The following is a 275091-nucleotide window of genomic DNA, read 5'->3' as shown; positions in this document are numbered from 1 at the left end:
TTGAATTTTGTTTTTTGTCAAACTGCTAAAATTATTTGTAAGTACTTATCTGCACACAGCATGTGACATGTCTTGGGTTTTATCCATCAGAAAAACTCTGCTGGGCATCATAAAACTTTGCACAGCAATTTTCAAGCAAGTATACTTAGAAAATTATTGACTATTAGGAAATATTTTATTTATGCTAATATTTCCTCCTTGTACACATTAGTGACTGCTTTAAAATAATATAATTTTCACATAAAATTGGTTAAGATATCAAATAAAACATGCTTACTTGATGATTCTATGATTTTCGTTTTGGGCGCGACAGGTCCCTGGTTCAATTCCCTGACGAGCCCTCTCTTTCTTTTTATGGTGCATCTCATGGTTTATATATATCTGATTTTCTCAATTGGCTAAGTCAATAGCATCAACTGAGTTTTGTTTTTGCCATACTCCCAATAGAATTTGTACATACTTATGAATCTTGCCTTCATCATTTTCCTATTGCCTTTCTTCTATTTATGCATGATTTACACATAGCTTTTTACAAGTCTTGGGTTTTATCAATCAGACAAGTCCAAACTCTGTCGCCATTTTTATATCTTGTCACTGCACTTTCCAAATAAGCACACATAGAAAACTATCAATAGAATCTTACGGAAACATTTTAGTTGTACTACAAATAAGAGCATACTTATTAAAATTTCAACCGTATTGTGGTATATCAGGAAAACTGCAGGTTCCCTTCTGTCTAGATAGCTTTGAATGTTTTAAAAGAATAGTCTCACTTTGAAACACAAAAAGTTCAAAAATGAAATTGCAAGGTTTTCTTTTGCCTTTCTTCTGTGTCTGGAAGCATGATTTGTACATTGCAAATGACAAGTCTTTAGCTTCGTCCATGAGAGAAGCCCAAACTCTGTAGGCACTCACAAATCTTGTCCCTGCACTTTTCCTATATGCATACCTTAGAAAACTATCTACTGGACCATAAGGAAATATTTTATTTATTCTACAAATTCATTTTTACATAAATGTATATGGTGTTTTAAAAACAAAAAGCTATTTTCTAAAAATCAATTGAAAAATCCAAAGAAAAATCTTCAGGTAGGTGGCTCGTTGGTCTAGGGGTATGATTCTTGCTTAGGGTGCGAGAGGTCCTCGGTTCAAATCCCGGACGAGCCCAGATTTTCAGATTCTTTGAAATGGTTCTATTATCTTATAGTAGTCAATTTCAACTGAATGTTGTTTTTTCAAAACTCTCAAAATAGATTGTATTTACTAATTTGCACAATTGAATTTTGTTTTTTGTCAAACTGCTATAATTATTTGTAAGTACTTATCTGCACACAGCATGTGACATGTCTTGGGTTTTATCCATCAGAAAAACACTGGTGGGCATCATAAAACTTTGCACAGCAATTTTCAAGCAAGTATACTTAGAAAATTATTGACTATTAGGAAATATTTTATTTATGCTAATATTTCCTCCTTGTACACATTAGTGACTGCTTTAAATTAATATAATTTTCACATAAAATTGGTTAAGATATCAAATAAAACATGCTTACTTGATGATTCTATGATTTTCATTTTGGGCGCGACAGGTCCCTGGTTCAATTCCCTGACGAGCCCTCTCTTTCTTTTTACGGTGCATCTCATGGTTTATATATATCTGATTTTCTCAATTGGCTAAGTCAATAGCATCAACTGAGTTTTGTTTTTGCCATACTCCCAATAGAATTTGTACATACTTATGAATCTTGCCTTCATCATTTTCCTATTGCCTTTCTTCTATTTATGCATGATTTACACATAGCTATTTACAAGTCTTGGGTTTTATCGATCAGACAAGTCCAAACTCTGTCGCCATTTTTATATCTTGTCACTGCACTTTCCAAATAAGCACACATAGAAAACTATCAATAGAATCTTACGAAAACATTTTAGTTGTACTACAAATAAGAGCATACTTATTAAAATTTCAACCGTATTGTGGTATATCAGGAAAACTGCAGGTTCCCTTCAGTTTAGATAGCTTTGAATGTTTTAAAAGAATAGTCTCACTTTGAAACACAAAAAGTTCAAAAATTAAATTGCAAGGTTTTCTTTTGCCTTTCTTCTGTGTCTGGAAGCATGATTTGTACATTGCAAATGACAAGTCTTTAGCTTCGTCCATGAGAGAAGCCCAAACTCTGTAGGCACTCACAAATCTTGTCCCTGCACTTTTTCTATATGCATACCTTAGAAAACTATCTACTGGACCATAAGGAAATATTTTATTTATTCTACAAATTAATTTTTACATAAATGTATATGGTGTTTTAAAAACAAAAAGCTATTTTCTAAAAATCAATTGAAAAATCCAAAGAAAAATCTTCAGGTAGGTGGCTCGTTGGTCTAGGGGTATGATTCTTGCTTAGGGTGCGAGAGGTACCGGGTTCAAATCCCGGATGAGCCCAGATTTTCAGATTCTTTGAAATGGTTCTATTATCTTATAGTAGTCAATTTCCTGAGTGAATTTCAACTGAATGTTGTTTTTTCAAAACTCTCAAAATAGATTGTATTTACTAATTTGCACAATTGAATTTTGTTTTTTGTCAAACTGCTAAAATTATTTGTAAGTACTTATCTGCACACAGCATGTGATATGTCTTGGGTTTTATCCATCAGAAAAACTCTGCTGGGCATCATAAAACTTTGCACAGCAATTTTCAAGCAAGTATACTTAGAAAATTATTGACTATTAGGAAATATTTTATTTATGCTAATATTTCCTCCTTGTACACATTAGTGACTGCTTTAAAATAATATAATTTTCACATAAAATTGGTTAAGATATCAAATAAAACATGCTTACTTGATGATTCTATGATTTTCGTTTTGGGCGCGACAGGTCCCTGGTTCAATTCCCTGACGAGCCCTCTCTTTCTTTTTACGGTGCATCTCATGGTTTATATATATCTGATTTTCTCAATTGGCTAAGTCAATAGCATCAACTGAGTTTTGTTTTTGCCATACTCCCAATAGAATTTGTACATACTTATGAATCTTGCCTTCATCATTTTCCTATTGCCTTTCTTCTATTTATGCATGATTTACACATAGCTTTTTACAAGTCTTGGGTTTTATCGATCAGACAAGTCCAAACTCTGTCGCCATTTTTATATCTTGTCACTGCACTTTCCAAATAAGCACACATAGAAAACTATCAATAGAATCTTACGGAAACATTTTAGTTGTACTACAAATAAGAGCATACTTATTAAAATTTCAACCATATTGTGGTATATCAGGAAAACTGCAGGTTCCCTTCTGTCTAGATAGCTTTGAATGTTTTAAAAGAATAGTCTCACTTTGAAACACAAAAAGTTCAAAAATGAAATTGCAAGGTTTTCTTTTGCCTTTCTTCTGTGTCTGGAAGCATGATTTGTACATTGCAAATGACAAGTCTTTAGCTTCGTCCATGAGAGAAGCCCAAACTCTGTAGGCACTCACAAATCTTGTCCCTGCACTTTTCCTATATGCATACCTTAGAAAACTATCTACTGGACCATAAGGAAATATTTTATTTATTCTACAAATTCATTTTTACATAAATGTATATGGTGTTTTAAAAACAAAAAGCTATTTTCTAAAAATCAATTGAAAAATCAAAGAAAAATCTTCAGGTAGGTGGCTCGTTGGTCTAGGGGTATGATTCTTGCTTAGGGTGTGAGAGGTCCTGGGTTCAAATCCTGGAGGAGCCCAGATTTTCAGATTCTTTGAAATGGTTCTATTATCTTATAGTAGTCAATTTCCTGAGTGAATTTCAACTGAATGTTGTTTTTTCAAAACTCTCAAAATAGATTGTATTTACTAATTTGCACAATTGAATTTTGTTTTTTGTCAAACTGCTAAAATTATTTGTAAGTACTTATCTGCACACAGCATGTGACATGTCTTGGGTTTTATCCATCAGAAAAACTCTGCTGGGCATCATAAAACTTTGCACAGCAATTTTCAAGCAAGTATACTTAGAAAATTATTGACTATTAGGAAATATTTTATTTATGCTAATATTTCCTCCTTGTACACATTAGTGACTGCTTTAAAATAATATAATTTTCACATAAAATTGGTTAAGATATCAAATAAAACATGCTTACTTGATGATTCTATGATTTTCGTTTTGGGCGCGACAGGTCCCTGGTTCAATTCCCTGACGAGCCCTCTCTTTCTTTTTATGGTGCATCTCATGGTTTATATATATCTGATTTTCTCAATTGGCTAAGTCAATAGCATCAACTGAGTTTTGTTTTTGCCATACTCCCAATAGAATTTGTACATACTTATGAATCTTGCCTTCATCATTTTCCTATTGCCTTTCTTCTATTTATGCATGATTTACACATAGCTTTTTACAAGTCTTGGGTTTTATCAATCAGACAAGTCCAAACTCTGTCGCCATTTTTATATCTTGTCACTGCACTTTCCAAATAAGCACACATAGAAAACTATCAATAGAATCTTACGGAAACATTTTAGTTGTACTACAAATAAGAGCATACTTATTAAAATTTCAACCGTATTGTGGTATATCAGGAAAACTGCAGGTTCCCTTCTGTCTAGATAGCTTTGAATGTTTTAAAAGAATAGTCTCACTTTGAAACACAAAAAGTTCAAAAATGAAATTGCAAGGTTTTCTTTTGCCTTTCTTCTGTGTCTGGAAGCATGATTTGTACATTGCAAATGACAAGTCTTTAGCTTCGTCCATGAGAGAAGCCCAAACTCTGTAGGCACTCACAAATCTTGTCCCTGCACTTTTCCTATATGCATACCTTAGAAAACTATCTACTGGACCATAAGGAAATATTTTATTTATTCTACAAATTCATTTTTACATAAATGTATATGGTGTTTTAAAAACAAAAAGCTATTTTCTAAAAATCAATTGAAAAATCCAAAGAAAAATCTTCAGGTAGGTGGCTCGTTGGTCTAGGGGTATGATTCTTGCTTAGGGTGCGAGAGGTCCTCGGTTCAAATCCCGGACGAGCCCAGATTTTCAGATTCTTTGAAATGGTTCTATTATCTTATAGTAGTCAATTTCAACTGAATGTTGTTTTTTCAAAACTCTCAAAATAGATTGTATTTACTAATTTGCACAATTGAATTTTGTTTTTTGTCAAACTGCTATAATTATTTGTAAGTACTTATCTGCACACAGCATGTGACATGTCTTGGGTTTTATCCATCAGAAAAACACTGGTGGGCATCATAAAACTTTGCACAGCAATTTTCAAGCAAGTATACTTAGAAAATTATTGACTATTAGGAAATATTTTATTTATGCTAATATTTCCTCCTTGTACACATTAGTGACTGCTTTAAATTAATATAATTTTCACATAAAATTGGTTAAGATATCAAATAAAACATGCTTACTTGATGATTCTATGATTTTCATTTTGGGCGCGACAGGTCCCTGGTTCAATTCCCTGACGAGCCCTCTCTTTCTTTTTACGGTGCATCTCATGGTTTATATATATCTGATTTTCTCAATTGGCTAAGTCAATAGCATCAACTGAGTTTTGTTTTTGCCATACTCCCAATAGAATTTGTACATACTTATGAATCTTGCCTTCATCATTTTCCTATTGCCTTTCTTCTATTTATGCATGATTTACACATAGCTATTTACAAGTCTTGGGTTTTATCGATCAGACAAGTCCAAACTCTGTCGCCATTTTTATATCTTGTCACTGCACTTTCCAAATAAGCACACATAGAAAACTATCAATAGAATCTTACGAAAACATTTTAGTTGTACTACAAATAAGAGCATACTTATTAAAATTTCAACCGTATTGTGGTATATCAGGAAAACTGCAGGTTCCCTTCAGTTTAGATAGCTTTGAATGTTTTAAAAGAATAGTCTCACTTTGAAACACAAAAAGTTCAAAAATTAAATTGCAAGGTTTTCTTTTGCCTTTCTTCTGTGTCTGGAAGCATGATTTGTACATTGCAAATGACAAGTCTTTAGCTTCGTCCATGAGAGAAGCCCAAACTCTGTAGGCACTCACAAATCTTGTCCCTGCACTTTTTCTATATGCATACCTTAGAAAACTATCTACTGGACCATAAGGAAATATTTTATTTATTCTACAAATTAATTTTTACATAAATGTATATGGTGTTTTAAAAACAAAAAGCTATTTTCTAAAAATCAATTGAAAAATCCAAAGAAAAATCTTCAGGTAGGTGGCTCGTTGGTCTAGGGGTATGATTCTTGCTTAGGGTGCGAGAGGTACCGGGTTCAAATCCCGGATGAGCCCAGATTTTCAGATTCTTTGAAATGGTTCTATTATCTTATAGTAGTCAATTTCCTGAGTGAATTTCAACTGAATGTTGTTTTTTCAAAACTCTCAAAATAGATTGTATTTACTAATTTGCACAATTGAATTTTGTTTTTTGTCAAACTGCTAAAATTATTTGTAAGTACTTATCTGCACACAGCATGTGATATGTCTTGGGTTTTATCCATCAGAAAAACTCTGCTGGGCATCATAAAACTTTGCACAGCAATTTTCAAGCAAGTATACTTAGAAAATTATTGACTATTAGGAAATATTTTATTTATGCTAATATTTCCTCCTTGTACACATTAGTGACTGCTTTAAAATAATATAATTTTCACATAAAATTGGTTAAGATATCAAATAAAACATGCTTACTTGATGATTCTATGATTTTCGTTTTGGGCGCGACAGGTCCCTGGTTCAATTCCCTGACGAGCCCTCTCTTTCTTTTTACGGTGCATCTCATGGTTTATATATATCTGATTTTCTCAATTGGCTAAGTCAATAGCATCAACTGAGTTTTGTTTTTGCCATACTCCCAATAGAATTTGTACATACTTATGAATCTTGCCTTCATCATTTTCCTATTGCCTTTCTTCTATTTATGCATGATTTACACATAGCTTTTTACAAGTCTTGGGTTTTATCGATCAGACAAGTCCAAACTCTGTCGCCATTTTTATATCTTGTCACTGCACTTTCCAAATAAGCACACATAGAAAACTATCAATAGAATCTTACGGAAACATTTTAGTTGTACTACAAATAAGAGCATACTTATTAAAATTTCAACCATATTGTGGTATATCAGGAAAACTGCAGGTTCCCTTCTGTCTAGATAGCTTTGAATGTTTTAAAAGAATAGTCTCACTTTGAAACACAAAAAGTTCAAAAATGAAATTGCAAGGTTTTCTTTTGCCTTTCTTCTGTGTCTGGAAGCATGATTTGTACATTGCAAATGACAAGTCTTTAGCTTCGTCCATGAGAGAAGCCCAAACTCTGTAGGCACTCACAAATCTTGTCCCTGCACTTTTCCTATATGCATACCTTAGAAAACTATCTACTGGACCATAAGGAAATATTTTATTTATTCTACAAATTAATTTTTACATAAATGTATATGGTGTTTTAAAAACAAAAAGCTATTTTCTTAAAATCAATTGAAAAATCCAAAGAAAAATTTTCAGGTAGGTGGCCTGTTGGCCTAGGGGTATGATTCTTGCTTAGGGTGCGAGAGCTCCCAGGTTCAAATCCCAGACAAGCCCAAATTTTCAGATTCTTTGAAATGGTTCTATTATCTTATTGTAGTCAATTTCCTGAGTGAATTTCAACTGAATGTTGTTTTTTCAAAACTCTCAAAATAGATTGTATTTACTAATTTCCACAATTGAATTTTGTTTTTTGTCAAACTGTTAAAATTATTTGTAAGTACTTATCTGCACACAGCATGTGACATGTCTTGGGTTTTATCCATCAGAAAAACACTGGTGGGCATCATAAAACTTTGCACAGCAATTTTCAAGCAAGTATACTTAGAAAATTATTGACTATTAGGAAATATTTTATTTATGCTAATATTTCCTCCTTGTACACATTAGTGACTGCTTTAAAATAATATAATTTTCACATAAAATTGGTTAAGATATCAAATAAAACATGCTTACTTGATGATTCTATGATTTTCGTTTTGGGCGCGACAGGTCCCTGGTTCAATTCCCTGACGAGCCCTCTCTTTCTTTTTACGGTGCATCTCATGGTTTATATATATCTGATTTTCTCAATTGGCTAAGTCAATAGCATCAACTGAGTTTTGTTTTTGCCATACTCCCAATAGAATTTGTACATACTTATGAATCTTGCCTTCATCATTTTCCTATTGCCTTTCTTCTATTTATGCATGATTTACACATAGCTTTTTACAAGTCTTGGGTTTTATCGATCAGACAAGTCCAAACTCTGTCGCCATTTTTATATCTTGTCACTGCACTTTCCAAATAAGCACACATAGAAAACTATCAATAGAATCTTACGAAAACATTTTAGTTGTACTACAAATAAGAGCATACTTATTAAAATTTCAACCGTATTGTGGTATATCAGGAAAACTGCAGGTTCCCTTCAGTCTAGATAGCTTTGAATGTTTTAAAAGAATAGTCTCACTTTGAAACACAAAAAGTTCAAAAATTAAATTGCAAGGTTTTCTTTTGCCTTTCTTCTGTGTCTGGAAGCATGATTTGTACATTGCAAATGACAAGTCTTTAGCTTCGTCCATGAGAGAAGCCCAAACTCTGTAGGCACTCACAAATCTTGTCCCTGCACTTTTTCTATATGCATACCTTAGAAAACTATCTACTGGACCATAAGGAAATATTTTATTTATTCTACAAATTAATTTTTACATAAATGTATATGGTGTTTTAAAAACAAAAAGCTATTTTCTAAAAATCAATTGAAAAATCCAAAGAAAAATCTTCAGGTAGGTGGCTCGTTGGTCTAGGGGTATGATTCTTGCTTAGGGTGCGAGAGGTACCGGGTTCAAATCCCGGATGAGCCCAGATTTTCAGATTCTTTGAAATGGTTCTATTATCTTATAGTAGTCAATTTCCTGAGTGAATTTCAACTGAATGTTGTTTTTTCAAAACTCTCAAAATAGATTGTATTTACTAATTTGCACAATTGAATTTTGTTTTTTGTCAAACTGCTAAAATTATTTGTAAGTACTTATCTGCACACAGCATGTGATATGTCTTGGGTTTTATCCATCAGAAAAACTCTGCTGGGCATCATAAAACTTTGCACAGCAATTTTCAAGCAAGTATACTTAGAAAATTATTGACTATTAGGAAATATTTTATTTATGCTAATATTTCCTCCTTGTACACATTAGTGACTGCTTTAAAATAATATAATTTTCACATAAAATTGGTTAAGATATCAAATAAAACATGCTTACTTGATGATTCTATGATTTTCGTTTTGGGCGCGACAGGTCCCTGGTTCAATTCCCTGACGAGCCCTCTCTTTCTTTTTACGGTGCATCTCATGGTTTATATATATCTGATTTTCTCAATTGGCTAAGTCAATAGCATCAACTGAGTTTTGTTTTTGCCATACTCCCAATAGAATTTGTACATACTTATGAATCTTGCCTTCATCATTTTCCTATTGCCTTTCTTCTATTTATGCATGATTTACACATAGCTTTTTACAAGTCTTGGGTTTTATCGATCAGACAAGTCCAAACTCTGTCGCCATTTTTATATCTTGTCACTGCACTTTCCAAATAAGCACACATAGAAAACTATCAATAGAATCTTACGGAAACATTTTAGTTGTACTACAAATAAGAGCATACTTATTAAAATTTCAACCATATTGTGGTATATCAGGAAAACTGCAGGTTCCCTTCTGTCTAGATAGCTTTGAATGTTTTAAAAGAATAGTCTCACTTTGAAACACAAAAAGTTCAAAAATGAAATTGCAAGGTTTTCTTTTGCCTTTCTTCTGTGTCTGGAAGCATGATTTGTACATTGCAAATGACAAGTCTTTAGCTTCGTCCATGAGAGAAGCCCAAACTCTGTAGGCACTCACAAATCTTGTCCCTGCACTTTTCCTATATGCATACCTTAGAAAACTATCTACTGGACCATAAGGAAATATTTTATTTATTCTACAAATTAATTTTTACATAAATGTATATGGTGTTTTAAAAACAAAAAGCTATTTTCTTAAAATCAATTGAAAAATCCAAAGAAAAATTTTCAGGTAGGTGGCCTGTTGGCCTAGGGGTATGATTCTTGCTTAGGGTGCGAGAGCTCCCGGGTTCAAATCCCAGACAAGCCCAAATTTTCAGATTCTTTGAAATGGTTCTATTATCTTATTGTAGTCAATTTCCTGAGTGAATTTCAACTGAATGTTGTTTTTTCAAAACTCTCAAAATAGATTGTATTTACTAATTTCCACAATTGAATTTTGTTTTTTGTCAAACTGTTAAAATTATTTGTAAGTACTTATCTGCACACAGCATGTGACATGTCTTGGGTTTTATCCATCAGAAAAACACTGGTGGGCATCATAAAACTTTGCACAGCAATTTTCAAGCAAGTATACTTAGAAAATTATTGACTATTAGGAAATATTTTATTTATGCTAATATTTCCTCCTTGTACACATTAGTGACTGCTTTAAAATAATATAATTTTCACATAAAATTGGTTAAGATATCAAATAAAACATGCTTACTTGATGATTCTATGATTTTCGTTTTGGGCGCGACAGGTCCCTGGTTCAATTCCCTGACGAGCCCTCTCTTTCTTTTTACGGTGCATCTCATGGTTTATATATATCTGATTTTCTCAATTGGCTAAGTCAATAGCATCAACTGAGTTTTGTTTTTGCCATACTCCCAATAGAATTTGTACATACTTATGAATCTTGCCTTCATCATTTTCCTATTGCCTTTCTTCTATTTATGCATGATTTACACATAGCTTTTTACAAGTCTTGGGTTTTATCGATCAGACAAGTCCAAACTCTGTCGCCATTTTTATATCTTGTCACTGCACTTTCCAAATAAGCACACATAGAAAACTATCAATAGAATCTTACGGAAACATTTTAGTTGTACTACAAATAAGAGCATACTTATTAAAATTTCAACCGTATTGTGGTATATCAGGAAAACTGCAGGTTCCCTTCAGTCTAGATAGCTTTGAATGTTTTAAAAGAATAGTCTCACTTTGAAACACAAAAAGTTCAAAAATTAAATTGCAAGGTTTTCTTTTGCCTTTCTTCTGTGTCTGGAAGCATGATTTGTACATTGCAAATGACAAGTCTTTAGCTTCGTCCATGAGAGAAGCCCAAACTCTGTAGGCACTCACAAATCTTGTCCCTGCACTTTTTCTATATGCATACCTTAGAAAACTATCTACTGGACCATAAGGAAATATTTTATTTATTCTACAAATTAATTTTTACATAAATGTATATGGTGTTTTAAAAACAAAAAGCTATTTTCTAAAAATCAATTGAAAAATCCAAAGAAAAATCTTCAGGTAGGTGGCTCGTTGGTCTAGGGGTATGATTCTCGCTTAGGGTGCGAGAGGTACCGGGTTCAAATCCCGGATGAGCCCAGATTTTCAGATTCTTTGAAATGGTTCTATTATCTTATAGTAGTCAATTTCCTGAGTGAATTTCAACTGAATGTTGTTTTTTCAAAACTCTCAAAATAGATTGTATTTACTAATTTGCACAATTGAATTTTGTTTTTTGTCAAACTGCTAAAATTATTTGTAAGTACTTATCTGCACACAGCATGTGATATGTCTTGGGTTTTATCCATCAGAAAAACTCTGCTGGGCATCATAAAACTTTGCACAGCAATTTTCAAGCAAGTATACTTAGAAAATTATTGACTATTAGGAAATATTTTATTTATGCTAATATTTCCTCCTTGTACACATTAGTGACTGCTTTAAAATAATATAATTTTCACATAAAATTGGTTAAGATATCAAATAAAACATGCTTACTTGATGATTCTATGATTTTCGTTTTGGGCGCGACAGGTCCCTGGTTCAATTCCCTGACGAGCCCTCTCTTTCTTTTTACGGTGCATCTCATGGTTTATATATATCTGATTTTCTCAATTGGCTAAGTCAATAGCATCAACTGAGTTTTGTTTTTGCCATACTCCCAATAGAATTTGTACATACTTATGAATCTTGCCTTCATCATTTTCCTATTGCCTTTCTTCTATTTATGCATGATTTACACATAGCTTTTTACAAGTCTTGGGTTTTATCGATCAGACAAGTCCAAACTCTGTCGCCATTTTTATATCTTGTCACTGCACTTTCCAAATAAGCACACATAGAAAACTATCAATAGAATCTTACGGAAACATTTCAGTTGTACTACAAATAAGAGCATACTTATTAAAATTTCAACCGTATTGTGGTATATCAGGAAAACTGCAGGTTCCCTTCTGTCTAGATAGCTTTGAATGTTTTAAAAGAATAGTCTCACTTTGAAACACAAAAAGTTCAAAAATGAAATTGCAAGGTTTTCTTTTGCCTTTCTTCTGTGTCTGGAAGCATGATTTGTACATTGCAAATGACAAGTCTTTAGCTTCGTCCATGAGAGAAGCCCAAACTCTGTAGGCACTCACAAATCTTGTCCCTGCACTTTTCCTATATGCATACCTTAGAAAACTATCAACTGGACCATAAGGAAATATTTTATTTATTCTACAAATTCATTTTTACATAAATGTATATGGTGTTTTAAAAACAAAAAGCTATTTTCTTAAAATCAATTGAAAAATCCAAAGAAAAATTTTCAGGTAGGTGGCCTGTTGGCCTAGGGGTATGATTCTTGCTTAGGGTGCGAGAGCTCCCGGGTTCAAATCCCAGACAAGCCCAAATTTTCAGATTCTTTGAAATGGTTCTATTATCTTATTGTAGTCAATTTCCTGAGTGAATTTCAACTGAATGTTGTTTTTTCAAAACTCTCAAAATAGATTGTATTTACTAATTTCCACAATTGAATTTTGTTTTTTGTCAAACTGTTAAAATTATTTGTAAGTACTTATCTGCACACAGCATGTGACATGTCTTGGGTTTTATCCATCAGAAAAACACTGGTGGGCATCATAAAACTTTGCACAGCAATTTTCAAGCAAGTATACTTAGAAAATTATTGACTATTAGGAAATATTTTATTTATGCTAATATTTCCTCCTTGTACACATTAGTGACTGCTTTAAAATAATATAATTTTCACATAAAATTGGTTAAGATATCAAATAAAACATGCTTACTTGATGATTCTATGATTTTCATTTTGGGCGCGACAGGTCCCTGGTTCAATTCCCTGACGAGCCCTCTCTTTCTTTTTACGGTGCATCTCATGGTTTATATATATCTGATTTTCTCAATTGGCTAAGTCAATAGCATCAACTGAGTTTTGTTTTTGCCATACTCCCAATAGAATTTGTACATACTTATGAATCTTGCCTTCATCATTTTCCTATTGCCTTTCTTCTATTTATGCATGATTTACACATAGCTTTTTACAAGTCTTGGGTTTTATCGATCAGACAAGTCCAAACTCTGTCGCCATTTTTATATCTTGTCACTGCACTTTCCAAATAAGCACACATAGAAAACTATCAATAGAATCTTACGGAAACATTTCAGTTGTACTACAAATAAGAGCATACTTATTAAAATTTCAACCGTATTGTGGTATATCAGGAAAACTGCAGGTTCCCTTCTGTCTAGATAGCTTTGAATGTTTTAAAAGAATAGTCTCACTTTGAAACACAAAAAGTTCAAAAATGAAATTGCAAGGTTTTCTTTTGCCTTTCTTCTGTGTCTGGAAGCATGATTTGTACATTGCAAATGACAAGTCTTTAGCTTCGTCCATGAGAGAAGCCCAAACTCTGTAGGCACTCACAAATCTTGTCCCTGCACTTTTTCTATATGCATACCTTAGAAAACTATCTACTGGACCATAAGGAAATATTTTATTTATTCTACAAATTAATTTTTACATAAATGTATATGGTGTTTTAAAAACAAAAAGCTATTTTCTAAAAATCAATTGAAAAATCCAAAGAAAAATCTTCAGGTAGGTGGCTCGTTGGTCTAGGGGTATGATTCTCGCTTAGGGTGCGAGAGGTACCGGGTTCAAATCCCGGATGAGCCCAGATTTTCAGATTCTTTGAAATGGTTCTATTATCTTATAGTAGTCAATTTCCTGAGTGAATTTCAACTGAATGTTGTTTTTTCAAAACTCTCAAAATAGATTGTATTTACTAATTTGCACAATTGAATTTTGTTTTTTGTCAAACTGCTAAAATTATTTGTAAGTACTTATCTGCACACAGCATGTGATATGTCTTGGGTTTTATCCATCAGAAAAACTCTGCTGGGCATCATAAAACTTTGCACAGCAATTTTCAAGCAAGTATACTTAGAAAATTATTGACTATTAGGAAATATTTTATTTATGCTAATATTTCCTCCTTGTACACATTAGTGACTGCTTTAAAATAATATAATTTTCACATAAAATTGGTTAAGATATCAAATAAAACATGCTTACTTGATGATTCTATGATTTTCGTTTTGGGCGCGACAGGTCCCTGGTTCAATTCCCTGACGAGCCCTCTCTTTCTTTTTACGGTGCATCTCATGGTTTATATATATCTGATTTTCTCAATTGGCTAAGTCAATAGCATCAACTGAGTTTTGTTTTTGCCATACTCCCAATAGAATTTGTACATACTTATGAATCTTGCCTTCATCATTTTCCTATTGCCTTTCTTCTATTTATGCATGATTTACACATAGCTTTTTACAAGTCTTGGGTTTTATCGATCAGACAAGTCCAAACTCTGTCGCCATTTTTATATCTTGTCACTGCACTTTCCAAATAAGCACACATAGAAAACTATCAATAGAATCTTACGGAAACATTTTAGTTGTACTACAAATAAGAGCATACTTATTAAAATTTCAACCATATTGTGGTATATCAGGAAAACTGCAGGTTCCCTTCTGTCTAGATAGCTTTGAATGTTTTAAAAGAATAGTCTCACTTTGAAACACAAAAAGTTCAAAAATGAAATTGCAAGGTTTTCTTTTGCCTTTCTTCTGTGTCTGGAAGCATGATTTGTACATTGCAAATGACAAGTCTTTAGCTTCGTCCATGAGAGAAGCCCAAACTCTGTAGGCACTCACAAATCTTGTCCCTGCACTTTTCCTATATGCATACCTTAGAAAACTATCTACTGGACCATAAGGAAATATTTTATTTATTCTACAAATTAATTTTTACATAAATGTATATGGTGTTTTAAAAACAAAAAGCTATTTTCTTAAAATCAATTGAAAAATCCAAAGAAAAATTTTCAGGTAGGTGGGCTGTTGGCCTAGGGGTATGATTCTTGCTTGGGGTGCGAGAGCTCCCGGGTTCAAATCCCAGACAAGCCCAAATTTTCAGATTCTTTGAAATGGTTCTATTATCTTATTGTAGTCAATTTCCTGAGTGAATTTCAACTGAATGTTGTTTTTTCAAAACTCTCAAAATAGATTGTATTTACTAATTTCCACAATTGAATTTTGTTTTTTGTCAAACTGTTAAAATTATTTGTAAGTACTTATCTGCACACAGCATGTGACATGTCTTGGGTTTTATCCATCAGAAAAACACTGGTGGGCATCATAAAACTTTGCACAGCAATTTTCAAGCAAGTATACTTAGAAAATTATTGACTATTAGGAAATATTTTATTTATGCTAATATTTCCTCCTTGTACACATTAGTGACTGCTTTAAAATAATATAATTTTCACATAAAATTGGTTAAGATATCAAATAAAACATGCTTACTTGATGATTCTATGATTTTCGTTTTGGGCGCGACAGGTCCCTGGTTCAATTCCCTGACGAGCCCTCTCTTTCTTTTTACGGTGCATCTCATGGTTTATATATATCTGATTTTCTCAATTGGCTAAGTCAATAGCATCAACTGAGTTTTGTTTTTGCCATACTCCCAATAGAATTTGTACATACTTATGAATCTTGCCTTCATCATTTTCCTATTGCCTTTCTTCTATTTATGCATGATTTACACATAGCTTTTTACAAGTCTTGGGTTTTATCGATCAGACAAGTCCAAACTCTGTCGCCATTTTTATATCTTGTCACTGCACTTTCCAAATAAGCACACATAGAAAACTATCGATAGAATCTTACGGAAACATTTTAGTTGTACTACAAATAAGAGCATACTTATTAAAATTTCAACCGTATTGTGGTATATCAGGAAAACTGCAGGTTCCCTTCAGTCTAGATAGCTTTGAATGTTTTAAAAGAATAGTCTCACTTTGAAACACAAAAAGTTCAAAAATGAAATTGCAAGGTTTTCTTTTGCCTTTCTTCTGTGTCTGGAAGCATGATTTGTACATTGCAAATGACAAGTCTTTAGCTTCGTCCATGAGAGAAGCCCAAACTCTGTAGGCACTCACAAATCTTGTCCCTGCACTTTTTCTATATGCATACCTTAGAAAACTATCTACTGGACCATAAGGAAATATTTTATTTATTCTACAAATTAATTTTTACATAAATGTATATGGTGTTTTAAAAACAAAAAGCTATTTTCTAAAAATCAATTGAAAAATCCAAAGAAAAATCTTCAGGTAGGTGGCTCGTTGGTCTAGGGGTATGATTCTCGCTTAGGGTGCGAGAGGTACCGGGTTCAAATCCCGGATGAGCCCAGATTTTCAGATTCTTTGAAATGGTTCTATTATCTTATAGTAGTCAATTTCCTGAGTGAATTTCAACTGAATGTTGTTTTTTCAAAACTCTCAAAATAGATTGTATTTACTAATTTGCACAATTGAATTTTGTTTTTTGTCAAACTGCTAAAATTATTTGTAAGTACTTATCTGCACACAGCATGTGATATGTCTTGGGTTTTATCCATCAGAAAAACTCTGCTGGGCATCATAAAACTTTGCACAGCAATTTTCAAGCAAGTATACTTAGAAAATTATTGACTATTAGGAAATATTTTATTTATGCTAATATTTCCTCCTTGTACACATTAGTGACTGCTTTAAAATAATATAATTTTCACATAAAATTGGTTAAGATATCAAATAAAACATGCTTACTTGATGATTCTATGATTTTCGTTTTGGGCGCGACAGGTCCCTGGTTCAATTCCCTGACGAGCCCTCTCTTTCTTTTTACGGTGCATCTCATGGTTTATATATATCTGATTTTCTCAATTGGCTAAGTCAATAGCATCAACTGAGTTTTGTTTTTGCCATACTCCCAATAGAATTTGTACATACTTATGAATCTTGCCTTCATCATTTTCCTATTGCCTTTCTTCTATTTATGCATGATTTACACATAGCTTTTTACAAGTCTTGGGTTTTATCGATCAGACAAGTCCAAACTCTGTCGCCATTTTTATATCTTGTCACTGCACTTTCCAAATAAGCACACATAGAAAACTATCAATAGAATCTTACGGAAACATTTTAGTTGTACTACAAATAAGAGCATACTTATTAAAATTTCAACCATATTGTGGTATATCAGGAAAACTGCAGGTTCCCTTCTGTCTAGATAGCTTTGAATGTTTTAAAAGAATAGTCTCACTTTGAAACACAAAAAGTTCAAAAATGAAATTGCAAGGTTTTCTTTTGCCTTTCTTCTGTGTCTGGAAGCATGATTTGTACATTGCAAATGACAAGTCTTTAGCTTCATCCATGAGAGAAGCCCAAACTCTGTAGGCACTCACAAATCTTGTCCCTGCACTTTTCCTATATGCATACCTTAGAAAACTATCTACTGGACCATAAGGAAATATTTTATTTATTCTACAAATTAATTTTTACATAAATGTATATGGTGTTTTAAAAACAAAAAGCTATTTTCTTAAAATCAATTGAAAAATCCAAAGAAAAATTTTCAGGTAGGTGGGCTGTTGGCCTAGGGGTATGATTCTTGCTTGGGGTGCGAGAGCTCCCGGGTTCAAATCCCAGACAAGCCCAAATTTTCAGATTCTTTGAAATGGTTCTATTATCTTATTGTAGTCAATTTCCTGAGTGAATTTCAACTGAATGTTGTTTTTTCAAAACTCTCAAAATAGATTGTATTTACTAATTTCCACAATTGAATTTTGTTTTTTGTCAAACTGTTAAAATTATTTGTAAGTACTTATCTGCACACAGCATGTGACATGTCTTGGGTTTTATCCATCAGAAAAACACTGGTGGGCATCATAAAACTTTGCACAGCAATTTTCAAGCAAGTATACTTAGAAAATTATTGACTATTAGGAAATATTTTATTTATGCTAATATTTCCTCCTTGTACACATTAGTGACTGCTTTAAAATAATATAATTTTCACATAAAATTGGTTAAGATATCAAATAAAACATGCTTACTTGATGATTCTATGATTTTCGTTTTGGGCGCGACAGGTCCCTGGTTCAATTCCCTGACGAGCCCTCTCTTTCTTTTTACGGTGCATCTCATGGTTTATATATATCTGATTTTCTCAATTGGCTAAGTCAATAGCATCAACTGAGTTTTGTTTTTGCCATACTCCCAATAGAATTTGTACATACTTATGAATCTTGCCTTCATCATTTTCCTATTGCCTTTCTTCTATTTATGCATGATTTACACATAGCTTTTTACAAGTCTTGGGTTTTATCGATCAGACAAGTCCAAACTCTGTCGCCATTTTTATATCTTGTCACTGCACTTTCCAAATAAGCACACATAGAAAACTATCAATAGAATCTTACGGAAACATTTTAGTTGTACTACAAATAAGAGCATACTTATTAAAATTTCAACCGTATTGTGGTATATCAGGAAAACTGCAGGTTCCCTTCAGTCTAGATAGCTTTGAATGTTTTAAAAGAATAGTCTCACTTTGAAACACAAAAAGTTCAAAAATTAAATTGCAAGGTTTTCTTTTGCCTTTCTTCTGTGTCTGGAAGCATGATTTGTACATTGCAAATGACAAGTCTTTAGCTTCGTCCATGAGAGAAGCCCAAACTCTGTAGGCACTCACAAATCTTGTCCCTGCACTTTTTCTATATGCATACCTTAGAAAACTATCTACTGGACCATAAGGAAATATTTTATTTATTCTACAAATTAATTTTTACATAAATGTATATGGTGTTTTAAAAACAAAAAGCTATTTTCTAAAAATCAATTGAAAAATCCAAAGAAAAATCTTCAGGTAGGTGGCTCGTTGGTCTAGGGGTATGATTCTCGCTTAGGGTGCGAGAGGTACCGGGTTCAAATCCCGGATGAGCCCAGATTTTCAGATTCTTTGAAATGGTTCTATTATCTTATAGTAGTCAATTTCCTGAGTGAATTTCAACTGAATGTTGTTTTTTCAAAACTCTCAAAATAGATTGTATTTACTAATTTGCACAATTGAATTTTGTTTTTTGTCAAACTGCTAAAATTATTTGTAAGTACTTATCTGCACACAGCATGTGATATGTCTTGGGTTTTATCCATCAGAAAAACTCTGCTGGGCATCATAAAACTTTGCACAGCAATTTTCAAGCAAGTATACTTAGAAAATTATTGACTATTAGGAAATATTTTATTTATGCTAATATTTCCTCCTTGTACACATTAGTGACTGCTTTAAAATAATATAATTTTCACATAAAATTGGTTAAGATATCAAATAAAACATGCTTACTTGATGATTCTATGATTTTCGTTTTGGGCGCGACAGGTCCCTGGTTCAATTCCCTGACGAGCCCTCTCTTTCTTTTTACGGTGCATCTCATGGTTTATATATATCTGATTTTCTCAATTGGCTAAGTCAATAGCATCAACTGAGTTTTGTTTTTGCCATACTCCCAATAGAATTTGTACATACTTATGAATCTTGCCTTCATCATTTTCCTATTGCCTTTCTTCTATTTATGCATGATTTACACATAGCTTTTTACAAGTCTTGGGTTTTATCGATCAGACAAGTCCAAACTCTGTCGCCATTTTTATATCTTGTCACTGCACTTTCCAAATAAGCACACATAGAAAACTATCAATAGAATCTTACGGAAACATTTCAGTTGTACTACAAATAAGAGCATACTTATTAAAATTTCAACCGTATTGTGGTATATCAGGAAAACTGCAGGTTCCCTTCTGTCTAGATAGCTTTGAATGTTTTAAAAGAATAGTCTCACTTTGAAACACAAAAAGTTCAAAAATGAAATTGCAAGGTTTTCTTTTGCCTTTCTTCTGTGTCTGGAAGCATGATTTGTACATTGCAAATGACAAGTCTTTAGCTTCGTCCATGAGAGAAGCCCAAACTCTGTAGGCACTCACAAATCTTGTCCCTGCACTTTTCCTATATGCATACCTTAGAAAACTATCAACTGGACCATAAGGAAATATTTTATTTATTCTACAAATTCATTTTTACATAAATGTATATGGTGTTTTAAAAACAAAAAGCTATTTTCTAAAAATCAATTGAAAAATCCAAAGAAAAATCTTCAGGTAGGTGGCTTGTTGGCCTAGGGGTATGATTCTCGCTTAGGGTGCGAGAGGTCCCGGGTTCAAATCCCAGACGAGCCCAGATTTTCAGATTCTTTGAAATGGTTCTATTATCTTATTGTAGTCAATTTCCTGAGTGAATTTCAACTGAATGTTGTTTTTTCAAAACTCTCAAAATAGATTGTATTTACTAATTTGCACAATTGAATTTTGTTTTTTGTCAAACTGCTATAATTATTTGTAAGTACTTATCTGCACACAGCATGTGACATGTCTTGGGTTTTATCCATCAGAAAAACACTGCTGGGCATCATAAAACTTTGCACAGCAATTTTCAAGCAAGTATACTTAGAAAATTATTGACTATTAGGAAATATTTTATTTATGCTAATATTTCCTCCTTGTACACATTAGTGACTGCTTTAAAATAATATAATTTTTACATAAAATTGGTTAAGATATCAAATAAAACATGCTTACTTGATGATTCTATGATTTTCGTTTTGGGCGCGACAGGTCCCTGGTTCAATTCCCTGACGAGCCCTCTCTTTCTTTTTACGGTGCATCTCATGGTTTATATATATCTGATTTTCTCAATTGGCTAAGTCAATAGCATCAACTGAGTTTTGTTTTTGCCATACTCCCAATAGAATTTGTACATACTTATGAATCTTGCCTTCATCATTTTCCTATTGCCTTTCTTCTATTTATGCATGATTTACACATAGCTTTTTACAAGTCTTGGGTTTTATCGATCAGACAAGTCCAAACTCTGTCGCCATTTTTATATCTTGTCACTGCACTTTCCAAATAAGCACACATAGAAAACTATCAATAGAATCTTACGGAAACATTTCAGTTGTACTACAAATAAGAGCATACTTATTAAAATTTCAACCGTATTGTGGTATATCAGGAAAACTGCAGGTTCCCTTCTGTCTAGATAGCTTTGAATGTTTTAAAAGAATAGTCTCACTTTGAAACACAAAAAGTTCAAAAATGAAATTGCAAGGTTTTCTTTTGCCTTTCTTCTGTGTCTGGAAGCATGATTTGTACATTGCAAATGACAAGTCTTTAGCTTCGTCCATGAGAGAAGCCCAAACTCTGTAGGCACTCACAAATCTTGTCCCTGCACTTTTCCTATATGCATACCTTAGAAAACTATCAACTGGACCATAAGGAAATATTTTATTTATTCTACAAATTCATTTTTACATAAATGTATATGGTGTTTTAAAAACAAAAAGCTATTTTCTAAAAATCAATTGAAAAATCCAAAGAAAAATCTTCAGGTAGGTGGTTCGTTGGCCTAGGGGTATGATTCTCGCTTAGGGTGCGAGAGGTCCCGGGTTCAAATCCCGGACGAGCCCAGATTTTCAGATTCTTTGAAATGGTTCTATTATCTTATTGTAGTCAATTTCCTGAGTGAATTTCAACTGAATGTTGTTTTTTCAAAACTCTCAAAATAGATTGTATTTACTAATTTGCACAATTGAATTTTGTTTTTTGTCAAACTGCTATAATTATTTGTAAGTACTTATCTGCACACAGCATGTGACATGTCTTGGGTTTTATCCATCAGAAAAACACTGGTGGGCATCATAAAACTTTGCACAGCAATTTTCAAGCAAGTATACTTAGAAAATTATTGACTATTAGGAAATATTTTATTTATGCTAATATTTCCTCCTTGTACACATTAGTGACTGCTTTAAAATAATATAATTTTTACATAAAATTGGTTAAGATATCAAATAAAACATGCTTACTTGATGATTCTATGATTTTCGTTTTGGGCGCGACAGGTCCCTGGTTCAATTCCCTGACGAGCCCTCTCTTTCTTTTTACGGTGCATCTCATGGTTTATATATATCTGATTTTCTCTATTGGCTAAGTCAATAGCATCAACTGAGTTTTGTTTTTGCCATACTCCCAATAGAATTTGTACATACTTATGAATCTTGCCTTCATCATTTTCCTATTGCCTTTCTTCTATTTATGCATGATTTACAGATAGCTTTTTACAAGTCTTGGGTTTTATCAATCAGACAAGTCCAAACTCTGTCGCCATTTTTATATCTTGTCACTGCACTTTCCAAATAAGCACACATAGAAAACTATCAATAGAATCTTACGGAAACATTTTAGTTGTACTACAAATAAGAGCATACTTATTAAAATTTCAACCGTATTGTGGTATATCAGGAAAACTGCAGGTTCCCTTCTGTCTAGATAGCTTTGAATGTTTTAAAAGAATAGTCTCACTTTGAAACACAAAAAGTTCAAAAATGAAATTGCAAGGTTTTCTTTTGCCTTTCTTCTGTGTCTGGAAGCATGATTTGTACATTGCAAATGACAAGTCTTTAGCTTCGTCCATGAGAGAAGCCCAAACTCTGTAGGCACTCACAAATCTTGTCCCTGCACTTTTCCTATATGCATACCTTAGAAAACTATCAACTGGACCATAAGGAAATATTTTATTTATTCTACAAATTCATTTTTACATAAATGTATATGGTGTTTTAAAAACAAAAAGCTATTTTCTAAAAATCAATTGAAAAATCCAAAGAAAAATCGTCAGGTAGGTGGCTTGTTGGTCTAGGGGTATGATTCTTGCTTAGGGTGCGAGAGGTCGCGGGTTCAAATCCCGGACGAGCCCAGATTTTCAGATTCTTTGAAATGGTTCTAGTCAATTTCCTGAGTGAATTTCAACTGAATGTTGTTTTTTCAAAACTCTCAAAATAGATTGTATTTACTAATTTGCACAATTGAATTTTGTTTTTTGTCAAACTGCTATAATTATTTGTAAGTAATTATCTGCACACAGCATGTGACATGTCTTGGGTTTTATCCATCAGAAAAACACTGGTGTGCATCATAAAACTTTGCACAGCAATTTTCAAGCAAGTATACTTAGAAAATTATTGACTATTAGGAAATATTTTATTTATGCTAATATTTCCTCCTTGTACACATTAGTGACTGCTTTAAAATAATATAATTTTCACATAAAATTGGTTAAGATATCAAATAAAACATGCTTACTTGATGATTCTATGATTTTCGTTTTGGGCGCGACAGGTCCCTGGTTCAATTCCCTGACGAGCCCTCTCTTTCTTTTTACGGTGCATCTCATGGTTTATATATATCTGATTTTCTCAATTGGCTAAGTCAATAGCATCAACTGAGTTTTGTTTTTGCCATACTCCCAATAGAATTTGTACATACTTATGAATCTTGCCTTCATCATTTTCCTATTGCCTTTCTTCTATTTATGCATGATTTACACATAGCTTTTTACAAGTCTTGGGTTTTATCGATCAGACAAGTCCAAACTCTGTCGCCATTTTTATATCTTGTCACTGCACTTTCCAAATAAGCACACATAGAAAACTATCAATAGAATCTTACGAAAACATTTTAGTTGTACTACAAATAAGAGCATACTTATTAAAATTTCAACCGTATTGTGGTATATCAGGAAAACTGCAGGTTCCCTTCAGTCTAGATAGCTTTGAATGTTTTAAAAGAATAGTCTCACTTTGAAACACAAAAAGTTCAAAAATTAAATTGCAAGGTTTTCTTTTGCCTTTCTTCTGTGTCTGGAAGCATGATTTGTACATTGCAAATGACAAGTCTTTAGCTTCGTCCATGAGAGAAGCCCAAACTCTGTAGGCACTCACAAATCTTGTCCCTGCACTTTTTCTATATGCATACCTTAGAAAACTATCTACTGGACCATAAGGAAATATTTTATTTATTCTACAAATTAATTTTTACATAAATGTATATGGTGTTTTAAAAACAAAAAGCTATTTTCTAAAAATCAATTGAAAAATCCAAAGAAAAATCTTCAGGTAGGTGGCTCGTTGGTCTAGGGGTATGATTCTCGCTTAGGGTGCGAGAGGTACCGGGTTCAAATCCCGGATGAGCCCAGATTTTCAGATTCTTTGAAATGGTTCTATTATCTTATAGTAGTCAATTTCCTGAGTGAATTTCAACTGAATGTTGTTTTTTCAAAACTCTCAAAATAGATTGTATTTACTAATTTGCACAATTGAATTTTGTTTTTTGTCAAACTGCTAAAATTATTTGTAAGTACTTATCTGCACACAGCATGTGATATGTCTTGGGTTTTATCCATCAGAAAAACTCTGCTGGGCATCATAAAACTTTGCACAGCAATTTTCAAGCAAGTATACTTAGAAAATTATTGACTATTAGGAAATATTTTATTTATGCTAATATTTCCTCCTTGTACACATTAGTGACTGCTTTAAAATAATATAATTTTCACATAAAATTGGTTAAGATATCAAATAAAACATGCTTACTTGATGATTCTATGATTTTCGTTTTGGGCGCGACAGGTCCCTGGTTCAATTCCCTGACGAGCCCTCTCTTTCTTTTTACGGTGCATCTCATGGTTTATATATATCTGATTTTCTCAATTGGCTAAGTCAATAGCATCAACTGAGTTTTGTTTTTGCCATACTCCCAATAGAATTTGTACATACTTATGAATCTTGCCTTCATCATTTTCCTATTGCCTTTCTTCTATTTATGCATGATTTACACATAGCTTTTTACAAGTCTTGGGTTTTATCGATCAGACAAGTCCAAACTCTGTCGCCATTTTTATATCTTGTCACTGCACTTTCCAAATAAGCACACATAGAAAACTATCAATAGAATCTTACGGAAACATTTTAGTTGTACTACAAATAAGAGCATACTTATTAAAATTTCAACCGTATTGTGGTATATCAGGAAAACTGCAGGTTCCCTTCTGTCTAGATAGCTTTGAATGTTTTAAAAGAATAGTCTCACTTTGAAACACAAAAAGTTCAAAAATGAAATTGCAAGGTTTTCTTTTGCCTTTCTTCTGTGTCTGGAAGCATGATTTGTACATTGCAAATGACAAGTCTTTAGCTTCGTCCATGAGAGAAGCCCAAACTCTGTAGGCACTCACAAATCTTGTCCCTGCACTTTTCCTATATGCATACCTTAGAAAACTATCTACTGGACCATAAGGAAATATTTTATTTATTCTACAAATTAATTTTTACATAAATGTATATGGTGTTTTAAAAACAAAAAGCTATTTTCTTAAAATCAATTGAAAAATCCAAAGAAAAATTTTCAGGTAGGTGGCCTGTTGGCCTAGGGGTATGATTCTTGCTTAGGGTGCGAGAGCTCCCGGGTTCAAATCCCAGACAAGCCCAAATTTTCAGATTCTTTGAAATGGTTCTATTATCTTATTGTAGTCAATTTCCTGAGTGAATTTCAACTGAATGTTGTTTTTTCAAAACTCTCAAAATAGATTGTATTTACTAATTTCCACAATTGAATTTTGTTTTTTGTCAAACTGTTAAAATTATTTGTAAGTACTTATCTGCACACAGCATGTGACATGTCTTGGGTTTTATCCATCAGAAAAACACTGGTGGGCATCATAAAACTTTGCACAGCAATTTTCAAGCAAGTATACTTAGAAAATTATTGACTATTAGGAAATATTTTATTTATGCTAATATTTCCTCCTTGTACACATTAGTGACTGCTTTAAAATAATATAATTTTCACATAAAATTGGTTAAGATATCAAATAAAACATGCTTACTTGATGATTCTATGATTTTCATTTTGGGCGCGACAGGTCCCTGGTTCAATTCCCTGACGAGCCCTCTCTTTCTTTTTACGGTGCGTCTCATGGTTTATATATATCTGATTTTCTCAATTGGCTAAGTCAATAGCATCAACTGAGTTTTGTTTTTGCCATACTCCCAATAGAATTTGTACATACTTATGAATCTTGCCTTCATCATTTTCCTATTGCCTTTCTTCTATTTATGCATGATTTACACATAGCTTTTTACAAGTCTTGGGTTTTATCGATCAGACAAGTCCAAACTCTGTCGCCATTTTTATATCTTGTCACTGCACTTTCCAAATAAGCACACATAGAAAACTATCAATAGAATCTTACGGAAACATTTCAGTTGTACTACAAATAAGAGCATACTTATTAAAATTTCAACCGTATTGTGGTATATCAGGAAAACTGCAGGTTCCCTTCTGTCTAGATAGCTTTGAATGTTTTAAAAGAATAGTCTCACTTTGAAACACAAAAAGTTCAAAAATGAAATTGCAAGGTTTTCTTTTGCCTTTCTTCTGTGTCTGGAAGCATGATTTGTACATTGCAAATGACAAGTCTTTAGCTTCGTCCATGAGAGAAGCCCAAACTCTGTAGGCACTCACAAATCTTGTCCCTGCACTTTTCCTATATGCATACCTTAGAAAACTATCAACTGGACCATAAGGAAATATTTTATTTATTCTACAAATTCATTTTTACATAAATGTATATGGTGTTTTAAAAACAAAAAGCTATTTTCTAAAAATCAATTGAAAAATCCAAAGAAAAATCTTCAGGTAGGTGGCTCGTTGGCCTAGGGGTATGATTCTCGCTTAGGGTGCGAGAGGTCCCGGGTTCAAATCCCAGATGAGCCCAGATTTTCAGATTCTTTGAAATGGTTCTATTATCTTATTGTAGTCAATTTCCTGAGTGAATTTCAACTGAATGTTGTTTTTTCAAAACTCTCAAAATAGATTGTATTTACTAATTTGCACAATTGAATTTTGTTTTTTGTCAAACTGCTATAATTATTTGTAAGTACTTATCTGCACACAGCATGTGACATATCTTGGGTTTTATCCATCAGAAAAACACTGCTGGGCATCATAAAACTTTGCACAGCAATTTTCAAGCAAGTATACTTAGAAAATTATTGACTATTAGGAAATATTTTATTTATGCTAATATTTCCTCCTTGTACACATTAGTGACTGCTTTAAAATAATATAATTTTTACATAAAATTGGTTAAGATATCAAATAAAACATGCTTACTTGATGATTCTATGATTTTCGTTTTGGGCGCGACAGGTCCCTGGTTCAATTCCCTGACGAGCCCTCTCTTTCTTTTTACGGTGCATCTCATGGTTTATATATATCTGATTTTCTCAATTGGCTAAGTCAATAGCATCAACTGAGTTTTGTTTTTGCCATACTCCCAATAGAATTTGTACATACTTATGAATCTTGCCTTCATCATTTTCCTATTGCCTTTCTTCTATTTATGCATGATTTACACATAGCTTTTTACAAGTCTTGGGTTTTATCGATCAGACAAGTCCAAACTCTGTCGCCATTTTTATATCTTGTCACTGCACTTTCCAAATAAGCACACATAGAAAACTATCAATAGAATCTTACGGAAACATTTCAGTTGTACTACAAATAAGAGCATACTTATTAAAATTTCAACCGTATTGTGGTATATCAGGAAAACTGCAGGTTCCCTTCAGTCTAGATAGCTTTGAATGTTTTAAAAGAATAGTCTCACTTTGAAACACAAAAAGTTCAAAAATGAAATTGCAAGGTTTTCTTTTGCCTTTCTTCTGTGTCTGGAAGCATGATTTGTACATTGCAAATGACAAGTCTTTAGCTTCGTCCATGAGAGAAGCCCAAACTCTGTAGGCACTCACAAATCTTGTCCCTGCACTTTTCCTATATGCATACCTTAGAAAACTATCAACTGGACCATAAGGAAATATTTTATTTATTCTACAAATTCATTTTTACATAAATGTATATGGTGTTTTAAAAACAAAAAGCTATTTTCTAAAAATCAATTGAAAAATCCAAAGAAAAATCGTCAGGTAGGTGGCTTATTGGTCTAGGGGTATGATTCTTGCTTAGGGTGCGAGAGGTCGCGGGTTCAAATCCCGGACGAGCCCAGATTTTCAGATTCTTTGAAATGGTTCTAGTCAATTTCCTGAGTGAATTTCAACTGAATGTTGTTTTTTCAAAACTCTCAAAATAGATTGTATTTACTAATTTGCACAATTGAATTTTGTTTTTTGTCAAACTGCTATAATTATTTGTAAGTAATTATCTGCACACAGCATGTGACATGTCTTGGGTTTTATCCATCAGAAAAACACTGGTGTGCATCATAAAACTTTGCACAGCAATTTTCAAGCAAGTATACTTAGAAAATTATTGACTATTAGGAAATATTTTATTTATGCTAATATTTCCTCCTTGTACACATTAGTGACTGCTTTAAAATAATATAATTTTCACATAAAATTGGTTAAGATATCAAATAAAACATGCTTACTTGATGATTCTATGATTTTCGTTTTGGGCGCGACAGGTCCCTGGTTCAATTCCCTGACGAGCCCTCTCTTTCTTTTTACGGTGCATCTCATGGTTTATATATATCTGATTTTCTCAATTGGCTAAGTCAATAGCATCAACTGAGTTTTGTTTTTGCCATACTCCCAATAGAATTTGTACATACTTATGAATCTTGCCTTCATCATTTTCCTATTGCCTTTCTTCTATTTATGCATGATTTACACATAGCTTTTTACAAGTCTTGGGTTTTATCGATCAGACAAGTCCAAACTCTGTCGCCATTTTTATATCTTGTCACTGCACTTTCCAAATAAGCACACATAGAAAACTATCAATAGAATCTTACGAAAACATTTTAGTTGTACTACAAATAAGAGCATACTTATTAAAATTTCAACCGTATTGTGGTATATCAGGAAAACTGCAGGTTCCCTTCAGTCTAGATAGCTTTGAATGTTTTAAAAGAATAGTCTCACTTTGAAACACAAAAAGTTCAAAAATTAAATTGCAAGGTTTTCTTTTGCCTTTCTTCTGTGTCTGGAAGCATGATTTGTACATTGCAAATGACAAGTCTTTAGCTTCGTCCATGAGAGAAGCCCAAACTCTGTAGGCACTCACAAATCTTGTCCCTGCACTTTTTCTATATGCATACCTTAGAAAACTATCTACTGGACCATAAGGAAATATTTTATTTATTCTACAAATTAATTTTTACATAACTGTATATGGTGTTTTAAAAACAAAAAGCTATTTTCTAAAAATCAATTGAAAAATCCAAAGAAAAATCTTCAGGTAGGTGGCTCGTTGGTCTAGGGGTATGATTCTCGCTTAGGGTGCGAGAGGTCCCGGGTTCAAATCCCGGACAAGCCCAGATTTTCAGATTCTTTGAAATGGTTCTATTATCTTATAGTAGTCAATTTCCTGAGTGAATTTCAACTGAATGTTGTATTTTCAAAACTCTCAAAATAGATTGTATTTACTAATTTGCACAATTGAATTTTGTTTTTTGTCAAACTGCTAAAATTATTTGAAAGTACTTATCTGCACACAGCATGTGATATGTCTTGGGTTTTATCCATCAGAAAAACTCTGCTGGGCATCATAAAACTTTGCACAGCAATTTTCAAGCAAGTATACTTAGAAAATTATTGACTATTAGGAAATATTTTATTTATGCTAATATTTCCTCCTTGTACACATTAGTGACTGCTTTAAAATAATATAATTTTCACATAAAATTGGTTAAGATATCAAATAAAACATGCTTACTTGATGATTCTATGATTTTCGTTTTGGGCGCGACAGGTCCCTGGTTCAATTCCCTGACGAGCCCTCTCTTTCTTTTTACGGTGCATCTCATGGTTTATATATATCTGATTTTCTCAATTGGCTAAGTCAATAGCATCAACTGAGTTTTGTTTTTGCCATACTCCCAATAGAATTTGTACATACTTATGAATCTTGCCTTCATCATTTTCCTATTGCCTTTCTTCTATTTATGCATGATTTACACATAGCTTTTTACAAGTCTTGGGTTTTATCGATCAGACAAGTCCAAACTCTGTCGCCATTTTTATATCTTGTCACTGCACTTTCCAAATAAGCACACATAGAAAACTATCAATAGAATCTTACGGAAACATTTTAGTTGTACTACAAATAAGAACATACTTATTAAAATTTCAACCGTATTGTGGTATATCAGGAAAACTGCAGGTTCCCTTCTGTCTAGATAGCTTTGAATGTTTTAAAAGAATAGTCTCACTTTGAAACACAAAAAGTTCAAAAATGAAATTGCAAGGTTTTCTTTTGCCTTTCTTCTGTGTCTGGAAGCATGATTTGTACATTGCAAATGACAAGTCTTTAGCTTCGTCCATGAGAGAAGCCCAAACTCTGTAGGCACTCACAAATCTTGTCCCTGCACTTTTCCTATATGCATACCTTAGAAAACTATCTACTGGACCATAAGGAAATATTTTATTTATTCTACAAATTCATTTTTACATAAATGTATATGGTGTTTTAAAAACAAAAAGCTATTTTCTAAAAATCAATTGAAAAATCCAAAGAAAAATTTTCAGGTAGGTGGCTCGTTGGCCTAGGGGTATGATTCTCGCTTAGGGTGCGAGAGGTCCCGGGTTCAAATCCCGGACGAGCCCAGATTTTCAGATTCTTTGAAATGGTTCTCTTATCTTATAGTAGTCAATTTCCTGAGTGAATTTCAACTGAATGTTTTTTCAAAACTCTCAAAATAGATTGTATTTACTAATTTGCACAATTGAATTTTGTTTTTTGTCAAACTGCTATAATTATTTGTAAGTACTTATCTGCACACAGCATGTGACATGTCTTGGGTTTTATCCATCAGAAAAACACTGCTGGGCATCATAAAACTTTGCACAGCAATTTTCAAGCAAGTATACTTAGAAAATGATTGACTATTAGGAAATATTTTATTTATGCTAATATTTCCTCCTTGTACACATTAGTGACTGCTTTAAAATAATATAATTTTTACATAAAATTGGTTAAGATATCAAATAAAACATGCTTACTTGATGATTCTATGATTTTCGTTTTGGGCGCGACAGGTCCCTGGTTCAATTCCCTGACGAGCCCTCTCTTTCTTTTTACGGTGCATCTCATGGTTTATATATATCTGATTTTCTCAATTGGCTAAGTCAATAGCATCAACTGAGTTTTGTTTTTGCCATACTCCCAATAGAATTTGTACATACTTATGAATCTTGCCTTCATCATTTTCCTATTGCCTTTCTTCTATTTATGCATGATTTACACATAGCTTTTTACAAGTCTTGGGTTTTATCAATCAGACAAGTCCAAACTCTGTCGCCATTTTTATATCTTGTCACTGCACTTTCCAAATAAGCACACATAGAAAACTATCAATAGAATCTTACGGAAACATTTTAGTTGTACTACAAATAAGAGCATACTTATTAAAATTTCAACCGTATTGTGGTATATCAGGAAAACTGCAGGTTCCCTTCTGTCTAGATAGCTTTGAATGTTTTAAAAGAATAGTCTCACTTTGAAACACAAAAAGTTCAAAAATGAAATTGCAAGGTTTTCTTTTGCCTTTCTTCTGTGTCTGGAAGCATGATTTGTACATTGCAAATGACAAGTCTTTAGCTTCGTCCATGAGAGAAGCCCAAACTCTGTAGGCACTCACAAATCTTGTCCCTGCACTTTTCCTATATGCATACCTTAGAAAACTATCTACTGGACCATAAGGAAATATTTTATTTATTCTACAAATTCATTTTTACATAAATGTTTATGGTGTTTTAAAAACAAAAAGCTATTTTCTAAAAATCAATTGAAAAATCCAAAGAAAAATCTTCAGGTAGGTGGCTCGTTGGCCTAGGGGTATGATTCTCGCTTAGGTTTCGAGAGGTCCCGGGTTCAAATCCCGGACGAGCCCAAATTTTCAGATTCTTTGAAATGGTTCTATTATCTTATTGTAGTCAATTTCCTGAGTGAATTTCAACTGAATGTTGTTTTTTCAAAACTCTCAAAATAGATTGTATTTACTAATTTCCACAATTGAATTTTGTTTTTTGTCAAACTGCTATAATTATTTGTAAGTACTTATCTGCACACAGCATGTGACATGTCTTGGGTTTTATCCATCAGAAAAACACTGCTGGGCATCATAAAACTTTGCACAGCAATTTTCAAGCAAGTATACTTAGAAAATTATTGACTATTAGGAAATATTTTATTTATGCTAATATTTCCTCCTTGTACACATTAGTGACTGCTTTAAAATAATATAATTTTTACATAAAATTGGTTAAGATATCAAATAAAACATGCTTACTTGATGATTCTATGATTTTCGTTTTGGGCGCGACAGGTCCCTGGTTCAATTCCCTGACGAGCCCTCTCTTTCTTTTTACGGTGCATCTCATGGTTTATATATATCTGATTTTCTCAATTGGCTAAGTCAATAGCATCAACTGAGTTTTGTTTTTGCCATACTCCCAATAGAATTTGTACATACTTATGAATCTTGCCTTCATCATTTTCCTATTGCCTTTCTTCTATTTATGCATGATTTACACATAGCTTTTTACAAGTCTTGGGTTTTATCGATCAGACAAGTCCAAACTCTGTCGCCATTTTTATATCTTGTCACTGCACTTTCCAAATAAGCACACATAGAAAACTATCAATAGAATCTTACGGAAACATTTTAGTTGTACTACAAATAAGAGCATACTTATTAAAATTTCAACCGTATTGTGGTATATCAGGAAAACTGCAGGTTCCCTTCAGTCTAGATAGCTTTGAATGTTTTAAAAGAATAGTCTCACTTTGAAACACAAAAAGTTCAAAAATGAAATTGCAAGGTTTTCTTTTGCCTTTCTTCTGTGTCTGGAAGCATGATTTGTACATTGCAAATGACAAGTCTTTAGCTTCGTCCATGAGAGAAGCCCAAACTCTGTAGGCACTCACAAATCTTGTCCCTGCACTTTTCCTATATGCATACCTTAGAAAACTATCAACTGGACCATAAGGAAATGTTTTATTTATTCTACAAATTCATTTTTACATAAATGTATATGGTGTTTTAAAAACAAAAAGCTATTTTCTAAAAATCAATTGAAAAATCCAAAGAAAAATCTTCAGGTAGGTGGCTCGTTGGCCTAGGGGTATGATTCTCGCTTAGGGTGCGAGAGGTCCCGGGTTCAAATCCCGGACAAGCCCAGATTTTCAGATTCTTTGAAATGGTTCTATTATCTTATTGTAGTCAATTTCCTGAGTGAATTTCAACTGAATGTTGTTTTTTCAAAACTCTCAAAATAGATTGTATTTACTCATTTGCACAATTGAATTTTGTTTTTTGTCAAACTGCTATAATTATTTGTCAGTACTTATCTGCACACAGCATGTGACATGTCTTGGGTTTTATCCATCAGAAAAACACTGCTGGGCATCATAAAACTTTGCACAGCAATTTTCAAGCAAGTATACTTAGAAAATGATTGACTATTAGGAAATATTTTATTTATGCTAATATTTCCTCCTTGTACACATTAGTGACTGCTTTAAAATAATATAATTTTCACATAAAATTGGTTAAGATATCAAATAAAACATGCTTACTTGATGATTCTATGATTTTCGTTTTGGGCGCGACAGGTCCCTGGTTCAATTCCCTGACGAGCCCTCTCTTTCTTTTTACGGTGCATCTCATGGTTTATATATATCTGATTTTCTCAATTGGCTAAGTCAATAGCATCAACTGAGTTTTGTTTTTGCCATACTCCCAATAGAATTTGTACATACTTATGAATCTTGCCTTCATCATTTTCCTATTGCCTTTCTTCTATTTATGCATGATTTACACATAGCTTTTTACAAGTCTTGGGTTTTATCGATCAGACAAGTCCAAACTCTGTCGCCATTTTTATATCTTGTCACTGCACTTTCCAAATAAGCACACATAGAAAACTATCAATAGAATCTTACGAAAACATTTTAGTTGTACTACAAATAAGAGCATACTTATTAAAATTTCAACCGTATTGTGGTATATCAGGAAAACTGCAGGTTCCCTTCAGTCTAGATAGCTTTGAATGTTTTAAAAGAATAGTCTCACTTTGAAACACAAAAAGTTCAAAAATTAAATTGCAAGGTTTTCTTTTGCCTTTCTTCTGTGTCTGGAAGCATGATTTGTACATTGCAAATGACAAGTCTTTAGCTTCGTCCATGAGAGAAGCCCAAACTCTGTAGGCACTCACAAATCTTGTCCCTGCACTTTTTCTATATGCATACCTTAGAAAACTATCTACTGGACCATAAGGAAATATTTTATTTATTCTACAAATTAATTTTTACATAACTGTATATGGTGTTTTAAAAACAAAAAGCTATTTTCTAAAAATCAATTGAAAAATCCAAAGAAAAATCTTCAGGTAGGTGGCTCGTTGGTCTAGGGGTATGATTCTTGCTTAGGGTGCGAGAGGTCCCGGGTTCAAATCCTGGACGAGCCCAGATTTTCAGATTCTTTGAAATGGTTCTATTATCTTATAGTAGTCAATTTCCTGAGTGAATTTCAACTGAATGTTGTATTTTCAAAACTCTCAAAATAGATTGTATTTACTAATTTGCACAATTGAATTTTGTTTTTTGTCAAACTGCTAAAATTATTTGAAAGTACTTATCTGCACACAGCATGTGATATGTCTTGGGTTTTATCCATCAGAAAAACTCTGCTGGGCATCATAAAACTTTGCACAGCAATTTTCAAGCAAGTATACTTAGAAAATTATTGACTATTAGGAAATATTTTATTTATGCTAATATTTCCTCCTTGTACACATTAGTGACTGCTTTAAAATAATATAATTTTCACATAAAATTGGTTAAGATATCAAATAAAACATGCTTACTTGATGATTCTATGATTTTCGTTTTGGGCGCGACAGGTCCCTGGTTCAATTCCCTGACGAGCCCTCTCTTTCTTTTTACGGTGCATCTCATGGTTTATATATATCTGATTTTCTCAATTGGCTAAGTCAATAGCATCAACTGAGTTTTGTTTTTGCCATACTCCCAATAGAATTTGTACATACTTATGAATCTTGCCTTCATCATTTTCCTATTGCCTTTCTTCTATTTATGCATGATTTACACATAGCTTTTTACAAGTCTTGGGTTTTATCGATCAGACAAGTCCAAACTCTGTCGCCATTTTTATATCTTGTCACTGCACTTTCCAAATAAGCACACATAGAAAACTATCAATAGAATCTTACGGAAACATTTTAGTTGTACTACAAATAAGAGCATACTTATTAAAATTTCAACCGTATTGTGGTATATCAGGAAAACTGCAGGTTCCCTTCTGTCTAGATAGCTTTGAATGTTTTAAAAGAATAGTCTCACTTTGAAACACAAAAAGTTCAAAAATGAAATTGCAAGGTTTTCTTTTGCCTTTCTTCTGTGTCTGGAAGCATGATTTGTACATTGCAAATGACAAGTCTTTAGCTTCGTCCATGAGAGAAGCCCAAACTCTGTAGGCACTCACAAATCTTGTCCCTGCACTTTTCCTATATGCATACCTTAGAAAACTATCTACTGGACCATAAGGAAATATTTTATTTATTCTACAAATTAAATTTTACATAAATGTATATGGTGTTTTAAAAACAAAAAGCTATTTTCTTAAAATCAATTGAAAAATCCAAAGAAAAATTTTCAGGTAGGTGGCCTGTTGGCCTAGGGGTATGATTCTTGCTTAGGGTGCGAGAGCTCCCGGGTTCAAATCCCAGACAAGCCCAAATTTTCAGATTCTTTGAAATGGTTCTATTATCTTATTGTAGTCAATTTCCTGAGTGAATTTCAACTGAATGTTGTTTTTTCAAAACTCTCAAAATAGATTGTATTTACTAATTTCCACAATTGAATTTTGTTTTTTGTCAAACTGCTAAAATTATTTGTAAGTACTTATCTGCACACAGCATGTGACATGTCTTGGGTTTTATCCATCAGATAAACACTGGTGGGCATCATAAAACTTTGCACAGCAATTTTCAAGCAAGTATACTTAGAAAATTATTGACTATTAGGAAATATTTTATTTATGCTAATATTTCCTCCTTGTACACATTAGTGACTGCTTTAAAATAATATAATTTTCACATAAAATTGGTTAAGATATCAAATAAAACATGCTTACTTGATGATTCTATGATTTTCATTTTGGGCACGACAGGTCCCTGGTTCAATTCCCTGACGAGCCCTCTCTTTCTTTTTACGGTGCATCTCATGGTTTATATATATCTGATTTTCTCAATTGGCTAAGTCAATAGCATCAACTGAGTTTTGTTTTTGCCATACTCCCAATAGAATTTGTACATACTTATGAATCTTGCCTTCATCATTTTCCTATTGCCTTTCTTCTATTTATGCATGATTTACACATAGCTTTTTACAAGTCTTGGGTTTTATCGATCAGACAAGTCCAAACTCTGTCGCCATTTTTATATCTTGTCACTGCACTTTCCAAATAAGCACACATAGAAAACTATCAATAGAATCTTACGGAAACATTTTAGTTGTACTACAAATAAGAGCATACTTATTAAAATTTCAACCGTATTGTGGTATATCAGGAAAACTGCAGGTTCCCTTCTGTCTAGATAGCTTTGAATGTTTTAAAAGAATAGTCTCACTTTGAAACACAAAAAGTTCAAAAATGAAATTGCAAGGTTTTCTTTTGCCTTTCTTCTGTGTCTGGAAGCATGATTTGTACATTGCAAATGACAAGTCTTTAGCTTCGTCCATGAGAGAAGCCCAAACTCTGTAGGCACTCACAAATCTTGTCCCTGCACTTTTCCTATATGCATACCTTAGAAAACTATCAACTGGACCATAAGGAAATATTTTATTTATTCTACAAATTCATTTTTACATAAATGTATATGGTGTTTTAAAAACAAAAAGCTATTTTCTAAAAATCAATTGAAAAATCCAAGAAAAATCTTCAGGTAGGTGGCTCGTTGGTCTAGGGGTATGATTCTCGCTTAGGGTACGAGAGGTCCCGGGTTCAAATCCCGGACGAGCCCAGATTTTCAGATTCTTTGAAATGGTTCTATTATCTTATAGTAGTCAATTTCCTGAGTGAATTTCAACTGAATGTTGTTTTTTCAAAACTCTCAAAATAGATTGTATTTACTAATTTGCACAATTGAATTTTGTTTTTTGTCAAACTGCTATAATTATTTGTAAGTACTTATCTGCACACAGCATGTGACATGTCTTGGGTTTTATCCATCAGAAAAACACTGCTGGGCATCATAAAACTTTGCACAGCAATTTTCAAGCAAGTATACTTAGAAAATTATTGACTATTAGGAAATATTTTATTTATGCTAATATTTCCTCCTTGTACACATTAGTGACTGCTTTAAAATAATATAATTTTCACATAAAATTGGTTAAGATATCAAATAAAACATGCTTACTTGATGATTCTATGATTTTCGTTTTGGGCGCGACAGGTCCCTGGTTCAATTCCCTGACGAGCCCTCTCTTTCTTTTTACGGTGCATCTCATGGTTTATATATATCTGATTTTCTCAATTGGCTAAGTCAATAGCATCAACTGAGTTTTGTTTTTGCCATACTCCCAATAGAATTTGTACATACTTATGAATCTTGCCTTCATCATTTTCCTATTGCCTTTCTTCTATTTATGCATGATTTACACATAGCTTTTTACAAGTCTTGGGTTTTATCGATCAGACAAGTCCAAACTCTGTCGCCATTTTTATATCTTGTCACTGCACTTTCCAAATAAGCACACATAGAAAACTATCAATAGAATCTTACGGAAACATTTTAGTTGTACTACAAATAAGAGCATACTTATTAAAATTTCAACCGTATTGTGGTATATCAGGAAAACTGCAGGTTCCCTTCTGTCTAGATAGCTTTGAATGTTTTAAAAGAATAGTCTCACTTTGAAACACAAAAAGTTCAAAAATGAAATTGCAAGGTTTTCTTTTGCCTTTCTTCTGTGTCTGGAAGCATGATTTGTACATTGCAAATGACAAGTCTTTAGCTTCGTCCATGAGAGAAGCCCAAACTCTGTAGGCACTCACAAATCTTGTCCCTGCACTTTTCCTATATGCATACCTTAGAAAACTATCTACTGGACCATAAGGAAATATTTTATTTATTCTACAAATTAAATTTTACATAAATGTATATGGTGTTTTAAAAACAAAAAGCTATTTTCTTAAAATCAATTGAAAAATCCAAAGAAAAATTTTCAGGTAGGTGGCCTGTTGGCCTAGGGGTATGATTCTTGCTTAGGGTGCGAGAGCTCCCAGGTTCAAATCCCAGACAAGCCCAAATTTTCAAATTCTTTGAAATGGTTCTATTATCTTATTGTAGTCAATTTCCTGAGTGAATTTCAACTGAATGTTGTTTTTTCAAAACTCTCAAAATAGATTGTATTTACTAATTTCCACAATTGAATTTTGTTTTTTGTCAAACTGCTAAAATTATTTGTAAGTACTTATCTGCACACAGCATGTGACATGTCTTGGGTTTTATCCATCAGAAAAACACTGGTGGGCATCATAAAACTTTGCACAGCAATTTTCAAGCAAGTATACTTAGAAAATTATTGACTATTAGGAAATATTTTATTTATGCTAATATTTCCTCCTTGTACACATTAGTGACTGCTTTAAAATAATATAATTTTCACATAAAATTGGTTAAGATATCAAATAAAACATGCTTACTTGATGATTCTATGATTTTCATTTGGGGCGCGACAGGTCCCTGGTTCAATTCCCTGACGAGCCCTCTCTTTCTTTTTACGGTGCATCTCATGGTTTATATATATCTGATTTTCTCAATTGGCTAAGTCAATAGCATCAACTGAGTTTTATTTTTGCCATACTCCCAATAGAATTTGTACATACTTATGAATCTTGCCTTCATCATTTTCCTATTGCCTTTCTTCTATTTATGCATGATTTACACATAGCTTTTTACAAGTCTTGGGTTTTATCGATCAGACAAGTCCAAACTCTGTCGCCATTTTTATATCTTGTCACTGCACTTTCCAAATAAGCACACATAGAAAACTATCAATAGAATCTTACGGAAACATTTTAGTTGTACTACAAAAAAGAGCATACTTATTAAAATTTCAACCGTATTGTGGTATATCAGGAAAACTGCAGGTTCCCTTCTGTCTAGATTGCTTTGAATGTTTTAAAAGAATAGTCTCACTTTGAAACACAAAAAGTTCAAAAATGAAATTGCAAGGTTTTCTTTTGCCTTTCTTCTGTGTCTGGAAGCATGATTTGTACATTGCAAATGACAAGTCTTTAGCTTCGTCCATGAGAGAAGCCCAAACTCTGTAGGCACTCACAAATCTTGTCCCTGCACTTTTCCTATATGCATACCTTAGAAAACTATCAACTGGACCATAAGGAAATATTTTATTTATTCTACAAATTCATTTTTACATAAATGTATATGGTGTTTTAAAAACAAAAAGCTATTTTCTAAAAATCAATTGAAAAATCCAAAGAAAAATCTTCAGGTAGGTGGCTCGTTGGTCTAGGGGTATGATTCTCGCTTAGGGTGCGAGAGGTCCCGGGTTCAAATCCCGGATGAGCCCAGATTTTCAGATTCTTTGAAATGGTTCTATTATCTTATAGTAGTCAATTTCCTGAGTGAATTTCAACTGAATGTTGTTTTTTCAAAACTCTCAAAATAGATTGTATTTACTAATTTGCACAATTGAATTTTGTTTTTTGTCAAACTGCTAAAATTATTTGTAAGTACTTATCTGCACACAGCATGTGACATGTCTTGGGTTTTATCCATCAGAAAAACTCTGCTGGGCATCATAAAACTTTGTACAGCAATTTTCAAGCAAGTATACTTAGAAAATGATTGACTATTAGGAAATATTTTATTTATGCTAATATTTCCTCCTTGTACACATTAGTGACTGCTTTAAAATAATATAATTTTCACATAAAATTGGTTAAGATATCAAATAAAACATGCTTACTTGATGATTCTATGATTTTCGTTTTGGGCGCGACAGGTCCCTGGTTCAATTCCCTGACGAGCCCTCTCTTTCTTTTTACGGTGCATCTCATGGTTTATATATATCTGATTTTCTCAATTGGCTAAGTCAATAGCATCAACTGAGTTTTGTTTTTGCCATACTCCCAATAGAATTTGTACATACTTATGAATCTTGCCTTCATCATTTTCCTATTGCCTTTCTTCTATTTATGCATGATTTACACATAGCTTTTTACAAGTCTTGGGTTTTATCGATCAGACAAGTCCAAACTCTGTCGCCATTTTTATATCTTGTCACTGCACTTTCCAAATAAGCACACATAGAAAACTATCAATAGAATCTTACGGAAACATTTTAGTTGTACTACAAATAAGAGCATACTTATTAAAATTTCAACCGTATTGTGGTATATCAGGAAAACTGCAGGTTCCCTTCTGTCTAGATAGCTTTGAATGTTTTAAAAGAATAGTCTCACTTTGAAACACAAAAAGTTCAAAAATGAAATTGCAAGGTTTTCTTTTGCCTTTCTTCTGTGTCTGGAAGCATGATTTGTACATTGCAAATGACAAGTCTTTAGCTTCGTCCATGAGAGAAGCCCAAACTCTGTAGGCACTCACAAATCTTGTCCCTGCACTTTTCCTATATGCATACCTTAGAAAACTATCAACTGGACCATAAGGAAATATTTTATTTATTCTACAAATTCATTTTTACATAAATGTATATGGTGTTTTAAAAACAAAAAGCTATTTTCTAAAAATCAATTGAAAAATCCAAAGAAAAATCTTCAGGTAGGTGGCTCGTTGGTCTAGGGGTATGATTCTCGCTTAGGGTGCGAGAGGTCCCGGGTTCAAATCCCGGACGAGCCCAGATTTTCAGATTCTTTGAAATGGTTCTATTATCTTATAGTAGTCAATTTCCTGAGTGAATTTCAACTGAATGTTGTTTTTTCAAAACTCTCAAAATAGATTGTATTTACTAATTTGCACAATTGAATTTTGTTTTTTGTCAAACTGCTATAATTATTTGTAAGTACTTATCTGCACACAGCATGTGACATGTCTTGGGTTTTATCCATCAGAAAAACACTGGTGGGCATCATAAAACTTTGCACAGCAATTTTCAAGCAAGTATACTTAGAAAATTATTGACTATTAGGAAATATTTTATTTATGCTAATATTTCCTCCTTGTACACATTAGTGACTGCTTTAAAATAATATAATTTTCACATAAAATTGGTTAAGATATCAAATAAAACATGCTTACTTGATGATTCTATGATTTTCGTTTTGGGCGCGACAGGTCCCTGGTTCAATTCCCTGACGAGCCCTCTCTTTCTTTTTACGGTGCATCTCATGGTTTATATATATCTGATTTTCTCAATTGGCTAAGTCAATAGCATCAACTGAGTTTTGTTTTTGCCATACTCCCAATAGAATTTGTACATACTTATGAATCTTGCCTTCAGCATTTTCCTATTGCCTTTCTTCTATTTATGCATGATTTACACATAGCTTTTTACAAGTCTTGGGTTTTATCGATCAGACAAGTCCAAACTCTGTCGCCATTTTTATATCTTGTCACTGCACTTTCCAAATAAGCACACATAGAAAACTATCAATAGAATCTTACGGAAACATTTTAGTTGTACTACAAATAAGAGCATACTTATTAAAATTTCAACCGTATTGTGGTATATCAGGAAAACTGCAGGTTCCCTTCTGTCTAGATAGCTTTGAATGTTTTAAAAGAATAGTCTCACTTTGAAACACAAAAAGTTCAAAAATGAAATTGCAAGGTTTTCTTTTGCCTTTCTTCTGTGTCTGGAAGCATGATTTGTACATTGCAAATGACAAGTCTTTAGCTTCGTCCATGAGAGAAGCCCAAACTCTGTAGGCACTCACAAATCTTGTCCCTGCACTTTTCTTATATGCATACCTTAGAAAACTATCTACTGGACCATAAGGAAATATTTTATTTATTCTACAAATTAAATTTTACATAAATGTATATGGTGTTATAAAAACAAAAAGCTATTTTCTTAAAATCAATTGAAAAATCCAAAGAAAAATTTTCAGGTAGGTGGCCTGTTGGCCTAGGGGTATGATTCTTGCTTAGGGTGCGAGAGTTCCCGGGTTCAAATCCCAGACAAGCCCAAATTTTCAGATTCTTTGAAATGGTTCTATTATCTTATTGTAGTCAATTTCCTGAGTGAATTTCAACTGAATGTTGTTTTTTCAAAACTCTCAAAATAGATTGTATTTACTAATTTCCACAATTGAATTTTGTTTTTTGTCAAACTGCTAAAATTATTTGTAAGTACTTATCTGCACACAGCATGTGACATGTCTTGGGTTTTATCCATCAGAAAAACACTGGTGGGCATCATAAAACTTTGCACAGCAATTTTCAAGCAAGTATACTTAGAAAATTATTGACTATTAGGAAATATTTTATTTATGCTAATATTTCCTCCTTGTACACATTAGTGACTGCTTTAAAATAATATAATTTTCACATAAAATTGGTTAAGATATCAAATAAAACATGCTTACTTGATGATTCTATGATTTTCATTTTGGGCGCGACAGGTCCCTGGTTCAATTCCCTGACGAGCCCTCTCTTTCTTTTTACGGTGCATCTCATGGTTTATATATATCTGATTTTCTCAATTGGCTAAGTCAATAGCATCAACTGAGTTTTGTTTTTGCCATACTCCCAATAGAATTTGTACATACTTATGAATCTTGCCTTCATCATTTTCCTATTGCCTTTCTTCTATTTATGCATGATTTACACATAGCTTTTTACAAGTCTTGGGTTTTATCGATCAGACAAGTCCAAACTCTGTCGCCATTTTTATATCTTGTCACTGCACTTTCCAAATAAGCACACATAGAAAACTATCAATAGAATCTTACGGAAACATTTTAGTTGTACTACAAATAAGAGCATACTTATTAAAATTTCAACCGTATTGTGGTATATCAGGAAAACTGCAGGTTCCCTTCTGTCTAGATAGCTTTGAATGTTTTAAAAGAATAGTCTCACTTTGAAACACAAAAAGTTCAAAAATGAAATTGCAAGGTTTTCTTTTGCCTTTCTTCTGTGTCTGGAAGCATGATTTGTACATTGCAAATGACAAGTCTTTAGCTTCGTCCATGAGAGAAGCCCAAACTCTGTAGGCACTCACAAATCTTGTCCCTGCACTTTTCCTATATGCATACCTTAGAAAACTATCAACTGGACCATAAGGAAATATTTTATTTATTCTACAAATTCATTTTTACATAAATGTATATGGTGTTTTAAAAACAAAAAGCTATTTTCTAAAAATCAATTGAAAAATCCAAAGAAAAATCTTCAGGTAGGTGGCTCGTTGGTCTAGGGGTATGATTCTCGCTTAGGGTGCGAGAGGTCCCGGGTTCAAATCCCGGACGAGCCCAGATTTTCAGATTCTTTGAAATGGTTCTATTATCTTATAGTAGTCAATTTCCTGAGTGAATTTCAACTGAATGTTGTTTTTTCAAAACTCTCAAAATAGATTGTATTTACTAATTTGCACAATTGAATTTTGTTTTTTGTCAAACTGCTATAATTATTTGTAAGTACTTATCTGCACACAGCATGTGACATGTCTTGGGTTTTATCCATCAGAAAAACACTGCTGGGCATCATAAAACTTTGCACAGCAATTTTCAAGCAAGTATACTTAGAAAATTATTGACTATTAGGAAATATTTTATTTATGCTAATATTTCCTCCTTGTACACATTAGTGACTGCTTTAAAATAATATAATTTTCACATAAAATTGGTTAAGATATCAAATAAAACATGCTTACTTGATGATTCTATGATTTTCGTTTTGGGCGCGACAGGTCCCTGGTTCAATTCCCTGACGAGCCCTCTCTTTCTTTTTACGGTGCATCTCATGGTTTATATATATCTGATTTTCTCAATTGGCTAAGTCAATAGCATCAACTGAGTTTTGTTTTTGCCATACTCCCAATAGAATTTGTACATACTTATGAATCTTGCCTTCATCATTTTCCTATTGCCTTTCTTCTATTTATGCATGATTTACACATAGCTTTTTACAAGTCTTGGGTTTTATCGATCAGACAAGTCCAAACTCTGTCGCCATTTTTATATCTTGTCACTGCACTTTCCAAATAAGCACACATAGAAAACTATCAATAGAATCTTACGGAAACATTTTAGTTGTACTACAAATAAGAGCATACTTATTAAAATTTCAACCGTATTGTGGTATATCAGGAAAACTGCAGGTTCCCTTCTGTCTAGATAGCTTTGAATGTTTTAAAAGAATAGTCTCACTTTGAAACACAAAAAGTTCAAAAATGAAATTGCAAGATTTTCTTTTGCCTTTCTTCTGTGTCTGGAAGCATGATTTGTACATTGCAAATGACAAGTCTTTAGCTTCGTCCATGAGAGAAGCCCAAACTCTGTAGGCACTCAAAAATCTTGTCCCTGCACTTTTCCTATATGCATACCTTAGAAAACTATCAACTGGACCATAAGGAAATATTTTATTTATTCTACAAATTCATTTTTACATAAATGTATATGGTGTTTTAAAAACAAAAAGCTATTTTCTAAAAATCAATTGAAAAATCCAAAGAAAAATCTTCAGGTAGGTGGCTCGTTGGTCTAGGGGTATGATTCTCGCTTAGGGTGCGAGAGGTCCCGGGTTCAAATCCCGGATGAGCCCAGATTTTCAGATTCTTTGAAATGGTTCTATTATCTTATAGTAGTCAATTTCCTGAGTGAATTTCAACTGAATGTTGTTTTTTCAAAACTCTCAAAATAGATTGTATTTACTAATTTGCACAATTGAATTTTGTTTTTTGTCAAACTGCTATAATTATTTGTAAGTACTTATCTGCACACAGCATGTGACATGTCTTGGGTTTTATCCATCAGAAAAACACTGCTGGGCATCATAAAACTTTGCACAGCAATTTTCAAGCAAGTATACTTAGAAAATTATTGACTATTAGGAAATATTTTATTTATGCTAATATTTCCTCCTTGTACACATTAGTGACTGCTTTAAAATAATATAATTTTCACATAAAATTGGTTAAGATATCAAATAAAACATGCTTACTTGATGATTCTATGATTTTCGTTTTGGGCGCGACAGGTCCCTGGTTCAATTCCCTGATGAGCCCTCTCTTTCTTTTTACGGTGCATCTCATGGTTTATATATATATGATTTTCTCAATTGGCTAAGTCAATAGCATCAACTGAGTTTTGTTTTTGCCATACTCCCAATAGAATTTGTACATACTTATGAATCTTGCCTTCATCATTTTCCTATTGCCTTTCTTCTATTTATGCATGATTTACACATAGCTTTTTACAAGTCTTGGGTTTTATCGATCAGACAAGTCCAAACTCTGTCGCCATTTTTATATCTTGTCACTGCACTTTCCAAATAAGCACACATAGAAAACTATCAATAGAATCTTACGGAAACATTTTAGTTGTACTACAAATAAGAGCATACTTATTAAAATTTCAACCGTATTGTGGTATATCAGGAAAACTGCAGGTTCCCTTCTGTCTAGATAGCTTTGAATGTTTTAAAAGAATAGTCTCACTTTGAAACACAAAAAGTTCAAAAATGAAATTCCAAGGTTTTCTTTTGCCTTTCTTCTGTGTCTGGAAGCATGATTTGTACATTGCAAATGACAAGTCTTTAGCTTCGTCCATGAGAGAAGCCCAAACTCTGTAGGCACTCACAAATCTTGTCCCTGCACTTTTCCTATATGCATACCTTAGAAAACTATCAACTGGACCATAAGGAAATATTTTATTTATTCTACAAATTCATTTTTACATAAATGTATATGGTGTTTTAAAAACAAAAAGCTATTTTCTAAAAATCAATTGAATAATCCAAAGAAAAATCTTCAGGTAGGTGGCTCGTTGGTCTAGGGGTATGATTCTCGCTTAGGGTGCGAGAGGTCCCGGGTTCAAATCCCGGACGAGCCCAGATTTTCAGATTCTTTGAAATGGTTCTATTATCTTATAGTAGTCAATTTCCTGAGTGAATTTCAACTGAATGTTGTTTTTTCAAAACTCTCAAAATAGATTGTATTTACTAATTTGCACAATTGAATTTTGTTTTTTGTCAAACTGCTATAATTATTTGTAAGTACTTATCTGCACACAGCATGTGACATGTCTTGGGTTTTATCCATCAGAAAAACACTGCTGGGCATCATAAAACTTTGCACAGCAATTTTCAAGCAAGTATACTTAGAAAATTATTGACTATTAGGAAATATTTTATTTATGCTAATATTTCCTCCTTTTACACATTAGTGACTGCTTTAAAATAATATAATTTTCACATAAAATTGGTTAAGATATCAAATAAAACATGCTTACTTGATGATTCTATGATTTTCGTTTTGGGCGCGACAGGTCCCTGGTTCAATTCCCTGACGAGCCCTCTCTTTCTTTTTACGGTGCATCTCATGGTTTATATATATCTGATTTTCTCAATTGGCTAAGTCAATAGCATCAACTGAGTTTTGTTTTTGCCATACTCCCAATAGAATTTGTACATACTTATGAATCTTGCCTTCATCATTTTCCTATTGCCTTTCTTCTATTTATGCATGATTTACACATAGCTTTTTACAAGTCTTGGGTTTTATCGATCAGACAAGTCCAAACTCTGTCGCCATTTTTATATCTTGTCACTGCACTTTCCAAATAAGCACACATAGAAAACTATCAATAGAATCTTACGGAAACATTTTAGTTGTACTACAAATAAGTGCATACTTATTAAAATTTCAACCGTATTGTGGTATATCAGGAAAACTGCAGGTTCCCTTCTGTCTAGATAGCTTTGAATGTTTTAAAAGAATAGTCTCACTTTGAAACACAAAAAGTTCAAAAATGAAATTGCAAGGTTTTCTTTTGCCTTTCTTCTGTGTCTGGAAGCATGATTTGTACATTGCAAATGACAAGTCTTTAGCTTCGTCCATGAGAGAAGCCCAAACTCTGTAGGCACTCACAAATCTTGTCCCTGCACTTTTCCTATATGCATACCTTAGAAAACTATCAACTGGACCATAAGGAAATATTTTATTTATTCTACAAATTCATTTTTACATAAATGTATATGGTGTTTTAAAAACAAAAAGCTATTTTCTAAAAATCAATTGAAAAATCCAAAGAAAAATCTTCAGGTAGGTGGCTCGTTGGTCTAGGGGTATGATTCTCGCTTAGGGTGCGAGAGGTCCCGGGTTCAAATCCCGGACGAGCCCAGATTTTCAGATTCTTTGAAATGGTTCTATTATAGTAGTCAATTTCCTGAGTGAATTTCAACTGAATGTTGTTTTTTCAAAACTCTCAAAATAGATTGTATTTACTAATTTGCACAATTGAATTTTGTTTTTTGTCAAACTGCTATAATTATTTGTAAGTACTTATCTGCACACAGCATGTGACATGTCTTGGGGTTTATCCATCAGAAAAACACTGGTGGGCATCATAAAACTTTGCACAGCAATTTTCAAGCAAGTTTACTTAGAAAATTATTGACTATTAGGAAATATTTTATTTATGCTAATATTTCCTCCTTGTACACATTAGTGACTGCTTTAAAATAATATAATTTTCACATAAAATTGGTTAAGATATCAAATAAAACATGCTTACTTGATGATTCTATGATTTTCGTTTTGGGCGCGACAGGTCCCTGGTTCAATTCCCTGACGAGCCCTCTCTTTCTTTTTACGGTGCATCTCATGGTTTATATATATCTGATTTTCTCAATTGGCTTAGTCAATAGCATCAACTGAGTTTTGTTTTTGCCATACTCCCAATAGAATTTGTACATACTTATGAATCTTGCCTTCATCATTTTCCTATTGCCTTTCTTCTATTTATGCATGATTTACACATAGCTTTTTACAAGTCTTGGGTTTTATCGATCAGACAAGTCCAAACTCTGTCGCCATTTTTATATCTTGTCACTGCACTTTCCAAATAAGCACACATAGAAAACTATCAATAGAATCTTACGGAAACATTTCAGTTGTACTACAAATAAGAGCATACTTATTAAAATTTCAACCGTATTGTGGTATATCAGGAAAACTGCAGGTTCCCTTCTGTCTAGATAGCTTTGAATGTTTTAAAAGAATAGTCTCACTTTGAAACACAAAAATTTCAAAAATGAAATTGCAAGGTTTTCTTTTGCCTTTCTTCTGTGTCTGGAAGCATGATTTGTACATTGCAAATGACAAGTCTTTAGCTTCGTCCATGAGAGAAGCCCAAACTCTGTAGGCACTCACAAATCTTGTCCCTGCACTTTTCCTATATGCATACCTTAGAAAACTATCTACTGGACCATAAGGAAATATTTTATTTATTCTACAAATTCATTTTTACATAAATGTATATGGTGTTTTAAAAACAAAAAGCTATTTTCTTAAAATCAATTGAAAAATCCAAAGAAAAATTTTCAGATAGGTGGCCTGTTGGCCTAGGGGTATGATTCTTGCTTAGGTTGCAAGAGGTCCCGGGTTCAAATCCCAGACAAGCCCAAATTTTCAGATTCTTTGAAATGGTTCTATTATCTTATTGTAGTCATTTTCCTGAGTGAATTTCAACTGAATGTTGTTTTTTCAAAACTCTCAAAATAGATTGCATTTACTAATTTGCACAATTGAATTTTGTTTTTTGTGAAACTGCTATAATTATTTGTAAGTACTTATCTGCACACAGCATGTGACATGTCTTGGGTTTTATCCATCAGAAAAACACTGCTGGGCATCATAAAACTTTGCACAGCAATTTTCAAGCAAGTATACTTAGAAAATTATTGACTATTAGGAAATATTTTATTTATGCTAATATTTCCTCCTTGTACACATTAGTGACTGCTTTAAAATAATATAATTTTCACATAAAATTGGTTAAGATATCAAATAAAACATGCTTACTTGATGATTCTATGATTTTCGTTTTGGGCGCGACAGGTCCCTGGTTCAATTCCCTGACGAGCCCTCTCTTTCTTTTTACGGTGCATCTCATGGTTTATATATATCTGATTTTCTCAATTGGCTAAGTCAATAGCATCAACTGAGTTTTGTTTTTGCCATACTCCCAATAGAATTTGTACATACTTATGAATCTTGCCTTCATCATTTTCCTATTGCCTTTCTTCTATTTATGCATGATTTACACATAGCTTTTTACAAGTCTTGGGTTTTATCGATCAGACAAGTCCAAACTCTGTCGCCATTTTTATATCTTGTCACTGCACTTTCCAAATAAGCACACATAGAAAACTATCAATAGAATCTTACGGAAACATTTTAGTTGTACTACAAATAAGAGCATACTTATTAAAATTTCAACCGTATTGTGGTATATCAGGAAAACTGCAGGTTCCCTTCTGTCTAGATAGCTTTGAATGTTTTAAAAGAATAGTCTCACTTTGAAACACAAAAAGTTCAAAAATGAAATTGCAAGGTTTTCTTTTGCCTTTCTTCTGTGTCTGGAAGCATGATTTGTACATTGCAAATGACAAGTCTTTAGCTTCGTCCATGAGAGAAGCCCAAACTCTGTAGGCACTCAAAAATCTTGTCCCTGCACTTTTCCTATATGCATACCTTAGAAAACTATCAACTGGACCATAAGGAAATATTTTATTTATTCTACAAATTCATTTTTACATAAATGTATATGGTGTTTTAAAAACAAAAAGCTATTTTCTAAAAATCAATTGAAAAATCCAAAGAAAAATCTTCAGGTAGGTGGCTCCTTGGTCTAGGGGTATGATTCTCGCTTAGGGTGCGAGAGGTCCCGGGTTCAAATCCCGGACGAGCCCAGATTTTCAGATTCTTTGAAATGGTTCTATTATCTTATAGTAGTCAATTTCCTGAGTGAATTTCAACTGAATGTTGTTTTTTCAAAACTCTCAAAATAGATTGTATTTACTAATTTGCACAATTGAATTTTGTTTTTTGTCAAACTGCTATAATTATTTGTAAGTACTTATCTGCACACAGCATGTGACATGTCTTGGGTTTTATCCATCAGAAAAACACTGCTGGGCATCATAAAACTTTGCACAGCAATTTTCAAGCAAGTATACTTAGAAAATTATTGACTATTAGGAAATATTTTATTTATGCTAATATTTCCTCCTTGTACACATTAGTGACTGCTTTAAAATAATATAATTTTCACATAAAATTGGTTAAGATATCAAATAAAACATGCTTACTTGATGATTCTATGATTTTCGTTTTGGGCGCGACAGGTCCCTGGTTCAATTCCCTGACGAGCCCTCTCTTTCTTTTTACGGTGCATCTCATGGTTTATATATATATGATTTTCTCAATTGGCTAAGTCAATAGCATCAACTGAGTTTTGTTTTTGCCATACTCCCAATAGAATTTGTACATACTTATGAATCTTGCTTTCATCATTTTCCTATTGCCTTTCTTCTATTTATGCATGATTTACACATAGCTTTTTACAAGTCTTGGGTTTTATCGATCAGACAAGTCCAAACTCTGTCGCCATTTTTATATCTTGTCACTGCACTTTCCAAATAAGCACACATAGAAAACTATCAATAGAATCTTACGGAAACATTTTAGTTGTACTACAAATAAGAGCATACTTATTAAAATTTCAACCGTATTGTGGTATATCAGGAAAACTGCAGGTTCCCTTCTGTCTAGATAGCTTTGAATGTTTTAAAAGAATAGTCTCACTTTGAAACACAAAAAGTTCAAAAATGAAATTGCAAGGTTTTCTTTTGCCTTTCTTCTGTGTCTGGAAGCATGATTTGTACATTGCAAATGACAAGTCTTTAGCTTCGTCCATGAGAGAAGCCCAAACTCTGTAGGCACTCAAAAATCTTGTCCCTGCACTTTTCCTATATGCATACCTTAGAAAACTATCAACTGGACCATAAGGAAATATTTTATTTATTCTACAAATTCATTTTTACATAAATGTATATGGTGTTTTAAAAACAAAAAGCTATTTTCTAAAAATCAATTGAAAAATCCAAAGAAAAATCTTCAGGTAGGTGGCTCCTTGGTCTAGGGGTATGATTCTCGCTTAGGGTGCGAGAGGTCCCGGGTTCAAATCCCGGACGAGCCCAGATTTTCAGATTCTTTGAAATGGTTCTATTATCTTATAGTAGTCAATTTCCTGAGTGAATTTCAACTGAATGTTGTTTTTTCAAAACTCTCAAAATAGATTGTATTTACTAATTTGCACAATTGAATTTTGTTTTTTGTCAAACTGCTATAATTATTTGTAAGTACTTATCTGCACACAGCATGTGACATGTCTTGGGTTTTATCCATCAGAAAAACACTGCTGGGCATCATAAAACTTTGCACAGCAATTTTCAAGCAAGTATACTTAGAAAATTATTGACTATTAGGAAATATTTTATTTATGCTAATATTTCCTCCTTGTACACATTAGTGACTGCTTTAAAATAATATAATTTTCACATAAAATTGGTTAAGATATCAAATAAAACATGCTTACTTGATGATTCTATGATTTTCGTTTTGGGCGCGACAGGTCCCTGGTTCAATTCCCTGACGAGCCCTCTCTTTCTTTTTACGGTGCATCTCATGGTTTATATATATATGATTTTCTCAATTGGCTAAGTCAATAGCATCAACTGAGTTTTGTTTTTGCCATACTCCCAATAGAATTTGTACATACTTATGAATCTTGCCTTCATCATTTTCCTATTGCCTTTCTTCTATTTATGCATGATTTACACATAGCTTTTTACAAGTCTTGGGTTTTATCGATCAGACAAGTCCAAACTCTGTCGCCATTTTTATATCTTGTCACTGCACTTTCCAAATAAGCACACATAGAAAACTATCAATAGAATCTTACGGAAACATTTTAGTTGTACTACAAATAAGAGCATACTTATTAAAATTTCAACCGTATTGTGGTATATCAGGAAAACTGCAGGTTCCCTTCTGTCTAGATAGCTTTGAATGTTTTAAAAGAATAGTCTCACTTTGAAACACAAAAAGTTCAAAAATGAAATTGCAAGGTTTTCTTTTGCCTTTCTTCTGTGTCTGGAAGCATGATTTGTACATTGCAAATGACAAGTCTTTAGCTTCGTCCATGAGAGAAGCCCAAACTCTGTAGGCACTCACAAATCTTGTCCCTGCACTTTTCCTATATGCATACCTTAGAAAACTATCAACTGGACCATAAGGAAATATTTTATTTATTCTACAAATTCATTTTTACATAAATGTATATGGTGTTTTAAAAACAAAAAGCTATTTTCTAAAAATCAATTGAATAATCCAAAGAAAAATCTTCAGGTAGGTGGCTCGTTGGTCTAGGGGTATGATTCTCGCTTAGGGTGCGAGAGGTCCCGGGTTCAAATCCCGGACGAGCCCAGATTTTCAGATTCTTTGAAATGGTTCTATTATCTTATAGTAGTCAATTTCCTGAGTGAATTTCAACTGAATGTTGTTTTTTCAAAACTCTCAAAATAGATTGTATTTACTAATTTGCACAATTGAATTTTGTTTTTTGTCAAACTGCTATAATTATTTGTAAGTACTTATCTGCACACAGCATGTGACATGTCTTGGGGTTTATCCATCAGAAAAACACTGGTGGGCATCATAAAACTTTGCACAGCAATTTTCAAGCAAGTTTAATTAGAAAATGATTGACTATTAGGAAATATTTTATTTATGCTAATATTTCCTCCTTGTACACATTAGTGACTGCTTTAAAATAATATAATTTTCACATAAAATTGGTTAAGATATCAAATAAAACATGCTTACTTGATGATTCTATGATTTTCGTTTTGGGCGCTACAGGTCCCTGGTTCAATTCCCTGACGAGCTCTCTCTTTCTTTTTACTGTGCATCTCATGGTTTATATATATCTGATTTTCTCAATTGGCTAAGTCAATAGCATCAACTGAGTTTTGTTTTTGCCATACTCCCAATAGAATTTGTACATACTTATGAATCTTGCCTTCATCATTTTCCTATTGCCTTTCTTCTATTTATGCATGATTTACACATAGCTTTTTACAAGTCTTGGGTTTTATCGATCAGACAAGTCCAAACTCTGTCGCCATTTTTATATCTTGTCACTGCACTTTCCAAATAAGCACACATAGAAAACTATCAATAGAATCTTACGGAAACATTTTAGTTGTACTACAAATAAGAGCATACTTATTAAAATTTCAACCGTATTGTGGTATATCAGGAAAACTGCAGGTTCCCTTCTGTCTAGATAGCTTTGAATGTTTTAAAAGAATAGTCTCACTTTGAAACACAAAAAGTTCAAAAATGAAATTGCAAGATTTTCTTTTGCCTTTCTTCTGTGTCTGGAAGCATGATTTGTACATTGCAAATGACAAGTCTTTAGCTTCGTCCATGAGAGAAGCCCAAACTCTGTAGGCACTCACAAATCTTGTCCCTGCACTTTTCCTATATGCATACCTTAGAAAACTATCAACTGGACCATAAGGAAATATTTTATTTATTCTACAAATTCATTTTTACATAAATGTATATGGTGTTTTAAAAACAAAAAGCTATTTTCTAAAAATCAATTGAAAAATCCAAAGAAAAATCTTCAGGTAGGTGGCTCGTTGGTCTAGGGGTATGATTCTCGCTTAGGGTGCGAGAGGTCCTGGGTTCAAATCCTGGACGAGCCCAGATTTTCAGATTCTTTGAAATGGTTCTATTATCTTATAGTAGTCAATTTCCTGAGTGAATTTCAACTGAATGTTGTTTTTTCAAAACTCTCAAAATAGATTGTATTTACTAATTTGCACAATTGAATTTTGTTTTTTTGTCAAACTGCTATAATTATTTGTAAGTACTTATCTGCACACAGCATGTGACATGTCTTGGGGTTTATCCATCAGAAAAACACTGGTGGGCATCATAAAACTTTGCACACCAATTTTCAAGCAAGTTTACTTAGAAAATTATTGACTATTAGGAAATATTTTATTTATGCTAATATTTCCTCCTTGTACACATTAGTGACTGCTTTAAAATAATATAATTTTCACATAAAATTGGTTAAGATATCAAATAAAACATGCTTACTTGATGATTCTATGATTTTCGTTTTGGGCGCGACAGGTCCCTGGTTCAATTCCCTGACGAGCCCTCTCTTTCTTTTTACGGTGCATCTCATGGTTTATATATATCTGATTTTCTCAATTGGCTAAGTCAATAGCATCAACTGAGTTTTGTTTTTGCCATACTCCCAATAGAATTTGTACATACTTATGAATCTTGCCTTCATCATTTTCCTATTGCCTTTCTTCTATTTATGCATGATTTACACATAGCTTTTTACAAGTCTTGGGTTTTATCGATCAGACAAGTCCAAACTCTGTCGCCATTTTTATATCTTGTCACTGCACTTTCCAAATAAGCACACATAGAAAACTATCAATAGAATCTTACGGAAACATTTTAGTTGTACTACAAATAAGTGCATACTTATTAAAATTTCAACCGTATTGTGGTATATCAGGAAAACTGCAGGTTCCCTTCTGTCTAGATAGCTTTGAATGTTTTAAAAGAATAGTCTCACTTTGAAACACAAAAAGTTCAAAAATGAAATTGCAAGGTTTTCTTTTGCCTTTCTTCTGTGTCTGGAAGCATGATTTGTACATTGCAAATGACAAGTCTTTAGCTTCGTCCATGAGAGAAGCCCAAACTCTGTAGGCACTCACAAATCTTGTCCCTGCACTTTTCCTATATGCATACCTTAGAAAACTATTAACTGGACCATAAGGAAATATTTTATTTATTCTACAAATTCATTTTTACATAAATGTATATGGTGTTTTAAAAACAAAAAGCTATTTTCTAAAAATCAATTGAAAAATCCAAAGAAAAAACTTCAGGTAGGTGGCTCGTTGGTCTAGGGGTATGATTCTCGCTTAGGGTGCGAGAGGTCCCGGGTTCAAATCCCGGACGAGCCCAGATTTTCAGATTCTTTGAAATGGTTCTATTATCTTATAGTAGTCAATTTCCTGAGTGAATTTCAACTGAATGTTGTTTTTTCAAAACTCTCAAAATAGATTGTATTTACTAATTTGCACAATTGAATTTTGTTTTTTGTCAAACTGCTATAATTATTTGTAAGTACTTATCTGCACACAGCATGTGACATGTCTTGGGGTTTATCCATCAGAAAAACACTGGTGGGCATCATAAAACTTTGCACAGCAATTTTCAAGCAAGTTTACTTAGAAAATTATTGACTATTAGGAAATATTTTATTTATGCTAATATTTCCTCCTTGTACACATTAGTGACTGCTTTAAAATAATATAATTTTCACATAAAATTGGTTAAGATATCAAATAAAACATGCTTACTTGATGATTCTATGATTTTCGTTTTGGGCGCGACAGGTCCCTGGTTCAATTCCCTGACGAGCCCTCTCTTTCTTTTTACTGTGCATCTCATGGTTTATATATATCTGATTTTCTCAATTGGCTAAGTCAATAGCATCAACTGAGTTTTGTTTTTGCCATACTCCCAATAGAATTTGTACATACTTATGAATCTTGCCTTCATCATTTTCCTATTGCCTTTCTTCTATTTATGCATGATTTACACATAGCTTTTTACAAGTCTTGGGTTTTATCGATCAGACAAGTCCAAACTCTGTCGCCATTTTTATATCTTGTCACTGCACTTTCCAAATAAGCACACATAGAAAACTATCAATAGAATCTTACGGAAACATTTTAGTTGTACTACAAATAAGTGCATACTTATTAAAATTTCAACCGTATTGTGGTATATCAGGAAAACTGCAGGTTCCCTTCTGTCTAGATAGCTTTGAATGTTTTAAAAGAATAGTCTCACTTTGAAACACAAAAAGTTCAAAAATGAAATTGCAAGGTTTTCTTTTGCCTTTCTTCTGTGTCTGGAAGCATGATTTGTACATTGCAAATGACAAGTCTTTAGCTTCGTCCATGAGAGAAGCCCAAACTCTGTAGGCACTCACAAATCTTGTCCCTGCACTTTTCCTATATGCATACCTTAGAAAACTATCAACTGGACCATAAGGAAATATTTTATTTATTCTACAAATTCATTTTTACATAAATGTATATGGTGTTTTAAAAACAAAAAGCTATTTTCTAAAAATCAATTGAAAAATCCAAAGAAAAATCTTCAGGTAGGTGGCTCGTTGGTCTAGGGGTATGATTCTCGCTTAGGGTGCGAGAGGTCCCGGGTTCAAATCCCGTACGAGCCCAGATTTTCAGATTCTTTGAAATGGTTCTATTATCTTATAGTAGTCAATTTCCTGAGTGAATTTCAACTGAATGTTGTTTTTTCAAAACTCTCAAAATAGATTGTATTTACTAATTTGCACAATTGAATTTTGTTTTTTGTCAAACTGCTATAATTATTTGTAAGTACTTATCTGCACACAGCATGTGACATGTCTTGGGGTTTATCCATCAGAAAAACACTGGTGGGCATCATAAAACTTTGCACACCAATTTTCAAGCAAGTTTACTTAGAAAATTATTGACTATTAGGAAATATTTTATTTATGCTAATATTTCCTCCTTGTACACATTAGTGACTGCTTTAAAATAATATAATTTTCACATAAAATTGGTTAAGATATCAAATAAAACATGCTTACTTGATGATTCTATGATTTTCGTTTTGGGCGCGACAGGTCCCTGGTTCAATTCCCTGACGAGCCCTCTCTTTCTTTTTACGGTGCATCTCATGGTTTATATATATCTGATTTTCTCAATTGGCTAAGTCAATAGCATCAACTGAGTTTTGTTTTTGCCATACTCCCAATAGAATTTGTACATACTTATGAATCTTGCCTTCATCATTTTCCTATTGCCTTTCTTCTATTTATGCATGATTTACACATAGCTTTTTACAAGTCTTGGGTTTTATCGATCAGACAAGTCCAAACTCTGTCGCCATTTTTATATCTTGTCACTGCACTTTCCAAATAAGCACACATAGAAAACTATCAATAGAATCTTACGGAAACATTTTAGTTGTACTACAAATAAGTGCATACTTATTAAAATTTCAACCGTATTGTGGTATATCAGGAAAACTGCAGGTTCCCTTCTGTCTAGATAGCTTTGAATGTTTTAAAAGAATAGTCTCACTTTGAAACACAAAAAGTTCAAAAATGAAATTGCAAGGTTTTCTTTTGCCTTTCTTCTGTGTCTGGAAGCATGATTTGTACATTGCAAATGACAAGTCTTTAGCTTCGTCCATGAGAGAAGCCCAAACTCTGTAGGCACTCACAAATCTTGTCCCTGCACTTTTCCTATATGCATACCTTAGAAAACTATTAACTGGACCATAAGGAAATATTTTATTTATTCTACAAATTCATTTTTACATAAATGTATATGGTGTTTTAAAAACAAAAAGCTATTTTCTAAAAATCAATTGAAAAATCCAAAGAAAAAACTTCAGGTAGGTGGCTCGTTGGTCTAGGGGTATGATTCTCGCTTAGGGTGCGAGAGGTCCCGGGTTCAAATCCCGGACGAGCCCAGATTTTCAGATTCTTTGAAATGGTTCTATTATCTTATAGTAGTCAATTTCCTGAGTGAATTTCAACTGAATGTTGTTTTTTCAAAACTCTCAAAATAGATTGTATTTACTAATTTGCACAATTGAATTTTGTTTTTTGTCAAACTGCTATAATTATTTGTAAGTACTTATCTGCACACAGCATGTGACATGTCTTGGGGTTTATCCATCAGAAAAACACTGGTGGGCATCATAAAACTTTGCACAGCAATTTTCAAGCAAGTTTACTTAGAAAATTATTGACTATTAGGAAATATTTTATTTATGCTAATATTTCCTCCTTGTACACATTAGTGACTGCTTTAAAATAATATAATTTTCACATAAAATTGGTTAAGATATCAAATAAAACATGCTTACTTGATGATTCTATGATTTTCGTTTTGGGCGTGACAGGTCCCTGGTTCAATGCCCTGACGAGCCCTCTCTTTCTTTTTACTGTGCATCTCATGGTTTATATATATCTGATTTTCTCAATTGGCTAAGTCAATAGCATCAACTGAGTTTTGTTTTTGCCATACTCCCAATAGAATTTGTACATACTTATGAATCTTGCCTTCATCATTTTCCTATTGCCTTTCTTCTATTTATGCATGATTTACACATAGCTTTTTACAAGTCTTGGGTTTTATCGATCAGACAAGTCCAAACTCTGTCGCCATTTTTATATCTTGTCACTGCACTTTCCAAATAAGCACACATAGAAAACTATCAATAGAATCTTACGGAAACATTTTAGTTGTACTACAAATAAGTGCATACTTATTAAAATTTCAACGGTATTGTGGTATATCAGGAAAACTGCAGGTTCCCTTCTGTCTAGATAGCTTTGAATGTTTTAAAAGAATAGTCTCACTTTGAAACACAAAAAGTTCAAAAATGAAATTGCAAGGTTTTCTTTTGCCTTTCTTCTGTGTCTGGAAGCATGATTTGTACATTGCAAATGACAAGTCTTTAGCTTCGTCCATGAGAGAAGCCCAAACTCTGTAGGCACTCACAAATCTTGTCCCTGCACTTTTCCTATATGCATACCTTAGAAAACTATTAACTGGACCATAAGGAAATATTTTATTTATTCTACAAATTCATTTTTACATAAATGTATATGGTGTTTTAAAAACAAAAAGCTATTTTCTAAAAATCAATTGAAAAATCCAAAGAAAAAACTTCAGGTAGGTGGCTCGTTGGTCTAGGGGTATGATTCTCGCTTAGGGTGCGAGAGGTCCCGGGTTCAAATCCCTGACGAGCCCAGATTTTCAGATTCTTTGAAATGGTTCTATTATCTTATAGTAGTCAATTTCCTGAGTGAATTTCAACTGAATGTTTTTTTTTCAAAACTCTCAAAATAGATTGTATTTACTAATTTGCACAATTGAATTTTGTTTTTTGTCAAACTGCTATAATTATTTGTAAGTACTTATCTGCACACAGCATGTGACATGTCTTGGGGTTTATCCATCAGAAAAACACTGGTGGGCATCATAAAACTTTGCACAGCAATTTTCAAGCAAGTTTACTTAGAAAATTATTGACTATTAGGAAATATTTTATTTATGCTAATATTTCCTCCTTGTACACATTAGTGACTGCTTTAAAATAATATAATTTTCACATAAAATTGGTTAAGATATCAAATAAAACATGCTTACTTGATGATTCTATGATTTTCGTTTTGGGCGCGACAGGTCCCTGGTTCAATGCCCTGACGAGCCCTCTCTTTCTTTTTACTGTGCATCTCATGGTTTATATATATCTGATTTTCTCAATTGGCTAAGTCAATAGCATCAACTGAGTTTTGTTTTTGCCATACTCCCAATAGAATTTGTACATACTTATGAATCTTGCCTTCATCATTTTCCTATTGCCTTTCTTCTATTTATGCATGATTTACACATAGCTTTTTACAAGTCTTGGGTTTTATCGATCAGACAAGTCCAAACTCTGTCGCCATTTTTATATCTTGTCACTGCACTTTCCAAATAAGCACACATAGAAAACTATCAATAGAATCTTACGGAAACATTTTAGTTGTACTACAAATAAGAGCATACTTATTAAAATTTCAACCGTATTGTGGTATATCAGGAAAACTGCAGGTTCCCTTCTGTCTAGATAGCTTTGAATGTTTTAAAAGAATAGTCTCACTTTGAAACACAAAAAGTTCAAAAATGAAATTGCAAGATTTTCTTTTGCCTTTCTTCTGTGTCTGGAAGCATGATTTGTACATTGCAAATGACAAGTCTTTAGCTTCGTCCATGAGAGAAGCCCAAACTCTGTAGGCACTCACAAATCTTGTCCCTGCACTTTTCCTATATGCATACCTTAGAAAACTATCAACTGGACCATAAGGAAATATTTTATTTATTCTACAAATTCATTTTTACATAAATGTATATGGTGTTTTAAAAACAAAAAGCTATTTTCTAAAAATCAATTGAAAAATCCAAAGAAAAATCTTCAGGTAGGTGGCTCGTTGGTCTAGGGGTATGATTCTCGCTTAGGGTGCGAGAGGTCCTGGGTTCAAATCCCGGACGAGCCCAGATTTTCAGATTCTTTGAAATGGTTCTATTATCTTATAGTAGTCAATTTCCTGAGTGAATTTCAACTGAATGTTGTTTTTTCAAAACTCTCAAAATAGATTGTATTTACTAATTTGCACAATTGAATTTTGTTTTTTGTCAAACTGCTATAATTATTTGTAAGTACTTATCTGCACACAGCATGTGACATGTCTTGGGGTTTATCCATCAGAAAAACACTGGTGGGCATCATAAAACTTTGCACAGCAATTTTCAAGCAAGTTTACTTAGAAAATTATTGACTATTAGGAAATATTTTATTTATGCTAATATTTCCTCCTTGTACACATTAGTGACTGCTTTAAAATAATATAATTTTCACATAAAATTGGTTAAGATATCAAATAAAACATGCTTACTTGATGATTCTATGATTTTCGTTTTGGGCGCGACAGGTCCCTGGTTCAATTCCCTGACGAGCCCTCTCTTTCTTTTTACGGTGCATCTCATGGTTTATATATATCTGATTTTCTCAATTGGCTAAGTCAATAGCATCAACTGAGTTTTGTTTTTGCCATACTCCCAATAGAATTTGTACATACTTATGAATCTTGCCTTCATCATTTTCCTATTGCCTTTCTTCTATTTATGCATGATTTACACATAGCTTTTTACAAGTCTTGGGTTTTATCGATCAGACAAGTCCAAACTCTGTCGCCATTTTTATATCTTGTCACTGCACTTTCCAAATAAGCACACATAGAAAACTATCAATAGAATCTTACGGAAACATTTTAGTTGTACTACAAATAAGTGCATACTTATTAAAATTTCAACCGTATTGTGGTATATCAGGAAAACTGCAGGTTCCCTTCTGTCTAGATAGCTTTGAATGTTTTAAAAGAATAGTCTCACTTTGAAACACAAAAAGTTCAAAAATGAAATTGCAAGGTTTTCTTTTGCCTTTCTTCTGTGTCTGGAAGCATGATTTGTACATTGCAAATGACAAGTCTTTAGCTTCGTCCATGAGAGAAGCCCAAACTCTGTAGGCACTCACAAATCTTGTCCCTGCACTTTTCCTATATGCATAACTTAGAAAACTATCAACTGGACCATAAGGAAATATTTTATTTATTCTACAAATTCATTTTTACATAAATGTATATGGTGTTTTAAAAACAAAAAGCTATTTTCTAAAAATCAATTGAAAAATCCAAAGAAAAATCTTCAGGTAGGTGGCTTGTTGGTCTAGGGGTATGATTCTCGCTTAGGGTGCGAGAGGTCCCGGGTTCAAATCCCGGACGAGCCCAGATTTTCAGATTCTTTGAAATGGTTCTATTATCTTATAGTAGTCAATTTCCTGAGTGAATTTCAACTGAATGTTTTTTTTTCAAAACTCTCAAAATAGATTGTATTTACTAATTTGCACAATTGAATTTTGTTTTTTGTCAAACTGCTATAATTATTTGTAAGTACTTATCTGCACACAGCATGTGACATGTCTTGGGGTTTATCCATCAGAAAAACACTGGTGGGCATCATAAAACTTTGCACACCAATTTTCAAGCAAGTTTACTTAGAAAATTATTGACTATTAGGAAATATTTTATTTATGCTAATATTTCCTCCTTGTACACATTAGTGACTGCTTTAAAATAATATAATTTTCACATAAAATTGGTTAAGATATCAAATAAAACATGCTTACTTGATGATTCTATGATTTTCGTTTTGGGCGCGACAGGTCCCTGGTTCAATTCCCTGACGAGCCCTCTCTTTCTTTTTACGGTGCATCTCATGGTTTATATATATCTGATTTTCTCAATTGGCTAAGTCAATAGCATCAACTGAGTTTTGTTTTTGCCATACTCCCAATAGAATTTGTACATACTTATGAATCTTGCCTTCATCATTTTCCTATTGCCTTTCTTCTATTTATGCATGATTTACACATAGCTTTTTACAAGTCTTGGGTTTTATCGATCAGACAAGTCCAAACTCTGTCGCCATTTTTATATCTTGTCACTGCACTTTCCAAATAAGCACACATAGAAAACTATCAATAGAATCTTACGGAAACATTTTAGTTGTACTACAAATAAGAGCATACTTATTAAAATTTCAACCGTATTGTGGTATATCAGGAAAACTGCAGGTTCCCTTCTGTCTAGATAGCTTTGAATGTTTTAAAAGAATAGTCTCACTTTGAAACACAAAAAGTTCAAAAATGAAATTGCAAGGTTTTCTTTTGCCTTTCTTCTGTGTCTGGAAGCATGATTTGTACATTGCAAATGACAAGTCTTTAGCTTCGTCCATGAGAGAAGCCCAAACTCTGTAGGCACTCACAAATCTTGTCCCTGCACTTTTCCTATATGCATAACTTAGAAAACTATCAACTGGACCATAAGGAAATATTTTATTTATTCTACAAATTCATTTTTACATAAATGTATATGGTGTTTTAAAAACAAAAAGCTATTTTCTAAAAATCAATTGAAAAATCCAAAGAAAAATCTTCAGGTAGGTGGCTTGTTGGTCTAGGGGTATGATTCTCGCTTAGGGTGCGAGAGGTCCCGGGTTCAAATCCCGGACGAGCCCAGATTTTCAGATTCTTTGAAATGGTTCTATTATCTTATAGTAGTCAATTTCCTGAGTGAATTTCAACTGAATGTTTTTTTTTCAAAACTCTCAAAATAGATTGTATTTACTAATTTGCACAATTGAATTTTGTTTTTTGTCAAACTGCTATAATTATTTGTAAGTACTTATCTGCACACAGCATGTGACATGTCTTGGGGTTTATCCATCAGAAAAACACTGGTGGGCATCATAAAACTTTGCACACCAATTTTCAAGCAAGTTTACTTAGAAAATTATTGACTATTAGGAAATATTTTATTTATGCTAATATTTCCTCCTTGTACACATTAGTGACTGCTTTAAAATAATATAATTTTCACATAAAATTGGTTAAGATATCAAATAAAACATGCTTACTTGATGATTCTATGATTTTCGTTTTGGGCGCGACAGGTCCCTGGTTCAATTCCCTGACGAGCCCTCTCTTTCTTTTTACGGTGCATCTCATGGTTTATATATATCTGATTTTCTCAATTGGCTAAGTCAATAGCATCAACTGAGTTTTGTTTTTGCCATACTCCCAATAGAATTTGTACATACTTATGAATCTTGCCTTCATCATTTTCCTATTGCCTTTCTTCTATTTATGCATGATTTACACATAGCTTTTTACAAGTCTTGGGTTTTATCGATCAGACAAGTCCAAACTCTGTCGCCATTTTTATATCTTGTCACTGCACTTTCCAAATAAGCACACATAGAAAACTATCAATAGAATCTTACGGAAACATTTTAGTTGTACTACAAATAAGTGCATACTTATTAAAATTTCAACCGTATTGTGGTATATCAGGAAAACTGCAGGTTCCCTTCTGTCTAGATAGCTTTGAATGTTTTAAAAGAATAGTCTCACTTTGAAACACAAAAAGTTCAAAAATGAAATTGCAAGGTTTTCTTTTGCCTTTCTTCTGTGTCTGGAAGCATGATTTGTACATTGCAAATGACAAGTCTTTAGCTTCGTCCATGAGAGAAGCCCAAACTCTGTAGGCACTCACAAATCTTGTCCCTGCACTTTTCCTATATGCATACCTTAGAAAACTATTAACTGGACCATAAGGAAATATTTTATTTATTCTACAAATTCATTTTTACATAAATGTATATGGTGTTTTAAAAACAAAAAGCTATTTTCTAAAAATCAATTGAAAAATCCAAAGAAAAAACTTCAGGTAGGTGGCTCGTTGGTCTAGGGGTATGATTCTCGCTTAGGGTGCGAGAGGTCCCGGGTTCAAATCCCGGACGAGCCCAGATTTTCAGATTCTTTGAAATGGTTCTATTATCTTATAGTAGTCAATTTCCTGAGTGAATTTCAACTGAATGTTTTTTTTTCAAAACTCTCAAAATAGATTGTATTTACTAATTTGCACAATTGAATTTTGTTTTTTGTCAAACTGCTATAATTATTTGTAAGTACTTATCTGCACACAGCATGTGACATGTCTTGGGGTTTATCCATCAGAAAAACACTGGTGGGCATCATAAAACTTTGCACACCAATTTTCAAGCAAGTTTACTTAGAAAATTATTGACTATTAGGAAATATTTTATTTATGCTAATATTTCCTCCTTGTACACATTAGTGACTGCTTTAAAATAATATAATTTTCACATAAAATTGGTTAAGATATCAAATAAAACATGCTTACTTGATGATTCTATGATTTTCGTTTTGGGCGCGACAGGTCCCTGGTTCAATTCCCTGACGAGCCCTCTCTTTCTTTTTACGGTGCATCTCATGGTTTATATATATCTGATTTTCTCAATTGGCTAAGTCAATAGCATCAACTGAGTTTTGTTTTTGCCATACTCCCAATAGAATTTGTACATACTTATGAATCTTGCCTTCATCATTTTCCTATTGCCTTTCTTCTATTTATGCATGATTTACACATAGCTTTTTACAAGTCTTGGGTTTTATCGATCAGACAAGTCCAAACTCTGTCGCCATTTTTATATCTTGTCACTGCACTTTCCAAATAAGCACACATAGAAAACTATCAATAGAATCTTACGGAAACATTTTAGTTGTACTACAAATAAGTGCATACTTATTAAAATTTCAACCGTATTGTGGTATATCAGGAAAACTGCAGGTTCCCTTCTGTCTAGATAGCTTTGAATGTTTTAAAAGAATAGTCTCACTTTGAAACACAAAAAGTTCAAAAATGAAATTGCAAGGTTTTCTTTTGCCTTTCTTCTGTGTCTGGAAGCATGATTTGTACATTGCAAATGACAAGTCTTTAGCTTCGTCCATGAGAGAAGCCCAAACTCTGTAGGCACTCACAAATCTTGTCCCTGCACTTTTCCTATATGCATACCTTAGAAAACTATTAACTGGACCATAAGGAAATATTTTATTTATTCTACAAATTCATTTTTACATAAATGTATATGGTGTTTTAAAAACAAAAAGCTATTTTCTAAAAATCAATTGAAAAATCCAAAGAAAAAACTTCAGGTAGGTGGCTCGTTGGTCTAGGGGTATGATTCTCGCTTAGGGTGCGAGAGGTCCCGGGTTCAAATCCCGGACGAGCCCAGATTTTCAGATTCTTTGAAATGGTTCTATTATCTTATAGTAGTCAATTTCCTGAGTGAATTTCAACTGAATGTTGTTTTTTCAAAACTCTCAAAATAGATTGTATTTACTAATTTGCACAATTGAATTTTGTTTTTTGTCAAACTGCTATAATTATTTGTAAGTACTTATCTGCACACAGCATGTGACATGTCTTGGGGTTTATCCATCAGAAAAACACTGGTGGGCATCATAAAACTTTGCACAGCAATTTTCAAGCAAGTTTACTTAGAAAATTATTGACTATTAGGAAATATTTTATTTATGCTAATATTTCCTCCTTGTACACATTAGTGACTGCTTTAAAATAATATAATTTTCACATAAAATTGGTTAAGATATCAAATAAAACATGCTTACTTGATGATTCTATGATTTTCGTTTTGGGCGCGACAGGTCCCTGGTTCAATTCCCTGACGAGCCCTCTCTTTCTTTTTACGGTGCATCTCATGGTTTATATATATCTGATTTTCTCAATTGGCTAAGTCAATAGCATCAACTGAGTTTTGTTTTTGCCATACTCCCAATAGAATTTGTACATACTTATGAATCTTGCCTTCATCATTTTCCTATTGCCTTTCTTCTATTTATGCATGATTTACACATAGCTTTTTACAAGTCTTGGGTTTTATCGATCAGACAAGTCCAAACTCTGTCGCCATTTTTATATCTTGTCACTGCACTTTCCAAATAAGCACACATAGAAAACTATCAATAGAATCTTACGGAAACATTTTAGTTGTACTACAAATAAGTGCATACTTATTAAAATTTCAACCGTATTGTGGTATATCAGGAAAACTGCAGGTTCCCTTCTGTCTAGATAGCTTTGAATGTTTTAAAAGAATAGTCTCACTTTGAAACACAAAAAGTTCAAAAATGAAATTGCAAGGTTTTCTTTTGCCTTTCTTCTGTGTCTGGAAGCATGATTTGTACATTGCAAATGACAAGTCTTTAGCTTCGTCCATGAGAGAAGCCCAAACTCTGTAGGCACTCACAAATCTTGTCCCTGCACTTTTCCTATATGCATACCTTAGAAAACTATTAACTGGACCATAAGGAAATATTTTATTTATTCTACAAATTCATTTTTACATAAATGTATATGGTGTTTTAAAAACAAAAAGCTATTTTCTAAAAATCAATTGAAAAATCCAAAGAAAAAACTTCAGGTAGGTGGCTCGTTGGTCTAGGGGTATGATTCTCGCTTAGGGTGCGAGAGGTCCCGGGTTCAAATCCCGGACGAGCCCAGATTTTCAGATTCTTTGAAATGGTTCTATTATCTTATAGTAGTCAATTTCCTGAGTGAATTTCAACTGAATGTTGTTTTTTCAAAACTCTCAAAATAGATTGTATTTACTAATTTGCACAATTGAATTTTGTTTTTTGTCAAACTGCTATAATTATTTGTAAGTACTTATCTGCACACAGCATGTGACATGTCTTGGGGTTTATCCATCAGAAAAACACTGGTGGGCATCATAAAACTTTGCACAGCAATTTTCAAGCAAGTTTACTTAGAAAATTATTGACTATTAGGAAATATTTTATTTATGCTAATATTTCCTCCTTGTACACATTAGTGACTGCTTTAAAATAATATAATTTTCACATAAAATTGGTTAAGATATCAAATAAAACATGCTTACTTGATGATTCTATGATTTTCGTTTTGGGCGTGACAGGTCCCTGGTTCAATGCCCTGACGAGCCCTCTCTTTCTTTTTACTGTGCATCTCATGGTTTATATATATCTGATTTTCTCAATTGGCTAAGTCAATAGCATCAACTGAGTTTTGTTTTTGCCATACTCCCAATAGAATTTGTACATACTTATGAATCTTGCCTTCATCATTTTCCTATTGCCTTTCTTCTATTTATGCATGATTTACACATAGCTTTTTACAAGTCTTGGGTTTTATCGATCAGACAAGTCCAAACTCTGTCGCCATTTTTATATCTTGTCACTGCACTTTCCAAATAAGCACACATAGAAAACTATCAATAGAATCTTACGGAAACATTTTAGTTGTACTACAAATAAGTGCATACTTATTAAAATTTCAACCGTATTGTGGTATATCAGGAAAACTGCAGGTTCCCTTCTGTCTAGATAGCTTTGAATGTTTTAAAAGAATAGTCTCACTTTGAAACACAAAAAGTTCAAAAATGAAATTGCAAGGTTTTCTTTTGCCTTTCTTCTGTGTCTGGAAGCATGATTTGTACATTGCAAATGACAAGTCTTTAGCTTCGTCCATGAGAGAAGCCCAAACTCTGTAGGCACTCACAAATCTTGTCCCTGCACTTTTCCTATATGCATACCTTAGAAAACTATTAACTGGACCATAAGGAAATATTTTATTTATTCTACAAATTCATTTTTACATAAATGTATATGGTGTTTTAAAAACAAAAAGCTATTTTCTAAAAATCAATTGAAAAATCCAAAGAAAAAACTTCAGGTAGGTGGCTCGTTGGTCTAGGGGTATGATTCTCGCTTAGGGTGCGAGAGGTCCCGGGTTCAAATCCCGGACGAGCCCAGATTTTCAGATTCTTTGAAATGGTTCTATTATCTTATAGTAGTCAATTTCCTGAGTGAATTTCAACTGAATGTTGTTTTTTCAAAACTCTCAAAATAGATTGTATTTACTAATTTGCACAATTGAATTTTGTTTTTTGTCAAACTGCTATAATTATTTGTAAGTACTTATCTGCACACAGCATGTGACATGTCTTGGGGTTTATCCATCAGAAAAACACTGGTGGGCATCATAAAACTTTGCACAGCAATTTTCAAGCAAGTTTACTTAGAAAATTATTGACTATTAGGAAATATTTTATTTATGCTAATATTTCCTCCTTGTACACATTAGTGACTGCTTTAAAATAATATAATTTTCACATAAAATTGGTTAAGATATCAAATAAAACATGCTTACTTGATGATTCTATGATTTTCGTTTTGGGCGCGACAGGTCCCTGGTTCAATTCCCTGACGAGCCCTCTCTTTCTTTTTACGGTGCATCTCATGGTTTATATATATCTGATTTTCTCAATTGGCTAAGTCAATAGCATCAACTGAGTTTTGTTTTTGCCATACTCCCAATAGAATTTGTACATACTTATGAATCTTGCCTTCATCATTTTCCTATTGCCTTTCTTCTATTTATGCATGATTTACACATAGCTTTTTACAAGTCTTGGGTTTTATCGATCAGACAAGTCCAAACTCTGTCGCCATTTTTATATCTTGTCACTGCACTTTCCAAATAAGCACACATAGAAAACTATCAATAGAATCTTACGGAAACATTTTAGTTGTACTACAAATAAGTGCATACTTATTAAAATTTCAACCGTATTGTGGTATATCAGGAAAACTGCAGGTTCCCTTCTGTCTAGATAGCTTTGAATGTTTTAAAAGAATAGTCTCACTTTGAAACACAAAAAGTTCAAAAATGAAATTGCAAGGTTTTCTTTTGCCTTTCTTCTGTGTCTGGAAGCATGATTTGTACATTGCAAATGACAAGTCTTTAGCTTCGTCCATGAGAGAAGCCCAAACTCTGTAGGCACTCACAAATCTTGTCCCTGCACTTTTCCTATATGCATAACTTAGAAAACTATCAACTGGACCATAAGGAAATATTTTATTTATTCTACAAATTCATTTTTACATAAATGTATATGGTGTTTTAAAAACAAAAAGCTATTTTCTAAAAATCAATTGAAAAATCCAAAGAAAAATCTTCAGGTAGGTGGCTTGTTGGTCTAGGGGTATGATTCTCGCTTAGGGTGCGAGAGGTCCCGGGTTCAAATCCCGGACGAGCCCAGATTTTCAGATTCTTTGAAATGGTTCTATTATCTTATAGTAGTCAATTTCCTGAGTGAATTTCAACTGAATGTTTTTTTTTCAAAACTCTCAAAATAGATTGTATTTACTAATTTGCACAATTGAATTTTGTTTTTTGTCAAACTGCTATAATTATTTGTAAGTACTTATCTGCACACAGCATGTGACATGTCTTGGGGTTTATCCATCAGAAAAACACTGGTGGGCATCATAAAACTTTGCACACCAATTTTCAAGCAAGTTTACTTAGAAAATTATTGACTATTAGGAAATATTTTATTTATGCTAATATTTCCTCCTTGTACACATTAGTGACTGCTTTAAAATAATATAATTTTCACATAAAATTGGTTAAGATATCAAATAAAACATGCTTACTTGATGATTCTATGATTTTCGTTTTGGGCGCGACAGGTCCCTGGTTCAATTCCCTGACGAGCCCTCTCTTTCTTTTTACGGTGCATCTCATGGTTTATATATATCTGATTTTCTCAATTGGCTAAGTCAATAGCATCAACTGAGTTTTGTTTTTGCCATACTCCCAATAGAATTTGTACATACTTATGAATCTTGCCTTCATCATTTTCCTATTGCCTTTCTTCTATTTATGCATGATTTACACATAGCTTTTTACAAGTCTTGGGTTTTATCGATCAGACAAGTCCAAACTCTGTCGCCATTTTTATATCTTGTCACTGCACTTTCCAAATAAGCACACATAGAAAACTATCAATAGAATCTTACGGAAACATTTTAGTTGTACTACAAATAAGAGCATACTTATTAAAATTTCAACCGTATTGTGGTATATCAGGAAAACTGCAGGTTCCCTTCTGTCTAGATAGCTTTGAATGTTTTAAAAGAATAGTCTCACTTTGAAACACAAAAAGTTCAAAAATGAAATTGCAAGGTTTTCTTTTGCCTTTCTTCTGTGTCTGGAAGCATGATTTGTACATTGCAAATGACAAGTCTTTAGCTTCGTCCATGAGAGAAGCCCAAACTCTGTAGGCACTCACAAATCTTGTCCCTGCACTTTTCCTATATGCATAACTTAGAAAACTATCAACTGGACCATAAGGAAATATTTTATTTATTCTACAAATTCATTTTTACATAAATGTATATGGTGTTTTAAAAACAAAAAGCTATTTTCTAAAAATCAATTGAAAAATCCAAAGAAAAATCTTCAGGTAGGTGGCTTGTTGGTCTAGGGGTATGATTCTCGCTTAGGGTGCGAGAGGTCCCGGGTTCAAATCCCGGACGAGCCCAGATTTTCAGGTTCTTTGAAATGGTTCTATTATCTTATAGTAGTCAATTTCCTGAGTGAATTTCAACTGAATGTTTTTTTTTCAAAACTCTCAAAATAGATTGTATTTACTAATTTGCACAATTGAATTTTGTTTTTTGTCAAACTGCTATAATTATTTGTAAGTACTTATCTGCACACAGCATGTGACATGTCTTGGGGTTTATCCATCAGAAAAACACTGGTGGGCATCATAAAACTTTGCACACCAATTTTCAAGCAAGTTTACTTAGAAAATTATTGACTATTAGGAAATATTTTATTTATGCTAATATTTCCTCCTTGTACACATTAGTGACTGCTTTAAAATAATATAATTTTCACATAAAATTGGTTAAGATATCAAATAAAACATGCTTACTTGATGATTCTATGATTTTCGTTTTGGGCGCGACAGGTCCCTGGTTCAATTCCCTGACGAGCCCTCTCTTTCTTTTTACGGTGCATCTCATGGTTTATATATATCTGATTTTCTCAATTGGCTAAGTCAATAGCATCAACTGAGTTTTGTTTTTGCCATACTCCCAATAGAATTTGTACATACTTATGAATCTTGCCTTCATCATTTTCCTATTGCCTTTCTTCTATTTATGCATGATTTACACATAGCTTTTTACAAGTCTTGGGTTTTATCGATCAGACAAGTCCAAACTCTGTCGCCATTTTTATATCTTGTCACTGCACTTTCCAAATAAGCACACATAGAAAACTATCAATAGAATCTTACGGAAACATTTTAGTTGTACTACAAATAAGAGCATACTTATTAAAATTTCAACCGTATTGTGGTATATCAGGAAAACTGCAGGTTCCCTTCTGTCTAGATAGCTTTGAATGTTTTAAAAGAATAGTCTCACTTTGAAACACAAAAAGTTCAAAAATGAAATTGCAAGATTTTCTTTTGCCTTTCTTCTGTGTCTGGAAGCATGATTTGTACATTGCAAATGACAAGTCTTTAGCTTCGTCCATGAGAGAAGCCCAAACTCTGTAGGCACTCACAAATCTTGTCCCTGCACTTTTCCTATATGCATACCTTAGAAAACTATCAACTGGACCATAAGGAAATATTTTATTTATTCTACAAATTCATTTTTACATAAATGTATATGGTGTTTTAAAAACAAAAAGCTATTTTCTAAAAATCAATTGAAAAATCCAAAGAAAAATCTTCAGGTAGGTGGCTCGTTGGTCTAGGGGTATGATTCTCGCTTAGGGTGCGAGAGGTCCCGGGTTCAAATCCCGGACGAGCCCAGATTTTCAGATTCTTTGAAATGGTTCTATTATCTTATAGTAGTCAATTTCCTGAGCGAATTTCAACTGAATGTTGTTTTTTCAAAACTCTCAAAATAGATTGTATTTACTAATTTGCACAATTGAATTTTGTTTTTTGTCAAACTGCTATAATTATTTGTAAGTACTTATCTGCACACAGCATGTGACATGTCTTGGGGTTTATCCATCAGAAAAACACTGGTGGGCATCATAAAACTTTGCACACCAATTTTCAAGCAAGTTTACTTAGAAAATTATTGACTATTAGGAAATATTTTATTTATGCTAATATTTCCTCCTTGTACACATTAGTGACTGCTTTAAAATAATATAATTTTCACATAAAATTGGTTAAGATATCAAATAAAACATGCTTACTTGATGATTCTATGATTTTCGTTTTGGGTGCGACAGGTCCCTGGTTCAATTCCCTGACGAGCCCTCTCTTTCTTTTTACGGTGCATCTCATGGTTTATATATATCTGATTTTCTCAATTGGCTAAGTCAATAGCATCAACTGAGTTTTGTTTTTGCCATACTCCCAATAGAATTTGTACATACTTATGAATCTTGCCTTCATCATTTTCCTATTGCCTTTCTTCTATTTATGCATGATTTACACATAGCTTTTTACAAGTCTTGGGTTTTATCGATCAGACAAGTCCAAACTCTGTCGCCATTTTTATATCTTGTCACTGCACTTTCCAAATAAGCACACATAGAAAACTATCAATAGAATCTTACGGAAACATTTTAGTTGTACTACAAATAAGTGCATACTTATTAAAATTTCAACCGTATTGTGGTATATCAGGAAAACTGCAGGTTCCCTTCTGTCTAGATAGCTTTGAATGTTTTAAAAGAATAGTCTCACTTTGAAACACAAAAAGTTCAAAAATGAAATTGCAAGGTTTTCTTTTGCCTTTCTTCTGTGTCTGGAAGCATGATTTGTACATTGCAAATGACAAGTCTTTAGCTTCGTCCATGAGAGAAGCCCAAACTCTGTAGGCACTCACAAATCTTGTCCCTGCACTTTTCCTATATGCATACCTTAGAAAACTATTAACTGGACCATAAGGAAATATTTTATTTATTCTACAAATTCATTTTTACATAAATGTATATGGTGTTTTAAAAACAAAAAGCTATTTTCTAAAAATCAATTGAAAAATCCAAAGAAAAAACTTCAGGTAGGTGGCTCGTTGGTCTAGGGGTATGATTCTCGCTTAGGGTGCGAGAGGTCCCGGGTTCAAATCCCGGACGAGCCCAGATTTTCAGATTCTTTGAAATGGTTCTATTATCTTATAGTAGTCAATTTCCTGAGTGAATTTCAACTGAATGTTGTTTTTTCAAAACTCTCAAAATAGATTGTATTTACTAATTTGCACAATTGAATTTTGTTTTTTGTCAAACTGCTATAATTATTTGTAAGTACTTATCTGCACACAGCATGTGACATGTCTTGGGGTTTATCCATCAGAAAAACACTGGTGGGCATCATAAAACTTTGCACAGCAATTTTCAAGCAAGTTTACTTAGAAAATTATTGACTATTAGGAAATATTTTATTTATGCTAATATTTCCTCCTTGTACACATTAGTGACTGCTTTAAAATAATATAATTTTCACATAAAATTGGTTAAGATATCAAATAAAACATGCTTACTTGATGATTCTATGATTTTCGTTTTGGGCGCGACAGGTCCCTGGTTCAATGCCCTGACGAGCCCTCTCTTTCTTTTTACTGTGCATCTCATGGTTTATATATATCTGATTTTCTCAATTGGCTAAGTCAATAGCATCAACTGAGTTTTGTTTTTGCCATACTCCCAATAGAATTTGTACATACTTATGAATCTTGCCTTCATCATTTTCCTATTGCCTTTCTTCTATTTATGCATGATTTACACATAGCTTTTTACAAGTCTTGGGTTTTATCGATCAGACAAGTCCAAACTCTGTCGCCATTTTTATATCTTGTCACTGCACTTTCCAAATAAGCACACATAGAAAACTATCAATAGAATCTTACGGAAACATTTTAGTTGTACTACAAATAAGAGCATACTTATTAAAATTTCAACCGTATTGTGGTATATCAGGAAAACTGCAGGTTCCCTTCTGTCTAGATAGCTTTGAATGTTTTAAAAGAATAGTCTCACTTTGAAACACAAAAAGTTCAAAAATGAAATTGCAAGATTTTCTTTTGCCTTTCTTCTGTGTCTGGAAGCATGATTTGTACATTGCAAATGACAAGTCTTTAGCTTCGTCCATGAGAGAAGCCCAAACTCTGTAGGCACTCACAAATCTTGTCCCTGCACTTTTCCTATATGCATACCTTAGAAAACTATCAACTGGACCATAAGGAAATATTTTATTTATTCTACAAATTCATTTTTACATAAATGTATATGGTGTTTTAAAAACAAAAAGCTATTTTCTAAAAATCAATTGAAAAATCCAAAGAAAATTCTTCAGGTAGGTGGCTTGTTGGTCTAGGGGTATGATTCTCGCTTAGGGTGCGAGAGGTCCTGGGTTCAAATCCCGGACGAGCCCAGATTTTCAGATTCTTTGAAATGGTTCTATTATCTTATAGTAGTCAATTTCCTGAGTGAATTTCAACTGAATGTTGTTTTTTCAAAACTCTCAAAATAGATTGTATTTACTAATTTGCACAATTGAATTTTGTTTTTTGTCAAACTGCTATAATTATTTGTAAGTACTTATCTGCACACAGCATGTGACATGTCTTGGGGTTTATCCATCAGAAAAACACTGGTGGGCATCATAAAACTTTGCACAGCAATTTTCAAGCAAGTTTACTTAGAAAATTATTGACTATTAGGAAATATTTTATTTATGCTAATATTTCCTCCTTGTACACATTAGTGACTGCTTTAAAATAATATAATTTTCACATAAAATTGGTTAAGATATCAAATAAAACATGCTTACTTGATGATTCTATGATTTTCGTTTTGGGCGCGACAGGTCCCTGGTTCAATTCCCTGACGAGCCCTCTCTTTCTTTTTACGGTGCATCTCATGGTTTATATATATCTGATTTTCTCAATTGGCTAAGTCAATAGCATCAACTGAGTTTTGTTTTTGCCATACTCCCAATAGAATTTGTACATACTTATGAATCTTGCCTTCATCATTTTCCTATTGCCTTTCTTCTATTTATGCATGATTTACACATAGCTTTTTACAAGTCTTGGGTTTTATCGATCAGACAAGTCCAAACTCTGTCGCCATTTTTATATCTTGTCACTGCACTTTCCAAATAAGCACACATAGAAAACTATCAATAGAATCTTACGGAAACATTTTAGTTGTACTACAAATAAGAGCATACTTATTAAAATTTCAACCGTATTGTGGTATATCAGGAAAACTGCAGGTTCCCTTCTGTCTAGATAGCTTTGAATGTTTTAAAAGAATAGTCTCACTTTGAAACACAAAAAGTTCAAAAATGAAATTGCAAGATTTTCTTTTGCCTTTCTTCTGTGTCTGGAAGCATGATTTGTACATTGCAAATGACAAGTCTTTAGCTTCGTCCATGAGAGAAGCCCAAACTCTGTAGGCACTCACAAATCTTGTCCCTGCACTTTTCCTATATGCATACCTTAGAAAACTATCAACTGGACCATAAGGAAATATTTTATTTATTCTACAAATTCATTTTTACATAAATGTATATGGTGTTTTAAAAACTAAAAGCTATTTTCTAAAAATCAATTGAAAAATCCAAAGAAAAATCTTCAGGTAGGTGGCTCGTTGGTCTAGGGGTATGATTCTTGCTTAGGGTGCGAGAGGTCCCGGGTTCAAATCCCGGACGAGCCCAGATTTTCAGATTCTTTGAAATGGTTCTATTATCTTATAGTAGTCAATTTCCTGAGTGAATTTCAACTGAATGTTGTTTTTTCAAAACTCTCAAAATAGATTGTATTTACTAATTTGCACAATTGAATTTTGTTTTTTGTCAAACTGCTATAATTATTTGTAAGTACTTATCTGCACACAGCATGTGACATGTCTTGGGGTTTATCCATCAGAAAAACACTGGTGGGCATCATAAAACTTTGCACACCAATTTTCAAGCAAGTTTACTTAGAAAATTATTGACTATTAGGAAATATTTTATTTATGCTAATATTTCCTCCTTGTACACATTAGTGACTGCTTTAAAATAATATAATTTTCACATAAAATTGGTTAAGATATCAAATAAAACATGCTTACTTGATGATTCTATGATTTTCGTTTTGGGTGCGACAGGTCCCTGGTTCAATTCCCTGACGAGCCCTCTCTTTCTTTTTACGGTGCATCTCATGGTTTATATATATCTGATTTTCTCAATTGGCTAAGTCAATAGCATCAACTGAGTTTTGTTTTTGCCATACTCCCAATAGAATTTGTACATACTTATGAATCTTGCCTTCATCATTTTCCTATTGCCTTTCTTCTATTTATGCATGATTTACACATAGCTTTTTACAAGTCTTGGGTTTTATCGATCAGACAAGTCCAAACTCTGTCGCCATTTTTATATCTTGTCACTGCACTTTCCAAATAAGCACACATAGAAAACTATCAATAGAATCTTACGGAAACATTTTAGTTGTACTACAAATAAGTGCATACTTATTAAAATTTCAACCGTATTGTGGTATATCAGGAAAACTGCAGGTTCCCTTCTGTCTAGATAGCTTTGAATGTTTTAAAAGAAAAGTCTCACTTTGAAACAAAAAAAGTTCAAAAATGAAATTGCAAGGTTTTCTTTTGCCTTTCTTCTGTGTCTGGAAGCATGATTTGTACATTGCAAATGACAAGTCTTTAGCTTCGTCCATGAGAGAAGCCCAAACTCTGTAGGCACTCACAAATCTTGTCCCTGCACTTTTCCTATATGCATACCTTAGAAAACTATTAACTGGACCATAAGGAAATATTTTATTTATTCTACAAATTCATTTTTACATAAATGTATATGGTGTTTTAAAAACAAAAAGCTATTTTCTAAAAATCAATTGAAAAATCCAAAGAAAAAACTTCAGGTAGGTGGCTCGTTGGTCTAGGGGTATGATTCTCGCTTAGGGTGCGAGAGGTCCCGGGTTCAAATCCCGGACGAGCCCAGATTTTCAGATTCTTTGAAATGGTTCTATTATCTTATAGTAGTCAATTTCCTGAGTGAATTTCAACTGAATGTTGTTTTTTCAAAACTCTCAAAATAGATTGTATTTACTAATTTGCACAATTGAATTTTGTTTTTTGTCAAACTGCTATAATTATTTGTAAGTACTTATCTGCACACAGCATGTGACATGTCTTGGGGTTTATCCATCAGAAAAACACTGGTGGGCATCATAAAACTTTGCACACCAATTTTCAAGCAAGTTTACTTAGAAAATTATTGACTATTAGGAAATATTTTATTTATGCTAATATTTCCTCCTTGTACACATTAGTGACTGCTTTAAAATAATATAATTTTCACATAAAATTGGTTAAGATATCAAATAAAACATGCTTACTTGATGATTCTATGATTTTCGTTTTGGGCGCGACAGGTCCCTGGTTCAATTCCCTGACGAGCCCTCTCTTTCTTTTTACGGTGCATCTCATGGTTTATATATATCTGATTTTCTCAATTGGCTTAGTCAATAGCATCAACTGAGTTTTGTTTTTGCCATACTCCCAATAGAATTTGTACATACTTATGAATCTTGCCTTCATCATTTTCCTATTGCCTTTCTTCTATTTATGCATGATTTACACATAGCTTTTTACAAGTCTTGGGTTTTATCGATCAGACAAGTCCAAACTCTGTCGCCATTTTTATATCTTGTCACTGCACTTTCCAAATAAGCACACATAGAAAACTATCAATAGAATCTTACGGAAACATTTTAGTTGTACTACAAATAAGTGCATACTTATTAAAATTTCAACCGTATTGTGGTATATCAGGAAAACTGCAGGTTCCCTTCTGTCTAGATAGCTTTGAATGTTTTAAAAGAATAGTCTCACTTTGAAACACAAAAAGTTCAAAAATGAAATTGCAAGGTTTTCTTTTGCCTTTCTTCTGTGTCTGGAAGCATGATTTGTACATTGCAAATGACAAGTCTTTAGCTTCGTCCATGAGAGAAGCCCAAACTCTGTAGGCACTCACAAATCTTGTCCCTGCACTTTTCCTATATGCATACCTTAGAAAACTATCAACTGGACCATAAGGAAATATTTTATTTATTCTACAAATTCATTTTTACATAAATGTATATGGTGTTTTAAAAACAAAAAGCTATTTTCTAAAAATCAATTGAAAAATCCAAAGAAAAATCTTCAGGTAGGTGGCTTGTTGGTCTAGGGGTATGATTCTCGCTTAGGGTGCGAGAGGTCCCGGGTTCAAATCCCGGACGAGCCCAGATTTTCAGATTCTTTGAAATGGTTCTATTATCTTATAGTAGTCAATTTCCTGAGTGAATTTCAACTGAATGTTGTTTTTTCAAAACTCTCAAAATAGATTGTATTTACTAATTTGCACAATTGAATTTTGTTTTTTGTCAAACTGCTATAATTATTTGTAAGTACTTATCTGCACACAGCATGTGACATGTCTTGGGGTTTATCCATCAGAAAAACACTGGTGGGCATCATAAAACTTTGCACACCAATTTTCAAGCAAGTTTACTTAGAAAATTATTGACTATTAGGAAATATTTTATTTATGCTAATATTTCCTCCTTGTACACATTAGTGACTGCTTTAAAATAATATAATTTTCACATAAAATTGGTTAAGATATCAAATAAAACATGCTTACTTGATGATTCTATGATTTTCGTTTTGGGCGCGACAGGTCCCTGGTTCAATTCCCTGACGAGCCCTCTCTTTCTTTTTACGGTGCATCTCATGGTTTATATATATCTGATTTTCTCAATTGGCTAAGTCAATAGCATCAACTGAGTTTTGTTTTTGCCATACTCCCAATAGAATTTGTACATACTTATGAATCTTGCCTTCATCATTTTCCTATTGCCTTTCTTCTATTTATGCATGATTTACACATAGCTTTTTACAAGTCTTGGGTTTTATCGATCAGACAAGTCCAAACTCTGTCGCCATTTTTATATCTTGTCACTGCACTTTCCAAATAAGCACACATAGAAAACTATCAATAGAATCTTACGGAAACATTTTATTTGTACTACAAATAAGTGCATACTTATTAAAATTTCAACCGTATTGTGGTATATCAGGAAAACTGCAGGTTCCCTTCTGTCTAGATAGCTTTGAATGTTTTAAAAGAATAGTCTCACTTTGAAACACAAAAAGTTCAAAAATGAAATTGCAAGGTTTTCTTTTGCCTTTCTTCTGTGTCTGGAAGCATGATTTGTACATTGCAAATGACAAGTCTTTAGCTTCGTCCATGAGAGAAGCCCAAACTCTGTAGGCACTCACAAATCTTGTCCCTGCACTTTTCCTATATGCATACCTTAGAAAACTATCAACTGGACCATAAGGAAATATTTTATTTATTCTACAAATTCATTTTTACATAAATGTATATGGTGTTTTAAAAACAAAAAGCTATTTTCTAAAAATCAATTGAAAAATCCAAAGAAAAATCTTCAGGTAGGTGGCTCGTTGGTCTAGGGGTATGATTCTCGCTTAGGGTGCGAGAGGTCCCGGGTTCAAATCCCGGACGAGCCCAGATTTTCAGATTCTTTGAAATGGTTCTATTATCTTATAGTAGTCAATTTCCTGAGTGAATTTCAACTGAATGTTGTTTTTTCAAAACTCTCAAAATAGATTGTATTTACTAATTTGCACAATTGAATTTTGTTTTTTGTCAAACTGCTATAATTATTTGTAAGTACTTATCTGCACACAGCATGTGACATGTCTTGGGGTTTATCCATCAGAAAAACACTGGTGGGCATCATAAAACTTTGCACAGCAATTTTCAAGCAAGTTTACTTAGAAAATTATTGACTATTAGGAAATATTTTATTTATGCTAATATTTCCTCCTTGTACACATTAGTGACTGCTTTAAAATAATATAATTTTCACATAAAATTGGTTAAGATATCAAATAAAACATGCTTACTTGATGATTCTATGATTTTCGTTTTGGGCGCGACAGGTCCCTGGTTCAATTCCCTGACGAGCCCTCTCTTTCTTTTTACGGTGCATCTCATGGTTTATATATATCTGATTTTCTCAATTGGCTAAGTCAATAGCATCAACTGAGTTTTGTTTTTGCCATACTCCCAATAGAATTTGTACATACTTATGAATCTTGCCTTCATCATTTTCCTATTGCCTTTCTTCTATTTATGCATGATTTACACATAGCTTTTTACAAGTCTTGGGTTTTATCGATCAGACAAGTCCAAACTCTGTCGCCATTTTTATATCTTGTCACTGCACTTTCCAAATAAGCACACATAGAAAACTATCAATAGAATCTTACGGAAACATTTTAGTTGTACTACAAATAAGTGCATACTTATTAAAATTTCAACCGTATTGTGGTATATCAGGAAAACTGCAGGTTCCCTTCTGTCTAGATAGCTTTGAATGTTTTAAAAGAAAAGTCTCACTTTGAAACAAAAAAAGTTCAAAAATGAAATTGCAAGGTTTTCTTTTGCCTTTCTTCTGTGTCTGGAAGCATGATTTGTACATTGCAAATGACAAGTCTTTAGCTTCGTCCATGAGAGAAGCCCAAACTCTGTAGGCACTCACAAATCTTGTCCCTGCACTTTTCCTATATGCATACCTTAGAAAACTATTAACTGGACCATAAGGAAATATTTTATTTATTCTACAAATTCATTTTTACATAAATGTATATGGTGTTTTAAAAACAAAAAGCTATTTTCTAAAAATCAATTGAAAAATCCAAAGAAAAAACTTCAGGTAGGTGGCTCGTTGGTCTAGGGGTATGATTCTCGCTTAGGGTGCGAGAGGTCCCGGGTTCAAATCCCGGACGAGCCCAGATTTTCAGGTTCTTTGAAATGGTTCTATTATCTTATAGTAGTCAATTTCCTGAGTGAATTTCAACTGAATGTTTTTTTTTCAAAACTCTCAAAATAGATTGTATTTACTAATTTGCACAATTGAATTTTGTTTTTTGTCAAACTGCTATAATTATTTGTAAGTACTTATCTGCACACAGCATGTGACATGTCTTGGGGTTTATCCATCAGAAAAACACTGGTGGGCATCATAAAACTTTGCACACCAATTTTCAAGCAAGTTTACTTAGAAAATTATTGACTATTAGGAAATATTTTATTTATGCTAATATTTCCTCCTTGTACACATTAGTGACTGCTTTAAAATAATATAATTTTCACATAAAATTGGTTAAGATATCAAATAAAACATGCTTACTTGATGATTCTATGATTTTCGTTTTGGGCGCGACAGGTCCCTGGTTCAATTCCCTGACGAGCCCTCTCTTTCTTTTTACGGTGCATCTCATGGTTTATATATATCTGATTTTCTCAATTGGCTAAGTCAATAGCATCAACTGAGTTTTGTTTTTGCCATACTCCCAATAGAATTTGTACATACTTATGAATCTTGCCTTCATCATTTTCCTATTGCCTTTCTTCTATTTATGCATGATTTACACATAGCTTTTTACAAGTCTTGGGTTTTATCGATCAGACAAGTCCAAACTCTGTCGCCATTTTTATATCTTGTCACTGCACTTTCCAAATAAGCACACATAGAAAACTATCAATAGAATCTTACGGAAACATTTTAGTTGTACTACAAATAAGAGCATACTTATTAAAATTTCAACCGTATTGTGGTATATCAGGAAAACTGCAGGTTCCCTTCTGTCTAGATAGCTTTGAATGTTTTAAAAGAATAGTCTCACTTTGAAACACAAAAAGTTCAAAAATGAAATTGCAAGATTTTCTTTTGCCTTTCTTCTGTGTCTGGAAGCATGATTTGTACATTGCAAATGACAAGTCTTTAGCTTCGTCCATGAGAGAAGCCCAAACTCTGTAGGCACTCACAAATCTTGTCCCTGCACTTTTCCTATATGCATACCTTAGAAAACTATCAACTGGACCATAAGGAAATATTTTATTTATTCTACAAATTCATTTTTACATAAATGTATATGGTGTTTTAAAAACAAAAAGCTATTTTCTAAAAATCAATTGAAAAATCCAAAGAAAAATCTTCAGGTAGGTGGCTCGTTGGTCTAGGGGTATGATTCTCGCTTAGGGTGCGAGAGGTCCCGGGTTCAAATCCCGGACGAGCCCAGATTTTCAGATTCTTTGAAATGGTTCTATTATCTTATAGTAGTCAATTTCCTGAGCGAATTTCAACTGAATGTTGTTTTTTCAAAACTCTCAAAATAGATTGTATTTACTAATTTGCACAATTGAATTTTGTTTTTTGTCAAACTGCTATAATTATTTGTAAGTACTTATCTGCACACAGCATGTGACATGTCTTGGGGTTTATCCATCAGAAAAACACTGGTGGGCATCATAAAACTTTGCACACCAATTTTCAAGCAAGTTTACTTAGAAAATTATTGACTATTAGGAAATATTTTATTTATGCTAATATTTCCTCCTTGTACACATTAGTGACTGCTTTAAAATAATATAATTTTCACATAAAATTGGTTAAGATATCAAATAAAACATGCTTACTTGATGATTCTATGATTTTCGTTTTGGGTGCGACAGGTCCCTGGTTCAATTCCCTGACGAGCCCTCTCTTTCTTTTTACGGTGCATCTCATGGTTTATATATATCTGATTTTCTCAATTGGCTAAGTCAATAGCATCAACTGAGTTTTGTTTTTGCCATACTCCCAATAGAATTTGTACATACTTATGAATCTTGCCTTCATCATTTTCCTATTGCCTTTCTTCTATTTATGCATGATTTACACATAGCTTTTTACAAGTCTTGGGTTTTATCGATCAGACAAGTCCAAACTCTGTCGCCATTTTTATATCTTGTCACTGCACTTTCCAAATAAGCACACATAGAAAACTATCAATAGAATCTTACGGAAACATTTTAGTTGTACTACAAATAAGTGCATACTTATTAAAATTTCAACCGTATTGTGGTATATCAGGAAAACTGCAGGTTCCCTTCTGTCTAGATAGCTTTGAATGTTTTAAAAGAATAGTCTCACTTTGAAACACAAAAAGTTCAAAAATGAAATTGCAAGGTTTTCTTTTGCCTTTCTTCTGTGTCTGGAAGCATGATTTGTACATTGCAAATGACAAGTCTTTAGCTTCGTCCATGAGAGAAGCCCAAACTCTGTAGGCACTCACAAATCTTGTCCCTGCACTTTTCCTATATGCATACCTTAGAAAACTATTAACTGGACCATAAGGAAATATTTTATTTATTCTACAAATTCATTTTTACATAAATGTATATGGTGTTTTAAAAACAAAAAGCTATTTTCTAAAAATCAATTGAAAAATCCAAAGAAAAAACTTCAGGTAGGTGGCTCGTTGGTCTAGGGGTATGATTCTCGCTTAGGGTGCGAGAGGTCCCGGGTTCAAATCCCGGACGAGCCCAGATTTTCAGATTCTTTGAAATGGTTCTATTATCTTATAGTAGTCAATTTCCTGAGTGAATTTCAACTGAATGTTGTTTTTTCAAAACTCTCAAAATAGATTGTATTTACTAATTTGCACAATTGAATTTTGTTTTTTGTCAAACTGCTATAATTATTTGTAAGTACTTATCTGCACACAGCATGTGACATGTCTTGGGGTTTATCCATCAGAAAAACACTGGTGGGCATCATAAAACTTTGCACAGCAATTTTCAAGCAAGTTTACTTAGAAAATTATTGACTATTAGGAAATATTTTATTTATGCTAATATTTCCTCCTTGTACACATTAGTGACTGCTTTAAAATAATATAATTTTCACATAAAATTGGTTAAGATATCAAATAAAACATGCTTACTTGATGATTCTATGATTTTCGTTTTGGGCGCGACAGGTCCCTGGTTCAATGCCCTGACGAGCCCTCTCTTTCTTTTTACTGTGCATCTCATGGTTTATATATATCTGATTTTCTCAATTGGCTAAGTCAATAGCATCAACTGAGTTTTGTTTTTGCCATACTCCCAATAGAATTTGTACATACTTATGAATCTTGCCTTCATCATTTTCCTATTGCCTTTCTTCTATTTATGCATGATTTACACATAGCTTTTTACAAGTCTTGGGTTTTATCGATCAGACAAGTCCAAACTCTGTCGCCATTTTTATATCTTGTCACTGCACTTTCCAAATAAGCACACATAGAAAACTATCAATAGAATCTTACGGAAACATTTTAGTTGTACTACAAATAAGAGCATACTTATTAAAATTTCAACCGTATTGTGGTATATCAGGAAAACTGCAGGTTCCCTTCTGTCTAGATAGCTTTGAATGTTTTAAAAGAATAGTCTCACTTTGAAACACAAAAAGTTCAAAAATGAAATTGCAAGATTTTCTTTTGCCTTTCTTCTGTGTCTGGAAGCATGATTTGTACATTGCAAATGACAAGTCTTTAGCTTCGTCCATGAGAGAAGCCCAAACTCTGTAGGCACTCACAAATCTTGTCCCTGCACTTTTCCTATATGCATACCTTAGAAAACTATCAACTGGACCATAAGGAAATATTTTATTTATTCTACAAATTCATTTTTACATAAATGTATATGGTGTTTTAAAAACAAAAAGCTATTTTCTAAAAATCAATTGAAAAATCCAAAGAAAATTCTTCAGGTAGGTGGCTTGTTGGTCTAGGGGTATGATTCTCGCTTAGGGTGCGAGAGGTCCTGGGTTCAAATCCCGGACGAGCCCAGATTTTCAGATTCTTTGAAATGGTTCTATTATCTTATAGTAGTCAATTTCCTGAGTGAATTTCAACTGAATGTTGTTTTTTCAAAACTCTCAAAATAGATTGTATTTACTAATTTGCACAATTGAATTTTGTTTTTTGTCAAACTGCTATAATTATTTGTAAGTACTTATCTGCACACAGCATGTGACATGTCTTGGGGTTTATCCATCAGAAAAACACTGGTGGGCATCATAAAACTTTGCACAGCAATTTTCAAGCAAGTTTACTTAGAAAATTATTGACTATTAGGAAATATTTTATTTATGCTAATATTTCCTCCTTGTACACATTAGTGACTGCTTTAAAATAATATAATTTTCACATAAAATTGGTTAAGATATCAAATAAAACATGCTTACTTGATGATTCTATGATTTTCGTTTTGGGCGCGACAGGTCCCTGGTTCAATTCCCTGACGAGCCCTCTCTTTCTTTTTACGGTGCATCTCATGGTTTATATATATCTGATTTTCTCAATTGGCTAAGTCAATAGCATCAACTGAGTTTTGTTTTTGCCATACTCCCAATAGAATTTGTACATACTTATGAATCTTGCCTTCATCATTTTCCTATTGCCTTTCTTCTATTTATGCATGATTTACACATAGCTTTTTACAAGTCTTGGGTTTTATCGATCAGACAAGTCCAAACTCTGTCGCCATTTTTATATCTTGTCACTGCACTTTCCAAATAAGCACACATAGAAAACTATCAATAGAATCTTACGGAAACATTTTAGTTGTACTACAAATAAGAGCATACTTATTAAAATTTCAACCGTATTGTGGTATATCAGGAAAACTGCAGGTTCCCTTCTGTCTAGATAGCTTTGAATGTTTTAAAAGAATAGTCTCACTTTGAAACACAAAAAGTTCAAAAATGAAATTGCAAGATTTTCTTTTGCCTTTCTTCTGTGTCTGGAAGCATGATTTGTACATTGCAAATGACAAGTCTTTAGCTTCGTCCATGAGAGAAGCCCAAACTCTGTAGGCACTCACAAATCTTGTCCCTGCACTTTTCCTATATGCATACCTTAGAAAACTATCAACTGGACCATAAGGAAATATTTTATTTATTCTACAAATTCATTTTTACATAAATGTATATGGTGTTTTAAAAACTAAAAGCTATTTTCTAAAAATCAATTGAAAAATCCAAAGAAAAATCTTCAGGTAGGTGGCTCGTTGGTCTAGGGGTATGATTCTTGCTTAGGGTGCGAGAGGTCCCGGGTTCAAATCCCGGACGAGCCCAGATTTTCAGATTCTTTGAAATGGTTCTATTATCTTATAGTAGTCAATTTCCTGAGTGAATTTCAACTGAATGTTGTTTTTTCAAAACTCTCAAAATAGATTGTATTTACTAATTTGCACAATTGAATTTTGTTTTTTGTCAAACTGCTATAATTATTTGTAAGTACTTATCTGCACACAGCATGTGACATGTCTTGGGGTTTATCCATCAGAAAAACACTGGTGGGCATCATAAAACTTTGCACACCAATTTTCAAGCAAGTTTACTTAGAAAATTATTGACTATTAGGAAATATTTTATTTATGCTAATATTTCCTCCTTGTACACATTAGTGACTGCTTTAAAATAATATAATTTTCACATAAAATTGGTTAAGATATCAAATAAAACATGCTTACTTGATGATTCTATGATTTTCGTTTTGGGTGCGACAGGTCCCTGGTTCAATTCCCTGACGAGCCCTCTCTTTCTTTTTACGGTGCATCTCATGGTTTATATATATCTGATTTTCTCAATTGGCTAAGTCAATAGCATCAACTGAGTTTTGTTTTTGCCATACTCCCAATAGAATTTGTACATACTTATGAATCTTGCCTTCATCATTTTCCTATTGCCTTTCTTCTATTTATGCATGATTTACACATAGCTTTTTACAAGTCTTGGGTTTTATCGATCAGACAAGTCCAAACTCTGTCGCCATTTTTATATCTTGTCACTGCACTTTCCAAATAAGCACACATAGAAAACTATCAATAGAATCTTACGGAAACATTTTAGTTGTACTACAAATAAGTGCATACTTATTAAAATTTCAACCGTATTGTGGTATATCAGGAAAACTGCAGGTTCCCTTCTGTCTAGATAGCTTTGAATGTTTTAAAAGAAAAGTCTCACTTTGAAACAAAAAAAGTTCAAAAATGAAATTGCAAGGTTTTCTTTTGCCTTTCTTCTGTGTCTGGAAGCATGATTTGTACATTGCAAATGACAAGTCTTTAGCTTCGTCCATGAGAGAAGCCCAAACTCTGTAGGCACTCACAAATCTTGTCCCTGCACTTTTCCTATATGCATACCTTAGAAAACTATTAACTGGACCATAAGGAAATATTTTATTTATTCTACAAATTCATTTTTACATAAATGTATATGGTGTTTTAAAAACAAAAAGCTATTTTCTAAAAATCAATTGAAAAATCCAAAGAAAAAACTTCAGGTAGGTGGCTCGTTGGTCTAGGGGTATGATTCTCGCTTAGGGTGCGAGAGGTCCCGGGTTCAAATCCCGGACGAGCCCAGATTTTCAGATTCTTTGAAATGGTTCTATTATCTTATAGTAGTCAATTTCCTGAGTGAATTTCAACTGAATGTTGTTTTTTCAAAACTCTCAAAATAGATTGTATTTACTAATTTGCACAATTGAATTTTGTTTTTTGTCAAACTGCTATAATTATTTGTAAGTACTTATCTGCACACAGCATGTGACATGTCTTGGGGTTTATCCATCAGAAAAACACTGGTGGGCATCATAAAACTTTGCACACCAATTTTCAAGCAAGTTTACTTAGAAAATTATTGACTATTAGGAAATATTTTATTTATGCTAATATTTCCTCCTTGTACACATTAGTGACTGCTTTAAAATAATATAATTTTCACATAAAATTGGTTAAGATATCAAATAAAACATGCTTACTTGATGATTCTATGATTTTCGTTTTGGGCGCGACAGGTCCCTGGTTCAATTCCCTGACGAGCCCTCTCTTTCTTTTTACGGTGCATCTCATGGTTTATATATATCTGATTTTCTCAATTGGCTTAGTCAATAGCATCAACTGAGTTTTGTTTTTGCCATACTCCCAATAGAATTTGTACATACTTATGAATCTTGCCTTCATCATTTTCCTATTGCCTTTCTTCTATTTATGCATGATTTACACATAGCTTTTTACAAGTCTTGGGTTTTATCGATCAGACAAGTCCAAACTCTGTCGCCATTTTTATATCTTGTCACTGCACTTTCCAAATAAGCACACATAGAAAACTATCAATAGAATCTTACGGAAACATTTTAGTTGTACTACAAATAAGTGCATACTTATTAAAATTTCAACCGTATTGTGGTATATCAGGAAAACTGCAGGTTCCCTTCTGTCTAGATAGCTTTGAATGTTTTAAAAGAATAGTCTCACTTTGAAACACAAAAAGTTCAAAAATGAAATTGCAAGGTTTTCTTTTGCCTTTCTTCTGTGTCTGGAAGCATGATTTGTACATTGCAAATGACAAGTCTTTAGCTTCGTCCATGAGAGAAGCCCAAACTCTGTAGGCACTCACAAATCTTGTCCCTGCACTTTTCCTATATGCATACCTTAGAAAACTATCAACTGGACCATAAGGAAATATTTTATTTATTCTACAAATTCATTTTTACATAAATGTATATGGTGTTTTAAAAACAAAAAGCTATTTTCTAAAAATCAATTGAAAAATCCAAAGAAAAATCTTCAGGTAGGTGGCTTGTTGGTCTAGGGGTATGATTCTCGCTTAGGGTGCGAGAGGTCCCGGGTTCAAATCCCGGACGAGCCCAGATTTTCAGATTCTTTGAAATGGTTCTATTATCTTATAGTAGTCAATTTCCTGAGTGAATTTCAACTGAATGTTGTTTTTTCAAAACTCTCAAAATAGATTGTATTTACTAATTTGCACAATTGAATTTTGTTTTTTGTCAAACTGCTATAATTATTTGTAAGTACTTATCTGCACACAGCATGTGACATGTCTTGGGGTTTATCCATCAGAAAAACACTGGTGGGCATCATAAAACTTTGCACACCAATTTTCAAGCAAGTTTACTTAGAAAATTATTGACTATTAGGAAATATTTTATTTATGCTAATATTTCCTCCTTGTACACATTAGTGACTGCTTTAAAATAATATAATTTTCACATAAAATTGGTTAAGATATCAAATAAAACATGCTTACTTGATGATTCTATGATTTTCGTTTTGGGCGCGACAGGTCCCTGGTTCAATTCCCTGACGAGCCCTCTCTTTCTTTTTACGGTGCATCTCATGGTTTATATATATCTGATTTTCTCAATTGGCTAAGTCAATAGCATCAACTGAGTTTTGTTTTTGCCATACTCCCAATAGAATTTGTACATACTTATGAATCTTGCCTTCATCATTTTCCTATTGCCTTTCTTCTATTTATGCATGATTTACACATAGCTTTTTACAAGTCTTGGGTTTTATCGATCAGACAAGTCCAAACTCTGTCGCCATTTTTATATCTTGTCACTGCACTTTCCAAATAAGCACACATAGAAAACTATCAATAGAATCTTACGGAAACATTTTATTTGTACTACAAATAAGTGCATACTTATTAAAATTTCAACCGTATTGTGGTATATCAGGAAAACTGCAGGTTCCCTTCTGTCTAGATAGCTTTGAATGTTTTAAAAGAATAGTCTCACTTTGAAACACAAAAAGTTCAAAAATGAAATTGCAAGGTTTTCTTTTGCCTTTCTTCTGTGTCTGGAAGCATGATTTGTACATTGCAAATGACAAGTCTTTAGCTTCGTCCATGAGAGAAGCCCAAACTCTGTAGGCACTCACAAATCTTGTCCCTGCACTTTTCCTATATGCATACCTTAGAAAACTATCAACTGGACCATAAGGAAATATTTTATTTATTCTACAAATTCATTTTTACATAAATGTATATGGTGTTTTAAAAACAAAAAGCTATTTTCTAAAAATCAATTGAAAAATCCAAAGAAAAATCTTCAGGTAGGTGGCTCGTTGGTCTAGGGGTATGATTCTCGCTTAGGGTGCGAGAGGTCCCGGGTTCAAATCCCGGACGAGCCCAGATTTTCAGATTCTTTGAAATGGTTCTATTATCTTATAGTAGTCAATTTCCTGAGTGAATTTCAACTGAATGTTGTTTTTTCAAAACTCTCAAAATAGATTGTATTTACTAATTTGCACAATTGAATTTTGTTTTTTGTCAAACTGCTATAATTATTTGTAAGTACTTATCTGCACACAGCATGTGACATGTCTTGGGGTTTATCCATCAGAAAAACACTGGTGGGCATCATAAAACTTTGCACAGCAATTTTCAAGCAAGTTTACTTAGAAAATTATTGACTATTAGGAAATATTTTATTTATGCTAATATTTCCTCCTTGTACACATTAGTGACTGCTTTAAAATAATATAATTTTCACATAAAATTGGTTAAGATATCAAATAAAACATGCTTACTTGATGATTCTATGATTTTCGTTTTGGGCGCGACAGGTCCCTGGTTCAATTCCCTGACGAGCCCTCTCTTTCTTTTTACGGTGCATCTCATGGTTTATATATATCTGATTTTCTCAATTGGCTAAGTCAATAGCATCAACTGAGTTTTGTTTTTGCCATACTCCCAATAGAATTTGTACATACTTATGAATCTTGCCTTCATCATTTTCCTATTGCCTTTCTTCTATTTATGCATGATTTACACATAGCTTTTTACAAGTCTTGGGTTTTATCGATCAGACAAGTCCAAACTCTGTCGCCATTTTTATATCTTGTCACTGCACTTTCCAAATAAGCACACATAGAAAACTATCAATAGAATCTTACGGAAACATTTTAGTTGTACTACAAATAAGAGCATACTTATTAAAATTTCAACCGTATTGTGGTATATCAGGAAAACTGCAGGTTCCCTTCTGTCTAGATAGCTTTGAATGTTTTAAAAGAATAGTCTCACTTTGAAACACAAAAAGTTCAAAAATGAAATTGCAAGATTTTCTTTTGCTTTTCTTCTGTGTCTGGAAGCATGATTTGTACATTGCAAATGACAAGTCTTTAGCTTCGTCCATGAGAGAAGCCCAAACTCTGTAGGCACTCACAAATCTTGTCCCTGCACTTTTCCTATATGCATACCTTAGAAAACTATCAACTGGACCATAAGGAAATATTTTATTTATTCTACAAATTCATTTTTACATAAATGTATATGGTGTTTTAAAAACAAAAAGCTATTTTCTAAAAATCAATTGAAAAATCCAAAGAAAAATCTTCAGGTAGGTTTCTCGTTGGTCTAGGGGTATGATTCTCGCTTAGGGTGCGAGAGGTCCCGGTTTCAAATCCTGGACGAGCCCAGATTTTCAGATTCTTTGAAATGGTTCTATTTTCTTATAGTCGTCAATTTCCTGAGTGAATTTCAACTGAATGTTGTTTTTTCAAAACTCTCAAAATAGATTGTATTTACTAATTTGCACAATTGAATTTTGTTTTTTGTCAAACTGCTATAATTATTTGTAAGTACTTATCTGCACACAGCATGTGACATGTCTTGGGGTTAATCCATCAGAAAAACACTGGTGGGCATCATAAAACTTTGCACAGCAATTTTCAAGCAAGTTTACTTAGAAAATTATTGACTATTAGGAAAGATTTTATTTATGCTAATATTTCCTCCTTGTACACATTAGTGACTGCTTTAAAATAATATAATTTTCACATAAAATTGGTTAAGATATCAAATAAAACATGCTTACTTGATGATTCTATGATTTTCGTTTTGGGCGCGACAGGTCCCTGGTTCAATTCCCTGACGAGCCCTCTCTTTCTTTTTGCGGTGCATCTCATGGTGTATATATATCTGATTTTCTCAATTGGCTAAGTCAATAGCATCAACTGAGTTTTGTTTTTGCCATACTCCCAATAGAATTTGTACATACTTATGAATCTTGCCTTCATCATTTTCCTATTGCCTTTCTTCTATTTATGCATGATTTACACATAGCTTTTTACAAGTCTTGGGTTTTATCGATCAGACAAGTCCAAACTCTGTCGCCATTTTTATATCTTGTCACTGCACTTTCCAAATAAGCACACATAGAAAACTATCAATAGAATCTTACGGAAACATTTTAGTTGTACTACAAATAAGTGCATACTTATTAAAATTTCAACCGTATTGTGGTATATCAGGAAAACTGCAGGTTCCCTTCTGTCTAGATAGCTTTGAATGTTTTAAAAGAATAGTCTCACTTTGAAACACAAAAAGTTCAAAAATGAAATTGCAAGGTTTTCTTTTGCCTTTCTTCTGTGTCTGGAAGCATGATTTGTACATTGCAAATGACAAGTCTTTAGCTTCGTCCATGAGAGAAGCCCAAACTCTGTAGGCACTCACAAATCTTGTCCCTGCACTTTTCCTATATGCCTACCTTAGAAAACTATCAACTGGACCATAAGGAAATATTTTATTTATTCTACAAATTCATTTTTACATAAATGTATATGGTGTTTTAAAAACAAAAAGCTATTTTCTAAAAATCAATTGAAAAATCCAAAGAAAAATCTTCAGGTAGGTGGCTCATTGGTCTAGGGGTATGATTCTCGCTTAGGGTGCGGGAGGTCCCGGGTTCAAATCCCGGACGAGCTCAGATTTTCAGATTCTTTGAAATGGTTCTATTATCTTATAGTAGTCAATTTCCTGAGTGAATTTCAACTGAATGTTGTTTTTTCAAAACTCTCAAAATAGATTGTATTTACTAATTTGCACAATTGAATTTTGTTTTTTGTCAAACTGCTATAATTATTTGTAAGTACTTATCTGCACACAGCATGTGACATGTCTTGGGGTTTATCCATCAGAAAAACACTGGTGGGCATCATAAAACTTTGCACAGCAATTTTCAAGCAAGTTTACTTAGAAAATTATTGACTATTAGGAAATATTTTATTTATGCTAATATTTCCTCCTTGTACACATTAGTGACTGCTTTAAAATAATATAATTTTCACATAAAATTGGTTAAGATATCAAATAAAACATGCTTACTTGATGATTCTATGATTTTCGTTTTGGGCGCGACAGGTCCCTGGTTCAATTCCCTGACGAGCCCTCTCTTTCTTTTTACGGTGCATCTCATGGTTTATATATATATGATTTTCTCAATTGGCTTAGTCAATAGCATCAACTGAGTTTTGTTTTTGCCATACTCCCAATAGAATTTGTACATACTTATGAATCTTGCCTTCATCATTTTCCTATTGCCTTTCTTCTATTTATGCATGATTTACACATAGCTTTTTACAAGTCTTGGGTTTTATCGATCAGACAAGTCCAAACTCTGTCGCCATTTTTATATCTTGTCACTGCACTTTCCAAATAAGCACACATAGAAAACTATCAATAGAATCTTACGGAAACATTTTAGTTGTACTACAAATAAGAGCATACTTATTAAAATTTCAACCGTATTGTGGTATATCAGGAAAACTGCAGGTTCCCTTCAGTCTAGATAGCTTTGAATGTTTTAAAAGAATAGTCTCACTTTGAAACACAAAAAGTTCAAAAATTAAATTGCAAGGTTTTCTTTTGCCTTTCTTCTGTGTCTGGAAGCATGATTTGTACATTGCAAATGAGAAGTCTTTAGCTTCATCCATGAGAGAATCCCAAACTCTGTAGGCACTCACAAATCTTGTCCCTGCACTTTTTCTATATGCATACCTTAGAAAACTATCTACTGGACCATAAGGAAATATTTTATTTATTCTACAAATTCATTTTTACATAAATGTATATGGTGTTTTAAAAACAAAAAGCTATTTTCTAAAAATCAATTGAAAAATCCAAAGAAAAATCTTCAGGTAGGTGGCTCGTTGGTCTAGGGGTATGATTCTCGCTTAGGGTGCTAGAGGTCCCGGGTTCAAATCCCGGACGAGCCCAGATTTTCAGATTCTTTGAAATGGTTCTATTATCTTATAGTAGTCAATTTCCTGAGTGAATTTCAACTGAATGTTGTTTTTTCAAAACTCTCAAAATAGATTGTATTTACTAATTTGCACAATTGAATTTTGTTTTTTGTCAAACTGCTATAATTATTTGTAAGTACTTATCTGCACACAGCATGTGACATGTCTTGGGGTTTATCCATCAGAAAAACACTGGTGGGCATCATAAAACTTTGCACAGCAATTTTCAAGCAAGTTTACTTAGAAAATTATTGACTATTAGGAAATATTTTATTTATGCTAATATTTCCTCCTTGTACACATTAGTGACTGCTTTAAAATTATATAATTTTCACATAAAATTGGTTAAGATATCAAATAAAACATGCTTACTTGATGATTCTATGATTTTCGTTTTGGGCGCGACAGGTCCCTGGTTCAATTCCCTGATGAGCCCTCTCTTTCTTTTTACGGTGCATCTCATGGTTTATATATATCTGATTTTCTCAATTGGCTTAGTCAATAGCATCAACTGAGTTTTGTTTTTGCCATACTCCCAATAGAATTTGTACATACTTATGAATCTTGCCTTCATCATTTTCCTATTGCCTTTCTTCTATTTATGCATGATTTACACATAGCTTTTTACAAGTCTTGGGTTTTATCGATCAGACAAGTACAAACTCTGTCGCCATTTTTATATCTTGTCACTGCACTTTCCAATAAGCACACATAGAAAACTATCAATAGAATCTTAAGGAAACATTTTAGTTGTACTACAAATAAGAGCATACTTATTAAAATTTCAACCGTATTGTGGTATATCAGGAAAACTGCAGGTTCCCTTCAGTCTAGATAGCTTTGAATGTTTTAAAAGAATAGTCTCACTTTGAAACACAAAAAGTTAAAAAATTAAATTGCAAGGTTTTCTTTTGCCTTTCTTCTGTGTCTGGAAGCATGATTTGTACATTGCAAATGACAAGTCTTTAGCTTCGTCCATGAGAGAAGCCCAAACTCTGTAGGCACTCACAAATCTTGTCCCTGAACTTTTTCTATATGCATACCTTAGAAAACTATCTACTGGACCATAAGGAAATATTTTATTTATTCTACAAATTAATTTTTACATAAATGTATATGGTGTTTTAAAAACAAAAAGCTATTTTCTAAAAATCAATTGAAAAATCCAAAGAAAAATCTTCAGGTAGGTGGCTCGTTGGTCTAGGGGTATGATTCTCGCTTAGGATGCGAGACGTCCCGGGTTTAAATCCCGGACGAGCCCAGATTTTCAGATTCTTTGAAATGGTTCTATTATCTTATAGTAGTCAATTTCCTGAGTGAATTTCAACTGAATGTTGTTTTTTCAAAACTCTCAAAATAGATTGTATTTACTAATTTGCACAATTGAATTTTGTTTTTTGTCAAACTGCTATAATTATTTGTAAGTACTTATCTGCACACAGCATGTGACATGTCTTGGGGTTTATCCATCAGAAAAACACTGGTGGGCATCATAAAACTTTGCACAGCAATTTTCAAGCAAGTTTACTTAGAAAATTATTGACTATTAGGAAATATTTTATTTATGCTAAAATTTCCTCCTTGTACACATTAGTGACTGCTTTAAAATAATATAATTTTCACATAAAATTGGTTAAGATATCAAATAAAACATGCTTACTTGATGATTCTATGATTTTCGTTTTGGGCGCGACAGGTCACTGGTTCAATTCCCTGACGAGCCCTCTCTTTCTTTTTACGGTGCATCTCATGGTTTATATATATCTGATTTTCTCAATTGGCTAAGTCAATAGCATCAACTGAGTTTTGTTTTTGCCATACTCCCAATAGAATTTGTACATACTTATGAATCTTGCCTTCATCATTTTCCTATTGCCTTTCTTCTATTTATGCATTATTTACACATAGCTTTTTACAAGTCTTGGGTTTTATCGATCAGACAAGTCCAAACTCTGTCGCCATTTTTATATCTTATCACTGCACTTTCCAAATAAGCACACATAGAAAACTATCAATAGAATCTTACGGAAACATTTTAGTTGTACTACAAATAAGAGCATACTTATTAAAATTTCAACCGTATTGTGGTATATCAGGAAAACTGCAGGTTCCCTTCTGTCTAGATAGCTTTGAATGTTTTAAAAGAATAGTCTCACTTTGAAACACAAAAATTTCAAAAATGAAATTGCAAGGTTTTCTTTTGCCTTTCTTCTGTGTCTGGAAGCATGATTTGTACATTGCAAATGACAAGTCTTTAGCTTCGTCCATGAGAGAAGCCCAAACTCTGTAGGCACTCACAAATCTTGTCCCTGCACTTTTCCTATATGCATACCTTAGAAAACTATCTACTGGACCATAAGGAAATATTTTATTTATTCTACAAATTAATTTTTACATAAATGTATATGGTGTTTTAAAAACAAAAAGCTATTTTCTTAAAATCAATTGAAAAATCCAAAGAAAAATTTTCGGGTAGGTGGCCTGTTGGCCTAGGGGTATGATTCTCGCTTAGGGTGCGAGAGGTCCCGGGTTCAAATCCCAGACAAGCCCAAATTTTCAGATTCTTTGAAATGGTTCTATAATCTTATTGTAGTCAATTTCATGAGTGAATTTCAACTGAATGTTGTTTTTTCAAAACTCTCAAAATAGATTGTATTTACTAATTTGCACAATTGAATTTTGTTTTTTGTCAAACTGCTAAAATTATTTGTAAGTACTTATCTGCACACAGCATGTGACATGTCTTGGGTTTTATCCATCAGAAAAACTCTGCTGGGCATCATAAAACTTTGTACAGCAATTTTCAAGCAAGTATACTTAGAAAATTATTGACTATTAGGAAATATTTTATTTATGCTAATATTTCCTCCTTGTACACATTAGTGACTGCTTTAAAATAATATAATTTTCCCATAAAATTGGTTAAGATATCAAATAAAACATGCTTACTTGATGATTCTATGATTTTCGTTTTGGGCGCGACAGGTCCCTGGTTCAATTCCCTGATGAGCCCTCTCTTTCTTTTTACGGTGCATCTCATGGTTTATATATATCTGATTTTCTCAATTGGCTAAGTCAATAGCATCAACTGAGTTTTGTTTTTGCCATACTCCCAATAGAATTTGTACATACTTATGAAGCTTGCCTTCATCATTTTCCTATTGCCTTTCTTCTATTTATGCATGATTTACACATAGCTTTTTACAAGTCTTGGGTTTTATCGATCAGACAAGTCCAAACTCTGTCGCCATTTTTATATCTTGTCACTGCACTTTCCAAATAAGCACACATAGAAAACTATCAATAGAATCTTACGGAAACATTTTAGTTGTACAACAAATAAGAGCATACTTATTAAAATTTCAACCGTATTGTGGTATATCAGGAAAACTGCAGGTTCCCTTCAGTCTAGATAGCTTTGAATATTTTAAAAGAATAGTCTCACTTTGAAACACAAAAAGTTCAAAAATGAAAATGCAAGGTTTTCTTTTGCATTTCTTCTGTGTCTGGAAGCATGATTTGTACATTGCAAATGACAAGTCTTTAGCTTCGTCCATGAGAGAAGCCCAAACTCTGTAGGCACTCACAAATCTTGTCCCTGCACTTTTCATATATGCATACCTTAGAAAACTATCTACTGGACCATAAGGAAATATTTTATTTATTCTACAAATTCATTTTTACATAAATGTATATGGTGTTTTAAAAACAAAAAGCTATTTTCTAAAAATCAATTGAAAAATCCAAAGAAAGATCTTTAGGTAGGTGGCTCGGTGGTCTAGGGGTATGATTCTCGCTTAGGTTGCGAGAGGTCCCGGGTTAGAATCCCGGACGAGCCCAGATTTTCAGATTCTTTGAAATGGTTCTATTATCTTATAGTAGTCAATTTCCTGAGTGAATTTCAACTGAATGTTGTTTTTTCAAAACTCTCAAAATAGATTGTATTTACTAATTTGCACAATTGAATTTTGTTTTTTGTCAAACTGCTATAATTATTTGTAAGTACTTATCTGCACACAGCATGTGACATGTCTTGGGGTTTATCCATCAGAAAAACACTGGTGGGCATCATAAAACTTTGCACAGCAATTTTCAAGCAAGTTTACTTAGAAAATTATTGACTATTAGGAAATATTTTATTTATGCTAAAATTTCCTCCTTGTACACATTAGTGACTGCTTTAAAATAATATAATTTTCACATAAAATTGGTTAAGATATCAAATAAAACATGCTTACTTGATGATTCTATGATTTTCGTTTTGGGCGCGACAGGTCACTGGTTCAATTCCCTGACGAGCCCTCTCTTTCTTTTTACGGTGCATCTCATGGTTTATATATATCTGATTTTCTCAATTGGCTAAGTCAATAGCATCAACTGAGTTTTGTTTTTGCCATACTCCCAATAGAATTTGTACATACTTATGAATCTTGCCTTCATCATTTTCCTATTGCCTTTCTTCTATTTATGCATTATTTACACATAGCTTTTTACAAGTCTTGGGTTTTATCGATCAGACAAGTCCAAACTCTGTCGCCATTTTTATATCTTATCACTGCACTTTCCAAATAAGCACACATAGAAAACTATCAATAGAATCTTACGGAAACATTTTAGTTGTACTACAAATAAGAGCATACTTATTAAAATTTCAACCGTATTGTGGTATATCAGGAAAACTGCAGGTTCCCTTCTGTCTAGATAGCTTTGAATGTTTTAAAAGAATAGTCTCACTTTGAAACACAAAAATTTCAAAAATGAAATTGCAAGGTTTTCTTTTGCCTTTCTTCTGTGTCTGGAAGCATGATTTGTACATTGCAAATGACAAGTCTTTAGCTTCGTCCATGAGAGAAGCCCAAACTCTGTAGGCACTCACAAATCTTGTCCCTGCACTTTTCCTATATGCATACCTTAGAAAACTATCTACTGGACCATAAGGAAATATTTTATTTATTCTACAAATTAATTTTTACATAAATGTATATGGTGTTTTAAAAACAAAAAGCTATTTTCTTAAAATCAATTGAAAAATCCAAAGAAAAATTTTCGGGTAGGTGGCCTGTTGGCCTAGGGGTATGATTCTCGCTTAGGGTGCGAGAGGTCCCGGGTTCAAATCCCAGACAAGCCCAAATTTTCAGATTCTTTGAAATGGTTCTATAATCTTATTGTAGTCAATTTCATGAGTGAATTTCAACTGAATGTTGTTTTTTCAAAACTCTCAAAATAGATTGTATTTACTAATTTGCACAATTGAATTTTGTTTTTTGTCAAACTGCTAAAATTATTTGTAAGTACTTATCTGCACACAGCATGTGACATGTCTTGGGTTTTATCCATCAGAAAAACTCTGCTGGGCATCATAAAACTTTGTACAGCAATTTTCAAGCAAGTATACTTAGAAAATTATTGACTATTAGGAAATATTTTATTTATGCTAATATTTCCTCCTTGTACACATTAGTGACTGCTTTAAAATAATATAATTTTCCCATAAAATTGGTTAAGATATCAAATAAAACATGGTTACTTGATGATTCTATGATTTTCGTTTTGGGCGCGACAGGTCCCTGGTTCAATTCCCTGATGAGCCCTCTCTTTCTTTTTACGGTGCATCTCATGGTTTATATATATCTGATTTTCTCAATTGGCTAAGTCAATAGCATCAACTGAGTTTTGTTTTTGCCATACTCCCAATAGAATTTGTACATACTTATGAAGCTTGCCTTCATCATTTTCCTATTGCCTTTCTTCTATTTATGCATGATTTACACATAGCTTTTTACAAGTCTTGGGTTTTATCGATCAGACAAGTCCAAACTCTGTCGCCATTTTTATATCTTGTCACTGCACTTTCCAAATAAGCACACATAGAAAACTATCAATAGAATCTTACGGAAACATTTTAGTTGTACAACAAATAAGAGCATACTTATTAAAATTTCAACCGTATTGTGGTATATCAGGAAAACTGCAGGTTCCCTTCAGTCTAGATAGCTTTGAATGTTTTAAAAGAATAGTCTCACTTTGAAACACAAAAAGTTCAAAAATGAAAATGCAAGGTTTTCTTTTGCATTTCTTCTGTGTCTGGAAGCATGATTTGTACATTGCAAATGACAAGTCTTTAGCTTCGTCCATGAGAGAAGCCCAAACTCTGTAGGCACTCACAAATCTTGTCCCTGCACTTTTCATATATGCATACCTTAGAAAACTATCTACTGGACCATAAGGAAATATTTTATTTATTCTACAAATTCATTTTTACATAAATGTATATGGTGTTTTAAAAACAAAAAGCTATTTTCTAAAAATCAATTGAAAAATCCAAAGAAAGATCTTTAGGTAGGTGGCTCGGTGGTCTAGGGGTATGATTCTCGCTTAGGTTGCGAGAGGTCCCGGGTTAGAATCCCGGACGAGCCCAGATTTTCAGATTCTTTGAAATGGTTCTATTATCTTATAGTAGTCAATTTCCTGAGTGAATTTCAACTGAATGTTGTTTTTTCAAAACTCTCAAAATAGATTGTATTTACTAATTTGCACAATTGAATTTTGTTTTTTGTCAAACTGCTATAATTATTTGTAAGTACTTATCTGCACACAGCATGTGACATGTCTTGGGGTTTATCCATCAGAAAAACACTGGTGGGCATCATAAAACTTTGCACAGCAATTTTCAAGCAAGTTTACTTAGAAAATTATTGACTATTAGGAAATATTTTATTTATGCTAAAATTTCCTCCTTGTACACATTAGTGACTGCTTTAAAATAATATAATTTTCACATAAAATTGGTTAAGATATCAAATAAAACATGCTTACTTGATGATTCTATGATTTTCGTTTTGGGCGCGACAGGTCACTGGTTCAATTCCCTGACGAGCCCTCTCTTTCTTTTTACGGTGCATCTCATGGTTTATATATATCTGATTTTCTCAATTGGCTAAGTCAATAGCATCAACTGAGTTTTGTTTTTGCCATACTCCCAATAGAATTTGTACATACTTATGAATCTTGCCTTCATCATTTTCCTATTGCCTTTCTTCTATTTATGCATTATTTACACATAGCTTTTTACAAGTCTTGGGTTTTATCGATCAGACAAGTCCAAACTCTGTCGCCATTTTTATATCTTATCACTGCACTTTCCAAATAAGCACACATAGAAAACTATCAATAGAATCTTACGGAAACATTTTAGTTGTACTACAAATAAGAGCATACTTATTAAAATTTCAACCGTATTGTGGTATATCAGGAAAACTGCAGGTTCCCTTCTGTCTAGATAGCTTTGAATGTTTTAAAAGAATAGTCTCACTTTGAAACACAAAAATTTCAAAAATGAAATTGCAAGGTTTTCTTTTGCCTTTCTTCTGTGTCTGGAAGCATGATTTGTACATTGCAAATGACAAGTCTTTAGCTTCGTCCATGAGAGAAGCCCAAACTCTGTAGGCACTCACAAATCTTGTCCCTGCACTTTTCCTATATGCATACCTTAGAAAACTATCTACTGGACCATAAGGAAATATTTTATTTATTCTACAAATTAATTTTTACATAAATGTATATGGTGTTTTAAAAACCAAAAGCTATTTTCTTAAAATCAATTGAAAAATCCAAAGAAAAATTTTCGGGTAGGTGGCCTGTTGGCCTAGGGGTATGATTCTCGCTTAGGGTGCGAGAGGTCCCGGGTTCAAATCCCAGACAAGCCCAAATTTTCAGATTCTTTGAAATGGTTCTATAATCTTATTGTAGTCAATTTCATGAGTGAATTTCAACTGAATGTTGTTTTTTCAAAACTCTCAAAATAGATTGTATTTACTAATTTGCACAATTGAATTTTGTTTTTTGTCAAACTGCTAAAATTATTTGTAAGTACTTATCTGCACACAGCATGTGACATGTCTTGGGTTTTATCCATCAGAAAAACTCTGCTGGGCATCATAAAACTTTGTACAGCAATTTTCAAGCAAGTATACTTAGAAAATTATTGACTATTAGGAAATATTTTATTTATGCTAATATTTCCTCCTTGTACACATTAGTGACTGCTTTAAAATAATATAATTTTCCCATAAAATTGGTTAAGATATCAAATAAAACATGGTTACTTGATGATTCTATGATTTTCGTTTTGGGCGCGACAGGTCCCTGGTTCAATTCCCTGATGAGCCCTCTCTTTCTTTTTACGGTGCATCTCATGGTTTATATATATCTGATTTTCTCAATTGGCTAAGTCAATAGCATCAACTGAGTTTTGTTTTTGCCATACTCCCAATAGAATTTGTACATACTTATGAAGCTTGCCTTCATCATTTTCCTATTGCCTTTCTTCTATTTATGCATGATTTACACATAGCTTTTTACAAGTCTTGGGTTTTATCGATCAGACAAGTCCAAACTCTGTCGCCATTTTTATATCTTGTCACTGCACTTTCCAAATAAGCACACATAGAAAACTATCAATAGAATCTTACGGAAACATTTTAGTTGTACAACAAATAAGAGCATACTTATTAAAATTTCAACCGTATTGTGGTATATCAGGAAAACTGCAGGTTCCCTTCAGTCTAGATAGCTTTGAATGTTTTAAAAGAATAGTCTCACTTTGAAACACAAAAAGTTCAAAAATGAAAATGCAAGGTTTTCTTTTGCATTTCTTCTGTGTCTGGAAGCATGATTTGTACATTGCAAATGACAAGTCTTTAGCTTCGTCCATGAGAGAAGCCCAAACTCTGTAGGCACTCACAAATCTTGTCCCTGCACTTTTCCTATATGCATACCTTAGAAAACTATCTACTGGACCATAAGGAAATATTTTATTTATTCTACAAATTCATTTTTACATAAATGTATATGGTGTTTTAAAAACAAAAAGCTATTTTCTAAAAATCAATTGAAAAATCCAAAGAAAGATCTTTAGGTAGGTGGCTCGGTGGTCTAGGGGTATGATTCTCGCTTAGGTTGCGAGAGGTCCCGGGTTAGAATCCCGGACGAGCCCAGATTTTCAGATTCTTTGAAATGGTTCTATTATCTTATAGTAGTCAATTTCCTGAGTGAATTTCAACTGAATGTTGTTTTTTCAAAACTCACAAAATAGATTGTATTTACTAATTTGCACAATTGAATTTTGTTTTTTGTCAAACTGCTAAAATTATTTGTAAGTACTTATCTGCACACAGCATGTGACATGTCTTGGGTTTTATCCATCAGAAAAACTCTGCTGGGCATCATAAAACTTTGCACAGCAATTTTCAAGCAAGTATACTTAGAAAATTATTGACTATTAGGAAATATTTTATTTATGCTAATATTTCCTCCTTGTACACATTAGTGACTGCTTTAAAATAATATAATTTTCGCATAAAATTGGTTAAGATATCAAATAAAACATGCTTACTTGATGATTCTATGATTTTCGTTTTGGGCGCGACAGGTCCCTGGTTCAATTCCCTGACGAGCCCTCTCTTTCTTTTTACGGTGCATCTCATGGTTTATATATATCTGATTTTCTCAATTGGCTAAGTCAATAGCATCAACTGAGTTTTGTTTTTGCCATACTCCCAATAGAATTTGTACATACTTATGAATCTTGCCTTCATCATTTTCCTATTGCCTTTCTTCTATTTATGCATTATTTACACATAGCTTTTTACAAGTCTTGGGTTTTATCGATCAGACAAGTCCAAACTCTGTCGCCATTTTTATATCTTATCACTGCACTTTCCAAATAAGCACACATAGAAAACTATCAATAGAATCTTACGGAAACATTTTAGTTGTACTACAAATAAGAGCATACTTATTAAAATTTCAACCGTATTGTGGTATATCAGGAAAACTGCAGGTTCCCTTCTGTCTAGATAGCTTTGAATGTTTTAAAAGAATAGTCTCACTTTGAAACACAAAAAGTTCAAAAATGAAATTGCAAGGTTTTCTTTTGCCTTTCTTCTGTGTCTGGAAGCATGATTTGTACATTGCAAATGACAAGTCTTTAGCTTCGTCCATGAGAGAAGCCCAAACTCTGTAGGCACTCACAAATCTTGTCCCTGCACTTTTCCTATATGCATACCTTAGAAAACTATCTACTGGACCATAAGGAAATATTTTATTTATTCTACAAATTCATTTTTACATAAATGTATATGGTGTTTTAAAAACAAAAAGCTATTTTCTAAAAATCAATTGAAAAATCCAAAGAAAAATTTTCAGGTAGGTGGCCTGTTGGCCTAGGGGTATGATTCTCGCTTAGGGTGCGAGAGGTCCCAGGTTCAAATCCCAGACAAGCCCAAATTTTCAGATTCTTTGAAATGGTTCTATTATCTTATTGTAGTCAATTTCCTGAGTGAATTTCAACTGAATGTTGTTTTTTCAAAACTCTCAAAATAGATTGTATTTACTAATTTGCACAATTGAATTTTGTTTTTTGTCAAACTGCTAAAATTATTTGTATGTACTTATCTGCACACAGCATGTGACATGTCTTGGGTTTTATCCATCAGAAAAACTCTGCTGGGCATCATAAAACTTTGTACAGCAATTTTCAAGCAAGTATACTTAGAAAATTATTGACTATTAGGAAATATTTTATTTATGCTAATATTTCCTCCTTGTACACATTAGTGACTGCTTTAAAATAATATAATTTTCCCATAAAATTGGTTAAGATATCAAATAAAACATGCTTACTTGATGATTCTATGATTTTCATTTTGGGCGCGACAGGTCCCTGGTTCAATTCCCTGACGAGCCCTCTCTTTCTTTTTACGGTGCATCTCATGGTTTATATATATCTGATTTTCTCAATTGGCTAAGTCAATAGCATCAACTGAGTTTTGTTTTTGCCATACTCCCAATAGAATTTGTACATACTTATGAATCTTGCCTTCATCATTTTCCTATTGCCTTTCTTCTATTTATGCATGATTTACACATAGCTTTTTACAAGTCTTGGGTTTTATCGATCAGACAAGTCCAAACTCTGTCGCCATTTTTATATCTTGTCACTGCACTTTCCAAATAAGCACACATAGAAAACTATCAATAGAATCTTACGGAAACATTTTAGTTGTACAACAAATAAGAGCATACTTATTAAAATTTCAACCGTATTGTGGTATATCAGGAAAACTGCAGGTTCCCTTCAGTCTAGATAGCTTTGAATGTTTTAAAAGAATAGTCTCACTTTGAAACACAAAAAGTTCAAAAATGAAATTGCAAGGTTTTCTTTTGCATTTCTTCTGTGTCTGGAAGCATGATTTGTACATTGCAAATGACAAGTCTTTAGCTTCGTCCATGAGAGAAGCCCAAACTCTGTAGGCACTCACAAATCTTGTCCCTGCACTTTTCCTATATGCATACCTTAGAAAACTATCTACTGGACCATAAGGAAATATTTTATTTATTCTACAAATTCATTTTTACATAAATGTATATGGTGTTTTAAAAACAAAAAGCTATTTTCTAAAAATCAATTGAAAAATCCAAAGAAAGATCTTTAGGTAGGTGGCTTGTTGGTCTAGGGGTATGATTCTCGCTTAGGTTGCGAGAGGTCCCGGGTTAGAATCCCGGACGAGCCCAGATTTTCAGAATCTTTGAAATGGTTCTATTATCTTATAGTAGTCAATTTCCTGAGTGAATTTCAACTGAATGTTGTTTTTTCAAAACTCTCAAAATAGATTGTATTTACTAATTTGCACAATTGAATTTTGTTTTTTGTCAAACTGCTAAAATTATTTGTATGTACTTATCTGCACACAGCATGTGACATGTCTTGGGTTTTATCCATCAGAAAAACTCTGCTGGGCATCATAAAACTTTGTACAGCAATTTTCAAGCAAGTATACTTAGAAAATTATTGACTATTAGGAAATATTTTATTTATGCTAATATTTCCTCCTTGTACACATTAGTGACTGCTTTAAAATAATATAATTTTCCCATAAAATTGGTTAAGATATCAAATAAAACATGCTTACTTGATGATTCTATGATTTTCGTTTTGGGCGCGACAGGTCCCTGGTTCAATTCCCTGACGAGCCCTCTCTTTCTTTTTACGGTGCATCTCATGGTTTATATATATCTGATTTTCTCAATTGGCTAAGTCAATAGCATCAACTGAGTTTTGTTTTTGCCATACTCCCAATAGAATTTGTACATACTTATGAAGCTTGCCTTCATCATTTTCCTATTGCCTTTCTTCTATTTATGCATGATTTACACATAGCTTTTTACAAGTCTTGGGTTTTATCGATCAGACAAGTCCAAACTCTGTCGCCATTTTTATATCTTGTCACTGCACTTTCCAAATAAGCACACATAGAAAACTATCAATAGAATCTTACGGAAACATTTTAGATGTACAACAAATAAGAGCATACTTATTAAAATTTCAACCGTATTGTGGTATATCAGGAAAACTGCAGGTTCCCTTCAGTCTAGATAGCTTTGAATGTTTTAAAAGAATAGTCTCACTTTGAAACACAAAAAGTTCAAAAATGAAATTGCAAGGTTTTCTTTTGCATTTCTTCTGTGTCTGGAAGCATGATTTGTACATTGCAAATGACAAGTCTTTAGCTTCGTCCATGAGAGAAGCCCAAACTCTGTAGGCACTCACAAATCTTGTCCCTGCACTTTTCCTATATGCATACCTTAGAAAACTATCTACTGGACCATAAGGAAATATTTTAATTATTCTACAAATTCATTTTTACATAAATGTATATGGTGTTTTAAAAACAAAAAGCTATTTTCTAAAAATCAATTGAAAAATCCAAAGAAAGATCTTTAGGTAGGTGGCTCGTTGGTCTAGGGGTATGATTCTCGCTTAGGTTGCGAGATGTCCCGGGTTAGAATCCCGGACGAAACCAGATTTTCAGATTCTTTGAAATGGTTCTATTATCTTATAGTAGTCAATTTCCTGAGTGAATTTCAACTGAATGTTGTTTTTTCAAAACTCTCAAAATAGATTGTATTTACTAATTTGCACAATTGAATTTTGTTTTTTGTCAAACTGCTAAAATTATTTGTAAGTACTTATCTGCACACAGCATGTGACATGTCTTGGGTTTTATCCATCAGAAAAACTCTGCTGGGCATCATAAAACTTTGCACAGCAATTTTCAAGCAAGTATACTTAGAAAATTATTGACTATTAGGAAATATTTTATTTATGCTAATATTTCCTCCTTGTACACATTAGTGACTGCTTTAAAATAATATAATTTTCGCATAAAATTGGTTAAGATATCAAATAAAACATGCTTACTTGATGATTCTATGATTTTCGTTTTGGGCGCGACAGGTCCCTGGTTCAATTCCCTGACGAGCCCTCTCTTTCTTTTTACGGTGCATCTCATGGTTTATATATATCTGATTTTCTCAATTGGCTAAGTCAATAGCATCAACTGAGTTTTGTTTTTGCCATACTCCCAATAGAATTTGTACATACTTATGAATCTTGCCTTCATCATTTTCCTATTGCCTTTCTTCTATTTATGCATTATTTACACATAGCTTTTTACAAGTCTTGGGTTTTATCGATCAGACAAGTCCAAACTCTGTCGCCATTTTTATATCTTATCACTGCACTTTCCAAATAAGCACACATAGAAAACTATCAATAGAATCTTACGGAAACATTTTAGTTGTACTACAAATAAGAGCATACTTATTAAAATTTCAACCGTATTGTGGTATATCAGGAAAACTGCAGGTTCCCTTCTGTCTAGATAGCTTTGAATGTTTTAAAAGAATAGTCTCACTTTGAAACACAAAAAGTTAAAAAATGAAATTGCAAGGTTTTCTTTTGCCTTTCTTCTGTGTCTGGAAGCATGATTTGTACATTGCATATGACAAGTCTTTAGATTCGTCCATGAGAGAAGCCCAAACTCTGTAGGCACTCACAAATCTTGTCCCTGCACTTTTCCTATATGCATACCTTAGAAAACTATCTACTGGACCATAAGGAAATATTTTATTTATTCTACAAATTCATTTTTACATAAATGTATATGGTGTTTTAAAAACAAAAAGCTATTTTCTTAAAATCAATTGAAAAATCCAAAGAAAAATTTTCGGGTAGGTGGCCTGTTGGCCTAGGGGTATGATTCTCACTTAGGGTGCAAGAGGTCCCGGGTTCAAATCCCAGACAAGCCCAAATTTTCAGATTCTTTGAAATGGTTCTATAATCTTATTGTAGTCAATTTCCTGAGTGAATTTCAACTGAATGTTGTTTTTTCAAAACTCTCAAAATAGATTGTATTTACTAATTTGCAAAATTGAATTTTGTTTTTTGTCAAACTGCTAAAATTATTTGTAAGTACTTATCTGCACACAGCATGTGACATGTCTTGGGTTTTATCCATCAGAAAAACTCTGCTGGGCATCATAAAACTTTGTACAGCAATTTTCAAGCAAGTATACTTAGAAAATTATTGACTATTAGGAAATATTTTATTTATGCTAATATTTCCTCCTTGTACACATTAGTGACTTCTTTAAAATAATATAATTTTCCCATAAAATTGGTTAAGATATCAAATAAAACATGCTTACTTGATGATTCTATGATTTTCGTTTTGGGCGCGACAGGTCCCTGGTTCAATTCCCTGACGAGCCCTCTCTTTCTTTTTACGGTGCATCTCATGGTTTATATATATCTGATTTTCTCAATTGGCTAAGTCAATAGCATCAACTGAGTTTTGTTTTTGCCATACTCCCAATAGAATTTGTACATACTTATGAATCTTGCCTTCATCATTTTCCTATTGCCTTTCTTCTATTTATGCATGATTTACACATAGCTTTTTACAAGTCTTGGGTTTTATCGATCAGACAAGTCCAAACTCTGTCGCCATTTTTATATCTTGTCACTGCACTTTCCAAATAAGCACACATAGAAAACTATCAATAGAATCTTACGGAAACATTTTAGTTGTACAACAAATAAGAGCATACTTATTAAAATTTCAACCGTATTGTGGTATATCAGGAAAACTGCAGGTTCCCTTCAGTCTAGATAGCTTTGAATGTTTTAAAAGAATAGTCTCACTTTGAAACACAAAAAGTTCAAAAATGAAATTGCAAGGTTTTCTTTTGCATTTCTTCTGTGTCTGGAAGCATGATTTGTACATTGCAAATGACAAGTCTTTAGCTTCGTCCATGAGAGAAGCCCAAACTCTGTAGGCACTCACAAATCTTGTCCCTGCACTTTTCCTCTATGCATACCTTAGAAAACTATCTACTGGACCATAAGGAAATATTTTATTTATTCTACAAATTCATTTTTACATAAATGTATATGGTGTTTTAAAAACAAAAAGCTATTTTCTAAAAATCAATTGAAAAATCCAAAGAAAGATCTTTAGGTAGGTGGCTTGTTGGTCTAGGGGTATGATTCTCGCTTAGGTTGCGAGAGGTCCCGGGTTAGAATCCCGGACGAGCCCAGATTTTCAGAATCTTTGAAATGGTTCTATTATCTTATAGTAGTCAATTTCCTGAGTGAATTTCAACTGAATGTTGTTTTTTCAAAACTCTCAAAATAGATTGTATTTACTAATTTGCACAATTGAATTTTGTTTTTTGTCAAACTGCTAAAATTATTTGTAAGTACTTATCTGCACACAGCATGTGACATGTCTTGGGTTTTATCCATCAGAAAAACTCTGCTGGGCATCATAAAACTTTGCACAGCAATTTTCAAGCAAGTATACTTAGAAAATTATTGACTATTAGGAAATATTTTATTTATGCTAATATTTCCTCCTTGTACACATTAGTGACTGCTTTAAAATTATATAATTTTCGCATAAAATTGGTTAAGATATCAAATAAAACATGCTTACTTGATGATTCTATGATTTTCGTTTTGGGCGCGACAGGTCCCTGGTTCAATTCCCTGACGAGCCCTCTCTTTCTTTTTACGGTGCATCTCATGGTTTATATATATCTGATTTTCTCAATTGGCTAAGTCAATAGCATCAACTGAGTTTTGTTTTTGCCATACTCCCAATAGAATTTGTACATACATATGAATCTTGCCTTCATCATTTTCCTATTGCCTTTCTTCTATTTATGCATTATTTACACATAGCTTTTTACAAGTCTTGGGTTTTATCGATCAGACAAGTCCAAACTCTGTCGCCATTTTTATATCTTATCACTGCACTTTCCAAATAAGCACACATAGAAAACTATCAATAGAATCTTACGGAAACATTTTAGTTGTACTACAAATAAGAGCATACTTATTAAAATTTCAACCGTATTGTGGTATATCAGGAAAACTGCAGGTTCCCTTCTGTCTAGATAGCTTTGAATGTTTTAAAAGAATAGTCTCACTTTGAAACACAAAAAGTTAAAAAATGAAATTGCAAGGTTTTCTTTTGCCTTTCTTCTGTGTCTGGAAGCATGATTTGTACATTGCATATGACAAGTCTTTAGATTCGTCCATGAGAGAAGCCCAAACTCTGTAGGCACTCACAAATCTTGTCCCTGCACTTTTCCTATATGCATACCTTAGAAAACTATCTACTGGACCATAAGGAAATATTTTATTTATTCTACAAATTCATTTTTACATAAATGTATATGGTGTTTTAAAAACAAAAAGCTATTTTCTTAAAATCAATTGAAAAATCCAAAGAAAAATTTTCGGGTAGGTGGCCTGTTGGCCTAGGGGTATGATTCTCACTTAGGGTGCAAGAGGTCCCGGGTTCAAATCCCAGACAAGCCCAAATTTTCAGATTCTTTGAAATGGTTCTATAATCTTATTGTAGTCAATTTCCTGAGTGAATTTCAACTGAATGTTGTTTTTTCAAAACTCTCAAAATAGATTGTATTTACTAATTTGCAAAATTGAATTTTGTTTTTTGTCAAACTGCTAAAATTATTTGTAAGTACTTATCTGCACACAGCATGTGACATGTCTTGGGTTTTATCCATCAGAAAAACTCTGCTGGGCATCATAAAACTTTGTACAGCAATTTTCAAGCAAGTATACTTAGAAAATTATTGACTATTAGGAAATATTTTATTTATGCTAATATTTCCTCCTTGTACACATTAGTGACTTCTTTAAAATAATATAATTTTCCCATAAAATTGGTTAAGATATCAAATAAAACATGCTTACTTGATGATTCTATGATTTTCGTTTTGGGCGCGACAGGTCCCTGGTTCAATTCCCTGACGAGCCCTCTCTTTCTTTTTACGGTGCATCTCATGGTTTATATATATCTGATTTTCTCAATTGGCTAAGTCAATAGCATCAACTGAGTTTTGTTTTTGCCATACTCCCAATAGAATTTGTACATACTTATGAATCTTGCCTTCATCATTTTCCTATTGCCTTTCTTCTATTTATGCATGATTTACACATAGCTTTTTACAAGTCTTGGGTTTTATCGATCAGACAAGTCCAAACTCTGTCGCCATTTTTATATCTTGTCACTGCACTTTCCAAATAAGCACACATAGAAAACTATCAATAGAATCTTACGGAAACATTTTAGTTGTACAACAAATAAGAGCATACTTATTAAAATTTCAACCGTATTGTGGTATATCAGGAAAACTGCAGGTTCCCTTCAGTCTAGATAGCTTTGAATGTTTTAAAAGAATAGTCTCACTTTGAAACACAAAAAGTTCAAAAATGAAATTGCAAGGTTTTCTTTTGCATTTCTTCTGTGTCTGGAAGCATGATTTGTACATTGCAAATGACAAGTCTTTAGCTTCGTCCATGAGAGAAGCCCAAACTCTGTAGGCACTCACAAATCTTGTCCCTGCACTTTTCCTCTATGCATACCTTAGAAAACTATCTACTGGACCATAAGGAAATATTTTATTTATTCTACAAATTCATTTTTACATAAATGTATATGGTGTTTTAAAAACAAAAAGCTATTTTCTAAAAATCAATTGAAAAATCCAAAGAAAGATCTTTAGGTAGGTGGCTTGTTGGTCTAGGGGTATGATTCTCGCTTAGGTTGCGAGAGGTCCCGGGTTAGAATCCCGGACGAGCCCAGATTTTCAGAATCTTTGAAATGGTTCTATTATCTTATAGTAGTCAATTTCCTGAGTGAATTTCAACTGAATGTTGTTTTTTCAAAACTCTCAAAATAGATTGTATTTACTAATTTGCACAATTGAATTTTGTTTTTTGTCAAACTGCTAAAATTATTTGTAAGTACTTATCTGCACACAGCATGTGACATGTCTTGGGTTTTATCCATCAGAAAAACTCTGCTGGGCATCATAAAACTTTGCACAGCAATTTTCAAGCAAGTATACTTAGAAAATTATTGACTATTAGGAAATATTTTATTTATGCTAATATTTCCTCCTTGTACACATTAGTGACTGCTTTAAAATAATATAATTTTCGCATAAAATTGGTTAAGATATCAAATAAAACATGCTTACTTGATGATTCTATGATTTTTGTTTTGGGCGCGACAGGTCCCTGGTTCAATTCCCTGACGAGCCCTCTCTTTCTTTTTACGGTGCATCTCATGGTTTATATATATCTGATTTTCTCAATTGGCTAAGTCAATAGCATCAACTGAGTTTTGTTTTTGCCATACTCCCAATAGAATTTGTACATACTTATGAATCTTGCCTTCATCATTTTCCTATTGCCTTTCTTCTATTTATGCATTATTTACACATAGCTTTTTACAAGTCTTGGGTTTTATCGATCAGACAAGTCCAAACTCTGTCGCCATTTTTATATCTTATCACTGCACTTTCCAAATAAGCACACATAGAAAACTATCAATAGAATCTTACGGAAACATTTTAGTTGTACTACAAATAAGAGCATACTTATTAAAATTTCAACCGTATTGTGGTATATCAGGAAAACTGCAGGTTCCCTTCTGTCTAGATAGCTTTGAATGTTTTAAAAGAATAGTCTCACTTTGAAACACAAAAAGTTCAAAAATGAAATTGCAAGGTTTTCTTTTGCCTTTCTTCTGTGTCTGGAAGCATGATTTGTACATTGCAAATGACAAGTCTTTAGCTTCATCCATGAGAGAAGCCCAAACTCTGTAGGCACTCACAAATCTTGTCCCTGCACTTTTCCTATATGCATACCTTAGAAAACTATCTACTGGACCATAAGGAAATATTTTATTTATTCTACAAATTCATTTTTACATAAATGTATATGGTGTTTTAAAAACAAAAAGCTATTTTCTAAAAATCAATTGAAAAATCCAAAGAAAGATCTTTAGGTAGGTGGCTTGTTGGTCTAGGGGTATGATTCTCGCTTAGGTTGCGAGAGGTCCCGGGTTAGAATCCCGGACGAGCCCAGATTTTCAGAATCTTTGAAATGGTTCTATTATCTTATAGTAGTCAATTTCCTGAGTGAATTTCAACTGAATGTTGTTTTTTCAAAACTCTCAAAATAGATTGTATTTACTAATTTGCACAATTGAATTTTGTTTTTTGTCAAACTGCTAAAATTATTTGTAAGTACTTATCTGCACACAGCATGTGACATGTCTTGGGTTTTATCCATCAGAAAAACTCTGCTGGGCATCATAAAACTTTGCACAGCAATTTTCAAGCAAGTATACTTAGAAAATTATTGACTATTAGGAAATATTTTATTTATGCTAATATTTCCTCCTTGTACACATTAGTGACTGCTTTAAAATAATATAATTTTCGCATAAAATTGGTTAAGATATCAAATAAAACATGCTTACTTGATGATTCTATGATTTTCGTTTTGGGCGCGACAGGTCCCTGGTTCAATTCCCTGACGAGCCCTCTCGTTCTTTTTACGGTGCATCTCATGGTTTATATATATCTGATTTTCTCAATTGGCTAAGTCAATAGCATCAACTGAGTTTTGTTTTTGCCATACTCCCAATAGAATTTGTACATACTTATGAATCTTGCCTTCATCATTTTCCTATTGCCTTTCTTCTATTTATGCATTATTTACACATAGCTTTTTACAAGTCTTGGGTTTTATCGATCAGACAAGTCCAAACTCTGTCGCCATTTTTATATCTTATCACTGCACTTTCCAAATAAGCACACATAGAAAACTATCAATAGAATCTTACGGAAACATTTTAGTTGTACTACAAATAAGAGCATACTTATTAAAATTTCAACCGTATTGTGGTATATCAGGAAAACTGCAGGTTCCCTTCTGTCTAGATAGCTTTGAATGTTTTAAAAGAATAGTCTCACTTTGAAACACAAAAAGTTCAAAAATGAAATTGCAAGGTTTTCTTTTGCCTTTCTTCTGTGTCTGGAAGCATGATTTGTACATTGCAAATGACAAGTCTTTAGCTTCGTCCATGAGAGAAGCCCAAACTCTGTAGACACTCACAAATCTTGTCCCTGCACTTTTCCTATATGCATACCTTAGAAAACTATCTACTGGACCATAAGGAAATATTTTATTTATTCTACAAATTAATTTTTACATAAATGTATATGGTGTTTTAAAAACAAAAAGCTATTTTCTTAAAATCAATTGAAAAATCCAAAGAAAGATCTTTAGGTAGGTGGCTTGTTGGTCTAGGGGTATGATTCTCGCTTAGGTTGCGAGAGGTCCCGGGTTAGAATCCCGGACGAGCCCAGATTTTCAGAATCTTTGAAATGGTTCTATTATCTTATAGTAGTCAATTTCCTGAGTGAATTTCAACTGAATGTTGTTTTTTCAAAACTCTCAAAATAGATTGTATTTACTAATTTGCACAATTGAATTTTGTTTTTTGTCAAACTGCTAAAATTATTTGTAAGTACTTATCTGCACACAGCATGTGACATGTCTTGGGTTTTATCCATCAGAAAAACTCTGCTGGGCATCATAAAACTTTGCACAGCAATTTTCAAGCAAGTATACTTAGAAAATTATTGACTATTAGGAAATATTTTATTTATGCTAATATTTCCACCTTGTACACATTAGTGACTGCTTTAAAATAATATAATTTTCACATAAAATTGGTTAAGATATCAAATAAAACATGCTACTTGATGATTCTATGATTTTCATTTTGGGCGCTACAGGTCCCTGGTTCAATTCCCTGACGAGCCCTCTCTTTCATTTTACGGTGCATCTCATGGTTTATATATATCTGATTTTCTCAATTGGCTAAGTCAATAGCATCAACTGAGTTTTGTTTTTGCCATACTCCCAATAGAATTTGTACATACTTATGAATCTTGCCTTCATCATTTTCCTATTGCCTTTCTTCTATTTATGCATTATTTACACATAGCTTTTTACAAGTCTTGGGTTTTATCGATCAGACAAGTCCAAACTCTGTCGCCATTTTTATATCTTGTCACTGCACTTTCCAAATAAGCACACATAGAAAACTATCAATAGAATCTTACGGAAACATTTTAGTTGTACTACAAATAAGAGCATACTTATTAAAATTTCAACCGTATTGTGGTATATCAGGAAAACTGCAGGTTCCCTTCTGTCTAGATAGCTTTGAATGTTTTAAAAGAATAGTCTCACTTTGAAACACAAAAAGTTCAATAATGAAATTGCAAGGTTTTCTTTTGCCTTTCTTCTGTGTCTGGAAGCATGATTTGTACATTGCAAATGACAAGTCTTTAGCTTCGTCCATGAGAGAAGCCCAAACTCTGTAGGCACTCACAAATCTTGTCCCTGCACTTTTCCTATATGCATACCTTAGAAAACTATCTACTGGACCATAAGGAAATATTTTATTTATTCTACAAATTAATTTTTACATAAATGTATATGGTGTTTTAAAAACAAAAAGCTATTTTCTTAAAATCAATTGAAAAATCCAAAGAAAAATTTTCAGGTTGGCCTAGGGGTATGATTCTCGCTTAGGGTGCGAGAGGTCCCGGGTTCAAATCCCGGACAAGCCCAAATTTTCAGATTCTTTGAAATGGTTCTATTATCTTATAGTAGTCAATTTCCTGAGTGAATTTCAACTGAATGTTGTTTTTTCAAAACTCTCAAAATAGATTGTATTTACTAATTTGCACAATTGAATTTTGTTTTTTGTCAAACTGCTAAAATTATTTGTAAGTACTTATCTGCACACAGCATGTGACATGTCTTGGGTTTTATCCATCAGAAAAACTCTGCTGGGCATCATAAAACTTTGCACAGCAATTTTCAAGCAAGTATACTTAGAAAATTATTGACTATTAGGAAATATTTTATTTATGCTAATATTTCCACCTTGTACACATTAGTGACTGCTTTAAAATAATATAATTTTCACATAAAATTGGTTAAGATATCAAATAAAACATGCTACTTGATGATTCTATGATTTTCATTTTGGGCGCTACAGGTCCCTGGTTCAATTCCCTGACGAGCCCTCTCTTTCATTTTACGGTGCATCTCATGGTTTATATATATCTGATTTTCTCAATTGGCTAAGTCAATAGCATCAACTGAGTTTTGTTTTTGCCATACTCCCAATAGAATTTGTACATACTTATGAATCTTGCCTTCATCATTTTCCTATTGCCTTTCTTCTATTTATGCATGATTTACACATAGCTATTTACAAGTCTTGGGTTTTATCGATCAGACAAGTCCAAACTCTGTCGCCATTTTTATATCTTGTCACTGCACTTTCCAAATAAGCACACATAGAAAACTATCAATAGAATCTTACGGAAACATTTTAGTTATACTACAAATAAGAGCATACTTATTAAAATTTCAACCGTATTGTGGTATATCAGGAAAACTGCAGGTTCCCTTCTGTCTAGATAGCTTTGAATGTTTTAAAAGAATAGTCTCACTTTGAAACACAAAAAGTTCAAAAATGAAATTGCAAGGTTTTCTTTTGCCTTTCTTCTGTGTCTGGAAGCATGATTTGTACATTGCAAATGACAAGTCTTTAGCTTCGTCCATGAGAGAAGCCCAAACTCTGTAGGCACTCACAAATCTTGTCCCTGCACTTTTCCTATATGCATACCTTAGAAAACTATCTACTGGACCATAAGGAAATATTTTATTTATTCTACAAATTCATTTTTACATAAATGTATATGGTGTTTTAAAAACAAAAAGCTATTTTCTAAAAATCAATTGAAAAATCCAAAGAAAGATCTTTAGGTAGGTGGCTTGTTGGTCTAGGGGTATGATTCTCGCTTAGGTTGCGAGAGGTCCCGGGTTAGAATCCCGGACGAGCCCAGATTTTCAGAATCTTTGAAATGGTTCTATTATCTTATAGTAGTCAATTTCCTGAGTGAATTTCAACTGAATGTTGTTTTTTCAAAACTCTCAAAATAGATTGTATTTACTAATTTGCACAATTGAATTTTGTTTTTTGTCAAACTGCTAAAATTATTTGTAAGTACTTATCTGCACACAGCATGTGACATGTCTTGGGTTTTATCCATCAGAAAAACTCTGCTGGGCATCATAAAACTTTGCACAGCAATTTTCAAGCAAGTATACTTAGAAAATTATTGACTATTAGGAAATATTTTATTTATGCTAATATTTCCTCCTTGTACACATTAGTGACTGCTTTAAAATAATATAATTTTCGCATAAAATTGGTTAAGATATCAAATAAAACATGCTTACTTGATGATTCTATGATTTTCGTTTTGGGCGCGACAGGTCCCTGGTTCAATTCCCTGACGAGCCCTCTCTTTCTTTTTACGGTGCATCTCATGGTTTATATATATCTGATTTTCTCAATTGGCTAAGTCAATAGCATCAACTGAGTTTTGTTTTTGCCATACTCCCAATAGAATTTGTACATACTTATGAAGCTTGCCTTCATCATTTTCCTATTGCCTTTCTTCTATTTATGCATGATTTACACATAGCTTTTTACAAGTCTTGGGTTTTATCGATCAGACAAGTCCAAACTCTGTCGCCATTTTTATATCTTGTCACTACACTTTCCAAATAAGCACACATAGAAAACTATCAATAGAATCTTACGGAAACATTTTAGTTGTACAACAAATAAGAGCATACTTATTAAAATTTCAACCGTATTGTGGTATATCAGGAAAACTGCAGGTTCCCTTCAGTCTAGATAGCTTTGAATGTTTTAAAAGAATAGTCTCACTTTGAAACACAAAAAGTTCAAAAATGAAATTGCAAGGTTTTCTTTTGCATTTCTTCTGTGTCTGGAAGCATGATTTGTACATTGCAAATGACAAGTCTTTAGCTTCGTCCATGAGAGAAGCCCAAACTCTGTAGGCACTCACAAATCTTGTCCCTGCACTTTTCCTATATGCATACCTTAGAAAACTATCTACTGGACCATAAGGAAATATTTTAATTATTCTACAAATTCATTTTTACATAAATGTATATGGTGTTTTAAAAACAAAAAGCTATTTTCTAAAAATCAATTGAAAAATCCAAAGAAAGATCTTTAGGTAGGTGGCTCGTTGGTCTAGGGGTATGATTCTCGCTTAGGTTGCGAGATGTCCCGGGTTAGAATCCCGGACGAAACCAGATTTTCAGATTCTTTGAAATGGTTCTATTATCTTATAGTAGTCAATTTCCTGAGTGAATTTCAACTGAATGTTGTTTTTTCAAAACTCTCAAAATAGATTGTATTTACTAATTTGCACAATTGAATTTTGTTTTTTGTCAAACTGCTAAAATTATTTGTAAGTACTTATCTGCACACAGCATGTGACATGTCTTGGGTTTTATCCATCAGAAAAACTCTGCTGGGCATCATAAAACTTTGCACAGCAATTTTCAAGCAAGTATACTTAGAAAATTATTGACTATTAGGAAATATTTTATTTATGCTAATATTTCCTCCTTGTACACATTAGTGACTGCTTTAAAATAATATAATTTTCGCATAAAATTGGTTAAGATATCAAATAAAACATGCTTACTTGATGATTCTATGATTTTCGTTTTGGGCGCGACAGGTCCCTGGTTCAATTCCCTGACGAGCCCTCTCTTTCTTTTTACGGTGCATCTCATGGTTTATATATATCTGATTTTCTCAATTGGCTAAGTCAATAGCATCAACTGAGTTTTGTTTTTGCCATACTCCCAATAGAATTTGTACATACTTATGAATCTTGCCTTCATCATTTTCCTATTGCCTTTCTTCTATTTATGCATTATTTACACATAGCTTTTTACAAGTCTTGGGTTTTATCGATCAGACAAGTCCAAACTCTGTCGCCATTTTTATATCTTATCACTGCACTTTCCAAATAAGCACACATAGAAAACTATCAATAGAATCTTACGGAAACATTTTAGTTGTACTACAAATAAGAGCATACTTATTAAAATTTCAACCGTATTGTGGTATATCAGGAAAACTGCAGGTTCCCTTCTGTCTAGATAGCTTTGAATGTTTTAAAAGAATAGTCTCACTTTGAAACACAAAAAGTTAAAAAATGAAATTGCAAGGTTTTCTTTTGCCTTTCTTCTGTGTCTGGAAGCATGATTTGTACATTGCATATGACAAGTCTTTAGATTCGTCCATGAGAGAAGCCCAAACTCTGTAGGCACTCACAAATCTTGTCCCTGCACTTTTCCTATATGCATACCTTAGAAAACTATCTACTGGACCATAAGGAAATATTTTATTTATTCTACAAATTCATTTTTACATAAATGTATATGGTGTTTTAAAAACAAAAAGCTATTTTCTTAAAATCAATTGAAAAATCCAAAGAAAAATTTTCGGGTAGGTGGCCTGTTGGCCTAGGGGTATGATTCTCACTTAGGGTGCAAGAGGTCCCGGGTTCAAATCCCAGACAAGCCCAAATTTTCAGATTCTTTGAAATGGTTCTATAATCTTATTGTAGTCAATTTCCTGAGTGAATTTCAACTGAATGTTGTTTTTTCAAAACTCTCAAAATAGATTGTATTTACTAATTTGCAAAATTGAATTTTGTTTTTTGTCAAACTGCTAAAATTATTTGTAAGTACTTATCTGCACACAGCATGTGACATGTCTTGGGTTTTATCCATCAGAAAAACTCTGCTGGGCATCATAAAACTTTGTACAGCAATTTTCAAGCAAGTATACTTAGAAAATTATTGACTATTAGGAAATATTTTATTTATGCTAATATTTCCTCCTTGTACACATTAGTGACTTCTTTAAAATAATATAATTTTCCCATAAAATTGGTTAAGATATCAAATAAAACATGCTTACTTGATGATTCTATGATTTTCGTTTTGGGCGCGACAGGTCCCTGGTTCAATTCCCTGACGAGCCCTCTCTTTCTTTTTACGGTGCATCTCATGGTTTATATATATCTGATTTTCTCAATTGGCTAAGTCAATAGCATCAACTGAGTTTTGTTTTTGCCATACTCCCAATAGAATTTGTACATACTTATGAATCTTGCCTTCATCATTTTCCTATTGCCTTTCTTCTATTTATGCATGATTTACACATAGCTTTTTACAAGTCTTGGGTTTTATCGATCAGACAAGTCCAAACTCTGTCGCCATTTTTATATCTTGTCACTGCACTTTCCAAATAAGCACACATAGAAAACTATCAATAGAATCTTACGGAAACATTTTAGTTGTACAACAAATAAGAGCATACTTATTAAAATTTCAACCGTATTGTGGTATATCAGGAAAACTGCAGGTTCCCTTCAGTCTAGATAGCTTTGAATGTTTTAAAAGAATAGTCTCACTTTGAAACACAAAAAGTTCAAAAATGAAATTGCAAGGTTTTCTTTTGCATTTCTTCTGTGTCTGGAAGCATGATTTGTACATTGCAAATGACAAGTCTTTAGCTTCGTCCATGAGAGAAGCCCAAACTCTGTAGGCACTCACAAATCTTGTCCCTGCACTTTTCCTCTATGCATACCTTAGAAAACTATCTACTGGACCATAAGGAAATATTTTATTTATTCTACAAATTCATTTTTACATAAATGTATATGGTGTTTTAAAAACAAAAAGCTATTTTCTAAAAATCAATTGAAAAATCCAAAGAAAGATCTTTAGGTAGGTGGCTTGTTGGTCTAGGGGTATGATTCTCGCTTAGGTTGCGAGAGGTCCCGGGTTAGAATCCCGGACGAGCCCAGATTTTCAGAATCTTTGAAATGGTTCTATTATCTTATAGTAGTCAATTTCCTGAGTGAATTTCAACTGAATGTTGTTTTTTCAAAACTCTCAAAATAGATTGTATTTACTAATTTGCACAATTGAATTTTGTTTTTTGTCAAACTGCTAAAATTATTTGTAAGTACTTATCTGCACACAGCATGTGACATGTCTTGGGTTTTATCCATCAGAAAAACTCTGCTGGGCATCATAAAACTTTGCACAGCAATTTTCAAGCAAGTATACTTAGAAAATTATTGACTATTAGGAAATATTTTATTTATGCTAATATTTCCTCCTTGTACACATTAGTGACTGCTTTAAAATTATATAATTTTCGCATAAAATTGGTTAAGATATCAAATAAAACATGCTTACTTGATGATTCTATGATTTTCGTTTTGGGCGCGACAGGTCCCTGGTTCAATTCCCTGACGAGCCCTCTCTTTCTTTTTACGGTGCATCTCATGGTTTATATATATCTGATTTTCTCAATTGGCTAAGTCAATAGCATCAACTGAGTTTTGTTTTTGCCATACTCCCAATAGAATTTGTACATACATATGAATCTTGCCTTCATCATTTTCCTATTGCCTTTCTTCTATTTATGCATTATTTACACATAGCTTTTTACAAGTCTTGGGTTTTATCGATCAGACAAGTCCAAACTCTGTCGCCATTTTTATATCTTATCACTGCACTTTCCAAATAAGCACACATAGAAAACTATCAATAGAATCTTACGGAAACATTTTAGTTGTACTACAAATAAGAGCATACTTATTAAAATTTCAACCGTATTGTGGTATATCAGGAAAACTGCAGGTTCCCTTCTGTCTAGATAGCTTTGAATGTTTTAAAAGAATAGTCTCACTTTGAAACACAAAAAGTAAAAAAATGAAATTGCAAGGTTTTCTTTTGCCTTTCTTCTGTGTCTGGAAGCATGATTTGTACATTGCATATGACAAGTCTTTAGATTCGTCCATGAGAGAAGCCCAAACTCTGTAGGCACTCACAAATCTTGTCCCTGCACTTTTCCTATATGCATACCTTAGAAAACTATCTACTGGACCATAAGGAAATATTTTATTTATTCTACAAATTCATTTTTACATAAATGTATATGGTGTTTTAAAAACAAAAAGCTATTTTCTTAAAATCAATTGAAAAATCCAAAGAAAAATTTTCGGGTAGGTGGCCTGTTGGCCTAGGGGTATGATTCTCACTTAGGGTGCAAGAGGTCCCGGGTTCAAATCCCAGACAAGCCCAAATTTTCAGATTCTTTGAAATGGTTCTATAATCTTATTGTAGTCAATTTCCTGAGTGAATTTCAACTGAATGTTGTTTTTTCAAAACTCTCAAAATAGATTGTATTTACTAATTTGCAAAATTGAATTTTGTTTTTTGTCAAACTGCTAAAATTATTTGTAAGTACTTATCTGCACACAGCATGTGACATGTCTTGGGTTTTATCCATCAGAAAAACTCTGCTGGGCATCATAAAACTTTGTACAGCAATTTTCAAGCAAGTATACTTAGAAAATTATTGACTATTAGGAAATATTTTATTTATGCTAATATTTCCTCCTTGTACACATTAGTGACTTCTTTAAAATAATATAATTTTCCCATAAAATTGGTTAAGATATCAAATAAAACATGCTTACTTGATGATTCTATGATTTTCGTTTTGGGCGCGACAGGTCCCTGGTTCAATTCCCTGACGAGCCCTCTCTTTCTTTTTACGGTGCATCTCATGGTTTATATATATCTGATTTTCTCAATTGGCTAAGTCAATAGCATCAACTGAGTTTTGTTTTTGCCATACTCCCAATAGAATTTGTACATACTTATGAATCTTGCCTTCATCATTTTCCTATTGCCTTTCTTCTATTTATGCATGATTTACACATAGCTTTTTACAAGTCTTGGGTTTTATCGATCAGACAAGTCCAAACTCTGTCGCCATTTTTATATCTTGTCACTGCACTTTCCAAATAAGCACACATAGAAAACTATCAATAGAATCTTACGGAAACATTTTAGTTGTACAACAAATAAGAGCATACTTATTAAAATTTCAACCGTATTGTGGTATATCAGGAAAACTGCAGGTTCCCTTCAGTCTAGATAGCTTTGAATGTTTTAAAAGAATAGTCTCACTTTGAAACACAAAAAGTTCAAAAATGAAATTGCAAGGTTTTCTTTTGCATTTCTTCTGTGTCTGGAAGCATGATTTGTACATTGCAAATGACAAGTCTTTAGCTTCGTCCATGAGAGAAGCCCAAACTCTGTAGGCACTCACAAATCTTGTCCCTGCACTTTTCCTCTATGCATACCTTAGAAAACTATCTACTGGACCATAAGGAAATATTTTATTTATTCTACAAATTCATTTTTACATAAATGTATATGGTGTTTTAAAAACAAAAAGCTATTTTCTAAAAATCAATTGAAAAATCCAAAGAAAGATCTTTAGGTAGGTGGCTTGTTGGTCTAGGGGTATGATTCTCGCTTAGGTTGCGAGAGGTCCCGGGTTAGAATCCCGGACGAGCCCAGATTTTCAGAATCTTTGAAATGGTTCTATTATCTTATAGTAGTCAATTTCCTGAGTGAATTTCAACTGAATGTTGTTTTTTCAAAACTCTCAAAATAGATTGTATTTACTAATTTGCACAATTGAATTTTGTTTTTTGTCAAACTGCTAAAATTATTTGTAAGTACTTATCTGCACACAGCATGTGACATGTCTTGGGTTTTATCCATCAGAAAAACTCTGCTGGGCATCATAAAACTTTGCACAGCAATTTTCAAGCAAGTATACTTAGAAAATTATTGACTATTAGGAAATATTTTATTTATGCTAATATTTCCTCCTTGTACACATTAGTGACTGCTTTAAAATAATATAATTTTCGCATAAAATTGGTTAAGATATCAAATAAAACATGCTTACTTGATGATTCTATGATTTTTGTTTTGGGCGCGACAGGTCCCTGGTTCAATTCCCTGACGAGCCCTCTCTTTCTTTTTACGGTGCATCTCATGGTTTATATATATCTGATTTTCTCAATTGGCTAAGTCAATAGCATCAACTGAGTTTTGTTTTTGCCATACTCCCAATAGAATTTGTACATACTTATGAATCTTGCCTTCATCATTTTCCTATTGCCTTTCTTCTATTTATGCATTATTTACACATAGCTTTTTACAAGTCTTGGGTTTTATCGATCAGACAAGTCCAAACTCTGTCGCCATTTTTATATCTTATCACTGCACTTTCCAAATAAGCACACATAGAAAACTATCAATAGAATCTTACGGAAACATTTTAGTTGTACTACAAATAAGAGCATACTTATTAAAATTTCAACCGTATTGTGGTATATCAGGAAAACTGCAGGTTCCCTTCTGTCTAGATAGCTTTGAATGTTTTAAAAGAATAGTCTCACTTTGAAACACAAAAAGTTCAAAAATGAAATTGCAAGGTTTTCTTTTGCCTTTCTTCTGTGTCTGGAAGCATGATTTGTACATTGCAAATGACAAGTCTTTAGCTTCATCCATGAGAGAAGCCCAAACTCTGTAGGCACTCACAAATCTTGTCCCTGCACTTTTCCTATATGCATACCTTAGAAAACTATCTACTGGACCATAAGGAAATATTTTATTTATTCTACAAATTCATTTTTACATAAATGTATATGGTGTTTTAAAAACAAAAAGCTATTTTCTAAAAATCAATTGAAAAATCCAAAGAAAGATCTTTAGGTAGGTGGCTTGTTGGTCTAGGGGTATGATTCTCGCTTAGGTTGCGAGAGGTCCCGGGTTAGAATCCCGGACGAGCCCAGATTTTCAGAATCTTTGAAATGGTTCTATTATCTTATAGTAGTCAATTTCCTGAGTGAATTTCAACTGAATGTTGTTTTTTCAAAACTCTCAAAATAGATTGTATTTACTAATTTGCACAATTGAATTTTGTTTTTTGTCAAACTGCTAAAATTATTTGTAAGTACTTATCTGCACACAGCATGTGACATGTCTTGGGTTTTATCCATCAGAAAAACTCTGCTGGGCATCATAAAACTTTGCACAGCAATTTTCAAGCAAGTATACTTAGAAAATTATTGACTATTAGGAAATATTTTATTTATGCTAATATTTCCTCCTTGTACACATTAGTGACTGCTTTAAAATAATATAATTTTCGCATAAAATTGGTTAAGATATCAAATAAAACATGCTTACTTGATGATTCTATGATTTTCGTTTTGGGCGCGACAGGTCCCTGGTTCAATTCCCTGACGAGCCCTCTCGTTCTTTTTACGGTGCATCTCATGGTTTATATATATCTGATTTTCTCAATTGGCTAAGTCAATAGCATCAACTGAGTTTTGTTTTTGCCATACTCCCAATAGAATTTGTACATACTTATGAATCTTGCCTTCATCATTTTCCTATTGCCTTTCTTCTATTTATGCATTATTTACACATAGCTTTTTACAAGTCTTGGGTTTTATCGATCAGACAAGTCCAAACTCTGTCGCCATTTTTATATCTTATCACTGCACTTTCCAAATAAGCACACATAGAAAACTATCAATAGAATCTTACGGAAACATTTTAGTTGTACTACAAATAAGAGCATACTTATTAAAATTTCAACCGTATTGTGGTATATCAGGAAAACTGCAGGTTCCCTTCTGTCTAGATAGCTTTGAATGTTTTAAAAGAATAGTCTCACTTTGAAACACAAAAAGTTCAAAAATGAAATTGCAAGGTTTTCTTTTGCCTTTCTTCTGTGTCTGGAAGCATGATTTGTACATTGCAAATGACAAGTCTTTAGCTTCGTCCATGAGAGAAGCCCAAACTCTGTAGACACTCACAAATCTTGTCCCTGCACTTTTCCTATATGCATACCTTAGAAAACTATCTACTGGACCATAAGGAAATGTTTTATTTATTCTACAAATTAATTTTTACATAAATGTATATGGTGTTTTAAAAACAAAAAGCTATTTTCTTAAAATCAATTGAAAAATCCAAAGAAAGATCTTTAGGTAGGTGGCTTGTTGGTCTAGGGGTATGATTCTCGCTTAGGTTGCGAGAGGTCCCGGGTTAGAATCCCGGACGAGCCCAGATTTTCAGAATCTTTGAAATGGTTCTATTATCTTATAGTAGTCAATTTCCTGAGTGAATTTCAACTGAATGTTGTTTTTTCAAAACTCTCAAAATAGATTGTATTTACTAATTTGCACAATTGAATTTTGTTTTTTGTCAAACTGCTAAAATTATTTGTAAGTACTTATCTGCACACAGCATGTGACATGTCTTGGGTTTTATCCATCAGAAAAACTCTGCTGGGCATCATAAAACTTTGCACAGCAATTTTCAAGCAAGTATACTTAGAAAATTATTGACTATTAGGAAATATTTTATTTATGCTAATATTTCCACCTTGTACACATTAGTGACTGCTTTAAAATAATATAATTTTCACATAAAATTGGTTAAGATATCAAATAAAACATGCTACTTGATGATTCTATGATTTTCATTTTGGGCGCTACAGGTCCCTGGTTCAATTCCCTGACGAGCCCTCTCTTTCATTTTACGGTGCATCTCATGGTTTATATATATCTGATTTTCTCAATTGGCTAAGTCAATAGCATCAACTGAGTTTTGTTTTTGCCATACTCCCAATAGAATTTGTACATACTTATGAATCTTGCCTTCATCATTTTCCTATTGCCTTTCTTCTATTTATGCATTATTTACACATAGCTTTTTACAAGTCTTGGGTTTTATCGATCAGACAAGTCCAAACTCTGTCGCCATTTTTATATCTTGTCACTGCACTTTCCAAATAAGCACACATAGAAAACTATCAATAGAATCTTACGGAAACATTTTAGTTGTACTACAAATAAGAGCATACTTATTAAAATTTCAACCGTATTGTGGTATATCAGGAAAACTGCAGGTTCCCTTCTGTCTAGATAGCTTTGAATGTTTTAAAAGAATAGTCTCACTTTGAAACACAAAAAGTTCAATAATGAAATTGCAAGGTTTTCTTTTGCCTTTCTTCTGTGTCTGGAAGCATGATTTGTACATTGCAAATGACAAGTCTTTAGCTTCGTCCATGAGAGAAGCCCAAACTCTGTAGGCACTCACAAATCTTGTCCCTGCACTTTTCCTATATGCATACCTTAGAAAACTATCTACTGGACCATAAGGAAATATTTTATTTATTCTACAAATTAATTTTTACATAAATGTATATGGTGTTTTAAAAACAAAAAGCTATTTTCTTAAAATCAATTGAAAAATCCAAAGAAAAATTTTCAGGTTGGCCTAGGGGTATGATTCTCGCTTAGGGTGCGAGAGGTCCCGGGTTCAAATCCCGGACAAGCCCAAATTTTCAGATTCTTTGAAATGGTTCTATTATCTTATAGTAGTCAATTTCCTGAGTGAATTTCAACTGAATGTTGTTTTTTCAAAACTCTCAAAATAGATTGTATTTACTAATTTGCACAATTGAATTTTGTTTTTTGTCAAACTGCTAAAATTATTTGTAAGTACTTATCTGCACACAGCATGTGACATGTCTTGGGTTTTATCCATCAGAAAAACTCTGCTGGGCATCATAAAACTTTGCACAGCAATTTTCAAGCAAGTATACTTAGAAAATTATTGACTATTAGGAAATATTTTATTTATGCTAATATTTCCACCTTGTACACATTAGTGACTGCTTTAAAATAATATAATTTTCACATAAAATTGGTTAAGATATCAAATAAAACATGCTACTTGATGATTCTATGATTTTCATTTTGGGCGCTACAGGTCCCTGGTTCAATTCCCTGACGAGCCCTCTCTTTCATTTTACGGTGCATCTCATGGTTTATATATATCTGATTTTCTCAATTGGCTAAGTCAATAGCATCAACTGAGTTTTGTTTTTGCCATACTCCCAATAGAATTTGTACATACTTATGAATCTTGCCTTCATCATTTTCCTATTGCCTTTCTTCTATTTATGCATGATTTACACATAGCTATTTACAAGTCTTGGGTTTTATCGATCAGACAAGTCCAAACTCTGTCGCCATTTTTATATCTTGTCACTGCACTTTCCAAATAAGCACACATAGAAAACTATCAATAGAATCTTACGGAAACATTTTAGTTATACTACAAATAAGAGCATACTTATTAAAATTTCAACCGTATTGTGGTATATCAGGAAAACTGCAGGTTCCCTTCTGTCTAGATAGCTTTGAATGTTTTAAAAGAATAGTCTCACTTTGAAACACAAAAAGTTCAAAAATGAAATTGCAAGGTTTTCTTTTGCCTTTCTTCTGTGTCTGGAAGCATGATTTGTACATTGCAAATGACAAGTCTTTAGCTTCGTCCATGAGAGAAGCCCAAACTCTGTAGGCACTCACAAATCTTGTCCCTGCACTTTTCCTATATGCATACCTTAGAAAACTATCTACTGGACCATAAGGAAATATTTTATTTATTCTACAAATTCATTTTTACATAAATGTATATGGTGTTTTAAAAACAAAAAGCTATTTTCTAAAAATCAATTGAAAAATCCAAAGAAAGATCTTTAGGTAGGTGGCTTGTTGGTCTAGGGGTATGATTCTCGCTTAGGTTGCGAGAGGTCCCGGGTTAGAATCCCGGACGAGCCCAGATTTTCAGAATCTTTGAAATGGTTCTATTATCTTATAGTAGTCAATTTCCTGAGTGAATTTCAACTGAATGTTGTTTTTTCAAAACTCTCAAAATAGATTGTATTTACTAATTTGCACAATTGAATTTTGTTTTTTGTCAAACTGCTAAAATTATTTGTAAGTACTTATCTGCACACAGCATGTGACATGTCTTGGGTTTTATCCATCAGAAAAACTCTGCTGGGCATCATAAAACTTTGCACAGCAATTTTCAAGCAAGTATACTTAGAAAATTATTGACTATTAGGAAATATTTTATTTATGCTAATATTTCCTCCTTGTACACATTAGTGACTGCTTTAAAATAATATAATTTTCGCATAAAATTGGTTAAGATATCAAATAAAACATGCTTACTTGATGATTCTATGATTTTCGTTTTGGGCACGACAGGTCCCTGGTTCAATTCCCTGACGAGCCCTCTCGTTCTTTTTACGGTGCATCTCATGGTTTATATATATCTGATTTTCTCAATTGGCTAAGTCAATAGCATCAACTGAGTTTTGTTTTTGCCATACTCCCAATAGAATTTGTACATACTTATGAATCTTGCCTTCATCATTTTCCTATTGCCTTTCTTCTATTTATGCATTATTTACACATAGCTTTTTACAAGTCTTGGGTTTTATCGATCAGACAAGTCCAAACTCTGTCGCCATTTTTATATCTTATCACTGCACTTTCCAAATAAGCACACATAGAAAACTATCAATAGAATCTTACGGAAACATTTTAGTTGTACTACAAATAAGAGCATACTTATTAAAATTTCAACCGTATTGTGGTATATCAGGAAAACTGCAGGTTCCCTTCTGTCTAGATAGCTTTGAATGTTTTAAAAGAATAGTCTCACTTTGAAACACAAAAAGTTCAAAAATGAAATTGCAAGGTTTTCTTTTGCCTTTCTTCTGTGTCTGGAAGCATGATTTGTACATTGCAAATGACAAGTCTTTAGCTTCGTCCATGAGAGAAGCCCAAACTCTGTAGACACTCACAAATCTTGTCCCTGCACTTTTCCTATATGCATACCTTAGAAAACTATCTACTGGACCATAAGGAAATATTTTATTTATTCTACAAATTCATTTTTACATAAATGTATATGGTGTTTTAAAAACAAAAAGCTATTTTCTAAAAATCAATTGAAAAATCCAAAGAAAGATCTTTAGGTAGGTGGCTCATTGGTCTAGGGGTATGATTCTCGCTTAGGTTGCGAGAGGTCCCGGGTTAGAATCCCGGACGAGCCCAGATTTTCAGAATCTTTGAAATGGTTCTATTATCTTATAGTAGTCAATTTCCTGAGTGAATTTCAACTGAATGTTGTTTTTTCAAAACTCTCAAAATAGATTGTATTTACTAATTTGCACAATTGAATTTTGTTTTTTGTCAAACTGCTAAAATTATTTGTAAGTACTTATCTGCACACAGCATGTGACATGTCTTGGGTTTTATCCATCAGAAAAACTCTGCTGGGCATCATAAAACTTTGCACAGCAATTTTCAAGCAAGTATACTTAGAAAATTATTGACTATTAGGAAATATTTTATTTATGCTAATATTTCCTCCTTGTACACATTAGTGACTGCTTTAAAATAATATAATTTTCGCATAAAATTGGTTAAGATATCAAATAAAACATGCTTACTTGATGATTCTATGATTTTCGTTTTGGGCGCGACAGTTCCCTGGTTCAATTCCCTGACGAGCCCTCTCGTTCTTTTTACGGTGCATCTCATGGTTTATATATATCGGATTTTCTCAATTGGCTAAGTCAATAGCATCAACTGAGTTTTGTTTTTGCCATACTCCCAATAGAATTTGTACATACTTATGAATCTTGCCTTCATCATTTTCCTATTGCCTTTCTTCTATTTATGCATTATTTACACATAGCTTTTTACAAGTCTTGGGTTTTATCGATCAGACAAGTCCAAACTCTGTCGCCATTTTTATATCTTATCACTGCACTTTCCAAATAAGCACACATAGAAAACTATCAATAGAATCTTACGGAAACATTTTAGTTGTACTACAAATAAGAGCATACTTATTAAAATTTCAACCGTATTGTGGTATATCAGGAAAACTGCAGGTTCCCTTCTGTCTAGATAGCTTTGAATGTTTTAAAAGAATAGTCTCACTTTGAAACACAAAAAGTTCAAAAATGAAATTGCAAGGTTTTCTTTTGCCTTTCTTCTGTGTCTGGAAGCATGATTTGTACATTGCAAATGACAAGTCTTTAGCTTCGTCCATGAGAGAAGCCCAAACTCTGTAGACACTCACAAATCTTGTCCCTGCACTTTTCCTATATGCATACCTTAGAAAACTATCTACTGGACCATAAGGAAATATTTTATTTATTCTACAAATTAATTTTTACATAAATGTATATGGTGTTTTAAAAACAAAAAGCTATTTTCTTAAAATCAATTGAAAAATCCAAAGAAAAATTTTCAGGTAGGTGGCCTGTTGGCCTAGGGGTATGATTCTCGCTTAGGGTGCGAGAGGTCCCGGGTTCAAATCCCGGAAAAGCCCAAATTTTCAGATTCTTTGAAATGGTTCTATTATCTTATAGTAGTCAATTTCCTGAGTGAATTTCAACTGAATGTTGTTTTTTCAAAACTCTCAAAATAGATTGTATTTACTAATTTGCACAATTGAATTTTGTTTTTTGTCAAACTGCTAAAATTATTTGTAAGGACTTATCTGCACACAGCATGTGACATGTCTTGGGTTTTATCCATCAGAAAAACTCTGCTGGGCATCATAAAACTTTGCACAGCAATTTTCAAGCAAGTATACTTAGAAAATTATTGACTATTAGGAAATATTTTATTTATGCTAATATTTCCACCTTGTACACATTAGTGACTGCTTTAAAATAATATAATTTTCACATAAAATTGGTTAAGATATCAAATAAAACATGCTACTTGATGATTCTATGATTTTCATTTTGGGCGCTACAGGTCCCTGGTTCAATTCCCTGACGAGCCCTCTCTTTCATTTTACGGTGCATCTCATGGTTTATATATATCTGATTTTCTCAATTGGCTAAGTCAATAGCATCAACTGAGTTTTGTTTTTGCCATACTCCCAATAGAATTTGTACATACTTATGAATCTTGCCTTCATCATTTTCCTATTGCCTTTCTTCTATTTATGCATGATTTACACATAGCTATTTACAAGTCTTGGGTTTTATCGATCAGACAAGTCCAAACTCTGTCGCCATTTTTATATCTTGTCACTGCACTTTCCAAATAAGCACACATAGAAAACTATCAATAGAATCTTACGGAAACATTTTAGTTATACTACAAATAAGAGCATACTTATTAAAATTTCAACCGTATTGTGGTATATCAGGAAAACTGCAGGTTCCCTTCTGTCTAGATAGCTTTGAATGTTTTAAAAGAATAGTCTCACTTTGAAACACAAAAAGTTCAAAAATGAAATTGCAAGGTTTTCTTTTGCCTTTCTTCTGTGTCTGGAAGCATGATTTGTACATTGCAAATGACAAGTCTTTAGCTTCGTCCATGAGAGAAGCCCAAACTCTGTAGGCACTCACAAATCTTGTCCCTGCACTTTTCCTATATGCATACCTTAGAAAACTATCTACTGGACCATAAGGAAATATTTTATTTATTCTACAAATTCATTTTTACATAAATGTATATGGTGTTTTAAAAACAAAAAGCTATTTTCTAAAAATCAATTGAAAAATCCAAAGAAAGATCTTTAGGTAGGTGGCTTGTTGGTCTAGGGGTATGATTCTCGCTTAGGTTGCGAGAGGTCCCGGGTTAGAATCCCGGACGAGCCCAGATTTTCAGAATCTTTGAAATGGTTCTATTATCTTATAGTAGTCAATTTCCTGAGTGAATTTTAACTGAATGTTGTTTTTTCAAAACTCTCAAAATAGATTGTATTTACTAATTTGCACAATTGAATTTTGTTTTTTGTCAAACTGCTAAAATTATTTGTAAGTACTTATCTGCACACAGCATGTGACATGTCTTGGGTTTTATCCATCAGAAAAACTCTGCTGGGCATCATAAAACTTTGCACAGCAATTTTCAAGCAAGTATACTTAGAAAATTATTGACTATTAGGAAATATTTTATTTATGCTAATATTTCCTCCTTGTACACATTAGTGACTGCTTTAAAATAATATAATTTTCACATAAAATTGGTTAAGATATCAAATAAAACATGCTTACTTGATGATTCTATGATTTTCGTTTTGGGCGCGACAGGTCCCTGGTTCAATTCCCTGACGAGCCCTCTCGTTCTTTTTACGGTGCATCTCATGGTTTATATATATCTGATTTTCTCAATTGGCTAAGTCAATAGCATCAACTGAGTTTTGTTTTTGCCATACTCCCAATAGAATTTGTACATACTTATGAATCTTGCCTTCATCATTTTCCTATTGCCTTTCTTCTATTTATGCATTATTTACACATAGCTTTTTACAAGTCTTGGGTTTTATCGATCAGACAAGTCCAAACTCTGTCGCCATTTTTATATCTTATCACTGCACTTTCCAAATAAGCACACATAGAAAACTATCAATAGAATCTTACGGAAACATTTTAGTTGTACTACAAATAAGAGCATACTTATTAAAATTTCAACCGTATTGTGGTATATCAGGAAAACTGCAGGTTCCCTTCTGTCTAGATAGCTTTGAATGTTTTAAAAGAATAGTCTCACTTTGAAACACAAAAAGTTCAAAAATGAAATTGCAAGGTTTTCTTTTGCCTTTCTTCTGTGTCTGGAAGCATGATTTGTACATTGCAAATGACAAGTCTTTAGCTTCGTCCATGAGAGAAGCCCAAACTCTGTAGACACTCACAAATCTTGTCCCTGCACTTTTCCTATATGCATACCTTAGAAAACTATCTACTGGACCATAAGGAAATATTTTATTTATTCTACAAATTAATTTTTACATAAATGTATATGGTGTTTTAAAAACAAAAAGCTATTTTCTTAAAATCAATTGAAAAATCCAAAGAAAAATTTTCAGGTAGGTGGCCTGTTGGCCTGGGGGTATGATTCTCGCTTAGGGTGCGAGAGGTCCCGGGTTCAAATCCCGGACAAGCCCAAATTTTCAGATTCTTTGAAATGGTTCTATTATCTTATAGTAGTCAATTTCCTGAGTGAATTTCAACTGAATGTTGTTTTTTCAAAACTCTCAAAATAGATTGTATTTACTAATTTGCACAATTGAATTTTGTTTTTTGTCAAACTGCTAAAATTATTTGTAAGTACTTATCTGCACACAGCATGTGACATGTCTTGGGTTTTATCCATCAGAAAAACTCTGCTGGGCATCATAAAACTTTGCACAGCAATTTTCAAGCAAGTATACTTAGAAAATTATTGACTATTAGGAAATATTTTATTTATGCTAATATTTCCACCTTGTACACATTAGTGACTGCTTTAAAATAATATAATTTTCACATAAAATTGGTTAAGATATCAAATAAAACATGCTACTTGATGATTCTATGATTTTCATTTTGGGCGCTACAGGTCCCTGGTTCAATTCCCTGACGAGCCCTCTCTTTCATTTTACGGTGCATCTCATGGTTTATATATATCTGATTTTCTCAATTGGCTAAGTCAATAGCATCAACTGAGTTTTGTTTTTGCCATACTCCCAATAGAATTTGTACATACTTATGAATCTTGCCTTCATCATTTTCCTATTGCCTTTCTTCTATTTATGCATTATTTACACATAGCTTTTTACAAGTCTTGGGTTTTATCGATCAGACAAGTCCAAACTCTGTCGCCATTTTTATATCTTGTCACTGCACTTTCCAAATAAGCACACATAGAAAACTATCAATAGAATCTTACGGAAACATTTTAGTTGTACTACAAATAAGAGCATACTTATTAAAATTTCAACCGTATTGTGGTATATCAGGAAAACTGCAGGTTCCCTTCTGTCTAGATAGCTTTGAATGTTTTAAAAGAATAGTCTCACTTTGAAACACAAAAAGTTCAATAATGAAATTGCAAGGTTTTCTTTTGCCTTTCTTCTGTGTCTGGAAGCATGATTTGTACATTGCAAATGACAAGTCTTTAGCTTCATCCATGAGAGAAGCCCAAACTCTGTAGGCACTCACAAATCTTGTCCCTGCACTTTTCCTATATGCATACCTTAGAAAACTATCTACTGGACCATAAGGAAATATTTTATTTATTCTACAAATTAATTTTTACATAAATGTATATGGTGTTTTAAAAACAAAAAGCTATTTTCTTAAAATCAATTGAAAAATCCAAAGAAAAATTTTCAGGTTGGCCTAGGGGTATGTTTCTCGCTTAGGGTGCGAGAGGTCCCGGGTTCAAATCCCGGACGAGCCCAAATTTTCAGATTCTTTGAAATGGTTCTATTATCTTATTGTAGTCAATTTCCTGAGTGAATTTCAACTGAATGTTGTTTTTTCAAAACTCTCAAAATAGATTGTATTTACTAATTTGCACAATTGAATTTTGTTTTTTGTCAAACTGCTAAAATTATTTGTAAGTACTTATCTGCACACAGCATGTGACATGTCTTGGGTTTTATCCATCAGAAAAACTCTGCTGGGCATCATAAAACTTTGCACAGCAATTTTCAAGCAAGTATACTTAGAAAATTATTGACTATTAGGAAATATTTTATTTATGCTAATATTTCCACCTTGTACACATTAGTGACTGCTTTAAAATAATATAATTTTCACATAAAATTGGTTAAGATATCAAATAAAACATGCTACTTGATGATTCTATGATTTTCATTTTGGGCGCTACAGGTCCCTGGTTCAATTCCCTGACGAGCCCTCTCTTTCATTTTACGGTGCATCTCATGGTTTATATATATCTGATTTTCTCAATTGGCTAAGTCAATAGCATCAACTGAGTTTTGTTTTTGCCATACTCCCAATAGAATTTGTACATACTTATGAATCTTGCCTTCATCATTTTCCTATTGCCTTTCTTCTATTTATGCATTATTTACACATAGCTTTTTACAAGTCTTGGGTTTTATCGATCAGACAAGTCCAAACTCTGTCGCCATTTTTATATCTTGTCACTGCACTTTCCAAATAAGCACACATAGAAAACTATCAATAGAATCTTACGGAAACATTTTAGTTGTACTACAAATAAGAGCATACTTATTAAAATTTCAACCGTATTGTGGTATATCAGGAAAACTGCAGGTTCCCTTCTGTCTAGATAGCTTTGAATGTTTTAAAAGAATAGTCTCACTTTGAAACACAAAAAGTTCAATAATGAAATTGCAAGGTTTTCTTTTGCCTTTCTTCTGTGTCTGGAAGCATGATTTGTACATTGCAAATGACAAGTCTTTAGCTTCATCCATGAGAGAAGCCCAAACTCTGTAGGCACTCACAAATCTTGTCCCTGCACTTTTCCTATATGCATACCTTAGAAAACTATCTACTGGACCATAAGGAAATATTTTATTTATTCTACAAATTAATTTTTACATAAATGTATATGGTGTTTTAAAAACAAAAAGCTATTTTCTTAAAATCAATTGAAAAATCCAAAGAAAAATTTTCAGGTTGGCCTAGGGGTATGTTTCTCGCTTAGGGTGCGAGAGGTCCCGGGTTCAAATCCCGGACGAGCCCAAATTTTCAGATTCTTTGAAATGGTTCTATTATCTTATTGTAGTCAATTTCCTGAGTGAATTTCAACTGAATGTTGTTTTTTCAAAACTCTCAAAATAGATTGTATTTACTAATTTGCACAATTGAATTTTGTTTTTTGTCAAACTGCTAAAATTATTTGTAAGTACTTATCTGCACACAGCATGTGACATGTCTTGGGTTTTATCCATCAGAAAAACTCTGCTGGGCATCATAAAACTTTGCACAGCAATTTTCAAGCAAGTATACTTAGAAAATTATTGACTATTAGGAAATATTTTATTTATGCTAATATTTCCACCTTGTACACATTAGTGACTGCTTTAAAATAATATAATTTTCACATAAAATTGGTTAAGATATCAAATAAAACATGCTACTTGATGATTCTATGATTTTCATTTTGGGCGCTACAGGTCCCTGGTTCAATTCCCTGACGAGCCCTCTCTTTCATTTTACGGTGCATCTCATGGTTTATATATATCTGATTTTCTCAATTGGCTAAGTCAATAGCATCAACTGAGTTTTGTTTTTGCCATACTCCCAATAGAATTTGTACATACTTATGAATCTTGCCTTCATCATTTTCCTATTGCCTTTCTTCTATTTATGCATGATTTACACATAGCTATTTACAAGTCTTGGGTTTTATCGATCAGACAAGTCCAAACTCTGTCGCCATTTTTATATCTTGTCACTGCACTTTCCAAATAAGCACACATAGAAAACTATCAATAGAATCTTACGGAAACATTTTAGTTATACTACAAATAAGAGCATACTTATTAAAATTTCAACCGTATTGTGGTATATCAGGAAAACTGCAGGTTCCCTTCTGTCTAGATAGCTTTGAATGTTTTAAAAGAATAGTCTCACTTTGAAACACAAAAAGTTCAAAAATGAAATTGCAAGGTTTTCTTTTGCCTTTCTTCTGTGTCTGGAAGCATGATTTGTACATTGCAAATGACAAGTCTTTAGCTTCGTCCATGAGAGAAGCCCAAACTCTGTAGGAACTCACAAATCTTGTCCCTGCTCTTTTCCTATATGCATACCTTAGAAAACTATCTACTGGACCATAAGGAAATATTTTATTTATTCTACAAATTAATTTTTACATAAATGTATATGGTGTTTTAAAAACAAAAAGCTATTTTCTTAAAATCAATTGAAAAATCCAAAGAAAAATCTTCAGGTAGGTGGCTCGTTTGTCTAGGGGTATGATTCTCGCTTAGGGTGCGAGAGGTCCCGGGTTCAAATCCCGGATGAGCCCAGATTTTCAGATTCTTTGAAATGGTTCTATTATCTTATTGTAGTCAATTTCCTGAGTGAATTTCAACTGAATGTTGTTTTTTCAAAACTCTCAAAATAGATTGTATTTACTAATTTGCACAATTGAATTTTGTTTTTTGTCAAACTGCTAAAATTATTTGTAAGTACTTATCTGCACACAGCATGTGACATGTCTTGGGTTTTATCCATCAGAAAAACTCTGCTGGGCATCATAAAACTTTGCACAGCAATTTTCAAGCAAGTATACTTAGAAAATTATTGACTATTAGGAAATATTTTATTTATGCTAATATTTCCACCTTGTACACATTAGTGACTGCTTTAAAATAATATAATTTTCACATAAAATTGGTTAAGATATCAAATAAAACATGCTACTTGATGATTCTATGATTTTCATTTTGGGCGCTACAGGTCCCTGGTTCAATTCCCTGACGAGCCCTCTCTTTCATTTTACGGTGCATCTCATGGTTTATATATATCTGATTTTCTCAATTGGCTAAGTCAATAGCATCAACTGAGTTTTGTTTTTGCCATACTCCCAATAGAATTTGTACATACTTATGAATCTTGCCTTCATCATTTTCCTATTGCCTTTCTTCTATTTATGCATGATTTACACATAGCTATTTACAAGTCTTGGGTTTTATCGATCAGACAAGTCCAAACTCTGTCGCCATTTTTATATCTTGTCACTGCACTTTCCAAATAAGCACACATAGAAAACTATCAATAGAATCTTACGGAAACATTTTAGTTATACTACAAATAAGAGCATACTTATTAAAATTTCAACCGTATTGTGGTATATCAGGAAAACTGCAGGTTCCCTTCTGTCTAGATAGCTTTGAATGTTTTAAAAGAATAGTCTCACTTTGAAACACAAAAAGTTCAAAAATGAAATTGCAAGGTTTTCTTTTGCCTTTCTTCTGTGTCTGGAAGCATGATTTGTACATTGCAAATGACAAGTCTTTAGCTTCGTCCATGAGAGAAGCCCAAACTCTGTAGGAACTCACAAATCTTGTCCCTGCTCTTTTCCTATATGCATACCTTAGAAAACTATCTACTGGACCATAAGGAAATATTTTATTTATTCTACAAATTAATTTTTACATAAATGTATATGGTGTTTTAAAAACAAAAAGCTATTTTCTTAAAATCAATTGAAAAATCCAAAGAAAAATCTTCAGGTAGGTGGCTCGTTTGTCTAGGGGTATGATTCTCGCTTAGGGTGCGAGAGGTCCAGGGTTCAAATCCCGGACGAGTCCAGATTTTCAGATTCTTTGAAATGGTTCTATTATCTTATAGTAGTCAATTTCCTGAGTGAATTTCAACTGAATGTTGTTTTTACAAAACTCTCAAAATAGATTGTATTTACTAATTTGCACAATTGAATTTTGTTTTTTGTCAAACTGCTAAAATTATTTGTAAGTACTTATCTGCACACAGCATGTGACATGTCTTGGGTTTTATCCATCAGAAAAACTCTGCTGGGCATCATAAAACTTTGTACAGCAATTTTCAATCAAGTATACTTAGAAAATTATTGACTATTAGGAAATATTTTATTTATGCTAATATTTCCTCCTTGTACACATTAGTGACTGCTTTAAAATAATATAATTTTCCCATAAAATTGGTTAAGATATCAAATAAAACATGCTTACTTGATGATTCTATGATTTTCGTTTTGGGCGCGACAGGTCCCTGGTTCAATTCCCTGACGAGCCCTCTCTTTCTTTTTACGGTGCATCTCATGGTTTATATATATCTGATTTTCTCAATTGGCTAAGTCAATAGCATCAACTGAGTTTTGTTTTTGCCATACTCCCAATAGAATTTGTACATACTTATGAATCTTGCCTTCATCATTTTCCTATTGCCTTTCTTCTATTTATGCATGATTTACACATAGCTATTTACAAGTCTTGGGTTTTATCGATCAGACAAGTCCAAACTCTGTCGCCATTTTTATATCTTGTCACTGCACTTTCCAAATAAGCACACATAGAAAACTATCAATAGAATCTTACGGAAACATTTTAGTTATACTACAAATAAGAGCATACTTATTAAAATTTCAACCGTATTGTGGTATATCAGGAAAACTGCAGGTTCCCTTCTGTCTAGATAGCTTTGAATGTTTTAAAAGAATAGTCTCACTTTGAAACACAAAAAGTTCAAAAATGAAATTGCAAGGTTTTCTTTTGCCTTTCTTCTGTGTCTGGAAGCATGATTTGTACATTGCAAATGACAAGTCTTTAGCTTCGTCCATGAGAGAAGCCCAAACTCTGTAGGAACTCACAAATCTTGTCCCTGCTCTTTTCCTATATGCATACCTTAGAAAACTATCTACTGGACCATAAGGAAATATTTTATTTATTCTACAAATTAATTTTTACATAAATGTATATGGTGTTTTAAAAACAAAAAGCTATTTTCTTAAAATCAATTGAAAAATCCAAAGAAAAATCTTCAGGTAGGTGGCTCGTTTGTCTAGGGGTATGATTCTCGCTTAGGGTGCGAGAGGTCCAGGGTTCAAATCCCGGACGAGTCCAGATTTTCAGATTCTTTGAAATGGTTCTATTATCTTATAGTAGTCAATTTCCTGAGTGAATTTCAACTGAATGTTGTTTTTACAAAACTCTCAAAATAGATTGTATTTACTAATTTGCACAATTGAATTTTGTTTTTTGTCAAACTGCTAAAATTATTTGTAAGTACTTATCTGCACACAGCATGTGACATGTCTTGGGTTTTATCCATCAGAAAAACTCTGCTGGGCATCATAAAACTTTGTACAGCAATTTTCAATCAAGTATACTTAGAAAATTATTGACTATTAGGAAATATTTTATTTATGCTAATATTTCCTCCTTGTACACATTAGTGACTGCTTTAAAATAATATAATTTTCCCATAAAATTGGTTAAGATATCAAATAAAACATGCTTACTTGATGATTCTATGATTTTCGTTTTGGGCGCGACAGGTCCCTGGTTCAATTCCCTGACGAGCCCTCTCTTTCTTTTTACGGTGCATCTCATGGTTTATATATATCTGATTTTCTCAATTGGCTAAGTCAATAGCATCAACTGAGTTTTGTTTTTGCCATACTCCCAATAGAATTTGTACATACTTATGAATCTTGCCTTCATCATTTTCCTATTGCCTTTCTTCTATTTATGCATGATTTACACATAGCTTTTTACAAGTCTTGGGTTTTATCGATCAGACAAGTCCAATCTCTGTCGCCATTTTTATATCTTGTCACTGCACTTTCCAAATAAGCACACATAGAAAACTATCAATAGAATCTTACGGAAACATTTTAGTTGTACAACAAATAAGAGCATACTTATTAAAATTTCAACCGTATTGTGGTATATCAGGAAAACTGCAGGTTCCCTTCAGTCTAGATAGCTTTGAATGTTTTAAAAGAATAGTCTCACTTTGAAACACAAAAAGTTCAAAAATGAAATTGCAAGGTTTTCTTTTGCATTTCTTCTGTGTCTGGAAGCATGATTTGTACATTGCAAATGACAAGTCTTTAGCTTCGTCCATGAGAGAAGCCCAAACTCTGTAGGCACTCACAAATCTTGTCCCTGCACTTTTCCTATATGCATACCTTAGAAAACTATCTACTGGACCATAAGGAAATATTTTATTTATTCTACAAATTCATTTTTACATAAATGTATATGGTGTTTTAAAAACAAAAAGCTATTTTCTAAAAATCAATTGAAAAATCCAAAGAAAGATCTTTAGGTAGGTGGCTCGTTGGTCTAGGGGTATGATTCTCGCTTAGGTTGCGAGAGGTCCCGGGTTAGAATCCCGGACGAGCCCAGATTTTCAGATTCTTTGAAATGGTTCTATTATCTTATAGTAGTCAATTTCCTGAGTGAATTTCAACTGAATGTTGTTTTTTCAAAACTCTCAAAATAGATTGTATTTTCTAATTTGCACAATTGAATTTTGTTTTTTGTCAAACTGCTAAAATTATTTGTAAGTACTTATCTGCACACAGCATGTGACATGTCTTGGGTTTTATCCATCAGAAAAACTCTGCTGGGCATCATAAAACTTTGCACAGCAATTTTCAAGCAAGTATACTTAGAAAATTATTGACTATTAGGAAATATTTTATTTATGCTAATATTTCCTCCTTGTACACATTAGTGACTGCTTTAAAATAATATAATTTTCGCATAAAATTGGTTAAGACATCAAATAAAACATGCTTACTTGATGATTCTATGATTTTCATTTTGGGCGCGACAGGTCCCTGGTTCAATTCCCTGACGAGCCCTCTCTTTCTTTTTACGGTGCATCTCATGGTTTATATATATCTGATTTTCTCAATTGGCTAAGTCAATAGCATCAACTGAGTTTTGTTTTTGCCATACTCCCAATAGAATTTGTACATACTTATGAATCTTGCCTTCATCATTTTCCTATTGCCTTTCTTCTATTTATGCATGATTTACACATAGCTATTTACAAGTCTTGGGTTTTATCGATCAGACAAGTCCAAACTCTGTCGCCATTTTTATATCTTGTCACTGCACTTTCCAAATAAGCACACATAGAAAACTATCAATAGAATCTTACGGAAACATTTTAGTTGTACTACAAATAAGAGCATACTTATTAAAATTTCAACCGTATTGTGGTATATCAGGAAAACTGCAGGTTCCCTTCTGTCTAGATAGCTTTGAATGTTTTAAAAGAAAAGTCTCACTTTGAAACACAAAAAGTTCAAAAATGAAATTGCAAGGTTTTCTTTTGCCTTTCTTCTGTGTCTGGAAGCATGATTTGTACATTGCAAATGACAAGTCTTTAGCTTCGTCCATGAGAGAAGCCCAAACTCTGTAGGCACTCACAAATCTTGTCCCTGCACTTTTCCTATATGCATACCTTAGAAAACTATCTATTGGACCATAAGGAAATATTTTATTTATTCTACAAATTCATTTTTACATAAATGTATATGGTGTTTTAAAAACAAAAAGCTATTTTCTAAAAATAAATTGAAAAATCCGAAGAAAAATCTTCAGGTAGGTGGCTCGTTTGTCTAGGGGTATGATTCTCATTTAGTGTGCGAGAAGTCCTCGGTTCAAATCCCGGACGAGCCCAGATTCTCAGATTCTTTGAAATGGTTCTATTATCTTATAGTAGTCAATTTCCTGAGTGAATTTCAACTGAATGTTGTTTTTTCAAAACTCTCAAAATAGATTGTATTTACTAATTTGCACAATTGAATTTTGTTTTTTGTCAAACTGCTAAAATTATTTGTAAGTACTTATCTGCACACAGCATGTGACCTGTCTTGGGTTTTATCCATCAGAAAAACTCTGCTGGGCATCATAAAACTTTGCACAGCAATTTTCAAGCAAGTATACTTAGAAAATTATTGACTATTAGGAAATATTTTATTTATGCTAATATTTCCTCCTTGTACACATTAGTGACTGCTTTAAAATAATATAATTTTCACCTAAAATTGGTTAAGATATCAAATAAAACATGCTTACTTGATGATTCTATGATTTTCGTTTTGGGCGCGACAGGTCCCTGGTTCAATTCACTGACGAGCCCTCTCTTTCTTTTTACGGTGCATCTCATGGTTTATATATATCTGATTTTCTCAATTGGCTAAGTCAATAGCATCAACTGAGTTTTGTTTTTGCCATACCCCCAATAGAATTTGTACATACTTATGAATCTTGCATTCATAATTTTATTATTGCCTTTCTTCTCTTTATGCATGATTTACACATAGCTTTTTACAAGTCTTTGGTTTTATCGATCAGACAAGTCCAAACTCTGCAGCCATTTTTATATCTTGTCACTGCACTTTCCAAATAAGCACACATAGAAAACTATCGATAGAATCTTACGAAAACATTTTAGTTGTTCTACAAATAAGAGCATACTTATTAAAATTTCAACCGTATTGTGGTATATCAGGAAAACTGCAGGTTCCCTTCTGTCTAGATAGCTTTGAATGTTTTAAAAGAATAGTTTCACTTTGAAACACAAAAAGTTCAAAAATGAAATTGCAAGGTATTCTTTTGCCTTTCTTCTGTGTCTGGAAGCATGATTTGTACATTGCATATGACAAGTCTATAGCTTCGTCCATGAGAGAAGTCCAAACTCTGTAGGCACTCACAAATCTTGTCCCTGCACTTTTCCTATATGCATACCTTAGAAAACTATCTACTGGACCATAAGGAAATATTTTATTTATTCTACAAATTCATTTTTACATAAATGTATATGGTGCTTTAAAAACAAAAAGCTATTTTCTTAAAATCAATTGAAAAATCCAAAGAAAAACCTTCAGGTAGGTGGCTCGTTGGTCAAGGGGTATGATTCTCGCTTAGGGTGCGAGAGGTCCCGGGTTCAAATCCTAGACGAGCCCAGGTTTTCAGATTCTTTGAAATGGTTCTATTATCTTATTGTAGTCAATTTCCTGAGTGAATTTCAACTGAATGTTGTTTTTTCAAAACTCTCAAAATAGATTGTATTTACTAATTTGCAGTTTTATGATGCCCAGCAGTGTTTTTCTGATGGATAAAACCCAATACATGTCACATGCTGTGTGCAGATAAGTACTTACAAATAATTTTAGCAGTTTGACAAAAAACTAAATTCAATTGTGCAAATTAGTAAATACAATCTATTTTGAGAGTTTTGAAAAAACAACATTCAGTTGAAATTCACTCAGGAAATTGACTACAATAAGATAATAGAACCATTTCAAAGAATCTGAAAATTTGGGCTCGTCCGGGATTTGAACCCGGGACCTCTCGCACCCTAAGCGAGAATCATACCCCTAGACCAACGAGCCACCTACCTGAAGATTTTTCTTTGGATTTTTCAATTGATTTTAAGAAAATTGATTTTTGTTTTTAAAACACCATATACATTTATGTAAAAATGAATTTGTAGAATAAATAAAATATTTCCTTATGGTCCAGTAGATAGTTTTCTAAGGTATGCATATAGGAAAAGTGCAGGGACAAGATTTGTGAGTGCCTACAGAGTTTGGACTTCTCTCATGGACGAAGCTAAAGACTTGTCATATGCAATGTACAAATCATGCTTCCAGACACAGAAGAAAGGCAAAAGAATACCTTGCAATTTCATTTTTGAACTTTTTGTGTTTCAAAGTGAGACTATTCTTTTAAAACATTCAAAGCTATCTAGACAGAAGGGAACTTGCAGTTTTCCTGATATACCACAATACGGTTGAAATTTTAATAAGTATGCTCTTATTTGTAGTACAACTAAAATGTTTTCGTAAGATTCTATTGATAGTTTTCTATGTGTGCTTATTTGGAAAGTGCAGTGACAAGACATAAAAATGGCGACAGAGTTTGGACTTGTCTGATCGATAAAACCCAAGACTTGTAAAAAGCTATGTGTAAATCATGCATAAATAGAAGAAAGGCAAAAGGAAAATGATGAAGGCAAGATTCATAAGTATGTACAAATTCTATTGGGAGTATGGCAAAAACAAAACTAAGTTGATGCTATTGACTTAGCCAATTGAGAAATCAGATATATATAAACCATGAGATGCACCGTAAAAAGAAAGAGAGGGCTCGTCAGGGAATTGAACCAGGGACCTGTCGCGCCCAAAACGAAAATCATAGAATCATCAAATAAGCATGTTTTATTTGATATCTTAACCAATTTTATGTGAAAATTATATTATTTTAAAGCAGTCACTAATGTGTACAAGGAGGAAATATTAGCATAAATAAAATATTTCCTAATAGTCAATAATTTTCTAAGTATACTTGCTTGAAAATTGCTGTGCAAAGTTTTATGATGCCCAGCAGAGTTTTTCTGATGGATAAAACCCAATACATGTCACATGCTGTGTGCAGATAAGTACTTACAAATAATTTTAGCAGTTTGACAAAAAACAAAATTCAATTGAGCAAATTAGTAAATACAATCTATTTTGAGAGTTTTGAAAAAACAACATTCAGTTGAAATTCACTCAGGAAATTGACTACAATAAGATAATAGAACCATTTCAAAGAATCTGAAAATTTGGGCTCGTCCGGGATTTGAACCCGGGACCTCTCGCACCCTAAGCGAGAATCATACCCCTAGACCAACGAGCCACCTACCTGAAGATTTTTCTTTGGATTTTTCAATTGATTTTAAGAAAATAGCTTTTTGTTTTTAAAACACCATATACATTTATGTAAAAATGAATTTGTAGAATAAATAAAATATTTCCTTATGGTCCAGTAGATAGTTTTCTAAGGTATGCATATAGGAAAAGTGCAGGGACAAGATTTGTGAGTGCCTACAGAGTTTGGACTTCTCTCATGGACAAAGCTAAAGACTTGTCATATGCAATGTACAAATCATGCTTCCAGACACAGAAGAAAGGCAAAAGAATACCTTGCAATTTCATTTTTGAACTTTTTGTGTTCAAAGTGAGACTATTCTTTTAAAACATTCAAAGCTATCTAGACAGAAGGGAACCTGCAGTTTTCCTGATATACCACAATACGGTTGAAATTTTAATAAGTATGCTCTTATTTGTAGAACAACTAAAATGATTCCGTAACATTCTATCGATAGTTTTCTATGTGTGCTTATTTGGAAAGTGCAGTGACAAGATATAAAAATGGCTGCAGAGTTTGGACTTGTCTGATCGATAAAACCCAAGACTTGTAAAAAGCTATGTGTAAATCATGCATAAATAGAAGAAAGGCAAAAGGAAAATGATGAAGGCAAGATTCATAAGTATGTACAAATTCTATTGGGAGTATGGCAAAAACAAAACTCAGTTGATGCTATTGACTTAGCCAATTGAGAAATCAGATATATATAAACCATGAGATGCACCGTAAAAAGAAAGAGAGGGCTCGTCAGGGAATTGAACCAGGGACCTGTCGCGCCCAAAACGAAAATCATAGAATCATCAAATAAGCATGTTTTATTTGATATCTTAACCAATTTTATGTGAAAATTATATTATTTTAAAGCAGTCACTAATGTGTACAAGGAGGAAATATTAGCATAAATAAAATATTTCCTAATAGTCAATAATTTTCTAAGTATACTTGCTTGAAAATTGCTGTGCAAAGTTTTATGATGCCCAGCAGAGTTTTTCTGATGGATAAAACCCAAGACATGTCACATGCTGTGTGCAGATAAGTACTTACAAATAATTTTAGCAGTTTGACAAAAAACTAAATTCAATTGTGCAAATTAGTAAATACAATCTATTTTGAGAGTTTTGAAAAAACAACATTCAGTTGAAATTCACTCAGGAAATTGACTACAATAAGATAATAGAACCATTTCAAAGAATCTGAAAATTTGGGCTCGTCCGGGATTTGAACCCGGGACCTCTCGCACCCTAAGCGAGAATCATACCCCTAGACCAACGAGCCACCTACCTGAAGATTTTTCTTTGGATTTTTCAATTGATTTTAAGAAAATAGCTTTTTGTTTTTAAAACACCATATACATTTATGTAAAAATGAATTTGTAGAATAAATAAAATATTTCCTTATGGTCCAGTAGATAGTTTTCTAAGGTATGCATATAGGAAAAGTGCAGGGACAAGATTTGTGAGTGCCTACAGAGTTTGGACTTCTCTCATGGACGAAGCTAAAGACTTGTCATATGCAATGTACAAATCATGCTTCCAGACACAGAAGAAAGGCAAAAGAATACCTTGCAATTTCATTTTGGAACTTTTTGTGTTTCAAAGTGAGACTATTCTTTTAAAACATTCAAAGCTATCTAGACAGAAGGGAACTTGCAGTTTTCCTGATATACCACAATACGGTTGAAATTTTAATAAGTATGCTCTTATTTGTAGTACAACTAAAATGTTTTCGTAAGATTCTATTGATAGTTTTCTATGTGTGCTTATTTGGAAAGTGCAGTGACAAGATATAAAAATGGCGACAGAGTTTGGACTTGTCTGATCGATAAAACCCAAGTCTTGTAAAACGCTATGTGTAAATCATGCATAAATAGAAGAAAGGCAATAGGAAAATTATGAATGCAAGATTCATAAGTATGTACAAATTCTATTGGGAGTATGGCAAAAACAAAACTCAGTTGATGCTATTGACTTAGCCAATTGAGAAAATCAGATATATATAAACCATGAGATGCACCGTAAAAAGAAAGAGAGGGCTCGTCAGGGAATTGAACCAGGTACCTGTCGCGCCCAAAACGAAAATCATAGAATTATCAAGTAAGCATGTTTTATTTGATATCTTAACCAATTTTATGTGAAAATTATATTATTTTAAAGCAGTCACTAATGTGTACAAGGAGGAAATATTAGCATAAATAAAATATTTCCTAATAGTCAATAATTTTCTAAGTATACTTGCTTGAAAATTGCTGTGCAAAGTTTTATGATGCCCAGCAGAGTTTTTCTGATGGACAAAACCCAAGACATGTCACATGCTGTGTGCAGATAAGTACTTACAAATAATTTTAGCAGTTTGACAAAAAACAAAATTCAATTGTGCAAATTAGTAAATACAATCTATTTTGAGAGTTTTGAAAAAACAACATTCGGTTGAAATTCACTCAGGAAATTGACTACAATAAGATAATGGAACCATTTCTAAGAATCTGAAAATTTGGGCTTGTCTGGGATTTGAACCCAGGACCTCTCGCACCCTAAGCGAGAATCATACCCCTTGACCAACGAGCCACCTACCTGAAGATTTTTCTTTGGATTTTTCAATTGATTTTAAGAAAATAGCTTTTTGTTTTTAAAACACCATATACATTTATGTAAAAATGAATTTGTAGAATAAATAAAATATTTCCTTATGGTCCAGTAGATAGTTTTCTAAAGTATGCATATAGGAAAAGTGCAGGGACAAGATTTGTGAGTGCCTACAGAGTTTGGACTTCTCTCATGGACGAAGCTAAAGACTTGTCATATGCAATGTACAAATCATGCTTCCAGACACAGAAGAAAGGCAAAAGAATACCTTGCAATTTCATTTTGGAACTTTTTGTGTTTCAAAGTGAGACTATTCTTTTAAAACATTCAAAGCTATCTAGACAGAAGGGAACTTGCAGTTTTCCTGATATACCACAATACGGTTGAAATTTTAATAAGTATGCTCTTATTTGTAGTACAACTAAAATGTTTTCGTAAGATTCTATTGATAGTTTTCTATGTGTGCTTATTTGGAAAGTGCAGTGACAAGATATAAAAATGGCGACAGAGTTTGGACTTGTCTGATCGATAAAACCCAAGACTTGTAAAACGCTATGTGTAAATCATGCATAAATAGAAGAAAGGCAATAGGAAAATTATGAATGCAAGATTCATAAGTATGTACAAATTCTATTGGGAGTATGGCAAAAACAAAACTCAGTTGATGCTATTGACTTAGCCAATTGAGAAATCAGATATATATAAACCATGAGATGCACCGTAAAAAGAAAGAGAGGGCTCGTCAGGGAATTGAACCAGGGACCTGTCGCGCCCAAAACGAAAATCATAGAATCATCAAATAAGCATGTTTTATTTGATATCTTAACCAATTTTATGTGAAAATTATATTATTTTAAAGCAGTCACTAATGTGTACAAGGAGGAAATATTAGCATAAATAAAATATTTCCTAATAGTCAATAATTTTCTAAGTATACTTGCTTGAAAATTGCTGTGCAAAGTTTTATGATGCCCAGCAGAGTTTTTCTGATGGATAAAACCCAAGACATGTCACATGCTGTGTGCAGATAAGTACTTACAAATAATTTTAGCAGTTTGACAAAAAACTAAATTCAATTGTGCAAATTAGTAAATACAATCTATTTTGAGAGTTTTGAAAAAACAACATTCAGTTGAAATTCACTCAGGAAATTGACTACAATAAGATAATAGAACCATTTCAAAGAATCTGAAAATTTGGGCTCGTCCGGGATTTGAACCCGGGACCTCTCGCACCCTAAGCGAGAATCATACCCCTAGACCAACGAGCCACCTACCTGAAGATTTTTCTTTGGATTTTTCAATTGATTTTAAGAAAATAGCTTTTTGTTTTTAAAACACCATATACATTTATGTAAAAATGAATTTGTAGAATAAATAAAATATTTCCTTATGGTCCAGTAGATAGTTTTCTAAGGTATGCATATAGGAAAAGTGCAGGGACAAGATTTGTGAGTGCCTACAGAGTTTGGACTTCTCTCATGGACGAAGCTAAAGACTTGTCATATGCAATGTACAAATCATGCTTCCAGACACAGAAGAAAGGCAAAAGAATACCTTGCAATTTCATTTTGGAACTTTTTGTGTTTCAAAGTGAGACTATTCTTTTAAAACATTCAAAGCTATCTAGACAGAAGGGAACTTGCAGTTTTCCTGATATACCACAATACGGTTGAAATTTTAATAAGTATGCTCTTATTTGTAGTACAACTAAAATGTTTTCGTAAGATTCTATTGATAGTTTTCTATGTGTGCTTATTTGGAAAGTGCAGTGACAAGATATAAAAATGGCGACAGAGTTTGGACTTGTCTGATCGATAAAACCCAAGTCTTGTAAAACGCTATGTGTAAATCATGCATAAATAGAAGAAAGGCAATAGGAAAATTATGAATGCAAGATTCATAAGTATGTACAAATTCTATTGGGAGTATGGCAAAAACAAAACTCAGTTGATGCTATTGACTTAGCCAATTGAGAAAATCAGATATATATAAACCATGAGATGCACCGTAAAAAGAAAGAGAGGGCTCGTCAGGGAATTGAACCAGGTACCTGTCGCGCCCAAAACGAAAATCATAGAATTATCAAGTAAGCATGTTTTATTTGATATCTTAACCAATTTTATGTGAAAATTATATTATTTTAAAGCAGTCACTAATGTGTACAAGGAGGAAATATTAGCATAAATAAAATATTTCCTAATAGTCAATAATTTTCTAAGTATACTTGCTTGAAAATTGCTGTGCAAAGTTTTATGATGCCCAGCAGAGTTTTTCTGATGGACAAAACCCAAGACATGTCACATGCTGTGTGCAGATAAGTACTTACAAATAATTTTAGCAGTTTGACAAAAAACAAAATTCAATTGTGCAAATTAGTAAATACAATCTATTTTGAGAGTTTTGAAAAAACAACATTCGGTTGAAATTCACTCAGGAAATTGACTACAATAAGATAATGGAACCATTTCTAAGAATCTGAAAATTTGGGCTTGTCTGGGATTTGAACCCAGGACCTCTCGCACCCTAAGCGAGAATCATACCCCTTGACCAACGAGCCACCTACCTGAAGATTTTTCTTTGGATTTTTCAATTGATTTTAAGAAAATAGCTTTTTGTTTTTAAAACACCATATACATTTATGTAAAAATGAATTTGTAGAATAAATAAAATATTTCCTTATGGTCCAGTAGATAGTTTTCTAAAGTATGCATATAGGAAAAGTGCAGGGACAAGATTTGTGAGTGCCTACAGAGTTTGGACTTCTCTCATGGACGAAGCTAAAGACTTGTCATATGCAATGTACAAATCATGCTTCCAGACACAGAAGAAAGGCAAAAGAATACCTTGCAATTTCATTTTGGAACTTTTTGTGTTTCAAAGTGAGACTATTCTTTTAAAACATTCAAAGCTATCTAGACAGAAGGGAACTTGCAGTTTTCCTGATATACCACAATACGGTTGAAATTTTAATAAGTATGCTCTTATTTGTAGTACAACTAAAATGTTTTCGTAAGATTCTATTGATAGTTTTCTATGTGTGCTTATTTGGAAAGTGCAGTGACAAGATATAAAAATGGCGACAGAGTTTGGACTTGTCTGATCGATAAAACCCAAGACTTGTAAAACGCTATGTGTAAATCATGCATAAATAGAAGAAAGGCAATAGGAAAATTATGAATGCAAGATTCATAAGTATGTACAAATTCTATTGGGAGTATGGCAAAAACAAAACTCAGTTGATGCTATTGACTTAGCCAATTGAGAAAATCAGATATATATAAACCATGAGATGCACCGTAAAAAGAAAGAGAGGGCTCGTCAGGGAATTGAACCAGGGACCTGTCGCGCCCAAAACGAAAATCATAGAATCATCAAGTAAGCATGTTTTATTTGATATCTTAACCAATTTTATGTGAAAATTATATTATTTTAAAGCAGTCACTAATGTGTACAAGGAGGAAATATTAGCATAAATAAAATATTTCCTAATAGTCAATAATTTTCTAAGTATACTTGCTTGAAAATTGCTGTGCAAAGTTTTATGATGCCCAGCAGAGTTTTTCTGATGGACAAAACCCAAGACATGTCACATGCTGTGTGCAGATAAGTACTTACAAATAATTTTAGCAGTTTGACAAAAAACAAAATTCAATTGTGCAAATTAGTAAATACAATCTATTTTGAGAGTTTTGAAAAAACAACATTCAGTTGAAATTCACTCAGGAAATTAACTACAATAAGATAATGGAACCATTTCTAAGAATCTGAAAATTTGGGCTTGTCTGGGATTTGAACCCAGGACCTCTCGCACCCTAAGCGAGAATCATACCCCTTGACCAACGAGCCACCTACCTGAAGATTTTTCTTTGGATTTTTCAATTGATTTTAAGAAAATAGCTTTTTGTTTTTAAAACACCATATACATTTATGTAAAAATGAATTTGTAGAATAAATAAAATATTTCCTTATGGTCCAGTAGATAGTTTTCTAAGGTATGCATATAGGAAAAGTGCAGGGACAAGATTTGTGAGTGCCTACAGAGTTTGGACTTCTCTCATGGACGAAGCTAAAGACTTGTCATATGCAATGTACAAATCATGCTTCCAGACACAGAAGAAAGGCAAAAGAATACCTTGCAATTTCATTTTGGAACTTTTTGTGTTTCAAAGTGAGACTATTCTTTTAAAACATTCAAAGCTATCTAGACAGAAGGGAACTTGCAGTTTTCCTGATATACCACAATACGGTTGAAATTTTAATAAGTATGCTCTTATATGTAGTACAACTAAAATGTTTTCGTAAGATTCTATTGATAGTTTTCTATGTGTGCTTATTTGGAAAGTGCAGTGACAAGATATAAAAATTGCGACAGAGTTTGGACTTGTCTGATCGATAAAACCCAAGACTTGTAAAACGCTATGTGTAAATCATGCATAAATAGAAGAAAGGCAATAGGAAAATTATGAATGCAAGATTCATAAGTATGTACAAATTCTATTGGGAGTATGGCAAAAACAAAACTCAGTTGATGCTATTGACTTAGCCAATTGAGAAAATCAGATATATATAAACCATGAGATGCACCGTAAAAAGAAAGAGAGGGCTCGTCAGGGAATTGAACCAGGGACCTGTCGCGCCCAAAACGAAAATCATAGAATCATCAAGTAAGCATGTTTTATTTGATATCTTAACCAATTTTATGTGAAAATTATATTATTTTAAAGCAGTCACTAATGTGTACAAGGAGGAAATATTAGCATAAATAAAATATTTCCTAATAGTCAATAATTTTCTAAGTATACTTGCTTGAAAATTGCTGTGCAAAGTTTTATGATGCCCAGCAGAGTTTTTCTGATGGACAAAACCCAAGACATGTCACATGCTGTGTGCAGATAAGTACTTACAAATAATTTTAGCAGTTTGACAAAAAACAAAATTCAATTGTGCAAATTAGTAAATACAATCTATTTTGAGAGTTTTGAAAAAACAACATTCAGTTGAAATTCACTCAGGAAATTGACTACAATAAGATAATGGAACCATTTCAAAGAATCTGAAAATTTGGGCTTGTCTGGGATTTGAACCCAGGACCTCTCGCACCCTAAGCGAGAATCATACCCCTTGACCAACTAGCCACCTACCTGAAGATTTTTCTTTGGATTTTTCAATTGATTTTAAGAAAATAGCTTTTTGTTTTTAAAACACCATATACATTTATGTAAAAATGAATTTGTAGAATAAATAAAATATTTCCTTATGGTCCAGTAGATAGTTTTCTAAGGTATGCATATAGGAAAAGTGCAGGGACAAGATTTGTGAGTGCCTACAGAGTTTGGACTTCTCTCATGGACGAAGCTAAAGACTTGTCATATGCAATGTACAAATCATGCTTCCAGACACAGAAGAAAGGCAAAAGAATACCTTGCAATTTCATTTTGGAACTTTTTGTGTTTCAAAGTGAGACTATTCTTTTAAAACATTCAAAGCTATCTAGACAGAAGGGAACTTGCAGTTTTCCTGATATACCACAATACGGTTGAAATTTTAATAAGTATGCTCTTATTTGTAGTACAACTAAAATGTTTTCGTAAGATTCTATTGATAGTTTTCTATGTGTGCTTATTTGGAAAGTGCAGTGACAAGATATAAAAATGGCGACAGAGTTTGGACTTGTCTGATCGATAAAACCCAAGACTTGTAAAACGCTATGTGTAAATCATGCATAAATAGAAGAAAGGCAATAGGAAAATTATGAATGCAAGATTCATAAGTATGTACAAATTCTATTGGGAGTATGGCAAAAACAAAACTCAGTTGATGCTATTGACTTAGCCAATTGAGAAAATCAGATATATATAAACCATGAGATGCACCGTAAAAAGAAAGAGAGGGCTCGTCAGGGAATTGAACCAGGGACCTGTCGCGCCCAAAACGAAAATCATAGAATCATCAAGTAAGCATGTTTTATTTGATATCTTAACCAATTTTATGTGAAAATTATATTATTTTAAAGCAGTCACTAATGTGTACAAGGAGGAAATATTAGCATAAATAAAATATTTCCTAATAGTCAATAATTTTCTAAGTATACTTGCTTGAAAATTGCTGTGCAAAGTTTTATGATGCCCAGCAGAGTTTTTCTGATGGACAAAACCCAAGACATGTCACATGCTGTGTGCAGATAAGTACTTACAAATAATTTTAGCAGTTTGACAAAAAACAAAATTCAATTGTGCAAATTAGTAAATACAATCTATTTTGAGAGTTTTGAAAAAACAACATTCAGTTGAAATTCACTCAGGAAATTAACTACAATAAGATAATGGAACCATTTCTAAGAATCTGAAAATTTGGGCTTGTCTGGGATTTGAACCCAGGACCTCTCGCACCCTAAGCGAGAATCATACCCCTTGACCAACGAGCCACCTACCTGAAGATTTTTCTTTGGATTTTTCAATTGATTTTAAGAAAATAGCTTTTTGTTTTTAAAACACCATATACATTTATGTAAAAATGAATTTGTAGAATAAATAAAATATTTCCTTATGGTCCAGTAGATAGTTTTCTAAGGTATGCATATAGGAAAAGTGCAGGGACAAGATTTGTGAGTGCCTACAGAGTTTGGACTTCTCTCATGGACGAAGCTAAAGACTTGTCATATGCAATGTACAAATCATGCTTCCAGACACAGAAGAAAGGCAAAAGAATACCTTGCAATTTCATTTTGGAACTTTTTGTGTTTCAAAGTGAGACTATTCTTTTAAAACATTCAAAGCTATCTAGACAGAAGGGAACTTGCAGTTTTCCTGATATACCACAATACGGTTGAAATTTTAATAAGTATGCTCTTATATGTAGTACAACTAAAATGTTTTCGTAAGATTCTATTGATAGTTTTCTATGTGTGCTTATTTGGAAAGTGCAGTGACAAGATATAAAAATTGCGACAGAGTTTGGACTTGTCTGATCGATAAAACCCAAGACTTGTAAAACGCTATGTGTAAATCATGCATAAATAGAAGAAAGGCAATAGGAAAATTATGAATGCAAGATTCATAAGTATGTACAAATTCTATTGGGAGTATGGCAAAAACAAAACTCAGTTGATGCTATTGACTTAGCCAATTGAGAAAATCAGATATATATAAACCATGAGATGCACCGTAAAAAGAAAGAGAGGGCTCGTCAGGGAATTGAACCAGGGACCTGTCGCGCCCAAAACGAAAATCATAGAATCATCAAGTAAGCATGTTTTATTTGATATCTTAACCAATTTTATGTGAAAATTATATTATTTTAAAGCAGTCACTAATGTGTACAAGGAGGAAATATTAGCATAAATAAAATATTTCCTAATAGTCAATAATTTTCTAAGTATACTTGCTTGAAAATTGCTGTGCAAAGTTTTATGATGCCCAGCAGAGTTTTTCTGATGGACAAAACCCAAGACATGTCACATGCTGTGTGCAGATAAGTACTTACAAATAATTTTAGCAGTTTGACAAAAAACAAAATTCAATTGTGCAAATTAGTAAATACAATCTATTTTGAGAGTTTTGAAAAAACAACATTCAGTTGAAATTCACTCAGGAAATTGACTACAATAAGATAATGGAACCATTTCAAAGAATCTGAAAATTTGGGCTTGTCTGGGATTTGAACCCAGGACCTCTCGCACCCTAAGCGAGAATCATACCCCTTGACCAACTAGCCACCTACCTGAAGATTTTTCTTTGGATTTTTCAATTGATTTTAAGAAAATAGCTTTTTGTTTTTAAAACACCATATACATTTATGTAAAAATGAATTTGTAGAATAAATAAAATATTTCCTTATGGTCCAGTAGATAGTTTTCTAAGGTATGCATATAGGAAAAGTGCAGGGACAAGATTTGTGAGTGCCTACAGAGTTTGGACTTCTCTCATGGACGAAGCTAAAGACTTGTCATATGCAATGTACAAATCATGCTTCCAGACACAGAAGAAAGGCAAAAGAATACCTTGCAATTTCATTTTTGAACTTTTTGTGTTTCAAAGTGAGACTATTCTTTTAAAACATTCAAAGCTATCTAGACAGAAGGGAACTTGCAGTTTTCCTGATATACCACAATACGGTTGAAATTTTAATAAGTATGCTCTTATTTGTAGTACAACTAAAATGTTTTCGTAAGATTCTATTGATAGTTTTCTATGTGTGCTTATTTGGAAAGTGCAGTGACAAGATATAAAAATTGCGACAGAGTTTGGACTTGTCTGATCGATAAAACCCAAGACTTGTAAAACGCTATGTGTAAATCATGCATAAATAGAAGAAAGGCAATAGGAAAATGATGAATGCAAGATTCATAAGTATGTACAAATTCTATTGGGAGTATGGCAAAAACAAAACTCAGTTGATGCTATTGACTTAGCCAATTGAGAAAATCAGATATATATAAACCATGAGATGCACCGTAAAAAGAAAGAGAGGGCTCGTCAGGGAATTGAACCAGGGACCTGTCGCGCCCAAAACGAAAATCATAGAATCATCATGTAAGCATGTTTTATTAGATATCTTAACCAATTTTATGTGAAAATTATATTATTTTAAAGCAGTCACTAATGTGTACAAGGAGGAAATATTAGCATAAATAAAATATTTCCTAATAGTCAATAATTTTCTAAGTATACTTGCTTGAAAATTGCTGTGCAAAGTTTTATGATGCCCAGCAGAGTTTTTCTGATGGACAAAACCCAAGACATGTCACATGCTGTGTGCAGATAAGTACTTACAAATAATTTTAGCAGTTTGACAAAAAACAAAATTCAATTGTGCAAATTAGTAAATACAATCTATTTTGAGAGTTTTGAAAAAACAACATTCAGTTGAAATTCACTCAGGAAATTGACTACAATTAGATAATGGAACCATTTCAAAGAATCTGAAAATTTGGGCTTGTCTGGGACTTGAACCCAGGACCTCTTGCACCCTAAGCGAGAATCATACCCCTTGACCAACGAGCCACCTACCTGAAGATTTTTCTTTGGATTTTTCAATTGATTTTAAGAAAATAGCTTTTTATTTTTAAAACACCATATACATTTATGTAGAAATGAATTTGTAGAATAAATAAAATATTTCCTTATGGTCCAGTAGATAGTTTTCTAAGGTATGCATATAGGAAAAGTGCAGGGACAAGATTTGTGAGTGCCTACAGAGTTTGGACTTCTCTCATGGACGAAGCTAAAGACTTGTCATATGCAATGTACAAATCATGCTTCCAGACACAGAAGAAAGGCAAAAGAATACCTTGCAATTTCATTTTTGAACTTTTTGTGTTTCAAAGTGAGACTATTCTTTTAAAACATTCAAAGCTATCTAGACAGAAGGGAACTTGCAGTTTTCCTGATATACCACAATACGGTTGAAATTTTAATAAGTATGCTCTTATTTGTAGTACAACTAAAATGTTTTCGTAAGATTCTATTGATAGTTTTCTATGTGTGCTTATTTGGAAAGTGCAGTGACAAGATATAAAAATTGCGACAGAGTTTGGACTTGTCTGATCGATAAAACCCAAGACTTGTAAAACGCTATGTGTAAATCATGCATAAATAGAAGAAAGGCAATAGGAAAATTATGAATGCAAGATTCATAAGTATGTACAAATTCTATTGGGAGTATGGCAAAAACAAAACTCAGTTGATGCTATTGACTTAGCCAATTGAGAAAATCAGATATATATAAACCATGAGATGCACCGTAAAAAGAAAGAGAGGGCTCGTCAGGGAATTGAACCAGGGACCTGTCGCGCCCAAAACGAAAATCATAGAATCATCAAGTAAGCATGTTTTATTTGATATCTTAACCAATTTTATGTGAAAATTATATTATTTTAAAGCAGTCACTAATGTGTACAAGGAGGAAATATTAGCATAAATAAAATATTTCCTAATAGTCAATAATTTTCTAAGTATACTTGCTTGAAAATTGCTGTGCAAAGTTTTATGATGCCCAGCAGAGTTTTTCTGATGGACAAAACCCAAGACATGTCACATGCTGTGTGCAGATAAGTACTTACAAATAATTTTAGCAGTTTGACAAAAAACAAAATTCAATTGTGCAAATTAGTAAATACAATCTATTTTGAGAGTTTTGAAAAAACAACATTCAGTTGAAATTCACTCAGGAAATTGACTACAATAAGATAAAGGAACCATTTCAAAGAATCTGAAAATTTGGGCTTGTCTGGGATTTGAACCCAGGACCTCTCGCACCCTAAGCGAGAATCATACCCCTTGACCAACGAGCCACCTACCTGAAGATTTTTCTTTGGATTTTTCAATTGATTTTAAGAAAATAGCTTTTTGTTTTTAAAACACCATATACATTTATCTAAAAATTAATTTGTAGAATAAATAAAATATTTCCTTATGGTCCAGTAGATAGTTTTCTAAGGTATGCATATAGGAAAAGTGCAGGGACAAGATTTGTGAGTGCCTACAGAGTTTGGACTTCTCTCATGGACGAAGCTAAAGACTTGTCATATGCAATGTACAAATCATGCTTCCAGACACAGAAGAAAGGCAAAAGAATACCTTGCAATTTCATTTTTGAACTTTTTGTGTTTCAAAGTGAGACTATTCTTTTAAAACATTCAAAGCTATCTAGACAGAAGGGAACCTGCAGTTTTCCTGATATACCACAATACGGTTGAAATTTTAATAAGTATGCTCTTATTTGTAGAACAACTAAAATGTTTCCGTAAGATTCTATTGATAGTTTTCTATGTGTGCTTATTTGGAAAGTGCAGTGACAAGATATAAAAATGGCTGCAGAGTTTGGACTTGTCTGATCGATAAAACCCAAGACTTGTAAAAAGCTATGTGTAAATCATGCATAAATAGAAGAAAGGCAATAATAAAATGATGAAGGCAAGATTCATAAGTATGTACAAATTCTATTGGGAGTATGGCAAAAACAAAACTCAGTTGATGCTATTGGCTTAGCCAAATGAGAAAATCAGATATATATAAACCATGAGATGCACCGTAAAAAGAAAGAGAGGGCTCGTCAGGGAATTGAACCAGGGACCTGTTGCGCCCAAAACAAAAATCATAGAATCATCAAATAAGCATGTTTTATTTGATATCTTAACCAATTTTATGTGAAAATTATATTATTTTAAAGCAGTCACTAATGTGTACAAGGAGGAAATATTAGCATAAATAAAATATTTCCTAATAGTCAATAATTTTCTAAGTATACTTGCTTTAAATTTGCTGTGCAAAGTTTTATGATGCCCAGCAGAGTTTTTCTGATGGATAAAACCCAAGACATGTCACATGCTGTGTGCAGATAAGTACTTACAAATAATTTTAGCAGTTTGACAAAAAACAAAATTCAATTGTGCAAATTAGTAAATACAATCTATTTTGAGAGTTTTGAAAAAACAACATTCAGTTGAAATTCACTCAGGAAATTGACTACAATAAGATAATAGAACCATTTCAAAGAATCTGAAAATTTGGGCTCGTCCGGGATTTGAACCCGGGACCTCTCGCACCCTAAGCGAGAATCATACCCCTAGACCAACGAGCCACCTACCTGAAGATTTTTCTTTGGATTTTTCAATTGATTTTAAGAAAATAGCTTTTTGTTTTTAAAACACCATATACATTTATGTAAAAATGAATTTGTAGAATAAATAAAATATTTCCTTATGGTCCAGTAGATAGTTTTCTAAGGTATGCATATAGGAAAAGTGCAGGGACAAGATTTGTGAGTGCCTACAGAGTTTGGACTTCTCTCATGGACGAAGCTAAAGACTTGTCATATGCAATGTACAAATCATGCTTCCAGACACAGAAGAAAGGCAAAAGAATACCTTGCAATTTCATTTTTGAACTTTTTGTGTTTCAAAGTGAGACTATTCTTTTAAAACATTCAAAGCTATCTAGACAGAAGGGAACTTGCAGTTTTCCTGATATACCACAATACGGTTGAAATTTTAATAAGTATGCTCTTATTTGTAGTACAACTAAAATGTTTTCGTAAGATTCTATTGATAGTTTTCTATGTGTGCTTATTTGGAAAGTGCAGTGACAAGATATAAAAATGGCGACAGAGTTTGGACTTGTCTGATCGATAAAACCCAAGACTTGTAAAAAGCTATGTGTAAATCATGCATAAATAGAAGAAAGGCAAAAGGAAAATGATGAAGGCAAGATTCATAAGTATGTACAAATTCTATTGGGAGTATGGCAAAAACAAAACTCAGTTGATGCTATTGACTTAGCCAATTGAGAAAATCAGATATATATAAACCATGAGATGCACCGTAAAAAGAAAGAGAGGGCTCGTCAGGGAATTGAACCAGGGACCTGTCGCGCCCAAAACGAAAATCATAGAATCATCAAGTAAGCATGTTTTATTTGATATCTTAACCAATTTTATGTGAAAATTATATTATTTTAAAGCAGTCACTAATGTGTACAAGGAGGAAATATTAGCATAAATAAAATAATTCCTAATAGTCAATAATTTTCTAAGTATACTTGCTTGAAAATTGCTGTGCAAAGTTTTATGATGCCCAGCAGAGTTTTTCTGATGGACAAAACCCAAGACATGTCACATGCTGTGTGCAGATAAGTACTTACAAATAATTTTAGCAGTTTCACAAAAAACAAAATTCAATTGTGCAAATTAGTAAATACAATCTATTTTGAGAGTTTTGAAAAAACAACATTCAGTTGAAATGCACTCAGGAAATTGACTACAATAAGATAATGGAAGCATTTCAAAGAATCTGAAAATTTGGGCTTGTCTGGGATTTGAACCCAGGACCTCTGGCACCCTAAGCGAGAATCATACCCCTTGACCAACGAGCCACCTACCTGAAGATTTTTCTTTGGATTTTTCAATTGATTTTAAGAAAATAGCTTTTTGTTTTTAAAACACCATATACATTTATGTAAAAATTAATTTGTAGAATAAATAAAATATTTCCTTATGGTCCAGTAGATAGTTTTCTAAGGTATGCATATAGGAAAAGTGCAGGGACAAGATTTGTGAGTGCCTACAGAGTTTGGACTTCTCTCATGGACGAAGCTAAAGACTTGTCATATGCAATGTACAAATCATGCTTCCAGACACAGAAGAAAGGCAAAAGAATACCTTGCAATTTCATTTTTGAACTTTTTGTGTTTCAAAGTGAGACTATTCTTTTAAAACATTCAAAGCTATCTAGACAGAAGGGAACCTGCAGTTTTCCTGATATACCACAATACGGTTGAAATTTTAATAAGTATGCTCTTATTTGTAGAACAACAAAAATGTTTCCGTAAAATTCTATTGATAGTTTTCTATGTGTGCTTATTTGGAAAGTGCAGTGACAAGATATAAAAATGGCTGCAGAGTTTGGACTTGTCTGATCGATAAAACCCAAGACTTGTAAAAAGCTATGTGTAAATCATGCATAAATAGAAGAAAGGCAATAATAAAATTATGAATGCAAGATTCATAAGTATGTACAAATTCTATTGGGAGTATGGCAAAAACAAAACTCAGTTGATGCTATTGGCTTAGCCAAATGAGAAAATCAGATATATATAAACCATGAGATGCACCGTAAAAAGAAAGAGAGGGCTCGTCAGGGAATTGAACCAGGGACCTGTTGCGCCCAAAACAAAAATCATAGAATCATCAAATAAGCATGTTTTATTTGATATCTTAACCAATTTTATGTGAAAATTATATTATTTTAAAGCAGTCACTAATGTGTACAAGGAGGAAATATTAGCATAAATAAAATATTTCCTAATAGTCAATAATTTTCTAAGTATACTTGCTTTAAAATTGCTGTGCAAAGTTTTATGATGCCCAGCAGAGTTTTTCTGATGGATAAAACCCAAGACATGTCACATGCTGTGTGCAGATAAGTACTTACAAATAATTTTAGCAGTTTGACAAAAAACAAATTTCAATTGTGCAAATTAGTAAATACAATCTATTTTGAGAGTTTTGAAAAAACAACATTCAGTTGAAATTCACTCAGGAAATTGACTACAATAAGATAATGGAACCATTTCAAAGAATCTGAAAATCTGGGCTTGTCTGGGATTTGAACCCAGGACCTCTCGCACCCTAAGCGAGAATCATACCCCTTGACCAACGAGCCACCTACCTGAAGATTTTTCTTTGGATTTTTCAAATGATTTTAAGAAAATAGCTTTTTGTTTTTAAAACACCATATACATTTATGTAAAAATGAATTTGTAGAATAAATAAAATATTTCCTTATGGTCCTGTAGATAGTTTTCTAAGGTATGCATATAGGAAAAGTGCAGGGACAAGATTTGTGAGTGCCTACAGAGTTTGGACTTCTCTCATGGACGAAGCTAAAGACTTGTCATATGCAATGTACAAATCATGCTTCCAGACAAAGAAGAAAGGCAAAAGAATACCTTGCAATTTCATTTTTGAACTTTTTGTGTTTCAAAGTGAGACTATTCTTTTAAAACATTCAAAGCTATCTAGACAGAAGGGAACCTGCAGTTTTCCTGATATACCACAATACGGTTGAAATTTTAATAAGTATGCTCTTATTTGTAGAACAATTAAAATGTTTCCGTAAGATTCTATTGATAGTTTTCTATGTGTGCTTATTTGGAAAGTGCAGTGACAAGATATAAAAATGGCTGCAGAGTTTGGACTTGTCTGATCGATAAAACCCAAGACTTGTAAAAAGCTATGTGTAAATCATGCATAAATAGAAGAAAGGCAATAATAAAATTATGAAGGCAAGATTCATAAGTATGTACAAATTCTATTGGGAGTATGGCAAAAACAAAACTCAGTTGATGCTATTGATTTAGCCAATTGAGAAATCATATATATATAAACCATGAGATGCACCGTAAAAAGAAAGAGAGGGCTCGTCAGGGAATTGAACCAGGGACCTGTCGCGCCCAAAACGAAAATCATAGAATCATCAAATAAGCATGTTTTATTTGATATCTTAACCAATTTTATGTGAAAATTATATTATTTTAAAGCAGTCACTAATGTGTACAAGGAGGAAATATTAGCATAAATAAAATATTTCCTAATAGTCAATAATTTTCTAAGTATACTTGCTTGAAAATTGCTGTGCAAAGTTTTATGATGCCCAGCAGAGTTTTTCTGATGGATAAAACCCAAGACAAGTCACATGCTGTGTGCAGATAAGTACTTACAAATAATTTTAGCAGTTTGACAAAAAACAAAATTCAATTGTGCAAATTAGTAAATACAATCTATTTTGAGAGTTTTGAAAAAACAACATTCAGTTGAAATTCACTCAGGAAATTGACTACAATAAGATAATGGAACCATTTCAAAGAATCTGAAAATTTGGGCTTGTCTGGGATTTGAACCCAGGACCTCTCGCACCCTAAGCGAGAATCATACCCCTTGACCAATGAGCCACCTACCTAAAGATTTTTCTTTGGATTTTTCAATTGATTTTAAGAAAATAGCTTTTTGTTTTTAAAACACCATATACATTTATTTAAAAATGAATTTGTAGAATAAATAAAATATTTCCTTATGGTCCAGTAGATAGTTTTCTAAGGTATGCATATAGGAAAAGTGCAGGGACAAGATTTGTGAGTGCCTACAGAGTTTGGACTTCTCTCATGGACGAAGCTAAAGACTTGTCATATGCAATGTACAAATCATGCTTCCAGACACAGAAGAAAGGCAAAAGAATACCTTGCAATTTCATTTTTGAACTTTTTGTGTTTCAAAGTGAGACTATTCTTTTAAAACATTCAAAGCTATCTAGACAGAAGGGAACCTGCAGTTTTCCTGATATACCACAATACAGTTGAAATTTTAATAAGTATGCTCTTATTTGTAGTACAACTAAAATGTTTTCGTAAGATTCTATTGATAGTTTTCTATGTGTGCTTATTTGGAAAGTGCAGTGACAAGATATAAAAATGGCGACAGAGTTTGGACTTGTCTGATCGATAAAACCCAAGACTTGTAAAAAGCTATGTGTAAATCATGCATAAATAGAACAAAGGCAAAAGGAAAATGATGAAGGCAAGATTCATAAGTATGTACAAATTCTATTGGGAGTATGGCAAAAACAAAACTCAGTTGATGCTATTGATTTAGCCAATTGAGAAATCATATATATATAAACCATGAGATGCACCGTAAAAAGAAAGAGAGGGCTCGTCAGGGAATTGAACCAGGGACCTGTCGCGCCCAAAACGAAAATCATAGAATCATCAAATAAGCATGTTTTATTTGATATCTTAACCAATTTTATGTGAAAATTATATTATTTTAAAGCAGTCACTAATGTGTACAAGGAGGAAATATTAGCATAAATAAAATATTTCCTAATAGTCAATAATTTTCTAAGTATACTTGCTTTAAAATTGCTGTGCAAAGTTTTATGATGCCCAGCAGAGTTTTTCTGATGGATAAAACCCAAGACATGTCACATGCTGTGTGCAGATAAGTACTTACAAATAATTTTAGCAGTTTGACAAAAAACAAATTTCAATTGTGCAAATTAGTAAATACAATCTATTTTGAGAGTTTTGAAAAAACAACATTCAGTTGAAATTCACTCAGGAAATTGACTACAATAAGATAATGGAACCATTTCAAAGAATCTGAAAATCTGGGCTTGTCTGGGATTTGAACCCAGGACCTCTCGCACCCTAAGCGAGAATCATACCCCTTGACCAACGAGCCACCTACCTGAAGATTTTTCTTTGGATTTTTCAAATGATTTTAAGAAAATAGCTTTTTGTTTTTAAAACACCATATACATTTATGTAAAAATGAATTTGTAGAATAAATAAAATATTTCCTTATGGTCCTGTAGATAGTTTTCTAAGGTATGCATATAGGAAAAGTGCAGGGACAAGATTTGTGAGTGCCTACAGAGTTTGGACTTCTCTCATGGACGAAGCTAAAGACTTGTCATATGCAATGTACAAATCATGCTTCCAGACAAAGAAGAAAGGCAAAAGAATACCTTGCAATTTCATTTTTGAACTTTTTGTGTTTCAAAGTGAGACTATTCTTTTAAAACATTCAAAGCTATCTAGACAGAAGGGAACCTGCAGTTTTCCTGATATACCACAATACGGTTGAAATTTTAATAAGTATGCTCTTATTTGTAGAACAATTAAAATGTTTCCGTAAGATTCTATTGATAGTTTTCTATGTGTGCTTATTTGGAAAGTGCAGTGACAAGATATAAAAATGGCTGCAGAGTTTGGACTTGTCTGATCGATAAAACCCAAGACTTGTAAAAAGCTATGTGTAAATCATGCATAAATAGAAGAAAGGCAATAATAAAATTATGAAGGCAAGATTCATAAGTATGTACAAATTCTATTGGGAGTATGGCAAAAACAAAACTCAGTTGATGCTATTGATTTAGCCAATTGAGAAATCATATATATATAAACCATGAGATGCACCGTAAAAAGAAAGAGAGGGCTCGTCAGGGAATTGAACCAGGGACCTGTCGCGCCCAAAACGAAAATCATAGAATCATCAAATAAGCATGTTTTATTTGATATCTTAACCAATTTTATGTGAAAATTATATTATTTTAAAGCAGTCACTAATGTGTACAAGGAGGAAATATTAGCATAAATAAAATATTTCCTAATAGTCAATAATTTTCTAAGTATACTTGCTTGAAAATTGCTGTGCAAAGTTTTATGATGCCCAGCAGAGTTTTTCTGATGGATAAAACCCAAGACAAGTCACATGCTGTGTGCAGATAAGTACTTACAAATAATTTTAGCAGTTTGACAAAAAACAAAATTCAATTGTGCAAATTAGTAAATACAATCTATTTTGAGAGTTTTGAAAAAACAACATTCAGTTGAAATTCACTCAGGAAATTGACTACAATAAGATAATGGAACCATTTCAAAGAATCTGAAAATTTGGGCTTGTCTGGGATTTGAACCCAGGACCTCTCGCACCCTAAGCGAGAATCATACCCCTTGACCAATGAGCCACCTACCTAAAGATTTTTCTTTGGATTTTTCAATTGATTTTAAGAAAATAGCTTTTTGTTTTTAAAACACCATATACATTTATTTAAAAATGAATTTGTAGAATAAATAAAATATTTCCTTATGGTCCAGTAGATAGTTTTCTAAGGTATGCATATAGGAAAAGTGCAGGGACAAGATTTGTGAGTGCCTACAGAGTTTGGACTTCTCTCATGGACGAAGCTAAAGACTTGTCATATGCAATGTACAAATCATGCTTCCAGACACAGAAGAAAGGCAAAAGAATACCTTGCAATTTCATTTTTGAACTTTTTGTGTTTCAAAGTGAGACTATTCTTTTAAAACATTCAAAGCTATCTAGACAGAAGGGAACCTGCAGTTTTCCTGATATACCACAATACAGTTGAAATTTTAATAAGTATGCTCTTATTTGTAGTACAACTAAAATGTTTTCGTAAGATTCTATTGATAGTTTTCTATGTGTGCTTATTTGGAAAGTGCAGTGACAAGATATAAAAATGGCGACAGAGTTTGGACTTGTCTGATCGATAAAACCCAAGACTTGTAAAAAGCTATGTGTAAATCATGCATAAATAGAACAAAGGCAAAAGGAAAATGATGAAGGCAAGATTCATAAGTATGTACAAATTCTATTGGGAGTATGGCAAAAACAAAACTCAGTTGATGCTATTGATTTAGCCAATTGAGAAATCATATATATATAAACCATGAGATGCACCGTAAAAAGAAAGAGAGGGCTCGTCAGGGAATTGAACCAGGGACCTGTCGCGCCCAAAACGAAAATCATAGAATCATCAAATAAGCATGTTTTATTTGATATCTTAACCAATTTTATGTGAAAATTATATTATTTTAAAGCAGTCACTAATGTGTACAAGGAGGAAATATTAGCATAAATAAAATATTTCCTAATAGTCAATAATTTTCTAAGTATACTTGCTTAAAAATTGCTGTGCAAAGTTTTATGATGCCCAGCAGAGTTTTTCTGATGGATAAAACCCAAGACATGTCACATGCTGTGTGCAGATAAGTACTTACAAATAATTTTAGCAGTTTGACAAAAAACAAAATTCAATTGTGCAAATTAGTAAATACAATCTATTTTGAGAGTTTTGAAAAAACAACATTCAGTTGAAATTCACTCAGGAAATTGACTACAATAAGATAATAGAACCATTTCAAAGAATCTGAAAATTTGGGCTCGTCCGGGATTTGAACCCGGGACCTCTCGCACCCTAAGCGAGAATCATACCCCTAGACCAACGAGCCACCTACCTGAAGATTTTTCTTTGGATTTTTCAATTGATTTTAAGAAAATAGCTTTTTGTTTTTAAAACACCATATACATTTATGTAAAAATGAATTTGTAGAATAAATAAAATATTTCCTTATGGTCCAGTAGATAGTTTTCTAAGGTATGCATATAGGAAAAGTGCAGGGACAAGATTTGTGAGTGCCTACAGAGTTTGGACTTCTCTCATGGACGAAGCTAAAGACTTGTCATATGCAATGTACAAATCATGCTTCCAGACACAGAAGAAAGGCAAAAGAATACCTTGCAATTTCATTTTTGAACTTTTTGTGTTTCAAAGTGAGACTATTCTTTTAAAACATTCAAAGCTATCTAGACAGAAGGGAACTTGCAGTTTTCCTGATATACCACAATACGGTTGAAATTTTAATAAGTATGCTCTTATTTGTAGTACAACTAAAATGTTTTCGTAAGATTCTATTGATAGTTTTCTATGTGTGCTTATTTGGAAAGTGCAGTGACAAGATATAAAAATGGCGACAGAGTTTGGACTTGTCTGATCGATAAAACCCAAGACTTGTAAAAAGCTATGTGTAAATCATGCATAAATAGAAGAAAGGCAAAAGGAAAATGATGAAGGCAAGATTCATAAGAATGTACAAATTCTATTGGGAGTATGGCAAAAACAAAACTCAGTTGATGCTATTGACTTAGCCAATTGAGAAAATCAGATATATATAAACCATGAGATGCACCGTAAAAAGAAAGAGAGGGCTCGTCAGGGAATTGAACCAGGGACCTGTCGCGCCCAAAACGAAAATCATAGAATCATCAAGTAAGCATGTTTTATTTGATATCTTAACCAATTTTATGTGAAAATTATATTATTTTAAAGCAGTCACTAATGTGTACAAGGAGGAAATATTAGCATAAATAAAATATTTCCTAATAGTCAATAATTTTCTAAGTATACTTGCTTGAAAATTGCTGTGCAAAGTTTTATGATGCCCAGCAGAGTTTTTCTGATGGACAAAACCCAAGACATGTCACATGCTGTGTGCAGATAAGTACTTACAAATAATTTTAGCAGTTTGACAAAAAACAAAATTCAATTGTGCAAATTAGTAAATACAATCTATTTTGAGAGTTTTGAAAAAACAACATTCAGTTGAAATTCACTCAGGAAATTGACTACAATAAGATAATGGAACCATTTCAAAGAATCTGAAAATTTGGGCTTGTCTGGGATTTGAAACCAGGACCTCTCGCACCCTAAGCGAGAATCATACCCCTTGACCAACGAGCCACCTACCTGAAGATTTTTCTTTGGATTTTTCAATTGATTTTAAGAAAATAGCTTTTTGTTTTTAAAACACCATATACATTTATCTAAAAATTAATTTGTAGAATAAATAAAATATTTCCTTATGGTCCAGTAGATAGTTTTCTAAGGTATGCATATAGGAAAAGTGCAGGGACAAGATTTGTGAGTGCCTACAGAGTTTGGACTTCTCTCATGGACGAAGCTAAAGACTTGTCATATGCAATGTACAAATCATGCTTCCAGACACAGAAGAAAGGCAAAAGAATACCTTGCAATTTCATTTTTGAACTTTTTGTGTTTCAAAGTGAGACTATTCTTTTAAAACATTCAAAGCTATCTAGACAGAAGGGAACCTGCAGTTTTCCTGATATACCACAATACGGTTGAAATTTTAATAAGTATGCTCTTATTTGTAGAACAACTAAAATGTTTCCGTAAGATTCTATTGATAGTTTTCTATGTGTGCTTATTTGGAAAGTGCAGTGACAAGATATAAAAATGGCTGCAGAGTTTGGACTTGTCTGATCGATAAAACCCAAGACTTGTAAAAAGCTATGTGTAAATCATGCATAAATAGAAGAAAGGCAATAATAAAATTATGAATGCAAGATTCATAAGTATGTACAAATTCTATTGGGAGTATGGCAAAAACAAAACTCAGTTGATGCTATTGGCTTAGCCAAATGAGAAAATCAGATATATATAAACCATGAGATGCACCGTAAAAAGAAAGAGAGGGCTCGTCAGGGAATTGAACCAGGGACCTGTTGCGCCCAAAACAAAAATCAAAGAATCATCAAATAAGCATGTTTTATTTGATATCTTAACCAATTTTATGTGAAAATTATATTATTTTAAAGCAGTCACTAATGTGTACAAGGAGGAAATATTAGCATAAATAAAATATTTCCTAATAGTCAATAATTTTCTAAGTATACTTGCTTTAAATTTGCTGTGCAAAGTTTTATGATGCCCAGCAGAGTTTTTCTGATGGATAAAACCCAAGACATGTCACATGCTGTGTGCAGATAAGTACTTACAAATAATTTTAGCAGTTTGACAAAAAACAAAATTCAATTGTGCAAATTAGTAAATACAATCTATTTTGAGAGTTTTGAAAAAACAACATTCAGTTGAAATTCACTCAGGAAATTGACTACAATAAGATAATGGAACCATTTCAAAGAATCTGAAAATTTGGGCTTGTCTGGGATTTGAACCCAGGACCTCTCGCACCCTAAGCGAGAATCATACCCCTTGACCAACGAGCCACCTACCTGAAGATTTTTCTTTGGATTTTTCAATTGATTTTAAGAAAATAGCTTTTTGTTTTTAAAACACCATATACATTTATGTAAAAATTAATTTGTAGAATAAATAAAATATTTCCTTATGGTCCAGTAGATAGTTTTCTAAGGTATGCATATAGGAAAAGTGCAGGGACAAGATTTGTGAGTGCCTACATAGTTTGGACTTCTCTCATGGACGAAGCTATAGACTTGTCATATGCAATGTACAAATCATGCTTCCAGACAAAGAAGAAAGGCAAAAGAATACCTTGCAATTTCATTTTTGAACTTTTTGTGTTTCAAAGTGAGACTATTCTTTTAAAACATTCAAAGCTATCTAGACAGAAGGGAACCTGCAGTTTTCCTGATATACCACAATACGGTTGAAATTTTAATAAGTATGCTCTTATTTGTAGAACAATTAAAATGTTTCCGTAAGATTCTATTGATAGTTTTCTATGTGTGCTTATTTGGAAAGTGCAGTGACAAGATATAAAAATGGCTGCAGAGTTTGGACTTGTCTGATCGATAAAACCCAAGACTTGTAAAAAGCTATGTGTAAATCATGCATAAATAGAAGAAAGGCAATAATAAAATTATGAAGGCAAGATTCATAAGTATGTACAAATTCTATTGGGAGTATGGCAAAAACAAAACTCAGTTGATGCTATTGATTTAGCCAATTGAGAAATCATATATATATAAACCATGAGATGCACCGTAAAAAGAAAGAGAGGGCTCGTCAGGGAATTGAACCAGGGACCTGTCGCGCCCAAAACGAAAATCATAGAATCATCAAGTAAGCATGTTTTATTTGATATCTTAACCAATTTTATGTGAAAATTATATTATTTTAAAGCAGTCACTAATGTGTACAAGGAGGAAATATTAGCATAAATAAAATATTTCCTAATAGTCAATAATTTTCTAAGTATACTTGCTTGAAAATTGCTGTGCAAAGTTTTATGATGCCCAGCAGAGTTTTTCTGATGGATAAAACCCAAGACATGTCACATGCTGTGTGCAGATAAGTACTTACAAATAATTTTAGCAGTTTGACAAAAAACAAAATTCAATTGTGCAAATTAGTAAATACAATCTATTTTGAGAGTTTTGAAAAAACAACATTCAGTTGAAATTCACTCAGGAAATTGACTACAATAAGATATAGAACCATTTCAAAGAATCTGAAAATTTGGGCTCGTCCGGGATTTGAACCCGGGACCTCTCGCACCCTAAGCGAGAATCATACCCCTAGACCAACGAGCCACCTACCTGAAGATTTTTCTTTGGATTTTTCAATTCATTTTAAGAAAATAGCTTTTTGTTTTTAAAACACCATATACATTTATGTAAAAATTAATTTGTAGAATAAATAAAATATTTCCTTATGGTCCAGTAGATAGTTTTCTAAGGTATGCATATAGGAAAAGTGCAGGGACAAGATTTGTGAGTGCCTACAGAGTTTGGACTTCTCTCATGGACGAAGCTAAAGACTTGTCATATGCAATGTACAAATCATGCTTCCAGACACAGAAGAAAGGCAAAAGAATACCTTGCAATTTCATTTTTGAACTTTTTGTGTTTCAAAGTGAGACTATTCTTTTAAAACATTCAAAGCTATCTAGACAGAAGGGAACTTGCAGTTTTCCTGATATACCACAATACGGTTGAAATTTTAATAAGTATGCTCTTATTTGTAGTACAACTAAAATGTTTTCGTAAGATTCTATTGATAGTTTTCTATGTGTGCTTATTTGGAAAGTGCAGTGACAAGATATAAAAATGGCGACAGAGTTTGGACTTGTCTGATCGATAAAACCCAAGACTTGTAAAAAGCTATGTGTAAATCATGCATAAATAGAACAAAGGCAAAAGGAAAATGATGAAGGCAAGATTCATAAGTATGTACAAATTCTATTGGGAGTATGGCAAAAACAAAACTCAGTTGATGCTATTGATTTAGCCAATTGAGAAATCATATATATATAAACCATGAGATGCACCGTAAAAAGAAAGAGAGGGCTCGTCAGGGAATTGAACCAGGGACCTGTCGCGCCCAAAACGAAAATCATAGAATCATCAAATAAGCATGTTTTATTTGATATCTTAACCAATTTTATGTGAAAATTATATTATTTTAAAGCAGTCACTAATGTGTACAAGGAGGAAATATTAGCATAAATAAAATATTTCCTAATAGTCAATAATTTTCTAAGTATACTTGCTTGAAAATTGCTGTGCAAAGTTTTATGATGCCCAGCAGAGTTTTTCTGATGGATAAAACCCAAGACATGTCACATGCTGTGTGCAGATAAGTACTTACAAATAATTTTAGCAGTTTGACAAAAAACAAAATTCAATTGTGCAAATTAGTAAATACAATCTATTTTGAGAGTTTTGAAAAAACAACATTCAGTTGAAATTCACTCAGGAAATTGACTACAATAAGATAATAGAACCATTTCAAAGAATCTGAAAATTTGGGCTCGTCCGGGATTTGAACCCGGGACCTCTCGCACCCTAAGCGAGAATCATACCCCTAGACCAACGAGCCACCTACCTGAAGATTTTTCTTTGGATTTTTCAATTGATTTTAAGAAAATAGCTTTTTGTTTTTAAAACACCATATACATTTATGTAAAAATGAATTTGTAGAATAAATAAAATATTTCCTTATGGTCCAGTAGATAGTTTTCTAAGGTATGCATATAGGAAAAGTGCAGGGACAAGATTTGTGAGTGCCTACAGAGTTTGGACTTCTCTCATGGACGAAGCTAAAGACTTGTCATATGCAATGTACAAATCATGCTTCCAGACACAGAAGAAAGGCAAAAGAATACCTTGCAATTTCATTTTTGAACTTTTTGTGTTTCAAAGTGAGACTATTCTTTTAAAACATTCAAAGCTATCTAGACAGAAGGGAACTTGCAGTTTTCCTGATATACCACAATACGGTTGAAATTTTAATAAGTATGCTCTTATTTGTAGTACAACTAAAATGTTTTCGTAAGATTCTATTGATAGTTTTCTATGTGTGCTTATTTGGAAAGTGCAGTGACAAGATATAAAAATGGCGACAGAGTTTGGACTTGTCTGATCAATAAAACCCAAGACTTGTAAAAAGCTATGTGTAAATCATGCATAAATAGAAGAAAGGCAAAAGGAAAATGATGAAGGCAAGATTCATAAGTATGTACAAATTCTATTGGGAGTATGGCAAAAACAAAACTCAGTTGATGCTATTGACTTAGCCAATTGAGAAAATCAGATATATATAAACCATGAGATGCACCGTAAAAAGAAAGAGAGGGCTCGTCAGGGAATTGAACCAGGGACCTGTCGCGCCCAAAACGAAAATCATAGAATCATCAAGTAAGCATGTTTTATTTGATATCTTAACCAATTTTATGTGAAAATTATATTATTTTAAAGCAGTCACTAATGTGTACAAGGAGGAAATATTAGCATAAATAAAATATTTCCTAATAGTCAATAATTTTCTAAGTATACTTGCTTGAAAATTGCTGTGCAAAGTTTTATGATGCCCAGCAGAGTTTTTCTGATGGACAAAACCCAAGACATGTCACATGCTGTGTGCAGATAAGTACTTACAAATAATTTTAGCAGTTTGACAAAAAACAAAATTCAATTGTGCAAATTAGTAAATACAATCTATTTTGAGAGTTTTGAAAAAACAACATTCAGTTGAAATTCACTCAGGAAATTGACTACAATAAGATAATGGAACCATTTCAAAGAATCTGAAAATTTGGGCTTGTCTGGGATTTGAACCCAGGACCTCTCGCACCCTAAGCGAGAATCATACCCCTTGACCAACGAGCCACCTACCTGAAGATTTTTCTTTGGATTTTTCAATTGATTTTAAGAAAATAGCTTTTTGTTTTTAAAACACCATATACATTTATCTAAAAATTAATTTGTAGAATGAATAAAATATTTCCTTATGGTCCAGTAGATAGTTTTCTAAGGTATGCATATAGGAAAAGTGCAGGGACAAGATTTGTGAGTGCCAACAGAGTTTGGACTTCTCTCATGGACGAAGCTAAAGACTTGTCATATGCAATGTACAAATCATGCTTCCAGACACAGAAGAAAGGCAAAACAATACCTTGCAATTTCATTTTTGAACTTTTTGTGTTTCAAAGTGAGACTATTCTTTTAAAACATTCAAAGCTATCTAGACAGAAGGGAACCTGCAGTTTTCCTGATATACCACAATACGGTTGAAATTTTAATAAGTATGCTCTTATTTGTAGAACAACTAAAATGTTTCCGTAAGATTCTATTGATAGTTTTCTATGTGTGCTTATTTGGAAAGTGCAGTGACAAGATATAAAAATGGCTGCAGAGTTTGGACTTGTCTGATCGATAAAACCCAAGACTTGTAAAAAGCTATGTGTAAATCATGCATAAATAGAAGAAAGGCAATAATAAAATTATGAATGCAAGATTCATAAGTATGTACAAATTCTATTGGGAGTATGGCAAAAACAAAACTCAGTTGATGCTATTGGCTTAGCCAAATGAGAAAATCAGATATATATAAACCATGAGATGCACCGTAAAAAGAAAGAGAGGGCTCGTCAGGGAATTGAACCAGGGACCTGTTGCGCCCAAAACAAAAATCATAGAATCATCAAATAAGCATGTTTTATTTGATATCTTAACCAATTTTATGTGAAAATTATATTATTTTAAAGCAGTCACTAATGTGTACAAGGAGGAAATATTAGCATAAATAAAATATTTCCTAATAGTCAATAATTTTCTAAGTATACTTGCTTTAAAATTGCTGTGCAAAGTTTTATGATGCCCAGCAGAGTTTTTCTGATGGATAAAACCCAAGACATGTCACATGCTGTGTGCAGATAAGTACTTACAAATAATTTTAGCAGTTTGACAAAAAACAAAATTCAATTGTGCAAATTAGTAAATACAATCTATTTTGAGAGTTTTGAAAAAACAACATTCAGTTGAAATTCACTCAGGAAATTGACTACAATAAGATAATGGAACCATTTCAAAGAATCTGAAAATTTGGGCTTGTCTGGGATTTGAACCCAGGACCTCTCGCACCCTAAGCGAGAATCATACCCCTTGACCAACGAGCCACCTACCTGAAGATTTTTCTTTGGATTTTTCAATTGATTTTAAGAAAATAGCTTTTTGTTTTTAAAACACCATATACATTTATGTAAAAATGAATTTGTAGAATAAATAAAATATTTTCTTATGGTCCTGTAGATAGTTTTCTAAGGTATGCATATAGGAAAAGTGCAGGGACAAGATTTGTGAGTGCCTACAGAGTTTGGACTTCTCTCATGGACGAAGCTAAAGACTTGTCATATGCAATGTACAAATCATGCTTCCAGACAAAGAAGAAAGGCAAAAGAATACCTTGCAATTTCATTTTTGAACTTTTTGTGTTTCAAAGTGAGACTATTCTTTTAAAACATTCAAAGCTATCTAGACAGAAGGGAACCTGCAGTTTTCCTGATATACCACAATACGGTTGAAATTTTAATAAGTATGCTCTTATTTGTAGAACAATTAAAATGTTTCCGTAAGATTCTATTGATAGTTTTCTATGTGTGCTTATTTGGAAAGTGCAGTGACAAGATATAAAAATGGCTGCAGAGTTTGGACTTGTCTGATCGATAAAACCCAAGACTTGTAAAAAGCTATGTGTAAATCATGCATAAATAGAAGAAAGGCAATAATAAAATTATGAAGGCAAGATTCATAAGTATGTACAAATTCTATTGGGAGTATGGCAAAAACAAAACTCAGTTGATGCTATTGATTTAGCCAATTGAGAAATCATATATATATAAACCATGAGATGCACCGTAAAAAGAAAGAGAGGGCTCGTCAGGGAATTGAACCAGGGACCTGTCGCGCCCAAAACGAAAATCATAGAATCATCAAATAAGCATGTTTTATTTGATATCTTAACCAATTTTATGTGAAAATTATATTATTTTAAAGCAGTCACTAATGTGTACAAGGAGGAAATATTAGCATAAATAAAATATTTCCTAATAGTCAATAATTTTCTAAGTATACTTGCTTGAAAATTGCTGTGCAAAGTTTTATGATGCCCAGCAGAGTTTTTCTGATGGATAAAACCCAAGACATGTCACATGCTGTGTGCAGATAAGTACTTACAAATAATTTTAGCAGTTTGACAAAAAACAAAATTCAATTGTGCAAATTAGTAAATACAATCTATTTTGAGAGTTTTGAAAAAACAACATTCAGTTGAAATTCACTCAGGAAATTGACTACAATAAGATAATAGAACCATTTCAAAGAATCTGAAAATTTGGGCTCGTCCGGGATTTGAACCCGGGACCTCTCGCACCCTAAGCGAGAATCATACCCCTAGACCAACGAGCCACCTACCTGAAGATTTTTCTTTGGATTTTTCAATTGATTTTAAGAAAATAGCTTTTTGTTTTTAAAACACCATATACATTTATGTAAAAATGAATTTGTAGAATAAATAAAATATTTCCTTATGGTCCAGTAGATAGTTTTCTAAGGTATGCATATAGGAAAAGTGCAGGGACAAGATTTGTGAGTGCCTACAGAGTTTGGACTTCTCTCATGGACGAAGCTAAAGACTTGTCATATGCAATGTACAAATCATGCTTCCAGACACAGAAGAAAGGCAAAAGAATACCTTGCAATTTCATTTTTGAACTTTTTGTGTTTCAAAGTGAGACTATTCTTTTAAAACATTCAAAGCTATCTAGACAGAAGGGAACTTGCAGTTTTCCTGATATACCACAATACGGTTGAAATTTTAATAAGTATGCTCTTATTTGTAGTACAACTAAAATGTTTCCGTAAGATTCTATTGATAGTTTTCTATGTGTGCTTATTTGGAAAGTGCAGTGACAAGATATAAAAATGGCGACAGAGTTTGGACTTGTCTGATCGATAAAACCCAAGACTTGTAAAAAGCTATGTGTAAATCATGCAAAAATAGAAGAAAGGCAAAAGGAAAATGATGAAGGCAAGATTCATAAGTATGTACAAATTCTATTGGGAGTATGGCAAAAACAAAACTCAGTTGATGCTATTGATTTAGCCAATTGAGAAATCATATATATATAAACCATGAGATGCACCGTAAAAAGAAAGAGAGGGCTCGTCAGGGAATTGAACCAGGGACCTGTCGCGCCCAAAACGAAAATCATAGAATCATCAAATAAGCATGTTTTATTTGATATCTTAACCAATTTTATGTGAAAATTATATTATTTTAAAGCAGTCACTAATGTGTACAAGGAGGAAATATTAGCATAAATAAAATATTTCCTAATAGTCAATAATTTTCTAAGTATACTTGCTTGAAAATTGCTGTGCAAAGTTTTATGATGCCCAGCAGAGTTTTTCTGATGGATAAAACCCAAGACATGTCACATGCTGTGTGCAGATAAGTACTTACAAATAATTTTAGCAGTTTGACAAAAAACAAAATTCAATTGTGCAAATTAGTAAATACAATCTATTTTGAGAGTTTTGAAAAAACAACATTCAGTTGAAATTCACTCAGGAAATTGACTACAATAAGATAATAGAACTATTTCAAAGAATCTGAAAATTTGGGCTCGTCCGGGATTTGAACCCGGGACCTCTCGCACCCTAAGCGAGAATCATACCCCTAGACCAACAAGCCACCTACCTGAATATTTTTCTTTGGATTTTTCAATTGATTTTAAGAAAATAGCTTTTTGTTTTTAAAACACCATATACATTTATGTAAAAATTAATTTGTAGAATAAATAAAATATTTCCTTATGGTCCAGTAGATAGTTTTCTAAGGTATGCATATAGGAAAAGTGCAGGGACAAGATTTGTGAGTGCCTACAGAGTTTGGACTTCTCTCATGGACGAAGCTAAAGACTTGTCATATGCAATGTACAAATCATGCTTCCAGACAGAAGAAAGGCAAAAGAATACCTTGCAATTTCATTTTTGAACTTTTTGTGTTTCAAAGTGAGACTATTCTTTTAAAACATTCAAAGCTATCTAGACAGAAGGGAACTGCAGTTTTCCTGATATACCACAATACGGTTGAAATTTTAATAAGTATGCTCTTATTTGTAGAACAACTAAAATGTTTCCGTAAGATTCTATCGATAGTTTTCTATGTGTGCTTATTTGGAAAGTGCAGTGACAAGATATAAAAATGGCTGCAGAGTTTGGACTTGTCTGATCGATAAAACCCAAGACTTGTAAAAAGCTATGTGTAAATCATGCATAAAGAGAAGAAAGGCAATAATAAAATTATGAATGCAAGATTCATAAGTATGTACAAATTCTATTGGGAGTATGGCAAAAACAAAACTCAGTTGATGCTATTGACTTAGCCAATTGAGAAAATCAGATATATATATAAACCATGAGATGCACCGTAAAAAGAAAGAGAGGGCTCGTCAGGGAATTGAACCAGGGACCTGTCGTGCCCAAAACGAAAATCATAGAATCATCATGTAAGCATGTTTTATTTGATATCTTAACCAATTTTATGTGAAAATTATATTATTTTAAAGCAGTCACTAATGTGTACAAGGAGGAAATATTAGCATAAATAAAATATTTCCTAATAGTCAATAATTTTCTAAGTATACTTGCTTGAAAATTGCTGTGCAAAGTTTATGAAGCCCAGCAGAGTTTTTCTGATGGACAAAACCCAAGACATGTCACATGCTGTGTGCAGATAAGTACTTACAAATAATTTTAGCAGTTTGACAAAAAACAAAATTCAATTGTGCAAATTAGTAAATACAATCTATTTTGAGAGTTTTGAAAAAACAACATTCAGTTGAAATTCACTCAGGAAATTGACTACAATAAGATAATGGAACCATTTCAAAGAATCTGAAAATTTGGGCTTGTCTGGGATTTGAACCCAGGAACTCTCGCACCCTAAGAGAGAATCATACCCCTTGACCAACGAGCCACCTACCTAAAGATTTTTCTTTGGATTTTTCAATTGATTTTAAGAAAATAGCTTTTTGTTTTTAAAACACCATATACATTTATGTAAAAATGAATTTGTAGAATAAATAAAATATTTCCTTATGGTCCAGTAGATAGTTTTCTAAGGTATGCATATAGGAAAAGTGCAGGGACAAGATTTGTGAGTGCCTACAGAGTTTGGACTTCTCTCATGGACGAAGCTAAAGACTTGTCATATGCAATGTACAAATCATGCTTCCAGACACAGAAGAAAGGCAAAAGAATACCTTGCAATTTCATTTTTGAACTTTTTGTGTTTCAAAGTGAGACTATTCTTTTAAAACATTCAAAGCTATCTAGACAGAAGGGAACCTGCAGTTTTCCTGATATACCACAATACGGTTGAAATTTTAATAAGTATGCTCTTATTTGTAGAACAATTAAAATGTTTCCGTAAGATTCTATTGATAGTTTTCTATGTGTGCTTATTTGGAAAGTGCAGTGACAAGATATAAAAATGGCTGCAGAGTTTGGACTTGTCTGATCGATAAAACCCAAGACTTGTAAAAAGCTATGTGTAAATCATGCATAAATAGAAGAAAGGCAATAATAAAATTATGAAGGCAAGATTCATAAGTATGTACAAATTCTATTGGGAGTATGGCAAAAACAAAACTCAGTTGATGCTATTGATTTAGCCAACGGAGAATTCATATATATATAAACCATGAGATGCACCGTAAAAAGAAAGAGAGGGCTCGTCAGGGAATTGAACCAGGGACCTGTCGCGCCCAAAACGAAAATCATAGAATCATCAAATAAGCATGTTTTATTTGATATCTTAACCAATTTTATGTGAAAATTATATTATTTTAAAGCAGTCACTAATGTGTACAAGGAGGAAATATTAGCATAAATAAAATATTTCCTAATAGTCAATAATTTTCTAAGTATACTTGTTTGAAAATTGCTGTGCAAAGTTTTATGATGCCCAGCAGAGTTTTTCTGATGGATAAAACCCAAGACATGTCACATGCTGTGTGCAGATAAGTACTTACAAATAATTTTAGCAGTTTGACAAAAAACAAAATTCAATTGTGCAAATTAGTAAATACAATCTATTTTGAGAGTTTTGAAAAAACAACATTCAGTTGAAATTCACTCAGGAAATTGACTACAATAAGATAATGGAACCATTTCAAAGAATCTGAAAATTTGGGCTTGTATGGGATTTGAACCCAGGACCCTAAGCGAGAATCATACCCCTTGACCAACGATCCACCTACCTAAAGATTTTTCTTTGGATTTTTCAATTGATTTTAAGAAAATAGCTTTTTGTTTTTAAAACACCATATACATTTATGTAAAAATGAATTTGTAGAATAAATAAAATATTTCCTTATGGTCCAGTAGATAGTTTTCTAAGGTATGCATATAGGAAAAGTGCAGGGACAAGATTTGTGTGCCTACAGAGTTTGGACTTCTCTCATGGACGAAGCTAAAGACTTGTCATATGCAATGTACAAATCATGCTTCCAGACACAGAAGAAAGGCAAAAGAATACCTTGCAATTTCATTTTTGAACTTTTTGTGTTTCAAAGTGAGACTATTCTTTTAAAACATTCAAAGCTATCTAGACAGAAGGGAACCTGCAGTTTTCCTGATATACCACAATACGGTTGAAATTTTAATAAGTATGCTCTTATTTGTAGAACAATTAAAATGTTTCCGTAAGATTCTATTGATAGTTTTCTATGTGTGCTTATTTGGAAAGTGCAGTGACAAGATATAAAAATGGCTGCAGAGTTTGGACTTGTCTGATCGATAAAACCCAAGACTTGTAAAAAGCTATGTGTAAATCATGCATAAATAGAAGAAAGGCAATAATAAAAATATGAAGGCAAGATTCATAAGTATGTACAAATTCTATTGGGAGTATGGCAAAAACAAAACTCAGTTGATGCTATTGATTTAGCCAATTGAGAAATCATATATATATAAACCATGAGATGCACCGTAAAAAGAAAGAGAGGGCTCGTCAGGGAATTGAACCAGGGACCTGTCGCGCCCAAAACGAAAATCATAGAATCATCAAATAAGCATGTTTTATTTGATATCTTAACCAATTTTATGTGAAAATTATATTATTTTAAAGCAGTCACTAATGTGTACAAGGAGGAAATATTAGCATAAATAAAATATTTCCTAATAGTCAATAATTTTCTAAGTATACTTGCTTGAAAATTGCTGTGCAAAGTTTTATGATGCCCAGCAGAGTTTTTCTGATGGATAAAACCCAAGACATGTCACATGCTGTGTGCAGATAAGTACTTACAAATAATTTTAGCAGTTTGACAAAAAACAAAATTCAATTGTGCAAATTAGTAAATACAATCTATTTTGAGAGTTTTGAAAAAACAACATTCAGTTGAAATTCACTCAGGAAATTGACTACAATAAGATAATAGAACTATTTCAAAGAATCTGAAAATTTGGGCTCGTCCGGGATTTGAACCCGGGACCTCTCGCACCCTAAGCGAGAATCATACCCCTAGACCAACGAGCCACCTACCTGAAGATTTTTCTTTGGATTTTTCAATTGATTTTAAGAAAATAGCTTTTTGTTTTTAAAACACCATATACATTTATGTAAAAATGAATTTGTAGAATAAATAAAATATTTCCTTATGGTCCAGTAGATAGTTTTCTAAGGTATGCATATAGGAAAAGTGCAGGGACAAGATTTGTGAGTGCCTACAGAGTTTGGACTTCTCTCATGGACGAAGCTAAAGACTTGTCATATGCAATGTATAAATCATGCTTCCAGACACAGAAGAAAGGCAAAAGAATACCTTGCAATTTCATTTTTGAACTTTTTGTGTTTCAAAGTGAGACTATTCTTTTAAAACATTCAAAGCTATCTAGACAGAAGGGAACTTGCAGTTTTCCTGATATACCACAATACGGTTGAAATTTTAATAAGTATGCTCTTATTTGTAGTACAACTAAAATGTTTTCGTAAGATTCTATTGATAGTTTTCTATGTGTGCTTATTTGGAAAGTGCAGTGACAAGATATAAAAATGGCGACAGAGTTTGGACTTGTCTGATCGATAAAACCCAAGACTTGTAAAAAGCTATGTGTAAATCATGCATAAATAGAAGAAAGGCAAAAGGAAAATGATGAAGGCAAGATTCATAAGTATGTACAAATTCTATTGGGAGTATGGCAAAAACAAAACTCAGTTGATGCTATTGATTTAGCCAATTGAGAAATCATATATATATAAACCATGAGATGCACCGTAAAAAGAAAGAGAGGGCTCGTCAGGGAATTGAACCAGGGACCTGTCGCGCCCAAAACGAAAATCATAGAATCATCAAATAAGCATGTTTTATTTGATATCTTAACCAATTTTATGTGAAAATTATATTATTTTAAAGCAGTCACTAATGTGTACAAGGAGGAAATATTAGCATAAATAAAATATTTCCTAATTGTCAATAATTTTCTAAGTATACTTGCTTGAAAATTGCTGTGCAAAGTTATATGATGCCCAGCAGAGTTTTTCTGATGGACAAAACCCAAGACATGTCACATGCTGTGTGCAGATAAGTACTTACAAATAATTTTAGCAGTTTGACAAAAAACAAAATTCAATTGTGCAAATTAGTAAATACAATCTATTTTGAGAGTTTTGAAAAAACAACATTCAGTTGAAATTCACTCAGGAAATTGACTACAATAAGATAATGGAACCATTTCAAAGAATCTGAAAATTTGGGCTTGTATGGGATTTGAACCCAGGACCCTAAGCGAGAATCATACCCCTTGACCAACGAGCCACCTACCTAAAGATTTTTCTTTGGATTTTTCAATTGATTTTAAGAAAATAGCTTTTTGTTTTTAAAACACCATATACATTTATGTAAAAATGAATTTGTAGAATAAATAAAATATTTCCTTATGGTCCAGTAGATAGTTTTCTAAGGTATGCATATAGGAAAAGTGCAGGGACAAGATTTGTGTGCCTACAGAGTTTGGACTTCTCTCATGGACGAAGCTAAAGACTTGTCATATGCAATGTACAAATCATGCTTCCAGACACAGAAGAAAGGCAAAAGAATACCTTGCAATTTCATTTTTGAACTTTTTGTGTTTCAAAGTGAGACTATTCTTTTAAAACATTCAAAGCTATCTAGACAGAAGGGAACCTGCAGTTTTCCTGATATACCACAATACGGTTGAAATTTTAATAAGTATGCTCTTATTTGTAGAACAATTAAAATGTTTCCGTAAGATTCTATTGATAGTTTTCTATGTGTGCTTATTTGGAAAGTGCAGTGACAAGATATAAAAATGGCTGCAGAGTTTGGACTTGTCTGATCGATAAAACCCAAGACTTGTAAAAAGCTATGTGTAAATCATGCATAAATAGAAGAAAGGCAATAATAAAAATATGAAGGCAAGATTCATAAGTATGTACAAATTCTATTGGGAGTATGGCAAAAACAAAACTCAGTTGATGCTATTGATTTAGCCAATTGAGAAATCATATATATATAAACCATGAGATGCACCGTAAAAAGAAAGAGAGGGCTCGTCAGGGAATTGAACCAGGGACCTGTCGCGCCCAAAACGAAAATCATAGAATCATCAAATAAGCATGTTTTATTTGATATCTTAACCAATTTTATGTGAAAATTATATTATTTTAAAGCAGTCACTAATGTGTACAAGGAGGAAATATTAGCATAAATAAAATATTTCCTAATAGTCAATAATTTTCTAAGTAGACTTGCTTGAAAATTGCTGTGCAAAGTTTTATGATGCCCAGCAGAGTTTTTCTGATGGATAAAACCCAAGACATGTCACATGCTGTGTGCAGATAAGTACTTACAAATAATTTTAGCAGTTTGACAAAAAACAAAATTCAATTGTGCAAATTAGTAAATACAATCTATTTTGAGAGTTTTGAAAAAACAACATTCAGTTGAAATTCACTCAGGAAATTGACTACAATAAGATAATAGAACTATTTCAAAGAATCTGAAAATTTGGGCTCGTCCGGGATTTGAACCCGGGACCTCTCGCACCCTAAGCGAGAATCATACCCCTAGACCAACGAGCCACCTACCTGAAGATTTTTCTTTGGATTTTTCAATTGATTTTAAGAAAATAGCTTTTTGTTTTTAAAACACCATATACATTTATGTAAAAATGAATTTGTAGAATAAATAAAATATTTCCTTATGGTCCAGTAGATAGTTTTCTAAGGTATGCATATAGGAAAAGTGCAGGGACAAGATTTGTGAGTGCCTACAGAGTTTGGACTTCTCTCATGGACGAAGCTAAAGACTTGTCATATGCAATGTACAAATCATGCTTCCAGACACAGAAGAAAGGCAAAAGAATACCTTGCAATTTCATTTTTGAACTTTTTGTGTTTCAAAGTGAGACTATTCTTTTAAAACATTCAAAGCTATCTAGAAAGAAGGGAACTTGCAGTTTTCCTGATATACCACAATACGGTTGAAATTTTAATAAGTATGCTCTTATTTGTAGTACAACTAAAATGTTTTCGTAAGATTCTATTGATAGTTTTCTATGTGTGCTTATTTGGAAAGTGCAGTGACAAGATATAAAAATGGCGACAGAGTTTGGACTTGTCTGATCGATAAAACCCAAGACTTGTAAAAAGCTATGTGTAAATCATGCATAAATAGAAGAAAGGCAAAAGGAAAATGATGAAGGCAAGATTCATAAGTATGTACAAATTCTATTGGGAGTATGGCAAAAACAAAACTCAGTTGATGCTATTGATTTAGCCAATTGAGAAATCATATATATATAAACCATGAGATGCACCGTAAAAAGAAAGAGAGGGCTCGTCAGGGAATTGAACCAGGGACCTGTCGCGCCCAAAACGAAAATCATAGAATCATCAAATAATCATGTTTTATTTGATATCTTAACCAATTTTATGTGAAAATTATATTATTTTAAAGCAGTCACTAATGTGTACAAGGAGGAAATATTAGCATAAATAAAATATTTCCTAATAGTCAATAATTTTCTAAGTATACTTGCTTGAAAATTGCTGTGCAAAGTTTTATGATGCCCAGCAGAGTTTTTCTGATGGACAAAACCCAAGACATGTCACATGCTGTGAGCAGATAAGTACTTACAAATAATTTTAGCAGTTTGACAAAAAACAAAATTCAATTGTGCAAATTAGTAAATACAATCTATTTTGAGAGTTTTGAAAAAACAACATTCAGTTGAAATTCACTCAGGAAATTGACTACAATAAGATAATGGAACCATTTCAAAGAATCTGAAAATTTGGGCTTGTATGGGATTTGAACCCAGGACCCTAAGCGAGAATCATACCCCTTGACCAACGATCCACCTACCTAAAGATTTTTCTTTGGATTTTTCAATTGATTTTAAGAAAATAGCTTTTTGTTTTTAAAACACCATATACATTTATGTAAAAATGAATTTGTAGAATAAATAAAATATTTCCTTATGGTCCAGTAGATAGTTTTCTAAGGTATGCATATAGGAAAAGTGCAGGGACAAGATTTGTGTGCCTACAGAGTTTGGACTTCTCTCATGGACGAAGCTAAAGACTTGTCATATGCAATGTACAAATCATGCTTCCAGACACAGAAGAAAGGCAAAAGAATACCTTGCAATTTCATTTTTGAACTTTTTGTGTTTCAAAGTGAGACTATTCTTTTAAAACATTCAAAGCTATCTAGACAGAAGGGAACCTGCAGTTTTCCTGATATACCACAATACGGTTGAAATTTTAATAAGTATGCTCTTATTTGTAGAACAATTAAAATGTTTCCGTAAGATTCTATTGATAGTTTTCTATGTGTGCTTATTTGGAAAGTGCAGTGACAAGATATAAAAATGGCTGCAGAGTTTGGACTTGTCTGATCGATAAAACCCAAGACTTGTAAAAAGCTATGTGTAAATCATGCATAAATAGAAGAAAGGCAATAATAAAAATATGAAGGCAAGATTCATAAGTATGTACAAATTCTATTGGGAGTATGGCAAAAACAAAACTCAGTTGATGCTATTGATTTAGCCAATTGAGAAATCATATATATATAAACCATGAGATGCACCGTAAAAAGAAAGAGAGGGCTCGTCAGGGAATTGAACCAGGGACCTGTCGCGCCCAAAACGAAAATCATAGAATCATCAAATAAGCATGTTTTATTTGATATCTTAACCAATTTTATGTGAAAATTATATTATTTTAAAGCAGTCACTAATGTGTACAAGGAGGAAATATTAGCATAAATAAAATATTTCCTAATAGTCAATAATTTTCTAAGTATACTTGCTTGAAAATTGCTGTGCAAAGTTTTATGATGCCCAGCAGAGTTTTTCTGATGGATAAAACCCAAGACATGTCACATGCTGTGTGCAGATAAGTACTTACAAATAATTTTAGCAGTTTGACAAAAAACAAAATTCAATTGTGCAAATTAGTAAATACAATCTATTTTGAGAGTTTTGAAAAAACAACATTCAGTTGAAATTCACTCAGGAAATTGACTACAATAAGATAATAGAACTATTTCAAAGAATCTGAAAATTTGGGCTCGTCCGGGATTTGAACCCGGGACCTCTCGCACCCTAAGCGAGAATCATACCCCTAGACCAACGAGCCACCTACCTGAAGATTTTTCTTTGGATTTTTCAATTGATTTTAAGAAAATAGCTTTTTGTTTTTAAAACACCATATACATTTATGTAAAAATGAATTTGTAGAATAAATAAAATATTTCCTTATGGTCCAGTAGATAGTTTTCTAAGGTATGCATATAGGAAAAGTGCAGGGACAAGATTTGTGAGTGCCTACAGAGTTTGGACTTCTCTCATGGACGAAGCTAAAGACTTGTCATATGCAATGTACAAATCATGCTTCCAGACACAGAAGAAAGGCAAAAGAATACCTTGCAATTTCATTTTTGAACTTTTTGTGTTTCAAAGTGAGACTATTCTTTTAAAACATTCAAAGCTATCTAGACAGAAGGGAACTTGCAGTTTTCCTGATATACCACAATACGGTTGAAATTTTAATAAGTATGCTCTTATTTGTAGTACAACTAAAATGTTTTCGTAAGATTCTATTGATAGTTTTCTATGTGTGCTTATTTGGAAAGTGCAGTGACAAGATATAAAAATGGCGACAGAGTTTGGACTTGTCTGATCGATAAAACCCAAGACTTGTAAAAAGCTATGTGTAAATCATGCATAAATAGAAGAAAGGCAAAAGGAAAATGATGAAGGCAAGATTCATAAGTATGTACAAATTCTATTGGGAGTATGGCAAAAACAAAACTCAGTTGATGCTATTGATTTAGCCAATTGAGAAATCATATATATATAAACCATGAGATGCACCGTAAAAAGAAAGAGAGGGCTCGTCAGGGAATTGAACCAGGGACCTGTCGCGCCCAAAACGAAAATCATAGAATCATCAAATAAGCATGTTTTATTTGATATCTTAACCAATTTTATGTGAAAATTATATTATTTTAAAGCAGTCACTAATGTGTACAAGGAGGAAATATTAGCATAAATAAAATATTTCCTAATAGTCAATAATTTTCTAAGTATACTTGCTTGAAAATTGCTGTGCAAAGTTATATGATGCCCAGCAGAGTTTTTCTGATGGACAAAACCCAAGACATGTCACATGCTGTGTGCAGATAAGTACTTACAAATAATTTTAGCAGTTTGACAAAAAACAAAATTCAATTGTGCAAATTAGTAAATACAATCTATTTTGAGAGTTTTGAAAAAACAACATTCAGTTGAAATTCACTCAGGAAATTGACTACAATAAGATAATGGAACCATTTCAAAGAATCTGAAAATTTGGGCTTGTATGGGATTTGAACCCAGGACCCTAAGCGAGAATCATACCCCTTGACCAACGAGCCACCTACCTAAAGATTTTTCTTTGGATTTTTCAATTGATTTTAAGAAAATAGCTTTTTGTTTTTAAAACACCATATACATTTATGTAAAAATGAATTTGTAGAATAAATAAAATATTTCCTTATGGTCCAGTAGATAGTTTTCTAAGGTATGCATATAGGAAAAGTGCAGGGACAAGATTTGTGTGCCTACAGAGTTTGGACTTCTCTCATGGACGAAGCTAAAGACTTGTCATATGCAATGTACAAATCATGCTTCCAGACACAGAAGAAAGGCAAAAGAATACCTTGCAATTTCATTTTTGAACTTTTTGTGTTTCAAAGTGAGACTATTCTTTTAAAACATTCAAAGCTATCTAGACAGAAGGGAACCTGCAGTTTTCCTGATATACCACAATACGGTTGAAATTTTAATAAGTATGCTCTTATTTGTAGAACAATTAAAATGTTTCCGTAAGATTCTATTGATAGTTTTCTATGTGTGCTTATTTGGAAAGTGCAGTGACAAGATATAAAAATGGCTGCAGAGTTTGGACTTGTCTGATCGATAAAACCCAAGACTTGTAAAAAGCTATGTGTAAATCATGCATAAATAGAAGAAAGGCAATAATAAAAATATGAAGGCAAGATTCATAAGTATGTACAAATTCTATTGGGAGTATGGCAAAAACAAAACTCAGTTGATGCTATTGATTTAGCCAATTGAGAAATCATATATATATAAACCATGAGATGCACCGTAAAAAGAAAGAGAGGGCTCGTCAGGGAATTGAACCAGGGACCTGTCGCGCCCAAAACGAAAATCATAGAATCATCAAATAAGCATGTTTTATTTGATATCTTAACCAATTTTATGTGAAAATTATATTATTTTAAAGCAGTCACTAATGTGTACAAGGAGGAAATATTAGCATAAATAAAATATTTCCTAATAGTCAATAATTTTCTAAGTAGACTTGCTTGAAAATTGCTGTGCAAAGTTTTATGATGCCCAGCAGAGTTTTTCTGATGGATAAAACCCAAGACATGTCACATGCTGTGTGCAGATAAGTACTTACAAATAATTTTAGCAGTTTGACAAAAAACAAAATTCAATTGTGCAAATTAGTAAATACAATCTATTTTGAGAGTTTTGAAAAAACAACATTCAGTTGAAATTCACTCAGGAAATTGACTACAATAAGATAATAGAACTATTTCAAAGAATCTGAAAATTTGGGCTCGTCCGGGATTTGAACCCGGGACCTCTCGCACCCTAAGCGAGAATCATACCCCTAGACCAACGAGCCACCTACCTGAAGATTTTTCTTTGGATTTTTCAATTGATTTTAAGAAAATAGCTTTTTGTTTTTAAAACACCATATACATTTATGTAAAAATGAATTTGTAGAATAAATAAAATATTTCCTTATGGTCCAGTAGATAGTTTTCTAAGGTATGCATATAGGAAAAGTGCAGGGACAAGATTTGTGAGTGCCTACAGAGTTTGGACTTCTCTCATGGACGAAGCTAAAGACTTGTCATATGCAATGTACAAATCATGCTTCCAGACACAGAAGAAAGGCAAAAGAATACCTTGCAATTTCATTTTTGAACTTTTTGTGTTTCAAAGTGAGACTATTCTTTTAAAACATTCAAAGCTATCTAGAAAGAAGGGAACTTGCAGTTTTCCTGATATACCACAATACGGTTGAAATTTTAATAAGTATGCTCTTATTTGTAGTACAACTAAAATGTTTTCGTAAGATTCTATTGATAGTTTTCTATGTGTGCTTATTTGGAAAGTGCAGTGACAAGATATAAAAATGGCGACAGAGTTTGGACTTGTCTGATCGATAAAACCCAAGACTTGTAAAAAGCTATGTGTAAATCATGCATAAATAGAAGAAAGGCAAAAGGAAAATGATGAAGGCAAGATTCATAAGTATGTACAAATTCTATTGGGAGTATGGCAAAAACAAAACTCAGTTGATGCTATTGATTTAGCCAATTGAGAAATCATATATATATAAACCATGAGATGCACCGTAAAAAGAAAGAGAGGGCTCGTCAGGGAATTGAACCAGGGACCTGTCGCGCCCAAAACGAAAATCATAGAATCATCAAATAAGCATGTTTTATTTGATATCTTAACCAATTTTATGTGAAAATTATATTATTTTAAAGCAGTCACTAATGTGTACAAGGAGGAAATATTAGCATAAATAAAATATTTCCTAATAGTCAATAATTTTCTAAGTATACTTGCTTGAAAATTGCTGTGCAAAGTTTTATGATGCCCAGCAGAGTTTTTCTGATGGATAAAACCCAAGACATGTCACATGCTGTGTGCAGATAAGTACTTACAAATAATTTTAGCAGTTTGACAAAAAACAAAATTCAATTGTGCAAATTAGTAAATACAATCTATTTTGAGAGTTTTGAAAAAACAACATTCAGTTGAAATTCACTCAGGAAATTGACTACAATAAGATAATAGAACCATTTCAAAGAATCTGAAAATTTGGGCTCGTCCGGGATTTGAACCCGGGACCTCTCGCACCCTAAGCGAGAATCATACCCCTAGACAAACGAGCCACCTACCTGAAGATTTTTCTTTGGATTTTTCAATTGATTTTAAGAAAATAGCTTTTTGTTTTTAAAACACCATATACATTTATGTAAAAATGAATTTGTAGAATAAATAAAATATTTCCTTATGGTCCAGTAGATAGTTTTCTAAGGTATGCATATAGGAAAAGTGCAGGGACAAGATTTGTGAGTGCCTACAGAGTTTGGACTTCTCTCATGGACGAAGCTAAAGACTTGTCATATGCAATGTACAAATCATGCTTCCAGACACAGAAGAAAGGCAAAAGAATACCTTGCAATTTCATTTTTGAACTTTTTGTGTTTCAAAGTGAGACTATTCTTTTAAAACATTCAAAGCTATCTAGACAGAAGGGAACTTGCAGTTTTCCTGATATACCACAATACGGTTGAAATTTTAATAAGTATGCTCTTATTTGTAGTACAACTAAAATGTTTTCGTAAGATTCTATTGATAGTTTTCTATGTGTGCTTATTTGGAAAGTGCAGTGACAAGATATAAAAATGGCGACAGAGTTTGGACTTGTCTGATCGATAAAACCCAAGACTTGTAAAAAGCTATGTGTAAATCATGCATAAATAGAAGAAAGGCAAAAGGAAAATGATGAAGGCAAGATTCATAAGTATGTACAAATTCTATTGGGAGTATGGCAAAAACAAAACTCAGTTGATGCTATTGATTTAGCCAATTGAGAAATCATATATATATAAACCATGAGATGCACCGTAAAAAGAAAGAGAGGGCTCGTCAGGGAATTGAACCAGGGACCTGTCGCGCCCAAAACGAAAATCATAGAATCATCAAATAAGCATGTTTTATTTGATATCTTAACCAATTTTATGTGAAAATTATATTATTTTAAAGCAGTCACTAATGTGTACAAGGAGGAAATATTAGCATAAATAAAATATTTCCTAATAGTCAATAATTTTCTAAGTAAACTTGCTTGAAAATTGCTGTGCAAAGTTTTATGATGCCCAGCAGAGTTTTTCTGATGGACAAAACCCAAGACATGTCACATGCTGTGTGCAGATAAGTACTTACAAATAATTTTAGCAGTTTGACAAAAAACAAAATTCAATTGTGCAAATTAGTAAATACAATCTATTTTGAGAGTTTTGAAAAAACAACATTCAGTTGAAATTCACTCAGGAAACTGACTACAATAAGATAATGGAACCATTTCAAAGAATCTGAAAATTTGGGCTTGTATGGGATTTGAACCCAGGACCTCTCGCACCCTAAGCGAGAATCATACCCCTTGACCAACGAGCCACCTACCTAAAGATTTTTCTTTGGATTTTTCAATTGATTTTAAGAAAATAGCTTTTTGTTTTTAAAACACCATATACATTTATGTAAAAATGAATTTGTAGAATAAATAAAATATTTCCTTATGGTCCAGTAGATAGTTTTCTAAGGTATGCATATAGGAAAAGTGCAGGGACAAGATTTGTGAGTGCCTACAGAGTTTGGACTTCTCTCATGGACGAAGCTAAAGACTTGTCATATGCAATGTACAAATCATGCTTCCAGACACAGAAGAAAGGCAAAAGAATACCTTGCAATTTCATTTTTGAACTTTTTGTGTTTCAAAGTGAGACTATTCTTTTAAAACATTCAAAGCTATCTAGACAGAAGGGAACCTGCAGTTTTCCTGATATACCACAATACGGTTGAAATTTTAATAAGTATGCTCTTATTTGTAGAACAATTAAAATGTTTCCGTAAGATTCTATTGATAGTTTTCTATGTGTGCTTATTTGGAAAGTGCAGTGACAAGATATAAAAATGGCTGCAGAGTTTGGACTTGTCTGATCGATAAAACCCAAGACTTGTAAAAAGCTATGTGTAAATCATGCATAAATAGAAGAAAGGCAATAATAAAATTATGAAGGCAAGATTCATAAGTATGTACAAATTCTATTGGGAGTATGGCAAAAACAAAACTCAGTTGATGCTATTGATTTAGCCAATTGAGAAATCATATATATATAAACCATGAGATGCACCGTAAAAAGAAAGAGAGGGCTCGTCAGGGAATTGAACCAGGGACCTGTCGCGCCCAAAACGAAAATCATAGAATCATCAAATAAGCATGTTTTATTTGATATCTTAACCAATTTTATGTGAAAATTATATTATTTTAAAGCAGTCACTAATGTGTACAAGGAGGAAATATTAGCATAAATAAAATATTTCCTAATAGTCAATAATTTTCTAAGTATACTTGCTTGAAAATTGCTGTGCAAAGTTTTATGATGCCCAGCAGAGTTTTTCTGATGGATAAAACCCAAGACATGTCACATGCTGTGTGCAGATAAGTACTTACAAATAATTTTAGCAGTTTGACAAAAAACAAAATTCAATTGTGCAAATTAGTAAATACAATCTATTTTGAGAGTTTTGAAAAAACAACATTCAGTTGAAATTCACTCAGGAAATTGACTACAATAAGATAATAGAACTATTTCAAAGAATCTGAAAATTTGGGCTCGTCCGGGATTTGAACCCGGGACCTCTCGCACCCTAAGCGAGAATCATACCCCTAGACCAACGAGCCACCTACCTGAAGATTTTTCTTTGGATTTTTCAATTGATTTTAAGAAAATAGCTTTTTGTTTTTAAAACACCATATACATTTATGTAAAAATGAATTTGTAGAATAAATAAAATATTTCCTTATGGTCCAGTAGATAGTTTTCTAAGGTATGCATATAGGAAAAGTGCAGGGACAAGATTTGTGAGTGCCTACAGAGTTTGGACTTCTCTCATGGACGAAGCTAAAGACTTGTCATATGCAATGTACAAATCATGCTTCCAGACACAGAAGAAAGGCAAAAGAATACCTTGCAATTTCATTTTTTAACTTTTTGTGTTTCAAAGTGAGACTATTCTTTTAAAACATTCAAAGCTATCTAGACAGAAGGGAACTTGCAGTTTTCCTGATATACCACAATACGGTTGAAATTTTAATAAGTATGCTCTTATTTGTAGTACAACTAAAATGTTTTCGTAAGATTCTATTGATAGTTTTCTATGTGTGCTTATTTGGAAAGTGCAGTGACAAGATATAAAAATGGCGACAGAGTTTGGACTTGTCTGATCGATAAAACCCAAGACTTGTAAAAAGCTATGTGTAAATCATGCATAAATAGAAGAAAGGCAAAAGGAAAATGATGAAGGCAAGATTCATAAGTATGTACAAATTCTATTGGGAGTATGGCAAAAACAAAACTCAGTTGATGCTATTGATTTAGCCAATTGAGAAATCATATATATATAAACCATGAGATGCACCGTAAAAAGAAAGAGAGGGCTCGTCAGGGAATTGAACCAGGGACCTGTCGCGCCCAAAACGAAAATCATAGAATCATCAAATAAGCATGTTTTATTTGATATCTTAACCAATTTTATGTGAAAATTATATTATTTTAAAGCAGTCACTAATGTGTACAAGGAGGAAATATTAGCATAAATAAAATATTTCCTAATAGTCAATAATTTTCTAAGTATACTTGCTTGAAAATTGCTGTGCAAAGTTTTATGATGCCCAGCAGAGTTTTTCTGATGGATAAAACCCAAGACATGTCACATGCTGTGTGCAGATAAGTACTTACAAATAATTTTAGCAGTTTGACAAAAAACAAAATTCAATTGTGCAAATTAGTAAATACAATCTATTTTGAGAGTTTTGAAAAAACAACATTCAGTTGAAATTCACTCAGGAAATTGACTACAATAAGATAATAGAACCATTTCAAAGAATCTGAAAATTTGGGCTCGTCCGGGATTTGAACCCGGGACCTCTCGCACCCTAAGCAAGAATCATACCCCTAGACAAACGAGCCACCTACCTGAAGATTTTTCTTTGGATTTTTCAATTGATTTTAAGAAAATAGCTTTTTGTTTTTAAAACACCATATACATTTATGTAAAAATGAATTTGTAGAATAAATAAAATATTTCCTTATGGTCCAGTAGATAGTTTTCTAAGGTATGCATATAGGAAAAGTGCAGGGACAAGATTTGTGAGTGCCTACAGAGTTTGGACTTCTCTCATGGACGAAGCTAAAGACTTGTCATATGCAATGTACAAATCATGCTTCCAGACACAGAAGAAAGGCAAAAGAATACCTTGCAATTTCATTTTTGAACTTTTTGTGTTTCAAAGTGAGACTATTCTTTTAAAACATTCAAAGCTATCTAGACAGAAGGGAACTTGCAGTTTTCCTGATATACCACAATACGGTTGAAATTTTAATAAGTATGCTCTTATTTGTAGTACAACTAAAATGTTTTCGTAAGATTCTATTGATAGTTTTCTATGTGTGCTTATTTGGAAAGTGCAGTGACAAGATATAAAAATGGCGACAGAGTTTGGACTTGTCTGATCGATAAAACCCAAGACTTGTAAAAAGCTATGTGTAAATCATGCATAAATAGAAGAAAGGCAAAAGGAAAATGATGAAGGCAAGATTCATAAGTATGTACAAATTCTATTGGGAGTATGGCAAAAACAAAACTCAGTTGATGCTATTGATTTAGCCAATTGAGAAATCATATATATATAAACCATGAGATGCACCGTAAAAAGAAAGAGAGGGCTCGTCAGGGAATTGAACCAGGGACCTGTCGCGCCCAAAACGAAAATCATAGAATCATCTAATAAGCATGTTTTATTTGATATCTTAACCAATTTTATGTGAAAATTATATTATTTTAAAGCAGTCACTAATGTGTACAAGGAGGAAATATTAGCATAAATAAAATATTTCCTAATAGTCAATAATTTTCTAAGTATACTTGCTTGAAAATTGCTGTGCAAAGTTTTATGATGCCCAGCAGAATTTTTCTGATGGATAAAACCCAAGACATGTCACATGCTGTGTGCAGATAAGTACTTACAAATAATTTTAGCAGTTTGACAAAAAACAAAATTCAATTGTGCAAATTAGTAAATACAATCTATTTTGAGAGTTTTGAAAAAACAACATTCAGTTGAAATTCACTCAGGAAATTGACTACAATAAGATAATAGAACTATTTCAAAGAATCTGAAAATTTGGGCTCGTCCGGGATTTGAACCCGGGACCTCTCGCACCCTAAGCAAGAATCATACCCCTAGACCAACAAGCCACCTACCTGAATCTTTTTCTTTGGATTTTTCAATTGATTTTAAGAAAATAGCTTTTTGTTTTTAAAACACCATATACATTTATGTAAAAATTAATTTGTAGAATAAATAAAATATTTCCTTATGGTCCAGTAGATAGTTTTCTAAGGTATGCATATAGGAAAAGTGCAGGGACAAGATTTGTGAGTGCCTACAGAGTTTGGACTTCTCTCATGGACGAAGCTAAAGACTTGTCATATGCAATGTACAAATCATGCTTCCAGACAGAAGAAAGGCCAAAGAATACCTTGCAATTTCATTTTTGAACTTTTTGTGTTTCAAAGTGAGACTATTCTTTTAAAACATTCAAAGCTATCTAGACAGAAGGGAACCTGCAGTTTTCCTGATATACCACAATACGGTTGAAATTTTAATAAGTATGCTCTTATTTGTAGAACAACTAAAATGTTTCCGTAAGATTCTATCGATAGTTTTCTATGTGTGCTTATTTGGAAAGTGCAGTGACAAGATATAAAAATGGCTGCAGAGTTTGGACTTGTCTGATCGATAAAACCCAAGACTTGTAAAAAGCTATGTGTAAATCATGCATAAAGAGAAGAAAGGCAATAATAAAATTATGAATGCAAGATTCATAAGTATGTACAAATTCTATTGGGAGTATGGCAAAAACAAAACTCAGTTGATGCTATTGACTTAGCCAATTGAGAAAATCAGATATATATATAAACCATGAGATGCACCGTAAAAAGAAAGAGAGGGCTCGTCAGGGAATTGAACCAGGGACCTGTCGTGCCCAAAACGAAAATCATAGAATCATCATGTAAGCATGTTTTATTTGATATCTTAACCAATTTTATGTGAAAATTATATTATTTTAAAGCAGTCACTAATGTGTACAAGGAGGAAATATTAGCATAAATAAAATATTTCCTAATAGTCAATAATTTTCTAAGTATACTTGCTTGAAAATTGCTGTGCAAAGTTTTATGATGCCCAGCAGAGTTTTTCTGATGGACAAAACCCAAGACATGTCACATGCTGTGTGCAGATAAGTACTTACAAATAATTTTAGCAGTTTGACAAAAAACAAAATTCAATTGTGCAAATTAGTAAATACAATCTATTTTGAGAGTTTTGAAAAAACAACATTCAGTTGAAATTCACTCAGGAAATTGACTACAATAAGATAATGGAACCATTTCAAAGAATCTGAAAATTTGGGCTTGTCTGGGATTTGAACCCAGGACCTCTCGCACCCTAAGCGAGAATCATACCCCTTGACCAACGAGCCACCTACCTGAAGATTTTTCTTTGGATTTTTCAATTGATTTTAAGAAAATAGCTTTTTGTTTTTAAAACACCATATACATTTATGTAAAAATGAATTTGTAGAATAAATAAAATATTTCCTTATGGTCCAGTAGATAGTTTTCTAAGGTATGCATATAGGAAAAGTGCAGGGACAAGATTTGTGAGTGCCTACAGAGTTTGGACTTCTCTCATGGACGAAGCTAAAGACTTGTCATATGCAATGTACAAATCATGCTTCCAGACACAGAAGAAAGGCAAAAGAATACCTTGCAATTTCATTTTTGAACTTTTTGTGTTTCAAAGTGAGACTATTCTTTTAAAACATTCAAAGCTATCTAGACAGAAGGGCACCTGCAGTTTTCCTGATATACCACAATACGGTTGAAATTTTAATAAGTATGCTCTTATTTGTAGAACAACTAAAATGTTTCCGTAAGATTCTATTGATAGTTTTCTATGTGTGCTTATTTGGAAAGTGCAGTGACAAGATATAAAAATGGCTGCAGAGTTTGGACTTGTCTGATCGATAAAACCCAAGACTTGTAAAAAGCTATGTGTAAATCATGCATAAATAGAAGAAAGGCAATAATAAAATTATGAATGCAAGATTCATAAGTATGTACAAATTCTATTGGGAGTATGGCAAAAACAAAACTCAGTTGATGCTATTGGCTTAGCCAAATGAGAAAATCAGATATATATAAACCATGAGATGCACCGTAAAAAGAAAGAGAGGGCTCGTCAGGGAATTGAACCAGGGACCTGTTGCGCCCAAAACAAAAATCATAGAATCATCAAATAAGCATGTTTTATTTGATATCTTAACCAATTTTATGTGAAAATTATATTATTTTAAAGCAGTCACTAATTTGTACAAGGAGGAAATATTAGCATAAATAAAATATTTCCTAATAGTCAATAATTTTCTAAGTATACTTGCTTTAAAATTGCTGTGCAAAGTTTTATGATGCCCAGCAGAGTTTTTCTGATGGATAAAACCCAAGACATGTCACATGCTGTGTGCAGATAAGTACTTACAAATAATTTTAGCAGTTTGACAAAAAACAAAATTCAATTGTGCAAATTAGTAAATACAATCTATTTTGAGAGTTTTGAAAAAACAACATTCAGTTGAAATTCACTCAGGAAATTGACTACAATAAGATAATAGAACCATTTCAAAGAATCTGAAAATTTGGGCTCGTCTGGGATTTGAACCCAGGACCTCTCGCACCCTAAGCGAGAATCATACACCTAGACCAACGAGCCACCTACCTGAATATTTTTCTTTGGATTTTTCAATTGATTTTAAGAAAATAGCTTTTTGTTTTTAAAACACCATATACATTTATGTAAAAATTAATTTGTAGAATAAATAAAATATTTCCTTATGGTCCAGTAGATAGTTTTCTAAGGTATGCATATAGGAAAAGTGCAGGGACAAGATTTGTGAGTGCCTACAGAGTTTGGACTTCTCTCATGGACGAAGGTAAAGACTTGTCATATGCAATGTACAAATCATGCTTCCAGACACAGAAGAAAGGCAAAAGAATACCTTGCAATTTCATTTTTGAACTTTTTGTGTTTCAAAGTGAGACTATTCTTTTAAAACATTCAAAGCTATCTAGACAGAAGGGAACCTGCAGTTTTCCTGATATACCACAATACGGTTGAAATTTTAATAAGTATGCTCTTATTTGTAGAACAACTAAAATGTTTCCGTAAGATTCTATCGATAGTTTTCTATGTGTGCTTATTTGGAAAGTGCAGTGACAAGATATAAAAATGGCTGCAGAGTTTGGACTTGTCTGATCGATAAAACCCAAGACTTGTAAAAAGCTATGTGTAAATCATGCATAAAGAGAAGAAAGGCAATAATAAAATTATGAATGCAAGATTCATAAGTATGTACAAATTCTATTGGGAGTATGGCAAAAACAAAACTCAGTTGATGCTATTGACTTAGCCAATTGAGAAAATCAGATATATATAAACCATGAGATGCACCGTAAAACGAAAGAGAGGGCTCGTCAGGGAATTGAACCAGGGACCTGTCGCGCCCAAAACGAAAATCATAGAATCATCATGTAAGCATGTTTTATTTGATATCTTAACCAATTTTATGTGAAAATTATATTATTTTAAAGCAGTCACTAATGTGTACAAGGAGGAAATATTAGCATAAATAAAATATTTCCTAATAGTCAATAATTTTCTAAGTATACTTGCTTGAAAATTGCTGTGCAAAGTTTTATGATGCCCAGCAGAGTTTTTCTGATGGACAAAACCCAAGACATGTCACATGCTGTGTGCAGATAAGTACTTACAAATAATTTTAGCAGTTTGACAAAAAACAAAACTCAATTGTGCAAATTAGTAAATACAATCTATTTTGAGAGTTTTGAAAAAACAACATTCAGTTGAAATTCACTCAGGAAATTGACTACAATAAGATAATGGAACCATTTCAAAGAATCTGAAAATTTGGGCTTGTCTGGGATTTGAACCCACGACCTCTCACACCCTAAGCGAGAATCATACCCCTTGACCAACGAGCCACCTACCTAAAGACTTTTCTTTGGATTTTTCCAAATTTGTAGAATAAATAAAATATTTCCTTATGGTCCAGTAGATAGTTTTCTAAGGTATGCATATAGGAAAAGTGCAGGGACAAGATTTGTGAGTGCCTACAGAGTTTGGACTTCTCTCATGGACGAAGCTAAAGACTTGTCATATGCAATGTACAAATCATGCTTCCAGACACAGAAGAAAGGCAAAAGAATACCTTGCAATTTCATTTTTGAACTTTTTGTGTTTCAAAGTGAGACTATTCTTTTAAAACATTCAAAGCTATCTAGACAGAAGGGCACCTGCAGTTTTCCTGATATACCACAATACGGTTGAAATTTTAATAAGTATGCTCTTATTTGTAGAACAACTAAAATGTTTCCGTAAGATTCTATTGATAGTTTTCTATGTGTGCTTATTTGGAAAGTGCAGTGACAAGATATAAAAATGGCTGCAGAGTTTGGACTTGTCTGATCGATAAAACCCAAGACTTGTAAAAAGCTATGTGTAAATCATGCATAAATAGAAGAAAGGCAATAATAAAATTATGAATGCAAGATTCATAAGTATGTACAAATTCTATTGGGAGTATGGCAAAAACAAAACTCAGTTGATGCTATTGGCTTAGCCAAATGAGAAAATCAGATATATATAAACCATGAGATGCACCGTAAAAAGAAAGAGAGGGCTCGTCAGGGAATTGAACCAGGGACCTGTTGCGCCCAAAACAAAAATCATAGAATCATCAAATAAGCATGTTTTATTTGATATCTTAACCAATTTTATGTGAAAATTATATTATTTTAAAGCAGTCACTAATTTGTACAAGGAGGAAATATTAGCATAAATAAAATATTTCCTAATAGTCAATAATTTTCTAAGTATACTTGCTTTAAAATTGCTGTGCAAAGTTTTATGATGCCCAGCAGAGTTTTTCTGATGGATAAAACCCAAGACATGTCACATGCTGTGTGCAGATAAGTACTTACAAATAATTTTAGCAGTTTGACAAAAAACAAAATTCAATTGTGCAAATTAGTAAATACAATCTATTTTGAGAGTTTTGAAAAAACAACATTCAGTTGAAATTCACTCAGGAAATTGACTACAATAAGATAATAGAACCATTTCAAAGAATCTGAAAATTTGGGCTCGTCTGGGATTTGAACCCAGGACCTCTCGCACCCTAAGCGAGAATCATACACCTAGACCAACGAGCCACCTACCTGAATATTTTTCTTTGGATTTTTCAATTGATTTTAAGAAAATAGCTTTTTGTTTTTAAAACACCATATACATTTATGTAAAAATTAATTTGTAGAATAAATAAAATATTTCCTTATGGTCCAGTAGATAGTTTTCTAAGGTATGCATATAGGAAAAGTGCAGGGACAAGATTTGTGAGTGCCTACAGAGTTTGGACTTCTCTCATGGACGAAGGTAAAGACTTGTCATATGCAATGTACAAATCATGCTTCCAGACACAGAAGAAAGGCAAAAGAATACCTTGCAATTTCATTTTTGAACTTTTTGTGTTTCAAAGTGAGACTATTCTTTTAAAACATTCAAAGCTATCTAGACAGAAGGGAACCTGCAGTTTTCCTGATATACCACAATACGGTTGAAATTTTAATAAGTATGCTCTTATTTGTAGAACAACTAAAATGTTTCCGTAAGATTCTATCGATAGTTTTCTATGTGTGCTTATTTGGAAAGTGCAGTGACAAGATATAAAAATGGCTGCAGAGTTTGGACTTGTCTGATCGATAAAACCCAAGACTTGTAAAAAGCTATGTGTAAATCATGCATAAAGAGAAGAAAGGCAATAATAAAATTATGAATGCAAGATTCATAAGTATGTACAAATTCTATTGGGAGTATGGCAAAAACAAAACTCAGTTGATGCTATTGACTTAGCCAATTGAGAAAATCAGATATATATAAACCATGAGATGCACCGTAAAACGAAAGAGAGGGCTCGTCAGGGAATTGAACCAGGGACCTGTCGCGCCCAAAACGAAAATCATAGAATCATCATGTAAGCATGTTTTATTTGATATCTTAACCAATTTTATGTGAAAATTATATTATTTTAAAGCAGTCACTAATGTGTACAAGGAGGAAATATTAGCATAAATAAAATATTTCCTAATAGTCAATAATTTTCTAAGTATACTTGCTTGAAAATTGCTGTGCAAAGTTTTATGATGCCCAGCAGAGTTTTTCTGATGGACAAAACCCAAGACATGTCACATGCTGTGTGCAGATAAGTACTTACAAATAATTTTAGCAGTTTGACAAAAAACAAAATTCAATTGTGCAAATTAGTAAATACAATCTATTTTGAGAGTTTTGAAAAAACAACATTCAGTTGAAATTCACTCAGGAAATTGACTACAATAAGATAATAGAACCATTTCAAAGAATCTGAAAATTTGGGCTCGTCCGGGATTTGAACCCGGGACCTCTCGCACCCTAAGCGAGAATCATACCCCTAGACAAACGAGCCACCTACCTGAAGATTTTTCTTTGGATTTTTCAATTGATTTTAAGAAAATAGCTTTTTGTTTTTAAAACACCATATACATTTATGTAAAAATGAATTTGTAGAATAAATAAAATATTTCCTTATGGTCCAGTAGATAGTTTTCTAAGGTATGCATATAGGAAAAGTGCAGGGACAAGATTTGTGAGTGCCTACAGAGTTTGGACTTCTCTCATGGACGAAGCTAAAGACTTGTCATATGCAATGTACAAATCATGCTTCCAGACACAGAAGAAAGGCAAAAGAATACCTTGCAATTTCATTTTTGAACTTTTTGTGTTTCAAAGTGAGACTATTCTTTTAAAACATTCAAAGCTATCTAGACAGAAGGGAACCTGCAGTTTTCCTGATATACCACAATACGGTTGAAATTTTAATAAGTATGCTCTTATTTGTAGAACAACTAAAATGTTTCCGTAAGATTCTATCGATAGTTTTCTATGTGTGCTTATTTGGAAAGTGCAGTGACAAGATATAAAAATGGCTGCAGAGTTTGGACTTGTCTGATCGATAAAACCCAAGACTTGTAAAAAGCTATGTGTAAATCATGCATAAAGAGAAGAAAGGCAATAATAAAATTATGAATGCAAGATTCATAAGTATGTACAAATTCTATTGGGAGTATGGCAAAAACAAAACTCAGTTGATGCTATTGACTTAGCCAATTGAGAAAATCAGATATATATAAACCATGAGATGCACCGTAAAACGAAAGAGAGGGCTCGTCAGGGAATTGAACCAGGGACCTGTCGCGCCCAAAACGAAAATCATAGAATCATCATGTAAGCATGTTTTATTTGATATCTTAACCAATTTTATGTGAAAATTATATTATTTTAAAGCAGTCACTAATGTGTACAAGGAGGAAATATTAGCATAAATAAAATATTTCCTAATAGTCAATCATTTTCTAAGTATACTTGCTTGAAAATTGCTGTGCAAAGTTTTATGATGCCCAGCAGAGTTTTTCTGATGGACAAAACCCAAGACATGTCACATGCTGTGTGCAGATAAGTACTTACAAATAATTTTAGCAGTTTGACAAAAAACAAAATTCAATTGTGCAAATTAGTAAATACAATCTATTTTGAGAGTTTTGAAAAAACAACATTCAGTTGAAATTCACTCAGGAAATTGACTACAATAAGATAATGGAACCATTTCAAAGAATCTGAAAATTTGGGCTTGTCTGGGATTTGAACCCACAACCTCTCACACCCTAAGCGAGAATCATACCCCTTGACCAACGAGCCACCTACCTAAAGACTTTTCTTTGGATTTTTCCAAATTTGTAGAATAAATAAAATATTTCCTTATGGTCCAGTAGATAGTTTTCTAAGGTATGCATATAGGAAAAGTGCAGGGACAAGATTTGTGAGTGCCTACAGAGTTTGGACTTCTCTCATGGACGAAGCTAAAGACTTGTCATATGCAATGTACAAATCATGCTTCCAGACACAGAAGAAAGGCAAAAGAATACCTTGCAATTTCATTTTTGAACTTTTTGTGTTTCAAAGTGAGACTATTCTTTTAAAACATTCAAAGCTATCTAGACAGAAGGGCACCTGCAGTTTTCCTGATATACCACAATACGGTTGAAATTTTAATAAGTATGCTCTTATTTGTAGAACAACTAAAATGTTTCCGTAAGATTCTATTGATAGTTTTCTATGTGTGCTTATTTGGAAAGTGCAGTGACAAGATATAAAAATGGCTGCAGAGTTTGGACTTGTCTGATCGATAAAACCCAAGACTTGTAAAAAGCTATGTGTAAATCATGCATAAATAGAAGAAAGGCAATAATAAAATTATGAATGCAAGATTCATAAGTATGTACAAATTCTATTGGGAGTATGGCAAAAACAAAACTCAGTTGATGCTATTGGCTTAGCCAAATGAGAAAATCAGATATATATAAACCATGAGATGCACCGTAAAAAGAAAGAGAGGGCTCGTCAGGGAATTGAACCAGGGACCTGTTGCGCCCAAAACAAAAATCATAGAATCATCAAATAAGCATGTTTTATTTGATATCTTAACCAATTTTATGTGAAAATTATATTATTTTAAAGCAGTCACTAATTTGTACAAGGAGGAAATATTAGCATAAATAAAATATTTCCTAATAGTCAATAATTTTCTAAGTATACTTGCTTTAAAATTGCTGTGCAAAGTTTTATGATGCCCAGCAGAGTTTTTCTGATGGATAAAACCCAAGACATGTCACATGCTGTGTGCAGATAAGTACTTACAAATAATTTTAGCAGTTTGACAAAAAACAAAATTCAATTGTGCAAATTAGTAAATACAATCTATTTTGAGAGTTTTGAAAAAACAACATTCAGTTGAAATTCACTCAGGAAATTGACTACAATAAGATAATAGAACCATTTCAAAGAATCTGAAAATTTGGGCTCGTCTGGGATTTGAACCCAGGACCTCTCGCACCCTAAGCGAGAATCATACACCTAGACCAACGAGCCACCTACCTGAATATTTTTCTTTGGATTTTTCAATTGATTTTAAGAAAATAGCTTTTTGTTTTTAAAACACCATATACATTTATGTAAAAATTAATTTGTAGAATAAATAAAATATTTCCTTATGGTCCAGTAGATAGTTTTCTAAGGTATGCATATAGGAAAAGTGCAGGGACAAGATTTGTGAGTGCCTACAGAGTTTGGACTTCTCTCATGGACGAAGGTAAAGACTTGTCATATGCAATGTACAAATCATGCTTCCAGACACAGAAGAAAGGCAAAAGAATACCTTGCAATTTCATTTTTGAACTTTTTGTGTTTCAAAGTGAGACTATTCTTTTAAAACATTCAAAGCTATCTAGACAGAAGGGAACCTGCAGTTTTCCTGATATACCACAATACGGTTGAAATTTTAATAAGTATGCTCTTATTTGTAGAACAACTAAAATGTTTCCGTAAGATTCTATCGATAGTTTTCTATGTGTGCTTATTTGGAAAGTGCAGTGACAAGATATAAAAATGGCTGCAGAGTTTGGACTTGTCTGATCGATAAAACCCAAGACTTGTAAAAAGCTATGTGTAAATCATGCATAAAGAGAAGAAAGGCAATAATAAAATTATGAATGCAAGATTCATAAGTATGTACAAATTCTATTGGGAGTATGGCAAAAACAAAACTCAGTTGATGCTATTGACTTAGCCAATTGAGAAAATCAGATATATATGAACCATGAGATGCACCGTAAAACGAAAGAGAGGGCTCGTCAGGGAATTGAACCAGGGACCTGTCGCGCCCAAAACGAAAATCATAGAATCATCATGTAAGCATGTTTTATTTGATATCTTAACCAATTTTATGTGAAAATTATATTATTTTAAAGCAGTCACTAATGTGTACAAGGAGGAAATATTAGCATAAATAAAATATTTCCTAATAGTCAATAATTTTCTAAGTATACTTGCTTGAAAATTGCTGTGCAAAGTTTTATGATGCCCAGCAGAGTTTTTCTGATGGACAAAACCCAAGACATGTCACATGCTGTGTGCAGATAAGTACTTACAAATAATTTTAGCAGTTTGACAAAAAACAAAATTCAATTGTGCAAATTAGTAAATACAATCTATTTTGAGAGTTTTGAAAAAACAACATTCAGTTGAAATTCACTCAGGAAATTGACTACAATAAGATAATAGAACCATTTCAAAGAATCTGAAAATTTGGGCTCGTCCGGGATTTGAACCCGGGACCTCTCGCACCCTAAGCGAGAATCATACCCCTAGACAAACGAGCCACCTACCTGAAGATTTTTCTTTGGATTTTTCAATTGATTTTAAGAAAATAGCTTTTTGTTTTTAAAACACCATATACATTTATGTAAAAATGAATTTGTAGAATAAATAAAATATTTCCTTATGGTCCAGTAGATAGTTTTCTAAGGTATGCATATAGGAAAAGTGCAGGGACAAGATTTGTGAGTGCCTACAGAGTTTGGACTTCTCTCATGGACGAAGCTAAAGACTTGTCATATGCAATGTACAAATCATGCTTCCAGACACAGAAGAAAGGCAAAAGAATACCTTGCAATTTCATTTTTGAACTTTTTGTGTTTCAAAGAGAGACTATTCTTTTAAAACATTCAAAGCTATCTAGACAGAAGGGAACTTGCAGTTTTCCTGATATACCACAATACGGTTGAAATTTTAATAAGTATGCTCTTATTTGTAGTACAACTAAAATGTTTTCGTAAGATTCTATTGATAGTTTTCTATGTGTGCTTATTTGGAAAGTGCAGTGACAAGATATAAAAATGGCGACAGAGTTTGGACTTGTCTGATCGATAAAACCCAAGACTTGTAAAAAGCTATGTGTAAATCATGCATAAATAGAAGAAAGGCAAAAGGAAAATGATGAAGGCAAGATTCATAAGTATGTACAAATTCTATTGGGAGTATGGCAAAAACAAAACTCAGTTGATGCTATTGATTTAGCCAATTGAGAAATCATATATATATAAACCATGAGATGCACCGTAAAAAGAAAGAGAGGGCTCGTCAGGGAATTGAACCAGGGACCTGTCGCGCCCAAAACGAAAATCATAGAATCATCAAATAAGCATGTTTTATTTGATATCTTAACCAATTTTATGTGAAAATTATATTATTTTAAAGCAGTCACTAATGTGTACAAGGAGGAAATATTAGCATAAATAAAATATTTCCTAATAGTCAATAATTTTCTAAGTATACTTGCTTGAAAATTGCTGTGCAAAGTTTTATGATGCCCAGCAGAGTTTTTCTGATGGATAAAACCCAAGACATGTCACATGCTGTGTGCAGATAAGTACTTACAAATAATTTTAGCAGTTTGACAAAAAACAAAATTCAATTGTGCAAATTAGTAAATACAATCTATTTTGAGAGTTTTGAAAAAACAACATTCAGTTGAAATTCACTCAGGAAATTGACTACAATAAGATAATAGAACTATTTCAAAGAATCTGAAAATTTGGGCTCGTTTGGGATTTGAACCCGGGACCTCTCGCACCCTAAGCAAGATTCATACCCCTAGACCAACAAGCCACCTACCTGAATCTTTTTCTTTGGATTTTTCAATTGATTTTAAGAAAATAGCTTTTTGTTTTTAAAACACCATATACATTTATGTAAAAATTAATTTGTAGAATAAATAAAATATTTCCTTATGGTCCAGTAGATAGTTTTCTAAGGTATGCATATAGGAAAAGTGCAGGGACAAGATTTGTGAGTGCCTACAGAGTTTGGACTTCTCTCATGGACGAAGCTAAAGACTTGTCATATGCAATGTACAAATCATGCTTCCAGACAGAAGAAAGGCCAAAGAATACCTTGCAATTTCATTTTTGAACTTTTTGTGTTTCAAAGTGAGACTATTCTTTTAAAACATTCAAAGCTATCTAGACAGAAGGGAACCTGCAGTTTTCCTGATATACCACAATACGGTTGAAATTTTAATAAGTATGCTCTTATTTGTAGAACAACTAAAATGTTTCCGTAAGATTCTATCGATAGTTTTCTATGTGTGCTTATTTGGAAAGTGCAGTGACAAGATATAAAAATGGCTGCAGAGTTTGGACTTGTCTGATCGATAAAACCCAAGACTTGTAAAAAGCTATGTGTAAATCATGCATAAAGAGAAGAAAGGCAATAATAAAATTATGAATGCAAGATTCATAAGTATGTACAAATTCTATTGGGAGTATGGCAAAAACAAAACTCAGTTGATGCTATTGACTTAGCCAATTGAGAAAATCAGATATATATATAAACCATGAGATGCACCGTAAAAAGAAAGAGAGGGCTCGTCAGGGAATTGAACCAGGGACCTGTCGTGCCCAAAACGAAAATCATAGAATCATCATGTAAGCATGTTTTATTTGATATCTTAACCAATTTTATGTGAAAATTATATTATTTTAAAGCAGACACTAATGTGTACAAGGAGGAAATATTAGCATAAATAAAATATTTCCTAATAGTCAATAATTTTCTAAGTATACTTGCTTGAAAATTGCTGTGCAAAGTTTTATGATGCCCAGCAGAGTTTTTCTGATGGACAAAACCCAAGACATGTCACATGCTGTGTGCAGATAAGTACTTACAAATAATTTTAGCAGTTTGACAAAAAACAAAATTCAATTGTGCAAATTAGTAAATACAATCTATTTTGAGAGTTTTGAAAAAACAACATTCAGTTGAAATTCACTCAGGAAATTGACTACAATAAGATAATGGAACCATTTCAAAGAATCTGAAAATTTGGGCTTGTCTGGGATTTGAACCCAGGACCTCTCGCACCCTAAGCGAGAATCATACCCCTTGACCAACGAGCCACCTACCTAAAGATTTTTCTTTGGATTTTTCAATTGATTTTAAGAAAATAGCTTTTTGTTTTTAAAACACCATATACATTTATGTAAAAATGAATTTGTAGAATAAATAAAATATTTCCTTATGGTCCAGTAGATAGTTTTCTAAGGTATGCATATAGGAAAAGTGCAGGGACAAGATTTGTGAGTGCCTACAGAGTTTGGACTTCTCTCATGGACGAAGCTAAAGACTTGTCATATGCAATGTACAAATCATGCTTCCAGACACAGAAGAAAGGCAAAAGAATACCTTGCAATTTCATTTTTGAACTTTTTGTGTTTCAAAGTGAGACTATTCTTTTAAAACATTCAAAGCTATCTAGACAGAAGGGAACCTGCAGTTTTCCTGATATACCACAATACGGTTGAAATTTTAATAAGTATGCTCTTATTTGTAGAACAACTAAAATGTTTCCGTAAGATTCTATCGATAGTTTTCTATGTGTGCTTATTTGGAATGTGCAGTGACAAGATATAAAAATGGCTGCAGAGTTTGGACTTGTCTGATCGATAAAACCCAAGACTTGTAAAAAGCTATGTGTAAATCATGCATAAAGAGAAGAAAGGCAATAATAAAATTATGAATGCAAGATTCATAAGTATGTACAAATTCTATTGGGAGTATGGCAAAAACAAAACTCAGTTGATGCTATTGACTTAGCCAATTGAGAAAATCATATATATATAAACCATGAGATGCACCGTAAAAAGAAAGAGAGGGCTCGTCAGGGAATTGAACCAGGGACCTGTCGCGCCCAAAACGAAAATCATAGAATCATCAAGTAAGCATGTTTTATTTGATATCTTAACCAATTTTATGTGAAAATTATATTATTTTAAAGCAGTCACTAATGTGTACAAGGAGGAAATATTAGCATAAATAAAATATTTCCTAATAGTCAATAATTTTCTAAGTATACTTGCTTGAAAATTGCTGTGCAAAGTTTTATGATGCCCAGCAGAGTTTTTCTGATGGACAAAACCCAAGACATGTCACATGCTGTGTGCAGATAAGTACTTACAAATAATTTTAGCAGTTTGACAAAAAACAAAATTCAATTGTGCAAATTAGTAAATACAATCTATTTTGAGAGTTTTGAAAAAACAACATTCAGTTGAAATTCACTCAGGAAATTGACTACAATAAGATAATGGAACCATTTCAAAGAATCTGAAAATTTGGGATTGTCTGGGATTTGAACCCAGGACCTCTCGCACCCTAAGCGAGAATCATACCCCTTGACCAACGAGCCACCTACCTGAAGATTTTTCTTTGGATTTTTCAATTGATTTTAAGAAAATAGCTTTTTGTTTTTAAAACACCATATACATTTATCTAAAAATTAATTTGTAGAATAAATAAAATATTTCCTTATGGTCCAGTAGATAGTTTTCTAAGGTATGCATATAGGAAAAGTGCAGGGACAAGATTGGTGAGTGCCTACAGAGTTTGGACTTCTCTCATGGACGAAGCTAAAGACTTGTCATATGCAATGTACAAATCATGCTTCCAGACACAGAAGAAAGGCAAAAGAATACCTTGCAATTTCATTTTTGAACTTTTTGTGTTTCAAAGTGAGACTATTCTTTTAAAACATTCAAAGCTATCTAGACAGAAGGGAACCTGCAGTTTTCCTGATATACCACAATACGGTTGAAATTTTAATAAGTATGCTCTTATTTGTAGAACAACTAAAATATTTCCGTAAGATTCTATCGATAGTTTTCTATGTGTGCTTATTTGGAAAGTGCAGTGACAAGATATAAAAATGGCTGCAGAGTTTGGACTTGTCTGATCGATAAAACCCAAGACTTGTAAAAAGCTATGTGTAAATCATGCATAAAGAGAAGAAAGGCAATAATAAAATTATGAATGCAAGATTCATAAGTATGTACAAATTCTATTGGGAGTATGGCAAAAACAAAACTCAGTTGATGCTATTGACTTAGCCAATTGAGAAAATCAGATATATATATAAACCATGAGATGCACCGTAAAAAGAAAGAGAGGGCTCGTCAGGGAATTGAACCAGGGACCTGTCGTGCCCAAAACGAAAATCATAGAATCATCATGTAAGCATGTTTTATTTGATATCTTAACCAATTTTATGTGAAAATTATATTATTTTAAAGCAGTCACTAATGTGTACAAGGAGGAAATATTAGCATAAATAAAATATTTCCTAATAGTCAATAATTTTCTAAGTATACTTGCTTGAAAATTGCTGTGCAAAGTTTTATGATGCCCAGCAGAGTTTTTCTGATGGACAAAACCCAAGACATGTCACATGCTGTGTGCAGATAAGTACTTACAAATAATTTTAGCAGTTTGACAAAAAACAAAATTCAATTGTGCAAATTAGTAAATACAATCTATTTTGAGAGTTTTGAAAAAACAACATTCAGTTGAAATTCACTCAGGAAATTGACTACAATAAGATAATGGAACCATTTCAAAGAATCTGAAAATTTGGGCTTGTCTGGGATTTGAACCCAGGACCTCTCGCACCCTAAGCGAGAATCATACCCCTTGACCAACGAGCCACCTAACTGAAGATTTTTCTTTGGATTTTTCAATTGATTTTAAGAAAATAGCTTTTTGTTTTTAAAACACCATATACATTTATGTAAAAATGAATTTGTAGAATAATTAAAATATTTCCTTATGGTCCAGTAGATAGTTTTCTAAGGTATGCATATAGGAAAAGTGCAGGGACAAGATTTGTGAGTGCCTACAGAGTTTGGACTTCTCTCATGGACGAAGCTAAAGACTTGTCATATGCAATGTACAAATCATGCTTCCAGACACAGAAGAAAGGCAAAAGAATACCTTGCAATTTCATTTTTGAACTTTTTGTGTTTCAAAGTGAGACTATTCTTTTAAAACATTCAAAGCTATCTAGACAGAAGGGCACCTGCAGTTTTCCTGATATACCACAATACGGTTGAAATTTTAATAAGTATGCTCTTATTTGTAGAACAACTAAAATGTTTCCGTAAGATTCTATTGATAGTTTTCTATGTGTGCTTATTTGGAAAGTGCAGTGACAAGATATAAAAATGGCTGCAGAGTTTGGACTTGTCTGATCGATAAAACCCAAGACTTGTAAAAAGCTATGTGTAAATCATGCATAAATAGAAGAAAGGCAATAATAAAATTATGAATGCAAGATTCATAAGTATGTACAAATTCTATTGGGAGTATGGCAAAAACAAAACTCAGTTGATGCTATTGGCTTAGCCAAATGAGAAAATCAGATATATATAAACCATGAGATGCACCGTAAAAAGAAAGAGAGGGCTCGTCAGGGAATTGAACCAGGGACCTGTTGCGCCCAAAACAAAAATCATAGAATCATCAAATAAGCATGTTTTATTTGATATCTTAACCAATTTTATGTGAAAATTATATTATTTTAAAGCAGTCACTAATTTGTACAAGGAGGAAATATTAGCATAAATAAAATATTTCCTAATAGTCAATAATTTTCTAAGTATACTTGCTTTAAAATTGCTGTGCAAAGTTTTATGATGCCCAGCAGAGTTTTTCTGATGGATAAAACCCAAGACATGTCACATGCTGTGTGCAGATAAGTACTTACAAATAATTTTAGCAGTTTGACAAAAAACAAAATTCAATTGTGCAAATTAGTAAATACAATCTATTTTGAGAGTTTTGAAAAAACAACATTCAGTTGAAATTCACTCAGGAAATTGACTACAATAAGATAATAGAACCATTTCAAAGAATCTGAAAATTTGGGCTCGTCTGGGATTTGAACCCAGGACCTCTCGCACCCTAAGCGAGAATCATACACCTAGACCAACGAGCCACCTACCTGAATATTTTTCTTTGGATTTTTCAATTGATTTTAAGAAAATAGCTTTTTGTTTTTAAAACACCATATACATTTATGTAAAAATTAATTTGTAGAATAAATAAAATATTTCCTTATGGTCCAGTAGATAGTTTTCTAAGGTATGCATATAGGAAAAGTGCAGGGACAAGATTTGTGAGTGCCTACAGAGTTTGGACTTCTCTCATGGACGAAGGTAAAGACTTGTCATATGCAATGTACAAATCATGCTTCCAGACACAGAAGAAAGGCAAAAGAATACCTTGCAATTTCATTTTTGAACTTTTTGTGTTTCAAAGTGAGACTATTCTTTTAAAACATTCAAAGCTATCTAGACAGAAGGGAACCTGCAGTTTTCCTGATATACCACAATACGGTTGAAATTTTAATAAGTATGCTCTTATTTGTAGAACAACTAAAATGTTTCCGTAAGATTCTATCGATAGTTTTCTATGTGTGCTTATTTGGAAAGTGCAGTGACAAGATATAAAAATGGCTGCAGAGTTTGGACTTGTCTGATCGATAAAACCCAAGACTTGTAAAAAGCTATGTGTAAATCATGCATAAAGAGAAGAAAGGCAATAATAAAATTATGAATGCAAGATTCATAAGTATGTACAAATTCTATTGGGAGTATGGCAAAAACAAAACTCAGTTGATGCTATTGACTTAGCCAATTGAGAAAATCAGATATATATAAACCATGAGATGCACCGTAAAACGAAAGAGAGGGCTCGTCAGGGAATTGAACCAGGGACCTGTCGCGCCCAAAACGAAAATCATAGAATCATCATGTAAGCATGTTTTATTTGATATCTTAACCAATTTTATGTGAAAATTATATTATTTTAAAGCAGTCACTAATGTGTACAAGGAGGAAATATTAGCATAAATAAAATATTTCCTAATAGTCAATAATTTTCTAAGTATACTTGCTTGAAAATTGCTGTGCAAAGTTTTATGATGCCCAGCAGAGTTTTTCTGATGGACAAAACCCAAGACATGTCACATGCTGTGTGCAGATAAGTACTTACAAATAATTTTAGCAGTTTGACAAAAAACAAAATTCAATTGTGCAAATTAGTAAATACAATCTATTTTGAGAGTTTTGAAAAAACAACATTCAGTTGAAATTCACTCAGGAAATTGACTACAATAAGATAATGGAACCATTTCAAAGAATCTGAAAATTTGGGCTTGTCTGGGATTTGAACCCACGACCTCTCACACCCTAAGCGAGAATCATACCCCTTGACCAACGAGCCACCTACCTAAAGACTTTTCTTTGGATTTTTCCAAATTTGTAGAATAAATAAAATATTTCCTTATGGTCCAGTAGATAGTTTTCTAAGGTATGCATATAGGAAAAGTGCAGGGACAAGATTTGTGAGTGCCTACAGAGTTTGGACTTCTCTCATGGATGAAGCTAAAGACTTGTCATATGCAATGTACAAATCATGCTTCCAGACACAGAAGAAAGGCAAAAGAATACCTTGCAATTTCATTTTTGAACTTTTTGTGTTTCAAAGTGAGACTATTCTTTTAAAACATTCAAAGCTATCTAGACAGAAGGGAACCTGCAGTTTTCCTGATATACCACAATACGGTTGAAATTTTAATAAGTATGCTCTTATTTGTAGAACAACTAAAATGTTTCCGTAAGATTCTATCGATAGTTTTCTATGTGTGCTTATTTGGAAAGTGCAGTGACAAGATATAAAAATGGCTGCAGAGTTTGGACTTGTCTGATCGATAAAACCCAAGACTTGTAAAAAGCTATGTGTAAATCATGCATAAAGAGAAGAAAGGCAATAATAAAATTATGAATGCAAGATTCATAAGTATGTACAAATTCTATTGGGAGTATGGCAAAAACAAAACTCAGTTGATGCTATTGACTTAGCCAATTGAGAAAATCAGATATATATAAACCATGAGATGCACCGTAAAACGAAAGAGAGGGCTCGTCAGGGAATTGAACCAGGGACCTGTCGCGCCCAAAACGAAAATCATAGAATCATCAAATAAGCATGTTTTATTTGATATCTTAACCAATTTTATGTGAAAATTATATTATTTTAAAGCAGTCACTAATGTGTACAAGGAGGAAATATTAGCATAAATAAAATATTTCCTAATAGTCAATAATTTTCTAAGTATACTTGCTTGAAAATTGCTGTGCAAAGTTTTATGATGCCCAGCAGAGTTTTTCTGATGGACAAAACCCAAGACATGTCACATGCTGTGTGCAGATAAGTACTTACAAATAATTTTAGCAGTTTGACAAAAAACAAAATTCAATTGTGCAAATTAGTAAATACAATCTATTTTGAGAGTTTTGAAAAAACAACATTCAGTTGAAATTCACTCAGGAAATTGACTACAATAAGATAATGGAACCATTTCAAAGAATCTGAAAATTTGGGCTTGTCTGGGATTTGAACCCACGACCTCTCACATCCTAAGCGAGAATCATACCCCTTGACCAACGAGCCACCTACCTAAAGACTTTTCTTTGGATTTTTCCAAATTTGTAGAATAAATAAAATATTTCCTTATGGTCCAGTAGATAGTTTTCTAAGGTATGCATATAGGAAAAGTGCAGGGACAAGATTTGTGAGTGCCTACAGAGTTTGGACTTCTCTCATGGATGAAGCTAAAGACTTGTCATATGCAATGTACAAATCATGCTTCCAGACACAGAAGAAAGGCAAAAGAATACCTTGCAATTTCATTTTTGAACTTTTTGTGTTTCAAAGTGAGACTATTCTTTTAAAACATTCAAAGCTATCTAGACAGAAGGGAACCTGCAGTTTTCCTGATATACCACAATACGGTTGAAATTTTAATAAGTATGCTCTTATTTGTAGAACAACTAAAATGTTTCCGTAAGATTCTATCGATAGTTTTCTATGTGTGCTTATTTGGAAAGTGCAGTGACAAGATATAAAAATGGCTGCAGAGTTTGGACTTGTCTGATCGATAAAACCCAAGACTTGTAAAAAGCTATGTGTAAATCATGCATAAAGAGAAGAAAGGCAATAATAAAATTATGAATGCAAGATTCATAAGTATGTACAAATTCTATTGGGAGTATGGCAAAAACAAAACTCAGTTGATGCTATTGACTTAGCCAATTGAGAAAATCAGATATATATAAACCATGAGATGCACCGTAAAACGAAAGAGAGGGCTCGTCAGGGAATTGAACCAGGGACCTGTCGCGCCCAAAACGAAAATCATAGAATCATCAAATAAGCATGTTTTATTTGATATCTTAACCAATTTTATGTGAAAATTATATTATTTTAAAGCAGTCACTAATGTGTACAAGGAGGAAATATTAGCATAAATAAAATATTTCCTAATAGTCAATAATTTTCTAAGTATACTTGCTTGAAAATTGCTGTGCAAAGTTTTATGATGCCCAGCAGAATTTTTCTGATGGATAAAACCCAAGACATGTCACATGCTGTGTGCAGATAAGTACTTACAAATAATTTTAGCAGTTTGACAAAAAACAAAATTCAATTGTGCAAATTAGTAAATACAATCTATTTTGAGAGTTTTGAAAAAACAACAAGATAATAGAACCATTTCAAAGAATCTGAAAATTTGGGCTCGTCCGGGATTTGAACCCGGGACCTCTCGCACCCTAAGCGAGAATCATACTCCTAGACCAACAAGCCACCTACCTGAATATTTTTCTTTGGATTTTTCAATTGATTTTAAGAAAATAGCTTTTTGTTTTTAAAACACCATATACATTTATGTAAAAATTAATTTGTAGAATAAATAAAATATTTCCTTATGGTAACAATACACAAAATTCAATTGTGCAAATTAGTAAATACAATCTATTTTGAGAGTTTTGAAAAAACAACATTCAGTTGAAATTCACTCAGGAAATTGACTACAATAAGATAATGGAACCATTTCAAAGAATCTGAAAATTTGGGCTTGTCTGGGATTTGAACCCACGACCTCTCACACCCTAAGCGAGAATCATACCCCTTGACCAACGAGCCACCTACCTAAAGATTTTTCTTTGGATTTTTCCAAATTTGTAGAATAAATAAAATATTTCCTTATGGTCCAGTAGATAGTTTTCTAAGGTATGCATATAGGAAAAGTGCAGGGACAAGATTTGTGAGTGCCTACAGAGTTTGGACTTCTCTCATGGATGAAGCTAAAGACTTGTCATATGCAATGTACAAATCATGCTTCCAGACACAGAAGAAAGGCAAAAGAATACCTTGCAATTTCATTTTTGAACTTTTTGTGTTTCAAAGTGAGACTATTCTTTTAAAACATTCAAAGCTATCTAGACAGAAGGGAACCTGCAGTTTTCCTGATATACCACAATACGGTTGAAATTTTAATAAGTATGCTCTTATTTGTAGAACAACTAAAATGTTTCCGTAAGATTCTATCGATAGTTTTCTATGTGTGCTTATTTGGAAAGTGCAGTGACAAGATATAAAAATGGCTGCAGAGTTTGGACTTGTCTGATCGATAAAACCCAAGACTTGTAAAAAGCTATGTGTAAATCATGCATAAAGAGAAGAAAGGCAATAATAAAATTATGAATGCAAGATTCATAAGTATGTACAAATTCTATTGGGAGTATGGCAAAAACAAAACTCAGTTGATGCTATTGACTTAGCCAATTGAGAAAATCAGATATATATAAACCATGAGATGCACCGTAAAACGAAAGAGAGGGCTCGTCAGGGAATTGAACCAGGGACCTGTCGCGCCCAAAACGAAAATCATAGAATCATCAAATAAGCATGTTTTATTTGATATCTTAACCAATTTTATGTGAAAATTATATTATTTTAAAGCAGTCACTAATGTGTACAAGGAGGAAATATTAGCATAAATAAAATATTTCCTAATAGTCAATAATTTTCTAAGTATACTTGCTTGAAAATTGCTGTGCAAAGTTTTATGATGCCCAGCAGAATTTTTCTGATGGATAAAACCCAAGACATGTCACATGCTGTGTGCAGATAAGTACTTACAAATAATTTTAGCAGTTTGACAAAAACAAAATTCAATTGTGCAAATTAGTAAATACAATCTATTTTGAGAGTTTTGAAAAAACAACAAGATAATAGAACCATTTCAAAGAATCTGAAAATTTGGGCTCGTCCGGGATTTGAACCCGGGACCTCTCGCACCCTAAGCGAGAATCATACTCCTAGACCAACAAGCCACCTACCTGAATATTTTTCTTTGGATTTTTCAATTGATTTTAAGAAAATAGCTTTTTGTTTTTAAAACACCATATACATTTATGTAAAAATTAATTTGTAGAATAAATAAAATATTTCCTTATGGTAACAATACACAAAATTCAATTGTGCAAATTAGTAAATACAATCTATTTTGAGAGTTTTGAAAAAACAACATTCAGTTGAAATTCACTCAGGAAATTGACTACAATAAGATAATGGAACCATTTCAAAGAATCTGAAAATTTGGGCTTGTCTGGGATTTGAACCCACGACCTCTCACACCCTAAGCGAGAATCATACCCCTTGACCAACGAGCCACCTACCTAAAGATTTTTCTTTGGATTTTTCCAAATTTGTAGAATAAATAAAATATTTCCTTATGGTCCAGTAGATAGTTTTCTAAGGTATGCATATAGGAAAAGTGCAGGGACAAGATTTGTGAGTGCCTACAGAGTTTGGACTTCTCTCATGGATGAAGCTAAAGACTTGTCATATGCAATGTACAAATCATGCTTCCAGACACAGAAGAAAGGCAAAAGAATACCTTGCAATTTCATTTTTGAACTTTTTGTGTTTCAAAGTGAGACTATTCTTTTAAAACATTCAAAGCTATCTAGACAGAAGGGAACCTGCAGTTTTCCTGATATACCACAATACGGTTGAAATTTTAATAAGTATGCTCTTATTTGTAGAACAACTAAAATGTTTCCGTAAGATTCTATCGATAGTTTTCTATGTGTGCTTATTTGGAAAGTGCAGTGACAAGATATAAAAATGGCTGCAGAGTTTGGACTTGTCTGATCGATAAAACCCAAGACTTGTAAAAAGCTATGTGTAAATCATGCATAAAGAGAAGAAAGGCAATAATAAAATTATGAATGCAAGATTCATAAGTATGTACAAATTCTATTGGGAGTATGGCAAAAACAAAACTCAGTTGATGCTATTGACTTAGCCAATTGAGAAAATCAGATATATATAAACCATGAGATGCACCGTAAAACGAAAGAGAGGGCTCGTCAGGGAATTGAACCAGTGACCTGTCGCGCCCAAAACGAAAATCATAGAATCATCAAATAAGCATGTTTTATTTGATATCTTAACCAATTTTATGTGAAAATTATATTATTTTAAAGCAGTCACTAATGTGTACAAGGAGGAAATATTAGCATAAATAAAATATTTCCTAATAGTCAATAATTTTCTAAGTATACTTGCTTGAAAATTGCTGTGCAAAGATTTATGATGCCCAGCAGAATTTTTCTGATGGATAAAACCCAAGACATGTCACATGCTGTGTGCAGATAAGTACTTACAAATAATTTTAGCAGTTTGACAAAAAACAAAATTCAATTGTGCAAATTAGTAAATACAATCTATTTTGAGAGTTTTGAAAAAACAACAAGATAATAGAACCATTTCAAAGAATCTGAAAATTTGGGCTCGTCCGGGATTTGAACCCGGGACCTCTCGCACCCTAAGCGAGAATCATACTCCTAGACCAACAAGCCACCTACCTGAATATTTTTCTTTGGATTTTTCAATTGATTTTAAGAAAATAGCTTTTTGTTTTTAAAACACCATATACATTTATGTAAAAATTAATTTGTAGAATAAATAAAATATTTCCTTATGGTAACAATACACAAAATTCAATTGTGCAAATTAGTAAATACAATCTATTTTGAGAGTTTTGAAAAAACAACATTCAGTTGAAATTCACTCAGGAAATTGACTACAATAATATAATAGAACCATTTCAAAGAATCTGAAAATTTGGGCTCGTCCGGGATTTGAACCCAGGACCTCTCGCACCCTAAGCGAGAATCATACCCCTAGACCAACGAGCCACCTACCTGAATATTTTTCTTTGGATTTTTCAATTGATTTTAAGAAAATAGCTTTTTGTTTTTAAAACACCATATACATTTATGTAAAAATTAATTTGTAGAATAAATAAAATATTTCCTTATGGTAACAATACACAAAATTCAATTGTGCAAATTAGTAAATACAATCTATTTTGAGAGTTTTGAAAAAACAACATTCAGTTGAAATTCACTCAGGAAATTGACTACAATAAGATAATAGAACCATTTCAAAGAATCTGAAAATTTGGGCTCGTCTGGGATTTGAACCCAGGACCTCTCGCACCCTAAGCGAGAATCATACCCCTAGACCAACGAGCCACCTACCTGGATATTTTTCTTTGGATTTTTCAATTGATTTTAAGAAAATAGCTTTTTGTTTTTAAAACACCATATACATTTATGTAAAAATTAATTTGTAGAATAAATAAAATATTTCCTTATGGTCCAGTAGATAGTTTTCTAAGGTATGCATATAGGAAAAGTGCAGGGACAAGATTTGTGAGTGCCTACAGAGTTTGGACTTCTCTCATGGACGAAGCTAAAGACTTGTCATATGCAATGTACAAATCATGCTTCCAGACACAGAAGAAAGGCAAAAGAATACCTTGCAATTTCATTTTTGAACTTTTTGTGTTTCAAAGTGAGACTATTCTTTTAAAACATTCAAAGCTATCTAGACAGAAGGGAACCTGCAGTTTTCCTGATATACCACAATACAGTTGAAATTTTAATAAGTATGCTCTTATTTGTAGAACAACTAAAATGTTTCCGTAAGATTCTATCGATAGTTTTCTATGTGTGCTTATTTGGAAAGTGCAGTGACAAGATATAAAAATGGCTGCAGAGTTTGGACTTGTCTGATCGATAAAACCCAAGACTTGTAAAAAGCTATGTGTAAATCATGCATAAAGAGAAGAAAGGCAATAATAAAATTATGAATGCAAGATTCATAAGTATGTACAAATTCTATTGGGAGTATGGCAAAAACAAAACTCAGTTGATGCTATTGACTTAGCCAATTGAGAAAATCAGATATATATATAAACCATGAGATGCACCGTAAAACGAAAGAGAGGGCTCGTCAGGGAATTGAACCAGGGACCTGTCGCGCCCAAAACGAAAATCATAGAATCATCATGTAAGCATGTTTTATTTGATATCTTAACCAATTTTATGTGAAAATTATATTATTTTAAAGCAGTCACTAATGTGTACAAGGAGGAAATATTAGCATAAATAAAATATTTCCTAATAGTCAATAATTTTCTAAGTATACTTGCTTGAAAATTGCTGTGCAAAGTTTTATGATGCCCAGCAGAGTTTTTCTGATGGACAAAACCCAAGCATGTCACATGCTGTGTGCAGATAAGTACTTACAAATAATTTTAGCAGTTTGACAAAAAACAAAATTCAATTGTGCAAATTAGTAAATACAATCTATTTTGAGAGTTTTGAAAAAACAACATTCAGTTGAAATTCACTCAGGAAATTGACTACAATAAGATAATAGAACCATTTCAAAGAATTTGAAAATTTGGGCTCGTCCGGGATTTGAACCCAGGACCTCTCGCACCCTAAGCGAGAATCATACCCCTAGACCAACGAGCCACCTACCTGAATATTTTTCTTTGGATTTTTCAATTGATTTTAAGAAAATAGCTATTTGTTTTTAAAACACCATATACATTTATGTAAAAATTAATTTGTAGAATAAATAAAATATTTCCTTATGGTCCAGTAGATAGTTTTCTAAGGTATGCATATAGGAAAAGTGCAGGGACAAGATTTGTGAGTGCCTACAGAGTTTGGACTTCTCTCATGGACGAAGGTAAAGACTTGTCATATGCAATGTACAAATCATGCTTCCAGACACAGAAGAAAGGCAAAAGAATACCTTGCAATTTCATTTTTGAACTTTTTGTGTTTCAAAGTGAGACTATTCTTTTAAAACATTCAAAGCTATCTAGACAGAAGGGAACCTGCAGTTTTCCTGATATACCACAATACGGTTGAAATTTTAATAAGTATGCTCTTATTTGTAGAACAACTAAAATGTTTCCGTAAGATTCTATCGATAGTTTTCTATGTGTGCTTATTTGGAAAGTGCAGTGACAAGATATAAAAATGGCTGCAGAGTTTGGACTTGTCTGATCGATAAAACCCAAGACTTGTAAAAAGCTATGTGTAAATCATGCATAAATAGAAGAAAGGCAATAATAAAATTATGAATGCAAGATTCATAAGTATGTACAAATTCTATTGGGAGTATGGCAAAAACAAAACTCAGTTGATGCTATTGGCTTAGCCAAATGAGAAAATCAGATATATATAAACCATGAGATGCACCGTAAAACGAAAGAGAGGGCTCGTCAGGGAATTGAACCAGGGACCTGTTGCGCCCAAAACAAAAATCATAGAATCATCAAATAAGCATGTTTTATTTGATATCTTAACCAATTTTATGTGAAAATTATATTATTTTAAAGCAGTCACTAATTTGTACAAGGAGGAAATATTAGCATAAATAAAATATTTCCTAATAGTCAATAATTTTCTAAGTATACTTGCTTTAAAATTGCTGTGCAAAGTTTTATGATGCCCAGCAGAGTTTTTCTGATGGACAAAACCCAAGACATGTCACATGCTGTGTGCAGATAAGTACTTACAAATAATTTTAGCAGTTTGACAAAAAACAAAATTCAATTGTGCAAATTAGTAAATACAATCTATTTTGAGAGTTTTGAAAAAACAACATTCAGTTGAAATTCACTCATGAAATTGACTACAATAAGATAATAGAACCATTTCAAAGAATTTGAAAATTTGGGCTCGTCCGGGATTTGAACCCAGGACCTCTCGCACCCTAAGCGAGAATCATACCCCTAGACCAACGAGCCACCTACCTGAATATTTTTCTTTGGATTTTTCTTTGGATTTTAAGAAAATAGCTTTTTGTTTTTAAAACACCATATACATTTATGTAAAAATTAATTTGTAGAATAAATAAAATATTTCCTTATGGTCCAGTAGATAGTTTTCTAAGGTATGCATATAGGAAAAGTGCAGGGACAAGATTTGTGAGTGCCTACAGAGTTTGGACTTCTCTCATGGACGAAGGTAAAGACTTGTCATATGCAATGTACAAATCATGCTTCCAGACACAGAAGAAAGGCAAAAGAATACCTTGCAATTTCATTTTTGAACTTTTTGTGTTTCAAAGTGAGACTATTCTTTTAAAACATTCAAAGCTATCTAGACAGAAGGGAACCTGCAGTTTTCCTGATATACCACAATACGGTTGAAATTTTAATAAGTATGCTCTTATTTGTAGAACAACTAAAATGTTTCCGTAAGATTCTATCGATAGTTTTCTATGTGTGCTTATTTGGAAAGTGCAGTGACAAGATATAAAAATGGCTGCAGAGTTTGGACTTGTCTGATCGATAAAACCCAAGACTTGTAAAAAGCTATGTGTAAATCATGCATAAAGAGAAGAAAGGCAATAATAAAATTATGAATGCAAGATTCATAAGTATGTACAAATTCTATTGGGAGTATGGCAAAAACAAAACTCAGTTGATGCTATTGACTTAGCCAATTGAGAAAATCAGATATATATAAACCATGAGATGCACCGTAAAACGAAAGAGAGGGCTCGTCAGGGAATTGAACCAGGGACCTGTCGCGCCCAAAACGAAAATCATAGAATCATCATGTAAGCATGTTTTATTTGATATCTTAACCAATTTTATGTGAAAATTATATTATTTTAAAGCAGTCACTAATGTGTACAAGGAGGAAATATTAGCATAAATAAAATATTTCCTAATAGTCAATAATTTTCTAAGTATACTTGCTTGAAAATTGCTGTGCAAAGTTTTATGATGCCCAGCAGAGTTTTTCTGATGGACAAAACCCAAGACATGTCACATGCTGTGTGCAGATAAGTACTTACAAATAATTTTAGCAGTTTGACAAAAAACAAAATTCAATTGTGCAAATTAGTAAATACAATCTATTTTGAGAGTTTTGAAAAAACAACATTCAGTTGAAATTCACTCAGGAAATTGACTACAATAAGATAATGGAACCATTTCAAAGAATCTGAAAATTTGGGCTTGTCTGGGATTTGAACCCACGACCTCTCACACCCTAAGCGAGAATCATACCCCTTGACCAACGAGCCACCTACCTAAAGATTTTTCTTTGGATTTTTCCAATTGATTTTAAGAAAATAGCTTTTTGTTTTTAAAACACCATATACATTTATGTTAAAATGAATTTGTAGAATAAATAAAATATTTCCTTATGGTCCAGTAGATAGTTTTCTAAGGTATGCATGTAGGAAAAGTGCAGGGACAAGATTTGTGAGTGCCTACAGAGTTTGGACTTCTCTCATGGACGAAGCTAAAGACTTGTCATATGCAATGTACAAATCATGCTTCCAGACACAGAAGAAAGGCAAAAGAATACCTTGCAATTTCATTTTTGAACTTTTTGTGTTTCAAAGTGAGACTATTCTTTTAAAACATTCAAAGCTATCTAGACAGAAGGGAACCTGCAGTTTTCCTGATATACCACAATACGGTTGAAATTTTAATAAGTATGCTCTTATTTGTAGAACAACTAAAATGTTTCCGTAAGATTCTATCGATAGTTTTCTATGTGTGCTTATTTGGAATGTGCAGTGACAAGATATAAAAATTGCTGCAGAGTTTGGACTTGTCTGATCGATAAAACCCAAGACTTGTAAAAAGCTATGTGTAAATCATGCATAAAGAGAAGAAAGGCAATAATAAAATTATGAATGCAAGATTCATAAGTATGTACAAATTCTATTGGGAGTATGGCAAAAACAAAACTCAGTTGATGCTATTGACTTAGCCAATTGAGAAAATCAGATATATATAAACCATGAGATGCACCGTAAAAAGAAAGAGAGGGCTTGTCAGGGAATTGAACCAGGGACCTGTCGCGCCCAAAACGAAAGTCATAGAATCATCATGTAAGCATGTTTTATTTGATATCTTAACCAATTTTATGTGAAAATTATATTATTTTAAAGCAGTCACTAATGTGTACAAGGAGGAAATATTAGCATAAATAAAATATTTCCTAATAGTGAATAATTTTCTAAGTATACTTGCTTGAAAATTGCTGTGCAAAGTTTTATGATGCCCAGCAGAGTTTTTCTGATGGACAAAACCCAAGACATGTCACATGCTGTGTGCAGATAAGTACTTACAAATAATTTTAGCAGTTTGACAAAAAACAAAATTCAATTGTGCAAATTAGTAAATACAATCTATTTTGAGAGTTTTGAAAAAACAACATTCAGTTGAAATTCACTCAGGAAATTGACTACAATAAGATAATGGAACCATTTCAAAGAATCTGAAAATTTGGGCTTGTCTGGGATTTGAACCCAGGACCTCTCGCACCCTAAGCGAGAATCATACCCCTTGACCAACGAGCCACCTACCTGAAGATTTTTCTTTGGATTTTTCAATTGATTTTAAGAAAATAGCTTTTTGTTTTTAAAACACCATATACATTTATGTAAAAATGAATTTGTAGAATAAATAAAATATTTCCTTATGGTCCAGTAGATAGTTTTCTAAGGTATGCATATAGGAAAAGTGCAGGGACAAGATTTGTGAGTGCCTACAGAGTTTGGACTTCTCTCATGGACGAAGCTAAAGACTTGTCATATGCAATGTACAAATCATGCTTCCAGACACAGAAGAAAGGCAAAAGAATACCTTGCAATTTCATTTTTGAACTTTTTGTGTTTCAAAGTGAGACTATTCTTTTAAAACATTCAAAGCTATCTAGACAGAAGGGCACCTGCAGTTTTCCTGATATACCACAATACGGTTGAAATTTTAATAAGTATGCTCTTATTTGTAGAACAACTAAAATGTTTCCGTAAGATTCTATCGATAGTTTTCTATGTGTGCTTATTTGGAAAGTGCAGTGACAAGATATAAAAATGGCTGCAGAGTTTGGACTTGTCTGATCGATAAAACCCAAGACTTGTAAAAAGCTATGTGTAAATCATGCATAAATAGAAGAAAGGCAATAATAAAATTATGAATGCAAGATTCATAAGTATGTACAAATTCTATTGGGAGTATGGCAAAAACAAAACTCAGTTGATGCTATTGGCTTAGCCAAATGAGAAAATCAGATATATATAAACCATGAGATGCACCGTAAAAAGAAAGAGAGGGCTCGTCAGGGAATTGAACCAGGGACCTGTTGCGCCCAAAACAAAAATCATAGAATCATCAAATAAGCATGTTTTATTTGATATCTTAACCAATTTTATGTGAAAATTATATTATTTTAAAGCAGTCACTAATTTGTACAAGGAGGAAATATTAGCATAAATAAAATATTTCCTAATAGTCAATAATTTTCTAAGTATACTTGCTTTAAAATTGCTGTGCAAAGTTTTATGATGCCCAGCAGAGTTTTTCTGATGGATAAAACCCAAGACATGTCACATGCTGTGTGCAGATAAGTACTTACAAATAATTTTAGCAGTTTGACAAAAAACAAAATTCAATTGTGCAAATTAGTAAATACAATCTATTTTGAGAGTTTTGAAAAAACAACATTCAGTTGAAATTCACTCAGGAAATTGACTACAATAAGATAATGGAACCATTTCAAAGAATCTGAAAATTTGGGCTTGTCTGGGATTTGAACCCACGACCTCTCACACCCTAAGCGAGAATCATACCCCTTGACCAACGAGCCACCTACCTAAAGATTTTTCTTTGGATTTTTCCAATTGATTTTAAGAAAATAGCTTTTTGTTTTTAAAACACCATATACATTTATGTTAAAATGAATTTGTAGAATAAATAAAATATTTCCTTATGGTCCAGTAGATAGTTTTCTAAGGTATGCATGTAGGAAAAGTGCAGGGACAAGATTTGTGAGTGCCTACAGAGTTTGGACTTCTCTCATGGACGAAGCTAAAGACTTGTCATATGCAATGTACAAATCATGCTTCCAGACACAGAAGAAAGGCAAAAGAATACCTTGCAATTTCATTTTTGAACTTTTTGTGTTTCAAAGTGAGACTATTCTTTTAAAACATTCAAAGCTATCTAGACAGAAGGGAACCTGCAGTTTTCCTGATATACCACAATACGGTTGAAATTTTAATAAGTATGCTCTTATTTGTAGAACAACTAAAATGTTTCCGTAAGATTCTATCGATAGTTTTCTATGTGTGCTTATTTGGAATGTGCAGTGACAAGATATAAAAATGGCTGCAGAGTTTGGACTTGTCTGATCGATAAAACCCAAGACTTGTAAAAAGCTATGTGTAAATCATGCATAAAGAGAAGAAAGGCAATAATAAAATTATGAATGCAAGATTCATAAGTTTGTACAAATTCTATTGGGAGTATGGCAAAAACAAAACTCAGTTGATGCTATTGACTTAGCCAATTGAGAAAATCAGATATATATAAACCATGAGATGCACCGTAAAAAGAAAGAGAGGGCTTGTCAGGGAATTGAACCAGGGACCTGTCGCGCCCAAAACGAAAGTCATAGAATCATCATGTAAGCATGTTTTATTTGATATCTTAACCAATTTTATGTGAAAATTATATTATTTTAAAGCAGTCACTAATGTGTACAAGGAGGAAATATTAGCATAAATAAAATATTTCCTAAAAGTCAATAATTTTCTAAGTATACTTGCTTGAAAATTGCTGTGCAAAGTTTTATGATGCCCAGCAGAGTTTTTCTGATGGACAAAACCCAAGACATGTCACATGCTGTGTGCAGATAAGTACTTACAAATAATTTTAGCAGTTTGACAAAAAACAAAATTCAATTGTGCAAATTAGTAAATACAATCTATTTTGAGAGTTTTGAAAAAACAACATTCAGTTGAAATTCACTCAGGAAATTGACTACAATAAGATAATGGAACCATTTCAAAGAATCTGAAAATTTGGGCTTGTCTGGGATTTGAACCCAGGACCTCTCGCACCCTAAGCGAGAATCATACCCCTTGACCAACGAGCCACCTACCTGAAGATTTTTCTTTGGATTTTTCAATTGATTTTAAGAAAATAGCTTTTTGTTTTTAAAACACCATATACATTTATGTAAAAATGAATTTGTAGAATAAATAAAATATTTCCTTATGGTCCAGTAGATAGTTTTCTAAGGTATGCATATAGGAAAAGTGCAGGGACAAGATTTGTGAGTGCCTACAGAGTTTGGACTTCTCTCATGGACGAAGCTAAAGACTTGTCATATGCAATGTACAAATCATGCTTCCAGACACAGAAGAAAGGCAAAAGAATACCTTGCAATTTCATTTTTGAACTTTTTGTGTTTCAAAGTGAGACTATTCTTTTAAAACATTCAAAGCTATCTAGACAGAAGGGCACCTGCAGTTTTCCTGATATACCACAATACGGTTGAAATTTTAATAAGTATGCTCTTATTTGTAGAACAACTAAAATGTTTCCGTAAGATTCTATTGATAGTTTTCTATGTGTGCTTATTTGGAAAGTGCAGTGACAAGATATAAAAATGGCTGCAGAGTTTGGACTTGTCTGATCGATAAAACCCAAGACTTGTAAAAAGCTATGTGTAAATCATGCATAAATAGAAGAAAGGCAATAATAAAATTATGAATGCAAGATTCATAAGTATGTACAAATTCTATTGGGAGTATGGCAAAAACAAAACTCAGTTGATGCTATTGACTTAGCCAATTGAGAAAATCAGATATATATAAACCATGAGATGCACCGTAAAACGAAAGAGAGGGCTCGTCAGGGAATTGAACCAGGGACCTGTCGCGCCCAAAACGAAAATCATAGAATCATCATGTAAGCATGTTTTATTTGATATCTTAACCAATTTTATGTGAAAATTATATTATTTTAAAGCAGTCACTAATGTGTACAAGGAGGAAATATTAGCATAAATAAAATATTTCCTAATAGTCAATAATTTTCTAAGTATACTTGCTTGAAAATTGCTGTGCAAAGTTTTATGATGCCCAGCAGAGTTTTTCTGATGGACAAAACCCAAGACATGTCACATGCTGTGTGCAGATAAGTACTTACAAATAATTTTAGCAGTTTGACAAAAAACAAAATTCAATTGTGCAAATTAGTAAATACAATCTATTTTGAGAGTTTTGAAAAAACAACATTCAGTTGAAATTCACTCAGGAAATTGACTACAATAAGATAATGGAACCATTTCAAAGAATCTGAAAATTTGGGCTTGTCTGGGATTTGAACCCACGACCTCTCACACCCTAAGCGAGAATCATACCCCTTGACCAACGAGCCACCTACCTAAAGATTTTTCTTTGGATTTTTCCAATTGATTTTAAGAAAATAGCTTTTTGTTTTTAAAACACCATATACATTTATGTTAAAATGAATTTGTAGAATAAATAAAATATTTCCTTATGGTCCAGTAGATAGTTTTCTAAGGTATGCATGTAGGAAAAGTGCAGGGACAAGATTTGTGAGTGCCTACAGAGTTTGGACTTCTCTCATGGACGAAGCTAAAGACTTGTCATATGCAATGTACAAATCATGCTTCCAGACACAGAAGAAAGGCAAAAGAATACCTTGCAATTTCATTTTTGAACTTTTTGTGTTTCAAAGTGAGACTATTCTTTTAAAACATTCAAAGCTATCTAGACAGAAGGGAACCTGCAGTTTTCCTGATATACCACAATACAGTTGAAATTTTAATAAGTATGCTCTTATTTGTAGAACAACTAAAATGTTTCCGTAAGATTCTATCAATAGTTTTCAATGTGTGCTTATTTGGAATGTGCAGTGACAAGATATAAAAATGGCTGCAGAGTTTGGACTTGTCTGATCGATAAAACCCAAGACTTGTAAAAAGCTATGTGTAAATCATGCATAAAGAGAAGAAAGGCAATAATAAAATTATGAATGCAAGATTCATAAGTATGTACAAATTCTATTGGGAGTATGGCAAAAACAAAACTCAGTTGATGCTATTGACTTAGCCAATTGAGAAAATCAGATATATATAAACCATGAGATGCACCGTAAAAAGAAAGAGAGGGCTTGTCAGGGAATTGAACCAGGGACCTGTCGCGCCCAAAACGAAAGTCATAGAATCATCATGTAAGCATGTTTTATTTGATATCTTAACCAATTTTATGTGAAAATTATATTATTTAAAAGCAGTCACTAATGTGTACAAGGAGGAAATATTAGCATAAATAAAATATTTCCTAATAGTCAATAATTTTCTAAGTATACTTGCTTGAAAATTGCTGTGCAAAGTTTTATGATGCCCAGCAGAGTTTTTCTGATGGACAAAACCCAAGACTTGTCACATGCTGTGTGCAGATAAGTACTTACAAATAATTTTAGCAGTTTGACAAAAAACAAAATTCAATTGTGCAAATTAGTAAATACAATCTATTTTGAGAGTTTTGAAAAAACAACATTCAGTTGAAATTCACTCAGGAAATTGACTACAATAAGATAATGGAACCATTTCAAAGAATCTGAAAATTTGGGCTTGTCTGGGATTTGAACCCAGGACCTCTCGCACCCGAAGCGAGAATCATACCCCTTGACCAACGAGCCACCTAACTGAAGATTTTTCTTTGGATTTTTCAATTGATTTTAAGAAAATAGCTTTTTGTTTTTAAAACACCATATACATTTATGTTAAAATGAATTTGTAGAATAAATAAAATATTTCCTTATGGTCCAGTAGATAGTTTTCTAAGGTATGCATGTAGGAAAAGTGCAGGGACAAGATTTGTGAGTGCCTACAGAGTTTGGACTTCTCTCATGGACGAAGCTAAAGACTTGTCATATGCAATGTACAAATCATGCTTCCAGACACAGAAGAAAGGCAAAAGAATACCTTGCAATTTCATTTTTGAACTTTTTGTGTTTCAAAGTGAGACTATTCTTTTAAAACATTCAAAGCTATCTAGACAGAAGGGAACCTGCAGTTTTCCTGATATACCACAATACGGTTGAAATTTTAATAAGTATGCTCTTATTTGTAGAACAACTAAAATGTTTCCGTAAGATTCTATCGATAGTTTTCTATGTGTGCTTATTTGGAATGTGCAGTGACAAGATATAAAAATGGCTGCAGAGTTTGGACTTGTCTGATCGATAAAACCCAAGACTTGTAAAAAGCTATGTGTAAATCATGCATAAAGAGAAGAAAGGCAATAATAAAATTATGAATGCAAGATTCATAAGTATGTACAAATTCTATTGGGAGTATGGCAAAAACAAAACTCAGTTGATGCTATTGACTTAGCCAATTGAGAAAATCAGATATATATAAACCATGAGATGCACCGTAAAAAGAAAGAGAAGGCTTGTCAGGGAATTGAACCAGGGACCTGTCGCGCCCAAAACGAAAATCATAGAATCATCATGTAAGCATGTTTTATTTGATATCTTAACCAATTTTATGTGAAAATTATATTATTTTAAAGCAGTCACTAATGTGTACAAGGAGGAAATATTAGCATAAATAAAATATTTCCTAATAGTCAATAATTTTCTAAGTATACTTGCTTGAAAATTGCTGTGCAAAGTTTTATGATGCCCAGCAGAGTTTTTCTGATGGACAAAACCCAAGACATGTCACATGCTGTGTGCAGATAAGTACTTACAAATAATTTTAGCAGTTTGACAAAAAACAAAATTCAATTGTGCAAATTAGTAAATACAATCTATTTTGAGAGTTTTGAAAAAACAACATTCAGTTGAAATTCACTCAGGAAATTGACTACAATAAGATAATGGAACCATTTCAAAGAATCTGAAAACTTGGGCTTGTCTGGGATTTGAACCCAGGACCTCTCGCACCCTAAGCGAGAATCATACCCATTGACCAACGAGCCACCTACCTGAAGATTTTTCTTTGGATTTTTCAATTGATTTTAAGAAAATAGCTTTTTGTTTTTAAAACACCATATACATTTATGTAAAAATGAATTTGTAGAATAAATAAAATATTTCCTTATGGTCCAGTAGATAGTTTTCTAAGGTATGCATATAGGAAAAGTGCAGGGACAAGATTTGTGAGTGCCTACAGAGTTTGGACTTCTCTCATGGACGAAGCTAAAGACTTGTCATATGCAATGTACAAATCATGCTTCCAGACACAGAAGAAAGGCAAAAGAATACCTTGCAATTTCATTTTTGAACTTTTTGTGTTTCAAAGTGAGACTATTCTTTTAAAACATTCAAAGCTATCTAGACAGAAGGGCACCTGCAGTTTTCCTGATATACCACAATACGGTTGAAATTTTAATAAGTATGCTCTTATTTGTAGAACAACTAAAATGTTTCCGTAAGATTCTATTGATAGTTTTCTATGTGTGCTTATTTGGAAAGTGCAGTGACAAGATATAAAAATGGCTGCAGAGTTTGGACTTGTCTGATCGATAAAACCCAAGACTTGTAAAAAGCTATGTGTAAATCATGCATAAAGAGAAGAAAGGCAATAATAAAATTATGAATGCAAGATTCATAAGTATGTACAAATTCTATTGGGAGTATGGCAAAAACAAAACTCAGTTGATGCTATTGACTTAGCCAATTGAGAAAATCAGATATATATAAACCATGAGATGCACCGTAAAACGAAAGAGAGGGCTCGTCAGGGAATTGAACCAGGGACCTGTCGCGCCCAAAACGAAAATCATAGAATCATCATGTAAGCATGTTTTATTTGATATCTTAACCAATTTTATGTGAAAATTATATTATTTTAAAGCAGTCACTAATGTGTACAAGGAGGAAATATTAGCATAAATAAAATATTTCCTAATAGTCAATAATTTTCTAAGTATACTTGCTTGAAAATTGCTGTGCAAAGTTTTATGATGCCCAGCAGAGTTTTTCTGATGGACAAAACCCAAGACATGTCACATGCTGTGTGCAGATAAGTACTTACAAATAATTTTAGCAGTTTGACAAAAAACAAAATTCAATTGTGCAAATTAGTAAATACAATCTATTTTGAGAGTTTTGAAAAAACAACATTCAGTTGAAATTCACTCAGGAAATTGACTACAATAAGATAATGGAACCATTTCAAAGAATCTGAAAATTTGGGCTTGTCTGGGATTTGAACCCACGACCTCTCACACCCTAAGCGAGAATCATACCCCTTGACCAACGAGCCACCTACCTAAAGATTTTTCTTTGGATTTTTCCAATTGATTTTAAGAAAATAGCTTTTTGTTTTTAAAACACCATATACATTTATGTTAAAATGAATTTGTAGAATAAATAAAATATTTCCTTATGGTCCAGTAGATAGTTTTCTAAGGTATGCATGTAGGAAAAGTGCAGGGACAAGATTTGTGAGTGCCTACAGAGTTTGGACTTCTCTCATGGACGAAGCTAAAGACTTGTCATATGCAATGTACAAATCATGCTTCCAGACACAGAAGAAAGGCAAAAGAATACCTTGCAATTTCATTTTTGAACTTTTTGTGTTTCAAAGTGAGACTATTCTTTTAAAACATTCAAAGCTATCTAGACAGAAGGGAACCTGCAGTTTTCCTGATATACCACAATACAGTTGAAATTTTAATAAGTATGCTCTTATTTGTAGAACAACTAAAATGTTTCCGTAAGATTCTATCGATAGTTTTCTATGTGTGCTTATTTGGAATGTGCAGTGACAAGATATAAAAATGGCTGCAGAGTTTGGACTTGTCTGATCGATAAAACCCAAGACTTGTAAAAAGCTATGTGTAAATCATGCATAAAGAGAAGAAAGGCAATAATAAAATTATGAATGCAAGATTCATAAGTATGTACAAATTCTATTGGGAGTATGGCAAAAACAAAACTCAGTTGATGCTATTGACTTAGCCAATTGAGAAAATCAGATATATATAAACCATGAGATGCACCGTAAAAAGAAAGAGAGGGCTTGTCAGGGAATTGAACCAGGGACCTGTCGCGCCCAAAACGAAAGTCATAGAATCATCATGTAAGCATGTTTTATTTGATATCTTAACCAATTTTATGTGAAAATTATATTATTTAAAAGCAGTCACTAATGTGTACAAGGAGGAAATATTAGCATAAATAAAATATTTCCTAATAGTCAATAATTTTCTAAGTATACTTGCTTGAAAATTGCTGTGCAAAGTTTTATGATGCCCAGCAGAGTTTTTCTGATGGACAAAACCCAAGACTTGTCACATGCTGTGTGCAGATAAGTACTTACAAATAATTTTAGCAGTTTGACAAAAAACAAAATTCAATTGTGCAAATTAGTAAATACAATCTATTTTGAGAGTTTTGAAAAAACAACATTCAGTTGAAAATCACTCAGGAAATTGACTACAATAAGATAATGGAACCATTTCAAAGAATCTGAAAATTTGGGCTTGTCTGGGATTTGAACCCAGGACCTCTCGCACCCGAAGCGAGAATCATACCCCTTGACCAACGAGCCACCTAACTGAAGATTTTTCTTTGGATTTTTCAATTGATTTTAAGAAAATAGCTTTTTGTTTTTAAAACACCATATACATTTATGTAAAAATTAATTTGTAGAATTAATAAAATATTTCCTTATGGTCCAGTAGATAGTTTTCTAAGGTATGCATATAGGAAAAGTGCAGGGACAAGATTTGTGAGTGCCTACAGAGTTTGGACTTCTCTCATGGATGAAGCTAAAGACTTGTCATATGCAATGTACAAATCATGCTTCCAGACACAGAAGAAAGGCAAAAGAATACCTTGCAATTTCATTTTTGAACTTTTTGTGTTTCAAAGTGAGACTATTCTTTTAAAACATTCAAAGCTATCTAGACAGAAGGGAACCTGCAGTTTTCCTGATATACCACAATACGGTTGAAATTTTAATAAGTATGCTCTTATTTGTAGAACAACTAAAATGTTTCCGTAAGATTCTATCGATAGTTTTCTATGTGTGCTTATTTGGAAAGTGCAGTGACAAGATATAAAAATGGCTGCAGAGTTTGGACTTGTCTGATCGATAAAACCCAAGACTTGTAAAAAGCTATGTGTAAATCATGCATAAAGAGAAGAAAGGCAATAATAAAATTATGAATGCAAGATTCATAAGTATGTACAAATTCTATTGGGAGTATGGCAAAAACAAAACTCAGTTGATGCTATTGACTTAGCCAATTGAGAAAATCAGATATATATAAACCATGAGATGCACCGTAAAACGAAAGAGAGGGCTCGTCAGGGAATTGAACCAGGGACCTGTCGCGCCCAAAATGAAAATCATAGAATCATCAAATAAGCATGTTTTATTTGATATCTTAACCAATTTTATGTGAAAATTATATTATTTTAAAGCAGTCACTAATGTGTACAAGGAGGAAATATTAGCATAAATAAAATATTTCCTAATAGTCAATAATTTTCTAAGTATACTTGCTTGAAAATTGCTGTGCAAAGTTTTATGATGCCCAGCAGAATTTTTCTGATGGATAAAACCCAAGACATGTCACATGCTGTGTGCAGATAAGTACTTACAAATAATTTTAGCAGTTTGACAAAAAACAAAATTCAATTGTGCAAATTAGTAAATACAATCTATTTTGAGAGTTTTGAAAAAACAACAAGATAATAGAACCATTTCAAAGAATCTGAAAATTTGGGCTCGTCCGGGATTTGAAACCGGGACCTCTCGCACCCTAAGCGAGAATCATACTCCTAGACCAACAAGCCACCTACCTGAATATTTTTCTTTGGATTTTTCAATTGATTTTAAGAAAATAGCTTTTTGTTTTTAAAACACCATATACATTTATGTAAAAATTAATTTGTAGAATAAATAAAATATTTCCTTATGGTAACAATACACAAAATTCAATTGTGCAAATTAGTAAATACAATCTATTTTGAGAGTTTTGAAAAAACAACATTCAGTTGAAATTCACTCAGGAAATTGACTACAATAATATAATAGAACCATTTCAAAGAATCTGAAAATTTGGGCTCGTCCGGGATTTGAACCCAGGACCTCTCGCACCCTAAGCGAGAATCATACCCCTAGACCAACGAGCCACCTACCTGAATATTTTTCTTTGGATTTTTCAATTGATTTTAAGAAAATAGCTTTTTGTTTTTAAAACACCATATACATTTATGTAAAAATTAATTTGTAGAATAAATAAAATATTTCCTTATGGTAACAATACACAAAATTCAATTGTGCAAATTAGTAAATACAATCTATTTTGAGAGTTTTGAAAAAACAACATTCAGTTGAAATTCACTCAGGAAATTGACTACAATAAGATAATAGAACCATTTCAAAGAATCTGAAAATTTGGGCTCGTCTGGGATTTGAACCCAGGACCTCTCGCACCCTAAGCGAGAATCATACCCCTAGACCAACGAGCCACCTACCTGAATATTTTTCTTTGGATTTTTCAATTGATTTTAAGAAAATAGCTTTTTGTTTTTAAAACACCATATACATTTATGTTAAAATGAATTTGTAGAATAAATAAAATATTTCCTTATGGTCCAGTAGATAGTTTTCTAAGGTATGCATGTAGGAAAAGTGCAGGGACAAGATTTGTGAGTGCCTACAGAGTTTGGACTTCTCTCATGGACGAAGCTAAAGACTTGTCATATGCAATGTACAAATCATGCTTCCAGACACAGAAGAAAGGCAAAAGAATACGTTGCAATTTCATTTTTGAACTTTTTGTGTTTCAAAGTGAGACTATTCTTTTAAAACATTCAAAGCTATCTAGACAGAAGGGAACCTGCAGTTTTCCTGATATACCACAATACGGTTGAAATTTTAATAAGTATGCTCTTATTTGTAGAACAACTAAAATGTTTCCGTAAGATTCTATCGATAGTTTTCTATGTGTGCTTATTTGGAATGTGCAGTGACAAGATATAAAAATGGCTGCAGAGTTTGGACTTGTCTGATCGATAAAACCCAAGACTTGTAAAAAGCTATGTGTAAATCATGCATAAAGAGAAGAAAGGCAATAATAAAATTATGAATGCAAGATTCATAAGTATGTACAAATTCTATTGGGAGTATGGCAAAAACAAAACTCAGTTGATGCTATTGACTTAGCCAATTGAGAAAATCAGATATATATAAACCATGAGATGCACCGTAAAAAGAAAGAGAGGGCTTGTCAGGGAATTGAACCAGGGACCTGTCGCGCCCAAAACGAAAGTCATAGAATCATCATGTAAGCATGTTTTATTTGATATCTTAACCAATTTTATGTGAAAATTATATTATTTTAAAGCAGTCACTAATGTGTACAAGGAGGAAATATTAGCATAAATAAAATATTTCCTAATAGTCAATAATTTTCTAAGTATACTTGCTTGAAAATTGCTGTGCAAAGTTTTATGATGCCCAGCAGAGTTTTTCTGATGGACAAAACCCAAGACATGTCACATGCTGTGTGCAGATAAGTACTTACAAATAATTTTAGCAGTTTGACAAAAAACAAAATTCAATTGTGCAAATTAGTAAATACAATCTATTTTGAGAGTTTTGAAAAAACAACATTCAGTTGAAATTCACTCAGGAAATTGACTACAATAAGATAATGGAACCATTTCAAAGAATCTGAAAATTTGGGCTTGTCTGGGATTTGAACCCAGGACCTCTCGCACGCTAAGCGAGAATCATACCCCTTGACCAACGAGCCACCTACCTGAAGATTTTTCTTTGGATTTTTCAATTGATTTTAAGAAAATAGCTTTTTGTTTTTAAAACACCATATACATTTATGTAAAAATGAATTTGTAGAATAAATAAAATATTTCCTTATGGTCCAGTAGATAGTTTTCTAAGGTATGCATATAGGAAAAGTGCAGGGACAAGATTTGTGAGTGCCTACAGAGTTTGGACTTCTCTCATGGACGAAGCTAAAGACTTGTCATATGCAATGTACAAATCATGCTTCCAGACACAGAAGAAAGGCAAAAGAATACCTTGCAATTTCATTTTTGAACTTTTTGTGTTTCAAAGTGAGACTATTCTTTTAAAACATTCAAAGCTATCTAGACAGAAGGGCACCTTCAGTTTTCCTGATATACCACAATACGGTTGAAATTTTAATAAGTATGCTCTTATTTGTAGAACAACTAAAATGTTTCCGTAAGATTCTATTGATAGTTTTCTATGTGTGCTTATTTGGAAAGTGCAGTGACAAGATATAAAAATGGCTGCAGAGTTTGGACTTGTCTGATCGATATAACCCAAGACTTGTAAAAAGCTATGTGTAAATCATGCATAAATAGAAGAAAGGCAATAATAAAATTATGAATGCAAGATTCATAAGTATGTACAAATTCTATTGGGAGTATGGCAAAAACAAAACTCAGTTGATGCTATTGGCTTAGCCAAATGAGAAAATCAGATATATATAAACCATGAGATGCACCGTAAAAAGAAAGAGAGGGCTCGTCAGGGAATTGAACCAGGGACCTGTTGCGCCCAAAACAAAAATCATAGAATCATCAAATAAGCATGTTTTATTTGATATCTTAACCAATTTTATGTGAAAATTATATTATTTTAAAGCAGTCACTAATTTGTACAAGGAGGAAATATTAGCATAAATAAAATATTTCCTAATAGTCAATAATTTTCTAAGTATACTTGCTTTAAAATTGCTGTGCAAAGTTTTATGATGCCCAGCAGAGTTTTTCTGATGGATAATACCCAAGACATGTCACATGCTGTGTGCAGATAAGTACTTACAAATAATTTTAGCAGTTTGACAACAAACAAAATTCAATTGTGCAAATTAGTAAATACAATCTATTTTGAGAGTTTTGAAAAAACAACATTCAGTTGAAATTCACTCAGGAAATTGACTACAATAAGATAATAGAACCATTTCAAAGAATTTGAAAATTTGGGCTCGTCCGGGATTTGAACCCAGGACCTCTCGCACCCTAAGCGAGAATCATACCCCTAGACCAACGAGCCACCTACCTGAATATTTTTCTTTGGATTTTTCAATTGATTTTAAGAAAATAGCTTTTTGTTTTTAAAACACCATATACATTTATGTAAAAATTAATTTGTAGAATAAATAAAATATTTCCTTATGGTCCAGTAGATAGTTTTCTAAGGTATGCATATAGGAAAAGTGCAGGGACAAGATTTGTGAGTGCCTACAGAGTTTGGACTTCTCTCATGGACGAAGGTAAAGACTTGTCATATGCAATGTACAAATCATGCTTCCAGACACAGAAGAAAGGCAAAAGAATACCTTGCAATTTCATTTTTGAACTTTTTGTGTTTCAAAGTGAGACTATTCTTTTAAAACATTCAAAGCTATCTAGACAGAAGGGAACCTGCAGTTTTCCTGATATACCACAATACGGTTGAAATTTTAATAAGTATGCTCTTATTTGTAGAACAACTAAAATGTTTCCGTAAGATTCTATCGATAGTTTTCTATGTGTGCTTATTTGGAATGTGCAGTGACAAGATATAAAAATGGCTGCAGAGTTTAGACTTGTCTGATCGATAAAACCCAAGACTTGTAAAAAGCTATGTGTAAATCATGCATAAAGAGAAGAAAGGCAATAATAAAATTATGAATGCAAGATTCATAAGTATGTACAAATTCTATTGGGAGTATGGCAAAAACAAAACTCAGTTGATGCTATTGACTTAGCCAATTGAGAAAATCAGATATATATAAACCATGAGATGCACCGTAAAAAGAAAGAGAGGGCTTGTCAGGGAATTGAACCAGGGACCTGTCGCGCCCAAAACGAAAGTCATAGAATCATCATGTAAGCATGTTTTATTTGATATCTTAACCAATTTTATGTGAAAATTATATTATTTTAAAGCAGTCACTAATGTGTACAAGGAGGAAATATTAGCATAAATAAAATATTTCCTAATAGTCAATAATTTTCTAAGTATACTTGCTTGAAAATTGCTGTGCAAAGTTTTATGATGCCCAGCAGAGTTTTTCTGATGGACAAAACCCAAGACTTGTCACATGCTGTGTGCAGATAAGTACTTACAAATAATTTTAGCAGTTTGACAAAAAACAAAATTCAATTGTGCAAATTAGTAAATACAATCTATTTTGAGAGTTTTGAAAAAACAACATTCAGTTGAAATTCACTCAGGAAATTGACTACAATAAGATAATGGTACCATTTCAAAGAATCTGAAAATTTGGGCTTGTCTGGGATTTGAACCCAGGACCTCTCGCACCCTAAGCGAGAATCATACCCCTTGACCAACGAGCCAACTACCTGAAAATTTTTCTTTGGATTTTTCAATTGATTTTAAGAAAATAGCTTTTTGTTTTTAAAACACCATATACATTTATGTAAAAATTAATTTGTAGAATTAATAAAATATTTCCTTATGGTCCAGTAGATAGTTTTCTAAGGTATGCATATAGGAAAAGTGCAGGGACAAGATTTGTGAGTGCCTACAGAGTTTGGACTTCTCTCATGGATGAAGCTAAAGACTTGTCATATGCAATGTACAAATCATGCTTCCAGACACAGAAGAAAGGCAAAAGAATACCTTGCAATTTCATTTTTGAACTTTTTGTGTTTCAAAGTGAGACTATTCTTTTAAAACATTCAAAGCTATCTAGACAGAAGGGAACCTGCAGTTTTCCTGATATACCACAATACGGTTGAAATTTTAATAAGTATGCTCTTATTTGTAGAACAACTAAAATGTTTCCGTAAGATTCTATCGATAGTTTTCTATGTGTGCTTATTTGGAAAGTGCAGTGACAAGATATAAAAATGGCTGCAGAGTTTGGCTTGTCTGATCGATAAAACCCAAGACTTGTAAAAAGCTATGTGTAAATCATGCATAAAGAGAAGAAAGGCAATAATAAAATTATGAATGCAAGATTCATAAGTATGTACAAATTCTATTGGGAGTATGGCAAAAACAAAACTCAGTTGATGCTATTGACTTAGCCAATTGAGAAAATCAGATATATATAAACCATGAGATGCACCGTAAAACGAAAGAGAGGGCTCGTCAGGGAATTGAACCAGGGACCTGTCGCGCCCAAAACGAAAATCATAGAATCATCAAATAAGCATGTTTTATTTGATATCTTAACCAATTTTATGTGAAAATTATATTATTTTAAAGCAGTCACTAATGTGTACAAGGAGGAAATATTAGCATAAATAAAATATTTCCTAATAGTCAATAATTTTCTAAGTATACTTGCTTGAAAATTGCTGTGCAAAGTTTTATGATGCCCAGCAGAGTTTTTCTGATGGATAAAACCCAAGACATGTCACATGCTGTGTGCAGATAAGTACTTACAAATAATTTTAGCAGTTTGACAAAAAACAAAATTCAATTGTGCAAATTAGTAAATACAATCTATTTTGAGAGTTTTGAAAAAACAACAAGATAATAGAACCATTTCAAAGAATCTGAAAATTTGGGCTCGTCCGGGATTTGAACCCGGGACCTCTCGCACCCTAAGCGAGAATCATACTCCTAGACCAACAAGCCACCTACCTGAATATTTTTCTTTGGATTTTTCAATTGATTTTAAGAAAATAGCTTTTTGTTTTTAAAACACCATATACATTTATGTAAAAATTAATTTGTAGAATAAATAAAATATTTCCTTATGGTAACAATACACAAAATTCAATTGTGCAAATTAGTAAATACAATCTATTTTGAGAGTTTTGAAAAAACAACATTCAGTTGAAATTCACTCAGGAAATTGACTACAATAAGATAATGGAACCATTTCAAAGAATCTGAAAATTTGGGCTTGTCTGGGATTTGAACCCAGGACCTCTCGCACCCTAAGCGAGAATCATACCCCTTGACCAACGAGCCACCTACCTGAAGATTTTTCTTTGGATTTTTCAATTGATTTTAAGAAAATAGCTTTTTGTTTTTAAAACACCATATACATTTATGTAAAAATGAATTTGTAGAATAAATAAAATATTTCCTTATGGTCCAGTAGATAGTTTTCTAAGGTATGCATATAGGAAAAGTGCAGGGACAAGATTTGTGAGTGCCTACAGAGTTTGGACTTCTCTCATGGACGAAGCTAAAGACTTGTCATATGCAATGTACAAATCATGCTTCCAGACACAGAAGAAAGGCAAAAGAATACCTTGCAATTTCATTTTTGAACTTTTTGTGTTTCAAAGTGAGACTATTCTTTTAAAACATTCAAAGCTATCTAGACAGAAGGACACCTGCAGTTTTCCTGATATACCACAATACGGTTGAAATTTTAATAAGTATGCTCTTATTTGTAGAACAACTAAAATGTTTCCGTAAGATTCTATCGATAGTTTTCTATGTGTGCTTATTTGGAAAGTGCAGTGACAAGATATAAAAATGGCTGCAGAGTTTGGACTTGTCTGATCGATAAAACCCAAGACTTGTAAAAAGCTATGTGTAAATCATGCATAAATAGAAGAAAGGCAATAATAAAATTATGAATGCAAGATTCATAAGTATGTACAAATTCTATTGGGAGTATGGCAAAAACAAAACTCAGTTGATGCTATTGGCTTAGCCAAATGAGAAAATCAGATATATATAAACCATGAGATGCACCGTAAAAAGAAAGAGAGGGCTCGTCAGGGAATTGAACCAGGGACCTGTTGCGCCCAAAACAAAAATCATAGAATCATCAAATAAGCATGTTTTATTTGATATCTTAACCAAATTTATGTGAAAATTATATTATTTTAAAGCAGTCACTAATGTGTACAAGGAGGAAATATTAGCATAAATAAAATATTTCCTAATAGTCAATAATTTTCTAAGTATACTTGCTTGAAAATTGCTGTGCAAAGTTTTATGATGCCCAGCAGAGTTTTTCTGATGGACAAAACCCAAGACATGTCACATGCTGTGTGCAGATAAGTACTTACAAATAATTTTAGCAGTTTGACAAAAAACAAAATTCAATTGTGCAAATTAGTAAATACAATCTATTTTGAGAGTTTTGAAAAAACAACATTCAGTTGAAATTCACTCAGGAAATTGACTACAATAAGATAATGGAACCATTTCAAAGAATCTGAAAATTTGGGCTTGTCTGGGATTTGAACCCAGAACCTCTCGCACCCTAAGCGAGAATCATACCCCTTGACCAACGAGCCACCTACCTAAAGATTTTTCTTTGGATTTTTCCAATTGATTTTAATAAAATAGCTTTTTGTTTTTAAAACACCATATACATTTATGTAAAAATGAATTTGTAGAATAAATAAAATATTTCCTTATGGTCCAGTAGATAGTTTTCTAAGGTATGCATATAGGAAAAGTGCAGGGACAAGATTTGTGAGTGCCTACAGAGTTTGGACTTCTCTCATGGACGAAGCTAAAGACTTGTCATATGCAATGTACAAATCATGCTTCCAGACACAGAAGAAAGGCAAAAGAATACCTTGCAATTTCATTTTTGAACTTTTTGTGTTTCAAAGTGAGACTATTCTTTTAAAACATTCAAAGCTATCTAGACAGAAGGGCACCTGCAGTTTTCCTGATATACCACAATACGGTTGAAATTTTAATAAGTATGCTCTTATTTGTAGAACAACTAAAATGTTTCCGTAAGATTCTATTGATAGTTTTCTATGTGTGCTTATTTGGAAAGTGCAGTGACAAGATATAAAAATGGCTGCAGAGTTTGGACTTGTCTGATCGATAAAACCCAAGACTTGTAAAAAGCTATGTGTAAATCATGCATAAATAGAAGAAAGGCAATAATAAAATTATGAATGCAAGATTCATAAGTATGTACAAATTCTATTGGGAGTATGGCAAAAACAAAACTCAGTTGATGCTATTGACTTAGCCAATTGAGAAAATCAGATATATATAAACCATGAGATGCACCGTAAAACGAAAGAGAGGGCTCGTCAGGGAATTGAACCAGGGACCTGTCGCGCCCAAAATGAGAATCATAGAATCATCAAATAAGCATGTTTTATTTGATATCTTAACCAATTTTATGTGAAAATTATATTATTTTAAAGCAGTCACTAATGTGTACAAGGAGGAAATATTAGCATAAATAAAATATTTCCTAATAGTCAATAATTTTCTAAGTATACTTGCTTGAAAATTGCTGTGCAAAGTTTTATGATGCCCAGCAGAATTTTTCTGATGGATAAAACCCAAGACATGTCACATGCTGTGTGCAGATAAGTACTTACAAATAATTTTAGCAGTTTGACAAAAAACAAAATTCAATTGTGCAAATTAGTAAATACAATCTATTTTGAGAGTTTTGAAAAAACAACAAGATAATAGAACCATTTCAAAGAATCTGAAAATTTGGGCTCGTCCGGGATTTGAAACCGGGACCTCTCGCACCCTAAGCGAGAATCATACTCCTAGACCAACAAGCCACCTACCTGAATATTTTTCTTTGGATTTTTCAATTGATTTTAAGAAAATAGCTTTTTGTTTTTAAAACACCATATACATTTATGTAAAAATTAATTTGTAGAATAAATAAAATATTTCCTTATGGTAACAATACACAAAATTCAATTGTGCAAATTAGTAAATACAATCTATTTTGAGAGTTTTGAAAAAACAACATTCAGTTGAAATTCACTCAGGAAATTGACTACAATAAGATAATAGAACCATTTCAAAGAATCTGAAAATTTGGGCTCGTCTGGGATTTGAACCCAGGACCTCTCGCACCCTAAGCGAGAATCATACCCCTAGACCAACGAGCCACCTACCTGAATATTTTTCTTTGGATTTTTCAATTGATTTTAAGAAAATAGCTTTTTGTTTTTAAAACACCATATACATTTATGTTAAAATGAATTTGTAGAATAAATAAAATATTTCCTTATGGTCCAGTAGATAGTTTTCTAAGGTATGCATGTAGGAAAAGTGCAGGGACAAGATTTGTGAGTGCCTACAGAGTTTGGACTTCTCTCATGGACGAAGCTAAAGACTTGTCATATGCAATGTACAAATCATGCTTCCAGACACAGAAGAAAGGCAAAAGAATACCTTGCAATTTCATTTTTGAACTTTTTGTGTTTCAAAGTGAGACTATTCTTTTAAAACATTCAAAGCTATCTAGACAGAAGGGAACCTGCAGTTTTCCTGATATACCACAATACGGTTGAAATTTTAATAAGTATGCTCTTATTTGTAGAACAACTAAAATGTTTCCGTAAGATTCTATCGATAGTTTTCTATGTGTGCTTATTTGGAATGTGCAGTGACAAGATATAAAAATGGCTGCAGAGTTTGGACTTGTCTGATCGATAAAACCCAAGACTTGTAAAAAGCTATGTGTAAATCATGCATAAAGAGAAGAAAGGCAATAATAAAATTATGAATGCAAGATTCATAAGTATGTACAAATTCTATTGGGAGTATGGCAAAAACAAAACTCAGTTGATGCTATTGACTTAGCCAATTGAGAAAATCAGATATATATAAACCATGAGATGCACCGTAAAAAGAAAGAGAGGGCTTGTCAGGGAATTGAACCAGGGACCTGTCGCGCCCAAAACGAAAGTCATAGAATCATCATGTAAGCATGTTTTATTTGATATCTTAACCAATTTTATGTGAAAATTATATTATTTTAAAGCAGTCACTAATGTGTACAAGGAGGAAATATTAGCATAAATAAAATATTTCCTAATAGTCAATAATTTTCTAAGTATACTTGCTTGAAAATTGCTGTGCAAAGTTTTATGATGCCCAGCAGAGTTTTTCTGATGGACAAAACCCAAGACATGTCACATGCTGTGTGCAGATAAGTACTTACAAATAATTTTAGCAGTTTGACAAAAAACAAAATTCAATTGTGCAAATTAGTAAATACAATCTATTTTGAGAGTTTTGAAAAAACAACATTCAGTTGAAATTCACTCAGGAAATTGACTACAATAAGATAATGGAACCATTTCAAAGAATCTGAAAATTTGGGCTTGTCTGGGATTTGAACCCAGGACCTCTCGCACCCTAAGCGAGAATCATACCCCTTGACCAACGAGCCACCTACCTGAAGATTTTTCTTTGGATTTTTCAATTGATTTTAAGAAAATAGCTTTTTGTTTTTAAAACACCATATACATTTATGTAAAAATGAATTTGTAGAATAAATAAAATATTTCCTTATGGTCCAGTAGATAGTTTTCTAAGGTATGCATATAGGAAAAGTGCAGGGACAAGATTTGTGAGTGCCTACAGAGTTTGGACTTCTCTCATGGACGAAGCTAAAGACTTGTCATATGCAATGTACAAATCATGCTTCCAGACACAGAAGAAAGGCAAAAGAATACCTTGCAATTTCATTTTTGAACTTTTTGTGTTTCAAAGTGAGACTATTCTTTTAAAACATTCAAAGCTATCTAGACAGAAGGGCACCTTCAGTTTTCCTGATATACCACAATACGGTTGAAATTTTAATAAGTATGCTCTTATTTGTAGAACAACTAAAATGTTTCCGTAAGATTCTATTGATAGTTTTCTATGTGTGCTTATTTGGAAAGTGCAGTGACAAGATATAAAAATGGCTGCAGAGTTTGGACTTGTCTGATCGATATAACCCAAGACTTGTAAAAAGCTATGTGTAAATCATGCATAAATAGAAGAAAGGCAATAATAAAATTATGAATGCAAGATTCATAAGTATGTACAAATTCTATTGGGAGTATGGCAAAAACAAAACTCAGTTGATGCTATTGGCTTAGCCAAATGAGAAAATCAGATATATATAAACCATGAGATGCACCGTAAAAAGAAAGAGAGGGCTCGTCAGGGAATTGAACCAGGGACCTGTTGCGCCCAAAACAAAAATCATAGAATCATCAAATAAGCATGTTTTATTTGATATCTTAACCAATTTTATGTGAAAATTATATTATTTTAAAGCAGTCACTAATTTGTACAAGGAGGAAATATTAGCATAAATAAAATATTTCCTAATAGTCAATAATTTTCTAAGTATACTTGCTTTAAAATTGCTGTGCAAAGTTTTATGATGCCCAGCAGAGTTTTTCTGATGGATAAAACCCAAGACATGTCACATGCTGTGTGCAGATAAGTACTTACAAATAATTTTAGCAGTTTGACAAAAAACAAAATTCAATTGTGCAAATTAGTAAATACAATCTATTTTGAGAGTTTTGAAAAAACAACATTCAGTTGAAATTCACTCAGGAAATTGACTACAATAAGATAATAGAACCATTTCAAAGAATTTGAAAATTTGGGCTCGTCCGGGATTTGAACCCAGGACCTCTCGCACCCTAAGCGAGAATCATACCCCTAGACCAACGAGCCCCCTACCTGAATATTTTTCTTTGGATTTTTCAATTGATTTTAAGAAAATAGCTTTTTGTTTTTAAAACACCATATACATTTATGTAAAAATTAATTTGTAGAATAAATAAAATATTTCCTTATGGTCCAGTAGATAGTTTTCTAAGGTATGCATATAGGAAAAGTGCAGGGACAAGATTTGTGAGTGCCTACAGAGTTTGGACTTCTCTCATGGACGAAGGTAAAGACTTGTCATATGCAATGTACAAATCATGCTTCCAGACACAGAAGAAAGGCAAAAGAATACCTTGCAATTTCATTTTTGAACTTTTTGTGTTTCAAAGTGAGACTATTCTTTTAAAACATTCAAAGCTATCTAGACAGAAGGGAACCTGCAGTTTTCCTGATATACCACAATACGGTTGAAATTTTAATAAGTATGCTCTTATTTGTAGAACAACTAAAATGTTTCCGTAAGATTCTATCGATAGTTTTCTATGTGTGCTTATTTGGAATGTGCAGTGACAAGATATAAAAATGGCTGCAGAGTTTGGACTTGTCTGATCGATAAAACCCAAGACTTGTAAAAAGCTATGTGTAAATCATGCATAAAGAGAAGAAAGGCAATAATAAAATTATGAATGCAAGATTCATAAGTATGTACAAATTCTATTGGGAGTATGGCAAAAACAAAACTCAGTTGATGCTATTGACTTAGCCAATTGAGAAAATCAGATATATATAAACCATGAGATGCACCGTAAAAAGAAAGAGAGGGCTTGTCAGGGAATTGAACCAGGGACCTGTCGCGCCCAAAACGAAAGTCATAGAATCATCATGTAAGCATGTTTTATTTGATATCTTAACCAATTTTATGTGAAAATTATATTATTTTAAAGCAGTCACTAATGTGTACAAGGAGGAAATATTAGCATAAATAAAATATTTCCTAATAGTCAATAATTTTCTAAGTATACTTGCTTGAAAATTGCTGTGCAAAGTTTTATGATGCCCAGCAGAGTTTTTCTGATGGACAAAACCCAAGACTTGTCACATGCTGTGTGCAGATAAGTACTTACAAATAATTTTAGCAGTTTGACAAAAAACAAAATTCAATTGTGCAAATTAGTAAATACAATCTATTTTGAGAGTTTTGAAAAAACAACATTCAGTTGAAATTCACTCAGGAAATTGACTACAATAAGATAATGGTACCATTTCAAAGAATCTGAAAATTTGGGCTTGTCTGGGATTTGAACCCAGGACCTCTCGCACCCTAAGCGAGAATCATACCCCTTGACCAACGAGCCAACTACCTGAAAATTTTTCTTTGGATTTTTCAATTGATTTTAAGAAAATAGCTTTTTGTTTTTAAAACACCATATACATTTATGTAAAAATTAATTTGTAGAATTAATAAAATATTTCCTTATGGTCCAGTAGATAGTTTTCTAAGGTATGCATATAGGAAAAGTGCAGGGACAAGATTTGTGAGTGCCTACAGAGTTTGGACTTCTCTCATGGATGAAGCTAAAGACTTGTCATATGCAATGTACAAATCATGCTTCCAGACACAGAAGAAAGGCAAAAGAATACCTTGCAATTTCATTTTTGAACTTTTTGTGTTTCAAAGTGAGACTATTCTTTTAAAACATTCAAAGCTATCTAGACAGAAGGGAACCTGCAGTTTTCCTGATATACCACAATACGGTTGAAATTTTAATAAGTATGCTCTTATTTGTAGAACAACTAAAATGTTTCCGTAAGATTCTATCGATAGTTTTCTATGTGTGCTTATTTGGAAAGTGCAGTGACAAGATATAAAAATGGCTGCAGAGTTTGGACTTGTCTGATCGATAAAACCCAAGACTTGTAAAAAGCTATGTGTAAATCATGCATAAAGAGAAGAAAGGCAATAATAAAATTATGAATGCAAGATTCATAAGTATGTACAAATTCTATTGGGAGTATGGCAAAAACAAAACTCAGTTGATGCTATTGACTTAGCCAATTGAGAAAATCAGATATATATAAACCATGAGATGCACCGTAAAACGAAAGAGAGGGCTCGTCAGGGAATTGAACCAGGGACCTGTTGCGCCCAAAACGAAAATCATAGAATCATCAAATAAGCATGTTTTATTTGATATCTTAACCAATTTTATGTGAAAATTATATTATTTTAAAGCAGTCACTAATGTGTACAAGGAGGAAATATTAGCATAAATAAAATATTTCCTAATAGTCAATAATTTTCTAAGTATACTTGCTTGAAAATTGCTGTGCAAAGTTTTATGATGCCCAGCAGAGTTTTTCTGATGGATAAAACCCAAGACATGTCACATGCTGTATGCAGATAAGTACTTACAAATAATTTTAGCAGTTTGACAAAAAACAAAATTCAATTGTGCAAATTAGTAAATACAATCTATTTTGAGAGTTTTGAAAAAACAACAAGATAATAGAACCATTTCAAAGAATCTGAAAATTTGGGCTCGTCCGGGATTTGAACCCGGGACCTCTCGCACCCTAAGCGAGAATCATACTCCTAGACCAACAAGCCACCTACCTGAATATTTTTCTTTGGATTTTTCAATTGATTTTAAGAAAATAGCTTTTTGTTTTTAAAACACCATATACATTTATGTAAAAATTAATTTGTAGAATAAATAAAATATTTCCTTATGGTAACAATACACAAAATTCAATTGTGCAAATTAGTAAATACAATCTATTTTGAGAGTTTTGAAAAAACAACATTCAGTTGAAATTCACTCAGGAAATTGACTACAATAAGATAATGGAACCATTTCAAAGAATCTGAAAATTTGGGCTTGTCTGGGATTTGAACCCAGGACCTCTCGCACCCTAAGCGAGAATCATACCCCTTGACCAACGAGCCACCTACCTGAAGATTTTTCTTTGGATTTTTCAATTGATTTTAAGAAAATAGCTTTTTGTTTTTAAAACACCATATACATTTATGTAAAAATGAATTTGTAGAATAAATAAAATATTTCCTTATGGTCCAGTAGATAGTTTTCTAAGGTATGCATATAGGAAAAGTGCAGGGACAAGATTTGTGAGTGCCTACAGAGTTTGGACTTCTCTCATGGACGAAGCTAAAGACTTGTCATATGCAATGTACAAATCATGCTTCCAGACACAGAAGAAAGGCAAAAGAATACCTTGCAATTTCATTTTTGAACTTTTTGTGTTTCAAAGTGAGACTATTCTTTTAAAACATTCAAAGCTATCTAGACAGAAGGACACCTGCAGTTTTCCTGATATACCACAATACGGTTGAAATTTTAATAAGTATGCTCTTATTTGTAGAACAACTAAAATGTTTCCGTAAGATTCTATCGATAGTTTTCTATGTGTGCTTATTTGGAAAGTGCAGTGACAAGATATAAAAATGGCTGCAGAGTTTGGACTTGTCTGATCGATAAAACCCAAGACTTGTAAAAAGCTATGTGTAAATCATGCATAAATAGAAGAAAGGCAATAATAAAATTATGAATGCAAGATTCATAAGTATGTACAAATTCTATTGGGAGTATGGCAAAAACAAAACTCAGTTGATGCTATTGGCTTAGCCAAATGAGAAAATCAGATATATATAAACCATGAGATGCACCGTAAAAAGAAAGAGAGGGCTCGTCAGGGAATTGAACCAGGGACCTGTTGCGCCCAAAACAAAAATCATAGAATCATCAAATAAGCATGTTTTATTTGATATCTTAACCAAATTTATGTGAAAATTATATTATTTTAAAGCAGTCACTAATTTGTACAAGGAGGAAATATTAGCATAAATAAAATATTTCCTAATAGTCAATAATTTTCTAAGTATACTTGCTTTAAAATTGCTGTGCAAAGTTTTATGATGCCCAGCAGAGTTTTTCTGATGGATAAAACCCAAGACATGTCACATGCTGTGTGCAGATAAGTACTTACAAATAATTTTAGCAGTTTGACAAAAAACAAAATTCAATTGTGCAAATTAGTAAATACAATCTATTTTGAGAGTTTTGAAAAAACAACATTCAGTTGAAATTCACTCAGGAAATTGACTACAATAAGATAATAGAACCATTTCAAAGAATCTGAAAATTTGGGCTCGTCCGGGATTTGAACCCAGGACCTCTCGCACCCTAAGCGAGAATCATACCCCTAGACCAACGAGCCACCTACCTGAATGTTTTTCTTTGGATTTTTCAATTGATTTTAAGAAAATAGCTTTTTGTTTTTAAAACACCATATACATTTATGTAAAAATTAATTTGTAGAATAAATAAAATATTTCCTTATGGTCCAGTAGATAGTTTTCTAAGGTATGCATATAGGAAAAGTGCAGGGACAAGATTTGTGAGTGCCTACAGAGTTTGGACTTCTCTCATGGACGAAGCTAAAGACTTGTCATATGCAATGTACAAATCATGCTTCCAGACACAGAAGAAAGGCAAAAGAATACCTTGCAATTTCATTTTTGAACTTTTTGTGTTTCAAAGTGAGACTATTCTTTTAAAACATTCAAAGCTATCTAGACAGAAGGGAACCTGCAGTTTTCCTGATATACCACAATACGGTTGAAATTTTAATAAGTATGCTCTTATTTGTAGAACAACTAAAATGTTTCCGTAAGATTCTATCGATAGTTTTCTATGTGTGCTTATTTGGAAAGTGCAGTGACAAGATATAAAAATGGCTGCAGAGTTTGGACTTGTCTGATCGATAAAACCCAAGACTTGTAAAAAGCTATGTGTAAATCATGCATAAAGAGAAGAAAGGCAATAATAAAATTATGAATGCAAGATTCATAAGTATGTACAAATTCTATTGGGAGTATGGCAAAAACAAAACTCAGTTGATGCTATTGACTTAGCCAATTGAGAAAATCAGATATATATATAAACCATGAGATGCACCGTAAAACGAAAGAGAGGGCTCGTCAGGGAATTGAACCAGGGACCTGTCGCGCCCAAAACGAAAATCATAGAATCATCATGTAAGCATGTTTTATTTGATATCTTAACCAATTTTATGTGAAAATTATATTATTTTAAAGCAGTCACTAATGTGTACAAGGAGGAAATATTAGCATAAATAAAATATTTCCTAATAGTCAATAATTTTCTAAGTATACTTGCTTGAAAATTGCTGTGCAAAGTTTTATGATGCCCAGCAGAGTTTTTCTGATGGACAAAACCCAAGACATGTCACATGCTGTGTGCAGATAAGTACTTACAAATAATTTTAGCAGTTTGACAAAAAACAAAATTCAATTGTGCAAATTAGTAAATACAATCTATTTTGAGAGTTTTGAAAAAACAACATTCAGTTGAAATTCACTCAGGAAATTGACTACAATAAGATAATGGAACCATTTCAAAGAATCTGAAAATTTGGGCTTGTCTGGGATTTGAACCCAGAACCTCTCGCACCCTAAGCGAGAATCATACCCCTTGACCAACGAGCCACCTACCTAAAGATTTTTCTTTCGATTTTTCCAATTGATTTTAATAAAATAGCTTTTTGTTTTTAAAACACCATATACATTTATGTAAAAATGAATTTGTAGAATAAATAAAATATTTCCTTATGGTCCAGTAGATAGTTTTCTAAGGTATGCATATAGGAAAAGTGCAGGGACAAGATTTGTGAGTGCCTACAGAGTTTGGACTTCTCTCATGGACGAAGCTAAAGACTTGTCATATGCAATGTACAAATCATGCTTCCAGACACAGAAGAAAGGCAAAAGAATACCTTGCAATTTCATTTTTGAACTTTTTGTGTTTCAAAGTGAGACTATTCTTTTAAAACATTCAAAGCTATCTAGACAGAAGGGCACCTGCAGTTTTCCTGATATACCACAATACGGTTGAAATTTTAATAAGTATGCTCTTATTTGTAGAACAACTAAAATGTTTCCGTAAGATTCTATTGATAGTTTTCTATGTGTGCTTATTTGGAAAGTGCAGTGACAAGATATAAAAATGGCTGCAGAGTTTGGACTTGTCTGATCGATAAAACCCAAGACTTGTAAAAAGCTATGTGTAAATCATGCATAAATAGAAGAAAGGCAATAATAAAATTATGAATGCAAGATTCATAAGTATGTACAAATTCTATTGGGAGTATGGCAAAAACAAAACTCAGTTGATGCTATTGGCTTAGCCAAATGAGAAAATCAGATATATATAAACCATGAGATGCACCGTAAAAAGAAAGAGAGGGCTCGTCAGGGAATTGAACCAGGGACCTGTTGCGCCCAAAACAAAAATCATAGAATCATCAAATAAGCATGTTTTATTTGATATCTTAACCAATTTTATGTGAAAATTATATTATTTTAAAGCAGTCACTAATTTGTACAAGGAGGAAATATTAGCATAAATAAAATATTTCCTAATAGTCAATAATTTTCTAAGTATACTTGCTTTAAAATTGCTGTGCAAAGTTTTATGATGCCCAGCAGAGTTTTTCTGATGGATAAAACCCAAGACATGTCACATGCTGTGTGCAGATAAGTACTTACAAATAATTTTAGCAGTTTGACAAAAAACAAAATTCAATTGTGCAAATTAGTAAATACAATCTATTTTGAGAGTTTTGAAAAAACAACATTCAGTTGAAATTCACTCAGGAAATTGACTACAATAAGATAATAGAACCATTTCAAAGAATTTGAAAATTTGGGCTCGTCCGGGATTTGAACCCAGGACCTCTCGCACCCTAAGCGAGAATCATACCCCTAGACCAACGAGCCACCTACCTGAATATTTTTCTTTGGATTTTTCAATTGATTTTAAGAAAATAGCTTTTTGTTTTTAAAACACCATATACATTTATGTAAAAATTAATTTGTAGAATAAATAAAATATTTCCTTATGGTCCAGTAGATAGTTTTCTAAGGTATGCATATAGGAAAAGTGCAGGGACAAGATTTGTGAGTGCCTACAGAGTTTGGACTTCTCTCATGGATGAAGGTAAAGACTTGTCATATGCAATGTACAAATCATGCTTCCAGACACAGAAGAAAGGCAAAAGAATACCTTGCAATTTCATTTTTGAACTTTTTGTGTTTCAAAGTGAGACTATTCTTTTAAAACATTCAAAGCTATCTAGACAGAAGGGAACCTGCAGTTTTCCTGATATACCACAATACGGTTGAAATTTTAATAAGTATGCTCTTATTTGTAGAACAACTAAAATGTTTCCGTAAGATTCTATCGATAGTTTTCTATGTGTGCTTATTTGGAATGTGCAGTGACAAGATATAAAAATGGCTGCAGAGTTTGGACTTGTCTGATCGATAAAACCCAAGACTTGTAAAAAGCTATGTGTAAATCATGCATAAAGAGAAGAAAGGCAATAATAAAATTATGAATGCAAGATTCATAAGTATGTACAAATTCTATTGGGAGTATGGCAAAAACAAAACTCAGTTGATGCTATTGACTTAGCCAATTGAGAAAATCAGATATATATAAACCATGAGATGCACCGTAAAAAGAAAGAGAGGGCTCGTCAGGGAATTGAACCAGGGACCTGTCGCGCCCAAAACGAAAGTCATAGAATCATCATGTAAGCATGTTTTATTTGATATCTTAACCAATTTTATGTGAAAATTATATTATTTTAAAGCAGTCACTAATGTGTACAAGGAGGAAATATTAGCATAAATAAAATATTTCCTAATAGTCAATAATTTTCTAAGTATACTTGCTTGAAAATTGCTGTGCAAAGTTTTATGATGCCCAGCAGAGTTTTTCTGATGGACAAAACCCAAGACTTGTCACATGCTGTGTGCAGATAAGTACTTACAAATAATTTTAGCAGTTTGACAAAAAACAAAATTCAATTGTGCAAATTAGTAAATACAATCTATTTTGAGAGTTTTGAAAAAACAACAAGATAATAGAACCATTTCAAAGAATCTGAAAATTTGGGCTCGTCCGGGATTTGAAGCCGGGACCTCTCGCACCCTAAGCGAGAATCATACTCCTAGACCAACAAGCCACCTACCTGAATATTTTTCTTTGGATTTTTCAATTGATTTTAAGAAAATAGCTTTTTGTTTTTAAAACACCATATACATTTATGTAAAAATTAATTTGTAGAATAAATAAAATATTTCCTTATGGTAACAATACACAAAATTCAATTGTGCAAATTAGTAAATACAATCTATTTTGAGAGTTTTGAAAAAACAACATTCAGTTGAAATTCACTCAGGAAATTGACTACAATAATATAATAGAACCATTTCAAAGAATCTGAAAATTTGGGCTCGTCTGGGATTTGAACCCAGGACCTCTCGCACCCTAAGCGAGAATCATACCCCTAGACCAACGAGCCACCTACCTGAATATTTTTCTTTGGATTTTTCAATTGATTTTAAGAAAATAGCTTTTTGTTTTTAAAACACCATATACATTTATGTAAAAATTAATTTGTAGAATAAATAAAATATTTCCTTATGGTCCAGTAGATAGTTTTCTAAGGTATGCATATAGGAAAAGTGCAGGGACAAGATTTGTGAGTGCCTACAGAGTTTGGACTTCTCTCATGGACGAAGGTAAAGACTTGTCATATGCAATGTACAAATCATGCTTCCAGACACAGAAGAAAGGCAAAAGAATACCTTGCAATTTCATTTTTGAACTTTTTGTGTTTCAAAGTGAGACTATTCTTTTAAAACATTCAAAGCTATCTAGACAGAAGGGAACCTGCAGTTTTCCTGATATACCACAATACGGTTGAAATTTTAATAAGTATGCTCTTATTTGTAGAACAACTAAAATGTTTCCGTAAGATTCTATCGATAGTTTTCTATGTGTGCTTATTTGGAATGTGCAGTGACAAGATATAAAAATGGCTGCAGAGTTTGGACTTGTCTGATCGATAAAACCCAAGACTTGTAAAAAGCTATGTGTAAATCATGCATAAAGAGAAGAAAGGCAATAATAAAATTATGAATGCAAGATTCATAAGTATGTACAAATTCTATTGGGAGTATGGCAAAAACAAAACTCAGTTGATGCTATTGACTTAGCCAATTGAGAAAATCAGATATATATAAACCATGAGATGCACCGTAAAAAGAAAGAGAGGGCTCGTCAGGGAATTGAACCAGGGACCTGTCGCGCCCAAAACGAAAGTCATAGAATCATCATGTAAGCATGTTTTATTTGATATCTTAACCAATTTTATGTGAAAATTATATTATTTTAAAGCAGTCACTAATGTGTACAAGGAGGAAATATTAGCATAAATAAAATATTTCCTAATAGTCAATAATTTTCTAAGTATACTTGCTTGAAAATTGCTGTGCAAAGTTTTATGATGCCCAGCAGAGTTTTTCTGATGGACAAAACCCAAGACTTGTCACATGCTGTGTGCAGATAAGTACTTACAAATAATTTTAGCAGTTTGACAAAAAACAAAATTCAATTGTGCAAATTAGTAAATACAATCTATTTTGAGAGTTTTGAAAAAACAACAAGATAATAGAACCATTTCAAAGAATCTGAAAATTTGGGCTCGTCCGGGATTTGAAGCCGGGACCTCTCGCACCCTAAGCGAGAATCATACTCCTAGACCAACAAGCCACCTACCTGAATATTTTTCTTTGGATTTTTCAATTGATTTTAAGAAAATAGCTTTTTGTTTTTAAAACACCATATACATTTATGTAAAAATTAATTTGTAGAATAAATAAAATATTTCCTTATGGTAACAATACACAAAATTCAATTGTGCAAATTAGTAAATACAATCTATTTTGAGAGTTTTGAAAAAACAACATTCAGTTGAAATTCACTCAGGAAATTGACTACAATAATATAATAGAACCATTTCAAAGAATCTGAAAATTTGGGCTCGTCCGGGATTTGAACCCAGGACCTCTCGCACCCTAAGCGAGAATCATACCCCTAGACCAACGAGCCACCTACCTGAATATTTTTCTTTGGATTTTTCAATTGATTTTAAGAAAATAGCTTTTTGTTTTTAAAACACCATATACATTTATGTAAAAATTAATTTGTAGAATAAATAAAATATTTCCTTATGGTAACAATACACAAAATTCAATTGTGCAAATTAGTAAATACAATCTATTTTGAGAGTTTTGAAAAAACAACATTCAGTTGAAATTCACTCAGGAAATTGACTACAATAAGATAATAGAACCATTTCAAAGAATCTGAAAATTTGGGCTCGTCTGGGATTTGAACCCAGGACCTCTCGCACCCTAAGCGAGAATCATACCCCTAGACCAACGAGCCACCTACCTGAATATTTTTCTTTGGATTTTTCAATTGATTTTAAGAAAATAGCTTTTTGTTTTTAAAACACCATATACATTTATGTAAAAATTAATTTGTAGAATAAATAAAATATTTCCTTATGGTCCAGTAGATAGTTTTCTAAGGTATGCATATAGGAAAAGTGCAGGGACAAGATTTGTGAGTGCCTACAGAGTTTGGACTTCTCTCATGGACGAAGCTAAAGACTTGTCATATGCAATGTACAAATCATGCTTCCAGACACAGAAGAAAGGCAAAAGAATACCTTGCAATTTCATTTTTGAACTTTTTGTGTTTCAAAGTGAGACTATTCTTTTAAAACATTCAAAGCTATCTAGACAGAAGGGAACCTGCAGTTTTCCTGATATACCACAATACGGTTGAAATTTTAATAAGTATGCTCTTATTTGTAGAACAACTAAAATGTTTCCGTAAGATTCTATCGATAGTTTTCTATGTGTGCTTATTTGGAAAGTGCAGTGACAAGATATAAAAATGGCTGCAGAGTTTGGACTTGTCTGATCGATAAAACCCAAGACTTGTAAAAAGCTATGTGTAAATCATGCATAAAGAGAAGAAAGGCAATAATAAAATTATGAATGCAAGATTCATAAGTATGTACAAATTCTATTGGGAGTATGGCAAAAACAAAACTCAGTTGATGCTATAGACTTAGCCAATTGAGAAAATCAGATATATATATAAACCATGAGATGCACCGTAAAACGAAAGAGAGGGCTCGTCAGGGAATTGAACCAGGGACCTGTCGCGCCCAAAACGAAAATCATAGAATCATCATGTAAGCATGTTTTATTTGATATCTTAACCAATTTTATGTGAAAATTATATTATTTTAAAGCAGTCACTAATGTGTACAAGGAGGAAATATTAGCATAAATAAAATATTTCCTAATAGTCAATAATTTTCTAAGTATACTTGCTTGAAAATTGCTGTGCAAAGTTTTATGATGCCCAGCAGAGTTTTTCTGATGGACAAAACCCAAGACATGTCACATGCTGTGTGCAGATAAGTACTTACAAATAATTTTAGCAGTTTGACAAAAAACAAAATTCAATTGTGCAAATTAGTAAATACAATCTATTTTGAGAGTTTTGAAAAAACAACATTCAGTTGAAATTCACTCAGGAAATTGACTACAATAAGATAATGGAACCATTTCAAAGAATCTGAAAATTTGGGCTTGTCTGGGATTTGAACCCAGAACCTCTCGCACCCTAAGCGAGAATCATACCCCTTGACCAACGAGCCACCTACCTAAAGATTTTTCTTTGGATTTTTCCAATTGATTTTAATAAAATAGCTTTTTGTTTTTAAAACACCATATACATTTATGTAAAAATGAATTTGTAGAATAAATAAAATATTTCCTTATGGTCCAGTAGATAGTTTTCTAAGGTATGCATATAGGAAAAGTGCAGGGACAAGATTTGTGAGTGCCTACAGAGTTTGGACTTCTCTCATGGACGAAGCTAAAGACTTGTCATATGCAATGTACAAATCATGCTTCCAGACACAGAAGAAAGGCAAAAGAATACCTTGCAATTTCATTTTTGAACTTTTTGTGTTTCAAAGTGAGACTATTCTTTTAAAACATTCAAAGCTATCTAGACAGAAGGGCACCTGCAGTTTTCCTGATATACCACAATACGGTTGAAATTTTAATAAGTATGCTCTTATTTGTAGAACAACTAAAATGTTTCCGTAAGATTCTATTGATAGTTTTCTATGTGTGCTTATTTGGAAAGTGCAGTGACAAGATATAAAAATGGCTGCAGAGTTTGGACTTGTCTGATCGATAAAACCCAAGACTTGTAAAAAGCTATGTGTAAATCATGCATAAATAGAAGAAAGGCAATAATAAAATTATGAATGCAAGATTCATAAGTATGTACAAATTCTATTGGGAGTATGGCAAAAACAAAACTCAGTTGATGCTATTGACTTAGCCAATTGAGAAAATCAGATATATATAAACCATGAGATGCACCGTAAAATGAAAGAGAGGGCTCGTCAGGGAATTGAACCAGGGACCTGTCGCGCCCAAAACGAAAATCATAGAATCATCATGTAAGCATGTTTTATTTGATATCTTAACCAATTTTATGTGAAAATTATATTATTTTAAAGCAGTCACTAATGTGTACAAGGAGGAAATATTAGCATAAATAAAATATTTCCTAATAGTCAATAATTTTCTAAGTATACTTGCTTGAAAATTGCTGTGCAAAGTTTTATGATGCCCAGCAGAGTTTTTCTGATGGACAAAACCCAAGACATGTCACATGCTGTGTGCAGATAAGTACTTACAAATAATTTTAGCAGTTTGACAAAAAACAAAATTCAATTGTGCAAATTAGTAAATACAATCTATTTTGAGAGTTTTGAAAAAACAACATTCAGTTGAAATTCACTCAGGAAATTGACTACAATAAGATAATGGAACCATTTCAAAGAATCTGAAAATTTGGGCTTGTCTGGGATTTGAACCCAGGACCTCTTGCATCCTAAGCGAGAATCATACCCCTTGACCAACGAGCCACCTACCTAAAGATTTTTCTTTGGATTTTTCCAATTGATTTTAAGAAAATAGCTTTCTGTTTTTAAAACACCATATACATTTATGTAAAATGAATTTGTAGAATAAATAAAATATTTCCTTATGGTCCAGTAGATAGTTTTCTAAGGTATGCATATAGGAAAAGTGCAGGGACAAGATTTGTGAGTGCCTACAGAGTTTGGACTTCTCTCATGGACGAAGCTAAAGACTTGTCATATGCAATGTACAAATCATGCTTCCAGACACAGAAGAAAGGCAAAAGAATACCTTGCAATTTCATTTTTGAACTTTTTGTGTTTCAAAGTGAGACTATTCTTTTAAAACATTCAAAGCTATCTAGACAGAAGGGAACCTGCAGTTTTCCTGATATACCACAATACGGTTGAAATTTTAATAAGTATGCTCTTATTTGTAGAACAACTAAAATGTTTCCGTAAGATTCTATCGATAGTTTTCTATGTGTGCTTATTTGGAATGTGCAGTGACAAGATATAAAAATGGCTGCAGAGTTTGGACTTGTCTGATCGATAAAACCCAAGACTTGTAAAAAGCTATGTGTAAATCATGCATAAAGAGAAGAAAGGCAATAATAAAATTATGAATGCAAGAATCATAAGTATGTACAAATTCTATTGGGAGTATGGCAAAAACAAAACTCAGTTGATGCTATTGACTTAGCCAATTGAGAAAATCAGATATATATAAACCATGAGATGCACCGTAAAAAGAAAGAGAGGGCTTGTCAGGGAATTGAACCAGGGACCTGTCGCGCCCAAAACGAAAATCATAGAATCATCATGTAAGCATGTTTTATTTGATATCTTAACCAATTTTATGTGAAAATTATATTATTTTAAAGCAGTCACTAATGTGTACAAGGAGGAAATATTAGCATAATTAAAATATTTCCTAATAGTCAATAATTTTCTAAGTATACTTGCTTGAAAATTGCTGTGCAAAGTTTTATGATGCCCAGCAGAGTTTTTCTGATGGACAAAACCCAAGACTTGTCACATGCTGTGTGCAGATAAGTACTTACAAATAATTTTAGCAGTTTGACAAAAAACAAAATTCAATTGTGCAAATTAGTAAATACAATCTATTTTGAGAGTTTTGAAAAAACAACATTCAGTTGAAATTCACTCAGGAAATTGACTACAATAAGATAATGGAACCATTTCAAAGAATCTGAAAATTTGGGCTTGTCTGGGATTTGAACCCAGGACCTCTCGCACCCTAAGCGAGAATCATACCCCTTGACCAACGAGCCACCTACCTGAAGATTTTTCTTTGGATTTTTCAATTGATTTTAAGAAAATAGCTTTTTGTTTTTAAAACACCATATACATTTATGTAAAAATTAATTTGTAGAATTAATAAAATATTTCCTTATGGTCCAGTAGATAGTTTTCTAAGGTATGCATATAGGAAAAGTGCAGGGACAAGATTTGTGAGTGCCTACAGAGTTTGGACTTCTCTCATGGACGAAGCTAAAGACTTGTCATATGCAATGTACAAATCATGCTTCCAGACACAGAAGAAAGGCAAAAGAATACCTTGCAATTTCATTTTTGAACTTTTTGTGTTTCAAAGTGAGACTATTCTTTTAAAACATTCAAAGCTATCTAGACAGAAGGGAACCTGCAGTTTTCCTGATATACCACAATACGGTTGAAATTTTAATAAGTATGCTCTTATTTGTAGAACAACTAAAATGTTTCCGTAAGATTCTATCGATAGTTTTCTATGTGTGCTTATTTGGAAAGTGCAGTGACAAGATATAAAAATGGCTGCAGAGTTTGGACTTGTCTGATCGATAAAACCCAAGACTTGTAAAAAGCTATGTGTAAATCATGCATAAAGAGAAGAAAGGCAATAATAAAATTATGAATGCAAGATTCATAAGTATGTACAAATTCTATTGGGAGTATGGCAAAAACAAAACTCAGTTGATGCTATTGACTTAGCCAATTGAGAAAATCAGATATATATAAACCATGAGATGCACCGTAAAACGAAAGAGAGGGCTCGTCAGGGAATTGAACCAGGGACCTGTCGCGCCCAAAACGAAAATCATAGAATCATCATGTAAGCATGTTTTATTTGATATCTTAACCAATTTTATGTGAAAATTATATTATTTTAAAGCAGTCACTAATGTGTACAAGGAGGAAATATTAGCATAAATAAAATATTTCCTAATAGTCAATAATTTTCTAAGTATACTTGCTTGAAAATTGCTGTGCAAAGTTTTATGATGCCCAACAGAGTTTTTCTGATGGACAAAACCCAAGACATGTCACATGCTGTGTGCAGATAAGTACTTACAAATAATTTTAGCAGTTTGACAAAAAACAAAATTCAATTGTGCAAATTAGTAAATACAATCTATTTTGAGAGTTTTGAAAAACAACATTCAGTTGAAATTCACTCAGGAAATTGACTACAATAAGATAATGGAACCATTTCAAAGAATCTGAAAATTTGGGCTTGTCTGGGATTTGAATCCAGGACCTCTCGCACCCTAAGCGAGAATCATACCCCTAGACCAACAAGCCACCTACCTGAATATTTTTCTTTGGATTTTTCAATTGATTTTAAGAAAATAGCTTTTTGTTTTTAAAACACCATATACATTTATGTAAAAATTAATTTGTAGAATAAATAAAATATTTCCTTATGGTAACAATACACAAAATTCAATTGTGCAAATTAGTAAATACAATCTATTTTGAGAGTTTTGAAAAAACAACATTCAGTTGAAATTCACTCAGGAAATTGACTACAATAAGATAATGGAACCATTTCAAAGAATCTGAAAATTTGGGCTTGTCTGGGATTTGAACCCAAGACCTCTCGCACCCTAAGCGAGAATCATACCCCTTGACCAACGAGCCACCTACCTATAGATTTTTCTTTGGATTTTTCCAATTGATTTTAAGAAAATAGCTTTTTGTTTTTAAAACACCATATACATTTATGTAAAAATGAATTTGTAGAATAAATAAAATATTTCCTTATGGTCCAGTAGATAGTTTTCTAAGGTATGCATATAGGAAAAGTGCAGGGACAAGATTTGTGAGTGCCTACAGAGTTTGGACTTCTCTCATGGACGAAGCTAAAGACTTGTCATATGCAATGTACAAATCATGCTTCCAGACACAGAAGAAAGGCAAAAGAATACCTTGCAATTTCATTTTTGAACTTTTTGTGTTTCAAAGTGAGACTATTCTTTTAAAACATTCAAAGCTATCTAGACAGAAGGGAACCTGCAGTTTTCCTGATATACCACAATACGGTTGAAATTTTAATAAGTATGCTCTTATTTGTAGAACAACTAAAATGTTTCCGTAAGATTCTATCGATAGTTTTCTATGTGTGCTTATTTGGAATGTGCAGTGACAAGATATAAAAATGGCTGCAGAGTTTGGACTTGTCTGATCGATAAAACCCAAGACTTGTAAAAAGCTATGTGTAAATCATGCATAAAGAGAAGAAAGGCAATAATAAAATTATGAATGCAAGATTCATAAGTATGTACAAATTCTATTGGGAGTATGGCAAAAACAAAACTCAGTTGATGCTATTGACTTAGCCAATTGAGAAAATCAGATATATATAAACCATGAGATGCACCGTAAAAAGAAAGAGAGGGCTTGTCAGGGAATTGAACCAGGGACCTGTCGCGCCCAAAACGAAAATCATAGAATCATCATGTAAGCATGTTTTATTTGATATCTTAACCAATTTTATGTGAAAATTATATTATTTTAAAGCAGTCACTAATGTGTACAAGGAGTAAATATTAGCATAATTAAAATATTTCCTAATAGTCAATAATTTTCTAAGTATACTTGCTTGAAAATTGCTGTGCAAAGTTTTATGATGCCCAGCAGAGTTTTTCTGATGGACAAAACCCAAGACTTGTCACATGCTGTGTGCAGATAAGTACTTACAAATAATTTTAGCAGTTTGACAAAAAACAAAATTCAATTGTGCAAATTAGTAAATACAATCTATTTTGAGAGTTTTGAAAAAACAACATTCAGTTGAAATTCACTCAGGAAATTGACTACAATAAGATAATGGAACCATTTCAAAGAATCTGAAAATTTGGGCTTGTCTGGGATTTGAACCCAGGACCTCTCGCACCCTAAGCGAGAATCATACCCCTTGACCAACGAGCCACCTACCTGAAGATTTTTCTTTGGATTTTTCAATTGATTTTAAGAAAATAGCTTTTTGTTTTTAAAACACCATATACATTTATGTAAAAATTAATTTGTAGAATTAATAAAATATTTCCTTATGGTCCAGTAGATAGTTTTCTAAGGTATGCATATAGGAAAAGTGCAGGGACAAGATTTGTGAGTGCCTACAGAGTTTGGACTTCTCTCATGGACGAAGCTAAAGACTTGTCATATGCAATGTACAAATCATGCTTCCAGACACAGAAGAAAGGCAAAAGAATACCTTGCAATTTCATTTTTGAACTTTTTGTGTTTCAAAGTGAGACTATTCTTTTAAAACATTCAAAGCTATCTAGACAGAAGGGAACCTGCAGTTTTCCTGATATACCACAATACGGTTGAAATTTTAATAAGTATGCTCTTATTTGTAGAACAACTAAAATGTTTCCGTAAGATTCTATCGATAGTTTTCTATGTGTGCTTATTTGGAAAGTGCAGTGACAAGATATAAAAATGGCTGCAGAGTTTGGACTTGTCTGATCGATAAAACCCAAGACTTGTAAAAAGCTATGTGTAAATCATGCATAAAGAGAAGAAAGGCAATAATAAAATTATGAATGCAAGATTCATAAGTATGTACAAATTCTATTGGGAGTATGGCAAAAACAAAACTCAGTTGATGCTATTGACTTAGCCAATTGAGAAAATCAGATATATATATAAACCATGAGATGCACCGTAAAAAGAAAGAGAGGGCTCGTCAGGGAATTGAACCAGGGACCTGTCACGCCCAAAACGAAAATCATAGAATCATCATGTAAGCATGTTTTATTTGATATCTTAACCAATTTTATGTGAAAATTATATTATTTTAAAGCAGTCCCTAATGTGTACAAGGAGGAAATATTAGCATAAATAAAATATTTCCTAATAGTCAATAATTTTCTAAGTATACTTGCTTGAAAATTGCTGTGCAAAGTTTTATGATGCCCAGCAGAGTTTTTCTGATGGACAAAACCCAAGACATGTCACATGCTGTGTGCAGATAAGTACTTACAAATAATTTTAGCAGTTTGACAAAAAACAAAATTCAATTGTGCAAATTAGTAAATACAATCTATTTTGAGAGTTTTGAAAAAACAACATTCAGTTGAAATTCACTCAGGAAATTGACTACAATAAGATAATGGAACCATTTCAAAGAATCTGAAAATTTGGGCTTGTCTGGGATTTGAACCCAGGACCTCTCGCACCCTAAGCGAGAATCATACCCCTTGACCAACGAGCCACCTACCTGAAGATTTTTCTTTGGATTTTTCAATTGATTTTAAGAAAATAGCTTTTTGTTTTTAAAACACCATATACATTTATGTAAAAATTAATTTGTAGAATTAATAAAATATTTCCTTATGGTCCAGTAGATAGTTTTCTAAGGTATGCATATAGGAAAAGTGCAGGGACAAGATTTGTGAGTGCCTACAGAGTTTGGACTTCTCTCATGGACGAAGCTAAAGACTTGTCATATGCAATGTACAAATCATGCTTCCAGACACAGAAGAAAGGCAAAAGAATACCTTGCAATTTCATTTTTGAACTTTTTGTGTTTCAAAGTGAGACTATTCTTTTAAAACATTCAAAGCTATCTAGACAGAAGGGAACCTGCAGTTTTCCTGATATACCACAATACGGTTGAAATTTTAATAAGTATGCTCTTATTTGTAGAACAACTAAAATGTTTCCGTAAGATTCTATCGATAGTTTTCTATGTGTGCTTATTTGGAAAGTGCAGTGACAAGATATAAAAATGGCTGCAGAGTTTGGACTTGTCTGATCGATAAAACCCAAGACTTGTAAAAAGCTATGTGTAAATCATGCATAAAGAGAAGAAAGGCAATAATAAAATTATGAATGCAAGATTCATAAGTATGTACAAATTCTATTGGGAGTATGGCAAAAACAAAACTCAGTTGATGCTATTGACTTAGCCAATTGAGAAAATCATATATATATATAAACCATGAGATGCACCGTAAAAAGAAAGAGAGGGCTCGTCAGGGAATTGAACCAGGGACCTGTCACGCCCAAAACGAAAATCATAGAATCATCATGTAAGCATGTTTTATTTGATATCTTAACCAATTTTATGTGAAAATTATATTATTTTAAAGCAGTCCCTAATGTGTACAAGGAGGAAATATTAGCATAAATAAAATATTTCCTAATAGTCAATAATTTTCTAAGTATACTTGCTTGAAAATTGCTGTGCAAAGTTTTATGATGCCCAGCAGAGTTTTTCTGATGGACAAAACCCAAGACATGTCACATGCTGTGTGCAGATAAGTACTTACAAATAATTTTAGCAGTTTGACAAAAAACAAAATTCAATTGTGCAAATTAGTAAATACAATCTATTTTGAGAGTTTTGAAAAAACAACATTCAGTTGAAATTCACTCAGGAAATTGACTACAATAAGATAATGGAACCATTTCAAAGAATCTGAAAATTTGGGCTTGTCTGGGATTTGAACCCAGGACCTCTCGCACCCTAAGCGAGAATCATAACCCTTGACCAACGAGCCACCTACCTAAAGATTTTTCTTTGGATTTTTCCAATTGATTTTAAGAAAATAGCTTTTTGTTTTTAAAACACCATATACATTTATGTAAAAATGAATTTGTAGAATAAATAAAATATTTCCTTATGGTCCAGTAGATAGTTTTCTAAGGTATGCATATAGGAAAAGTGCAGGGACAAGATTTGTGAGTGCCTACAGAGTTTGGACTTCTCTCATGGACGAAGCTAAAGACTTGTCATATGCAATGTACAAATCATGCTTCCAGACACAGAAGAAAGGCAAAAGAATACCTTGCAATTTCATTTTTGAACTTTTTGTGTTTCAAAGTGAGACTATTCTTTTAAAACATTCAAAGCTATCTAGACAGAAGGGAACCTGCAGTTTTCCTGATATACCACAATACGGTTGAAATTTTAATAAGTATGCTCTTATTTGTAGAACAACTAAAATGTTTCCGTAAGATTCTATCGATAGTTTTCTATGTGTGCTTATTTGGAATGTGCAGTGACAAGATATAAAAATGGCTGCAGAGTTTGGACTTGTCTGATCGATAAAACCCAAGACTTGTAAAAAGCTATGTGTAAATCATGCATAAAGAGAAGAAAGGCAATAATAAAATTATGAATGCAAGATTCATAAGTATGTACAAATTCTATTGGGAGTATGGCAAAAACAAAACTCAGTTGATGCTCTTGACTTAGCCAATTGAGAAAATCAGATATATATAAACCATGAGATGCACCGTAAAAAGAAAGAGAGGGCTTGTCAGGGAATTGAACCAGGGACCTGTCGCGCCCAAAACGAAAATCATAGAATCATCATGTAAGCATGTTTTATTTGATATCTTAACCAATTTTATGTGAAAATTATATTATTTTAAAGCAGTCACTAATGTGTACAAGGAGTAAATATTAGCATAATTAAAATATTTCCTAATAGTCAATAATTTTCTAAGTATACTTGCTTGAAAATTGCTGTGCAAAGTTTTATGATGCCCAGCAGAGTTTTTCTGATGGACAAAACCCAAGACTTGTCACATGCTGTGTGCAGATAAGTACTTACAAATAATTTTAGCAGTTTGACAAAAAACAAAATTCAATTGTGCAAATTAGTAAATACAATCTATTTTGAGAGTTTTGAAAAAACAACATTCAGTTGAAATTCACTCAGGAAATTGACTACAATAAGATAATGGAACCATTTCAAAGAATCTGAAAATTTGGGCTTGTCTGGGATTTGAACCCAGGACCTCTCGCACCCTAAGCGAGAATCATACCCCTTGACGAACGAGCCACCTACCTGAAGATTTTTCTTTGGATTTTTCAATTGATTTTAAGAAAATAGCTTTTTGTTTTTAAAACACCATATACATTTATGTAAAAATTAATTTGTAGAATTAATAAAATATTTCCTTATGGTCCAGTAGATAGTTTTCTAAGGTATGCATATAGGAAAAGTGCAGGGACAAGATTTGTGAGTGCCTACAGAGTTTGGACTTCTCTCATGGACGAAGCTAAAGACTTGTCATATGCAATGTACAAATCATGCTTCCAGACACAGAAGAAAGGCAAAAGAATACCTTGCAATTTCATTTTTGAACTTTTTGTGTTTCAAAGTGAGACTATTCTTTTAAAACATTCAAAGCTATCTAGACAGAAGGGAACCTGCAGTTTTCCTGATATACCACAATACGGTTGAAATTTTAATAAGTATGCTCTTATTTGTAGAACAACTAAAATGTTTCCGTAAGATTCTATCGATAGTTTTCTATGTGTGCTTATTTGGAAAGTGCAGTGACAAGATATAAAAATGGCTGCAGAGTTTGGACTTGTCTGATCAATAAAACCCAAGACTTGTAAAAAGCTATGTGTAAATCATGCATAAAGAGAAGAAAGGCAATAATAAAATTATGAATGCAAGATTCATAAGTATGTACAAATTCTATTGGGAGTATGGCAAAAACAAAACTCAGTTGATGCTATTGACTTAGCCAATTGAGAAAATCACATATATATATAAACCATGAGATGCACCGTAAAAAGAAAGAGAGGGCTCGTCAGGGAATTGAACCAGGGACCTGTCACGCCCAAAACGAAAATCATAGAATCATCATGTAAGCATGTTTTATTTGATATCTTAACCAATTTTATGTGAAAATTATATTATTTTAAAGCAGTCACTAATGTGTACAAGGAGGAAATATTAGCATAAATAAAATATTTCCTAATAGTCAATAATTTTCTAAGTATACTTGCTTGAAAATTGCTGTGCAAAGTTTTATGATGCCCAGCAGAGTTTTTCTGATGGACAAAACCCAAGACATGTCACATGCTGTGTGCAGATAAGTACTTACAAATAATTTTAGCAGTTTGACAAAAAACAAAATTCAATTGTGCAAATTAGTAAATACAATCTATTTTGAGAGTTTTGAAAAAACAACATTCAGTTGAAATTCACTCAGAAAATTGACTACAATAAGATAATGGAACCATTTCAAAGAATCTGAAAATTTGGGCTTGTCTGGGATTTGAACCCAGGACCTCTCGCACCCTAAGCGAGAATCATACCCCTTGACCAACGAGCCACCTACCTAAAGATTTTTCTTTGGATTTTTCAATTGATTTTAAGAAAATAGCTTTTTGTTTTTAAAACACCATATACATTTATGTAAAAATGAATTTGTAGAATAAATAAAATATTTCCTTATGGTCCAGTAGATAGTTTTCTAAGGTATGCATATAGGAAAAGTGCAGGGACAAGATTTGTGAGTGCCTACAGAGTTTGGACTTCTCTCATGGACGAAGCTAAAGACTTGTCATATGCAATGTACAAATCATGCTTCCAGACACAGAAGAAAGGCAAAATAATACCTTGCAATTTCATTTTTGAACTTTTTGTGTTTCAAAGTGAGAATATTCTTTTAAAACATTCAAAGCTATCTAGACAGAAGGGAACCTGCAGTTTTCCTGATATACCACAATATGTTTGAAATTTTAATAAGTATGCTCTTATTTGTAGAACAACTAAAATGTTTCCGTAAGATTCTATCGATAGTTTTCTATGTGTGCTTATTTGGAATGTGCAGTGACAAGATATAAAAATGGCTGCAGAGTTTGGACTTGTCTGATCGATAAAACCCAAGACTTGTAAAAAGCTATGTGTAAATCATGCATAAAGAGAAGAAAGGCAATAATAAAATTATGAATGCAAGATTCATAAGTATGTACAAATTCTATTGGGAGTATGGCAAAAACAAAACTCAGTTGATGCTATTGACTTAGCCAATTGAGAAAATCAGATATATATAAACCATGAGATGCACCGTAAAAAGAAAGAGAGGGCTTGTCAGGGAATTGAACCAGGGACCTGTCGCGCCCAAAACAAAAATCATAGAATCATCATGTAAGCATGTTTTATTTGATATCTTAACCAATTTTATGTGAAAATTATATTATTTTAAAGCAGTCACTAATGTGTACAAGGAGTAAATATTAGCATAATTAAAATATTTCCTAATAGTCAATAAATTTCTAAGTATACTTGCTTGAAAATTGCTGTGCAAAGTTTTATGATGCCCAGCAGAGTTTTTCTGATGGACAAAACCCAAGACTTGTCACATGCTGTGTGCAGATAAGTACTTACAAATAATTTTAGCAGTTTGACAAAAAACAAAATTCAATTGTGCAAATTAGTAAATACAATCTATTTTGAGAGTTTTGAAAAAACAACATTCAGTTGAAATTCACTCAGGAAATTGACTACAATAAGATAATGGAACCATTTCAAAGAATCTGAAAATTTGGGCTTGTCTGGGATTTGAACCCAGGTCCTCTCGCACCCTAAGCGAGAATCATACCCCTTGACCAACGAGCCACCTACCTGAAGATTTTTCTTTGGATTTTTCAATTGATTTTAAGAAAATAGCTTTTTGTTTTTAAAACACCATATACATTTATGTAAAAATTAATTTGTAGAATTAATAAAATATTTCCTTATGGTCCAGTAGATAGTTTTCTAAGGTATGCATATAGGAAAAGTGCAGGGACAAGATTTGTGAGTGCCTACAGAGTTTGGACTTCTCTCATGGACGAAGCTAAAGACTTGTCATATGCAATGTACAAATCATGCTTCCAGACACAGAAGAAAGGCAAAAGAATACCTTGCAATTTCATTTTTGAACTTTTTGTGTTTCAAAGTGAGACTATTCTTTTAAAACATTCAAAGCTATCTAGACAGAAGGGAACCTGCAGTTTTCCTGATATACCACAATACGGTTGAAATTTTAATAAGTATGCTCTTATTTGTAGAACAACTAAAATGTTTCCGTAAGATTCTATCGATAGTTTTCTATGTGTGCTTATTTGGAAAGTGCAGTGACAAGATATAAAAATGGCTGCAGAGTTTGGACTTGTCTGATCGATAAAACCCAAGACTTGTAAAAAGCTATGTGTAAATCATGCATAAAGAGAAGAAAGGCAATAATAAAATTATGAATGCAAGATTCATAAGTATGTACAAATTCTATTGGGAGTATGGCAAAAACAAAACTCAGTTGATGCTCTTGACTTAGCCAATTGAGAAAATCAGATATATATAAACCATGAGATGCACTGTAAAAAGAAAGAGAGGGCTTGTCAGGGAATTGAACCAGGGACCTGTCGCGCCCAAAACGAAAATCATAGAATCATCATGTAAGCATGTTTTATTTGATATCTTAACCAATTTTATGTGAAAATTATATTATTTTAAAGCAGTCACTAATGTGTACAAGGAGTAAATATTAGCATAATTAAAATATTTCCTAATAGTCAATAATTTTCTAAGTATACTTGCTTGAAAATTGCTGTGCAAAGTTTTATGATGCCCAGCAGAGTTTTTCTGATGGACAAAACCCAAGACTTGTCACATGCTGTGTGCAGATAAGTACTTACAAATAATTTTAGCAGTTTGACAAAAAACAAAATTCAATTGTGCAAATTAGTAAATACAATCTATTTTGAGAGTTTTGAAAAAACAACATTCAGTTGAAATTCACTCAGGAAATTGACTACAATAAGATAATGGAACCATTTCAAAGAATCTGAAAATTTGGGCTTGTCTGGGATTTGAACCCAGGACCTCTCGCACCCTAAGCGAGAATCATACCCCTTGACGAACGAGCCACCTACCTGAAGATTTTTCTTTGGATTTTTCAATTGATTTTAAGAAAATAGCTTTTTGTTTTTAAAACACCATATACATTTATGTAAAAATTAATTTGTAGAATTAATAAAATATTTCCTTATGGTCCAGTAGATAGTTTTCTAAGGTATGCATATAGGAAAAGTGCAGGGACAAGATTTGTGAGTGCCTACAGAGTTTGGACTTCTCTCATGGATGAAGCTAAAGACTTGTCATATGCAATGTACAAATCATGCTTCCAGACACAGAAGAAAGGCAAAAGAATACCTTGCAATTTCATTTTTGAACTTTTTGTGTTTCAAAGTGAGACTATTCTTTTAAAACATTCAAAGCTATCTAGTCAGAAGGGAACCTGCAGTTTTCCTGATATACCACAATACGGTTGAAATTTTAATAAGTATGCTCTTATTTGTAGAACAACTAAAATGTTTCCGTAAGATTCTATCGATAGTTTTCTATGTGTGCTTATTTGGAAAGTGCAGTGACAAGATATAAAAATGGCTGCAGAGTTTGGACTTGTCTGATCAATAAAACCCAAGACTTGTAAAAAGCTATGTGTAAATCATGCATAAAGAGAAGAAAGGCAATAATAAAATTATGAATGCAAGATTCATAAGTATGTACAAATTCTATTGGGAGTATGGCAAAAACAAAACTCAGTTGATGCTATTGACTTAGCCAATTGAGAAAATCACATATATATATAAACCATGAGATGCACCGTAAAAAGAAAGAGAGGGCTCGTCAGGGAATTGAACCAGGGACCTGTCACGCCCAAAACGAAAATCATAGAATCATCATGTAAGCATGTTTTATTTGATATCTTAACCAATTTTATGTGAAAATTATATTATTTTAAAGCAGTCACTAATGTGTACAAGGAGGAAATATTAGCATAAATAAAATATTTCCTAATAGTCAATAATTTTCTAAGTATACTTGCTTGAAAATTGCTGTGCAAAGTTTTATGATGCCCAGCAGAGTTTTTCTGATGGACAAAACCCAAGACATGTCACATGCTGTGTGCAGATAAGTACTTACAAATAATTTTAGCAGTTTGACAAAAAACAAAATTCAATTGTGCAAATTAGTAAATACAATCTATTTTGAGAGTTTTGAAAAAACAACATTCAGTTGAAATTCACTCAGAAAATTGACTACAATAAGATAATGGAACCATTTCAAAGAATCTGAAAATTTGGGCTTGTCTGGGATTTGAACCCAGGACCTCTCGCACCCTAAGCGAGAATCATACCCCTTGACCAACGAGCCACCTACCTAAAGATTTTTCTTTGGATTTTTCAATTGATTTTAAGAAAATAGCTTTTTGTTTTTAAAACACCATATACATTTATGTAAAATTGAATTTGTAGAATAAATAAAATATTTCCTTATGGTCCAGTAGATAGTTTTCTAAGGTATGCATATAGGAAAAGTGCAGGGACAAGATTTGTGAGTGCCTACAGAGTTTGGACTTCTCTCATGGACGAAGCTAAAGACTTGTCATATGCAATGTACAAATCATGCTTCCAGACACAGAAGAAAGGCAAAATAATACCTTGCAATTTCATTTTTGAACTTTTTGTGTTTCAAAGTGAGAATATTCTTTTAAAACATTCAAAGCTATCTAGACAGAAGGGAACCTGCAGTTTTCCTGATATACCACAATATGTTTGAAATTTTAATAAGTATGCTCTTATTTGTAGAACAACTAAAATGTTTCCGTAAGATTCTATCGATAGTTTTCTATGTGTGCTTATTTGGAATGTGCAGTGACAAGATATAAAAATGGCTGCAGAGTTTGGACTTGTCTGATCGATAAAACCCAAGACTTGTAAAAAGCTATGTGTAAATCATGCATAAAGAGAAGAAAGGCAATAATAAAATTATGAATGCAAGATTCATAAGTATGTACAAATTCTATTGGGAGTATGGCAAAAACAAAACTCAGTTGATGCTATTGACTTAGCCAATTGAGAAAATCAGATATATATAAACCATGAGATGCACCGTAAAAAGAAAGAGAGGGCTTGTCAGGGAATTGAACCAGGGACCTGTCGCGCCCAAAACAAAAATCATAGAATCATCATGTAAGCATGTTTTATTTGATATCTTAACCAATTTTATGTGAAAATTATATTATTTTAAAGCAGTCACTAATGTGTACAAGGAGTAAATATTAGCATAATTAAAATATTTCCTAATAGTCAATAATTTTCTAAGTATACTTGCTTGAAAATTGCTGTGCAAAGTTTTATGATGCCCAGCAGAGTTTTTCTGATGGACAAAACCCAAGACTTGTCACATGCTGTGTGCAGATAAGTACTTACAAATAATTTTAGCAGTTTGACAAAAAACAAAATTCAATTGTGCAAATTAGTAAATACAATCTATTTTGAGAGTTTTGAAAAAACAACATTCAGTTGAAATTCACTCAGGAAATTGACTACAATAAGATAATGGAACCATTTCAAAGAATCTGAAAATTTGGGCTTGTCTGGGATTTGAACCCAGGACCTCTCGCACCCTAAGCGAGAATCATACCCCTTGACCAACGAGCCACCTACCTGAAGATTTTTCTTTGGATTTTTCAATTGATTTTAAGAAAATAGCTTTTTGTTTTTAAAACACCATATACATTTATGTAAAAATTAATTTGTAGAATTAATAAAATATTTCCTTATGGTCCAGTAGATAGTTTTCTAAGGTATGCATATAGGAAAAGTGCAGGGACAAGATTTGTGAGTGCCTACAGAGTTTGGACTTCTCTCATGGACGAAGCTAAAGACTTGTCATATGCAATGTACAAATCATGCTTCCAGACACAGAAGAAAGGCAAAAGAATACCTTGCAATTTCATTTTTGAACTTTTTGTGTTTCAAAGTGAGACTATTCTTTTAAAACATTCAAAGCTATCTAGACAGAAGGGAACCTGCAGTTTTCCTGATATACCACAATACGGTTGAAATTTTAATAAGTATGCTCTTATTTGTAGAACAACTAAAATGTTTCCGTAAGATTCTATCGATAGTTTTCTATGTGTGCTTATTTGGAAAGTGCAGTGACAAGATATAAAAATGGCTGCAGAGTTTG

General features: G+C 32.8%; 108 non-coding genes across 108 annotated transcripts; 61 read left to right on the top strand and 47 right to left on the bottom strand.

Annotated features, from left to right (window-relative positions):
• Positions 1-2371: 2371 nt before the first annotated feature.
• TRNAP-AGG (transfer RNA proline (anticodon AGG)) lies at positions 2372-2443 on the top strand. The gene has a single exon. It is a non-coding gene; the product is annotated as a tRNA-Pro (tRNA).
• A 3781-nt stretch (positions 2444-6224) lies between these two features.
• TRNAP-AGG (transfer RNA proline (anticodon AGG)) lies at positions 6225-6296 on the top strand. Its single transcript has one exon. It is a non-coding gene; the product is annotated as a tRNA-Pro (tRNA).
• Positions 6297-8802: 2506 nt separating this feature from the next.
• TRNAP-AGG (transfer RNA proline (anticodon AGG)) lies at positions 8803-8874 on the top strand. Its single transcript has one exon. It is a non-coding gene; the product is annotated as a tRNA-Pro (tRNA).
• Positions 8875-11380: 2506 nt separating this feature from the next.
• Positions 11381-11452, top strand: TRNAP-AGG (transfer RNA proline (anticodon AGG)). Its single transcript has one exon. It is a non-coding gene; the product is annotated as a tRNA-Pro (tRNA).
• Positions 11453-13958: 2506 nt separating this feature from the next.
• TRNAP-AGG (transfer RNA proline (anticodon AGG)) lies at positions 13959-14030 on the top strand. The gene has a single exon. It is a non-coding gene; the product is annotated as a tRNA-Pro (tRNA).
• A 2506-nt stretch (positions 14031-16536) lies between these two features.
• Positions 16537-16608, top strand: TRNAP-AGG (transfer RNA proline (anticodon AGG)). The gene has a single exon. It is a non-coding gene; the product is annotated as a tRNA-Pro (tRNA).
• Positions 16609-19114: 2506 nt separating this feature from the next.
• TRNAP-AGG (transfer RNA proline (anticodon AGG)) lies at positions 19115-19186 on the top strand. The gene has a single exon. It is a non-coding gene; the product is annotated as a tRNA-Pro (tRNA).
• Positions 19187-21692: 2506 nt separating this feature from the next.
• Positions 21693-21764, top strand: TRNAP-AGG (transfer RNA proline (anticodon AGG)). The gene has a single exon. It is a non-coding gene; the product is annotated as a tRNA-Pro (tRNA).
• Positions 21765-24257: 2493 nt separating this feature from the next.
• TRNAP-AGG (transfer RNA proline (anticodon AGG)) lies at positions 24258-24329 on the top strand. Its single transcript has one exon. It is a non-coding gene; the product is annotated as a tRNA-Pro (tRNA).
• Positions 24330-29400: 5071 nt separating this feature from the next.
• On the top strand, positions 29401-29472 carry TRNAP-AGG (transfer RNA proline (anticodon AGG)). The gene has a single exon. It is a non-coding gene; the product is annotated as a tRNA-Pro (tRNA).
• Positions 29473-30689: 1217 nt separating this feature from the next.
• TRNAP-AGG (transfer RNA proline (anticodon AGG)) lies at positions 30690-30761 on the top strand. Its single transcript has one exon. It is a non-coding gene; the product is annotated as a tRNA-Pro (tRNA).
• A 2503-nt stretch (positions 30762-33264) lies between these two features.
• Positions 33265-33336, top strand: TRNAP-AGG (transfer RNA proline (anticodon AGG)). Its single transcript has one exon. It is a non-coding gene; the product is annotated as a tRNA-Pro (tRNA).
• A 1217-nt stretch (positions 33337-34553) lies between these two features.
• On the top strand, positions 34554-34625 carry TRNAP-AGG (transfer RNA proline (anticodon AGG)). Its single transcript has one exon. It is a non-coding gene; the product is annotated as a tRNA-Pro (tRNA).
• Positions 34626-37130: 2505 nt separating this feature from the next.
• On the top strand, positions 37131-37202 carry TRNAP-AGG (transfer RNA proline (anticodon AGG)). The gene has a single exon. It is a non-coding gene; the product is annotated as a tRNA-Pro (tRNA).
• Positions 37203-39708: 2506 nt separating this feature from the next.
• TRNAP-AGG (transfer RNA proline (anticodon AGG)) lies at positions 39709-39780 on the top strand. Its single transcript has one exon. It is a non-coding gene; the product is annotated as a tRNA-Pro (tRNA).
• A 1217-nt stretch (positions 39781-40997) lies between these two features.
• On the top strand, positions 40998-41069 carry TRNAP-AGG (transfer RNA proline (anticodon AGG)). Its single transcript has one exon. It is a non-coding gene; the product is annotated as a tRNA-Pro (tRNA).
• A 2506-nt stretch (positions 41070-43575) lies between these two features.
• On the top strand, positions 43576-43647 carry TRNAP-AGG (transfer RNA proline (anticodon AGG)). Its single transcript has one exon. It is a non-coding gene; the product is annotated as a tRNA-Pro (tRNA).
• A 1217-nt stretch (positions 43648-44864) lies between these two features.
• On the top strand, positions 44865-44936 carry TRNAP-AGG (transfer RNA proline (anticodon AGG)). The gene has a single exon. It is a non-coding gene; the product is annotated as a tRNA-Pro (tRNA).
• A 1217-nt stretch (positions 44937-46153) lies between these two features.
• TRNAP-AGG (transfer RNA proline (anticodon AGG)) lies at positions 46154-46225 on the top strand. The gene has a single exon. It is a non-coding gene; the product is annotated as a tRNA-Pro (tRNA).
• Positions 46226-47442: 1217 nt separating this feature from the next.
• TRNAP-AGG (transfer RNA proline (anticodon AGG)) lies at positions 47443-47514 on the top strand. The gene has a single exon. It is a non-coding gene; the product is annotated as a tRNA-Pro (tRNA).
• Positions 47515-50015: 2501 nt separating this feature from the next.
• Positions 50016-50087, top strand: TRNAP-AGG (transfer RNA proline (anticodon AGG)). The gene has a single exon. It is a non-coding gene; the product is annotated as a tRNA-Pro (tRNA).
• Positions 50088-51304: 1217 nt separating this feature from the next.
• Positions 51305-51376, top strand: TRNAP-AGG (transfer RNA proline (anticodon AGG)). Its single transcript has one exon. It is a non-coding gene; the product is annotated as a tRNA-Pro (tRNA).
• Positions 51377-52593: 1217 nt separating this feature from the next.
• Positions 52594-52665, top strand: TRNAP-AGG (transfer RNA proline (anticodon AGG)). The gene has a single exon. It is a non-coding gene; the product is annotated as a tRNA-Pro (tRNA).
• A 1217-nt stretch (positions 52666-53882) lies between these two features.
• TRNAP-AGG (transfer RNA proline (anticodon AGG)) lies at positions 53883-53954 on the top strand. Its single transcript has one exon. It is a non-coding gene; the product is annotated as a tRNA-Pro (tRNA).
• A 1218-nt stretch (positions 53955-55172) lies between these two features.
• On the top strand, positions 55173-55244 carry TRNAP-AGG (transfer RNA proline (anticodon AGG)). Its single transcript has one exon. It is a non-coding gene; the product is annotated as a tRNA-Pro (tRNA).
• A 1217-nt stretch (positions 55245-56461) lies between these two features.
• TRNAP-AGG (transfer RNA proline (anticodon AGG)) lies at positions 56462-56533 on the top strand. Its single transcript has one exon. It is a non-coding gene; the product is annotated as a tRNA-Pro (tRNA).
• Positions 56534-57750: 1217 nt separating this feature from the next.
• Positions 57751-57822, top strand: TRNAP-AGG (transfer RNA proline (anticodon AGG)). The gene has a single exon. It is a non-coding gene; the product is annotated as a tRNA-Pro (tRNA).
• Positions 57823-59039: 1217 nt separating this feature from the next.
• On the top strand, positions 59040-59111 carry TRNAP-AGG (transfer RNA proline (anticodon AGG)). Its single transcript has one exon. It is a non-coding gene; the product is annotated as a tRNA-Pro (tRNA).
• Positions 59112-60328: 1217 nt separating this feature from the next.
• TRNAP-AGG (transfer RNA proline (anticodon AGG)) lies at positions 60329-60400 on the top strand. Its single transcript has one exon. It is a non-coding gene; the product is annotated as a tRNA-Pro (tRNA).
• A 1217-nt stretch (positions 60401-61617) lies between these two features.
• Positions 61618-61689, top strand: TRNAP-AGG (transfer RNA proline (anticodon AGG)). Its single transcript has one exon. It is a non-coding gene; the product is annotated as a tRNA-Pro (tRNA).
• A 1217-nt stretch (positions 61690-62906) lies between these two features.
• Positions 62907-62978, top strand: TRNAP-AGG (transfer RNA proline (anticodon AGG)). Its single transcript has one exon. It is a non-coding gene; the product is annotated as a tRNA-Pro (tRNA).
• Positions 62979-64195: 1217 nt separating this feature from the next.
• TRNAP-AGG (transfer RNA proline (anticodon AGG)) lies at positions 64196-64267 on the top strand. Its single transcript has one exon. It is a non-coding gene; the product is annotated as a tRNA-Pro (tRNA).
• A 1217-nt stretch (positions 64268-65484) lies between these two features.
• Positions 65485-65556, top strand: TRNAP-AGG (transfer RNA proline (anticodon AGG)). The gene has a single exon. It is a non-coding gene; the product is annotated as a tRNA-Pro (tRNA).
• Positions 65557-66773: 1217 nt separating this feature from the next.
• TRNAP-AGG (transfer RNA proline (anticodon AGG)) lies at positions 66774-66845 on the top strand. Its single transcript has one exon. It is a non-coding gene; the product is annotated as a tRNA-Pro (tRNA).
• Positions 66846-68062: 1217 nt separating this feature from the next.
• On the top strand, positions 68063-68134 carry TRNAP-AGG (transfer RNA proline (anticodon AGG)). Its single transcript has one exon. It is a non-coding gene; the product is annotated as a tRNA-Pro (tRNA).
• Positions 68135-69351: 1217 nt separating this feature from the next.
• On the top strand, positions 69352-69423 carry TRNAP-AGG (transfer RNA proline (anticodon AGG)). The gene has a single exon. It is a non-coding gene; the product is annotated as a tRNA-Pro (tRNA).
• Positions 69424-70640: 1217 nt separating this feature from the next.
• Positions 70641-70712, top strand: TRNAP-AGG (transfer RNA proline (anticodon AGG)). The gene has a single exon. It is a non-coding gene; the product is annotated as a tRNA-Pro (tRNA).
• A 1217-nt stretch (positions 70713-71929) lies between these two features.
• On the top strand, positions 71930-72001 carry TRNAP-AGG (transfer RNA proline (anticodon AGG)). Its single transcript has one exon. It is a non-coding gene; the product is annotated as a tRNA-Pro (tRNA).
• Positions 72002-73218: 1217 nt separating this feature from the next.
• On the top strand, positions 73219-73290 carry TRNAP-AGG (transfer RNA proline (anticodon AGG)). The gene has a single exon. It is a non-coding gene; the product is annotated as a tRNA-Pro (tRNA).
• A 1217-nt stretch (positions 73291-74507) lies between these two features.
• TRNAP-AGG (transfer RNA proline (anticodon AGG)) lies at positions 74508-74579 on the top strand. Its single transcript has one exon. It is a non-coding gene; the product is annotated as a tRNA-Pro (tRNA).
• A 1217-nt stretch (positions 74580-75796) lies between these two features.
• On the top strand, positions 75797-75868 carry TRNAP-AGG (transfer RNA proline (anticodon AGG)). Its single transcript has one exon. It is a non-coding gene; the product is annotated as a tRNA-Pro (tRNA).
• Positions 75869-77085: 1217 nt separating this feature from the next.
• TRNAP-AGG (transfer RNA proline (anticodon AGG)) lies at positions 77086-77157 on the top strand. The gene has a single exon. It is a non-coding gene; the product is annotated as a tRNA-Pro (tRNA).
• A 1217-nt stretch (positions 77158-78374) lies between these two features.
• TRNAP-AGG (transfer RNA proline (anticodon AGG)) lies at positions 78375-78446 on the top strand. Its single transcript has one exon. It is a non-coding gene; the product is annotated as a tRNA-Pro (tRNA).
• Positions 78447-79663: 1217 nt separating this feature from the next.
• TRNAP-AGG (transfer RNA proline (anticodon AGG)) lies at positions 79664-79735 on the top strand. The gene has a single exon. It is a non-coding gene; the product is annotated as a tRNA-Pro (tRNA).
• Positions 79736-80952: 1217 nt separating this feature from the next.
• TRNAP-AGG (transfer RNA proline (anticodon AGG)) lies at positions 80953-81024 on the top strand. Its single transcript has one exon. It is a non-coding gene; the product is annotated as a tRNA-Pro (tRNA).
• Positions 81025-82241: 1217 nt separating this feature from the next.
• Positions 82242-82313, top strand: TRNAP-AGG (transfer RNA proline (anticodon AGG)). The gene has a single exon. It is a non-coding gene; the product is annotated as a tRNA-Pro (tRNA).
• Positions 82314-83530: 1217 nt separating this feature from the next.
• On the top strand, positions 83531-83602 carry TRNAP-AGG (transfer RNA proline (anticodon AGG)). Its single transcript has one exon. It is a non-coding gene; the product is annotated as a tRNA-Pro (tRNA).
• A 1217-nt stretch (positions 83603-84819) lies between these two features.
• Positions 84820-84891, top strand: TRNAP-AGG (transfer RNA proline (anticodon AGG)). The gene has a single exon. It is a non-coding gene; the product is annotated as a tRNA-Pro (tRNA).
• A 1217-nt stretch (positions 84892-86108) lies between these two features.
• Positions 86109-86180, top strand: TRNAP-AGG (transfer RNA proline (anticodon AGG)). Its single transcript has one exon. It is a non-coding gene; the product is annotated as a tRNA-Pro (tRNA).
• A 1217-nt stretch (positions 86181-87397) lies between these two features.
• Positions 87398-87469, top strand: TRNAP-AGG (transfer RNA proline (anticodon AGG)). Its single transcript has one exon. It is a non-coding gene; the product is annotated as a tRNA-Pro (tRNA).
• Positions 87470-88686: 1217 nt separating this feature from the next.
• On the top strand, positions 88687-88758 carry TRNAP-AGG (transfer RNA proline (anticodon AGG)). The gene has a single exon. It is a non-coding gene; the product is annotated as a tRNA-Pro (tRNA).
• Positions 88759-89975: 1217 nt separating this feature from the next.
• On the top strand, positions 89976-90047 carry TRNAP-AGG (transfer RNA proline (anticodon AGG)). Its single transcript has one exon. It is a non-coding gene; the product is annotated as a tRNA-Pro (tRNA).
• Positions 90048-93842: 3795 nt separating this feature from the next.
• On the top strand, positions 93843-93914 carry TRNAP-AGG (transfer RNA proline (anticodon AGG)). Its single transcript has one exon. It is a non-coding gene; the product is annotated as a tRNA-Pro (tRNA).
• A 1216-nt stretch (positions 93915-95130) lies between these two features.
• Positions 95131-95202, top strand: TRNAP-AGG (transfer RNA proline (anticodon AGG)). Its single transcript has one exon. It is a non-coding gene; the product is annotated as a tRNA-Pro (tRNA).
• A 28273-nt stretch (positions 95203-123475) lies between these two features.
• On the top strand, positions 123476-123547 carry TRNAP-AGG (transfer RNA proline (anticodon AGG)). Its single transcript has one exon. It is a non-coding gene; the product is annotated as a tRNA-Pro (tRNA).
• A 1217-nt stretch (positions 123548-124764) lies between these two features.
• Positions 124765-124836, top strand: TRNAP-AGG (transfer RNA proline (anticodon AGG)). The gene has a single exon. It is a non-coding gene; the product is annotated as a tRNA-Pro (tRNA).
• Positions 124837-126053: 1217 nt separating this feature from the next.
• TRNAP-AGG (transfer RNA proline (anticodon AGG)) lies at positions 126054-126125 on the top strand. Its single transcript has one exon. It is a non-coding gene; the product is annotated as a tRNA-Pro (tRNA).
• Positions 126126-128618: 2493 nt separating this feature from the next.
• TRNAP-AGG (transfer RNA proline (anticodon AGG)) lies at positions 128619-128690 on the top strand. Its single transcript has one exon. It is a non-coding gene; the product is annotated as a tRNA-Pro (tRNA).
• Positions 128691-132484: 3794 nt separating this feature from the next.
• On the top strand, positions 132485-132556 carry TRNAP-AGG (transfer RNA proline (anticodon AGG)). The gene has a single exon. It is a non-coding gene; the product is annotated as a tRNA-Pro (tRNA).
• A 5059-nt stretch (positions 132557-137615) lies between these two features.
• TRNAP-AGG (transfer RNA proline (anticodon AGG)) lies at positions 137616-137687 on the top strand. Its single transcript has one exon. It is a non-coding gene; the product is annotated as a tRNA-Pro (tRNA).
• Positions 137688-141481: 3794 nt separating this feature from the next.
• On the top strand, positions 141482-141553 carry TRNAP-AGG (transfer RNA proline (anticodon AGG)). The gene has a single exon. It is a non-coding gene; the product is annotated as a tRNA-Pro (tRNA).
• A 2935-nt stretch (positions 141554-144488) lies between these two features.
• On the bottom strand, positions 144489-144560 carry TRNAP-AGG (transfer RNA proline (anticodon AGG)). Its single transcript has one exon. It is a non-coding gene; the product is annotated as a tRNA-Pro (tRNA).
• Positions 144561-145776: 1216 nt separating this feature from the next.
• Positions 145777-145848, bottom strand: TRNAP-AGG (transfer RNA proline (anticodon AGG)). The gene has a single exon. It is a non-coding gene; the product is annotated as a tRNA-Pro (tRNA).
• A 1215-nt stretch (positions 145849-147063) lies between these two features.
• On the bottom strand, positions 147064-147135 carry TRNAP-AGG (transfer RNA proline (anticodon AGG)). The gene has a single exon. It is a non-coding gene; the product is annotated as a tRNA-Pro (tRNA).
• Positions 147136-149640: 2505 nt separating this feature from the next.
• Positions 149641-149712, bottom strand: TRNAP-AGG (transfer RNA proline (anticodon AGG)). Its single transcript has one exon. It is a non-coding gene; the product is annotated as a tRNA-Pro (tRNA).
• A 10240-nt stretch (positions 149713-159952) lies between these two features.
• On the bottom strand, positions 159953-160024 carry TRNAP-AGG (transfer RNA proline (anticodon AGG)). Its single transcript has one exon. It is a non-coding gene; the product is annotated as a tRNA-Pro (tRNA).
• A 7658-nt stretch (positions 160025-167682) lies between these two features.
• TRNAP-AGG (transfer RNA proline (anticodon AGG)) lies at positions 167683-167754 on the bottom strand. The gene has a single exon. It is a non-coding gene; the product is annotated as a tRNA-Pro (tRNA).
• Positions 167755-171547: 3793 nt separating this feature from the next.
• On the bottom strand, positions 171548-171619 carry TRNAP-AGG (transfer RNA proline (anticodon AGG)). The gene has a single exon. It is a non-coding gene; the product is annotated as a tRNA-Pro (tRNA).
• A 1216-nt stretch (positions 171620-172835) lies between these two features.
• TRNAP-AGG (transfer RNA proline (anticodon AGG)) lies at positions 172836-172907 on the bottom strand. Its single transcript has one exon. It is a non-coding gene; the product is annotated as a tRNA-Pro (tRNA).
• Positions 172908-176701: 3794 nt separating this feature from the next.
• Positions 176702-176773, bottom strand: TRNAP-AGG (transfer RNA proline (anticodon AGG)). Its single transcript has one exon. It is a non-coding gene; the product is annotated as a tRNA-Pro (tRNA).
• A 1216-nt stretch (positions 176774-177989) lies between these two features.
• Positions 177990-178061, bottom strand: TRNAP-AGG (transfer RNA proline (anticodon AGG)). The gene has a single exon. It is a non-coding gene; the product is annotated as a tRNA-Pro (tRNA).
• Positions 178062-181841: 3780 nt separating this feature from the next.
• TRNAP-AGG (transfer RNA proline (anticodon AGG)) lies at positions 181842-181913 on the bottom strand. Its single transcript has one exon. It is a non-coding gene; the product is annotated as a tRNA-Pro (tRNA).
• Positions 181914-184406: 2493 nt separating this feature from the next.
• TRNAP-AGG (transfer RNA proline (anticodon AGG)) lies at positions 184407-184478 on the bottom strand. Its single transcript has one exon. It is a non-coding gene; the product is annotated as a tRNA-Pro (tRNA).
• Positions 184479-186971: 2493 nt separating this feature from the next.
• On the bottom strand, positions 186972-187043 carry TRNAP-AGG (transfer RNA proline (anticodon AGG)). Its single transcript has one exon. It is a non-coding gene; the product is annotated as a tRNA-Pro (tRNA).
• A 2493-nt stretch (positions 187044-189536) lies between these two features.
• On the bottom strand, positions 189537-189608 carry TRNAP-AGG (transfer RNA proline (anticodon AGG)). The gene has a single exon. It is a non-coding gene; the product is annotated as a tRNA-Pro (tRNA).
• Positions 189609-190824: 1216 nt separating this feature from the next.
• On the bottom strand, positions 190825-190896 carry TRNAP-AGG (transfer RNA proline (anticodon AGG)). The gene has a single exon. It is a non-coding gene; the product is annotated as a tRNA-Pro (tRNA).
• A 2504-nt stretch (positions 190897-193400) lies between these two features.
• TRNAP-AGG (transfer RNA proline (anticodon AGG)) lies at positions 193401-193472 on the bottom strand. Its single transcript has one exon. It is a non-coding gene; the product is annotated as a tRNA-Pro (tRNA).
• Positions 193473-194688: 1216 nt separating this feature from the next.
• TRNAP-AGG (transfer RNA proline (anticodon AGG)) lies at positions 194689-194760 on the bottom strand. The gene has a single exon. It is a non-coding gene; the product is annotated as a tRNA-Pro (tRNA).
• Positions 194761-195976: 1216 nt separating this feature from the next.
• On the bottom strand, positions 195977-196048 carry TRNAP-AGG (transfer RNA proline (anticodon AGG)). Its single transcript has one exon. It is a non-coding gene; the product is annotated as a tRNA-Pro (tRNA).
• Positions 196049-198554: 2506 nt separating this feature from the next.
• Positions 198555-198626, bottom strand: TRNAP-AGG (transfer RNA proline (anticodon AGG)). Its single transcript has one exon. It is a non-coding gene; the product is annotated as a tRNA-Pro (tRNA).
• A 2447-nt stretch (positions 198627-201073) lies between these two features.
• On the bottom strand, positions 201074-201145 carry TRNAP-AGG (transfer RNA proline (anticodon AGG)). The gene has a single exon. It is a non-coding gene; the product is annotated as a tRNA-Pro (tRNA).
• A 1217-nt stretch (positions 201146-202362) lies between these two features.
• On the bottom strand, positions 202363-202434 carry TRNAP-AGG (transfer RNA proline (anticodon AGG)). The gene has a single exon. It is a non-coding gene; the product is annotated as a tRNA-Pro (tRNA).
• Positions 202435-204881: 2447 nt separating this feature from the next.
• TRNAP-AGG (transfer RNA proline (anticodon AGG)) lies at positions 204882-204953 on the bottom strand. The gene has a single exon. It is a non-coding gene; the product is annotated as a tRNA-Pro (tRNA).
• Positions 204954-206170: 1217 nt separating this feature from the next.
• On the bottom strand, positions 206171-206242 carry TRNAP-AGG (transfer RNA proline (anticodon AGG)). Its single transcript has one exon. It is a non-coding gene; the product is annotated as a tRNA-Pro (tRNA).
• A 6374-nt stretch (positions 206243-212616) lies between these two features.
• On the bottom strand, positions 212617-212688 carry TRNAP-AGG (transfer RNA proline (anticodon AGG)). The gene has a single exon. It is a non-coding gene; the product is annotated as a tRNA-Pro (tRNA).
• A 3641-nt stretch (positions 212689-216329) lies between these two features.
• Positions 216330-216401, bottom strand: TRNAP-AGG (transfer RNA proline (anticodon AGG)). The gene has a single exon. It is a non-coding gene; the product is annotated as a tRNA-Pro (tRNA).
• A 1460-nt stretch (positions 216402-217861) lies between these two features.
• Positions 217862-217933, bottom strand: TRNAP-AGG (transfer RNA proline (anticodon AGG)). Its single transcript has one exon. It is a non-coding gene; the product is annotated as a tRNA-Pro (tRNA).
• A 1461-nt stretch (positions 217934-219394) lies between these two features.
• TRNAP-AGG (transfer RNA proline (anticodon AGG)) lies at positions 219395-219466 on the bottom strand. The gene has a single exon. It is a non-coding gene; the product is annotated as a tRNA-Pro (tRNA).
• A 267-nt stretch (positions 219467-219733) lies between these two features.
• On the bottom strand, positions 219734-219805 carry TRNAP-AGG (transfer RNA proline (anticodon AGG)). Its single transcript has one exon. It is a non-coding gene; the product is annotated as a tRNA-Pro (tRNA).
• A 267-nt stretch (positions 219806-220072) lies between these two features.
• Positions 220073-220144, bottom strand: TRNAP-AGG (transfer RNA proline (anticodon AGG)). The gene has a single exon. It is a non-coding gene; the product is annotated as a tRNA-Pro (tRNA).
• Positions 220145-221362: 1218 nt separating this feature from the next.
• Positions 221363-221434, bottom strand: TRNAP-AGG (transfer RNA proline (anticodon AGG)). The gene has a single exon. It is a non-coding gene; the product is annotated as a tRNA-Pro (tRNA).
• A 1217-nt stretch (positions 221435-222651) lies between these two features.
• On the bottom strand, positions 222652-222723 carry TRNAP-AGG (transfer RNA proline (anticodon AGG)). The gene has a single exon. It is a non-coding gene; the product is annotated as a tRNA-Pro (tRNA).
• Positions 222724-230388: 7665 nt separating this feature from the next.
• On the bottom strand, positions 230389-230460 carry TRNAP-CGG (transfer RNA proline (anticodon CGG)). The gene has a single exon. It is a non-coding gene; the product is annotated as a tRNA-Pro (tRNA).
• A 3796-nt stretch (positions 230461-234256) lies between these two features.
• TRNAP-CGG (transfer RNA proline (anticodon CGG)) lies at positions 234257-234328 on the bottom strand. Its single transcript has one exon. It is a non-coding gene; the product is annotated as a tRNA-Pro (tRNA).
• Positions 234329-235848: 1520 nt separating this feature from the next.
• On the bottom strand, positions 235849-235920 carry TRNAP-AGG (transfer RNA proline (anticodon AGG)). The gene has a single exon. It is a non-coding gene; the product is annotated as a tRNA-Pro (tRNA).
• A 267-nt stretch (positions 235921-236187) lies between these two features.
• On the bottom strand, positions 236188-236259 carry TRNAP-AGG (transfer RNA proline (anticodon AGG)). The gene has a single exon. It is a non-coding gene; the product is annotated as a tRNA-Pro (tRNA).
• Positions 236260-237476: 1217 nt separating this feature from the next.
• TRNAA-AGC (transfer RNA alanine (anticodon AGC)) lies at positions 237477-237548 on the bottom strand. Its single transcript has one exon. It is a non-coding gene; the product is annotated as a tRNA-Ala (tRNA).
• A 1217-nt stretch (positions 237549-238765) lies between these two features.
• On the bottom strand, positions 238766-238837 carry TRNAP-AGG (transfer RNA proline (anticodon AGG)). The gene has a single exon. It is a non-coding gene; the product is annotated as a tRNA-Pro (tRNA).
• Positions 238838-241306: 2469 nt separating this feature from the next.
• Positions 241307-241378, bottom strand: TRNAP-AGG (transfer RNA proline (anticodon AGG)). Its single transcript has one exon. It is a non-coding gene; the product is annotated as a tRNA-Pro (tRNA).
• A 3149-nt stretch (positions 241379-244527) lies between these two features.
• On the bottom strand, positions 244528-244599 carry TRNAP-AGG (transfer RNA proline (anticodon AGG)). Its single transcript has one exon. It is a non-coding gene; the product is annotated as a tRNA-Pro (tRNA).
• A 2506-nt stretch (positions 244600-247105) lies between these two features.
• Positions 247106-247177, bottom strand: TRNAP-AGG (transfer RNA proline (anticodon AGG)). The gene has a single exon. It is a non-coding gene; the product is annotated as a tRNA-Pro (tRNA).
• A 2470-nt stretch (positions 247178-249647) lies between these two features.
• On the bottom strand, positions 249648-249719 carry TRNAP-AGG (transfer RNA proline (anticodon AGG)). The gene has a single exon. It is a non-coding gene; the product is annotated as a tRNA-Pro (tRNA).
• Positions 249720-251275: 1556 nt separating this feature from the next.
• Positions 251276-251347, bottom strand: TRNAP-AGG (transfer RNA proline (anticodon AGG)). Its single transcript has one exon. It is a non-coding gene; the product is annotated as a tRNA-Pro (tRNA).
• A 2509-nt stretch (positions 251348-253856) lies between these two features.
• Positions 253857-253928, bottom strand: TRNAP-AGG (transfer RNA proline (anticodon AGG)). The gene has a single exon. It is a non-coding gene; the product is annotated as a tRNA-Pro (tRNA).
• A 1520-nt stretch (positions 253929-255448) lies between these two features.
• TRNAP-AGG (transfer RNA proline (anticodon AGG)) lies at positions 255449-255520 on the bottom strand. Its single transcript has one exon. It is a non-coding gene; the product is annotated as a tRNA-Pro (tRNA).
• A 1520-nt stretch (positions 255521-257040) lies between these two features.
• Positions 257041-257112, bottom strand: TRNAP-AGG (transfer RNA proline (anticodon AGG)). The gene has a single exon. It is a non-coding gene; the product is annotated as a tRNA-Pro (tRNA).
• Positions 257113-257379: 267 nt separating this feature from the next.
• Positions 257380-257451, bottom strand: TRNAP-AGG (transfer RNA proline (anticodon AGG)). Its single transcript has one exon. It is a non-coding gene; the product is annotated as a tRNA-Pro (tRNA).
• Positions 257452-262537: 5086 nt separating this feature from the next.
• On the bottom strand, positions 262538-262609 carry TRNAP-AGG (transfer RNA proline (anticodon AGG)). The gene has a single exon. It is a non-coding gene; the product is annotated as a tRNA-Pro (tRNA).
• Positions 262610-275091: the final 12482 nt, after the last annotated feature.

This window comes from Taudactylus pleione, unplaced genomic scaffold (genome assembly GCF_031769625.1).
Source record: "Taudactylus pleione unplaced genomic scaffold, aTauple2 ptg000317l, whole genome shotgun sequence".
NCBI lineage: Eukaryota > Metazoa > Chordata > Amphibia > Anura > Myobatrachidae > Taudactylus > Taudactylus pleione.
The sequence above is the reverse complement of the archived record's forward strand: the minus strand, read 5'-3'. Positions and strand labels throughout refer to the sequence as shown.